General features: G+C 42.3%; 2 protein-coding genes across 2 annotated transcripts; one reads left to right on the top strand and one right to left on the bottom strand.

The window, feature by feature from the left end:
- Nucleotides 1-12,822: 12,822 nt before the first annotated feature.
- LOC139532050 (cadherin-12-like) lies at nt 12,823-200,176 on the top strand. The gene is made up of 12 exons (XM_071329161.1): nt 12,823-13,247; nt 85,151-85,578; nt 128,079-128,373; nt 130,909-131,028; nt 138,699-138,866; nt 147,101-147,288; nt 162,700-162,953; nt 168,748-168,884; nt 172,631-172,752; nt 179,087-179,204; nt 180,624-180,875; nt 198,866-200,176. The coding sequence occupies exons 2-12, from the start codon at nt 85,333-85,335 to the stop codon at nt 199,402-199,404; spliced, it is 2,439 nt and encodes an 812-aa protein (XP_071185262.1). The 5' UTR covers nt 12,823-13,247; nt 85,151-85,332; the 3' UTR covers nt 199,405-200,176.
- Nucleotides 200,177-253,730: 53,554 nt separating this feature from the next.
- Nucleotides 253,731-259,861, bottom strand: LOC139532052 (uncharacterized). Its single transcript, XM_071329162.1, has 5 exons — nt 259,622-259,861; nt 259,341-259,448; nt 258,964-259,242; nt 258,755-258,859; nt 253,731-258,641 (listed from the first exon to the last, which is right to left on the bottom strand). Exons 1-5 carry the CDS (start codon nt 259,635-259,637, stop codon nt 258,244-258,246), a joined length of 906 nt encoding a protein of 301 aa, XP_071185263.1. The 5' UTR covers nt 259,638-259,861; the 3' UTR covers nt 253,731-258,243.
- Nucleotides 259,862-288,358: the final 28,497 nt, after the last annotated feature.

Raw genomic sequence — 288,358 nt, forward strand, 5'->3', positions numbered from 1 at the left:
GTCAGAGTTGCACACAGTTAGAAACCTAATTTTCTCATATTGAGATGGTTTGGGATGAGTTGGACCGCAGAGTGAAGGGAAAGAAGCGAACAAGTGCTCAGGATATGTGGGAACTCCTTCAAGACTGTTGGAAAAGCATTTCTCATGAAGCTGGTTGAGAGAATGCCGAGAGTGTACAAAGCTGTCATCAAGTCCTGTAACGATCTTCTTCATCTGAGGAACAGGAAAGATCGGACCAAAACGCAGCGTGGTAAGTGTCCATGTTAATTTATTACAACTGAACACGAAAATACAAAATAACAAAGTGAATGTAAGAAACGAAAATTTTAACAGTCCTGGAAGGTGAAACAACACAAGACAGGAAACAACTACCCACAAACCACAGGTGGGAAAAGGCTACCTAAGTATGGTTCTCAATCAGAGACAACGATAGACAGCTGCCTCTGATTGGGAACCATACCAGGCCAAACACATAGAAATAGAAAACATAGAAAAAACACATAGAATGCCCACCCCAACTCACGCCCTGACCAAACCAAAATAGAGACATAAAAAAAGGAACTACGGTCAGGGCGTGACAAGTCCAAGGGTGGCTATTTTGGTTACTACATGATTCCACATGTGTCATTTCATAGTTTTGATATCTTCACTATTATTCTACAATGTAGAAAATAGTAAATGAGTAGGTGTGTCCAAACTTTTGACTGGTACTGTATGTGATCGGTAACCATATACAAACCTCATAAATTATAGATTGATGGTATTGTCTTTTCTCATTGCAAAGTATCCTGCAATCAAGACAATGATAATAATAGACATGCAGTGCCTTCGTAAAGTATTGACTTTTCCACATTTTGATACCTTGCAGCCTTATTCTAAAATGGATTAAATACTTTTTTTACTAAGCAATCTACACACAATACCCCATAATGACAAAGTGAAAACAGTTTTAATTTTTTTGTGCAAATGTATTAGAAATAAAAAACTGATACCTATATTTACATATTAGACTCAAAGTTGTTTCTACAGCTTGATTGGTGTCCACTTGTGGTAAATTCAATTGGTTGGACATGAGTTGGAAAGGCATACACCTGTCTATATAAGGTCCCACAGTTGACAATGCATGTCAGAGCAAAAACCAAAGCCATGAGGTCAAAGGAGTTGTCTGTAGTGCTCGAGACAGGATTGTGTCTAGGCACAGATCTGGGGAAGGGTACCAAAACATTTCTGCAGCACTGAAGTTGCCCAAGAACACAGTGGCCTCAATTAATCTTAAATGGAAGAAATTTGGAAACACCAAAACTCTTTCTAGAGCTGGCCGCCCAGGCCAAACTGAGCAATCGGGGAAAAGGGCCTTGGTCAAGGAGGTAACGAAGAACCCGATGGTCACTCTGACAGAGCTCTAGAGTTCTCTGCACCACTCCATCAATCAAGCCTTTATGGTAGAGTGGCCAGATGGAAGCCACTCCTCAGTAAAATGCACATGACAGACTGCTTTTAGTTTGCCAAAAGACACCTAAAGATTCTCAGACCACAAGAAAAAATATTATCTAGTCTTATGAAACCAAGATTGAACTCTTTGGCCTGAATGCCAAGTGTCACGTCTGGAGGAAGCCTGGCACCATCCAAACGGTGAAGCGTCCTTGAAAACTTGCTCAGGACCTCAGACTGGGGCGAAGGTTCATCTTCCAAAAGTACAACAACCCTAAGCACACAGCCAAGACAATGCAGGAGAGACTTCAGGACTAGTCTCTGATTGTGCTTGAGTTGCCCAGCCAGAGCCCGGACTTGAACCCGATCTAACATCTCTGGAGAGTCCTGAAAGTAGCTGTGCAGCAAAGCTCCCCATCCAACCTGACAGAGCTTGAGAGGAGTGATAGAAACTCTCCAAATACAGGTGTTTCAAGCTTGTAGCGTCATGCCCAGGAAGACTCGAGGCTGTAATCGCTGCCAAGGGTACTTCAACAAAGTAAAGGATCTGAATACTTATATGGGATATTGAAACATATGGGATATTTCATTATACATTTATTTTTTTAGATTTGCAAACATTTCTTAAAACCTGTTTTTCTTTGTCATTATGGGTTATTGTGTGTAGATTGATGAGGGAAACAAATATTTAATACATTTTAGAATAAGGTTGTAATGTAAAAAAATGTGGAAAAAGTCAAGGGGTTTGAATACTTTCCGAAATCACTGTACTATTGTTAGGAATAATTCCTGACCCTCCCAGCTGTCATTACCCCCTAAATCAGGAGAAGGGAACTATATTAGGCCACAGGATAATTTTTGTCGGCGCGGATGGTTGGGGGGCGGGAACATGATAAGAATAATTACTACACTGCAAATTGACCAAAACTAAGAACAAAAACAGATTGTATTAAAAAATAACAATCATTTCATATCTTGATTACGTTTTGTATTTGGTATTTTATTTGGATCCCCAATAGCTGTTGTGAAAGTCGCAGCTATTCTTCCAGGGGTTCACATGAAACATGGGATAATACAGAACAATAATAGACAAGAACAGCTCTGGGACAGAACTAAACACATTTAAAAGCGCCTACATATCAATACGTACACAGAAAATATCTTGGTCAAATAGGGGAGAGGTGTTGTGTCGTGAGGTGTTGCTTCATCTGGTTTTGAAACCAGGTTTGCCATTCATTTGAGTAACATGAGATGGAAGGGAGTTCCATGCAATAATGGCTCTATATGATACTATACATATATTTTTTTTGGGGGGGGGGGTGTTTGGTTTTTTGGTTAAAAAAAGACTGTTTAAGAACCAGCAATTCAGCATTTTAGTTTAGGAAAATCGATTTGCAAGTATAGCCACAAATAAAGAAAGAGACGTGATCATGTCTCAATGAAGGCAGCCCGCAATGCGGTTAGCCCTGTTGGCTGGGACTGCGGATTGTCCAGGGCTTGCGGCTGTCTAGAGCCCTACTGTTTGTTGCTGTTTCCATCTTCCCTGCAACCTGCCCTATCTGGAATTGCAGAGAGTAATAGCATAGCCTACCTTGCTACCATGACAAAGACCAAAGGCGGTGGGAGTACTGTTGAGTACAGTGGTGTCTCTCTATCACAGGGTACGGTACTTCTGAACAGAGTTCTACAAGCAGTTGTTATAACAAGAAAATAGCTTTAAGTGTTGTGTACAAATACTGGTGGATTCAACTAATAAAAGAATGGACGATCTGAACAGAGAGGTCCAGGACCTGAAGATCAGTTTGCAGTTCTCCCAAGGTCAGCTCGATGAGTTTAAACAGGAAAATGGCCAAATGACAACAATTTGTAAGTTATTAAGGGAGGACATTAGTTCTGTATGTGAATCCATGATAACAAGTGAGAAATCAGATTATCTCGAGGGACAATCAATGTGAAACAACATTGTTGTAAACGGAATTGCAGAATCTCCACATGAGACCTGGATGGAGTCTGAGGACTAAGTGAAGGAAATTATCTTGGAGAAACGTAAGATGGACCACAGAAACATTGTGTTGGAGTGCGCCCACAGGACTAGAAAACACACCACCGGCCCAGGTGACAGGCCCAGGCTGATAGTCGTCAAATTCCTGAGGTTCAAGGACAAGGTAGCGGTTCTGGAAAGAGCCAAGAATTTGAGGGGAACGTAGATCTTCCTCAACGAAGACTATCCTGAAGCTGTGCACCAGAAGAGAAAATAACATATCCTGGCCATGAAAACTGCCAGAGCATGTGGGGACATTGCATACGTACGATATGACAGGCTCATTGTCCACCCTCCCTCCCAAAAGACTGAAAGGGATGAGAGAGCCAAACCTATGTGCTCACAGCTTTAATCTCACAGCACACATACACACGTATACACAAACTGATTAATGAACTGCTAAATGTATGTTCATTTTTTCTTGCTTTGTTTGTTTTCTTCATTATTATGTCTATCTCTGAGAAGCTGGCTGAAATGGCTGAAAATAGCCCATATTCATTTGTAGCCTTAGATATAAGGTTTATGAAATCAATAATTGCTAACATCAGAGAACATTAATATATTAGCCATTTCTGAGACTGACTCAGCTAATTCCTTTGATGATATAGCAGTAGCAATACAAGGATATAACATTTATAAAAGAGACAGGAGTGCTTCTGGGGGAGGTGTTGCTATATACTGTATATTTATATTCATATCCATTTCTCAGTAATGCATAGAGAAGATCTCATGTGAAGTATTATTGAAGTACTGTGGCTGCAGGTTCTAAAGCCTATTATTTTGGGGTGTTGCTATAGGCCACCAAGTGCTAACAGTATCTAAATAATGTTTGTGAAATGCTTGATAGTGTATGTGATGTAAGCAAAGAGGTCTACTTTCTTAGGGACCTGAATATTGACTGGTTTTCATAAAGCTGTCCGCTTAAGAGGAGGTTCCACTGTAAGCAGTGCCTGTAATCTGGTTCAGGTTATTATTCAGCCTACCGGGGTATTTACAAACACAACAGGAACAAGATCACACATATTGGTCACAGTTTTACTAATGTTGTAAAAAAAACTATTTTTTCCTAAAAACTTGGGGGGGGGGGGCACCTTTTGCCGACCCCTGCCCTAAATGCAAACACAGCTATTCCCTTTGAGACCAATCAGCGTCAGTCACACAAGGTACTCCTCGCTCCACACCAGACCCTGGTCCTCATGTGTTGTGGTGGGGATATGTTGGCAGTGTCTGCCAAAGAGCAAAGACAGAGCAGACAGTGCAGCTGCCCTCCACTAGGCCTGAGCTCCCCCAGGACAGGCTGGCCTTGTGGTCTGGAGAAAGAAAGAAAGGCAGACGGGCCATTCGATTAGCGCACACACTAATGAGAACCACACCTGGGTCCTCATTGTCTGGCTGGGTCGCCTCCAACCCCCCAGCCACTCAGGGAAGACTAAAGAAATAAACAAAACTTGACTCGTTGCCACTGGAGGACAAAATGAAACAAGTTAAGTTTGAAGACAGCGAAGTCTATTTCTCTCCTTGATTGAGTCTCTGTCATACATTATGTTACATCTCAGTTTATTCAAAATCAAAATGAATCTCTCGTCTATGAAATAAATGATTGAGTACTCCTCTGCTGTTTAGCTGAAAAAAAAACTGGTAAAGTCTATGCACACATGACTGAGTCGCTTTGGATAAAAGAATCTGCTTAATGGCATGATATTATTAGCATAATTGTAATGAATACTCAGGGAGAAAAAGGTGTAGATTCACAGAGTGCAGCAGATGTTTATTAAGCCTAAGGCAGGAATCATGGTCACAGGCAGGCAATGGTCAAACACATGTAGACCGTCAAAAACAAACAATGCCTCACAACCATACAAACAGAAAGAACTGAACTAAATCGGGAGCTGATGAGACCAGGTGAGAAATGAACACAGGTGAAATCAATTAACAAAAATTCAAGGCAGGGCTACGTTCCAGAACACAAAGAAACAGGGCTAGGTTCAAGAACACAAAGAAAAAGCACACAAGGTTGACTCAGAAAAGAAAAGCAGAACCTTACAATAATAGCATTCTAATTATTATTAATTATCAGAAAACTATTATTATTATCATTCGAATATTATAGAACACTAAGATTTTTATTTTAAAATGGCAACATTGATTTAATCTCTTTAAAAATATATATTGAGTGTACCAACTAAACACATTTTTGCCAAACTCTGACTATGTGTCAGTGCTTTTACGTCAGTGCCTTGACAAATAAGGGCATTCATCAAAGGACATTTCAGCTTTGAAAACCATGGCTTTGAGTATAGCACAAAGGCTGTTTTCAAACTCAGTACTGGATACATGGATCCTACATACTGTGGTTATACAACTTTTAACTTTTTGTCCTACAGGAGTCAAGGCCCCTCTTTAACCAACTAGAGGCCTCACAGGTGTACAGTAGGGGAATGCCCTTGCCGTCTTCTGTGGGTATTGGTTGTGGGGGGTTGGGATGTGTGCCTTGTCCCAAATTGCAACCTATTCCCTATTTCGTGTGCTACGTTTGATAGGGCTCTGGTCAAAAGTAGTGCACTACATAGGGGTAAGGTTGCAATTTGGGATGCAGGGAGTGACTTTATTGGACCTGATTTGGAGCATCCGTTCCTCCTTTCTCTTGCTCAGTGAAGCATGTGCCAAGAGGATTAAAGATGACGTCCTCTAGGGGGGGCAACATGCCATCTGGACAGGGGTTGATCCGAGAGGGAGGGGTAGTGGAAGAGGGTGGGACGTCAGGGCTGCAGGCAGAGAGTTCAAAATGCTGCATAACTACAATTTGAACACCACGCCGGCTGACGCCTCCTGATTTGCGTCTGGACAAACAGATCAGGCCAGCAGCGCAAATGGCTGCCTATTGCCTTTATAGTGCACTACTTTTGACCAGGACACATAGGGCTATACAAATCAAATCAAAGTCTAATCAAGCTTTATATGTCACATGCGCCGAATACAACATGTGTAGACCTTACCGTGAAATTCTTACTAACAAGCCCTTAAGAAAATATTTACCAAATAAACGAAAGTAAAAAATTATAAAAAGTAACACAATAAAATAACAATAACGAGGCTATATACAGGGGGTACCGGTACCAAGTCAATGAGCGGGGTTACAGGTTAGTCAAGGTAATTTGTACACGTAAGTAGGGGTGAAGTGACTATGCATAGATAATAAATAGCGAATAGCAGCAGTTAAAAAAACAAGTGAAACCTTCCCCCCCTCCTATGTAAATAATCCGGTGGCCATTTGGTTGATTGTTCAGCAGTGTTATGGCTTGGGGAAGAATTTGTTAAGGAGCCTTTTGGACCTATATTCGACGCTCTGGTACCACTTGTCGTGCGGTAGCAGAGAAAACAGTCTAGGACTTGGGTGACTGGGGTCTTTGACATTTTTTGGGGGCTTTCCTCTGACATTGTATATAGGTCCTGGATGGCAGGAAGCTTGGCGCCAGTGATGTACTGGGCCAAACGCACTACCCTCTGTAGCGCCTTACGGTCAGATGCCGAGCAGTTTCCGTACCTGGCAGTTATACAACCGGTTAGGATGCTCTCGATAGTGCAGCTGTAGAACTTTTTGAGGATCAGGGGAACCCATGCCAAATATTTTCAGTCTCCTGGGGGGGGGGGGGGGGGGCGATGTGTTGTTGTGCCCTCTTCATGACTGTCTTGGTGTATTTGGACCATGATAGTTCATTGGTGATGTGGACACCAAGGAACACGAAACTCTCAACCTGCTCCACTACAGCCCAGTCAATTTTAATGGGGGCTTTTCGTAGTCTTTTCCCGTCGGCCACAATCAGCTCCTTTGTCTTGCTGACATTGAGGGAGAGGTTGTTGTCCTGGCACCACACCGCCAGGTCTCATTGTTGTCGGTGATCAAGCCTACCACTGGTGTGTCGTCAGCAAACGTAATGATGGTCTTGGAGTTGTAGCAGACGTGTGGTTGCCTACCCTTGCCACCTGGAGGCGGCTCATCCGGAAGTCCAGGATCCAGTTTTATTTATTTATTTAAAAAAATATATTTAACCTTTATTTAACCAGATAGGCTAGTTGAGAACAAGTTCTCATTTGCAACTGCAACCTGGCCAAGATAAAGCATAGCAATTCGACACATACAACAACACAGAGTTACACATGGAATAAACAAAACATATAGTCAATAATACAGTAGAAAAATAACTCTAAAGGAAGGTGGTTAGTCCCAGGGTCCTTAGCTTAGTGATGAGCTTTGAGAGCACTATGGTGTTGAACGCTGAACTGTAGTCAATGAACAGCATTCGCACATAGGTGTTCCTTTTGTCCAGGTGGGAAAAGGCAGTGTGGTGTGCGATTGAGATTGCGTCATCTGTTTGGGAGATGTGCGAATTGGACTGGGTCTAGGGTATCCGGGAGGATGCTGTTGATGTGAGCCATGACCAGCCTTTCAAAGCACTTCATGGCTACCGGGCGGAAATAATTTAGGTAGGTTACCTTCGCTTCCTTGATCACAGGGACAATGGTGGTCTGCTTGAAACATGTAGGTATTACAGAATCGGTCAGGGAGAGGTTGAAAATGTCAGTGAAGACGCTTGCAAGTTGATCTGCGCATGCTTTCAGTACACAATCTGGTAATCTGTCTGGCCCCACGGCTTTGTGAATGTTGACCTGTTTTAAGGTCTTGCTCACATTGGCTACCGAGAGCGTTATCACACAGTCGTCCAGAACAGCTGCCCCTTGAAAGTGGCAGCTCTAGTGTTTAGCTTGAAGCGGATGTTGACTGTAATCCATGGCTTCTGGTTGGGATATGTACATGGGGACGACGTCATCGATGCACTTGTTGATGAAGCCGATGACTGAGGTGGTATACTCCTCATTGCCATTTGATGAATCCCGGAACATATTCCAGTCTGTGCTAGCAAAATAGTCCTGTAGCATAGCATCCGCATCATCTGACCACTTCTGTATTGAGTGAGTCACTGGTACGTCCTGCTTTAGTTTTTGCTTGTAAGCAGGAATCAGGAGGATAGAATTATGGTAAGATTTTCCAAATGGAGGGCAGGGTAGAGTTTTGTATGCATCTCTGTGTGTGGAGTAAAGCTGGTCTAGAGTTTTTTTTCTCTCTGGTTGCACATGTGACATGCTGGTAGAAATGAGGCAAAACTGATTTAAGTTTTCCTGCATTAAAGTCCCTGGCCACTAGGAGCACTGCTTCTGGATGAGCATTTTCTTGTTTGCTTCTGGCCTTATACAGCTGATTGAGTGTGGTCTTAGTGCCAGCACTGGTTTGTGGTGGTAAATAAACGGCTACGAATAATATAGATGAGAACTCTCTTGCTAGATAGTCTGGTCTACAGCTTATCATAAGGTAAGCAATACCTCGAGACTTCTTTAATACACACGGGAAACGGTTGAGCGTGGAAAATCCAGCAGCATTGCAGTTCTTGTCACAAACCTGTGCAGCTGGCACCTACAACCATACCCCATTCAAAGGCACTTAAATATTTTCTCTTGCCCATTTACCCTCTGAATGGTGCACATACACAGTCCATGTCTCAATTGTCTCAAGGCTTAAAAATCAAGGCTTAAAATCAAGGTTTAAAAATCATTCTTTAACCTGTCTCCTCCCCTTCGTCTACACTATTTGAAGTGGATTTAACAAGTGACATCAAAAAGTGATCATAGCTTTCACCTGGATACAGCTGGTCAATCTATGTCATGGAAAAACAGGTGTTCTTAATGTATTTTTTATAAAACTGTTTGTTTGGATCCTGGATGCTGATTGGACTAGCTGCATTCCAAGCCGTGCTGCTAACAGTTCCATCTGAAAATTATCCTAAGAATATCATGTTTATGTTCTTGTATTTAGTTTAGTTTGGTACAGCAGGGGCTAATATAAGCCTCACTGTCTCCCTGTCCGACCTTGGAAACAATTTTTCACTTTTGAATTATGATCTCTGTAGTACCATACATAGAGTGAACAGTGCCCAAAAGTTTTCTGAGCCTATCGAAATCCCACATCCAGGTCATTATCATGGGCGTATCCAAGTAAATACCAATAAAAAAATATAAAATAATTGAAAATGCAGCAAGTGTACTGTCATTTTACTTTCAATGTTTGACTTGTCTTAGTTTGCTGCATTTGGCAGACTTCGGCGGCCTTTCTCAATAGCAAGGCCATGCTCACTGTGTCTGTGCATAGTCAAAGATGGTCAGCCACTGTTTAGGGCCAAATAGCATTCTAGTTTACTCTGTTTTTATGTAAATTCTTTCCAATGTGTCAAGCAATTATCTTTTTGTTTTCTCATGATTTGGTAGGGTTGAATTATGTTGCTGTCCTGGGGCTCTGTGTGGTCTGTTTGTGAAGAGAGCCCCAGGACCAGCTTGCTTAGGGATCTCTCTACCTATATATACAGCGGCTTGCGAAAGTGTTCACCCTCCAAAAGTCAATACTTTGTAGAGTAACCATTTGCAGCAAATACAGCTGCAAGTCTCTTGGGGTATGTCTCTACAAGCTTGGCACATCTAGCCACAGGGATTTTTGCCCATTCTTCAAGGCAAAATTGCTCCAGCTCCTTCAAGTTGGATGGGTCCGCTGGTGTACAGCAATCTTTAAGTCAAACCACTGATTTTCAATCAGATTGAGGTCTATAGTACTTTAACTACTAAGGTGCTGAGATAGTGTTTTCATCAATTAACCAGACTCATTTGTCAAGTCCACTGTTTTATATATATATTTTTTAAATATGTTATGTTTTTCTGTCTCACATTATACCTAATTTTGCCATTCTTTGGCTTCAGGCTGGTTTAGACTGGTTAAGAGGTTAAAGTAAGACTTAAGTTTGGAGTCATGGGAAAGGTTAATTAACACTTTACTACATTGTCCTAAATCAGGGATACACAGAGTGAATTTTGAGTTTGCATCCCAATATTACACTTTATATGCATCACAGAAGACCAAAATATAACAACACTGTTTGACATAGAAACACTGGATTTGTGTTGTAAAAAATGATTAAAATCTTTATTAAATATGAAATTTGTAAAACATATTCCACCCATGAGACCAGACAGGGTACTGCAGGAAAGGGCTGCTAAGGTTTACATTAATGTGGTGGAGGTGAAATACTGTATCTGGAAGTGGTTCTGTTCTGTATGGAAAAACATAATGACTACAGACCTGGCCACTTCAACGCTGGGATACTCATTTTAATTGGGAGACTTACGATGCACATTATAAAGACCACAACAAAATATGAACAATGTGATAAGACAGACAAAGAAAGGTTTTCTCGGTCCTATTCAAAGGTTATAGTTTATTATTTTCCACTCCTCGAGTCATTCCATCTCCAACAGGCCCATTTCCAAGATGACAATGTTTTGTGTTTTTTTATTATTTTCTATGGGAATGCTTTTTGTGTTATATAACCAAACCAGATTCAATGTTTTTAGTTACCACAATGAATCTTGCCAGGAAACACATTCAGCATAATGTGCCATTTAGTCTACAGTACAATATGACAATCCAAAGGCACAAATAACTGAATCAAAGGTGGAGCTTTCCATGAATTCCACAACACCAAAGATAAGAAGGAGATAAAGAAAGGTTTTGCCTGTCCTATTCGAAGATCATGGTTTGTTATTTTACTCTCCTCCAGTCCGTCCAAGATAATGTTCTGTGTTTTTTTTAGATTCTCTGTGAATGCTTTTTGTAGTTATATTAAGCAAAGCAGACACAATGTTTTTGATTACCAAAATGAATCTTACCTGGAAAAGCATACACCGCAATGTGTCATTATGCATTTAGTCTACAGTACCCTTACAGAAAAACCACATGATTTCACATGCATTTTCATATGTGAAATCTTGTGAAAACATTAGTATTTGTGACACTTCACATGTGATCATATGTTTTCACATAGGTAGTTTCATGTTATCACATGTTGCTTTACATGTTGTCAGATGTTATTACATTAACTTCACATAAGATCACGTGATCACATGAAAACGTGTTTTTTAGAACACAACATTTGTTCACTTCAAATTCATGTGTTTTTTCTGTAAGGGTACAAACGGTCACTTACTATTCAATCAAAAGTGGAGCTTTCCTTGAATTCCACAATGCCAAAGATGGGAGGTGCAGAAACAATTTTACAATCTCCAAATTCAGTTAGTCAGGCTGTTGAGTGGATGTTCTCAAGCAGTAAAATACTGCTCATCCTCAAGACAATCCTACTGTGATGTGGATTAGACATGCTAAATGCTAATGCCTCAGTAACCTTTTCCCAAGAGTGATGTATGTCATCTCTGTTTTTCTCATCACATTAAGATCTCATTTCAAAGGTTAAATCTCATGTTTCCTCTTCAATCTTCCAGAGGTGAAGGGGAGACAGTGTCTGATGTTCCGCATCATGGCCAAGTGGAGTGGAGAAGTCCTTGTCTGCATCCCAAACGGCACCCGATTCCGTATATAGTGCACTACTTTTAACCAGGGCCCATAAGGCTCTTTTCAAAAGTGCACTGTATAGGAAATAGAGTGCCATATTTGACACAACTGAGGAGTACTCCTCCTCCAAGTCGAGGAAAACTAGCAAGGCATTTAATCATGCAAGACATGGAAATATGAGGATGTAGGTCACACGTTAACGACAACCGACAGGCTTCAGAGGGACCAGGAAGTTTGTTTTGATTTTTAGATCAAGTCTTTGCTTTACTGCAGGGGTATAGGAAAGGTAAAGGGCTTGTTGTATTGTTTGTATTCAGTGTGAGGGATCATGAGGGCCTATTAGTGAAGCCAGCAGATGTCCCTGACTAATAAGAGTTAAGCCCTAATGGTAAACAAACCCCATCCCCTTCCTCACACATTATCGTCTTTGTTGCCAACACACACATGCATGCACGGGTGATCGTGCACACACACACACAAACACGCACATGCATTCAAACACACACAGGCAATACATACACTCACACACACAATTTTTCCCGTCCTCCCTCTCTCTCCTTCTCTCTCTTTTCTATCTTTCCTCTCTCTCCCTGCTCTGTCTCCTTTCTCACTACAGTACTCCCCAATTTCGGCAGCATTATCTGTGTACACATGAGCTTGGAAGAGACACCATCCCCAAGTGGCACTACTGTCTCTTTGATTAGAATATCCCCCAGTGAATACAGTACACATCACTGGCACTCTCTATGCAGAAGAGAGGGCTCTCCAGATCCCTATAATCTGCTTGATGAAGATCCCAGTGCTCCGGGGACCTAACAGGGGGCTGCCTCACACCAATCACGGCTGCCCCAGCTCCCAGCGTAAACGCAAGCCCTTCGCCACTGAGCCAGTCAGTGAGCCAGTCAGTGCTCACAAACCCTCGCTCATTCTCTCTCCCGCTCTCTCTCTCGCACACTCACACAAGCTTGCTCTCTTTCACACTGCTCTGGCACACTTTCTCTCTCCCCGCTCTCTCTCTTGCTCTCTCACTTGTCATTTTAAAACCATAGGGAGACTCCTACATTCTCTCTCCCTGTTTTGTACCTCTAGCGGCACGCACTCCGGCATCAACTCTGGCGTGGGCAATAGGCTTTGCACAGAAAAGGATAATGAAAGAAAGATACCAGAGATAGAGGTAGAGGTAAATGAGAAAAGAGGGAATCATAGAGAGGAGGCAAAAAGGAGAAGAGAGAAGAAGCGTATCTTGTATTCTACACAGGGAAAATAAGCGTGGAGGATAGTTTGACTGCTTGGATTAAGCTGGCTTTGAAACAGTGTGAATCAATCAAGGTATGTGTGCTGTTTACTTACCTCTTAGTTTGAGTGTTTATTTTTTATTTTTTATGTAGGCTAGGTTGATATTGGGTATATTCCCCCTCCAAGTCAATAATGAACTAACTGAGTTATAGTGCCAGAAACTCATGGTCATTTCTGTCACCCCGCTGCTGCAAATGGCTTTCAAAGCCTCCTTGATGCCAAAGATTTTTTGAAGCTATAAATGTTTGACTTGTTTTATTCCCCCTCCAGCCAAATCAATACATTATTAGATGTTATCACCACATGTTATTTGGATGTGCATATGGTGGATGCAGAACCAGCGGGTGTCCTTGAAACAGTTTTATCAGAAAGAGTTTGATGGAGACAGGAGGCTTGTGTTGTGCTCTGTTCTGTTCGGAGTGCAGGGTCAGTCATATTGAAGAATGTCTTTCAGGCATGTCTGTATGGTCTTTGGGTCAAGGCAAACCTATTGATTCATTCATAGATGACACAGGAGGTGTAAATGAATGCAGATTGGCAAAACATGCAACAAAACACCACTCACTGAGACTGTGTGATGCCCCCGTTTTATAAGTCACAGTGAGCCATTTCGGTTAATTTGCATTTAAAAGGTGATACTGCTTTTCAACTTGGTGTTGGAAAGTCTTCAAACATTGGTTATCAAACCATAGCCTGTCAAGTGGTTTGGGCAACTTCAAGGTGCTGATTTCAACACTGACTTGAGGGATACCAAAAAGCAGATGCCAATTTTGGGGGGATTGCATGTGGTTCAGCTTCACAATGCTGCTTAACACTCTTGTAATGAGAAGTAAACAACAAATTGCATCACTGTATTTTGTAAGATCATTTTTGTTAGAGATTCCCTTTACGGAAAATCTGAGTTCCAATAAGTTCCAATCACCTCGATAATACAAATAACTGTAATAATAACAGTAAACATAAAGGTGTGAGTTTTAATTTGCACTTTTCAATCAAAACACAACACAGTCTGCTTTGGAATGCTCACATCACAGGTATGACATGCTATAATGCATATTATAGCTCATGTTTACATATGTACATTTATTAATGTACTTAATGGATTAAAGTATTTATTGTGGTATCCATGGAGATTAGTACCAACAAACTGAGTGGATATGAAAAAGGAAACACACTAGGGTTGGGCTCAATTCGTATTGAAGAAAGTCAATTCAGGAAGCGATTTGAATTTAAAGTTCAGGAAGGGTCACATTTTTTAAATAAATACCTTCTACTTTTCAATTTATTGAGAAGTCATTTAAAATAAATGTCATTTTTTCGATTATTGAATTGGGATTTTAGTGTTGTTAAATTACTTATTTTAATTCGATTCGAGCCCTGCAACACACACTATCTGATATGCTGCATTTGGAATATGGGTTTACAGATGCACCCTGTCCCTGTTCATTCTACAGTAGCAGATGCTTACTCAGGTGAGCTGTAGAAGGTGAGATGAGGACAACATATTAAAGAGCTACACTGCTACACCACCCATACCCGTAGGGTTTACATGTGGGGAGATATAGTGCGTGCCTTCAGAAAGTATTCATACCCCTTAACTTATTCCACACTTTGTTCTGTTACAGCCTGAATAAAACTACTAATAATTTCTCAACAATATACACACAATACCCTTTAATGACAAAGTGAAAACATGTTTTTTTTTTTATGCTTTTATGAAATACAGAAATATCTAATTTATGTATGTATTCACACCCCTGAGTCAATATGTGTTAGAATCACCTTTGGCAGCCATTACAGCTGTGAGTCTTTCTGGGTAAGTCTCTAAGAGCTTTGCACACCTGGATTGTACAATATTTGCCCATTATTTTATTCTAAATTCTTCAAGCACTGTTAAATTGGTTGATGATCATTGCTAGACAACCGTTTTCAAGTCTTGACAAATATTTTCAATCAAATTTAAGTCAAAAGTGTAACTCAGCCACTCAGGAACATTCACTGTCTTTTTTGGTGAGCAACTCCAGTGTAGTTGGGCCTTGTTTTAAGTTATTGTCCTGCTGAAAGGGAAATTCATCTCCCAGTATCTGGTGGAAAGCAAACTGATCCAGGTTTTCCCAGTGCTTAGCTCCATTCCGTTTCTTTTTAACCTAAAAAACTCTCCAGTCCTTAACGATTACAAGCATACCCACGACATGATGCAGCCCACACTATGCTTGAAAATATGGAGAATGGTAGTACATAATGTGTTGAATTGGATTTGCCCCAAACATAACACATTGAATTCAGGACATTCAAAGTTAATTGCTTTGTCACATTTGTTGCAAACAGGATGCATGTTTTGGAAATGTTTTGTTCTTTACAGGCTTCCTTTTTTCACTCTGTCCCTTAGGTCAGTATTGTGGAGTGACTAAAATGTTGTTGATCCATCTTCAGTTTTCTCCTATTACAGTAACTGTTTTAATGTCACCATTGGTCTCACGGTGAAATCCCTGAACAGTTTCCTTCCTATCTGGCAACTGATAGGAAGGAAGTGTGAAGTGTTCCAAAAACACATCTTTCACATGTGAAATGTCACATGCAAAGCATTTTTTTAAATGTAACTTTTATTTAACTAGGCAAGTTAAATTCTTATTTACAATGACGGCCTACCCCGGCCAAACCCGGACGACGCTGGGCCAATTGTGCACCGCCCTATGGGACTCCCAATCACAGCTGGATGTCATACAGCCTGGAATCAAACTAGGGACTGTAGTGACATCTCTTGCACTGATATGCAGTGTCTTAGACCTCTGCGCCCCTCGGGAGCAATTCCAAGAACATGTTTCACATGTGAAATTTCAGATTAATGATCTCACTTAGCCCGTCTGGGAACGCCAATGAAAAAAAGCCAATGAAATTGCAGAGCGCCAAATTCAATCAACAGAAATCTCATAATTCAATTTTCTCAAACATACAAGTATTAGACACCATTTTAAAGATACAATTATTGTTAATCCAACCACAGTGTCCGATTTGAAAAAGGCTTGTCCGCGAAAGCAGAACATATCATTATGTTAGGTCAGCAACTAGTCACAGAAAGCATACAGCGATTTTCCAACCAAAGAGAGGAGTCACAAAAAGCAGACATAGAGATAAAATGTATCACTAACCTTTGATATTCTTCATCAGATGACACTGCCGGGACAACATGTTACACAATACATGTATGTTTTGTTCGATGAAGTTCATATTTATATCCAAAAACATCAGTTTACATTTGGCTTTGCCTCCAAAACATCCTGTGAATTTGCACAGAGCCACATCAAGTTACAGATATACTCATAATAAAGATTGATAAAAGATACAAGTGTTATTCACAGAATTAAAGATATATTTCTCTTGCAACCGCTGTGTCAGATTTCAAAAAAACTTTACGGAAAAAGCAAACCATGCAATAATCTGAGTACAGCGCTCAGACAACAAATCAAGCCAAACAGATATCCGCCATGTTGGAGTCAATAGAAGTTAAAAATAGCATTATAAATAATCACTTACCTGTTATGATCTTCATCAGAATGCACTCCCAGGAATCCCAGTTCCACAATAAATGTTTGATTTGTTCGATAAAGTTCATCTTTATGTCCAAATACCTCCTTTTGGTTAGCGTGTTTAGCCCAGTTTTCCAAATTCATGACGCGCGATCACTAGGAGCAGACGGAAAGTCAAAAAATGCCGTTACAGTCCGTAGAAACATGTCAAACGAAGTATAGAATCAATCTTTAGGATGTTTTTAACATAAATCTTCAATAATGTTCCAGCCGGAGAGTTCCATTGTCTTCAGAAATGCAATGGACTCAAGCTAACTCTCACGTGAACGTGCATGGTCAGCTCATGGCACTCTGGGAGAGACCTTACTCAATCCCCTCTCATTCGCCCCCACCTCATATTAGAAGCATCAAACAAGGTTCTAAAGACTGTTGACATCTACTGGAAGCCGTAGGAAGTGCAATATGACCCCATAGACACTGTGTATTTGATAGGCCAAGAGTTGAAAAACTCCAAACCTCAGATTTCCCATTTCCTGGTTGGATTTTTCTCAGGTTTTCGCATGCCATATGAGTTCTGTTATACTCACAGACATCATTCAAACCGTTTTAGAAACTTCAGAGTGTTTTCTATCCAAATCTACTAATAATATGCATATATTAGCAACTGGGACTGAGTAGCAGGCAGTTTTCTCTGGGCACATAGTTTTTCCCTATCCCAAACAGGTTTTAACTGACAGCTCTTTGAAACGCCTATGTCAAGAATCTTGGATGCAGTGTTGCAGTAAAATAATCTCAAGCTAATTTGTTGATATACAAAGCAACTCCAACAACATTGAAATTGCATCATTAGCTAGGTTTCCATTCAACTGGTAACAGATTTGAATGCAAATATTCTAAAATCTGCATAAATAAAAGATAAATATTTTCACAAAAGGTTTGTTGCCATCAAATTGACTTGTTGCAGAAAAACGTCTGTGCTTGATGAAATACACATAAAAATAACTTCCGCTGTAAAAAAAAAAGCGAGTTAAATGGGTGTCTTTTGCATTTTCATCTCAATGATTCTGTCACAAAAACAATGATGCGTTACAAAGATAATGTGCCCACTCTAGTATTAGCTTGTGTGATCTAGCCAACAGCTGGTAGATACAGTGCGGGTATAGCCTACATGATGAGATTATTATTATTATGGACAAAAGAGTAAGATCATTTTTATTTGTCAAACGACAGCCAAGCATCGATCATCATGTCAACAGAAAAATAAGACCCTCTATATTTATTGGAAAAGCATCAAGCTCATCAACTTGCACTTTCACCACCCTGTGAAGTTCATCATAATGTATTTAATCTGTAGCCTAATAAACTGTATGCTTTCCAGAGACGTAGTGGGAGGACCACACAACATGTCATTGCGTGACTTCAGGTTTACTTCAATATGATGGTTATCAATATGATGGTTATCATATCAATATTTGCTCATAAAAGTTTTCACACTGCCATTTCTCACATAATTAATTTTACAGACACAAAAATATCCCACCTTGTCTAGCGTATTTGGTTATGTCGACATTGAGAAAGATTACCGTCAAATTGATGTTTCTATCAGGCCTTTCGTGATTTTTTTATGACCCTTCCCACCCTTTTGTTCCATGCTGGCTGAAGACCTAGCTAGCCAGTAACTAGCGAACACCAGACACAGATGAAAGAGAAGAAATGTAAGTATATTTGCCATAGACGAATAGTGTAAACGTTTAAATATATGTGACACAATTCAGGAAACAAGGTATATGTTGCAAGTCACAGGAGAGCCGTTTGAACTTACAAAATATTTTTTCATCAAAATGCGTTTTTTGGCAGAATTGCCTTCTCGAACATGTGAACTTTCATGTGCCTTAATAAAACATGTTTATGCCATCTGTAAATACGAAAAGTTGATATTTAGTAAATATTTAAAGTTGTTAAATTAAGAGCCTAGTTGGTTTAGCCAAAGTCAGAAACCTTCCCGACAACCATGATTGGCTGAGATAATGAGTGGGCTGGACATGCCGAGAGATGAGTTTCATCTTGTGTCTATAAAATGAGCTGCTCATTATACATAGTTTTTTCTAAAGATATAACGTTAGCCATGGAGAACTGCAAATGTGTTGCTACTGTTTTCAATAACATTGCTGCCCTGAATTTATCAGGCGCTATCGACAAAGGTCAGTGGGAAAAAGTTGTGATGGACTACTTTCTGGAGGACGATCGTGCCATGCTTGACCTGCTCTGACTCTGAAAATGAATCAGACGACGAGGAAATCCCTGATTTAGGTAAAAACATTTTCATTGAAGAAAACTTTGTAGAGTCTTCTGATGACGGTGATGGGGAAGAAACAGAGATCAACAGTGTTGTTGTCACAGAAGAAATTTACAGAGTTTTGAAATCAATGGAACACAACTGGCCAAACAAGCTGTGCAAACTAAACGGAAACAACAAAGGACGTCTTATTTGATGAAAGGGGTTGCAGTCTGCCGTGAATCTTTCATTCATGTATTCGGGTAAGAATCTAGCTATAGTTTCAGATATTATATGTTTCTAATTTTGTCAAAGTTGTTGTTTTCATTGCAAGTTAAGTCTGGCTGTAAGTTAGCCAGCTGGAGTTCGATGGCTGGCTTGCTAGCTAACGTTAACGTTGAACTTAACTTATTTGGTTAACTGTAGCTATGACAAATCGGTTTGTATTGTGAGTAACGTTACTCTATGGATTGGGATTATAGTTATTTCTTTAGCTAGCTAATGTTAATGTGACACGTCTAAACAAAATACCCAAAGTTAAAGCTTGCTATTAGCTAACTAACATTAGCTGAGGTTAGATGGCTGGTTCGCTAGCTAACATTAATTTATGTGTATGAATTGTGTGTAACGTTAGTGATGTTTTCTCAGAATGCCATTTCGCATAGCTAGTTATAGCCTAATGTTAGCTAGCTAACATCGAACATATTTGGTTAACTCTAGGTAGCTATGACAATCGGTTAGTATTGCTAATTAAAGCTTGCTGTTAACTAGCCAGCTGATGTTAGATGGCTGCCTAGCTAGCTAACATTACGTGTGTAGTGATGTTATGTCAGAATGCCATTTCGCATCTATTGAATACTAATGCAAACATATTTGTATCTGGAATTTGTCTTTCAGCATCAGTAGAACACGCCTGACTCTCCTCCACCAGTCATACAAGGAGAATGGTCTAATGCCTCCTATCAAAAAGAGAGGTGGCCCAAGCAAACAAAGGCAGCAGCGCAGTCACAACTATATGCACCATTTCTTCACCAACTACGGAGGTGGGGAAACACATCTGGACCTTAATTGTGATAACTGCGGTGGCCAAAACAAGAAATTTTTTTGCTCTGGCCTCATCAAGCAGCGCTTCAGAAAGACCAGAGTGGACACTTTGTCTGAAATTGCTGGTGTTGTGAATGACAGCACTGTGACAGGGGTCAACATCCCACAGCTGGTTGGACTGGAGGATGGTACGGTGCTGGTGGAAAGCTATGGCTGGCAACAACACCTGACTACGTACTTCAGGCCGCTGCCACAAATCAAACAGTACCAGCACTTCAGGTGAAAATAATTTTCATTGCATTGCATGAGGTTATTTTTCTTATCTAAACTTGGGAGGTGAATTGATGTTGTGCAGGGTTGTAATGTCTTCAAAACATGTTTTTTTATTCCCTGTTTTACAGCTTTGATAGATGTTCATACATTTTCCTTGACACCCAAAAGTACCCGTTACATTTTGACAGGAAAATTGTCCAATTCGCATAGGAGAACATCCCTACTGCATCTGATCTGGCAGACTCACTAAACACAAATGCTTTGTTTGTCAATTATGTCAGAGTTTTTGAGTGTGCCCCTGGCTATCCGTCAATGATAAAAGAGAACAGAAATTGTGCCATCTTGTTTAATATGAGGAATTTGAAATGATTTATACTTTTACTCAAGAATGACAATTTAGTACTTTTTACACCACTAGATATGGCTGGAGGATGTAGCATTTCTTTCACATGACCCATCAATTTAGATAAGTATGTCTGGGTAAGCGTCATCTAATATTCATACATTTTTTTATCTAGACTATCTGTTTACATGGAATTGTTCCTTATTGTAGGCTACTACCACTTTTAGTCTTAATCTTCACTACACTGCTCACTGTTTAGCACATGACCTCATGTGATCCTTAAACAGATGAGTAGGGCTGGCTTAAGAGGGCTTGAACAATGCTGAATGGGTGTAGACAAAGGAGAGCTCTCTAGTAGGTACCAAAACATTCAAAGGCCCTTTTCAAAAAAGTGAGTTTACAAGTGTATCAACTTCCAAAACAGAATTACTTTTCCATTGTTCCTAAAAAATGCTTGTATGATATACCATTTTGTAGCTATTGAGTCTCTACTTTTATCCAATGTAAAAAAAAACATTTTCAAATTTTGCTACATAAGACCGAATCCAGGTGGTGAGTCACATATTTGCTGACACCCTACAGTCCAATTGTGTCACCAATCTATATAGCTATATAATCCACACCCCTCTACAAACACGCCTTCTCCGATGTTGGATACAATGTGGTAGTTATTTAAATTAGGTAAGAGGATATCCGGCAAAAAGTTCCCATTAAGTGGAATTTGCACAAAACCCTCTTTAAAGTGCAGCAGATTAGAAACACATAATGTTACAACCTTTACAGAACAAAGAGTGCCGCTACTCAGCACAATCTTGACATGCTTAAACTGCTACAACACGCCCACTGGCGGTTGATACAAATACATATATATTTGACCACGGCCCCAAACATGCTAATGCACCTCGCCAGTACATTGCCCCTACCTAAATCAAATCACATTTTATTGTTCACATACACATATTTAGCAGATGTTATTGCAGGTGTAGTGAAGTGCTTGTGTTCCCAGCTCCATCAGTGCAGTAGTATCTAACAATTCACAACAATACACAAAAATCCCAAAGTAAAAAAAATGAAATGAATAAATATACAGTATAAATATTAGATTGAGGAATGCCAGAGTGGAATAGAATACAGTATATACATATGAGATGAGAAAAGCAGTACGTAAACATTATTAAAGTGACTAGTGAGTCCAAGTCTATAGGGCAGCAGCTTCTAAGGTGTAGGGTAACATAACCGGGTGGAAGCCGGCTAGTGATGGCTATTTAACAGTCTGATGGCCTTGAGATAGAAGCTGTTTTTCAGTCTCTTAATCCCAGTTTTGATGCACCTGTACTGACCTCGCCTTCTGGATGATAGCGGGGTGAACAGGCCGTGGCTCGGGTGGTTGATGTCCTTGATGATCCTTTTGGCCTTCCTGTGAGATTTTTTGATATAAATATGCACATTATCGAACAAAACAAACATGTATTGTGTAACATGATGTCCTATAAGTGTCATCTGATGAAGATCATCAAAGGTTAGTGATTAATTGTATCTATATTTCTGCTTTTTGTCACTCCTATCGTTGGCTGAATAAATGGCTGTGTGTGTTTGTGACTTGGCTCTGACCTAACATAATCATATGTTGTGCTTTCGCTGTAAATACTTTTTGAAATCGGACACCATGGGTAGATTAACAAGACGTTTATCTTTCATTTGCTGTATTGGACTTGTTAATGTGTGAAAGTTACATATTTCAAAAAAATATTTTTTGAATTTCGCGCGCTGCCTTTTCAGCAGAATGTTGTCGGTGTTCCACTAGTGGAACCCCTGGGCTAGAAAGGTTAAAATCCTTGATGTCTCTCTGGAAGGAAATACTCACGTTGAGCTTGTCTACTTTATTATCCAGATACAAAGTAATATACTTTGGAAGTGCTGGATGGTGTGCATGTCTCTTGAGTCGGACCAGAAGTCCACTCCTAATACCTCTTCTCCGGTGACGGTGTTTTGGAGGATAATAAGTTATATTGCCCTGGGGGTACGAACAAAGAATCCAATTTGGGAAAGTTGTATTCCTGCACGTAATGCTGGTGAGTTACTGACTCTCTGATAATCAAAAGTTATTTCCGGCTTTATCTAATAACACAAAAACATTTCTGTGCCAATGATGTAAGAAATAACACAAAAAAAACAAAATAGTACAGTTGCTTAGGAGCTAGAAACAGAGCTGCCATATCTGTCGGCTCCATCTTACAAAGTGCAGTGATGATCATACCTTATATAAAGTACCACAGAATGTGTCATAATACACATAAAACCTTGTGGTCAAAAAGGGAAACGGTTCCAATCATTTTTCCACATTTAATTTTCCCATAGGGAAGGGCTGTGTTCCATGTGGTCTTACCCTGGCGTGAGTCTTTCTAGGACAAGGTGACTTTTAGCAATATATTCACCTGTATTTACTCCCCCCTAAAATAAATTCTAATTAGCTGCTAATGTGGCTATAATAAATAACTACAAGTGCCATGATGATCTGGATGAGACCGCCGAATCAAGGCAATTAACTATCTAATGTTAGCTTAATATAGTACTGAATAAATTAGCTACATTTCTTTAAATTGTGAATTCTATGAATTGTCTTGTGCAAATTTTTTATTGACACAATACCTGTTAGCAAAGGTGTCAGCTAGAGACGGGATCTCTAGTCTTGCATGCCTACTTTGTTGCACATTAGATTTTCGAATCTGAGAGTGAAGAGTGCCAAAAATATTGATTCAAGTCCCCTTTTCAGAGAGAGATTTACATGGTATCAAAACATCACGCCAGGGTAAGCCAACCCAAAACAGAGCCCTTATTTAAGTATTTCAAAAAATCCTTTATTGGAAAAATGAATGGTGAAAAAGCGATTGGAAGCATTTACCTGTATGAGCGCTAGGTTTTATGTGTATTATGACACCTCCACTGTGGGGCTCTATTCAAAATATTGGGTAGAACAATTTCCCATTATACCTACAAGGTACCAAACTCTACCATGTGAGTTCATATGTATACCTGTGAAGTGTACCTTGGACTTTTTTGTACCCAAGGGAACGTCACTGTACCCTAACCATATGCTTATTTTTTGTGAGTTTGTAAAAACATATTCCAAGCAGTAAGAATGGACCTGGTGGCACTGCAGAAACATCGATGCACTCAACCGAGAGGTTGCAAGTTAAAATCCCCAAAGCATTCATGCATACTCTGTCAAGTGTCCCTGAGCACTGCTAATTTTACATTGATGCTATGTTGGTGATGTTAATTGAACAATTTCCTTGATTCTGGGCAGTTTTAAGCTTTTAGCAAAGTGCAGAAATGTATTATTGCCAATAAGTCTGCAGCATTATATATTTTATGCAGCAGGACTTTTTAGGTTTATTTCACGAGATCAAGTTTCCATGTTGTCGCATGTCTAGTTTCAAATGATCTCACGGGATCTTCATGTGGTTTTTCCAAAAGGCTATTAGATTTGTTAACTGTTAAACTGTACATTAAAGCAAACTGCAACTGTACTGTAAACCGCATAGCTATCCAATTATCTTTGAATAATCCACAGCACTTATTGTTGTATGACAGGCATGCATCTCCCACAACAAGAGAGCAGCAGATACATGCAGCCGAGTTGTGACATCCCCTCTGAACCCTCCAATGCAGTTCTGATTGCCAAATGGCACCTTATTCTCTACATCAGGGCTGTCCAACCCTCTTCCTGGAGATCCACTGTCGTGTGGGTTTTCAGTCCAACCCTAATTTAACACACCCGATTCTACTAATTAGCTGCTCAACAAGACCTAAACTAGCCTAATCAGATACGCTAAATTAGGGTTGGACTGAAAACCTACAAGACAGTAGTTCTCCAGGAAGAGGGTTGGGCAGCCCTGCTCTATATAGTATAGTACTTTTGACCAGAGCCCAAAGGGAGTGCACTATTAAGGGAATAGGGTCCCATTTGGGACTCACGCAGTGTCAACAGCTCCTCATGGTTCTACCCGCTCTCGCTGTACTCCATGTCATTTTAATGGAAAGATTGAGTGGTTCTACAAAAAAAGCACGTCCGCAAAGCCCTCACTGTCGCCATATTAAATCATCAGCAGCACTGTTGGACTGGGGGAAAGAGAAGGGTCTGCATCACAAATGGCACCTTGTTCCCTTTATAGTGCAGTAATTTAGGACACTGGTCAAAAGTAGTGAACTCTATAGGGAATAGTGTGCTATTTGGGATACAGAGAGAAAAGGAGGGTGTTTATGGATGTGTGTCCTTTACCCATTAACATAAGCAGAGCAGAGACCATCAGTCACCTGGATATGCCACCTATCACCACATTCTGCTGAATGTGTCTGTCAAGAGCCTTGAGCTTAAATGGGATCAATACTTGAGATCATTTGGAGTCTCTAGACTCTCCTCCTTGGGCTCTTCAATCTTCGCCCTCATGCAATGGACTCATCTTGACATTGTACTGTGCTAAATTATGTGTGTGGGTTTGTGAATGATGAAGGGGGGAGTGTGTGTGTGTGTTCCCCTCACTGCCATTTGTTAAACTGTGGGCATTGTGGTGTCCTTTATACCTTGAACACTCTGTACTACAGTACTTCTTGGAGGGGGAGGACTATACCTGTGGTATGGTCATTTTTTAAATATGAACTCATCACTGATTGAAATATGTTGTTTGTATAAACCATTACAGCAAAAATACACTAACATTGTGACGAGAGCGTACTGTCATACCTTCGTCAACTTGGTTTTCAGGGTGCTGCACTGTGGATAAAAATAGGCTTTATTTCATAATGGGATGCTATCTGAAATTCCGGCCACACTTCATAATGGGAGGATGTTATTGCAACCTCAGAAACAAATTTGCATGTTTGTTGGAATTAAAATTATTTGAAGTAGTTGTATCAACAATTGTGTCAAAATGTTTTGCTTTTTTTTATACAAGCCTAAAATGAGGTACCAAACCTTTCATTGTGTCATAGGTGATTTTTGCAATTTTCTTACTTACTTTCAGGAATTTTGAGAATACTTACATTACATTTGATATAATGTGCTTATTTTCTTGGATCTACATCTCTACAATGATCTCGCTGTGAGGAAAATAGACTTGAAGCGTAAACTATGCTGCTCCAAGTGAGCCTCGCTTCGCAGAAATGTAGCTTTTGGTGCAGTATAGCATGTCTCAAAAATCACCCAAAAATCACCAGTGGCTCACGTTACAGAGACGTTACGGAGATGTGACAGCGTTTTTTTTGTGCTGCCATTATTAAGATGCTAATCAACAAAACCAGTTGATTCTGTCATAACAAATCTTTCTGCCTGTGTAGCTTCAGATTTGCTTCATTTATTTTGCTTAAGTGAGCATGTTTGTTTGTATTTATATTGTGTATGATGTTCTGCTTTTACAATGTCTAGCATTAAAAAGATACAGGCAAAGAGGCGATGTCTTGGCTATTCAGAGCTTGGCAGAGACCCTAGCCTCTGAGTTCCAAATGGCACCTTTTTCGAGACATAGTGCACTTCTTTTGACCAGAACCTGCAGACCTTTAAGACAAGGCTCAGACAATCAACTGCACGAGTCCTAAATATCTCAAATTAAGGTCCTGCCATGATGGATGACCCTCTGTCTCCAGGAGATATTGCACCCCGTTTCCCCCTGAATGATGGGCACTACTCCTCTGCTGCACTTTGCAATTATTTATATAGATTTGTCTCCATTACTTTGTCAGGTTTCTGGAGGTGGTACATCTTCTGCCGTGTGCTGGAACCTCTTTAGAGAGGAGGAAAGAAAAACCTCCCCTAATATTTTCCAAATCATTTTGGAAACCACTCTTAATTCACATGACATCGGTTTAGTTCAAAATTCAACTGTAACGTTACAGCTTTCTGATGCCCTGGGGGTTTAGTTACATAGTATGAAAGAAGAACAGACATAAAGTTGCCTGTGTGTCTGTCTGTTTACCATGTAAACTGTAGGTTGTAAGAGTGTGGTGCAGTGTGTTAGCTAGCTGGATGGCAAGCTAGCAGGCCCAGCAGATATGGCCAAGCCTAGTCCTCGAAGGACCCGGCTGGCTGGGAGATGTGCCGACTCTGCAGGACAGAGATTATTGTGTGGCCGTATCAGAGTACACCCACCACAGACGCCTCTCTCCCACACCGTCACCGCATGGTACTGGCACAGGGGACAGAGGCGAAGGGAGAAGAAAGGCTTTCCCTTTCAGACAGAATGTTATTGACATTGCACCCCTGTTCAAACTGATCTTTTATATTCTGTTCTATGGCATTGTATTCCATTTTATTATGTTCATTCTGTTCCATTCAAAACTGTTTCTGGGTGAAGTCTAGGCAGCAGTTTATAAGTATCAGCTACTGAATGTGTGCATTGAAATGTGGAGACAGTATCCGATCCACTGTCGTTCAGTCAAGTTCATATTGGTCTTCTTCAAACACTTTTGACTGGTGAATTATTTTTTGACTGGCAAATAATTGCATTCGCTAATAGCCTTCAAGTTCTGTTTTTGAATACCACAACAGTATGTCTTAAAAATAGCAGTCACAGCAGAGAAAACCCTAAGGTTTTTGTGCCTTTGAATAAATGTTTTTCCATGCCTGTGAGAAATTCACCACACGATTCAGTCGACAGGATTGACTGAGGTGGTTATGAATTCACTAGAGGCCATGCGTAAGCAAAGCCTTGATGGAGACTGCTGCATTACAGCAATGTGTTATAGTTATACTGCATTTCTGGTGTGTATTTGTTGTTATAGTCCACTTGCACAGGTAAATGGTTTGACTGGCAGGCATGCAGGTAGACAGACACATCAATAGCCAATACCTTCTTTGGTCTGGCATCATCTGGATGGGGCTTGGTTGTTGGGGGGGTAATAAAATGAAGAAAAATAAAACGATGTGATGATGTGTGGGTCTGGTTGGAGTCCATAATCTTAAACATAGCCTTCTTGGCCCCCTTTGGCAACACTGAAAATATTTTCTGTCACACAGGTGAATGACTATTAGCTTACTTACCCTAGAGGTAGAGGGAGATTGTAATGATTTCCAGAGAAGGAAGCTAGCTAGGGGCCCTTTCATTTTGAGAGGCTGAATTACTAGTGGCATATCTTTGCTGGAGGTTGGGCTGTAGATGTGAGACAAAAATAGATAGGAATACCGCATTCCTGGTGAATTCACAAATCTTTCAGGTGACTCGAAGACATTAGCATACCTTTTTAAAGATGATGGCTTTGAGTGTGAGTTCAATATCATTCATACAAATATGAATTATCTTCTGGTGTTTGGATGTAACTGTACACTTCAATCGGTATTGAAACACTTTGTCTGTGGGGAATCCTTGATTCATTCTGAGAGAGAATCATACATGGGCATCTGTAATTACTAAACTCTCTCTGTTATTCAATAGGCATCATTGTGAATTTACCGCCTTGGTTATGAACATCAAGAGAGAATCATCAAAACCTTTGAATACCCTCTGCAAAAAGGATGTTTTGAAAAATTTATTAGCTTTTATCATGGTTCTGCAGAGAGATTACGCAGTGAAAGGTGATAAATATAAAGGTGCCAAAAGGTATACACTATTACTTCCATCAAATAAATATGAATTAATCTTTGAACGTTTATGGGGGACAAAAAAAAACACTCATCCAAGAAGATAGGCTATCTAATGGATAAAACATTAGTGCTTTAGCACAATTTTGTGTCAGCCATATGTGAGAAGTCTCACAATATTTCTCTGTCTTGTCAGTTTTTATCCTATCCCGGGTTTTACTCCACCGCAATTTAAAAAAAAAATCTTAACGGATGTCACATATAATTTTGAGTTATATTCATCCATGTCAAAACTCATCTTCATTTCATTAGAGATAAATGTTTTCCCTTACATCAGCTTACCCCTGTTAATATTCAGGAAACTGATGCACGTGGGGGGGCGTGTTTTGATTTTTGCCCTAGCACTTTACAGCTGATTCAAAAAATGGACTAATAATCAAGCTTTGATTATTTGAATCAGCTGTGTAGTGGCTAGGGAAAAAACCAAAATGTGCACCCATTACGGTCCCCAGACCGAGTTTGGGAAACACTGCCATAAATGCTACACTACCACCTCCCAGTAATGCAGTGGACACCATATCCCTGTGGAATACCTAATGAAAAATTTATATTTCACATTTGGATTTCCAAGTGGAATTTTTCCCAATTTTTTTTTATATATATTTTTTGTAAAAAATATATACAAAAAAACAGTATTTTGGTAATTATTTTTTGAAACATTTTGTGTTTACTCCTCTCATATCAATAGAGAATTATAACATTTGTATAACCATTCACAACAGCTCACGGCCGCTTAAAGCTGTGGAGCAGAGACTTTGGATATAAATACTTTGTATTTCCGATTTGGCTAGCGTGCGACTTAGCATTTTTTTATTTGGGGTTGGATTCAGATCATCTATCCTTCCTGATTACCTCACTCCATTTCCCCCCCTGTCATGCTTATCATGACACTATGGAAATTACATCATACATTTAAAGTGGAAGATAGAGGCAGAAGCAGCTCTCATGAGCCAGCAAAATATAAACAGGGGCAGTTGTTTGATATCACAAGCCAGGAGATGTTCCGGAACTACATAAGCAGCTAAGAAGGAAATGTGAACACCGCTCATGTACATTTTATTTTACTTAACTAGGCAAATCAGTTAAAAACAAATTCTTATTTACAATGACGGTCTACTCTGGCCAAATCTGGACAACGCTGGGCCAATTGTGCGCCACCCTATGGGACTCCCAATCAAAGCCAGATGTTGAACAGCCTGGATTCGAACCAGGGACTATAGTGAGGCCTCTTGCACTGAGATGTAGTGCCTTAAACTGCTGCCCCACTCGGGAGCCCAAATGATTGTTGTAAATAAAAAGACTGCAACATTTTTATTGTAGACCAATGAGGGTGAAGTTCAATCGACCCAAAGCCATACTCTTTTTGTAGTTCTGGATTGTGCATCAGTTTCCTGAACCAGTGATATCCCAAAGCAAACAAAATATTTGTTCATAAATCACTCTCTTCCTCTGGGAATCTAAGATACATACCAACACTATCAGCACTATTCATTTTGTCTCCTGAAGTTTGGCTTAATCAATGTTCCACAAATCTGATGCTATGATTTCTCCACAGTTCATAACAATTCAATTATATACTTTCTGTTTATCCACCCTGAAATACTGAGATATATTTGAAAAGACACCAGTGCTGTAGTGCAATTTGTTTAGGTGAGGAGCTCCAAAATAAACTTAATGACCTAATAATTTCCTCACTCAAAGATTATGCTGACAGATGTAGCCAATTGAATAGCCTATCATTATAGAGCATGCATTAAATGCATACTCCATCTGTAACGTCTTCCAACACAGAGTTAGGCATAGGCTAACTAATTTCATAATAGACCTTCATCACTGTCAATCATGAATTGTTCTTCACGTTTTACTGGCGAATCGTCCAAACTGCATCTCCATGCCAATCATTTAGATTGATCTCAATCCATTTCATGGGAAAATGTATTTAGATCTTCTTGAACTACTATTACCTGAGTGAATTAGAGCAGATGGTGTTAACAAACTATTTGCCTTGTACAGTGGCTTGCGAAAGTATTCACCCCCCTTGGCATTTTTCCTATTTTGTTGCCTTAAAACCTAGAAATAACATGGATTTTGGGGGGGTTTGTATCATTTTATTTACACAACATGCCTGCAACTTTAAAGATATAAAATAATTTTTACTGTGAAACTGTAACGTTCTTCGTCGGGCGAAAGAGAGGAGGACCAAGATGCAGCGTGGTGAGTATTCATTTTAATAAGAATACTTAAACAACGAACAAAACAATAAACTGACAAACGAACGAAAACGTAACAGTCCCGTATAGTGAACACAAACACAGGAACAGGAACAATCACCCACAACCCACAAAGAAAAACAGGCTACCTAAATATGGCTCCCAATCAGATACAACGACTAACACCTGCCTCTGATTGAGAACCATATCAGGCCAAACACATAGAAACAGACAAACTAGACATACAACATAGAATGACCACTCATATCACACCCTGACCAAACAAAACATAGAAACATACAACGCAAACTATGGTCAGGGCGTGACAGAAACAAACAAGAAATTAGACAAAAAAAGAAAACTTGAGCATTCATCACTATTTACCCCCCCCCCCAAAGTCAATACTTTGTAGAGTCCCGTTTTGCAGCAATTACAGCTGCAAGTCTCTTGGGGTATGTCTCTATCAGCTTGACAATTCTAGCCACTGGCATTTTTGTCCAATCTTCAAAGCAAAACTGCTCCAGCTCCTTCAAGTTGGATGGGTTCTGCTGGTGTTCAGCAATCTTTAAGTCATACCACAGATTCTCAATTGGATTGAGGTCTGGGCTTTGACTAGGCCATTCCAAGACATTTAAATGTTTCCCCTTAAACCACTCGAATGTTGCTTTACATTATGCTTAGGGTCATTGTCCTGCTGGAAGGTGTACCACCGTCCCAGTCTCAAATCTCTGGAAGACTGAAACAGGTTTCCCTCAAGAATTTCCCTGTATTTAGCACCATCCATAATTCCTACAATTCTGACCAGTTTCCCAGTCCCTGCCGATGAAAAACATCCCCACAACATGATGCTGCCACCACCATGCTTCACTATGGGGATGGTGTCTCGGGTGATGAGAGGTGTTGGGTTTGCGCCAGAGATTTGCGCCAGAGGGTTTTCCTTTAAGGCCAAAAAGCTTTTACATTTTAGTCACATCTGACCAGAGTACCTTCTTGCATATGTTTGGGGAGTCTCCCACATGCCTTTTGCGAACATCAAACGTGTTTGCTTATTTTTTCCCTTCAGGGTTATCTTTGGTCTCTTTGTTGCCTCTCTGATTAATGCCCTCCTTGCCTGGTCTGTGAGTTTTGGTGGGCGGTCCTCTCTTGGCAGGTTTGTTGTGGTGCCATATTCTTTCCATTTTCTTAATAATGGATTTAATGGTGCATAATGGTGCATAGATTAAACATGCTATCAAAACAATTTACCAAGTAGTGAACATAACTCATTACTCTGCCAAGGCAGCAGCTACTCTTCCTGGGGTCCAGCAACATTTAGGCAGTTCATACAATTTTCACAACATAACTATGTATTCACAGATTTCACAACACACTGTGTGTCCTCAGGCCCCTACTCCACCACTATCACATATCTACAGCACAAAATCCATGTGTACGTGTGTCTGTAGTGCACATGTTATCGTGTCTGTGCATGTGTCTGTGCCTATGTTTGTGTTGCTTCACAATTCTTACTACATAGAATTGCCTGATTTATTTTTTAAAACAGTCATTAAATCAAGCTTTTGGTGTGTACTCCTGCATCTCAATAAACTATAACCTAAATGCATTATTACCTCCAACTCGGCCCAATTTACATCTCTAATTGCCCACTATGACATTTCAAGCTGGAATGGGCCCTGTGTCTCAACCAATAGTCAATGTAGGCTAAATATCCCAAGCAGGGCTGCAGCAAGAGGTGGAGCTTTACGAACATCAATGTCAGTCGTTCTGATTGGCCAAAGTGATCAAGCCTCTGACAGGCCTCCGCAGTGCACACACACAGCCTATAGTTCTTCATCATTCTTGCCACCTCCAGAGAGAAGACAGGGAAGAGACCCCCATTTACCAAACCTCTAAGCTGCTACACATATTTATTTGGTTTGTCATTCTATTGTTTTTCATGGTTGTAATTAAATATAATTTAGTTTAGTTTATGGAATAATGCTTAATTTATTCTGACAGTATCTTAATATACTGTTTGATTGTCAGCATTGAACGTCCCAGGAAATTGTTAGTTGGTCGTACACCGACCTCTGGAGAAATATATCAATATAAGGTGTCATCAAACCGTGTGTGTGTTGTATTGGAGATAGAGCAAAGCATTCCAGTTCCCTGTGGTTGAAATTGAGGCCACAAGAACAAGGGCATTGTTTCAGCAATATTGTGTCACTCGTATCTCTTCAAATGACACATAAAATGCCATTGAGAAGATAGGAGGGAATTGTCATCTGCTTCTTATTTGACTATTCAGAAGACCGCTGGTTTAATGTACAATTTCTCACAGTCCACCACTCCTGCCCCTAAATCATTGTGACTGGAAAGGACATTTTTTAGCTTACAGTGCTTTGACTAAACAGCTTTCCATTTCAAGTGGGGTTGGCCCTCGTGCTTTATATAAACCATGAACCCCGGGAGTGATAAAGCATTGCACTTCTTCCATTAAATGGAATAAGAAATCATCTTGACAGACCCTACTTCTTGGCGTGGGTGAGTCTTCTTGGGAGCAAGACTTCCTCAAGGTCGGCTTGGACATACTTTCCTCAACCAGCACAGGCTGCCCATGATGAATTTGGATGGAGCTGAGGGGAGACGGGTGTGTGTGTGTGTGTGTGTGCGTGTGTGTGTAGAGCGTGGGAGGTATCACAGGGGCAGATTCACGGGGGTTAATGCATTATGTTTAGTTATAAGTGGAGGCAGCAGAGTTGTGCATCTCAGCTGTGTGAAAGATTAAAGAAGCAGCCAGAGCAGAATACCTCTTAATTCTTTATCACACTCGGTTCGGAGAGAAATAAACCCTTGTAATCCCATGTAGGGAATCAAATAAGAAACACATTTTATGTTCTCGGAAGATTACCCATGTTGCTACGTGTTAAGGTATATGTATTTTGTTAATGTATGTATAGTAGGGTTAACGGTCTCTCTTCAATAAAGTCAGTCATGTACTCACATCAGTATCCCTGGTTTCTTATATCGTCATTGCTGCATGGACGTATCCTGCAGTAGTCAGACCGAAGTGGACATTGTGACTAGACCAGTCCCACATGTTGTTTCTTCTCTCTCTTTATCAGACCCGAACTTAAGGGTGGAGGCGACATAATTGACACTTCGCTACGCCTAATCCCCCTTGGTTACTGTTGCAACCTCGGACAACATTTTCCCAGGAAGCCCAATTCCCCTTACTACCCCTTGCTAATCAGGAAACTCTCAGGTATGTTGTGGTGGACTGTCACTACAATATGCTTCACAAGAACCTGGTAAAATTATGTTTGTAGTGTGGCTAGCCACTGAATGGCATTGAATTCACTGTCACAATGCAGTCAACACCACTCATTTTTGGAGTTAATTAGTGCCCTCAAATTGTTTACTGATGTTGACATCAGATGGGAGTTGTATAAAAAATGTTAAATAATTTTTTTATTTCAACTTTATTTAACCAGGTAGGCTAGTTGAGAACAAGTTCTCATTTACAACTGCAACCTGGCCAAGAATAAAGCAAAGCAGTTCGACACATACAACAACACAGAGTTACACATGGAATAAACAAACATTCAGTCAATAATACAGTGGAATAAAGTCTATATACAGTGTGTGAAAATGAGGTAAGATAAGGCAATAAATAGGCCATGATGGCGAATAAATTACAATATTCCAATTCAACACTGGAGTGATTGATGTGCAGAAGATGAATGTGCAAGTAGAGATACTGGGATGCAAAGGAGCAAGATAAATAAATAAATACAGTATGGGGATGAGGTAGTTGGACGGGCTATTTACAGATGGGCTATGTACAGGTGCAGTGATCTGTGAGCTGCTCTGACAGCTGGTGATTAAAGCTAGTGAGGGAAATATGAGTCTCCAGATTCAGTGATTTTTGCAGTTCGGTCCAGTCATTGGCAGCAGAGAACTGGAAGGAAAGGCGGCCAAAGGAGGAATTGGCTTTGGGGGTGACTAGTGAGATTTACCTGCTGGAGCGCAAGGCTATGGGTGGGTGCTGCTATGGTGACCAGTGAGCTGAGATAAGGCGGGGCTTTACCTAGCAGAGACTTGTAGATGACCTGGAGCCAGTGGATTTGGCGACGAGTATGAAGCAAGGGCCAGCCAACGAGAGCATATAGGTCACAATGGTGGGTAGTATATTGGGCTTTGGTGACAAAACAGATGGCACTGTGATAGACTGCATCCAATTTGTTGAGTAGGGTGTTGGAGGCTATTTTGTAAATGACATCGCTGAAGTCGAGGATTGGTAGGATGGTCAGTTTTACGAGGGTATGTTTGGCAGCATGAGTGAAGGATGCTTTGTTGCGAAATAGGAAGCCGATTGTAGATTTAATTTTGGATTGCAGATGCTTAATGTGAGTCTGGAAGGAGAGTTTACAGTCTAACCAGACACCTAGGTATGTGTAGTTGTCCACATATTCTAAGTCAGTAGTGATGCTAGTCGGGCGAGCAGGTGTGAGTAGTGATGCTAGTCGGGCGAGCAGGTGTGAGCAGCGATCGGTTGAAGAGCATGCATTTAGTTTTACTTGCATTTAAGAGCAGTTGGAGGCAACGGAAGGAGAGTTGTATGGCATTGAAGCTCATCTGGTTAACACAGTGTCCAAAGAAGGGCCAGAAGTATACAGAATGGTGACGTCTGCGTAGAGGTTGATCAGAGAATCACCAGCAGCAAGAGCAACATCATTGATGTCATTTTTCCAACAAGTCAGTTCATCCTAATTTCTGCCCTACTAGAGCTTCCCGGTCAACTGTAAGTGCTGTTATTGTCAAGTGGAAACATCTAAGGGTCAAAAATGTCTCAGCCGCGAAGTGGTAGGCCACACAAGCTCACAGAACGGGACTGCCGAGTGCTAAAGCGTGTAGAGCACAATAATAGTCTGTCATCGGTTGCAACACTCACTATCGAGTTCCAAACTGCCTCAGGAAGCAACGTCAGCACAATAACGATTTGTTGGGAGCTTTATGACCAAGCAGCCACACACAAGCCAAAGTTCACAATGCGCAATGACAAGAGTTGCTGGAGTGGTGTAAAGCTTGCCGCCATTGGACTCTGGAGCAGTGGAAACGCGTTCTCTGGAGTGATGAATCACGCTTCACCATCTGGCAGTCTGATGGACGAATCTGGGTTTGGCGGATGCCAGGAGAACGCTAACTGCCACAATGCATAGTGCCAACTGTTTAGTTCCACAAGATGTTGGAACATTGCTGCGGGGACTTGCTTCAATTCAGCCACAAGAGCATTAGTGAGGTTGGGCACTGATGTTGGGCAATTAGGCCTGGCTCGCAGTCAGCGTTCCAATTCATCCCAAAGGTGTCCAAAGGGGTTGAGGTCTGGGATCAGTGCAAGCCAGTCAAGTTCTTCCACACCGATCTCGACAAACCATTTCTGCATGGACCTCGCTTTGTGCACGGGGATATTTTCATGCTGAAACAGGAAAGGACCTTCCCCAAACTGTTGCCACAAATTTAGAAACACAGGAATAATGGTCTGGGGCTGTTTTTCATGGTTCGAGCTAGGCACCTTAGTTCCAGTGAAGTGAAATCTTAACTCTACAGCATAAAATGACATTCTAGACGATTCTGTGTTTCTAACTTTGTGGCAACAGAGTATCCTCTGCAGCAGAGGTAACTCTGGGTCTTCCATTCCTATGGCGGTCCTCATGAGAGCCAGTTTCATCATAGCACTTGATGGATTTTGCGACTGCACTTTCAAAGTTCTTGAAATGTTCTGTATTGACTGACCTTCATGTCTTAAAGTAAAGATGAACTGTTGTTTCTCTTTGCTTATTTGAGCTATACTTGCCATAATATGGACTTGTTCTTTTACCAAATCGGGTTACGGTGTCTTCTGTTTATCCCCCCCCACACACACACACACACTTTGTAACAACACAACTAACTGGCTCAAACGCATAAAGAATGAAATAAATTCCACAAATTACCTTTTAAGAAGGCACACCTGTTAATTGAAATGCATTCCAGGTGACTACCTCATGAAGCTGGTTGAGAGAATGACAAGAAGTGTGCAAACGGTGGCTATTTGAACAATCTCAAATCTCAAATATATTTTTATTTTTTTAACACCTTTTTGGTTACTACGTGATTCCATATGTGTTATTTCATAGTTTTGATGTCTTCACTATTTTTCTAAAATGTAGAAAATAGTAAAACTAAAGAAAAACTCTTGAATGAGTATGTGTCCTAAAACTTTTGACCGGTAGTGTAAGTATACAGACAGTTTACTAAGTACTTTGTTGAAGCACCTTTGGCAGCAATTAAAGACTTAACTCTTCTTGGTTATGACGCTGCAAGCTTGGCACAATTGTATTTTGGGAGTTCCTCCCATTCTTCGCTGCAGATCCTCAAGCTCTTTCAGGGTGGATGCACAGCTAATTGCAGGTCCCTCCAGAGATGTTCGTTTGTGTTCAAGTCCGGGCTCTGGCTGGGCCTCTCTAGGACATTCAGAGAATTGTCCCGAAGCCACGCCTGCTTTGTCTTGGCTGTGTGCTTAAGGTCGTTGTCCTGTAGGAAGGTGAACCTTCGCCCCAGTATGAAGTCCTGAGCACTCTGTAGCAGGTTTTCATCAAGGATCTCTCTGTGCTTTGCTAAGGTCATTTTTTCCTCGATCCTGGCGAGTCTCTCAGTCCCTGCGACTGAAAACCTCCCCACAGCATGATGCTGCCACCACCATAATTGGTGCCAGGTTTCCTCCAGATGTGACGTTGGCATTCAGGCCAAAGAGATCAATCTTGGTTTCATCAGACCAGCTAGTCTTGTTTCTTATGGTCTTTAGGTGCCTTTTAGCAAACTCCAAGTGGGCTGTCTTGTGCCTTTTACTGAGGAGTGGTTTCCGTGTGGCCACTCTACCATAAAGGCCTGATTGGTGGAGTGCTGCAGAGATGGTTGTCCTTCTAGAAGATTATTCCATCTCCGCAGAGGAACTCTGGAGCTTTGTCAGAGTGACCATCGGGTTCTTGGTCACCTCCCTGACAAAGGCCCTTCTCCCCCAATTGCTCAGTTTTGCGGCCAGCTCTATAAAGAGTCTTGATGGTTCCAAACCTCTTCAATTTAAGAAGGATGGAGGCCACGACTTGGTTTTCGCTCTGACATGCACTGTCAACCGTGGGACCTTATATAGACAGGTGTGTGCCTTTCCAAATCATGTCCAATCATTTGAATTTACCACTCCAATCAAGTTGTAGAAAGAGCTCAAGGGTGATCAATGGAAACAGGATGCACCTTAGCTCAATTTTGAGTCTCAGAGCAAAGGATCTGAATACTTATGTAAATAAGCTATCTGTTTTTAATACATTTGCAAATAATTCTTAACAACTTTGTTTGCTTTTTCATTATTGGGCAGTGTGTAGATTGATGAGGAAAACATTTAATTTAATCCATTTTAGATTAAGGCTGTAACCTAACAAAATGTGGAAAAAGGGAAGGGGTCTGAATACTTTCCAAATGGGAGCTTGTCTGAGTAGTGGTGGAGAGTAGACTCCAAAACAATCGATTCCTCAGCTCCTTGCCCATTGAATCCTGGAGTCGACTCTCCTTTCTGAGTGTCAAGCTTGGATTCTATTAGGAATCGACTCCTCAACTCCGAAGTCAGAACCGTGCATTGGAAATCAAAAGCAGTATCTCACAATGCTCTAGCTCAGAATTTCTTGGCTTGCTATTTCTCGCAAGTTCAATAAAGTAGGGGCTATCCATCGCCCAAGTACTTTCAACATTTAGATAATTAAGCATTTGACCTTTCCATTGTGTTAATGGAGGATTGGTTGATGTCGAGTTTTTAAGCATAGATTTCAAGATGATTGACGAGAAAAATATCATCCAACCTATCAGGTATCTTACTGCACCCTCATATACCATGTTTTGAAGTATGCAGCCAGACGGATTAAAAGTACATTTACATTGTAATATTTTGACAGACAACTTTCTAACTCTGCCCATAACTTTTGGACTTCATAGCCTTCCCAGAAGGCATGGATTATTGAGTCATTGTTCGTTTTACACTTAAGACGTGACTCTGCCGTTGTGCTGTAGAATTTGTGAATTTTGTCACTTGTATAATAAACTCTGTGCATTCGTTTATACTGGATTAATCAATTTTTTTAGTTAAGTGTAATTTCATTAGTTATGTTCCAACATTCCTTCCATCTTGTGCCATTTCCATGCAATACATTTGATTTTGTTGGTCTTTACTTGTATAAAATCAAAGTTTACCATGTTTGTTCTGTCTATCACTGAATAATCAGATAACAAATTTTAGCAGACATGCCATATGAGGGCAGTGGGCTATTAGAACCAGGGATTGTAGTGATGATGCCTCTTGCACTGAGATGCAGTGCCTTAGACCACTGCGCCACTTGGGAGCCATGACCAATATCACCAATATATATTGTCCTGCTAACAGCCCATCCTAGAAATGTTGTTTGCAGAATTCACAGCCTCCAAAATGCCTCCAGCTGACCATCACTACTGTATATAAAAACACATAATATCTAAGGGGCTTTCATATAATTATAAAGCAGGGTTAATAATAAGATTAATACAAAAATTATTAAAATATTTTAATCAACTAGTATATTTGAGTTTAACTACAATATGTGTTGTATTATTTGTTCTGTCTTTTCTGGTGGATTAAACTGAAATGGCAACCAACGTTCTATGGCTTGTTAAAAAAATTACGATATTTTGGAGATGATTTCGTTTTCAAATAACCGAAAGTGATCGATTGGGTAGCACTGTAGAAATAAGCTGGCTTGATGAAAACAATGTCCATTTCGTAATTTTTTTAGATAAACAGTTCATTTTTGAACGGTAACTTTGTTACGGGTGGAGTTTGGAGCGGGGTGAGGAGTGCTGGAAAGGTGGGACTTTCTCGCTTACAATAGGCCATATGTACTCAGCAGATTGCCGAGTGTCCTCACTTTGATTATGCTGTAACAACGTACTGTAGCACAATGACCAGGATCTCTAGGGCTTTCAGGAGGAACGGAAAATCTACTGGAGACATTACAAAAATACTAGTAGACTTGAGGATTTTGGTCATGGACAGTGCTATTCGCAAACACTGACATCAGACATCAGATGCCTGTGTTATGCTGAACGCGAAAGCCCGAGAAAATGAACAGGTACAGTAGGCTACAATACTGTAAAGTAGGCCAAATAGTGCTAAAATTAAAGCTTAAATAAATCGACTGCTTTTCTTTACTGTATGCTGCACATTTTTATATTGTATTCCATTTCCAGCAAGACTATTCAAGCGATCGACTCACTAATGGATGAAGACGATGAGCGCTCGGCAAAGGCCATCTGTAATCTGCAGGAATCACGGCACAACATCTACATCGCTCTAATCACAGTCAGAAGACAGTTGAAGAAACTTGCTGGATTTATGGAAAGGCTCTGTAAGACATTTTATATAAATGTGTATACAGTTGTAGTCGGAAGTTTACGTACACTTAGGTTGGATTCATTAAAACTAGTTTTTCAACCAATCCACCAATTTCTTGTAAACAAACTATAGTTTTGGCAAGTTGGTTAGGACGTCTACTTTGTGCATGACACAAGTAATTTTTCCAACAATTGTTTACAGACAGATTATTTCACTTATAATACATTGTATCACAATTCCAGTGGGTCAGAAGAGTACATACAATAAGTTGACTGTGCCTTTAAAATTGGAAAATTCCAGAAAATGACGTCATGGCTTTAGAAGCTTCTGATAGGCTAATTGACATCATTTGAGTCAATTGGAGGTGTACCTGTGGATGTATTTCATGGCCTAGCTTCAAACGCAGTGCCTCTTTGCTTGACATCATGGGAAAATCAAAAGAAATCAGCCAAGTCTGGTTCATCCTTGGGAGCAATTTCAAAATGCCTCAAGTTACCACGTTCATCTATACAAACAATAGCACGCAAGTATAAACACCATGGGAACACGCAGCCGTCATACCACTCAGGAAGGAGATGCGTTCAGTCTCCTAGAGATGAACATACTTTGGTGCGAAAAGTACAAATCATTCCCAGCACAACAGCAAAGGACCTTGTGAAGGTGCTGGAGGAAACAGGTACAAAAGTATCTATATCCATATTAAAACGAGTCCTATATCGACATAACCTGAAAGGTTGCTCTGCAACGAAGAAGCCACTGCTCCAAAAAGCTCCATAAAAAAGCCAGACTACGGTTTGCAACTGCACATGGGGACAAAGATCATACTTTTTGGAGAAATGTCCTCTGGTCTGATGAAACAAAAATACAACTTTTTGGCCATAATGACCATCATTATGTTTGGAGGAAAAAGGGGGAGGCTTGCAAGCCGAAGAACAACATCCCAACCGTGAAGCACGGGGGTGTTACATCCGTCGTTCGAATGAGACCAAGGTGCAGCGTGGTAGGCGTACATTTTCTTTCATTTTAAATGTTCCACCAAAAACAACTCAATGAATGTAAAGCTAGGAGTGCAACACATGCAACACACAAAGACAAGATCCCACAACAGAAGGTGGGAAAAAGGGCTGCCTAAGTATGATCCCCAATCAGAGACAACGATAGACAGCTAGCTGCCTCTGATTGGGAACCATACTCGGCCAACAAAGAAATATAAACATAGATTTCCCACCCTAGTCACACCCTGATCTGCAAAATAGAGAATATAAACGATCTCCAAGGTCAGGGCGTGACAGTACCACCCCCCAAGGTGCGGACTCCCAGCCGCAAACCTGAACCTATAGGGGAGGGTCCGGGTGGGCATCTACCCTCGGTGGCGGCGCCGGTTCAGGACGTAGCCCCTGCTCCCTACGCTGATCCCTCCGCTTCTGTGGAACCGGACCGTGGATCGTCGCCGGAGACTCCGGACCGTGAATCGTTGCCGGAGGAACCGGACCGTGGATCATCGCTGGAGGCTCTGAACTGGGAACCACCGCTGGAGGCTCTGGACTGCAGCTCGTCGCTGAAGACTCTGGACTGCGGACCGTCGCTGGAGGCTCTGGACTGCGGACCTTTGCTGGAGGCTCTGGACTGCGGACCGTCGCTGGAGACTCTGGACTGCGGACCGTCGCTGGAGGATCCGGATTGCGGACCGTCGCTGGAGACTCCGGCCCACAGACTGCGTACCGTCGCTGGAGGCTCCGGACTGGGGACCGTCGCTGGAGGCTCTGGACTGCGGACCTTTGCTGGAGGATCCGGATTGCGGACCGTCGCTGGAGACTCCGGCCCACAGACTGCGTACCGTCGCTGGAGGCTCCGGACTGGGGACCGTCGCTGCAGGCTCCTTGCCATGGATCGTCACTACAGGCTCCGGGCCATGGATCATCACTGGAGGCTTCGTGCCGTGGATCATCAGTGGAGGCTCTGGGCCATGGATCATCACTGGAGGCTCCGTGCCATGGATTATCACTAGAGGCTCCGGGCCATGGATTATCACTGGAGGCTTCGTGCCATGGATCATCACTGGAGGCTTCGTGCCATGGATCATCACTGGAGGCTTCGTACGTGGAGCCGGAACGGGTCTCACCGGACTGAGGAGACGTACTGGAAGCCTGGTGCGGGGAGCTGCCACAACACGTCCTGGCGTCCACTTTAGCTCGGTGAGTGTGGAGAGTTGGCACGGGACGCACTGGGCTATGAAGGCGCACTGGAGGCATAGTGCGTAGAGCCGGCGCAGGATATGCTGGTTGGATAATGCGTCCTGGCTGAATCCCCCCTGTAGCACGGCAAGTGCGGGGAGCTTGCACAGAGCGCACCGGGCTGTGGATGCGCACTGAAGACATGGTGCGCAGAACCGGATAACACGGTGCTTGACCGGTCACTCGCTCCCCATGGTAAGCACGGGGAGTTGGCTCAGACTGACTCCGCCAATCTCCCCGTGTACCCCCCCCATTTTAATTACTTAAAAATCATACAATGTGATTTTCTAGATTTTTGTTTTAGATTCCGTCTCTCACAGTTGAAGTGTACCTATGATAAAAATTACAGACCTCTACATGCTTTGTAAGTAGGAAAACTGCAAAATTGGCAGTGTATCAACTACTTGTTCTCCCCACTGTATATATATATATATATATATATATATATATATATATATTTGTGTGTTCTCTTGTTTTGTACTGTTCTGTAGCTTCGACCCAATGATTTGTCCGACAAACAAAGAACTTTGCGTCCTGCTGGCTCAGGCATGGATCAAAGCTGGCGAGACATTCAATGACGCCATCTTCACAGACGAATCAACGTTGACCTTTGATCAATTTGCTCAAAGTTGCTACAGGAAAAAAAGGAAGAAGATCAAGCAAGCTAAGTCCCAAGCATCCCCTCAAACTCTATGTGTGGGGGGCAAAATCTTGTCCAGGGACAAGGGCCACATTACATTTTTGATAGTAAGTTTAGCTGTTTACAAAAGCAAAAGGTACATCAAATATTGTAGCCTACACCCCACAGACTGCTATGTGTTCCACAATAATTGACTGCTGCCCCCTTTTAACGGTATCATGGCTCAAGATTTCTTTTAGGAAGAAATCATCAAGAGATAAGCTGGACACTATGTCAGAGAGGTGTTTCTAGGACCACCTCGTTTATTTCAAGGTAGGATTATAGCAGTATTTTGTTATGTTTAGGCCTATTTACATGTATATTTCTGGTATTGTACCAAATGTTGGCTGTTAGGCAAAATGTTTCTTCTCCAAATGCAGACAATGACCCAAAATACACTGCCGCCTGGATTTGCATTGCAATTGAGGGCATAAACTGGTTCAAGACGCCAGCAGAGTAAATATACCTTTATGTAGTAAAATACATCTAAATAAGTAAAAGACCTACAACACCTACGGTAGGCCTACAGTATATCTAAAAATATTGTTTTTATCTCTACATGTATAGGTTTCCTGATTTAAACCCGATCAAACTTGTTTGGCATCAACTGAAATCATACATCCGTAACTCCGACAAGCCTACAAACAAAATTGAACTGGTGAAGGCCATCAAGACGTTTTGGCTGGGGAAAATGACGATACAACAATGTAACAAATACATTGATCATCTTAGCAAGGTTTTACCCATGGTCTTGCAGCTGGGGGGAAGTGCAAATAAAATGTAGTTCAAATAAACATCTGCATTTTGAATTACCTTTTACTCATTAGTTTATGAATGAAATCATAAAGATGTTGATGAAGAACTGTTAGGGCCAAATTTGGGGATTTTCACACCTACAGCAGCTGGGCTGTGTCAATTCATAAACCATGTGCCATGGAAACTCTTCCCAACTATTTTGCAATCTATATTTTGTGGTTGCATGAGGTCTTAAGTTAGAAATGTAACACTTTAGAGTGCTTAAGCATAAAATACATTGCAAATTAGGGGATTTTCACACCTACAGTAGCCGGGCTGTGAAGAGTCTATTGTCCTGCTAATATCAAACATTGTTTGCATGATGGGCTACACCTGCTAAAGTTTAGTTATTTTCAAAATTCCTCCGGTTGTCCATCACTACTGTAAATAAAACACAGCATCTTGTTTACATCTTGTTTACATTCTTTATTGTAACCACAATGTCACAAATCATTTGTATCTACCTTTCCAATTATTTTTAGAGTTTGGGATTTACAAATGTGTGCTGTGAGAATATCTAATAATAATAATAATAACTTTATAAATAAGGATGCATTATGAAAGGAAAATGACAGGCGCAAGAGACTGTGGTAATATTTTTATTTTTGGAGACTATAATACTGTACATGGCAGCCAGGTCCAGGTCATTTTCGTTTCTCTTAGATTAAAAACCTTAGTGTAACAACAGTTTTAGTAAGTCTTATGCTAAAGTCCAGTTACAGCTTGTTCTGATCAAGTATAAACAAAAAAATAAGTGTATTTTTTGGGGGTGTGCATGCAGGACAGAGGAATAGCAATTCTTACACTATCGTTCAGGCGGAACGGAAAATTGCGTGTCAATTCATAAACCATGTGCCATCGAAATGTCTTCCCAACTATTTTGCAATCTATACGGCTGTCCACCTTGGGATCCAAAAGCATAATCAGTGCTCTAACTCCCCCTTGCGGTGGTCTGGAGCAATGAAGCAGTGATGCAGGGTACCGTACTAAACAAACAAATTACCTCTAAATCCCGCAACATAATCTCAAAACTTTTGGTTGAGCAACCACAGTAGTTCCACAGTTTGAAGAGTACCATGCATGGGTATTTAGGATTCTTCTGTTTCACGCCGATTCTATGCCATTCTTTCAGATCTTGTGGTGATATATCCACGTCAAGTTCCATTGATATCAGTTTGGACACTTACTGTAGCTGGAAAGGGCCCCTTCCTCGTCATCCGGTAATGTCAAAATTCTCATGATGTTTTGTCTCATTCTGTTTTCATGCTGGTCCAATTAATCTTCTAAAGTTTGCAACTTTGTTTCCAAAAGGCTCATTTTGTTATCTTGTTCGTTCATATGCATGTCTTTACTTTCTATTTGAGCGAATCTACTTCTGTAATAACAGATTGTAGCAGTTTGTTTGGTGTGCATTGAGAGCATTTTAGCTATGTTTTCCTGCATAGCATTTTACTGTTCATTACTCTTGTTTGCGTCTCTGAGTTCCTCCTTGTCTTTTCCTCTGGGGTAAGACATGGGCTTGTTGGATTTATGTTGCCGCACCACTTTACAAACTGATTGGTTCGCTGTTGTACATAACTGATCGCTCACACTCTCCCAGTTGCTTGGGGATATGTTGATTTATCGATTTTCGAGGCTTGATTTATACTTTTTTTGTCTGGTTTCTACATATAACCACAGTTTGTTCACTCCTCATGCACCTTTAGGTATGTGCATGCGGTTTCTACTGTAATTTCCAAATACTTATGAAGTTAGTGGTGCCTATAATTTAATCTTGCACAATTATGCAGAGGGCCAACACATACTATTTTCAGCTTAGTTTTTCTGATGTGTTTTGAGAAAATAAATGCTCTTTTAGGCGTTATGATTTTGCTGTAGTTGGTGTTCATGGTGCCCTGCTGATAATTACTGTCAATAATAGAAAGAGAAATGCAAAACAGAGAATGTCTTTTTCCAGTTAGGCATGGCTGATTTGTAAAGAGTTAATGCTGATCAAAATGTATATATTATCTGCTAACATTAATAACACTTGTGAGAATGTTTTGCATGGGTATCACAGGGGGACGCTTAAAGTACTGGAAAGAGAATGATAATGGAGTGAGAATACACAAGAATGTCACAAACAGCAGAAGAACATTTTAAGTTTTTCACCCTCTGAGAAAATACATGGATGCATGAAATACATCATTAATAATTGCACTGGGGAAATCATGGTTGAGCCTAGAAGCTGGAGGGTTGAAGGGAGGGAAGTGACAAGTTTCTTAGCTAGTATCTTCAGATTAGTGAAGCAGTCTCTCTCCGACACTTCTCATCTCCTCGGAATCTTTAGATTAATTTCATTACATGGTATAGTAGTAGCTACTAACCTAATGAGTAAGTCAAGCATGTCACTGTTTTATTTGATTGATTATGTCTCACTGTCTGTGTTTTCCCTTTTTTATGTATTCCTTTTTTCCTATTCAGTATCTTATTGATAAATTTCACAATGAAATAATGGGATTTTCAAGGTGGACTATTTATCACAGTAGTTTGCTCATATTCAATAAGAGTTTAGTTTTTTTAACCATTCCATTAAAGAGTTATGAGGTCAATAACCTGCCTTATATTGTGTATAATTACCCAGGAATAGTTGCCAATTTATATGAAATTTTACTTTTTAACAGTTCACCCCGACCTGCACCTGTGAAAATACCTTTGAACGGCTCCTATAAATAATTTCCAAGATGAGTCAGTCAGAGCTAAACTTGGAACTGAATAATGTAATACAAAAATCTGCAGTAGAAGAAAAACATTGTAAATAAAGTTGTTCATAAGCCTTTTATAGCTATTGTCATCATTAGACTCTGCTTTTAAATATTTCAATAGAGCTTGTGAAGAGTGAAGTTCAGAGGGAAAGGAGAAAAAATGTAAAATGTTCCTCTCTTAGGGCTTTAAGGCCAATATACTGTAGGTGCCAGACAAGCCACAAAACAGCCGTTCCCATTTGTGTGCTCCATACAACCCAGAATATAGTATGTGAATAACACTGTATGTTATCCTTTCCATTACATTTACAATAATTTGATCAGTAAAACACACATCATCATTGTAACCGTGATTCCAGACTGAGACACAGGTTGCGTCCCAAATGGCACTCTACACAGTAAAGTCGCAAGAGTTCATTCAACTCCTATGGAGTCAAATGTAACACTATGTTGGGGTTTATATGGCCACACCCCCATTTTGTGTTAAAATTAATCTGATCATGGTATTGATATTTTTGGAGTTAAAATTACTACAGCTAGTTACAGCTAGCTAGCACTGCAGTGCATACAATTTGGTGAATAGCTGACTCAAAGAGGGAGAAAGACAATAGTTGAACAGTTTTGAACAAATTAATTTCTTCCATAATGAAGGAGAAGCAAGAGAGAGATATAAAGAGAGAAATTAAGTATTTTATTTTACTTTCACTTACTTAGCTAGCAAATGCAGCTAGCTAGTTTAGCCTATTCAAACACACTATCCAACACAACACTGGAACTCTTCCAAGTCAAGGCAAGCCGGTGTGAGTGCTAAACTGCTTACTGACTGTACACTACAATGTCACTGCATGATTGTAGCGGGTTTACTAACACATTAGTTCTATTAGCTATGTTGACTATGACATTACTTTAGTTATGGTGACAATGATGTAGGCTGTGTGTAGCGGTTATGATATGGTTCGGCTTGGAAAGGTTTTTTTCGCCTGCTAACATACAGCTGATGTGTTGTTCATTGAAGTCCGTAAGCGAAGGGAAAAGATGAGGAGTGTGCATAGATGCAGGAGGGAATACAACGTGGCTGCTATGATAATGAACTGTGTTTACGCCTGATCAGGGGTCTATTCATTCTGCCGATTCTGTTGAAAAACGTTTCTTAAACGGAAGCAAACTGAACGAAACAAGGATAAATAATACCTGAATTTGTCGAATAGAAACTCTTGTTTGCAACTGTTGGACTAATGGTTACACCTTAGAAAGTGGTGACCCGTCATTCATGGCAGTCATTTTTGGCTTGTTTTGCATGTTATTTTAGCATTAATATGTGTCACATATCAGTTTGCAAACAATGTAATAAATACAAATAATTTTGTTAACAAAGTCGCATACAAATATGGTCTCTTATTTGTTTTCTTGAGTAAGGCAGCTACAAAATGTAGGTGTTTCAGCCTAGCTCAGATAAAAAATAATACGGAGCTCAGGGGTTGGTAATGTTCTTTAGTTGCTCAGTGTTCTGTTACTCTTGGGGATAATACATCCCCTTATAATCTATGGGGAGAGCTCGAAAATACAAGCCCTTTGTGTGGTGCCATAGAGTTACATTATAAGTGCCCATCCAAGAAGGTTCAAGGTCATTGGCCACAGATAAAATGATGTCAAATCACATTATATGTACCATAGCTTTTGCTTTGATTGGACTGATCATGTCGACATAATACTTTCAAAATCTTAGCTAGCAAGATAGCAGTGATTATCATGAATCAAGTTGACAATGTACTTGCAAATCCGTTTCAATCCTTGTCATATGAAGAGAAATTGTGAAGAGAAATTATAGATAAAACATTGGTGCTCATCGGCCATTGGACATAAACATTACATAAGAAGTTTGAAATCCCAAATTCCGTGGCGAACTGCAAGCATTGCAAAACAATCACTAGCCGGCTATTCAGTGGAGTGGGTGTGTGGTCCCACTCTGGGTTTAAGTGTCTCTTTTCCAAGCTTAAAAGGATAAACATTCAACATTGGCCATGCTGTCAATCCAGCAAGACTTTTTCCACGTTCATAACAACTGGAAACTCAGAAATGGGAAATCTCAGACTTCAGTGAGTTCAAGACAACTGGGAACTCTGAGAAAAACAACCTCCTACTGGGAAAATACGTTTTGAATGGTCATCCAACTCGGGAATTCCAAGTCGGGAACTCGGACATCTTTCTAGAGCTCCGACCTGAAGATCACTGACGTTATGATTCAACCTTATTTTTTTCAGAGTCCACAGTTGTCTTGAAAGCACCATGAATCCAGAGAATGCCAGACTTTGATGACAAAGTTTGGATGACAAAATCTGCAACAAAGGATTGCCAAAAATGTATTGTATGCAGCTGCATAAATTATGTAATATGCCAGTGAGATATGTATACTGTAGCTAAAAAAGTAATATGAAGTGTATGTTGTGTAGTAAGCTGTTAGTAACCCATGTGCCTCACCCTATATTTACTCCCTTCTCCCACTCATAACTTAGCCTACTGTTCTGACTTGGTGGTACACATTTAGCCTATAGCCTGTTTTAGAGAAATGTCATCATCGACTATTGTAAGAGCTTTTATTGTCTGCTTATGTGCCTCCTTTATTTATCCCAGTGTTCTGACTTAGTGTACAAGGAGAATACTGTAAGAACGGCCCATGTTCTGAATTCTGTCGCTGTACATTTCAATGAATGTCTTCATTGAAATTACCGATTGCCTCATCTGCTCGTCGTCCCGTTATGCCATAGTTTGTACAGTACATCTCAATTGTCAGTAGAAACCACATTTGTTTAAGCAAGCCAGCCATATCAGCTATGTTTTTTTTAAAAGCCAGTAAATGAGGCTGAATGAACTGTTTCGCTGCTAGGCTGCGCTGGATCCGCTCATAGCCAGGTCTAGCAGTGGTGAGGTGTTGGGAATGCTGTTGGGATAGCTTTATGTAGGCACCATTTTTCACTGTTATAGCGCAAGTAATGTATTGTTTAGTGTTGTGTAGTAGCTTTGCTAGCATGTCTCAAAAATGTTTTAGGAGGGAGTTTGCCCCACCAAGATTTGCACGATAAAATCACCACTGACCCTAGATCAACTAGATGCAGGCAAGAGTGTGCAAGGCAGTATTGAATGTGTCACTGTCTGTCGCCGAAAAATGGTACCTCAACCTGTGTGCACCTACGTGGCAAACTTTAATTCATAGGGAACATTTGAATATCATGTAGTAGCCTAAACCTATCGCTGTTACATTGAACTGGGTGAATGGAATATGAATGACAGTCATCCAATATGCTGTGATAGAAAGAAGGCCATGCTCATGAAAAAAATAAAAGTGTCCTCCCTCATCTCAATTGGCACCGACCGCCACTGACGAAGCATGTGACAATATTTTGTGTTGATTAGATTGATTTGATTTAATTTGAGGGTAGTGATGTGTAGTTCGAGAATGATAAGTTATGTTTTAACAAATCTTTTTACTGACTCGAGGGTCATGATTTGTTTTTCTGAGTTACTCGTTCATTTTAGTATTTCGTTTGACCTGCTAGTGCTGGCCACAAATGAGTCTTACAGCAGGATTAATACACACTCCTCCAGCTCAGCGGCTCCAGATACGTGCTCTGACCACCAACTGTCTGTCATATGCGTGCAGAAAAATAAATCATGAGCATTGAGAAGAATGTTTAGAACTGATAATTGATCGCATGGTAAAATGATTTATTTATTGTTATGAATCACACAGCTTTGTAGAACCAAAATATACACAGCCTCTGCTCAACAAACTCAAACTCAATAACACATAATTTGGGGGGCTGCAGTTTGCGAATGACTGTGCTTATCACTCTCATGGCAGTCAAGCAATGCATTCCTCCAAGAGTCATTCACAATCTAGTCAGGTAGCTGCCACTGCTAGACCTTATTACAAATGTATCAATAAATAATCGTATTTATATGCCTTGCAATCAACAAATGTACATTGTTAAAAGCACAATTTGACAAGTTTCAGTCATAAATGGTGAACGACATGTGAGTAGAATCATGACTCTTTCGAGTTTTAGTTCGTCAGTAAGGGATCCTGCATGCTCTGGACATTACTGACTCAAATGAACGAAATGAGTCGAAAGATTTGTTCTTTTGACGAAAGGAGTCAGTAAAAAGTCGGTAAATAGAGCCGAACTTCCTATCACTATTTGAGCGAAGAAAATACAGTACAGGAAGATTACCTAAACCATGTAAACTGGAACAACTATCTCACTAAGGGTTGCTATAAATTCAACCACAAACAGATTGGATGAATTTAGAAAAATGTATGTTGTATCTTTGTGTAACATAAGATTTTTTTTAAACTAATTCGGAAAGTATTCAGACACTCCACATTTTGTTACGTTATGCAGCCTTATTATAAAATGTATTACATTTTTTACAAATCCTCATCAATCTACACACAATACCCCATAATGACAAAGCAAAAACAGGTATTTTGAATTTTTTGCAAATGTATTAAAAATGAAAAATAGATACCTTATTTACATAAGTATTCAGAACCTTTGCCATGAGACTTGAAATTGAGCTCAAGTGCGTCCTGTTGTCATTGATCATCCGTGAGATTGTCACATCTGCTCCTGCCACGCCCTCTAGTGCTCATCCGGTGTCTCCGTGACCTGCCACCACTCCCCCAGTGCTCTCTCCCTCTCTCTGTGTGTGTGTGATTGTGTGGGCGGAGACAGGTGTGCTGGAGTCAGAGCAGGTCCCCACCAGCTGCAACCTGTTCCATAATCAAGACCTCTACAAATACTCAGTCCTGCCACTTCCACACTGCCAGATCATAATCTCTGCCCAGTCAGTCCATGTTTCTGGCCGTTTGTTCCTGTTGTGCCTGTTTTCCCTTGCCTGACGCTGTTCTCCTGTCCGCAACAGTTCTGCCAGCCCTCTCTGGTCCCTGTCTCCAGTCCGACTTCTCGTCAGTCCTGTTACTCTGTCCTGGATTCTCCACTCTACGCTCCCTAGGATTACCCTCTGAACCTGCTTATCATGTCCTCACACCACTCGCTCCAGCCTCAGCCTCCAGACCTGGTTTCCAACTACCCGCCCAAGCTTCCCCTGGCCTGCACTCAATCTTCCCTCGTGCTTCAATAAATACCCTGGTTATCTCATCCCAGTCTCCTCGTCTGAGTCTGCTCTTGAGTTCACCTGTTCCGCTCCATGTGACAGAGATTTTTCTACAACTCGGTTGGAGTCCACCTGTGGTAAATTCAATTGATTGGACATTATTTGGAAAGGCACACACCTGTCTCTGTAAGGTCCCACAGTTGACAGTACATGTCATAGCAAAACCAAGCCATGATGTCGAAGGAATTGTCCGTAGAGCTCCGAGACAGGATTTTATCGAGGCACAGATCTGGTGAATGGAACCAAAAAATGACTGCAGCATTGAAGGTCCCCAAAAACACAGTGGCCTCCATCATTCTTAAATGGAAGAAGTTTGGAACCACCAAGACTTTTCCTAGAGCTGGCCACCTGGCCAAACTGAGCAATCGGAGAGCTGCAGAGTTCCTCTGTGGAGATGGGAGAATCTTCCAGAAAGACAAACATCTCTGCAGCACACCACCAATCAGACCTTTATGGTATAGTGACCAGAAGGAAGCCACTCATTGAAAGGCACATGACAGCCCACTTTGAGTTTGCCAAAAGGCACCTAATGGACTCTCAACAACATTCTCTGGTCTGATGAAACCGAGACTGAACTTTGGCCTGAACTTTGAGCGTCAAGTCTGAAGGAAACCTGGCACCATCCAAACGTTGAAGCATGGTGGTGGCAGCATCATGCTGTGGGGATGTTTTCAGTGGCAGGGACAGGGAGACAAGTTAGGATCGAGGAAAAGATGAATGGAGCAAAGTACAGAGAGATCCTTAATGAAAACCTGCTCCAGAGGACCTCAGACTGGGGCAAATGTTCGCCTTCCAACAGGACAACAACCCTAAGCACACAGCCAAGACAACGCAGAATTGGCTTCGGGACAAGTCTCTGAATGTCCTTGAGTGGCCCAGCCAGAGCCTGGACTTGAACCCAATCAAACATCTCTGGAGAGACTTGAAAATAGCTGTGCAGCAACTCTCCCCATCCAACCTGACAGAGCTTGAGAGGATCTGCAGAGAAGAATAGAGAAACTCCCCAACTATAGGTGTGCCAAGCTTCTAGTATCGTATCCAAGATTACTTTAAGCTGTACTCGCTTCCAGAGGTACTTCAACAAAGTACTGAGTAAGTGGTTTGAAAACATATGTAAATGTCATATTTCACAATTCTTTTGTATATTAATTTGCACACATTTGTAAAAACCTGTTTTTGCCTCGTCATTATGGGGTATTGTGTGTAGATTGATGAGGGGAAAAATTTAACGTAACAATATGTGGAAAAACTCAAGGGCTCTGAATACTTTTTCAAAATTTGTTGACTTACAACCTGGAATTAAAATAGATTTTTTGGGGTGTTTGTTTCATTTGATTTAAACAACATGCCCACCACTTTGAAGATGCAAAATATTTTGTATTGTGAAACAAACAAGAAATAAGACAAAACACGGAAACTTGAGCGTGCATAACTATTCACACCCCCAAAGTCAATACTTTGTGGAGATACATTTTGCAGGAATCACAGCTACAAGTCTCTTGGGGTATGTCTCTATAAGCTTGGCACATCTAGCCACTGGGATTTTGCCCATTCTTCAAGGCAAAACTGCTCCAGCTCCTTCAAGTTGGATGGGTTCTGCTGGTGTATACTAATCTTTAAGTCATACCACAGATTCTCAATTGGATTGAGGTCTGGGCTTTGACTAGGCCATTCCAATACATGTAAATGTTTCCACTTAAACCATTTGAGTGTTGCTTTAGCAGTATGCTTAGGGTCATTGTCCTGCTGGAACGTGAACCTCCTTCCTTGTCTCAAATCTCTGGAAGACTGGAACAGGTTTCCCTCAAGAATGTCCCTGTATTTAGTGCCATCCATCATTCCTTAAATTCTGACCAGTTTCGCAGTCCATGCCAATGAAAAACATCTCCACAGCATGATACTGCCACCACCATGCTTCACTGTGGGGACGCTGTTCTCTGGGTAATGAGAAGTGTTGGGTTTGGGCCAGACATAGCGTTTTCCTTGATGGCCAAAAAGCTCAATTTTAGTCTCATCTGACCATAGTACTTTCTTCCATATGTTTGTTGAGTCTCCCACATGCCTTTTGGCGAACACCAAACGTGTTTGTTAATTTCTTTCTGTAAGCAATGGCTTTTTTCTGGCCACTCTTCCGTAAAGCCCAGCTCTGTGGAGTGTCCGGCTTAAAGTGGTCCTATGGATAGATACGCCAATCTCCACTGTGGAGCTTTGCAGGTCCTTCAGGGTTATCTTTGGTGCCTCTCTGATTAATTCCCCCCGTGCCTGGTCCATACGTTTTGGTGGGTGGCCCTCTTTTGGCAGGTTTGTCATGGTGCCATATTTCTTCCATTTTTTAATAATGGATTTGATGATGCTCCGTGGGATGTTTTAAAGTTTCAGATATTTTTTTATAACCCAACCCTGATCTGTACTTCTCCACAACTTTGTCCCTGACCTGTTTGGAGAGCTCCTTGGTCTTCATGGTGCCGCTTGCTTCGTGGTATTGCAGACTATGGGGCCTTTCAGAACAGTTCTATATATACTGAGATAATGTGACACTTAGATTGCACACAGGTGTACTTTATTTAACAAATTATGTGACTTCTGAAGGTAATTGGTTGCACAAGATCGTATTTAGGTGCTTCATATTAAAGGGGGTGAATGCATATGCACTTTTTTTCCCGAGCGTAGTTTGACAGTGATGGATTGTGAATTGTGTCAATTCTCTCTATGTGAGACGATGAGTTCCTACTTCTAGTTCTTAGCTTGTCAATACCAATGAAGGGAAGCAGGATGAGGTGTTAGGCACACATCAACTTCATTAACGATGACACCTGGGAAGAGCAATTTACATACAATTGATCACCTATTAAACAGTAAGCTGTGCTGAACTAACTGATTGACTCAGTGTGTCAACACCATCACGGCGGAGACTGACTGACTGTTGATTGTTCATCCAGGCTATTGCACTTGTATTACTCAGCCTCCCTGTGCCCTCCCGACTGGCGCAGCAGTCTAAGGCACTGCATCTCAGTGCTAGAGGCATCACCACAGATCCTGGTTCGATTCCAGGCTGTATCACAACCGCCTGTGAAGTGAGAGTCTCATAGGGTGGCGCACAATTGGACCAGCGTCGTCCGGTTTAGGTTTAGGGTAGGCCATCATTGTAAATACGATTTGTTCCTTAATTAACTTGCCTAGTTACATCAAGGTTAAATATCTATATATAAAAATAAAAAAATTAAATAACTGTTTGATTAAGGCAGTTATGACACTTGAGTGCCTGAAATAGGCCACCTTTAATACCTAGCTGAGAATTTAAGGCTACCACACTAGAGGGGCTAATATGAAAAATGAAGGGCTGTGCTTGATTACTATGCTAAGAGGCCTTCAGTGAGTGGCAAAGTGAACTTGAATTTTCCAAAAAGTGATTTATTCAATGAACACCGGTCAATGAATGAACTGAAACAGCTTAAAATAATTCTAATACCCAAACTTCCTCTAACCTCTCTAGGATAGGGGGCGGTATTTTCACGTCCAGATGAAAAGTTGGCCCAAAGTAAACTCCCTGCTACTCAGTCCCAGAAGCTAGGATATGCATATTATTTGTAGATTTGGATTGAAAACACTCTGAAGTTTCTAAAACTGTTTGATGATGATGATGTCTGTGAGTATAACAGAACTTCTTTGGCAGGCGAAACCCAGAGGACAAACCATCCAGGATTTTTTTGTTGTTGAGGTCACTCTCTTTTCAATGGGTTTCTTTGTGGATCTAGATTTCTAAGGCACTTGCTTGCAGTTCCTATCGCTTCCACTGGATGTCAACAGTCTTTAGAAATTGGTTGATGTTTTTCCTTTGAGAAAAGAAGAAGTAGGGCTGTTCAGAACGAGGGTCGAGTCTAGTGTACTGTTGTGGTTGGGGCGCGCGTCCTGAAAGCTCGCTCCACTTTGTTTTTATCTGCTATTGAACGCAGTTTATCCCGTCTTAAATTTTATCGATTATTTATTTTAAAAAAGACCTAAAGTTGTATTAGGAAAGTTGTTTGAAATGTTTGGACAAAGATTACCGGTAACTTATTAGATATTTTGTAGTCATGTTGCGCGAGTTGGAACCGGTGTTTTTCTGGATCAAACCCGCCAAATAAATTGATATTTTGGAGATATAACGACGGAATTAATCGAACAAAAGGACCATTTGTGATGTTTAAGGGACATATTGGAGTGCCAACAGAAGAAGCTCTTCAAAGGTAAGGCATGAATTATATCGTTATTTCAGAGTTTTTTTTCGCACCTGGCGGGATGAAATATGATTGTCTTTGTTTGTTTGATGGGGTGCTGTCCTCAGATAATCGCGTGGTTTGCTTTGGATTAACAAGAAGTTAAGCTTTATTTTGACATATTGCATGTGTATTTTCAAGAATGTTAAATATTTACAATTCTGTAGTTTGAATTTGGCGCCCTGCACTTTCACTGGATGTTGGTCAGGTGGGACGGTAGCGTCCCATCTAGCCTAGAGAGGCTAAATATTGGTCCCCGGGCTGACTTTTTATAATGTATGTTTGTTGAATGCTAATAAACTTTGTTGACAGCAGCACTACATCATACATTACCACACGAGCATCGTGGCAGCTGCCTATTAGCGATTTAGCATTCACCTTGTGCTATTAATCTAACCTTACAGTAATAATATCTGTATTGACTCTCAGTAAAGCCAGCCTCCTTATTGTGAACATAAGTGTCACTGTCAAGAGGAGGATTCTTACCCTTTCAAGTCAAGACTACTTTCATTAAATGCTCTGAAAGTACTGCCTGTGTCACTCCAGTTAAGTGTTCAGAGCACACATATTTATGTTGCTCTACAAATACGGTAGTGGGCCCAGACCACTCCAGTGTAAGGGTGAGGCCTAGTGGAGTGTTCGTTACATTATCTTGTGACTTGAGACTGAGGCCGCGGCATAGTAAAAATGGAAAGACAGCTATAGGATACATCCCCATATACCCTATGTAGTGCACTATTTTTGACCCGTAGTGCACTTCATATGGAATAGGGTGCTATTTTGGATGCAAAAATGGTATGGAGTGTTAGCGCCAGGAACCAGTTAGCCTCTCTAAGGAGATTGGTTATCAGAGAAATAAATAAAAAAGCCAGGGCCCTAATGGAATCCTCAATTTCAGCAGAACATCAAGGTTTTCTAGAGAGCCAGTCGATCTGATTGGAAGACTTTGATGCAGGGGAATATAAAGACGGACTTCCTGTTTAATTGAAAACAAATCACCTTCTGCATCCCTAATGCTCCCTGTCACCTCTGTGTGCCAGGGATTGTTTTCAGTATTTAGGGCCAGATGACAACAACACAGCAGCACCTCCACATTCACCACCACCGCATCGTACTGAAGCTCTCAAGATTTCCCATATATTTTCATATAGTTTCTCACCCCCTTTTTAACAGCTTCCTGCGTTTGGAGGTCAATAAGGATGCTGTTTGTTTACATGTTGTTGTCAATTGTAGACCAATGAATACAAAAAGCATTTTAACATTCAGCAAGGTACATTTTAACATAGGCTCCTACATTGTTCATTGAGCAGAGTATGTTCAGATTTCATGCTGTTTGAACACGTACTGTATATATGGTCAGAAAGCTGCCATAAGGCAGAAATTCCAAACACATTCTAATCCGCTTGCATTCCTTTCATCTGCTTTCATTTAATTCAATTAGATAATTATTGTAATAATTTACAATGTGTATGATGTTTTTTTTATGCCCCAAGATGATGAGATTAGTTCAAGATGATGATGAGATTGGGCCACTGAATCCATCCCTAACTTTGAGTCTGAGGAGAGTCAATGAACTGTTAAAGGCTATGAGGAAGTGTTGACTCCCTCTCCTTCCTTCAACATCCTGTGATGTTAGAACCATGGTCCCCCTCTGAATGAACATGACTCATGACGGTACGCACACACACACACACACATTGTTATTTGTTAAACAAGTCCACACACACACAGTCAAATTGTAATTCGTTAAACAAGTCCACCCACACACACACACACACACACACACACACACACACACACACACACACACACACACACACACACACACACACACACACGCTGGATACTATTAGCATAAGTGATCATACTGTATAGCGGTGGGCTTGGCCTCTTCATTTGTTTTTCACTTAGTCAATCATCTCAAAATTAAGCCCCGTGTGACTAATAATCCATAATGTGTTGGAAACATATTATTTATTCATATTGAATTGCAGTTGAGTAGAAAATGAATGGGTGAAAAAAGAGAAAAGTGTATGTGTGGGTGGGTGGGAAAGAGAAAGGAGTTGAAGTGAGCTAGAGGGGCTAGCAGTAACAGCAAACCATCTCTTAGTTGTCTCTGTTTGGTCACCTGTGCAATAATAACCAGATAATACGTGCTGATTCAGCATTCACCCCTTCCTAGCCGCCCACTGAGACCAAGGTCAAATGCATCATTGTAGGTTCACTGAGTTGGCAAAATCTACTGTTTAATGGAATTAGGTGCAGATGTGCTACCTCTGGTGAATCACAGTTCTATACAAAGAGAAATCCCCTTCCACAGATAGCATTGTACCATATACAAAAAATAACATATTAAAATAGTTTGAAAATAAAACAATTATTTGGCATAGCTGAAATATCTTAGTTTGTTACCTCTAATCATTTTAATGGCATCACTATCACAAAAGAGAGTGCATTTACATTAGTCAGCAAACAGGTCAATAAATATATAATTGCCTAAAATACCTGTGTCTACTTGATTAAGGATAACATTCCAAACAGATGAATGAGGTAAACAAGGTAGAATTCAGTACTTAAGAAGATCCTTTGGTCTCATTATAATTGTAGATAGGATGTTTAATAATTGGACAAGATAAAGTGCAGTGCAAAAGAAAAACAAACCAATTAACATGTATCTTCCTCCTGTTTTACTCAGTTAGCACAGACTTTTTCCACACACAAAACAACCTGCACTGAAATTACAATGTGTCCAACCAACCACTCTTCCACAGGTGTTCTACATCATGCAGGTATAATTGTAAGGTAAAATAATTATTGTTATCACAGTTCCTTAGTTTGGTGTATACAAAATGTTATACTTGCATTTCTTACCAATGATACAATTGAGAGTCAAAACACAGTGTCTGAATAGAGTTTACATGGTATGCAAGTTACCATGGTAATTTACAGAAAGAAATAATGCAATTGAATTGGTCAAATAAATACTGGAATACAACATGTAAAACACCCTTTCCTACCTTTACAACTTCTATAGCTACCGCAACTCAACATGCCAATATAAGACTTGAGAGTCATTTGTTTAACTACCGTGTTCTCTCAAGACATAATCTAAAATCGATGTAAATATTCAATAAGCATTAACAAAATGTAGGTCGCAAACAACCAACAAACATTAACATCACCTCTTCTGTCATCTGGACTAGGGACACATGTACTGGGTGTGATAACGAACGTAAATGATTTTCAATTACAAATCAATCATATGATTTGTTATACAGCTAATCCTCTACTATTCCCTCATCTTGTTAGTTCAGCTTTGGCCACAAATCACAAGTGGCATGCAATGGTGAACAGGCAAATGATAGTTCAAGAGTGTATCCTTATCATATAGTAACATAGCATGCCCGCTTGCTGTGCTACTCTGTCAATGTTCATCTTTGGACACCATGAGGTCAAAAACAGGGACGTCTTGACTGTTCGCACATTCAACACAGTACCGTGTGTACGGATGAAGGATTTCATGTTCATTTGTTGTCATTATGCATGTATCTACGTGTATGTTAAAAACGCTTCAGCAATTGTTCACTAAACCATAGAGTCCTTGTGAGGTAGAGATACACTTCTCAACAAAACACAGTTTCTCCACGTTTGACTGAATTAACCTAACACGTCGTTGTTCTATTTTGCTTACGCTGCATTTTCGTTTTTTTCTTTGCAATCACAAAACTCATTACACTGTGTAAATACTGGAATGCAATGCATGCTCACCCTTTTTTTACATGTGTTATCCACAGTGCTAGGTGTAGTTGCTCACATTGAATCCTGGCCCCCTTTAAGTATGTGTGTGTGTAGGAACGTTCGTATACAAGAGAGCAATCATACATAAGAGTAAAAATGGTAATGGAAGAAGTGCTGGGCATTCCATATACTGTATAATTGATTATGGATCTGAACGTGATTTATAATTGAATTTGAAATTAGAATAGATTTCACATCGATATGTGAGCTGGGTGACTCACAAAAGGTATTTGAATGGATACCTATGGATAATTATGTTCTCTATTCACCTCAATATTTTATGCAATATTTTATGGACTCAGACATGTTCTATTGTTCTGTTAAGACAGAAGGTAGAATTCTTTTTGCAGTGGATTATTCACCTTCTCACCCTCTTATAGGCTTTAGTCCATAATGTATTTGAAGTAGAACGGTGAATCCATTTGTGGCTTTAAATAATTAAGAAGACCTTTTCTCAAAGTGAAAATCCCTTTATTATTTATTCAGAATGCTTATTGGACCATATCAGAAATGCTCCCCCCCTATAATTACTACTAGATTTGATTAAAATGTTTATGTTAGTGACATTTTTCCTAGAAAAGTAAACATTTACAGCACACTACTGCAAAACAAAATAAACATCTCAGCAATGTATGGATGAATGCAACCTACCATCCACACATTGTGAACATAGCATTGTCATCTCACAATGCACCCATACTGGATGTCAGTTACTAACATGCTGCTCCAAGAGCAAGAGTCTCACAGAGTGTCGCATGACCCTGAATGTCATAAAGTCAATGACATTCCAACACAACCTCTCCATGACCACCTGTCCACAGGCCAGCTTGTGTGTCTCATTAACTGCACCAGAGTAAAGTGTGAATGAGACAGACTGACAATGCCTATATCCTCTACAGTAGTGCACTACTTTTGACCAGGGCCCATAGGACTCTGGTCAAAAGTAGTACACTAAGTATGGAATGGGGTGCCATTTGGGTGGAACCAAACTCTGAGTGCAGTGTTTGGGCTTGCCTTGTGATATTTTCAGTGAATTTGATAATACAGACATTCATGTTGTTATTCCATAGTACTGAATGCAAGGTGTTGTTCACTACCAGTTTACCTGTACTTGTAAAATTGTGTTCTAATGTGGTTTATGCAAGTTTGTTCATACTCACAGGTGCATCTGATGTTTTCTTGTTCATTAAAGAGTAGCAACTGAAGCAATGCATTCTGGGACCAATGGTTCATTGGCTAGTCACAGCATCTGATCTAGAGCACGACACTCTTATGGCTATCTAGAACCTAAAAGGATTCTTCGGCTGTCCCCAGGGGAAACCTTTGAATAACCCTTTTGAGTTCCATGTAAAACTCTTTCCACAGAGTGTTCTACATGGAACACAAAAAGGTTCTCCTATGGGGACAGCCAAAGAAACCTTTTGGAACCCTTTTTTTCTACGAGTGTAGAGCCCAAACCACAACCTTGATATAATATGGCTTTCAATTGTATATATTAGCTGAATCAAAGAAGAGACTATATACAGTTTGTACCCCCCAAATTACATGTGGTTATGATGATTGAAATTATATATAATACTAGACACCGACATGCATATATTACTATTGAAAATCAGAGGTGTGCTCTACAGTAATGTTTGAATGACAATTAACTCAACAAGAGACTACAAAATTAAGAATTATCTGAAAAATCGTTACTACTCTAGAGCTAATGATGATACTTAATTTGTCAAATTGTCCAATCTATAATCCTCTGGTTGAAAAAAGCCAACTAAAATAATGTTCTTATTTTCATTTAACAAGTCATCCCTCACCTTAAGATGTATGATCTTAATTAGAGCCAGTTTGCTAAAGCAGGAAAATAATCCTGTAGCAACAGGAAATGTGAATTATTCTGTGGATTATAATACATTTTTTAGGGGTCGATACATTTTTCATAAGGGAAAATCAAGTCTCAAATTTAAAAGTGGAAATTACAAACTTCAGAAGCCTTTTTAATCCTCAAATACTGTAAAAGTTCTCATTTGACAGGGTGATCAAATACAAATTCTACATCTGTTTGTGTCAGGCAGACAGACAGGGGGGACGTAATCAGCAGAGCAGATGATGCATGATTTAATTACTTGATCAGGGTAAGCAATGGAGCAAGTAGCGTTTTTACATTCAGTTGCTACTTATCAAAAGTGCAATTAGGCTACGGTCCCCAGAAAACAAGATAGATAAGACCCAGTGGCAGTGTAGATACCACAAACCTCAGAGCACCTCATTTTAATTGCCCCTTTCTCTCTACATTTTTCTCTGACTCAGGGGGAAAAAAAGAACAGAACAATTGAATTAGTGATGTGGATGCAGGTATTTTGCAGCCCTCCGGGTCTCAAATGAATCGGAGGTGACAGGGCGACCATAATGAGTGCCCCTGGTTTTATGAACATGTAATAATTCACTGCTCCGATACAGACTGAAATAGAGTGGCAGAGCTGAAGCGACAACGTGCAGGGGGGAGATTATTGGTATCAGACCACCAGCACGTGTTAAAGCTTCACCTAATGGACAGGCAGGTTCAACTGGTGCATTATGGATGCATTTACGGAGGAACAGGAAGGGGAGATAGGGGAGAGCAACTCAGCTCTGTGTCACTCAGGACTCCACCTATGCAAGGCAAGATTGATGGCGGGAGCAGAAGGGAAGGCAGGAAAGATTAAGCATTTCACTGCCTCCAAACCATATCAGTGCATCCAGGTAGGCTGGAGCCAAACAGTGGTTTTTCTACTCCGCAGAGCAAAGCTAAGCGAACTGACATCTCAAAGAGGAAAGGAAATGAAAGGGAAGGGCTAAAGACTATTTTTTATGTATGTCCAGGTGGCAACTACCGTATATCCACAACAGCTTACTTACACAAACGTTATATCACAACAAAAATAGATCTTGGCTGGATTTCGATAAGGCTACTTTTTTTTGCTAACCATAATGTCCTAGCACCACCCAAAGCACAGTGTTATGCCAGCCATGAATCCTCAATTGATTTTCTCTGGCATTAGTTGTAACTGCTTTTAGTTTCCTCTATGTAATATTAAAACACCATCCAACACAACCCCACCACCGACCAGTACCCCAGTGGATCATATACAGTAATTGATACTCTGCCTTAAAAACACCAAGCGTTTTTGAAACTGGGTCCATTTAGCTCAATTACTCCAGCCTAATTGTTTCTAAGACTAGGGGACCTGCAGGGTGGTGCATGGGACCTGACTAGAAACCCTGGCATTTCTGAGCATCATCTTACTTCATGTTAGCCAACTCAGTCGGCCTTATCGTTCTCATTTATTTAATTCTTCAAGAAACACATAGAGAATGGGGAGGGAGGAAAGCACATCTCAATTCTAGTGCAGCATATCCTGTGCCATAGCGTCATCCTGGTGGAAAAAAGGAGAGTTTTGCATTTGCATTTAGATTACTGTGGTAATAGAACACAGTGGCAATGCATCTCGTGGTGAAGAAGAATCTAATGTGCTTGTATTCCGAATAAAAATTTACAACTTAAACACTCAAGGAAAATTGGTATGAATTGCTGTGAAAACTGAATCATCATAATCAATCTATTAAACTCAGTTGATAACACATGCAGTTTATGAGAAACCTGGCATTATAGTAAATAATTCAACAAACAAAACACATTAATTAGAGTTTGTGATAATGGATTTGTGGTATTGTACAGATAGCGATGGAGGACAATTATGTCAACATGAGAGGAAAGGTACATGTGTATTACATATACAGTGCATTCGGAAAGAATGCCCCTTGACTTTTTCCACATTGTGTTACGTTACAGCCTTTTTCGAAAATTTATTAAATAAGAACAATTCCCCAACAATCTACACATAATACCCCATGACGACAAAATGAAAATAGGCTTATAGACATTTTTGCAAATAAAAACATAGATCTTATTAACTTAAGTAGTCATACCCTTTGCTATGAGACTCGAAATTGAGCTCAGTTGCATCCTGTTCCCATTGATCATCCTTGAGATGTTTCTACAACTTGGAGTACACCAGTGGTATATTCAATCGATAGGACATGATTTGGAAAATCACACACCTGTCTATATAAGGTCCCACATTGACAGTGAATGTCAGAGCAAAAATCAAGCCATGAGATCGAAGGAATTGTCCGTAGGGCTCCGAGACGAGATTGTGTCGAGGCACAGATCTGGGGAAGGGTACCAACATTTTTCTGCAGCGTTGAAGGGCTCCAAGAACACAGTGGCCTCCATCATTCTTAGAAGGAAGTTTGGAACTACCAAGACTCTTCCTAGAACTGGCTGCCTGGCCAAATAGAGCAATTGGTGGAGAAGGGCCTTGAAAAGGGAGGTGACCAAGAACCCAATGGTCACTCTGACAGAGCTCCAGAGTTCCTCTGTGGAGATGGGAGAACCTTCCAGAAGAACATCCATCTCTGCAGTACTCCACCAATTAGGCCTTTATTGTGGAGTAGCCAGACAGACTGAAGCCACTCCTCAGTAAAAGGCACATGACAGCCCGTTTGGAGTTTGCCAAAAGGCACCTAAAGACTCTCAGACCATTAGAAACAAGATTCTCTGGTCTGATGAAACCAAGATTGAACTCTTTGGCCTGAATCTCACGCGTCACGTATGGAGGAAACCTGGCACCATCCCTACGGTGAAGCATGGTGGTGGCATCATCATGCTGTGGGAGAGAGACTAGTCAGGATCGAGGGAAAGATGAACAGAGAAAAGTACAAAAAGATCCTTGAAGAAAACCTGCTCAGGACCTCAGACTGGGGCGAAGGTTCACCTTCCAATAGGACAACGACCCTAAGCACACAGCCAAGACAACGCAGGATTGGCTTCGGGACAAGTCTCTGAATGTCCTTGAGCGGCCTAGCCAGAGCCCAGACTTGAACCCGATCGAACATCTCTGGAGAGACCTGAAAATAGCTGTGCAACAACACTCCCCATTCAACCTGACAGTGCTTAAGAGAAGAATGTGAGAAACTCCCCAAAGACATGTGTGCCAAGTGTGTATCACACTACCCAAGAAGGCTCAATGCTGTAATCACTGCCAAAGGTGCTTCAACAAATATATATAACTTTTTTTAATTTAAACTTTATTTAACTAGGCAAGTCAGTTAACAAGACATTTGTGGAGTGGTTGAAAAACCATTTTGCTTTGTCATTATGGGGTATTGTGGGTAAATTGATGAGGGGAAAAAAGCAATCTAATAAATGTTTGAATAAGGCTGTAACGTAACAAAACTTTGGAATAGTCAAGGGGTCTGAATACTTTCCTAAGGCACTGTATGTGATGAATCAAGCCAACATTAACCTATGGCCTATGGTGTATGGCCAATACAATACCGCAAAGTACAATACAATACAGTGCAGTCATTGTACCTACATGTATTCACTCGGAGGAGAAAACCTACCTCAAGCCTAAGTAACGATTTTCATATTATTTTTCAATATTCCTGTGAATCCCGAGATGGTCTAATTTCTTCCCAGCCTTCCCTCTTCTCTAATCAGGGATAGTTAGTTCCTCAGCATGTGAGTTACTTTATTAACAACTGCACCATCCTCTACAAATACACACAATTTAAAAGAAAACAAATACATTTGGGATCTATCTACCCCTTTCAGTGTTACATTTTTTTCATGCAGATAACAAACGAAAGGCACAATGATGGGCATAAAGAATTGGGGAGGAGAGCACCTTTCAGTGTTGACCTTTTTTCATGCTGTAAATCAAGTCAGAATAGACTCCCTGCCTGCTAGCATGGCCTTGAGTAACCACTAGGTACTAAGCGATTGAGTGAAAACTCTGTGTGTCCCAAATGGCACCTTATTCATTTTATAAATAGGGTGCCATAGGGCTCTTGTCAAAAGTAGAGCGCGATATAGAGCATAGGGTGTAATTTGGGATGTAGCCTCCATCTGTGTATGGGGGGTGAGGTAGTGAATCTGGGCGATGGCGAATAATTTCTCAGCAGGAAGTCGAGGCTGACCTGTTGCGTAACAGAAAGTCTGTAAATGGCAATCAATTAACTGTCAGATGCCATCAGCATTCAGTCAACTGTAGAGATGACGACGTTGCCCCTACTTAAGCTTCAGAGGATAACAACACCGAGACGACCAAGACGTTAGCTCACTATTCATATTTTAGAATCTCTAAACTGCTAAGAAATTAAGGTCTGGGTGACTATTCACCGGGAGTCATGTTAGGTAGAATGCAATCTACTTCATATACTGTACATAGACAGACTGAGGCATCGTTGTGGGGAGACATTTTATTTATCTGATTACGGCATTAAACAAGTGCAACAGAGCAGTTTCTGTTGAATGATTTGAGGTTGCGATTGTGACAACACTTCAAACTCATAAAGTTCATGCTAACAATGGAAGAAAATAGGTCTACATATTTAAATATTTATCATTAGACCCGTGTGAGTGCTTTCTACCCATTTAGCTGGTGAATAAGTAGAAAGGTAGTGGACCCTTGCTTATGTACATAGGAATACTTTTTTTCTTCATCCTGGTTCTACCTTTGTTTATTTGAATAGAGAAACACCAAAAGCAATCATAGCAGGGGTCCTTTGTGGCCACCATAATGACAGGAATTGTGTATGGACCAGTGACTCCGTTCCTATTGTTGTCTCTTTCTCTTTCCCTCTCTGTTATATAATTAATTGCCATCTGCTACAGCGGGGTGTAAATCTGAACACAGACTGAATTGCTCACCCAAGCTTTATATGTTAACATTTGGCAATGTCTAATTAAGTGAAAAACCGGGATGTATTGGCTGGAAAATGGTTGCCGCCTGACAATGACAGTCATAATAGTTTGGGATTTGTCTGTCACACAATGCAAATTATCTTATTAGATCAGGGTAATTAGTGCAAGACAACAGCTGTAATGGACAGAGCTGCTCAGGCATGATTGAAGAGGGCCCATCTGATCTCAAGGCAATATATATTTAGGTAAATATGTAAGCTTGTTAAGAATTGGGAAAGCAGTCTTACTGTAGACTATGTAACTAAAACAACATCAAGCATCAACAGGAAGATACTAATTGAAAAGCATTTGAACTTCTTCATCAATATGTATGAGAAGTATCCAGCCTACTTACCTGTCCTGTTCGGAAATAGCTCTAGCAATGGACTTATTATTTCCATACTAGATGAATCACAACATTATAGTTAATTATCACGACTCAATTTAAGAACCAGATGCAGACACAGAAGGCGGATAGTACGAGTCTCAGAGTATATTATAGTACAAGGAGCAGGCAAAAGGTAAGTCAAGGCAGGCAAAGAGTCATAATCCAAATCAGAGTCAGACAGGTACAGGACGGCAGGTAGGATCAGGGTCAGGCAGAAAGGTCAGAACTGGGAAGACTAAGAAAAACAAAAACTAGAGAAAAGGAAACACGGGAGCATGCTGGGAGGACTTGATGGGACAAGACAAACAGGTGGTGCTGGCATCCCTCCTGGGCTCATACCGGGTTGACCGGGGTGCTAGCGGCGGAACTCAGCGATGACGGGTGGGTGCAGGATGTTCCTAGCGGTGACCCAGCACCTTTCCTCCGGGCCATAACCCTCCCAGTCAACCAGGTACTGGAATCCCCTGCCCTGAGGTTGAACACTCAGGAGGCGTCTGACCGTGTATGCCAGATCACCGCGGGGGAGAGGGGTAGGCCTGGAAACAGGGCAAAAAGGGCTGTGAGACAAGGGTTTAATTCTAGATACATGGATACCACAATACCATGGGTACATGAGGAGACTCCAGGAGCAGAAACGACATAGACTCACTGTAGTTGCCTGACACTCACAGGGTACAGGGTAGCATAGAGAAGTGAGAGATTGAAAACTCCCCGTCTTTTAATGGGCAGGCAATAATAAATGTCCCGTAGCTCCACAATACAGACAGCTCTTGGTGTTTAGTCTGCTTGAGCGCTCAGCAAGAGTAAATCTAGCCCTGCCCAGTTGCATGGGCTCTGGAGGAGATGAGTCGACAGCCCTCAGTGATTTCCAAGAGAACTCGCGTGACATTGGAAATGTAGATTTCCGGGATTCCTCGGAGGCGAGATGCAAATCGAGGACAACAGGGAACAAACTACCTCTCCCTCTTACCTTCCCGTAGTCGCCCATGAATCCGGATGGTCAAGGCTATGAGGGAGACGAGGTCCATGGGCAGCTTCCGGGCTTTAATCACCTCCGATAATCTGTGAAGGTTCCACTGTGTAGTCTGCCACACTACGGGAGTCTTGACGTAGTTGGAGCAGCCTCTCTCCCGGACAACCAAAAAATTTACTTACCTCCACCACAAACTCCTCCAGACTGAGGAAAACGGTGGGCTGTTGCTCTCACACCACTGTAGCCCAGGGGAGTGCCCTCCCGGACATCAGCATTATCAAATAAGCTATCTTCGAGCGGTCCGAGGGGAACGAAGGAGGCTGCAGCTCGAAGATGAGGGAGCACTGGGAGAGAAACTCCACGTCAGGTTCCAGAATCTCCAGTCTAGCGCTCCGGAGTTGGTAAGCGAAGTTCTCGGGACACCGGGGTAGGCTGGAAAGAAGCGCTGCTGGTGGCGGGGTTGCTGAGAGTCTGGAGGATTACTGTTGTGGCTTGCTGCCTAGTTTGGAACCTGCGGAATTGTTCCAGCAATATATTGAACACATAGTGATGCCGTTCAGCCAGGGTATGGAGTCTCTCCAAAAGGCATTGCAGTAACTTCTCGTGCCTTCCAATGGTGGCTCCTTGTAAGGCGACAGCATTGTAGAGCTGGGCCGAGTCTGCTGGGTCTGTCATGGCCAGTTCATACTATCACGGCTCAGGCTAAAACCAGGATGCAGACACAGGAGGCGGATTGCACAAGTCTCAGAGTTTATTATAGTTGAAGGGGCAGGCAAAATGTAAGTCGGGGCAGGCAAAAGGTAAGTCAAGGCAGGCAAAACGTCGTAATCCAAATCAGAGGCAGGCAGGCAGGCTAGGACGAGCAAAAACAAACACTAGCGCACAGGGAACACGCTGGTAGGACTTGACAAGACAAACTGGCAACAGACAAACAGAAAACGCAGGTATAAATACACAGGAGATAATGGGGACAAATGGGAGACACCTGGTGGGGGGTGGAGACAAGCACACAACAGGTGAAACAGATCAGGGTGTGACATGAATAAGATGCTTGTGTACTGTTATGAGCATGTGCCCTTCCTCTACAACAGGTTCAAGGTACCCTTTACAAATTATACTTACCTCCAATTAATACACCATAACAGCTTTGTGTAAAGCTCATTGAGAAAATAAATTAAATCTCCTTATTATTTCCTTACCTAAGATAAATATTCAAAATCATTCATTTTCATTCAGTGTTCATAACAACCTATGTGGAGAAGTGTAGTTTTATTAATAAATATGTTCTGAGTTATTAAGAAATATCAGTTGTGTTCTGGAGTGTGCCCTGAATTAACAAACCATTACAGTTAAAACAATTATCATTAACTATGTGGAAGTTCTTCTAGGAAAGCTGAGGCCTTTACACAGCTTAATTAAGCATTTTAAATCACAGGGAGCAAATGTTGTCATTGAACAGAATTAGATATGCCGCTGATGTATTAAAATGGTAGAGTTAATTTAATTCACATTGATAAACTGGTTCGATCAGGGACATTCACGTTAGGGTTTCCATCTGAATTCTCCCTGAAACACATTCATGCATGTAGCCTGAATTCCAAAACCTGTTTTGTGCAAACATTCCACTCCTTCTACTTGTCATTGCCATGACAAGGAGTGGCAAGGAGTGGAATGATAGCACAAACAGACTAGATTTCTCAAGGCTAGCATGCATGCACACATATAAACCGACTGTTGTATGTGTCATATTAATATGAGTTGTAGTAACAGTGTGGAAGAACTTGACTGACGCGAAAAAGTAAGTACATCCAGTGGAAGGTGGTCTTTTTTGTACATATTTGGAAAAATTGATACTTCAGGTAACTTCAAACCACATTCATTGATAAAAGTAACCAAATTTAACTAATCAAAAACAAAAATGCACTTTCCTCATTCTGAAAAAGTTAGTACACACCTACATTTACATAAAATGGCTAAAATTAGAATCAGGTGCACCAAAACAGGTGCAAATTATTTGAAAATCATTAGTGAGTAACTTGGGAGGGTCCAGCCTTCCATAAACATAAAAAACTTGGTTTGGTCTTAACCATATGGGTATGTGGTAACACACCATGCCAAGATCAAAAGACCAATCCAAGGCACTCATAAGAAAGATTATTGATGCACATGAGTCTGGGAGGGGTTACAAATCCATTTCCAAGCAATCACAGTACATCATTCCACTGTCCGAAGGATTCTCTACAGTGGCTTGCGAAGGTATTCACCCCCCTTGGCATTTGTTCCTATTTTGTTGTCTTACAACCTGAAAATAAAATAGATGTTTGGGGGGTTTGTATCATTTGATTTAAACAACAATACTACCACTTTGAAGATGCAAAAGTAATTTTTATTGTGAAACAAACAAGAAATAAGACAAAAAAACAGAACTTGAGCGTCCATAACTATTTACACCCCCCAAAGTCAATACTTTGTAGAGCCACCTTTTGCAGCAATTACAGCTGCAAGTCTCTTGGGGTATGTCTCTATAAGCTTGGCACATCTAGCCACTGGGATTTTTGCCCATTCTCAAAGGCAAAACTGCTCCAGCTCCTTCAAGTTGAATGCGTTCCGCTGGTGTACAGCAATCTTTAAGTCATACCACAGATTCTCAATTGGATTGAGGTCTGGGCTTTGACTAGGCCATTCCAAGACATTTTAAATGTTTCCCCTTACATCACTCGAGTGTTGCTTTAGTAGTATGCTTATGGTCATTGTCCTGCTGGAAGGAACCGCCTTCCCAGTCTCAAATCTCTGGAAGACTGAAACAGGTTTCCCTCAAGAATGTGCCTGTATTTAGCGCCAACCATCATTCCTTCAATTCTGACCAGTTTCCCAGTCCCTGCCGATGAAAAACATCCCCACAGCATGATGCTGCCAACACCGTGCTTCACTGTGGATGGTGTTCTTGGGGTGATGAGAGTGTTGGGTTTGCACCAGACATAGCATTTTCCTTGATGGCCAAAAAGCTAAACTCCATATGTTTGGGGAGTCTCTCACTTGCCTTTTGGCGAACACCAAACGTGTTTGCTTATTTTTTTCTTTAAGCAATTGTTTTTTTCTTTTCATCCAAACATGAAAATGCTGCCCCCTAGCCCAAACAGGTTAAAGAAATTAAAGGCAATGCTACCAAATACTAATTCAGTGTATGTAAATTTCTGACCCACTGGGAATGTGATGAAAGAAATGAAAACTAAAATAAATAATTCTCTCAGGGAATTTTTACTAGGATTAAATGTCAGGAATTGTGAAAAACAGAGTTTAAATGTATTTGGCTAAGGTGTATGTAAACCTCCGACTTCAACTGTATACTGAGATTATGTGACAGATCATGTGACACTTAGATTGCACACAGGTGGACTTTATTTAACTAATTATGTAATTGGTTGCACAAGATCTTATTTAGGGGCTTCATAGCAAAGAGGGTGAATGTATCTGCACGCAGCACTTTTCCGTTTGAATTTTTTTTAAACAAGTTATTTTTTTAATTTCACATACTATTTTGTGTATGCCCATTACATGAAATCCAAATAAATTACAGGTTGTATTGAAACAAAATAGGAAAAACGCTAAAGGGGGTGAATACTTTTGCAAGTCACTGTACAAATGAAGAAAATTCAAGACCGCTGGCAATCTACTTAGGACAGGTCATCCCACCAAATTCAGCCCAAGAGCTGACCGATAGATGCTCATAGAAGTCTCTAAGTACCCCAGGTTGACATCAAGAGATCTACAGGGCAATCTTGCCACAATCTTTGTCGAAGTGCATGCATGAGTCAGCTGTCAGAAAGAGACTTCACAAAGTTGGCCTACATGGGAGATCAGGAAGGAAGAAGCCTCTGCTCTCAAAAAAGAATATCAAGACATGACTGACGTTTGCCAGACAACACCTGGGTAATGACTAAAACTATTGGAACAATGTGTTCTGGACAGATGAGTCAAAGTTGGAATAATTTGGCTGCAATGCCAGACGTTGGCGTAAACGAAACACTGCCTTTGAGCAGGAGAACCTCATACCAAAGGTAGAGCATGGAGGCTGCTTTGCTGCCTCAGGGTCTGGCCAACATGCCATCATTGAGTCAACATGAATTCCACGTAGTACCAGAGATTTCTTTAGTTGATTGTGAGGCCATCTGTCAAAAACTTGAAGCTGAACCAAACATGGATCTTGCAACAGGACAATTATCCAAAACACAAAATCAAAGTTACAACAAAATAGCTCAAAAAGAAGAAATAGAGGGTTGTGGAATGGCAGAGTCAAAACCCAGATCTCAATCCTGTCGAAATGCTCAATCCAGTCGATGTAAGAGACTAATAGGCAGTTACAAGAAACGGCTACATTAAGTTATTTCAGCCAAAGGGGCTAAAACCAGCTATTGAAGCTAGGGGTGTACTTATTTTTTTCTTCACTATGGAATTGCATTTCCGTAGATAATTTGAGTGTCATTTGTTAAATTAGGTTACCTTTATCTGTCCAAATATGTAAAAAAAGAAAGAAAAAAAGACAACTTTCCAGGAGGTGTACCTGCTTTTTCACATGACTGTATACCTCTTTGCAGCTTGCACTATTTCAAAGATTTGAAAATATGCTCACAAAGGAGAAAATGCAATGTTCACAACAGGGTGTTTGAATTGAGTTGGCAAGAAATCAGGGAACTGATTCAGGCGATGCAACACTCTTTCATGTTATGAACGTTTTTTTGATTATCCCTGGTTTTTCGGCACGGCATTTTATTATTCTCTTGTTCCGTCCAGCACAGGTGCATAAATATCTAGTCTCAACGGTAGCTGTCTTATTACAACACAGTTCTTCTACCTTATCTCCCTCTACTCTCTGTGCATCCCCAACAGCTCAATTTAATGATGCATAACATCATATACCTCAACAAAAAACCAGAGACAACGAAAATTCAAGGGTGTAACCTTATAACTCCCCCTTTGTTAGCTAACTCAAAAAGCACTGAAACTAAGCAAGGAATTGTCTGTCAGTGCCTCTAGTGTGATAACTCAAACTATAAAGAGGTGGATAGTCATGTTTCTTTTCCTGTCAATCTGTCCGGTGCTTCACAGTAACTCATGTTCTGACAGCTTTCTCCATCCAGGGCCTTTTGTGTCCTGATAGATCTAGTTTGTGAGTTTGGAGTATCTAACAGCGGCTCTGACCCAAACATGGACCACATGTCACTTTTGAAGGATACAGGAAGCCCCATGATGTGATCAAGTACACTGCTTCATTTTCTATACACCGTATGTCATGGTAGCTTTTGACATCAGAGAGGCTGGGAGAAGATAAATAATTCAGAACCTGTGAGCGTTTTGGTCTGTCATATTATTTTTATCGTAGAGGAGCTTTCATTTGGAGCTACAGTATATCTGTTGCATCATAGAAAGACCTCACAAAGGGGAACCATGACTCAGTGTGTTGCTTCTTTTCGCCTCCGGCCATTGCTGTCTATACAGTAAAGCTTTCCATATTGTCAGGGGGAAGAGTTCAGTTTCTCACAGAGAGGCAACCTTCGTTCAGTAGGACATGCATCTCATTAACTGTTGCTGATAATAATATTTTACGTCATATGCTAGCACTGGGAGTTGGCATACTCAAATCCATGAGGGGTGAATTTGCATTAAAGCCTGAGCTAATTCTACAAATGTAACCACGTTTTTTTCCTGTAGTGTTTGAGGGGCTGAAAAACACATCACTTGTCAATTGATCGGGATAGAGTCCACAGGAAAGCACAGCGATTTAGCAGGCCCAAGCAATAACTGACATGATTGGTATTTAATCCGGTAAAACCCCACATCCCTAGCAGCTTAAGACCCATCCATAGACTCAAGCCCAAGCCTCCAGCATGCATTTCACCCTCTTCTCCCTACCCTCTCTTTCCCCCTTTCCAAAGGTCTGGGAGTTCTTCAGCTCTGAACGCTTTCAGTCGTGGACTGTTACTCTTTCACCCAGAAAAGTGGCCACCAGTGGAGTGTTTCAGGCAGCGTTACCATATGCACGGGGGTTGGGGTGAAAATACAGTCGCAGCTCCATGTGGTCCTGCATCTGCCTGTCTGCTACCTAGGACACCAATTGCATGCTCAGTTTCTCACTAACTGATGGCTTTCAGCTGCCTGAAGGGGCTTCAAGCTGAGTTATAGAAATATATCTGTTTCTATCTGTCTGCTGTTGGTTTCTGACTGAAACACAATGACATCACCCGTGTCTAACGCGCTCACAGATTAATATCTGCATCTGTCACTAGATAGATATCAGAATAAAAGGTAGGTGAACAAGCTAACATGGCAGAAAACGTAAACCTCAGGTCAAGGCTATTCTGTGTTTCTCCATGTCTTCTGATAGCTGTTTTGTTACCCAGAATCAACACAACAGTTTGATAACTATTTTCTCTGGTAGCGTACTGTGTGAATCAATACCCAACAGACTCAGAAGAGGCATTTTTTTCCATTTGCATCCCCGTACTGTAGACGGTGCATTTCTCTGAACATCAAAGAGCAATTATTACTTCAATAGCAATTCGAATAACTGGCCTCATGCACTATTAACAGCTTGCCTTTTAAACTAGCGTCTCTCACTCTCTCACTGACTCTAAGTGCTTATTTAACAAACTCTATGGTATTTTGAACTGCTTTTGTGAAAGAATTACGGAAAAGGCTTTGATTTATCTTAATCAAATTAGAGGTACTGTAGAGCAACACACTGTCTTTGAACATCCACTCTTAGGGAGTGAATGTGCCTCAAAAATGCCAAAGCGCAACAAATAACTCACTCAGCCTTCCTTATCTACCGGACCCCTGCAATGTGCAGACATGAGAGTCTGTAAAGAGTTGTTTTGTATTCATGAAGAGAAAGTTACCATGGGGTGGTACCCTACCGTGATAGTCAAGCTGCTGCAGTGGGTGCTGCCCAGCTCTGGCTGTTTTGAGCTCCACTAAGTGTGTATCTGTGATGGGGGCTATGTTACAAATAGTACACTTTTCCCTATATAGTGCACTATTTTGGACCAGAACCCTTTGAATTATGGTCAAAAACAGTGCACTATATAGGGAATAGGGAACCATTTCGAGGTTTACCCTGCTGGGACCCTGCCTTGCTACAGTCGATATCAGCAACTTTAGAGTCACCATCACTTATTCATAAGCTTTACTCCCTGATTATTTATTTAGCCTGGCACAGCGTTTGTCAGTCCCTTTATAACCTGTCTTTGACTACCTTTCCTTTACAGTCTTCTTTCCCTTTCCTCCGACACTGTTCTCCTCCTCCTCCTACTCTAGTCCCTTAGACTCCCAGGCATATTAAGGCCTGCTTTGGTCTGGCCGACGTAAACACGACTGCAAGTTTGGAGTTTACTATGAATCATCTCTGTGACTGCACTGGCTGCACGCTCTACTGATGTTAAAGGTGTTTTCTCCTTCTGTGGGTCGTCTCTCTCAGTGCCTGTACATACATATTCAGTACGGATCGTGCCAGCCAGCCAGAGTTTCACTCCAGTTCTTTTCCCTATGCCTTGAGCATTATGCTAAGTTTGCCGAACCCTGAAACATCTGTTGTCATTACCAGATGAGTTTTCAGTGCAAACAAAGCCCCTAAATCAGCTGTAAAGCGGCATTGTGTTTCTTCAACAAGATGATTATGTGGCGCTGACATGAACAAGCTCAGACTGACACAAAATCTGTATAAACTTTCATACAGAGAGAGAGGGGAGAGAGAGAGGAAGAGACTCAAGTAAGTGAACAGTAGAAGTCTAAGTATTGTTGTCCATTATTTTACTCTAATTAGGGGAGGGATGGTATGATTAGGGTAAAATAAAATAAAAAATAAAAAATATATATAGATATTGGAAATGATGCAGACAATTACATCGATAGAACCCACAATATATCTGCAATATGAAAGCTGAGCCCCTCCCAAAAAAGAAAAAAAAGGTTAACATGATATGATGGCTTATTAATTCTTCAGCTAGCCAAACATGCAGATGTTTCAATCAAAGCATCAATAAAATAATTTACTTTGGATTGACAACTGTTGGATTTTTTAATGTTGGTTTATCTTTCTCTACCCAATTATATTTCTTCTGGGATTTATCCTGAGAGAACAACTTAATTAATATTCTTAATTACATAGCACAGACTAATCCACTGCCACATTTGTTATACAAATATGACAGTGTGGATTGAGCTATGGTAGGTAGACCACCATATGGTGAGTCTAGACTCCGCAAAGCCTTTGACACCTGTCCCCGCCAAACTTTGTAATATAAATTTTGTGAAATATCAAGAAATCTGAATCATATATATATATTTTTTACTGTTGAATCTGGTCCAGATTTGTTCTTAACCTTATTAAAACAACTTTGACTTATCTGCACCTCAGGACGACACTCCTGTCACCCAGCAACACACGTGGTGGTGACACAATTAAAATATCACCCTTCACATACAGTGCATTCGGAAAGTATTCAGAACCGTTGACCTTTTCTACATTTTGTTGCATTTCAGCCTTATTCTAAAATTGATTAAATATATTTTTCCTCATCAATCTACACTGACAAAGCAGAAACAGGTTTTTAGAAAATGTTGCAAATGTATAAAAAAACAAAACAGAAATGCCCTATTTACATACAGTAAGTGTTCAGACCCTTTGCTATGAGCCTCGAAATTGAGCTCAGGTGCATCCTGTTTCCATTGATCATCCTTGAGATGTTTCTACAATTTGATTGGAGTCCACCTGTGTTAAATTCAATTGATTGGACATGATTTGGAAAGACACACAACTGTCTATATAAGGTCCTACAGTTGACAGCGCATATCAGAAAAAAAACCAAGCCATGAGGTCGAAGGAATTGTCCGTAGAGCTCAGAGACAGGATTGTGTCAAGGCACAGATCTGGGGAAGGGTACCAAAACATTTCTGCAGCATTGAATACAGTGGCCTCCATCATTTTTAAATTAAATAAGTTTGGAACCATCAAGATTCTTCCTAAAGCTGGCCCGCCCGGTCAAACTGAGCAATCGGAAGAGAAAGGCCTTGGTCAGGGAGGTGACGAAGAACCCAATGGTCACTCTGATAGAGCTCCAGAGGTCCTCTGTGGAGAAGGGATATCCTTCCAGAAGGACAACTATCTCTGTAGCACTCCACCCATCAGGCCTTTATGGTAGAGTGGCAAGACGGAAGCCACTCCTCAGTAAAAGGCACATGACAGCCCGCTTGGAGTTTTCCAAAAGGCACCTAAAGGCTGAGAAACAAGATTATCTGGTCTGATGAAACCAAGATTGAACCCTTTGGCCTGAATATCTAGCGTCACGTCTGGAGGAAACCTGGCATCAGACCTACGGTGAAGCATGTTGTTGGTAGCATCATGGTGTGGGGAAGTTTTCCAGAGGCATGGACTGGGAGACTAGTCAGGATCAAGGGAAAGATGAACTGAGTAAAGTACAGAGAGATCCTTGATGAAAACATCCTCCAGAGCTCTCAGGACCTCCGACTGGGGGCGAAGGTTCACCTTCCAACATGGGCAATGACGCTAAGCACACAGCCAAGACAACGCAGGAGTGGCTTCGGGACATGTCCTTGAGTGGCCCAGCCAGAGCCTAGACTTGAACCCGATCTAACATCTCTGGAGAGACCTGAAAATAGCTGTGCAGTGACGCTCCCCATCCAACCTGACAGAGCTTGAGAGGATCTGCAGAGAAAAATGGAAGAATCTCCCCAAATGCATGTGTGCCAAGTTTGTAGCATCATACCCAAGAAGACTTGAGTCTGTAATCACTGCCAAATTTGCTTTAACAAGGTACTGAGTAAAGGTTGTAAATACTTATGTAAATGTTATATTTTTAATAACTGTGCAAAACATTCTAAAAACCTGTTTTTGCTTTGTTAATATGGGGTATTATGTGTATATTGAGGAAGATATGTTTTAAATCCATTTTAGTGGTCTGAATACTTTCCGAATGAACTGGATCGATCATAAAAAGAAAATATATGCTGTTTATCTGATTGCTATGTTCACGACGGCCTTCACAACTAATAACTTTCCGAGGGAGTCTCTTACGGTTCCTAATCTGCGCCGGCAACTCGGTGAGCCATATGTTCCTTGATTATGGGAGGCGATGTGTAAGAATGCTGTCAGCCGGCTGCGTGGTGTTATCTGAGGCAGACACAGTAGGTCAAGGCTCAGCACAGAGTCCCGACACATGGTAATGAACTTATCTTATTAAATATGCATCAAATCAAATACCTTCCAGGAACTAACAGTGGAGCATAGACACGCTTTCAGGAATTATGGGAACAGTCATTTCCTATTAGGTCTTCGTGAAATGAGGAATGACCTGTCTGATCAACGGACTGACCTCATGTCGAGATAGTTCCTCCTGATTCTGCAAGGGGAACTTTGCAGATTACTTTAGTGACAGTATCAAACTTAAATGAATCTGTGTGTATGGGGGTGTAACCTTGGTAGAATATCCTCCCTCTGACACCAGTGTTCCAAATCTATTAAATTAATCAAAGACAATGGTGTCAATGAGGGCTGTGGTGATGAAATTAGAGCCTCGGTGCCTACGTTATTATGTCACCCATAACTACATTAGGAAGGGACAAAACAGTGAGTGTGTGCCAGGTGTTGAATCATCCTAAACTAAGTTGTCGCCACTGTTGATGGACAATTCGTAGTATATTTTCTAGAGTTTTTACTCCTCTTACTTCTGGCGTATTATTTCTTAAAGAACATTTTTATTCAAATGGTTTTAAACAGGGAATCCCATTTAGACCAAGGCCTCTCAAGCAAGCCCTGCACACAATCGTATAAATTCCTAATATTTACAATTCCAACTCAATATTTATGATTTCAACTCAATAAAACAAACAATATTTACAAGCAATTTAAGAAAAGTACAAAACACAATCCTGAAAATCAAACACATTCCTCAGTAAAAAAGTAATCAACCAGTCTGAACTGCTCTATCCGTACCAAACCCTCCAACCTCCAACCATTCCACAAGTAAGGTGCAAAAAACCGAAATGCAGATTTACCTAAATCAGTGGAGACCGAAGGGATCTCCAGAGTTAACCATCCCTGTGATCGGGTCTGGTGACTCATATGACTGTAATTTAATTAACAATGAAGTAAGGTAATGGTGGAAGTTTGCACAAGAGGGCTTTATAAACAAAAAGAGAGCGGTGCATTTAACTACAAGCTTTAAGAGAGGGCCATCCTACGGTCTGATACAGAATGCAGTGATGTGTACTGAACCTATCACCCGTAATAATGCAGTGTGCTATGATAAACTGTGTCCAATGACTTCAATACAGTGGCGGCTGCATTAATACAGATGATAACACCATAGTCTAAAGCCGAACGAATGTCAACTGAATGATATGTTTTCTGCTAGTTAATAAAGGCATGCCATATTCCTATAAAGGACGTCCATTTTGATTCTCAACTTCTTAACTACCATCTCACTAGGCTTTTTGAAAAATTGCTTTTCGCCAAACCAGATACCCAGATATGTATAAGTGGGGACACGATCAATGTGGGCACCATCCAATGTACATATGCATAAATCATCAGATACATTTGAAGCTTTTTGGAAAATAACATTGACTTTTTTTTACCTGCATTAAGTACCAATTTCAGTTCAACAAAATAGCCAGATTGTAGTTCTGAAAGAGCCTTCACAACAGTATCGTCCGCATACAAGTGGAGGTTACAAATTCTTACAGACAAACTAATATTGTTTACAAAGATATAAAAAAGTACAGGGCCCAAATCGACCCTTGTGGGACACCTTTAGTAATATGAATGAAACCTTAACACCATCAGAAGATAGACATTGTAACCTGTCTGTCAGGTAGTTTTCAAACCAAAAGCAGGCTGCCAGACCCAGGCCAATTTCAGACAGTCTATGAATTAATAATGAGTGGTCAACAGTGTTGAAAGCCTTCGACAGGTCTATAAAAAGGGCAGTACATTGCTGCCTTCTGTCCATGCAATTTACAATGTAATTCAACACAAAAGAAGCAGCAGAGAAAATGCTGTGACCTGACCTGAAAACATAAGCTAGAAAATATCTAAGCTGAGTGTTTATTAACAATGTAAAACATTTCGCTGGGTAACACAGTTTAGAGATCGGGCAATAATTATTTATGTCCAAGGGGTCACCACCTTTGGAGAGGGAGCACATAGGCAATTCAAGGAAATAAATTATATAAATGATTGCTCAATTTATGATTGGCATTGTTCACTGTAAATGTGTTAATATATTGCCAAAGAAGCCTAAAAGGACAATAGTATTTTACTGGGTTTTGTTGAATCCAATACTTTAATTGCTTAACTGGATCAATGATTGGGCCTAATTAGCCCAAATGGTCTTCTATTATTAACTGCCTAAGGCATTCAGGTGCTGTTGGAGTGGACTCATGTGGATAATGTAGAGCACTTATGCTGAAGTGTGTCAAGTTCAACGGAAATGTACTGTTTGTCTGTGAAGGGTTCTGAGCTAATACAGGAATATCTACACTACTATAGATTTTGACTTTTGCAGTTGAGAGTGGTTGAAGTGGTGTCATTGATACATTCTATCTGAATTCAGAAGAAAACATGGGTTGACTATTCAAGGTTATTTCAATACACTATTGTACATTGTACAAAAATGTCAAGATAAAACAATGAAATTATACTATGCTCCTACTAGCCCATGAATGGATCAACACTGTAAAGCATCTCTTAGCGTGGATGATATAAAAGCAGGGTTAGACTGTATTTCATGCATTAGTTGATGTGAATACCGGACTGGGATAATTGGAGAAATGGGAGACAAACTGAAAAAAAATAACACATATGCCACGGTTTACTAAGCTGTAGGATATGCGTAACTGGCTGCAGGGAAGTCAGGCGCAGGAGAGCAGAATTGGGTAGCAAACGGAGCCCTTTATTACGGTGAACAGACACACGGCACTAAGAACAATAAACAAAATACGGGTTGACATAACCCGGCGCAAACCAGTCTGACGTGCACATACACGTAACAACAAACAATTCCACACACAGACATGGGGGGAACAGAGGGTTAAATACACGTCAAATAATGAGGGAATGTAAACCAGGTGTGCGGGAAAACAAGACAAAACAAATGGAAAATGAAAAGTGGATCGGCGATGGCTAGAAGACCGGTGACGTCGACCGCCGAACACTGCCCGAACAAGGAGAGGAACCGACTTCGGCGGAAGTCGTGAATGTAGCCCCCCTTGGCGTGCGTCTCCAGCAGCGTGCCGACACCGGCCTCGGGGACGACCCGGAGGGCGAGGTGCAGGGCGATCCGGATGGAGACGGTGGAACTCCCGCAGCATTGAACGGTCCAACACGTCCTCCACCGGAACCCAGCATCTCTCCTCCGGACCGTACCCCTCCCACTCCACGAGGTACTGAAGGCCCCTCGCCCGACGCCCCGAATCCAGTATGGAGCGAACGGTGTACGCCGGGGCCCCTCGATGTCCAGAGGGAGCGGAGGAACCTCCCGCACCTCAGTATCCTGGAGCGGATCAGCCACCACCGGCCTGAGGAGAGAAACATGGAATGAGGGGTTAATACGGTAATCGGGCGGAGCTGTAACCTGTGACACACCTCGTTCAGTCTCCTCAGGACTTTCAGCGGACCCAGCTTCCGGCAGGGCAGGCGGAGGGGCAGGTTTCGGGTCGAGAATCCAGACCCGGTCCCCCGGTGCGAACACCGGGTCCTCACTGCGGTGACGGTCTGCTCTGGCTTTCTGGCGCAGCACGGCGCACTGAAGGTGAACATGGGTGGCGTCCCATGTCTCCTCCGCGTGCCGGAACCAGTCGTCCACCGCAGGAGCCTCGGTCTGACTCTGATGCCAAGGAGCCAGAACCGGCTAATACCCCAGTATGCACTGGAAGGGGGAGAGGTTAGTGGAGAAGTGGCGAAGCGAGTTCTGGGCCATCTCTGCCCAGGGCACGAACACCGCCCACTCCCCCGGCCGGTCCTGGCAATACGACCGCAGAAACCTACCCACATCCTGGTTAACTCTCTCCATTTGCCCGTTACTCTCGGGGTGAAAACCTGAGGTAAGGCTGATCTAGACCTCCAGACGCTCCATGAACGCTCTCCAGACTCTCGACGTGAACTGGGGACTCCGGTCAGACACTATATCCTCAGGCACCCCGTAGAAGACGAAGACGTGAGTGAACAAGGCCCTCCGCAGTCTGTAGGGCCGTAGGGAGACCGGGCAGACGGCAAGACTTGGAGAAACGGTCCACAACTACCAGGATCGTGGTGTTACCCTGTGAGGGGTGAGATCTGTGAGAAAATCTATCGACAGGTGAGACCATGGCCGTTGTGGAACGGGTAAGGGGTGTAACTTACCTCACGTCCTTAGCCAAGGTGGGCCACCAGTACTTCCCACTCAAACAGCGCACTGTCCGACCGATACCTGGATGACCAGAGGAGGGTGACGTATGAGCCTAATAGATCAGCAGGTCACGGACAGCAGACGGAACGTACAGATGCCCAGCAGGACACTGGAGGGGAGCATGCTCTGCACCTAACGCCTGCTCAATGTCCGCGTCCAGCTCCCACACTTCCAGCACCACCAGGCAGCAAGTATGGGGGTGGGATCCATGGGCCGCTCCTTTATGTCATACAGCCGGGACAGTGCGTCTGCCTTCACGTTCTGGGAACCTGGTCTGTAAGAAAGGGTGAAAACAAAACGGGTGAAAAACATGGCCCACCTTGCCTGGCGAGGGTTCAGTCTCCTCGCTGCGCGGATGTACTAAAGATTGCGGTGGTCAGTCCAAATGAAAAAAGGGTGTGTAGCCCCCTCAAGCCAATGTCTCCACGCCTTCAAAGCCTTGATGACAGCCAACAGCTCCCGGTCCCCCACGTCATAGTTTCGCTCTGCCGGGCTGAGCTTCCTCGAGAAGAAGGCACGGTGGTGGAGCTTCGGTGGCGTACCCGGGCACTGAGAGAGCACGGCTCCTATCTCAGCCTCGTACGCGTCCACCTCCACTATGAACGCCAAAGAGGGATCCGGATGAGCCAGCATGGGAGTCGAAGTAAACAGAGCCCTTAGGTGACCAAAAGCCCTGTCCATCTCAGCCGACCACTGCAAGCGTACCGGGCCCCCCTTCAGCAGTGAGCTAATGGGAGCCGCTACCTGACCAAAACCCCGATAAACCTCCGGTAGTAATTGGCAAACCCTAGAAACCGCTGCACCTCCTTTACCGTGGTGTGAGTCGACCAATTACGCACGGCTGAAATGCGGTCACTCTCCATCTCCACCCTTGAGGTGGAAATGCGGTACCCTAGGAAGGAGACGGACTGCTGGAAGAACAGGCATTTCTCAGCCTTGACATACAGGTCATGCTCCAACAGTCGACCAAGCACGCTGTGTACCAGGGACACATGCTCGGCGCGTGCAGCGTCATCAATATACATATGTCATCAATATACACCACTCCACCCTACCCATGCAGGTCCCTGAAAATCTTGTCTACAAAGGCTTGGAAGACTGGTGGAGCATTCATCATGACGAGGTACCGACTTTAGCGGATGTCGTGACATAAGCCCGCATTCAATTGTACAAATCCTGTTAAGATCACAGAACAGCAAATAGCTCATATGACGGCCCTGTTTGGGACTAAGAGAGCATTTTCGCTCCTAACCCTTTCCCTAACCTTAACCTAATTCTCCTAACCTGCTATGTTAATTATCCTAACCTGCTGCGTAAAAGTCTAGCTGTATAGAAGTTGCGTTTTTATACAGAATCTCATTTTGTTTGGTGTTTTTTAGGAAGAAGGTTACAACTGCACCCTATTTCCAAGATAGTGCCCACAGGGCGCTGGTCAAAAGTACTGCACTATGTAGGGAATAGGGTGTCATTTGGATGCACAATACACGATTGTATTCCATTGTGTGATTGGAATGATTGGGAATGCAGTGGGACAGGTAATGGCATCTATTCATCAAGCTGTTTTCATGTGGCACTCTGCTAAACCAAAAAGAGACCTCCTCAACTAAATTGTGATCTCCCTTTTATAAAAAAAGAGGTGAAATCTACTTCTCGTTTTATAAATGATGTCACAATCTTTATTCCTTATGGTTGGTCTCAATTAAAGTTTAGCGCTTTGATGGATGAATTATGCTCTCACACATGAAGGTCTAAGATAAAAAAGGCATAGTTTCTCTATTCCATCAGAGGTACTAGCCACCTGCTACACAGCCTAGAGTGTAGTGCGTGCAAACCAGAAAACATGATAAAGTTGTACCTTGACATGTTTCCTTTAACAGGCAATTATCAAGAGCTTTTGAGACTATATCAGGAGGCAACATGTACACAGTGATGCTTGCTGAAAAGCAAACTCCTGCTAGGCACTTTGTTATATAAAAAAATATAAAATAAAATAGTAAAATAGAGACACATTCAGGCATGCAAGATCAAATTGAATCTCCTACAACCAGATAAGCCCTTCACCACACTTGGAATTCTAAACCATCACCAATAGCTCAAACGACATTTAAATGAAAATACACTGGAAACAGTAAAATACAGACATACAGTATCTAGATAATATCATATCAGGACAAACTAAATATTAAATATTCAACTGCACAGGAGCTGGATTATTTGTTCTTAATCTCCGGAGGTTTTCATTCTAAGGGGTGAAAGCTGTCAAATTACAGTCTGTAGCAAGGGGAACAATCTTCTGTGGCAGCTGGTTGTCAAAGCTGAAGAGAACTCTGTTCTCTGGAGATATACAGTAGCTGTGTGTCTGCGTTCCAAAAGGCACCCTGTTCCCTAAATTATTCACTACTTTTCATCAGACCCCTATGGGCCCTGGTCAAAAGTAGTGGACTATATATGCAGCATGAGAGTGGGTGAAGAGAAGAAAGAGATCTGTGCTTGAAGGGATCGTTTGGGACCATAGTGTTTTGTATGGGCAGTCCAGACACTGATTTGATAACTATCTCTATCCGTCTCTATCCATCATGCATGTCATTGGAGATGCAATACAAGGTTGCCTCTGTAGATGAGTTGTTTTGATGTATTCTGGGGAATATGAATGTGAATTGTTATGGCATGATTATAAGATCATCCATAGTCATTTATTTCCATACTCTGTGATACTCAAGGTGACATTTTGACGGTGCCAAAAATACAGACATTACCATTTCAAAATGAGTTTCTCTTTTATACTCAAGCATTGTTTTCTGTGTTTTGTGTAAATGGGATCCAGTACCATTATCCAACAGGTGACTCATTGAAATATAGGATACAGAAAGGATGTTAAAACGTTTCTTTCTGATTTCTCTCTTCCAGGTGATGAGCTCCATTAATCGTTGAGCGTGACAGGCAAACTAACCAGGCCAGAGGCTCCTCATCTTGGCTGCATCCAGTCCACTCTCCCCTACACGGATTCAACTCTCTGGTTCTTACAGTTGTTGATCTGGCTTTCCGTCTGTGGGACTTTACCTTGGAGACCTCAACCTCACAGACCGCCAATGCTTACAAGGAACTGCCTGCTGCTGTTCCTTTGGTTTGTCTTCGACAAAGGTTCCCTGTCTTTAGTGCGCCCGCCAGGTCCACCACTGAGCAGGAGCAGACTGGGAAAGGAGAATCCAAGGAGCCTGGCGGGCTCGATGAGGAATGGGGCATCTGGGTTTCAGAGAGTCAAGAGGGGATGGGTGTGGAACCAGTTCTTTGTGCTGGAGGAGTACATGGGGTCAGATCCACAGTATGTGGGCAAGGTAAGGATGTTATACATTGTGTTTTTTATATCATGCAAGTGTTTCGATAAATCATGTAGCTAGCAGCTCGGGAGGAATTGAACCAGTGTTAAATGGAGGGAGAAGTAGAAATAGGATGAGAGGGAGGAAGAAGAGAAAGCAAAGAGAGGGAGGACTGGGAAACTGGTCAGAATTGAAGGAATGAAGGAATGATGGATGGCGCTAAATACAGGGAAATTCTTGACATAAACCTTACAGTCTTCCAGACATTTGAGACTGGGATGGAGGTTCACCTTCCAGCAGGACAATGACCATAAGCATATTGCTAAAGCAACACGCGATTGGTTTAAGGGGAAACATTTAAATGTCTTGGAATGGCCTAGTCAAAGCCCAGACCTCAATCCAATTGAGAATCTGTGGTATGAATAGGAGACCAAACAAGCAGCAAACAAAGAAGAAAGGCTTTTGAAAAAGTAACAATTTTTCATAAAATTATACCGTTTTCTTAGCTAGCTAAGTTGTTTACCTGTTGCTAGGCAGTTGCTAGGGACATTCCTGAAAGAAGCTAGCTAGCTAACAAGGAGTGTCTAGTTGGCAGAAGAGAAGAAGGGACAAAGAAGGGACAAAGTGGGACAAAATAAGGACAGAAGAAAAGGGAAAGGGGACATTAAGGTGAAGCAGTCCTCTAAAGACACAAAAGACAATAATACAAGAAACAACACTTCTATTGCCTCTCCCTCTACGATACGCACTTCCGGTTTGGTTTGGAGCGAGTAGTTGCATTCCGCTTTGCTCCACAGGTAGTATTACAGGTAGTATTACATTTCATTTCATTACAGTACAACAGTTTGATTTGTTTGATCTTAGCTGGCTACATAGCCGTCTTTGTATCCAAGATAATTGTGTAGTCTAGAGTAATTGTCGAGGTTACCTAGCCAGTTAGAGGTTACCTAGCCAGCTACACTTTCAAACAAAGTCAACAACGCAGCCACTGCTAGCTAGCCTATTTCACCAGCCAGCAGTACTATATCATTTTAGTCAATAAGATTTTTTGCAACGTACGCTTAACTTTCTGAACATTCGAGACGTGTAGTCCACTTGTCATTCCAATCTCCTTTGCATTAGCGTAGCCTCTTCTGTAGCCTGTCAACTATGTGTCTGTCTATCCCTGTTCTCTCCTCTCTGCACAGACCATACAAACGCTTCACACCGCGTGGCCGCTGCTACTCTAACCTGGTGGTCCCAGCGCGCACGACCCACGTGGAGTTCCAGGTCTCAGGCAGCCTCTGGAACTGCCGATCTGCGGCCAACAAGGCAGAGTTCATCTCAGCCTATGCTTCCCTCCAGTCCCTCGACTTCTTGGCACTGACGGAAACATGGATTACCACTGATAACACTGCTACTCCTACTGCTCTCTCCTCGTCTGCCCACGTGTTCTCGCACACCCCGAGAGCTTCTGGTCAGCGGGGTGGTGGCACTGGGATCCTCATCTCTCCCAAGTGGACATTCTCTCTTTCTCCCCTGACCCATCTGTCTATCGCCTCCTTTGAATTCCATGCTGTCACAGTTACCAGCCCTTTCAAGCTTAACATCCTTATCATTTATCGCCCTCCAGGTTCCCTTGGAGAGTTCATCAATGAGCTTGACGCCCTGATAAGTTCCTTTCCTGAGGATGGCTCACCTCTCACAGTTCTGGGTGACTTTAACCTCCCCACGTCTACCTTTGACTCATTCCTCTCTGCCTCCTTCTTTCCACTCCTCTCCTCTTTTGACCTCACCCTCTCACCTTCCCCCCCTACTCACAAGGCAGGCAATACGCTTGACCTCATCTTTACTAGATGCTGTTCTTCCACTAATCTCATTGCAACTCCCCTCCAAATCTCCGACCACTACCTTGTATCCTTTTCCCTCTCGCTCTCATCCAACACTTCCCACACTGCCCCTACTCGGATGGTATCGCGCCGTCCCAACCTTCGCTCTCTCTCCCCCGCTACTCTCTCCTCTTCCATCCTATCATCTCTTCCCTCTGCTCAAACCTTCTCCAACCTATCTCCTGATTCTGCCTCCTCAACCCTCCTCTCCTCCCTTTCTGCATCCTTTGACTCTCTATGTCCCCTATCCTCCAGGCCGGCTCGGTCCTCCCCTCCTGCTCCGTGGCTCGACGACTCATTGCGAGCTCACAGAACAGGGCTCCGGGCAGCCGAGCGGAAATGGAGGAAAACTCGCCTCCCTGCGGACCTGGCATCCTTTCACTCCCTCCTCTCTACATTCTCCTCTTCTGTCTCTGCTGCTAAAGCCAATTTCTACCACTCTAAATTCCAAGCATCTGCCTCTAACCCTAGGAAGCTCTTTGCCACCTTCTCCTCCCTCCTGAATCCTCCTCCCCCTCCTCCCCCCTCCTCCCTCTCTGCTGATGACTTCGTCAACCATTTTGAAAAGAAGGTCGACGACATCCGATCCTCGTTTGCTAAGTCAAACGACACTGCTGGTTCTGCTCACACTGCCCTACCCTGTGCTTTGACCTCTTTCTCCCCTCTCTCTCCAGATGAAATCTCGCGTCTTGTGACGGCCGGCCGCCCAACAACCTGCCCGCTTGACCCTATCCCCTCCTCTCTTCTCCAGACCATTTCCGGAGACCTTCTCCCTTACCTCACCTCGCTCATCAACTCATCCTTGACCGCTGGCTACGTCCCTTCCGTCTTCAAGAGAGCGAGAGTTGCACCCCTTCTGAAAAAACCTACACTCGATCCCTCCGATGTCAACAACTACAGACCAGTATCCCTTCTTTCTTTTCTCTCCAAAACTCTTGAACGTGCCGTCCTTGGCCAGCTCTCCTGCTATCTCTCTCAGAATGACCTTCTTGATCCAAATCAGTCAGGTTTCAAGACTAGTCATTCAACTGAGACTGCTCTTCTCTGTGTCACGGAGGCGCTCCGCACTGCTAAAGCTAACTCTCTCTCCTCTGCTCTCATCCTTCTAGACCTATCGGCTGCCTTTGATACTGTGAACCATCAGATCCTCCTCTCCACCCTCTCCGAGCTGGGCATCTCCGGCGCGGCCCACGCTTGGATTGCGTCCTACCTGACAGGTCGCTCCTACCAGGTGGCGTGGCGAGAATCTGTCTCCGCACCACGTGCTCTCACCACTGGTGTCCCCCAGGGCTCTGTTCTAGGCCCTCTCCTATTCTCGCTATACACCAAGTCACTTGGCTCTGTCATATCCTCACATGGTCTCTCCTATCATTGCTATGCAGACGACACACAATTAATCTTCTCCTTTCCCCCCTCTGATAACCAGGTGGTGAATCGCATCTCTGCATGTCTGGCAGACATATCAGTGTGGATGACGGATCACCACCTCAAGCTGAACCTCGGCAAGACGGAGCTGCTCTTCCTCCCGGGGAAGGACTGCCCGTTCCATGATCTCGCCATCACGGTTGACAACTCCATTGTGTCCTCCTCCCAGAGTGCTAAGAACCTTGGCGTGATCCTGGACAACACCCTGTCGTTCTCAACTAACATCAAGGCGGTGACCCGTTCCTGTAGGTTCATGCTCTACAACATTCGCAGAGTACGACCCTGCCTCACGCAGGAAGTGGCGCAGGTCCTAATCCAGGCACTTGTCATCTCCCGTCTGGATTACTGCAACTCGCTGTTGGCTGGGCTCCCTGCCTGTGCCATTAAACCCCTACAACTCATCCAGAACGCCGCAGCCCGTCTGGTGTTCAACTTTCCCAAGTTCTCTCACGTCACCCCGCTCCTCCGCTCTCTCCACTGGCTTCCAGTTGAAGCTCGCATCCGCTACAAGACCATGGTGCTTGCCTACGGAGCTGTGAGGGGAACGGCACCTCCGTACCTTCAGGCTCTGATCAGGCCCTACACCCAAACAAGGGCACTGCGTTCATCCACCTCTGGCCTGCTCGCCTCCCTACCTCTGAGGAAGTACAGTTCCCGCTCAGCCCAGTCAAAACTGTTCGCTGCTCTGGCACCCCAATGGTGGAACAAACTCCCTCACGACGCCAGGTCAGCGGAGTCAATCACCACCTTCCGGAGACACCTGAAACCCCACCTCTTTAAGGAATACCTAGGATAGGATAAAGTAATCCTTCTAACCCCCCCCCCCTAAAAGAGTTAGATGCACTATTGTAAAGTGGTTGTTCCACTGGATATCATAAGGTGAATGCACCAATTTGTAAGTCGCTCTGGATAAGAGCGTCTGCTAAATGACTTAAATGTAATGTAAATGTATGACTTAAAGATTGCTGTACACCAGCGGAACCCATCCAACTTGAAGGAGCTGGAGCAGTTTTGCCTTTGAGAATGGGCAAAAATCCCAGTGGCTAGATGTGCCTAGTTCATAGAGACTTAACCCAAGAGACTTGTAGCTGTAATTGCTGCAAAAGGTGGCTCAACAAAGTATTGACTTTGGGGGGTGAATAGTTATGCACGCTCAAGTGTACTGTTTATTTTCTTGTTTGTTCCACAATAAAACATATTTTGCATCTTCTAAGTGGTAGACATGTTGTTAAAATCAAATGACATAAACCCCCCCAAAATCTATTTTAATTCCAGGTTGTTAGGCAACAAAAAGGAAACATGCCAAAGGGGGTGAATACCTTCTCAAGCCACTGTATAGACAAAGAGATCCAATACCGAATCGATGTGCAGGAGTATGAGGTAATTGAGGTAGATACAGTGCCTTTGGAAATTATTCAGACCCCTTGACATGTTCCACATTTTGTTAGGTTACAGCTGGGCCACTCAAGGACATTCAGAAACTTGTCCCGAAGCCACTACTGCGTTGTCTTGGCTTTGTGCTTAGGTTCATTGTCCTGTTGGAAGGTGAACCTCCGCACCAGTCTGACGTCCTGAGTGCACTAGAGCAGGTTTTCATCAAGGATCTCTCTGTACTGTGTTCCGTTCATCTTTCCCTCGATCCTGACTAGTGTCCCAGTTCCTGCAGCTGAAAAACATCCCCTTAGCATGATGCTGCCACCACCATGCTTAACCATAGGGATGGTGCCAGGTTTCCTCCAGACGTGACGCTAGATATTCAGGCCATAGAGTTCAATATTGGTTTTATCAGACCAGAGAATCTATTTCACATGGTCTGAGAGTCTTTAGGTGCATTTTTGGCTAAATCCAAGCGGGCTGTCATGTACCTTTTAATGAAGAGTGGCTTCTGTCTGGCCACTCTACCATAAAGGCCTGATCGGTGGAGTGCTGCAGAGATGCTTGTCCTTCTGGAAGGTTCTCCCATCTCCACAGAGGAACTCTAGAGCTCTGTCAGACTGACCAGTGGGTTCTTTGTCACCTCCTTGAGGACCCATCTCCCCCGATTGCTCAGTTTGGCCGGGCAGCCAGCTCAAGGAAGAGTCTTGTTGGTTCCAAAACTTCTTCCATTTAAGAATGATGGAGGCCACTGTGTTCTTGAGGACTTTCAATGCTGCAGACATATTTTGGTACCCTTCCCCAAATCTATGCCTCAACACAATCCTGCCTCGGAGCTCTAAGTACATTTCTTTTGACCTCATGGCTTAGTTTTTGCTCTGACAGATGTATATAGATAGGTTTTTGCCTTTCCAAGTCATGTCCAATCAATTGAATTTACAACAGGTAGTCTCAAATGAAGTTGTAGAATGGAAACAGGAAGGACCTGTGCTCAATTTTGAGTCTCATACCAAAGGGTCTGAAAACTTATGAATAGAAGTATTCAGTATATATATATTTTTTATACATACATTTTCAGAAAATTCTAAAAACCTGTGTTTGCTTGGTAATTATGGGGTATTGTGTGTAGATTGCTGAGGATTTTTATTTATGTAATCCCTTTTAGAATAAGGCTCTAACGTAACAAAATGTGGAAAAAGTCAAGGCGTCTGAATACTTTCCAAAGGCAATGTATGTACTGTTGTGACGTGACTTGCATTAATGTGATGACTGTTATTTATCTTATCAACTAACTATGTTTAATTGTCACCCAATTATATTAATCATGTAACAAATAACTCATTAGGAATTTGGGCACCACGGGAAAAGTTGTTTAATGAGTTACCATCTCCCAAATTAAACTCTAAAGATATATAGATTTATCTGACATCAATAACAGTCACTTATTAATCATTACCTCAATCAGTCTCATTCTGAATGTTGCAGACCTCTTGAATCAACAAATATTAACACAATACACATACACACTTACATGAGATAAAAGTTCCTAGTGGACTGACACGATAATGACGGCTTGTTACACAATGGAAAGGGAGTGGGGAAAGATAAAGAGAGGGAGAAACAAAGATAGAGAACACTTGGATACATTTCGAAACTATGCTCACAGAAATCATAATAATTAGCACCCTAACCATCGGCCATTCAGACAAGAAATGCAATGTATAAAAACTCAGCAAAAAAAGAAACATCAATTTTTCAGGACCCTGTCTTTCAAAGATAATTCATAAAAATCTAAATAACTTCACAGATGTTCATTGTAAAGGGTTTAAACTCTGTTTCCCATGCTTGTTCAATGAACCATAAACAATTAATGAACACGCACCTGTGGAACGGTTGTTAAGACACTAACAGCTTACAGACGGTAGGCAATAAAGGTCACAGTTATGAAGACTTAGGACACTAAAGAGGCCTTTCTACTGCCTCTGAAAAACACAAAAAGAAAGATGCCCAGGGTCCCTGTTCATCTGTGTGAACGTGCCTTAGGCATGCTGCAAGGAGGCATGAGAACTGCAGATGTGGCCAGGGCAATACATTGCAATGCCCGTACTGTGAGACGCCTAAGACAGCGCTACAGGGAGACAGGACGGAGAGCTGATCGTCCTTGCAGTGGCAGACCATGTGTAACAACACCTGCACAGGACCGGTACATCCGAACATCACACCTGTGGGACAGGTACAGAATGGCAACAACAACTGCCCGAGTTATAGGGGGGGGGTCTAGCTATCTGTCAGCTATTTGCCAAGCTGATCCAAAGCCTTAGATCCTCAGCAAAGAGAGAGTCATGATAGTGCATATAGGCAGGGATAAAGTGACTAGGCAATAGGATAGATAATAAACAGTAGCAGTGGCACATGAGGGGTAGAAGCTGTTCAGGGTCCTGTTGGTTTCAGACTTGGTTCATCGGTACCTCTTGCCGTGCAGTAGCAGAGAGAATAGTCTATGACTTGGGTGGCTGGAGTCTTTGACAATTTTTAGGTCCTTCCTTTGACACCACCTGGTATAGAGGTGCTAGGTGGCAGGGAGCTCTGCCTCATCGATGCACTGAGCCGTACGCACTACCTTCTGTAGCGCCTTGAGGTCACATGTCAAGCAACTGCCATACAAAGCTGTGATAAAGCCAGCCAAGATGCTCTCAATGATGCACCTGTAGAACTTTGAGGATCTGAGGGCCCATGACAAATCTTTTCAGCCTCTTGAGGGGGAAAAGGAGTTGTCGTGCCTTCTTCACGACTGTGTGGACCATGTTAATTCCTTAGTGATGTGGACACTGAGGAATTTCAAGCTCTTTACCTGCTCCACTCCAGCCCCGTTGATGTGAATGGGGGCGTGCTCGGCCCTCCATTTCCTCTAGTCCATGATCAGCTCCTTTGTCTTGTTGAGGGAGAGGTTGTTGACCTGGCACCACACTGCAAGATCACTGACCTCCTCCCTATAGGCTCTCATCATCATCAAGGCCAACCACCATTGTATCGTCAGCAAACTTAATGGTCATGTTGGAGTCGTGCTTGGCCATGCAGTCATGGGTGAAAAGGGAGTACAGGAGGGAAATGTTGGTGTCATTGAAAATGTTGGTGTCACTTAGAAATGTTCTTGTTTTTGAAAGAAAAGTACATTTTTTGTCCATTAAAATAACATCAAATAGATCAGAAATACAGTGTATACATTGTTAATGTACATGTCCTCTTGCTCAGTTGTGCACCAGGGCCTCCCACTCCTCTTTCTATTCTGATTGGTGCCAGTTTGCGCTGTTCTGTGAAGGGAGTAGTACACAGCGTTGTACGAGATCTTCAGTTTCTTGGCAATTTCTCACATGGAATAGCCTTCATTTCTCAGAACAAGAATAGACTGACAAGTTTCTTTCTAGACATTTTGAGCCTGTAATCGAACCCACAAATGCTGATGCTCCAGATACTCAACTAGTCTAAAGATGGCCAGTTTTATTGCTTCTTTAATCAGAACAACTGTTTTCAGCTGTGCAAACATAATTGCAAAAGGGTTTCTAATGATCAATTAGCCTTTTAAAATTATAAACTTGGATTAGCCAACACAACGTGCCATTGGAACATAGGAATGATGGTTGCTCATAATGGGCCTCTGTACGCCTATGTAGATATTCCATAAAATATCTGCCGTTTCCTGCTACAATTGTCATTTACAACATTAACAATGTCTACACTGTATTTCTGATTTAATGTTATTTTAATGGACTAAAAATTAGTTTTTCTTTCGAAAATAAGGACATTTCTAAGTGACCTCAAACTTTTGAACGGTAGTGTAAGTGTTGAGGGTCAGCGTGGTGGATGTGTTGTTGCCTACACTCACCACCTGTGGGCGGCCCGAAAAATGTATGTGTTGAAAATCCCAATTTGTTTGCATAGTCAACTTACACACAGCTCTGACACACACACTTACCCCACCAGACTTTTCTCAGTCCCCAAATCCAGAACAAATTCAAGAAAGCGTGCAGTATTATATAGAGCAATTATTGCATGGAACTCCGTTCTATCTCATATTGCTCAAGTGAACAGCAAACCTGGTTTCAAAAAACAGATAAAGCAACACCTTACGGCACAACGCCTCTCCCTTATTTGACCAAGAAGTTTGTGTGTATGTATTGATAGTAGGCTATGTGTGCCTGTTGTAATAAAAAAATATATGTATGTCCTTGAGCTGTTGTCTATTAATGTTCTTTATTATGTCATGTTTAGTGTGGACCCCAGGATGAGTAGCTGCTGCTTTTGCAACAGCTAATGGGGATCCTAAAAAAATACCAAATACCAAAATACCGTCAGCATGTACAGGAGCCAGTTGCGTTGGGAGGGAGGTGTTCAGTCCCAGGGTCTTGAGCTATTGATGAGCTTCGAGGGCACTATGGTGTTGAACGCTGAGCTATAGTCAACGAAGAACATTCTCACATGAGTGTTCCTCTCGTCTAGGAGGGAAAGGGAAGTGTGGAGATCAAAAGAGATTAGGTCATCTGTAGATCTGTTGGAACAGTGTGTGATTTGGAGTGGTCCAGGGTGGCTGGGATGATGGTGTTGATGTGAGCCATGATTAGCCTTTCAAAGGACTTCATGGCTACGAATGATAGTCATTTAGACAGGTTACCTTGGCGTTCTTGGGCACAGGGACTATGGTGGTTTGCTCAAAACATGTACTGTAGGTATTATAAACTGCAGCAAGGAGAGGTGAAAATAACAGTGAAGACAACTGCTAGCTGGTCAGCACATGCTCTGAGTATGCGTCCTGGTAGTCTGGCTGTCCCTGTTAAACTGTTTTTACTCACATCGGCTACGGGTGGCCAGATCACACAGTCACCCGAAACAGCTGGCGCTCTCATGCATGGTTCAATGTCGCTTGCCTCGAAGCGAGCATAGAAGGAATTTAGCTTGTCTGGTAGGCTCGTGTTTCTGGGAAGCTCGCGGCTGTGTTTAATGTTGTGTAGCATCCCCTTAAATTGGACCACTTCCATATTGAGAGCGTCATTGGTACTTCAAGTTTGAGTTTTTGCTTGTAAGCAGGAATCAGGAGGATAGATTTATGGTCAGATTTGCCAAATGGAGGGCGAGGGAGAGCTTTATATGTGTTTATGTGTGTTGAGTAAAGGTGATCTAGAGCTATTTGCCACCATTTGCACAGGTGACATGCTGGTAAAAGTGAGGTAGGACAGATTTCAGTTTCCCTGCATTAAAATCACTGGCTACCAGGAGCACCGCCTCTGGATGTGCATTTTATTGTTTGCTTATGGCCCTATACAGCTCGTTGAGTGTGGTCTTAGTGCCAGCATCGGTTTGTGGTGTTACATAGACAGCTACAAAAAATATAGATTAAAACTCTCTTGGTCTGCTGTTTATCATGAGGTTTTTCAACTCAGGCGAGCAAAACTTTGAGACTACCTTAAAACTTCTTATGGGCAGGTGGGGCGGTAGCGTCCCACCTGGCCAACATCCAGTGAAATTGCAGAGCGCCAAATTCAAAATACAGAAATATTCATAAAAATACAAGTTTTATACATCGGTTTAAAGATTAACTTCCTGTTAATCCAGCCGCTCTGTCAGATTTCAAAAAGGCTTTACAGCGAAAACATACCATGCGATTATCTGAGGACAGCGCCCGCTTACAAAAGCGAACAAACATTTTACAGCCAGGTAAAGGAATTACACAAGTCAGAAATAGCGATAAAATTAATCACTTACCTTTGATGATCTTCATATGGTTGCAATCTCAAGAGTCCCTGTTACACAATAACTGTTTGTTTTGTTCGATAAAAAGTCCCTCTTTATGTCCCAAAAACTCTGTTTTGTTGGCGCGTTTTGTTCAGTAATCCACTGCCTCAAAGGTGGTCCTGACATGCAGACGAATACATCCTAATAGTACCGGTAAAGTTCGTCGAAACATGTCAAATGATGTTTATAATTAATCCTCAGGTTGTCTATTGTATAAATAATCGATAATATTTCACCCGGACAATAGTGTCTTCAATAGAAAGGAAAAACAATGAACGGTGCGCAATCGGTCACACGCGCAAACTAGCTCCTGTTCAATCTAGAGTCCACTGAAAGAATGGTCTCATTCTTCCTCATTTTTCAGAATACAAGCCTGAAACAATGTCTAAAGACTGTTGACATCTAGTGGAAGCCATAGGAACTGCAATCTGGGTCATAACCATTTAGATACTGTATAGGCATTCTATAGAAAAGTACCCTTATCAAAAATATCCCACTTCCTGGATGGATTTTCCTCAGGTTTTTGCCTGCCATATCAGTTATTTTATACTCACAGACATTATTTTAACAGTTTAGGAAACTTTAGAGTGTTTTCTATCCAATACTACCATGCATATGCATATCCTAGCTTCTGAGCCTGAGTAACAGGCAGTTTACATTCGGCACCTTATTCATCCTAAATTCAAAATACTGCCCCCAACCCAAGAGAGGTTAACATTAGAGATTGTGCACCAGCATGATGGTTTTGTTTTGTGTACTATTTGAAGAACTATTGGATATAAAAGCGATGTCAACTTACCATCATTACGCCCAGGAATACGTCTTTCCTGAAGCGGATTCTTTGTTCGGACATGCGATCTTATCCCAGAGGCTGACCCAAAACAACGCGGTCGCCGCAGGAGAGGCAGACAGAGAGGCCTACTAGTCAGACTCAGAAGGCCAGCACACCATCCACTGCTTCCTAGCATATTACTCGCCAATGTCCAATCTCTAGACAACAACGTGGACAAAATTAGAGCACAAGTTGCCTTCCAGAGAGACATCAGAGATTGCAACATTTTCTGTTTCACGGAAACATGGCTCACTCGGGATACCTTGTCAGAGTCGGTACAGTAAAATAAGAATTTGTTCTTAACTGTCTTGCCTAGCTAAATAAAGGTAAACATTTTTTATATAATTTGCTCCCAGCCTATAGACAGAAACTAAAAGAGGAAACGCCCGTGCTCAGGTCAATACAACGCTGGTCTGACCAATCGGATTCCACGCTTCAAGATTGCTTCGATCACATGGACTGGGATATGTTCCCGGATAGCCTCAGACAACAACATTGATGTGTACACTGACTCGGTGAGCGAGTTTAGTAGCAAGTGCATTGGAGATGTCGTACCCGCTGTGACTATTAAAACCTTCCTTAACCAGAAACCGTGGATTAATGGCAGCAGTTGCGCAAAACTGAAAGCGCGAACCACCGCTTTTAATCACGGCAAGGCGACCAGAAATCGACCGAATACAAACAGTGCAGCTATTCCCTCCGTAAGGCAATCAAACAAGCAAAGTGTCGGTATAGAGAAAGTAGAGTTGCAATTCAACGGCTCAAACACGATACGTATGTGGCAGGATCTGCAGTCAATCACAGATTAAAAAATAAAAACCAGCCCCGTCGCTGACATCGACGTCTTACTCCCAGACAAATTAAACAACTTCTTTGCTCGCTTTGAGGACAATACAGTGCCACTGACACGGCCCGCTACCAAAGCCAGTGGGCTTTCCTTCTCCGTGGCCAATGTGAGTAAAACATTTAAATGTGTTAACCCTCGCAAGGCTGCCGGCCCAGATGTCATCCCTAGCAGCATCCTCAGAGCTTGCACAGACCAGCTGGCTGGTGTGTTTAAGGACATATTCAACAAATCCCTATCCCAGTCTGTTGTCCCCACATGCTTCAAGAAGGCCACAACTGTTCCGTGTTTCCAAGAAAGCTAAGGTAACTGAACTAAATGACTATCGCCCCATTGCACTCACTTCTGTCATCATGAAGTGCTTTGAGAGACTAGTCAAGGATCATATCACTTCCACCCTACCTGATAACCTAAACCCACCCCAATTTGCTTACCGCCCCAACCCCAATAGGTCCACTGACGATGCAATCGCCATCACGCTGCACACTGCTCTGTCCCACCTGGACAAGAGGAATACCTATGTAAGAATGTGGTTCATTGACTACAGCTCAGCATTTAACACCATAGTACCCTCCAAACTCGTCATTAAGCTCAAGACCCTGGGTCTCAACCCCGCCCTGTGTAACTGGGTCCTGGACTTTCTGACGGTCCGTCCCCAGGTGGTGAAGGTAGGAAACAACATCTCCACCTCGCTGATCCTCAACACTGGGGCCCCACAAGGGTGTGTTCTCAGCCCTCTCCTGTACTCCCTGTTCACCCATGACTGCGTGGCCATGCACGCTTCCAACTCAATCATCAAGTTTGCAGATGACACTGCAGTGGTAGGCCTAATAACCAACAACAACGAGACGGACTACAGGGAGGAGGTGAGGGCCCTCGGAGTGCGGTGTCAGGAAAATAACGTCTCACTCAATGTCAACAAAACAAAGGAGATGATTGTGGACTACAGGAAACAGCAGAGGAAGCTCCCCCCATCAACATCGACAATTGCACCGCCCTCAACCGCAAGGATATCCAGAGGGTAATGTGGTCTGCACAACGCATCACCGAGGGCAAACTACCTGCTCTCCAAAACACCTACAGCACTCGATGTCACAGGAAGGCCAAAAAGATCATCAAGGACAACAACCACCCGAGCCCCTGCCTGTTCATCCCGCTATCATCCAGAAGGCGAGGTCAGTACAGGTGCATCAAAGCTGGGACCGAGAGACTGAAAAACAGCTTCTATCTCAAGACCATTAGACCGATAAACAGCCATCACTAACATAGAGAGGCTGCTGCCAACATACAGACTCAAATCTCTGGTCACTTAAATAAATTGACTTAATAAAGGTATCAGTAGTCACTTTAAATAACGCCACTTTAAAAATGTCTACATATCTTACATTACTCATCTCATATGTATATACTGTATTCTATACCATCTACTGCATCTTGCCTATGCCATTGCTCATCCATATATTTATATGTACATATTCTATTGATCCCTTTACATTTATGTGTATTTGTGTGTATAAGGTAGTTGTTGTGAATTTGTTAGATTGCTTGTTATACAGTATATTACTTCATAGTCGGAACTAGAAGCACAAGCATTTCACTACACTCGCATTAACATCTGCTAACCATGTGTATGTGACCAATACATTTGAATTGATTTGACCAGCTGTTGTTAACAAAGACACACACACACACCTCCCCCTTAACCCAAAGCTGCCATTTCAGTCTTGACATTGCATAGAAAAAAACTGCTAGATTTATATTATCCAGGTCCTTGTTCAGTCACAACTCCGAGAAACATAGGATATTACAGTTCTTCAGGTCCCGTTGATAGGATAGTCTCGAACGGAGCTCATCCCGTTTGTTCTCCACTGATTGTACGTTCGTTAATAGAACTGAGTGTAGAGGCGATTTATTTACTTGTCAATGTAGTCTCATCAGGGAGTCCTCTCTTGTGCCGTCTCTTCCTCCTTCGAGTCCCGGGGATTAGGGCATGGTCTGGGATGAGCAGTAGTGTTCTGATGTCTAAGTTCTCCATCCCTTGAAATCAGCCTGCTATTGCCAATTGACACTCTTTTAGTTAGCTTCACTCGTACGGACTATGTCTCACCATTTTAATATCATAATGGGTTGTGTTTGTGAAACATATCTATTCATGAGTGTCTTAGGATATGTCAGATGTACATTTCCATAGCAGCCACAAGCAGCATTCGTGTGGTGAGTAGATCAATGCCCCAGCAGGAATTAATTTAAATGGTGGCATTTCTAAAGCTGTCAGAACATCATTGTTACGAGGGGGAGGGATCATGCTTACAGCAATAAAAGACAGAGGACATGCACCTTATAATACTGAATTGAAATAAGTCTGAACTGCACTGCAAGCCACTAACACATCACCTCACCACCACTTTTCGCATCACAGCCACCAGGCTGTCTTTTCCCCTAACACAATATGTTTTTTATCCTTGCTTTGGGTTAAGACATCCTTAACTAAACGCAGAGAGATTCTACGGCTGAAGTTGTAATTTGGCACCCCTAAGCTTAGGCAGGATAATAGTTATACTAGCTTATCTGCCCAGGTGCCACTTCAATCAGCCCTGGTGTGCAGCATTCTTTGTGGAAGTCTCCCAGACTAAAGCATCCAGGGTGCTGTCTGTCTGCTGCACTCCTAAGTCACTTAATCCCAGGCCGCTGCACAGCTTCAAAAATAATTGACTGATTATCTGCCATATGAAAGGCATTTGGAGATCAAGTCCCTGGACTTCGCTTAAGACAATCTTAAAGAGAGAAAAGCTGTTGCGACCAAAATACAGTGTCACAGGATGAGACCTAATGGATCATTGGCTACCTGGACAATGGACACTGGATGGGCTGGGTGTCAGACAGCATTTAATGCAGGGATTTAGATCACGCACAGTCTTGGTATATACATATTGTAGCCGTATGGTTTTATTGTTTTACAGTTTTATTTTCAATGCAGTAATTGACTAGAGTGGGCTGTAATGTTGTGTGGAATGAATGTCTATAATACATCAAGACGAATTGCAGCAATACATTCACACCAGAATGCAAACACACTTTACTTACTATGCATTACATAAAGTACAGTACATATAGTTTACCAACAACCAACATGATATAGCTAACATCTTATGTCTGTTTGTTATTGTTTGTACGAATGCAGAGGCCATACATATGGGGCACATTTTCAGTGATAGGCCTAGATCAGGGATGAGCTACTGGCGGCCCTCCTTTTGAAGGTCCTCAGATCAACGTACTGTTGCGAGTTTGAATAGTACATTGCACAAGGTGCAATTTTGACATTTGGTTGTGCATAAGCCATTAGCCCATGTAAGCAAAAAAACATTTTTTGTCTAGTGGCCAGTTTTCTAAACGGACCCCCATTGATTTTGTTAGTCAGTCTCACTCAGATATCATATTAAAAAACTGCTAACTTTTCTCTCCACCTTATGGCAAAATGTGTAAAATTGCAGGAAATTAGCTTTAAAACTGCAACATTTTCCCTATGCCCCATGACAAAATGTGTAGAATTGCAGGAAATGGACATGGGTACGCAGACTCGCGAGCAACTGTGGCCCCTCATGATGAGTTGTGGCCCCACCCTTATCAAAGTTGTCCATCCCTGGCCTAGATGATTTCCAGGCCATAGAGACCATGGCATCTACAGAAAACATACACTATTATTAGGCTGGGAATCATAAGGGCTATCATTAGATGTTCCTCATTAGTAGAAGAGATTAAAGTAGCAGAGTTATTAGACAGTGAATAATTCAGTAGAGTGAGATCTGTTGACCAGGTCTGCATCCCAAACGGCACCCTATTTCTTATATAGTGTGCTACTTTTGACCAGGGCCCACAGGGCTTTGGTCAAATGTAGTGCACTAAATATGGAACAGAGTGCCATTTGGGACACAGCCCAGGTCTCCTGTCTGCTTCTCACCCCCGTGTCTGTTAGTACAAGTAGCTGGACAAAGGGCATAAACAAGCTGTAAAGAAAAAAGCAGATCCTTGGGCAATGATTAGGAGTTTGTTGTGCTAAATCTCTTTAAAAAGGGACTTGTGGTTAGTCCCCTGCTGAGATAGAGATGATTGCATTTTGTGAGCATGCTCCATGGGTTAGGTTGAGGAAGGACTCTTGTACAAGTTCACTCCAAATTAAGTATGATGAATAGGTTTTGTGTTATCTTGCTCTGCTGAGAATCTCATATGACTTCAAACCGTTTTTGTCATGAATTCACAACTTGGGGATTCCGAGCTGCAGTGATTCATTACAAAGATCAAAATAAATTCACAGAAAGGGTTCTGCTTTCAAACTTACACTAGACGTTAATATTTAGTGGGAAGATTCTGCGTGTAAACAGAGCATCTGTCAGAGCTGTAATATAATGACTGGGGTTTTGTCACTGATTATTTGGACGAATCAGGATTTGGCGAAGGTGGTGCTTAAATTTAAAAACTGTGTGCTGCAGTAATTAGTTAGTGGAAGGAGGCAGGGAAGATGGAGAAAGAAGGTTAGCAATTTTCATCATGAATCTTGTTCTGGAGGCAGCTCTCCAGAGTGGTCGCTAGCTGGCACAGCCATAAAGTCATCAAATCTGATTTGAAACCTAACCCTAAACTTAACCCTACAGCTAGCTGTAATGCCTAATGCTAACCCTATATTAAGACCAAATAGCTAATTTAAGTGTTCATGAATTTTTACAATATAGCCAATTTTGACATTGCAGCTGGTCTAAGGGGAAATTGCTCAGTTCTGCCACAGAACAAGACTCATGACAATAAACGTCAACCTGCATGGAGTTAAGGGAATTCTGAAAATATTTTCAAGACTTCTTCAAGAACTGCCTAATCGTCTATTTTGCATCAATGAATGCAAACAAAGCAATGTTTGTTTTCTTCTGTGACACACAAGAGGAGGAAAAAGTTACTTTTGCATTTTGACTTGTCCGTGTGTCAAAGGAATGAACACAATACAAGAACAATGACTTGCATAAATTCAACTTCATAAAAAAAGTGAAAAAGCAATGAGTCTGATGCAACAGATCAGAAAGTTTAGCTCCAAATGTTGATACGCTACTATTTCTTCACATTATAAACTCAACAATGTGGACAAGGCCATAGGTTATGCGCAAATGTTTGTTTCACAATACAATTAGCGTGAAACACTGTAATCGAAGTGACAGAGATGGAAATATACTGTATTTTCAAAATTTTGAAAGTCTAAAGATGCAACATCTATGGGTTGCTAATATGACTAGGATTGTGCCTTTGGCAACCGGACATTGAAATAAAATGTAAAACCAATCGAACATGATAGAAATAGGCTACTGGTTTCAATGAAATATGGAAGTCTATATAAAATAATTGCCTCCACGGATATGGTCGGACTTTGCCTAGGCTTCTTTGAAGCAAGGTTAAACATGCCTCATAATAGGAGGTAAAACGTTCAGGTTTCAAACAATGAATATATGTTTTAAAAATACATACCGCCTCGAGCTCATTGAAAAGTGGTGTGTGATGCGCTGATGAAGCCTACCTTCCTGCCTATGCATATGAATAGCGAATGGGAAGTGCTCTTCAATTTGGCTACCATGAGAAATAGGCCTAAAAATAGTATATCTTTTTAATCGTGGACATTAAAACTATTTTTAACAGACAATTGTATTTAGACTTGTTGCACAATGATTGGGTTTATAAAAGCGCTGTCTGACAGATTTTCCGCTCAAAGGCCCTATAGCTGTATGCTGTGTTCTTGTGATCAATAAGATACATAACGAATATATGCATGCCAATTTAATTCCACTCAATTCTGCAAATTAACCCATCGACTGATAAGCTTGACCTGTCAAATGTATTTCCATTGACTGTTATTTTCATCAATGAATAGGCTACAAATAATTATTTAGCAATTTTTATTCACCAGGACAATTGGCTGGTGACAATATTATTTATTTTTGCCAAAAGCCGGCTATTAGGCTACCGGCTAACATAAACCCTGTGCCAGACAGATAACCGGGAGGATTTCAATTAATTGGATATTTGAGAAATGTACCTTATCCATTGAGTGCAAAACCTGTGTTCCTGGGTAGCTCAGTTGGTAGAGCATGTCACCTGTAACACCAGGGTTGTGGGTTTGATTCCCCTTTGTGGAACAGTACAAATGAATATGAAAATGTATGCACTTGCTACTCTAAGTTGTGAGTGCAACTGTAGGAGTCAGTTGGAGTGCCAGTGTGTGCTGCCTTCGTATAATAGGCTAATAGCCACACCACAGTTAACCTTCACAAAGGTTAAAAGGTTTCTAAACTTCATGTAGATAAAATCTAAAGTAAGTCAAGCCATTGTTTCTAGGGAAAATACTCGCAGGATATTGTATCACGGCAAACACAACATCACAGTTGGAACTTCATTTGGCCAAAGAAAATTACTGGAAAATAATGCAACAAAACACTTGTGAACTGGTTTAAACCTTCACAAAATTTTTGAACAGGCTATATTGCAGCAATTACCATGAAACCACTAATGCCTACAGTACCCAAATATGCTAATGGTATTGATTTTACAACAGGCCTACTTAAAACCTACAGTATCTTAAAGTAAATACGGAACACACATTTCAAAAGACAGATCTAGCTTAATTTAACAGAATTAAACAAAACATGTTTTGTGTAGGATATTTAAATAACTGGTTTAGATTAATAAATAGGTTTAAAATAATAACACTTAAATACAATAATAATAATAATGATAAAATAAATCATTATTATAAAAAATAAAATAAAAAATGGATCCTACCTGAATAGCGAGTTGCACTGTAGCCTGCATTTTGTGTGGTATAAAAAAATATTCTGCTAATGTCTTCTATAATTTAATTGATGTATGAAATCTGTTTATATAAGGCCCATTACTTTCCACACCCAGCAAAATGTTTTCGCCATTTGTGGAAATCCTTAAACACGTCTGCTCAACTGTAGGCTATGCAAAAACCAATTTATAGGTGCATGCAATGCGTTACCAACTTAAAGCATATTCCATCGGCTACACAGCAATGTTCCTTTTTATAACACGGAAATAAAAGCCCAGAAAGCCTTTGGGGATAATGAAGGCAAGACTCGTCCGCTCAACACTTAGATAATGTCCTACAATCCCAATGCTGAGCAATTGCTATCTGCAAGAAAAACTTCTACCAGTTGATGAGCCATAAATCAAGAACCGCTCCTTCCTCTCAATCACTAATAAACCCTCCTCGCTGAGCTCAGCAGCAGCATCCTCTCTCTCATCATGGCAGACCTCACTTTAAACGCTATGAATGACTAACACAAAAGGTGTGGTTTTGGAGAGTTTCTGTGATGAACATAAAAAGTGTGTCACAGTATTTCCTTGACGACAGTTGACTGGGAAGTGTAAACTACAGCTTGACCTTGGGAGAAGTACATAAATAACAACTGAAAACACTACAGCATGCTACTTTCCCAGCTCTTCATAAGTGGGCGAACCAAAGCAGATATACAGTGTATTTGGGTTATGATGTTGAGCAATTTATGCGATTTTCAATATTTGAAAAAGGCAGCAATGTTCCTGTAACATCATTATGGAATATAGGATATAATTTGTGTATGTGTCTGATGTGTGTGTTGCCACTTCTGTCACAGGAAATCACACACAGCCTTTGTTCAAGATCACATCCACCCCCTATACACCCAACCCACTTTGATATGGGTTTCATTGGACCCACATAAAGCTGGAATGGTTTATGGGCTTATGATGTATTTACAAAGGCTGTGGCTCAGTGGGTCACCACTGTGTTGGTTGTCCTGAAAGAACCACACTGCAGACCCATGTCCTTTTCATAGGACTGTCACGAGAGGGGGCCAGTTGCTAAGGCTTTCTAAAGAACCATACACTGCCGTATACTAAACTAAATCATTAAAAGCTCCCCATGGCAAGGTAAGGTTTAGAAATTACCTCATTGGGGAGACCGAGGATGGTTGAAACACTGTTCACCTTTTTGTCAGTTTCTCAGAGATTGTTTATGGTAGTGTATTCAAAACTTGATACAAACGACCTACATCTGTCCTTTACAAATTGGTGTTTTTATTATATATGTAAATCAAACTGCAAATGCATGGTGTCGTCTTAAATACAAGGAGTGAAGTGTTACAATTTACCCCATGGTCTGGGTTAGTTGTAACAATGCTTGGGGTGAATTGTAACAGAAGTGGAAAAAAAATGCATAATTATTGAATGCCTTCATTGAGATCATGAGAGCAACATTGCCATGTTTAACATTTTGTTTGGCAGAAATAACAAATAATAAAATGTTTATTGTTTTACCCCCCACTAAATTATATTTCTCAACCAAACAACAACTAGGCTAAACGAAACACCTACATTTTTGTGTTGTGTGTGTGTGTCTGTGTGAGTGTGCATGCGTGTGTCTGAATGTTGGACATGTTCAATTAATCAAAGTCACAGTTGTGACAGTATGGCTGTCCTGTGGTGCAGGCTTGTGGACCCACAATTTGCATTCCCAGCACCACCCAGACCTTCTTGGACTTGGAATTGTTAAGTGCTCTATACACACAATGCAGAAGTGTTCCTCGTTGGAGGAATCTGAATCGTCTTGTTCAATGTGCTTTGTTTTGTCTTTTTTCTTAGGCAGGACACTTTTTTTGTTGTTGTTTAGTGTGGTTTGTCTTGACTTGCTTCTTTCCAGCAGTTTAAGGCAGGGCCATTTTTATTTTTGCCTTCTGAGTGCTTGACTTTTTATGCTCTTCTTCCAATGCCTGCTTGTTGGGTGTATCCGTCAAAATCGCAGTCTTTCTCCTCTTCCTACTCCTTGTTGTAATTTCTTGGGCCCTGCTTTTAGGAAGGGGCGTGCATCAACTGGGTTGAAATCTGAAGAGTAATCAGGTGTTTCCATGTGGGGAGGTGCCCTGTGAAGTGGCTGGAGAGGTGGCTTGGAAGGTAGATGGAATTGGCCTGGAAGGCAGTCGGAGAGGCGGCCTGGGAGGCAGTCGGAGAGGCGGCCTGGGAGGAAGTCGGAGAGGCGGCCTGGGAGGAAGTCGGAGAGGCGGCCTGGGAGGAAGTCGGAGAGGCGGCCTGGGAGGCAGTCGGAGAGGCGACCTGGGAGGCAGATGGAATTGACCTGGAAGGCAGTCGGAAAGGCGACCTGGGAGGAAGTCGGAGAGGCGGCCTGGGAGGCAGTCGGAGAGGCGACCTGGGAGGCAGTCGGAGAGGCGACCTGGGAGGCAGCCGGAGAGGCGACCTGGGAGGCAGCCGGAGAGGCGACCTGGGAGGCAGCCGGAGAGGAGACCTGGGAGGCAGCCGGAGAGGCGACCTGGGAGGCAGCTGGAGAGGTGGGCTGGATAGCAGTGGGCACAGTGGTCATAAATCAGCTGCCCTCAAGAGATATTCTTACAACTTTTGCTCCTGCTCATACATGAAGACCCTGATTCCACTACGGTAGCCTACAGCTCTCTTGACCCCTTCTTCAGTAGCTTCTTTATTGCTTTGCAGAATCTGGACAGCGTCACATAACATATGCCATGCAACTTTGCAACCGATCTGATTGACTTCCCCTGCTCTGCTACATCATTTGACGCTAATTTCAAAGTGTGCAGAGGTACTCACCTGTCTGTCTTTCTTTTCCATAATCTTTTCCATGATCTATTCATGCTGAAAGTAAAAGAAAACATGTACCAAAAACATTCAGCTTTACTCTGGGTGAGTTGTAACATTTTCTCACAGGTTGTTACAACTAACCCTTACCCTTGCAGCCATTAGCTAGCTTCTATTTTAGCTACTGTAAATGTTAAATCAAATATCAAATATCTCTACACAGACTGGTTATAAACCTGATATAAGTTTGGTGAATGGAACTACACATCAGTTGATGCCATCACAAAAACAAATTTACGACTTGCTTTTTCACACGACGGTTCAGGACTAAACTGAGCTTGTACACAGTGAATCACCTGATTCTACCTCGCTCCTGATTGGAGTAATTGCAAGTGTTACAACCATACCCGTGTTACAACCATCCCCGCTCTCCCCTACTTTTAAAGTGGCCACAATGTACAGTATAGAGAATTGATTACAGTGGAATATCACCTCTAATCTGAGGACAAACATTGTACGAATATGCAATAAAATCGTAGAAATAGGGTCAATACTTACATGACAGTGTAACCCACATTTAATTCTTTACCACTTATATTGTAAAGGTCTCTCATTTCAATATGAGTCAATAAAATAGTTTTGGGGAAAGGGCAGTTGTTTTCACTTTTCCCTGACCAGTTCCTTCTAACTTTTGGCCATTTCAATAAGAACCTATCGTTAGGTCGTAAAAATATTTCCAATAACTCTTATCTGTTGATTGATCACCGCATCCCCCAACAACAAAAGTGAGATTTTCAATGCCGGACTGTTTGAGATTTAGGCACTTCATTATGATCCCACTGTGTTAGGCATAGCAAACAATGATAATAGTTAGCATGGGAGTCACCTACTTTGCATAAGTGTGTAAAGACATCGCATGGGTGAACAGCCTATCTCCCTCACCACTATTATGGTGGCCACTATAGTAAAATAGCTCAATTGGATCAGTTAATGGTTGACAGCCAATGTTTAATTAACTACTAATCTAGAACCACAGACTCCATAGCTTGCATGTCCTGCACCATGCAGTATCATAGAGAAATATGTTCCGTGACCTACAAAATAATCAAGGTTGCCATGCATAGAGACACAGCAAAGTAGTTGACAATTATCATGTTGATCTAACCATGAAGCATGCCTAAAGCACAAACTTGATGTCTGGCATAATACAGACACAAAACTTTGGCTGTTCACTCTGCATGTCAGATTGTGGATAGTGTGTGTGTGTGTGTGTGTGTGTGTGTGTGTGTGTGTGTGTGTGTGCGCACGCGCACGCGCGAACACGCCTGCATTCGTGCATGCTTGTGTGCCTGTATGTAGCAATTAGAGAACTAAATTTCATGACTTGTGATGTATTCTGAATAATGGAAACATATTTGAAAGCAGGGTTGAAGTGTCACAATGAATGTGGATTAGACTCCTAACTGTAATGATGTCCTCATAAACAAACCCAAAAAAACTTCTCATTCCAGTGTTTGGCTCAAAACTCAATGCCAACAAAATTCATGGATGTAGACGTGAAATAATTTGAACAGATTACGGTACCTAGAATTACGCATCAGGTCTGCCAGTAATTCCACTGCTCATTGCAATGTGTTAAGGAGCTGATGGCATTTACAATTGTAATGTATGTTGATGATGAATATAGCAAGGCTCGGTGAAGGGAGAGGAGCTAAAATGAAAGATAATGATGTCATTCATCTAGCCCTGCCAATATAATACCTTTTCATATATTTTTGTCCACTTTAATAATGGGATTTCTGCTTGAATCGGCTTTGGAACATATTTCTAAATGGTTAGTGTTACGATCAGTATCACTTACCGGGCCTGCTCAACATATTGTACTGGTACCTGAACTAAGATTAATAATATCACAATGACTGTGTAGTGGGCTAACATTTATCATATGTAATATACATTCATCACATGCGACCCATAGTAAGACTATGCAATTAATATGAACAAAGCCTATTAAACTGAATATCTGACTCCATAAAGATGATGTTGCAATATGCAAGAAAGGTCTGAGAATAGAATTCTAAAGGCAAATATATTGAATTACAATGTAAAATGAACACACTATACAAGGCATACATTTAAATTACAATGGATTAACAAGCATTAACTACGGTTAATTTACAATACAAAGGATTAACTTTCAGATCAACTCAGGCCATAGGTCTGGGTAGTATACAATACATGTTTTATATAACCCATGGGCAGAATACATGAGCAGAGGCAGAACTAAGGCTTTTCATTCCATTCATAACATGTGAAGGTGTGACTCTTTCAAACCTAAACTAACCACCATTGACTAAGAAAACAATACCAAGTTACAGTAAGCTGATCACTCAGGCCCAATCTCCACAGTATGACACAGCATCTAAAGGCGTATGTGGTGATGACCAGTGAAGATAAGGCAGAATGCCTAAAGAAAGAAAAAAATCCCTTTGCAAAGACTGGTTTAGAGTTCTTCCTGTACAGATACAAGTTACCACAGATATCATAAAGATAGATAGCATCACTGAAACACATTTCAATAGTCAGTCCTCTGGATACACCGAGACAGAGAGACTGAGACAGATCCCCTGATAGCTCTCTTGACAATCCCCACATCCACCGAGGACACACAAAAGCCAGAGATTCTGCTCCTCATTGACTTGAACAGCAAATACATTCAAGAGGATAAACTTCTTCCCAAACACAAAGTGGCTAAGCTCTGGTGCCAAAACACTAGACATGCCCTGGAGCAGTTGTCAGAGGACAGACTAGGGTTCCCCAGCCACATCATAATTCACATGGGCACAAATTACCTGAGGACCCAGCAGGAAAGGGTGGCCACAGCACTCAAGGGAGTGATTGAAAAAGCTTCTTCCACTTTCCCCAACACACAAGTAGTTATCTCCACCCTGCTGCCACACAAATACTTTCACCCTGCCACCATACAGCGGGTGAATGCAAGCATTTCGCGAGACTGTGCATCAAAACCTAATGTCTACCTGGCCCACCCCTCCACCCTGGACGACCAGGTCCACCTCTACAAAGCAGCAATCCCAACATTTACTCGGACCCTGAAGGACATCACCCTCAACCGTTGCCCCAGCACCTCACACAGGATGCAACAGAACATCGGACACCCCGCCCAGACCAGTGAGACATCCTCCTAGATCTGCAAGACCCCCTTCCTGAAGGAAATGCACAGAGAGAACTCACGCCAAGAGGACCAACACCCAGACCACAGCCACACCCCAACCAAACCCTGGCCACACTATATACAACTCCTCATATCAGACCAATGCCCCTTCTGCCCACCCCATGCGGCAAGGACCTCAACATGACAGCAGGACAAATGCCCAGGCCGTTAGCAGAGCAACAGGCCCAACCCCCACATTTACACCCACCCAAGCCCCATCCTGTGACCCAAGAGGTATGTATCAGATGCTCAACATGCTCTGCTCACACTTACTGTGATGGTCCGGGCCTAAACCGCACAAAAATAATACTAGACATTATGGAACACAAACGAAAATACAAGGTCTGAGGTCATCTACTTTTGGCCTAAAGAGCAGGAACCCAGACTTCAAATAAAATGGAAATACAGACATTGTCATCCTACAAGAAACATGGTATAAAGTAGACGGACCCACTGGTTGCCTTCTAAGTTATAGAGAGCTGGTAGTCCCATCCACCAAACTACCAGGTGTGAAACAGGGAAGATACTCAGGTGGTAGGCTAATTTGGTATAGAGCAGACCTAACCCACTAATAAATTTGTCAAAACAGGAACATTTTACAACTGGCTAGAAATGAATGAGGAAATGATCTTAAACTTAAGGCTAGGGGGCACTATTTTCACATCCGGATGAAATGTGTGCCCAAAGTAAACTCCCTGCTACTCAGGACCAGAAGCTACTCAGAACCAGATGGGTTTCTTTGTGGATCTAGATTTCTAAGGCGCTTGCTTGCAGTTCCTATTACTTCCACTAGATGTCAACCGTCTTTAGAAATTGGTTGATGTTTTTCCTTTGAGAAATGAAGAAGTAGGGCTGTTCAGAACGAGGGTCGAGTCTAATGTACTGTTGTGGTTGGAGCGCATTACCTGAAAGCTCGCTCCACTTTGTTTTCTTCCGGTATTGAACACAGTTTATCCCGTCTTCAATTTTATTGATTATTTACGTTTAAAAATACCTAAAGTTGGATTAGGAAAGTTGTTTGAAATGTTTGGATCAAGTTTACAGGTAACTATATTAGATACTTTGTAGTCATGTTGCGCTAGTTGGAACCGGTGTTTTTCTGGATCAAACACGCCAAATAAATGGACATTTTGGAGATATAACGACACAATTAATCGAACAAAAGGACCATTTGTGATGTTTAATGGACATATTGGAGTGCCAACAGAAGAAGATCTTCAAAGATAAGGCATGAATTATATCGTTATTTCTGACTTTTGTGTCGCGCCTGGCGGGTTGAAATGTGATTTTCATGTGTTTGATGGGGTGCTGTCCTCAGATAATAGCATGGTTTGCTTTCGCCGTAAAGCCTTTTTGAAATCTGACACTGGCTGGATTAACAAGGAGTTAATCTTTAAACCGATGTACTGTATAACACTTGTATGATTCATGAATTATTATTAAGAAGTTTTAAGAGAAAAATATTTTTACGATGACAGCTTCTCCATCCTAGAGGGGGGAGATCAACAATTTCCAGGCCCAGGGACATGTACTAGTCTGTGGCGACCTAAATGCCAGAACTGGACACAAACCTGAAACCCTCAGCACACAGGGGGACAAACACCTATCTGGAGGTGGCAGCATGCCCTCCCCCATATGCCCCCCTAGACAACTACAACATAACCAACAGAAATCCAATAAAATCACAGCAGATGTTATTCCGAGTGTCGTGAAATGCGGGTCACAACTCCTACAGCTCTGTCGGACGCTGGGTATGTACATAGGCTTTGAGGGACTCCATTGGTAGCTACACCTATAGCTCATCTCTTGAGTCTCTATGAGCGTTCACAGTCAGTCAACTGACATCCCTATCAGATCACAGCAAATTTACACTCTACATGAACAGAGCTTTGCTCAATCATTAGGCATTTCAAGCCAAAGGAACTGAATAATATTAAGAAAAGCTATAGATGGAAAGTAGTGTGGAAATCCACCAAAAAAAAACAATTAGGCAACAACAAATTCAATCCCTTCTAGACAATTCACTGGACAAAATCTTTCACTGTATTAGTGAAGGTGTAAACTTGGCAGTAGAAAACCAAAATAGTATATTTTACCTCTCAGCTTCCCTATTCAAATCAAAAAATTGCAAGCAGACATCCGAAGAAAGTTAACAATGAAAAATGGTTTGATGAAGAATGCAAAAACCTAAGACATTGAGTAACCTATCCAACCAAAAACATAGAGACCCAGAAAACCTGAGACTACGCCTTCACTATGGTGAATCACTAAAACAATACAAAAAAACACTATGGAAAAAGACAGAACAGCACATCAGAAATCAGCTCAATGTAATTAAAGAATCCATAGAATCTAACCAATTTTGGAAAACTCTAAACAAGAAACAGAGTTACCTATCCAAAAAGGAGATGGATAAACCACCTCTCCAATCATTTTGGCTCTATAATAAAAAACAAATAGCAAAAACATATACATGATCAAATACAAATCTAAGAATCAACTATTAGACCACCAGGAATCACTGGATTATCCAATTACATTGAATGAACTACAGGACAAAAAATAAAGCCTCCAACACAAAAAGGCCTGTTGGCTTGACGTTATCAGAAACGATTGTGCGGAGTGTCGGGAAGCAAGTTCAAGGAGTGATTGTTTTAATAAATAAAAGAAACAATGAACATGAAACACAAACGCACCGACATGAAAACAGAGTCAATAACACCTGAGGCAAAAACAAACGGGAGTGACAGATATAGGGAAGATAATCAAGGAGGTGATGGAGTCCAGGTGAGTGTCATGAGGTGCAGGTGCGTGAGACGATGGTGACAGGTGTGCGGGATAATCAGCAGCCTGATGACACAGAGGCAGGAGAGAGAATACGTGATAGTATCCTAACTGAAATTTTTAAATATACAGACCACAAATTCCATTTAGCTATATTTAACATCATCCTCAGCTCCGGCATCTTCCCCAATATTTGGAACCAAGGACTGATCACCCCAATCCACAAAAGTGGAGACAAATTTGACCCCAATAACTACTGGGGGATATGCGTCAACAGCAACCTTGGGAAAATCCTCTGCATTATCATTAACATTAGACTTGTACATTTCCTCAGTGAAAACAATGTACTGAGCAACTGTCAAATTGGCTTTAAACCAAATTACTGTACGACAGACCACATTCACCCTGCAATTAATTGACAAACAAACAAATTAAAACAAAGGAAAAGTATTCTCATGCTTTGTTGATTTCAAAAAAGCTTTAGACTCAATTTGGCATGAGGGCCTGCTATACAAATTTATGGAAAGTGGTGTTGGGGGAAAAATATGCAACATTATAAAATCCATGTATACAAACAACAAGAGTGTGGTTAAAATTGGCAAAAAACACACATTTCTTTCCACAGTGCTGGGGAGTGAGACAGGGATGCAGCTTAAACCCCACCCTCTTCAACGTATATATCAAAGAATTGGCGAGGGCATTGGAAGGGTCTGCAGCACCCGGCCTCACCCTACTAGAATCTGAAGTCAAATGTCTACTGTTTTCTGATGTTCTGGTGCTTCTCTCCCCAACCAAGGAGGGCCTACAGCAGCACCTAAATCTACTGCACAGCTTCAAAACAAGTCCAGTTGCCAGGACCACAAATACAAATTCCACCTAGACATCATTGCCATAGAGCACACAAAAAACTATACGTACCTCGGCCTAAACATCAGCGCCACAGGTAACTTCCACAAAGCTGTGAACGATCTGAGAGACAAGGCAAGAAGGGCCTTCTATACCATTGAAAGAATACCAATTATGATCTGGCTAAAAATACTTGAATCAGTTAAAGAACCCATTGTCCTTTAAGGTTGTGAGGTCTGGGGTCCGCAAAGAATTCACAAAATGGGACAAACACCAAATTGAGACTCCACATGCAGAATTCTGCAAAAATATACAACGTAAAACATCAAATAATGCATGCAGAGCAGAATTAGGCCGACACCCACTAATTATCAAAATCCAGAATAGAGCCGTTAAATTCTACAACCACCTAAAACCTAAACCTTCCATAACAAAGCCATAACCTACAGAGAAATTAACCTGGAGAAGAGCCCCCTAAGCAAGCTGGTCCTGCAGCTCTGTTCACAAACAGACCCCACAGAGCCCCAGGACAGCAACACAATTGGACCCAACCAAATCATGAGAAAACAAGAAGATAATTATAAAGAATATACAAAAGAACTAAGCCAACTAGAATGCTATTTGGCCTTAAACAGACAGTACACAGTGGCAGAATACCTGACCACTGTGTCTGACCCAAAATTAAGGAAATCTTTGACTATGTACAGACTCAGTGAGCATAGCCTTGCTATTAAGAATGTACGCCGAAAGCAGACCTGGCTCTCAAGAGAAGACGGGCTATGTGCACACTGCCCACAAAAGGAGGTGGAAACTAAGCTGCACTTCGTAATCTCCTGCCAAATGTATGACCTTAACAGAGACACATACTTACCTCAGATTACACAGACCCACAAAGACTTCGAAAACAAATCCAATTTTGATAAACTCCCATATCTATTGGGTGAAATACCACAGTGTACAATCACAGAAGTAAGATTTGTGACCTGTTGCCAAAAGAAAAGCGCAGCCAGTGGAGAATAATCACCATTGAAAATACAACTTATGTTTATTTATTTAACTATTTCCACGTTATTACAACAATGTATATATACAGAATATGACATTTGAAATGTCTTTATTCTTTTGAAATATTTACAATTGTAATGTTTACTGTACTATTTTTATTGTTCATTCCACTTTTGTTTATTATCTCTTTTACTTGAATTGGCAATGTAAACAATTTTCCCCCATGCCAACAATGCCCCTTAAATTTAAATTGAATTTGAGAGTGAGAGAGATAGAGACATTTTGGCTCCTCAAAGGGGGAAAGGGCATACTGGCTGCTGTCATTCGTGTTTTGTTGGACCATTTGCCATGCTGCCAGAGGTGACAGAGAGCAAAAATTAGGGCAGAGCCTACATCTACGTCCTAAATTGTCATGTCTTAGCCATTGGCTTCCTACACCAGTAATATAGTGGCTTGCGAAAGTATTCACCCCCCTTGGCATGTTTCCTATTTTGTTGCCTTACAACCTGGAATTAAAATAGATTTTTGGGGGTTTGTATCATTTGATTTACACAACATGCCTACCACTTTGAAGACGCAAAATATTTTTTATTGTGAAACAAACAAGAAATAAGAAGAAAAAAAATAACTTGAGCGTGCATAACTATTCACCCCGCCCCCCCAAAGTTTATACTTTGTAGAGCCACCTTTTGCAGCAATTACAGCTGCAAGTCTTTTGGGGTATGTCTCTAAGCTTGGCACATCTAGCCGCTGAGATTTTACCCATTCTTCAAGGCAAAACTGCTCCAGCTCCTTCAAGTTGGATGGGTTCCGCTGGTGTATAGCAATCTTTAAGTCGTACCACAGATTCTAAATTGGATTGAGGTCTGGGCTTTGACTAGGCCAGTCCTTCTCAAATAGTGGGGCGCGCCCCCCTTGGGGGGCTCGGAGCGATGCCAGGGAGGGCACGTGTGACCCTGGGGAACATGCTTTTTTTGCTGCAGGGAGTAGGTTTTTTTTGCACCGAACAAGAGCACACAGCACAGAGCAGGAGATATGAAGTGCAGATAACAAACCCTTAAGAGACACCATGGAAAAATATTTAACAGGGATGAAAAGAAAGGCGGAGAGAGACGGAGATAATGAGACAAACGTAAGTCTCCCGAAAGCTAAGACGAGGAAATATGACGACGCGTCTGTAGCGCTTGGCTTCACTGTGACTACGGTGGGAGACGAGGAAAGAACGGTATGTTTACTGTGTCTAAAAATGTTGGCAGCGGACAGCATGAAGCCAAATAAATTAAGGCGTCACTTAAAGACATTACAATATTGCCAACAATCGTCCCGCTTTGTGAATGCCACTTCAGTAAACCAGCGAGCACTGTTAGCATCATATCAGGTGGCGTACCTGCAAAAAAAAACACTCCATAGCAGAGGAGCTGATACTACTGATGACGCAAGTGCTGCAAAAATAAAAACTATGACTTCCTCATTTTGATTTTAAAAAATCAGCACAAATTGTTTTATTGATTTTTGTTTTATAGGTCAAAGTGTTTCATATATTGTGCTCTTGAGTTAATGTTGCTGATCAATTTGAATGTATTATTATTTATTGATTATATTTAATTAAATTTTTCAGTATCAAATGGTAAAAAAATGTTTACAGTTTAAATAAGGCTAGAATTTTTATTTTATTTTTTCAGGCAAATCGATGCACTTTAAGTCTTTTCTGTTACAGACTAAAAACAATGTAAATAAAGTTATTCTTTGTTGTAAGTTGATCTATAATTCTTTCTTTTTTGTTTTTTTGTTTTCTTTAATGTTAATAAGGATACAATGTTATGCAGAGGTGTACTTATAACAATTTTATAGACAAATGATACTATTTACAGTCGCGGCGGAGAGTTGGGGGGCGCGAAATGTTTACTTCTTCCTAGGGGGGACGTAACAGAAAATAATTGAGAAGCACTGGACTAGGCCATCCCAAGACATTTAAATGTTTCCCCTTAAACAACACGAGTGTTGCTTTTGCAGTATGCCTAGGGCCATTGTCCTGCTGGAAGGTGAACATCCGTCCCAGTCTCAAATCTCTGGAAGACTGAAACAGGTTTCTCTCAAGAATTTCCCTGTATTTAGCGCCATCCATCATTCCTTAATTTTTGACCAATTTCCCAGTCCCTGCCAATGAAAAACATCACTGTGGAGATGGTGTTCTTGGGGTGATGAGAGATGTTGGATTTACGCCTGTCACGTTCTGACCATAGTTCTTGTGTGTTTTACTTGTTTTAGTGTTTGGTCAGGACGTGAACTGGGTGGGCATTCTATGTTGTGTGTCTAGTTTGTCTGTTTCTATGTTTGGCCTAATATGGTTCTCAATCAGAGGCAGGTGTTTTGTGTTGTCTCTGATTGGGAATCATATTTAGGTGGCTTGTTTTGTGTTGGGGTTTGTGGGTGGTTGTTTCCTGTCTTTGTGTTCGTTTCACCAGAGAGGACTGTTTCGGTTTGCCACGTTTGTTATTTTTGTATTGTGTAAGTGTTCACGTTTATCGTCTTTATTAAATATGTTGAGCACAAACTACGCTGCGTCTTGGTCCGATCCCTGCTACACCTCCTCTTCAGACGAAGAGGAGGAAGGCTGCCGTTACAACGCCAGACATAGCGTTTTCCTTGATGGCCAAAAAGCTATACTTCTGAAGGTAATTGGCTGCACCAGATCTTATTTCGGGGCTTTATAGCAAAGGGGATGATTACATTTGCACACACCACTTCCATTTTTAGAATTTTCTGGAAAATGTTCTTTTTTTCATTTCACTTCACCAATTTGGACTATTTTGTGTATGTTCATTACATGAAATCCAAATAAAAATATATTTAAATTGCAGGATGTAATGCAACAAAATAGGAAAAATGCCAAGGGGGATGAATACTTTTGCAAGGCACTCTACATGAATTGAACTATCATTTTAATGTGGTGAAACTATTCATCTGATAATCTAATCATAGTGCAAAAGCAGGTGAGCTAGTTGTACTCTTTTTGGCCATTTCTGGTATTTTGTGGTGGAAAACTGAGGGGTTCGAGTATAACACGTAAAACCTGTGAAATGCAGCATCATATGATGCAAAATGAATCATACAGGGATGATTTCTGTATTTTGAAAGTTATAAATCATGAAAGCCCTAAAATGTTTTGCTTGTCACCAATTAAGTTATGTCAACTATGGACTAATGAAACAAATACCAAAACATATATTTTGGGTGGACTTTTCCTTTTAAATGAAGTGGTCAACCCTGTTATGGTCAACCCTGTTACTTTATTTGGCACTTACTATATTATTATTTTTTTGCGGGGGGGGGGGGGGTGTTTTTAAAGAAGTTCAACATGTGCTTTTTATGACAGAATGTTAATATTATGTGAAATCAGACAACGTTACACTTCTCAAAAGGCACCGAATTGGTATAGCGACCCAGCTACTCTGAGTCTTACAGTGTACTAGCTTGCTACCTTATGAGCTCCTCTATTGCAGTATTTAAGCCTTGTTCATATTGCTCTCTGCTGAAGCCATGTCACATGAGATGTTGCCTCCGTATTATCCCGGTTTCGGCAATCCAATTATTGCGTTTTCTACAGAGGTTGGTTAAATTTACCACTTTAATCACTGGAATCAATCAATATGCGGCTCTACTGCATGACCAATAAATGAGGGAGCAGAGCAGCAGCCTCTGTTGAAAATCCTGCAGGAGAGACCCAGGCAGGCTACTCACAACCATGAACAGAACAAGCCCCACAGCAGAGTTGAATATCTGCTTCCCAAATGGCACCTTACTCCCTAGTGTACTACTTTCGAAAGTGGTCTATAGGGTGCCATTTATGATTAACTGTAGTATTACAGCATCGTCAGTAAAACAATATGCATGTACTGTAACACACTATTCACACAGGGCATTATTAAAATGGCCCTTCAGAATCTCTTAACTGTATAAGCCAGCCCCACATGGTAATACTTTATTTTCATGCCTAAAACAGACTAGAAGGGTCAATTATATGTTTACTGTGCATTTTGTCATGTTATACTGCTGGCATATTCGAATACATACTTCTACTTTGCACTCAGTGACTCCACTTGTCCATGGTGAGCAATCAAACATTATCATAATAACAAGATAAAATTGTGTTTTTCTCTTAAAAGAAACATTTGACGATATGATTATAATTATTATTCTGACTACATGTTTGTTATTATAGCTGCATGGTGTCAACAAGAGCGGAGCATCTCGCTAATTGTACCTATTGTGAGGAAGAAAGTGTGTAGCATCAAGGGGCTAATATCTGTTTGATACCCTGCAATGCACCAACTCAACATGGATTATCTCTGATCAAATTAAAAAACAGTATTATTCTCGTAGCTAGTCATGTTGTATATTCCAAACATGTATCTAGAATATGTTTATGTATGGCATTAAATCTTGGCATAGTTCCATAGGCTGCCTACCAAATGGCACTCTATTGCCTATATAGTGCACTACTTTGGACCAAGGCCTCTAGTCAAAGTTGTGCACTATATAGGGAATATGGTGCCATTTGGGACGTAGCCTCACTGTCTGTCTAAACTACCCCTCAGCAAACCATAAAACCCCTTCAGATAGGGCTGCTTCATCGCTCATGTATATTATCGCCTCTCTGTGAATGTTTTAATTTTGTTAACCCGATTTCTGTTTGCCTTTTTGGGAGGAAGGCACAGTGATGCCGAAACGTTAGTAAATACCCATTAAATTGCTGGGAGTTTATATATGGAGTGTGCGACTTTCTTTATTTTAATAGTTTATTGCCTTTTTGGGATTTACAAAATGATAACATTGTGTAAATCACAAAAAGGCAAACAGAAGTGTACGAATGGGATTTACTAATGTGATAATTTGAACGCAGCGTGCATAGGTCTGCATTTTATTGATTAGTGTGTTAAAACTTGGGGGAAAATGCACTGCGGCAGAACCGGTAGAGCATTGGTGTCAAACTCATTTTTCCCCAGCGCCCGCATTCACTCTTCCACAAGGTCCGGAGGGCTGCACAGATTTGTAAAAATATTTATTCATTGTCAAAATTAGCAATACAGTGCATTCAGATTCACAAGATGGCGCCGACAGAGATGGCAGCTCCGCTTCTAGTCCTTTGGAAACTTGGCAGTATTTTATTTTTATTTTTATTATTTCTTACGTTTTTAGCCCAGAAAATCTTAAGTGTTATTACATACAGCCAGGAAGAACTATTGGATATCAGAGCGACGTAAACATACCAGCACTACGAATAGGAATACGACTTTCCCAAAGCGGGTCCTTTGTCTGAACCACTCAGGGCATTTGAACTGATTCCAGACGCTGACCCAAAACACCACCAGAGAATAGGTAGAGAGAGCGGTCTTCTGGTCAGACTTCAGAGGCATGCACACCACCCACCGCTTAAGAGTATATTTCACACTAATGTCCAGTCTCTAGATAACAAGGTAGACAAAATGAGGGCAAGGGTTGCTTTCCAGAGAAACATCAGGGATTGTAACACTCTGTTTCACGGAAACATGGCTCTCTCGGGATATGCTGTCGAAGTTGGTACAGCCACCTGGATTCTTTGTGCGTCGCACCTACACGAATAAACATCTCTCCTGGAAGAAGAAAGGCAGGGGTGTATGTTTCATGATTAACGACTCATGGTGTAATTGTAACAACATACAGGAACTCAAGTCCTTTTGATCAACTGACCTAGAATTCCTCACAATCAAATGCCAACCGTATTATGCCCCAAGGGAATTCTCCTCGGTTATTGTCACAGCCGTGTATATCCCCCCTCAAGCCGATACCTCGACAACCTTCAAGGAACTTCACTGGACTTTATGCAAACTGGAAATCATATATCCTAAGGCTGCATTTATTGTCTCTGGGGATTTTAACAAAGCAAATTTGAGGACAAGGCTACCTAAATTCGATCAGCATATTGACTGTAGCACTCGCACTGGTAAAACACTGGATCACTGCTACTCTAACTTCCGCGATGCATACAAGGCCCTCCTTTTGGCAAATCTGACCATGACTCCACTTTGCTCCTCCCTATAGGCAGAAACTAAAGCAGGATGTACTCTTGCTAAGGACTATTCAACACTGGTCTGACCAATCGAAATCCACGCTTCAAGATTGTTTTGATCACGCGGACTGGGATATGTTCCAGGTAGCCTCAGAGAATAATATTGACGTATACACTGATTCGGTGAGTGAGTTTATAAGGAAGTGTATACCAGATGTTGTACCTACTGTGACTTTTAAAACCTACCCTAACCAGAAACCGTGGATCGATGGCAGCATTCGCGCAAAACTGAAAGCGAGAACCACTGCAATCAAACAAGCGAAATGTCAGTTTAGAGACAATGTGGAGTCGTAATTCAATGACTCAGACACGAGACGTATGTTGCAGGGTTTACAGACACACGGACTACAAAAGGAAAAACTGCCACGTCACAGACACCGATGTCTTGCTTCCAGACAAACTAAACACCTTCTTTGCCCGCTTTGAGGATAATACAGTGCCACCGACTCGGCCCGCTACAAAGGCCTGTGGGCTCTCCTTCTCTGTGGCCGATATGAGTAAGACATTTCAACGTGTTAACGTTCAAAAGGCTGCCGGCCTAGACGGCTTCTGCGGCCGTGTCCTCAGAGCATGTGCAGACCAGCTGGCTGGTGTGTTTACGGACATTTTCAATCTATCCCTATCCCAGTCTGCTGTCTCCACGTGCTTCAAGGTGGCCACCATTGTTCCTGCACCCAAGAAGGCAAAGGTAACTGAACTAAATGACTATCGCCCCATAGCACTCACTTCTGTCATCATGAAGTGCTTTGAGAGGCTAGTCAAGGATCATATCACCTCCACCTTACCTGTCACCCTAGACCAGGGGAGGGCCTCTCCAGTCCTCGAGGTCCTGATTGGTGTCACAGTTTTTCTCCATCCCTAGCAAACACAGCTGATGAATCAAATGTCATTCTAAACTGAAGATCATGATTAGGTGATTATTGGAGTCAGGTGTGTTAGCTGGGGTTGGGGCAAAACTGTGACACCAATCAGGCCCTCGAAGACTGGAAATGCCCACCCCTGCCCTAGACCCACTTCAATTTGCTTACCGCCCCATGACGATGCAATCAACATCACAATGCACAATGTCCTATCCCATCTGGACAAAGGAGGAATACCTATGTAAGAATGCTGTTCATTGACTATAGCTTAGCATTCAACACCAAAGTACACTCCAAGCTCATCATTAAGCTTGAGGCCCTGGGTCTCAACCCCGCCCTGTTCAATTTGGTCATGGACTTCCTGATGGCCGCCCTCAGGTGGTGAAGGTAGGACACAACATCTCCCCTACGCTGACCCTCAACACTTGGTTGCCACAAAGGTGCGTGCTCAGCCCCCTTCTGTACTCACTGTTCACCCATGACTGCGTGGCCATGCACGCCTCCAACATAATAATCAAGTTTGCAGACGTCACAACAGTAGTGGGCTTGATTACCAAAAACGACGAGGCAGGAAAACAACCTCTCACTCAACATCAACAAAACAAAGGAGATGATCGTGGACTTCGGGAAACAGCAGAGGGAGTTCCCCCTTATCCACATCGACAAGACATCAGTGGAGACGGTGGAAAGTTTTATGTTCATCGGCGCACACAACACGGACGAACTGAAATGGTCCACGCACTCAGACAGTGTGGTGAAGAAGGTGCAACAGCGCCTCTTTAACCCCAGGAGGCTGAAGAAATTTGGCTTGTCACCTAAAACCCTCACACACTTTTACAGATGCACATTTGAGAGCATCCTGTCGTGCTGTATCACCGGCTGGTACGACAAATGCACCGCACACAGCCGCAAGACTCTCCAGAGGGTGGGTGTGGTCTGCACAACGCATCACCGGGGGCAAGCTACTTGCCCTCCAGGACACCTACACCACCCGATATCACAGAAAGGCCAAAAAGATAATCAAGGACAACAACCACCCGAGCCACTGCCTGCTCACCCCACTACCATCCAGAAGGCGAGGTCAGTACAAGCGCATCAAAGCAGGGACCAAGAGACCGAAAAACAGCTTCAATCTTAAGGCCATCTGACTGTTAAATAGCCATCACTAACACAGAAAGGATGTTGCCTACATGCAGACTTGAAATTATTGGCCACTTTAATTTCTCTAGGATAGGGGGCAGCATTTTCACTTTTGGATAAATAGCGTGCCCAATTTCAACTTCCTTCTACTCATTCCCAGAATATAAGATATGCATATTATTAGTCGATTTGGATAGGAAACACTCTGAAGTTTCTAAAACTGTTTGAATCATGTCTTAGAGTATAACAGAACTTATGTAGCAGGCAAAACCCCGATGACTAACCATTCAGATGTTTTTTTTTGAGGTCACTATCTGTTCAATGAGATTTCACTGGGATACTAGATTTCTAAGGGACTTGTTTGCAGTTCCTACCGCTTCCACTGGATGTCACCAGTCTTTGGAAATTGGTTGAGGTTATTCCTTTGTGCAAAGAAGAAGTACGGCCATCTTGGATCAGTGTAACGTTATGTGTACTGTTTGAGAGTTGCACAACACTAGAAAAGTAGCGTTAGTTTGTTGTCCTCCTGTATTGAAAACAGATAGACCCGTCTTCAATTTCATCGATTATTAACGTTTAAAAATACCTAAAGTTGTATTACAAAAGTAGTTTGAAATGTTTTGGCAAAGTTTACACGTAACTTTTGAGATATTTTGTAGTAACTTTGCGCAAATTGGAAGCTGTTTTTTCTGGATCAAACGCGCCAAATAAATGTATATTTGGATATATATGGACGGAATTAATTGAACAAAAGGACCATTTGTGATGTTTATGGGACATATTGGAGTGCCAATAAAAGAAGCTTGTCAAAGGTAAGGCATGATTTATATTTTATTTCTGCGTTTTGTGTTGCGCCTGCAGGGTTGAAATATGCTACACTCTCTTTGTTTACTGTTGTGCTATCATCAGATAACAGTATCTTATGCTTTCGCCGAAAAGCCTTTTTGAAATCTGACATGTTGGCTGGATTCATAACGAGTGTAGCTTTAATTTGGTATCTTACATGTGTGATTTAATGAAAGTTAGATTTTTATATCATTTTATTTGAATTTGGCGCTCTGCATTTTCCCTGGCTTTTGGCCACATATCCCAGAGAGGTTTTAATAAATGGATCACTAGTCACTTTAATAATGCCAATCTAACATTGTTTACATATCTTGCATAACTCATCTCATATGTATATACTGTATTTTACACCATCTATTGCATCTTGCCCATGCCGCTCTGTCCACCTTTGGAGTCAACCTTTGGTAAATTCAATTGATTGGACATGACTTGGAAACGCATACTCCTGTCTATATAGGTTCCACAGTTGACAGTGCATGTCAGAGCAAAAACAGTGAGGTCGAACGAATTGTCCGTAGAGCTACAAGACATGATTGTGTCGAGGCACAGATCTGGAGAAGGTTACCAAAAAATGTCTGCAGCATTGAAGTTCCCCAAGAACACAGTGGCCTCCATCGTTCTTAAATTGAAGTAGTTTGGAACCAACAAAACTTTTCCTAGAGCTAGTCGCCCGGCCAAACTAAGAAATCGAGGCAGAAGGGCCTTGGTCTGAAAGAGCTACACAGTTCCTCTGTGGATATGGGAGAACCTTCCAGAAGGACAACTATCTCTGCAGCACTCCACCAATCAGGCCTTTATGGTAGACTGGCCAGATGGAAGCCACTCCTCAGTAAAAAGCACATAACAGCCCACTTGGAGTTTGCCAAAAGGCACCTAAAGAAACAAGATTCTCTGGTCTCTGTTGAAACCAAGATTGAACTCTTTGGCCTGAATGCCAAGCATCACATTTGAAGGAAACCTAGTACCATCACTACGGTAAAGCATGGTGGTGGTGGCAGCATCATGCTGTTGGGAGGTTTTTTAGTGGCAGGGACTGGGACACTAGTCAGGATTGAGGAAGATGAATGGAGCAAAGTACATAGAGAACCTTGATGAAAACCTGCTTCAGAGCGCTCAGGACCTCAGACTGGGGCGAAGGTTCACCTTCCAACAGGACAACAACCCTAATTAGACAGCCAAGACAATTCAGTAGTGGCTTCCGGACGAGTCTTTGAATGTCCTTGAGTAGCCCAGCCATAGCCCGGCCTTACTTGAACCCGATCGGAAATCTCTGGAGAGACCTGACAATAGCTGTGATGTCACACTCCCCATCCAACCTGACAGAGTTTGAGAGGATCTGTAGAGAAGAATGGGAGAAACTCCCCAAATGAAGGTGTGCCAAGCTTGTAGCGTCATATCCAAGAAGACTGAAGGCTGTAATCACTGCCAAAGGTGCTTCAACAAAGTATTAAGTACACAGTCTGAATACTTAAATAAATGTATTCAGTTTATTTTTATTTTTATACGTTTGCACAATTACTTTAAAAAAAATCCATTCTAGAATAAGGCTGTAACGTAACAAAATGTGGGAAAGTCAAGGGGTCTGATTACTTTCCAAATGCACTATATATAAGTATAATAATATAATATATATAATAGTATATAATGCACTATATATAAGGGTGGCATGTAGCCTAGTGGTTAGAGCGTTGGGCCAGTAACCAAAAGGTTGCTAGATTGAATCCCGAGCTGACAAGGTACAAAATCTGTATTTCTGCCCCTGAACAAGGCAGATAACCCACTGTCCCTAGGCAGTCATTTTTAAATAAGAATTTGTTCTTAACTGACTTGCCTAGTTACATAACGGTAAAATAAATATAGGAATTTCTAATGCTCCCTGATCGTCTGGCTTTAATTTAGGTGATTATTAGCAAGATGGACACAGTTTCGATTTGGTTTCAAACCTTTTAAAGTGTATTGAGCTTGTTTTTGTTTGTTTTTTACTCAAACGACCCACGTGCCAGGTGGTATGGGTTGGATAGTTCTTCCTTACAAAATACATTTCACTTATTTTCTAACTGTACTATACAACAAATCAACAAAAACGATCTTTCTGCAGTGCTTAAAAGCTTTTATCCTCTAGTCTGTTGGGCTCTGTGGAGTATGTGGCATGTTAAATAAGTGTACTTGCCTGCCTCCTCATTGACTGTCTTTGTGTAATTGATTAGCATTGTTTGCCTAATGGAATTTTTTATTTGTATCATTTAACATTTGGCTTCTAATTAATGTGGGGAATGGGCCTATTTTTTTGGGGGGGGGTTGTATTTATTTTTCAACTTGAATTGTGCAGTTATGAATCAATTTGCAGGGTCTGAAAAAAGACTGTCACTCCTGGGGTTTCTGTATTGGATGAGCTGGAATGTGCATTAAATAAACTATAATATGCTATACTTACTTATTCTAAATGAATCACAATCCAGTCAGTCTCCACTTTGGTACATCAATTGATTTACTTATGGGCATAGCATTAAAAACTTCACTGTACAGCAGACTAGGACAAAAACAGATACAATGAGAGGGATGGGCAGGTAGAAGGCTTACGTAGTTTGTGTAGAACATATTTAGCCATTGAAGGGCACAAGTCTTAGATTATGTGAGGAACAGATATGTGTATTGGGGAACACGCAAGCCTCTGCTTGCATGGAGTTGGACTCAATGTGAGTACCTGTGTGGTAAAAACAAATCACTCTTGTGGGACTTATTGTTGGCTCCTGAGAACTACAGTACATCTTGCTTGGGAAAAATGTGGTCCATGTTGGGTCACATTGGCCATCATTTCTGTGTTAACATTGTTGGTTTGATGTCCTGTACAGGGAAAAAACACTTCCATGCCAACAGGTGTACCGCATGTGGCCAAAGAAAAGCCTTCTGATATGGTGCTACTCTGTGTCCCAAATGGAACCATATTCCCTTCATGTAGGGAATAGGGTGCCATTTGGGATGGAACCATAGCAATTATACAAAGAGAAGCTGCACTGTGAAGTGGAGAAAGAACTGTGTCAAGCAAGTTCATATGCCCCCAGGCTGACCTGTCATACTAAATCAGATTTTGCAGATATGGATATATTTTTTTTTTACTTAAAGGGATACTTCAGTTTTTTGTTGTTGCAATGAGGTCCTTTATCTACTTCCCCAGGGTCAGATATGCCTCTGTGTCCAGTATGAACAAAGTTAGAGGTATTGTATGATAATGATAATGTAACCGATGTGACATGGCTGGCTAGTTAGCGGTGGTGCGCTCTAATAGCGTTTCAATTGGTGACGTCACTCGCTCTGAGACCTTGAAGTAGTTGTTCCCCTTGCTCTGCAAGGGCCGTGGCTTTTGCGGCTCGATGGGTAACGATGCTTCAAGGGTGGCTGTTGTCGATGTGTGCAGAGGGTCCCTGGTTCGAGCCCAGGTAGGGGCAAGGAGAGGGACGTGAAGCTATACTGTTACACTAACTAGCATTAGCGCAATGACTGGAAGTCTATGAGTATCTGCCAGCAAGCTATCCCTTAAAGGAAAACATGCACATGCTAAAGCAGAGCATTGAGAGCATTATTACACTTATACTGTGAGCATACAACCATCTTAGAGCAGACACATTTAGAAGAAAAGGTGCTGGATGTACCTAATGTTGGGAGTGCAGTCATGTAGATCATATGCACATCCCAAATCCCTAGAGCTGGGGCAAAAAATATGCTGCTTTGTATATACTGTTTGTGGTTTTAGCAGCACATATCCTACTATGTAGGGTTTTTTCATTGTATTCTGTAGGTGCAGTCAGTCCCATAGACTCGCTTCATGAACTGCCTTTTACTTGAAACTGTTCTCCCCCAGTGGCCTCATTGAATCATTAGCAGTATCATTGTTTGGACTGAACCTGTCCTTTTCCTCTTGTCTTGCAGCTGCACACTGATCTGGATACGGGCGAGAGCGAGGTGAAGTACACTCTCATGGGAGAAGGGGCCGGCTCCATTTTCACCATTGACGCAACGACCGGGGACATCCATGCCTTAAGAAGCCTTGACAGGGAGGTGAAGCCTTATTACACCCTCCGCGCACAGGCTGTCGATATCGACACCAACAGGCCCCTGGAGCCCGAATCAGAGTTTGTAATCAAGGTCCAGGACATCAACGACAATGAGCCAAAGTTTCTAGAAGGGCCATACACAGCCAGTGTCCCTGAGATGTCACCTGTAGGTAAGAAGAAATATCACCAAAGACTTTGTTGGTCCCATGCTTCTACATCTGCATTGCTTGCTGTTTGGGGTTTTAGGCTGGGTTTCTGTATAGCACTTTCTGACACTGGCTGATGTAAAAAAGGACTTTATAAATACATTTGATTGATTGATAGTGCTCTACTTTTCTCTGGTCAAAAGTAGTGCACTATGTAAGGAATAGGGTGCAATTTGGAATGTGGTCATAATATCACAAAATGCTTCAATTACCTGCAAACTTGACATAACAAAATAGATGCATTTCTCAGAATTTAAAAACGATCACATAGAGTTTTAGATCGAGACAGAGTACAACAATATATTATAAGAAAGGGAGTGTTATAGCCACAGGTAGAACAAGAGGGAGGAAAACAGATCCAGAGATTTTGACTTTTCAGCAAGCGAGCCAGTTATGCCCAAAGTGCATGAGTACATTGCGGATCGAGGCTTGTCTTTATGCTCTCTACCTCAGGGAATGGAGATCAAGGTAATTCACTCAGATTGGCTCCTCTTCTTCTGAATAGCAATGGAGCCCTGGTGAAGAGAACAGCATATTAGATCTCTCCAAACGCTGAATGGAGCAAGGTACAGTCAATGTACACTCCACACACAAACTGTGTGTGGAGTGTACACTGTGTGGAGTGTACCTTTTTAAATCACCATCTAAAACATGGCCCAGTCTTCTACTCCATGCAGGTAAACAGAGCTGGAAGGCAGTCTCTGTGTGTGTGTGTGTGTTTGTTTGTGTGTCCGTGCGTGTGTGGGCCTGCGGGTGGATGGGTGGATGTGTGTTCCGAATCAGGGGCAGGAATGTAGGACCTGCCGGCGAAAAGACTGTTTCCTTTAAATGAGGAATTGAGCAGGAGGGCTGTATGCTTTGGGAATGATGATTATTTTCAGATTATTCTGCAGTGTGTTGTGTGTGTGTGATAAATGTTTCAATACGGCATTGATGGAGTCTGTACCTGAGAAAAATATGAATCACTTCTAATTACACTAATAAAATGTATGGAACTGATAACCCTTCCTTGGGCAAATGGGTGTGGATTCAAAAGACCAATTTTGATGAGTACTGTGTTTTTTTTTCTCAAAGAACTTCAAGGAACTAGAATGAGCCAAGTTAAAAGTGGTGTTATAAGGCCACAAGGTGAGACCCAAATGCAGACACAGGAGGCAGATGGTTGAGCTCCGATATTTATTATGACAAAAGGGGTAGGCAAAAGGCAGGTTGGGTACAGGTGAGAGTTCATAAACCAGGTCAGAGTCCAAACAGTATCAGGCGATAGGCAGGCTTGTGGTCAGGACAGGCAGGGGTTCAGACAGGTGGGCTCAGAGTCAGGACAGGCAAGGGTCAAAACCAGGAGGGCGAGAAAATAAAGACTGGGAAAGCAGGAGCTGAAAAACAAAAACGCTGGTTGACTTGACAAACTGGCACAGAGAGACAGGAAACACAGAGATAAATACTCAGGGGAAAATAAGCGACACCTGGAGGGGGTGGAGACAAGCACAAGGACAGGTGAAACAGATCAGGACGTGACAGGTGTATAGTTTGTTTAGCTATTATTAGCCCATTTTAAACAAAGAACTTTTATTTAAAAGCTTTGTGGAACTGGAGCTGTTTATAAAAGGATTGTATCACTAAAAAGCACAAGCAAAAGCATTAATACAGTACGTGCTGATAAACCAGTACAAAGTAACTTCCTATAGTAGTTAAAGTGTAAATGACCAGCATCTCAGCTGCATTATACCCGGATGCGTGGTGCAGGGCTTTGTTAGGAAGGATTAACACTCTAATCTCTCTCACCTAATGTTTTCATACAATTGTTATCATCTGCTCACAGCGCACATCCTGTTTAATGAAGCCTTGCTAAAACCAACTAAGAGATTAACATGTGTCAATGGCCATTTGTGGATGTAGCTTCCCTTGGATGTCCACCTAGCATACTGTACAGTACCAGCCTGTACATATGGACTAAGAAAGACATATCTCATTTAGCCACAGTAGTGATTTCATTGAGCTTGTAGATAGAATCATTTCCAATTGGATTGAATTGTAGATATACATGCTTCTGTAGAGTCAGTAGATTAATGCAATGCTGTTTTAGATTCAAGCTACAGCTATTAACTCTGTTCCTGGTACTGCAGGAAGTTTGGATGGCTGCCATCTTGTTTCCTATTCCTGCTGTGGATGGCTCTTTGCTTCCTGCTTGCAATGTCAAATGAATGAGTATCTTTTGGCTAAACATCCACTTGCATAGTTCTGCAAATGTATATAATTCAACGTTCCAATATTGCACAATTATCTTCTATCATATCCTCTTCACACTTTAGTCTCTGTGTCTCTGTCTCTCTATTCCCTACATAGGGCATTACTTTTGACCTGAGGCCTGGTCAAAATTAGTGCACTTTTTAGGGAATAGAATGCCATTTGTGATGCATTCATGGTAGCTCAAGCCGCTAAACTGTACGAAAAAATGACTCCATCTGAATGATGCAAATGTACGCGTTTGTTTCACAGGGACTTATGTGATGCAGGTGACAGCCACAGATGCAGATGACCCTACCTATGGAAACAGTGCCAGAGTGGTCTACAGCATCCTCCATGGCCAGCCATACTTCTCTGTGGATCCCAAGACTGGTAAATAAGATGGGCAACATCAGTCAAAAATGTATCTTATTTGGTACTTTTTGTCAATGTTGAATGCTGTTATGTTTATAGATCGTTTGAAATAACAAAAAGGCGGGATACCTGTCTGTCTAAACAATGTCAATAGCTTACTTGTGTCATGACGTGGCCCTTTCTGGGTGTAGATCGTGGCTTCCCTCTCTCTCTCCTACACCCAGGTTCTGTTTTTTCAGGCTGTAAATTCCTGGCGGAGACTCTCTCCCCCTGGCAATGCAGAAAGAGAGAATACAGAGAGAGAACAAGGGATTTCACTTGGCCGAACTCCTAAATCCCCAAAATGGGAGAATTAAACTATATGTCCACTTGTGAGAATGTGGGAAGGGTCCGTGGATACTTAAGGTACGGGTATGATGAGTGGGTTTCATTTGGTGACCTCATGGAGGACAGGAAACACGTATAACTATATCTCTGAATGTGTACACTTCTCAATTGTGGGGTTTGCATCTAATTATTCTATACAATTAATGAGTAAAGATGAAACTATTTGTGAAATGATGTATTGTGACGTTAAACTTCAGAATGAGACGATTGTATTCCCTGTAAAGTTTAACTAAGTCATTGGCCACTGTGAGTACAGACATGATCAGGCGTCATGGAACCTCCTTTTTCTAGTGTTACGAATAAAACACCCTCCTGAAGAAATCCTCTTCAGACTAAGCAAACCCCCAGCGTGAGCTGTGGTTGCAATGGTTGAGTACCAAGACTAGAAAACCATACCACGTGGCGCATTGGCTACACGGGTGGAAATGGTTAAATTCTGAGACTATCGATCCCTACAGAATAAGAGCAAATCTTAGATACTAATTACTAGTCTGCAGCTAGAAATTATGTAAACCTGGGATGCGAATACCGACAACCGCCGAAACATCTACTCTAAGAACATTGGACGCCTGACGTATCCATTACAACAGACACTATCAGGAGCCGCCGATAGAGCTACCACCATGAGTAACCAAAGACTCTCTGATGAACTGACTCTCCAGCAGACGGACCGACGATTCCAAGAGAGAAGACAACAACGACATTTGGGCATAAATATATTGATTGCAATTATTCCCGAATGAGCGAGCGTTCATGTGCAAAGGATTAGCATTTCAATTAATATAACTTTCCACTGTGTGTAGTGATCCATTTGGTCTTTCCCGCTCCTTTATCGGTCCACCCCCACCTTTTCTTTGTATACCAAGCCGTCATATCAGTTCAGCCCACTAAGAGATGTTCCCTATCATTGTTAGTAACCAATATCTACTGTTTGTTTGTTATTCATTTCTGTGATCACTTAGTTAGTTAGTAAATAAATGATTAAGCCAATTGGTGTATGGATGATTCATAGTTTAGGCTGGGTTCGTGCAAATAACCAACAATTTACGACGTTTGGAATGAGACTGATGTAAGGTAAAGAATAATTAATTAATAGAAGACTAATTGATCAGATATTAAAATATCTGAGGAGTTGTATTCTGAAAATGTTTACTTTGTAATCTGTAGATTTTCCGTGGTGCCCCGACTTCCTAGTTAATTACAGTTACATGATTAGTTTAATCACGTAATAATAATTAGAGAATTTATTAGATAACAGGCTTCACCTTTAATGATACTAAAGACACAAAACTTGTTAAAAGAAGAATGCCAAGTTCTAGCTGTGAAAGTGTAATAGGCGGGCAGATATTCAAACTTTTTAACATTAGATTGGACAAGATGTTGTCTTCAACTTAATTTCACATTATCGATCCAAATAAACAAATGAGCAAAATATCTTGATTTGATTAGAGAGCAATGGATTAGAAACAGTGACACGTTATAACTTCCATTTCTTTACTGTGGACTAATACATTTCTCTATCATTGCTATACTTTTTTGCTAAAGCCGGAAAAACAATCAATAATAGCACCTACAAATTACATTTCACATACCTCAATACTAGGAAATTGGGTTTAGGCCTGTTTGTGTATGGCAGCAGTTAAATTCTGTGGCTAGTATAGTCATGTAATTAAATGTGTGCAGTGCTCACAGCTTTGTCCTCTGTAACAATGTACATTTAAACTAGAAAAGGGCATTTCCTGAAGAAAATCTGTGTGCTTGCTTGTCTTGAAGGAATTATGGCGTGAAATAGTAGTGGTAGTTACTGCAAACATAATGATAGTGGGTATGGATCTATGCCTGTGTCAAGAGATCAGCACCTCATTGACCCTGCCCATCATGCGTGTCCAGGGGCCAACTGGGGCCAGCGAGCATCAGTCTTATAATAGACAGCTAACTGTCAAGAACCCTACAACACTCCAACCCATATGTATTTGCTGTAGTTCTTAGGTGCCTCCTAAGAAGAGGTAGGTGCAGGAGTCAGGAGCAGGAGAGCAAGGAATTTCCAGTGCCACAGTCGTTTATTATAAAGTCCCAACCCAACAACAACAGGTGGGGAAACACACCCCAACGAAGTCGCCACAATTAGGGAAAATCAGGAAACACATGGAGGAGAAACCTCTACTCCTAATACAGTACCAACGGTACAACGATGGTGAGGGAAAAAAAACTGTGGCGCAATCACACACCCCTAACAGAGCTAACACAGCAAATAATCCCGCACAAAGACTAGCAGGCAGCGGAGGTAAATAAACCCACCGAAATTAACTAATCAGACACAGGTGATAACAAAAACAGACAGACACAAACGAAAAGGAAAATGGATCGGTGGTAGCTAGTAGGCCGGCGACGACGACCGCCGAGCACGGCCCGAACAGGGAGAGGAGCGACCTTCGGTGGAAGTCGTGACAGTAGTCTACTGTTCGATACAGTATCTACTTCTATTAATGTGTCCAAAAGTCAAATTGTCTGTGTTGTAATTTAGATTTCTATTATGTATTTTAATCTGAAAGCAATTGAAAGAAAATGTATGTATGTCCCTGGAGAAAAGCAGTATCCTCAAGAGTCTTGGTTGAACTATCTGTTATTGTCCAAAAAGTTTTTGAATCTCCCGCTTTTAATAACGCTCCTTCTCCAAAATAGCAGATTTTTTTGTTGGTAAAGGAATCAGAAAGGATTGCCCCGTGGGAGGCAGACACTTCAGCACACTGATGTGGTCCAAATTCATATTGGTTTCATAAACTGAAACGACCGGGTGCCGGGTCAAGTCTTTTAAAGAATTGCACTTGTGCTTCTTCCAATACTTCGCTCTGGAGTGCTCTCTTTCTCAAAAGTTCTCTCTTTGTTGTTTCAGAAGAACTTGTTTACTGTTCAACATCCGATAAGCAGGTGGTGGGGTGGGGTGGGGTGGGGGGTGTTCGAGATGTTTTTATCCCACTCCTGGTGGAACAAGGAACTACTGTATGTAATAAAATACTTTGAAAAATAGCTGCATCCCAGTCAGCGTTTTGGTGAGGGGCATTAAAAACAGTGAGAGTTTCATGGCAGCAAGGTTTGGAGTGATGCAATGCAGCCGGGTTCATAATTATTATTTTTTTTTTTGTGTGAAAATGTTTACTTTACTATAGCAGTCAAAGGTTAAACACAGCTTGGCTGCAGCTGTTTTCTGTCCACCCTCCTCCGTCCTTTCGATTCCTCTCGGCCCTCAGTCGGAACAGGATGGAAACCGATTATTATTAGTCATTGTTTGTCTCTTCTGAGTGAACATAGACATATTTCTGCTCTCGGTTTCACATGGCCATATTCTTATCTCCTGATATTGGAAATCCTTAGGGCCTGCAGCGATACTCAATCAGATAAGTGGTTATGTGGTGTGAAAGTCTGTTTTTGTGTGTGTCTTTCGCCGTGGTTGCCGAGGAAGTTAGCTGGAGTGTGAAGAGAGACAGTGTCCCTGCAATCCCATGAGCCACTTCAGAATGTTAATGCAGGCATTATGGTGTGGAACTGGCGGGCTGAAGGGTTCATGGTTTACTACCAGCTCTCTCAAACTCCTGATCAACATTAAATACTGACACACTCCTTATTTATCCTCATATGCCACTTGGCTTTTTATATCTGAGTTCTGAGCAAATGATGCAATGGGTTATAAAAAAATTTTCCAGGTCAAACTGTTGGCCCTGTTAGATTGAAGGAGATCCTTTGTATGACACCCATGTCATGAAGACTGCTCTTCCCTCCAGAGTCCATTGCTCCAAAGGACGTCTCATTGGCCTTCTTCCCATGATGCATTTGGCTGAGCCAGAGCGGTAGACCCTTAAACGCTTTCAGCAAGCACATCTAATAATAACAAGTATGTTGGATTTCAGTAGTTGTTGCTTTCAGCAAGCACACCTAAAAATCATTCCCGTAACTGTATTCTGCACGTGGAACGAAACAGATACTATACCATGGTTAAAATGCAATAGATGGTATTTTTACACTGATACAACATAGAGCAGATTATCTTTTAATGCTCAAACAGAGATTACCATGGAAAAAGTTAGAACCTTCAGCACAATGTCCACAATGATAACACAGTTCAAAATGGGCAAAAGAAAGAAGAGGGGGGAAAGAAAAGGAAATGGATCACGTTAACCATTTCCAATGTGATATCACAGGGAGAAAGGGAATAAGGAGAATCTATCATGCCTTTCCACCCTGGAGAGTATACAGAACACACACTGCGACTGTATTTCCAACCTGATGGCGAAAAAAACTGTTAAAACAAATGTTTGCCATGCTGAGCCTGCCTCTACAGCCAAGCATACACCAATGCAGCCGAACAAACAAGAAGGAGAGAGGGAAAAGAAGAGGGGAAAGGAATCACATGCCGAAATCACCATACACTTCACAGCATCCTCCCTCCCTGCTAGAGCGTGAATCCCCTAAACATGATAAGATTGTCAAAAAACATCATCCTTTGATTGTTGCACACGCAGAACACAGGATTTTAGGATTAAATGTGACATCTGTCCTTTTCATGTGACTGATGGGGGAATACAAGAAAAGTAAACGTACATCTTGCCCCCTTTACATATCTTCTATCACGCTGACATCTTCCAACCTGACCTGGCCATTACTCTTCTGTATATTTGCTCTGATCTCAAGGTCCCTCAAAGCCTCACTAAGTTCAGTATTGAATGTCAAGTGCCTCCACTAAATATCTCATCAGAGTGCGAATTACACCATGACATTTAGGGGGGGGGTTCTATTGAGTGCATGAACTTACGCCATTTAAAAGATAAAATGAATTACCTTTTAATGTGTCATGAACACGACCAGTCATATATTTTAATCTGATAGCCAAACAAATCACTTCACAAAGTAGGCTACCTGTGCATGTTCGTCCTCTCCAAAATTATTCCATCAACTAAACTGCATGTACACTCGCTCTATTTGATGAATGGAAATAGACATCTGTTTACAAAACACCAGAAAGTGTGCATAATGACATTCAGCGATTGCCATTGATTAGGCCTACATTTGTGATTGCGTCTGGTTGACGAATTGACCTTTTTTGTAGACTGAAAAGTCGGGACACCTGAAATGGGTCTGAATCTGTCCTAGAAAAAACAGGATGGTCACCCTAACACACATGGTGAACTTACTAGACCAGGCTACAATGTGTATTACCATGAACTTCAAATAGGCCTACCGATAGCCAGTGATGTAGTGGTAAAAAAATAGGTGGGTAAACTCTGATTGCAGGTTAAAGTGAAAAAAAGATACTCCCTATACTTTTAATGCATTTTTCTAAAAAAGGTTGGTTAACAGCATTTACTTGCATTTACCCTCCACTAGGCCTACACCACTGCCGGTAGCCTACCCTCTCAACCGAGACAATTTTTCCCACATGAACACACGCAGAACAGGTAGCCTACATTCAATATAATACAGTACATCAGTTGAATCAAAACATGTTTCACACCCTAGTTCATGAGTTGTCAATATTCACAAGTTAATGCATGGAGTCTAAACAGATCATGTGACATAAAACACTACCTTTCTTTCCTTACATTAATGACATTTATGACAGTGTTATTTGTAATTAATAAGCATTTAACTATTTCATTTGAATATTTAACTTAAACCCGGTATGAACCATGGGTCTTTGAGATCTTGGAAAATGCACTAAGTGTAACTATGCCTATGTAAAACATTTCACTGTGAAAACAGTTCTCATGGGCACACAAATCCAAAATAATGTAGGCCTATGCCATTGCGAAAATATATGCTTCTAACCGAAAGTTAACCTCTTTTAACAGAAAGAGTCACCTTATAGTCAGTCTATCACAGTGCCATCCGTTTTGTCACCAAAGCCCCAAAGCCAACACCTGCTTTGGCCGCCTTTCCTTCCAGTTCTCTGCTGCCAATGACTGGAACGAATTGCAAAAATCACGGAAGTTGGAGACTTATATCTCCCTCAATAACTTTAAACATCAGCTATCCGAGCAGCTAACCGAGCCCATCTCTAAACAGCCCATCCAATCTATCTACCTCATCCCCATATTGTTTTATTTACTTTTTTTGCTCCTTTGCACACCAGTATATCTACTTGCACATCATCATTTGCACATCTATCACTCCAGTGTTAATTTGCTCAATTTGCTCACAGTAGGCCATAATTACTTCGCCACTATGGCCTACTGATTGCCTTACCTCCTCACGCCATTTGCACACACTGTATATAGACTTTTTTTCTATTGTGTTATTGACTGTACGTTTGATTAGTCCATGTGTAACTGTGTTGTTGTTTGTGTTGCACTGCCTTGCTTTATATTGGCCAGGTCGCAGTTGTAAATGAGAACTTGTTCTCAACTGGCCTACCTGGTTAAATAAAGGTGAAATATATACATTTTTAAAATACTGCTATTAACGTATAGCCTACTTGTTGGATGGATTGGATGCGCATTGGTGTCTAGCTGTAGGTTAGTTGTCTAGTGGTATCCAGGAAAGAAAACAAATATTGATAGAAAATAATAAAGCAGATTAAACTACTTCTGGCCACGAATGGCATGGAGAACACCTGAAAAACAAAGCAATTAGCGCTCTAAACAGCTGACTGACAAAAGCAAACAATAATTAATCAACGGATAAATCGAATGCATTGGAATAAAGGCATAAGCAATTTTTATCAAGGATGCATGGCAAACAAATTACGGAAATTAGGAAGTTACGAAGAAAAATCTATGCATAAAGGAGCTCAGCTGAGGCCGAAATTCAGCACTTCTGTGTGGATAGCGCCGCCACATAGAAATAAATAGTTGAACCATGACAGAGAGGTGGGGGTGTTTGTTTTATTTTAATATTTACCACTGTAAAACATATTTACCACTATATTTTAAGAAAACAGAAAATGGTTAAAATAGCAATATTTAGAATCACCCCCTCTCCCCCAAAGTTTGACTTTTGGTGCATTCAAGGGAGCTGAGCACCCCCTGGCTCCCCTTTAATGCACACCTTGACTTCAGGTACATTAATGCACCTCTGACTGTACGCTCTTTCTAAGGGGGGTGCTAATACCCAGGTTATTTGTACATTTGAACCCTCTAGCAGAAAAAGGGGGCATCGAGCAGCAGCGCCTTAACACTCACCTTGTCCCATCTCTATTATCATGTCTCCACCTATCCCCTATTTGGACTGCACAGCTCATGTGACATAAAAGTAAAATTCCTAGATATCAGCCGTTTTGACATGTTCTAATGATACCATGTTGTCGCTAGGTATAATAAGGACGGCCTTGCCGAACATGGACCGCGAGGTGAAGGAGCAGTACCAGGTGCTTATCCAGGCCAAGGATATGGGAGGTCAGCTGGGAGGTCTGGCTGGGACCACCACCATCAACATCACCCTCAGCGACGTCAACGACAACCCACCAAGGTTCTCCAAAAGTAAGAGAGAGAGAGAGAGAGAGAGAGAGAGAGGAAGAGATTCAAATAGGGGCCTGTTTGCACACACCACTCGAGGGAGGGAGGGAGCTCTTTGTTATTCTGTTGGTGCTGTTGTGTGTATGAAGTTTGCTTAACATTTTTACATTTCGGTTTCATATTCATAATATCGGTTTTAATATTGCCGTTTCATATCATGATTGAATAATTGATTATAATGCTGATGCCCAAAGGACATATGCCTATGTTCTTTATATTTCTTCACTATATATACTTTATTTTATAGCTTAGTACCTTGCCACATCCAATTAAACACATTAATTAGTTCTTCATTATTTTAAGAGAATTTCTCTGTTTACAGTTGCTGTGTTGTTTAACTGTCACGTTCGTTGGACTGAGTGGACCAAGGCGCAGCGTTTAATAGTATTTAATAGTGAAACTTACAACAAAAACAACAAAGAATATAACAAACGTGCAGTATTGCAGTGCTCAAGGCAACTATACAAAAACAAGATCCCACAAACAACAGGTGGGAAAAGGCTGCCTAAATATGATCCCCAATCAGTGACAACGATAGACGGCTACCTCTTTGCGAACCATACCAGGCCAACATAGAAAAAAAAAACTAGAATGCCCACCCTAATCACACCCTGACCTAACCAAATAGAGAAAGAAAAGGATCTCTACGGTCAGGGCGTGACATTAACTCAAGACAGAGTCAGCAATCTTAAAGTATATACTTTAAGATTCCAAACAAATCATTTAAAATAAATAGTTAATCAGTGCACAAGTAAGAAACTGGAGGCAGGCCAAACATGCAGATTGTGTTATTGTGTAAGATTTTCTATTTTTATTAATTTATTGATCTATGAAAATCTGAAGTCAACATGTTTGAACAACATGGATCAATTCAACAAATTTAAAAATGCATATTTATGAATACAGCTTATAAACATACAGTTGAAGTCAGAAGTTTACATAGACCTTAGCCAAATACATTTAAACTCAGTTTTTCACAATTCCTGACATTTAATCCTAGTAACAATTCCCTGTTGTAGATCAGTTAGGATCACCACTTTATTTTAATGTGAAATGTCAGAATAATAATGCAGAGAATGATCCACGATAGGTGGATTAACAACAAGCTAAGCTGTGTTTTGGTATATTGCACTTGTGATTTCATGAGAAAAAATTAAAATTGTTTTTTTTTTAAATTTGGCGCTCTGCAATTCAGCGGTTGTTTACGAAAATGATCCCGTTAAAGGGATGCGCAAAGAGATTAATAAGAGAGGCGACAAAGAGATCAAAGATAACCCTGAAGGAGCTACAAAGCTCCACAGCAGAGACTGGAGTATCTGTCCATAGGACCTATTTATTAAGCCATACACTCCACAGAGCTGGGCTTTACGGAAGAGTGGCCAGAAAAATAAGCAAACATGTTTGGTGTTTGCCAAAAGGCATGTGGGAGACTCCCCAAACATATGGAAGAAGGTACTCAGGTCAGATGAGACTAAAATCTAGCTTTTTGGCCATCAAGGAAAACGCTATGTCTGGGGCAAACCCGACACCTCTCATCACCCCGAGAATAGCATCCCCACAGTGAAGCATGGTGGTGGCAGCATCATGCTGTGGGGATGTTTTTCATCGACAGGGACTGGGAAACTTGTCAGAATTGAAGGAATGATGGATGGCACTAAATACAGGGAAATTCTTGAGGGAAACCTGTTTCAGTCTTCAAGAGATTTAACACTGGGACGGAGGTTCACCTTCCAACAGGACAATGACCCTAAGCATACTGCTGAAGGAACACCTCTCTTGCGCAGGCGTGCTGCTAGCGACCCACCTGGACAACATCCGGTGAAATTGCAGAGCGCCAAATTCAAAATACAGAAATAGTCATATAAACATTCATAAAAATACAAGTATTATACATCGACTTAAAGATAAACTTCTTGTTAATCCATCCGCTTTGTCAGGTTTCAAGAAGGCTTTACGGCGAAAGCATACCATGCGATTATCTGAGGACAGCGCTCGCTTACAAAAGCATACAAACATTTTCCAACCAAGTAGAGGAGTCACGAAAGTCATAAATAGCGATAAAATGAATCACTTACCTTTGAAGATCTTCATCTGGTTGCAGTCACAAGAGTCCCAGCTACACAATAAAGGTTTGTTTTGTTCGAAAAAGTCCCTCTTATATCCCAAAAACGGTTTTGTTGGCGCGTTTTGTTCAGTAATCCACTGGCTCAAAGGTGGTCAAAACATGCAGACGAAAACATACTAATAGTACCGATAAAGTTTGTCGAACATGTCAAACGATGTTTATAATTAATCCTCAGGTTGTCAATTGTCTAAATAATTGATAATATTTCAACCGCACAATACGTATTCAATAGAAAGGAAAATAATGAAGGGTGCTGTAACGGCTTTCCTCCTGGAAAGAAGGAGAGGACCAAAATGCAGCGCGGTTATTGTTCAACATGTTTAATCAGACGATAAACAGTGAACATTAACAAACAACAAAATAACAAACGTGAAAGCCGAGAGAGTCCTATCTGGTGCAGAACACAAACATAGAGACAGGAAACAATCACCCACAAAATCCCAACACCAAACAAGCCTCCTATATATGATTCTCAATCAGGGACAACGATTACCAGCTGCCTCTGATTGAGAACCATATTAGGCTGGACACAAACAGACAAACTAGACACAAAACATAGAATTCCCACCCAGCTCACGTCCTGACCAACACTAAACAAGCAAAACACATAATAACTCTGGTCAGGACGTTACAGTACCCCCCTCCTGAGGTGCGGACTCCGAACGCACCCCTACAACTCAAGAGGAGGGTCTGGGTGGGCATCTGTCCGCGGTGGCGGCTCCGGCGCAGGACGAGGACACCACTCCACCACTGTCTTTGTCCCCCTCCTTAGCGTCCTTTGAGTGGCGACCCTCGCCCACGACCTTGGACTAAGAATCCTCCCCAAGGCCCCCACATGATTTAGGAGGTAGCTCAGGACAGAGAGGTAGCTCAGGACAGAGAGGTAGCTCAGGACAGAGAGGTAGCTCAGGACAGAGAGGTAGCTCAGGACAGAGGGGCAGCTCCGGACTAATGGCAGCTCCGGACTGAGTGGCAGCTCCGGACTGAGTGGCAGCTCCGGACTGAGTGGCAGCTCCGGACTGAGTGGCAGCTCATGACTGGAGGGCAGCTCATGACTGGAGGGCAGCTCATGACTGGAGGGCAGCTCATGACTGGAGGGCAGCTCATGACTGGAGGGCAGCTCATGACTGGAGGGCAGCTCATGACTGGAGGGCAGCTCATGACTGGAGGGCAGCTCATGACTGGAGGGCAGCTCATGACTGGAGGGCAGCTCCTGACTGGCTGGCGGCTCTGGCGGCTCCTGACTGGCTGGCGGCTCTGGCGGCTCCTGACTGGCTGGCGGCTCTGGCGGCTCCTGACTGGCTGGCGGCTCTGGAGGCTCCTGACTGGCTGGCGGCTCTGGCGGCTCCTGACTGGCTGGCGGCTCTGGCGGCTCCTGACTGGCTGGCGGCTCTGGCGGCTCCTGACTGGCTGGCGGCTCTGGCGGCTCCTGACTGGCTGGCGGCTCTGGCGGCTCCTGACTGGCTGGCGGCTCTGGCGGCTCCTGACTGGCTGGCGGCTCTGGCGGCTCCTGACTGGTTGGCGGCTCTGGCGGCTCCTGACTGGCTGGCGGCTCTGGCGGCTCCTGACTGGCTGGCGGCTCTGGCGGCTCCTGACTGACGGACGGCTCTAGCGGCTCCTGACTGACGGACGGCTCTAATGGCTCGGGACAGACGGGCGGCTCTGAAGGCTCGTGGCAGACGGATGGCTCAGATGGCGCTGGGCAGACGGATGGCTCAGATGGCGCTGGGCAGACGGATGGCTCAGATGGCGCTGGGCAGACGGATGGCTCAGATGGCGCTGGGCAGACGGATGGCTCAGATGGCGCTGGGCAGACGGATGGCTCAGACGGCGCTGGGCAGACGGATGGCTCAGACGGCGCTGGGCAGACGGATGGCTCAGATGGCGCTGGGCAGACGGATGGCTCAGACGGCGCTGGGCAGACGAGCAGTGCAGGCGGCGTTAGGCAAGCAGGCAGTACAGACTGTGCTGGGCAGACGAGCAGTGCAGGCGGCGTTGGGCAAACGGCCGACTCTGACCTGCTGAGGCGCACAGTAGGCCTGGTGAGTGGTGCCGGAACTGGTGGTACTGGACTGGAAACACGCACCTTAAGGCTAGTGCGGGGAGCAGGAACAGGGCACACTGGTTTCTCAAAGCGCACTATAGGCCTGGTGCGTGGTGCCGGAACTGGTGGTACCGGACTGAGGGCACGCACCTCCGGGCGAGTGCGGGGAGAAGGAACAGTGCGTACAGGGCTCTGGAGACGCACAGGAGGCTTGATGCGTGGTGCCGGAACTGGAGGCACTGGGCTGGAGACACGCACCACAGGGAGAGCGCGTGGAGGAGGAACAGGGCTCTGGAGACGCACTGGAAGCCTGGTGCGTGGTGTCGGCACTGATGGTACTGGGCTGGGGCCACGCACCATAAGGCGAGTGCGGGGTGCTGGAACTGGAGGTACTGGGCTGGGGCGGGAAGGTGGCGCCGGATATACCGTACCGTGCAGGCGTACTGGCTCCCTTGAGCACTGAGCCTGCCCAACCTTACCTGGTTGCATGCTCCCCGTAGCCCGACCAATGCGGGGAGGTGGAATAACCCGCACTGGGCTGTGTAGGCGAACCGGGGACACCATGCGTAAGGCTGGTACACCGGCCCGAGGAGACGTACTGGAGGCCAGATATGTTGAGCCGGCTTCATGGCACTTGGCTCAATGCTCATTCTAGCCCGCCCAGTGCGGGGAGGTGGAATAACCCGCACCGGGCTATGCACACGTACAGGAGACACCGTGCGCTCTTCCGCATAACACAGTGTCTGCCCGTACTCCCGCTCTCCACGGTAAGCATGGTTTCCAGCCACTCTGCCTTGCAAGCGCCTCATAATGCCGCCTCTCCGCTTTTGATGCCTCCAGCTCCGCTTTGGGGCGGTGACACTCCTCTGGCTCTGCCCAGGGTTCTTCTCCATCTAGAATCTCCTCCCATGTCCATTCCTCCTTGTACCACTGCTGCTGTTGCTGCTGCCCGTTGCCACGCTGCTTGGTCCGGGTTTGGTGGGTGATTCTGTAACGGCTTTCCTCCTGGAAAGAAGGAGAGGACCAAAATGCAGCGCGGTTATTGTTCAACATGTTTAATCAGACGATAAACAGTGAACATTAACAAACAACAAAATAACAAACGTGAAAGCCGAGACAGTCCTATCTGGTGCAGAACACAAACACAGAGACAGGAAACAATCACCCACAAAATCCCAACACCAAACAAGCCTCCTATATATGATTCTCAATCAGGGAAAACGATTACCAGCTGCCTCTGATTGAGAACCATATTAGGGTGGACACAGAAACAGACAAACTAGACACACAACATAGAATTCCCACCCAGCTCACGTCCTGACCAACACTAAACAAGCAAAACACATAATAACTCTGGTCAGGACGTTACAGGTGCACAAACAGTCACGGGTGCAAACCAGCACTGCATGCTTCCCTAGTCCCCTCACAGAAAGGTCTCATTCTTCCTCATTTTTCAGAAAACAAGCCTGAAACAATGTCTAAAGACTGTTGACATCTAGTGGAAGCCATAGGAACTGCAATCAAAAGAATCACACTTCCTGGATGGATTTTTGCCTGCCAAATCAGTTCTGTTATACTCACATACATTATTTTAACAGTTTTGGAAACTTTAGAATGTTTTCTATCCAAATCTACCAATTATATGCATATCCTAGCTTCGGAGGCAGAGTAACAAGCAGTTTACTTTGGGCAAGTCATTCACCCGAATTTCCGAATACTGCCCCGTAACTAAAAAGTTTGAATGGGAAACATTGAAATGTCTTGGAATGTCCTAGTCAAAGCCCAGACCTCAATCCAATTGAGAATCTGTGGTATGACTTAAAGTTTGCCGTACACCAGCGGAACCCATCCAACTTGAAGGAGCTGGAGCAGTTTGGCCTTGAATAATGGGCAAAATTCCCAGTGGCTAGATGTGCCAAGCTTATAGAAACATACCCCAAGAGACTTGCAGCTGTAATTGCTGCAAAAGGTGGCTCTGCAGAGTATTGAGTTTGGGGGGTGAATAGTTATGCTGTCACGCCCTGACCGTAGAGAGCTTTTTATTTCTCTATTTTGGTTTGGTCAGGGTGTGATATGGGTGGGCATTCTATGTTCCTTTTTCTATGTTTTGTATTTCTTTGTTTTGGCCGGGTATGGTTCTCAATCAGGGACAGCTGTCTATCGTTGACTCTGATTGGGAACCATACTTGGGTAGCTTTTTCCCACCTATGCTTTGTGGGTAGTTGTTTTCACACAAATATTTTTTGGGGGGGGGTACACGGGGAGAATGGTGGAGTCAGGCGATAGACCTGAGCCAACTCCCCGTGCTTACCGGAAGCAGCGTGGTACTGGTCAGGCAACGTGTTATGCGGTAAAGCGCACGGTGTCTCCAGTGCGCGCTCATAGTCCGGAGCGCTATATGCCAGCCCCCCGCAAGTGCCATGCGAGAGTGGGCATCCAGCCATGGGGGATTGTGGAAGCTCAGTGCGATTGGTCTCCGGTGCGCCGTTTCGGCCCAGGGTATCCTGCGCCGGCCCTGCGTACTGTGTCTCCGGGGCGCTGGGACTGCTCAGTTCATCCTATGCCTGCGCTCCACCCGTGCCGGGCTAAAGTGGGCATTCAGCCTGGAGGAGTGGTGCCAAGGCTGCGCACCAGAGCTCCAGTGCTCTCCCACAGCCCTGTTCATCCGGTGCCTCCTCTACGCACCAGGCCTCCTGTAGGTCTCCCCAGTCCGGGGCCTGCTACGAGGGTCCCCAGTCCGGGGTCGGCACCAGAGCCGCCACCGCGGAGAAATGCCCACCCAGACCCTCCCCTATAGGTTCAGGTTTTGCGGTCGGAGTCCGCACCTTTGAGTGGGGTACTGTCACGCCCTGACCGTAGAGAGCTTTTTATGTCTCTATTTTGGTTTGTTCAGGGTGTGATTTGGGTGGGCATTATATGTTCATTTTTCTATGTTTTGTATTTCTTTGTTTTGGCCGGGTATGGTTCTCAATCAGGGACAGCTGTCTATCGTTGTCTCTGATTGGGAACCATACTTGGGTAGCTTTTTCCCACCTATGCTTTGTGGGTAGTTGTTTTCTGTATGGTTTTAGTTACCTTACAGAACTGTTCGTTTCTCGCTTTGTTATTTTTGTTCCAGTGTTCAGATTTAAATAAATATCATGAACATGTACCACGCTGCGCTTTGGTTCACTCCTTCTTCATCAGACGAGCGTTACATATGCACGCTCAAGTTTTCTGTTTTTCTTGTCTTATTTGTTTCACAAGAAAACATATTTTGCATCTTCAAAGTGGTAGGCATGTTGTGTAAATCAAATGATACAACCCCCCCAAAAATCTATTTTAATTCCAGGTTGTAAGGCAACAAAATATGAAAAATGCCAAGGGGGTGAATACTTTCGCAATCCACTGTATATTTTTATAAGGCTGAAACATAACAAAATGTGGAAAAAGTCAAGGGATCTGAATATTTTCCGAATGCACTATATCTACCTCTTTCACTCCAGTATCCCTGCACATTGTGAATATGGACCTTACCCTGTATATAGCTTCTTACTTTCTCGTGTTCTTATTTCTACTTGTGTGTTTTGATATTTATTACTGCTGCTGTCTCAGTCTGTCTACTCTCTCTTTCTCTCTCTCTCTCCTTCTCTCTTTCTCTCTCTCTCTCTCTCCTTATCTTTCTCTCTCTCTCTCTCCTTCTCTCTCTCTCTACAGTACGTCTCTCTCTCTATCTACGTTACCTCTCTCTTTCTAAATTTCTCTTAATCTTTCTCTCTATCGTTCTCTCTCTCTCTTTCTCTCACTCTCTATCTACGTTACCTCTCTTTTCTAAATTTCTCTTAATCTTTCTCTCTCCCTTTCTCTCACTCTCTCTCTCTCTCTCTTGCTGCATTGCACAAATAATGACAATGCCAATTAGCATATGCAGTTGCCCTGTTGCTCACTTCCAAACCATTTCGGGACACACTGAAAAAAAGCCCAATACAATGCCAGAAGTTGAAAATGAACTAGTCTAGCTTAATCTATCTATTTGTTTTTGTCTGTAAGGTTTCTTTCACCTGAGAGTCCCTGAGTCCTCTGCGGTGGGTTTTGCTGTGGGAAGGATCAAAGCTCATGACTTGGACATCGGGAAGAACGCAGAAGTAGAGTACAACGTCGTACCGGGGGACGGAGACAACATGTTTGACATCATCACCAGTGAACACAATCAGGAAGGAATCATCATTCTCAAAAGGGTAAGCGTCTTCATCAGTCACGTGGTATCTGGATGCACTTTAAATTGGAGTACGGGCTCATACAGTAGTAATGGCTGGAACGGAATGATTGGAACAATGTCACACACACAATTGTCCATATTGATACCGTTCCATTCATTCCATTCCTGCTATTATTACGAGCTGTCCTCCCCTCACCAGCCTACACTGCTTCAGTTGCATAAGCTTTTTAGTATCAGTCCTCTAGGGCAGGGGTCTCCAACCCTGTTCGTGGAGAGCTACCATCCTGTAGGTTTTCGCTCCAACCCCAGTTGTAACTAACCTGGTTAAGCGTATCAATCTGCTAATTATTAGAATCAGATGTGCTAGATAAGGGTTGGAGTGAAAATCTACAGGACGATAGCTCTCCAGGAGGAGGGTTGGAGAGCCCTGCTCTAGGGGATTGGCTATACAGTCTACCCACATAATGCTTTTATTAGGACATTGTTAAGGAAAATATAATGGATTAAGGATCTCATGTGTTTTCATGAGTTCAGCAATACTGCTGACTAGTCATTTCAAGCTTTGTAGAAATGGTAGAAGGTGTTTGGCTAAGAAGTTCATATAGTACTATTATTGTTAAGTTGTTGCTGGGAATTAAATCTAAAACGTAGATTAGTCCCATTAGTCTGTATTGGTAAATGGAACCTATATGACTAGCTTGTTTTTTTAATTTTTTTACAGGCATATGTGTAGCCTGTTCTGTCTGAAATGGCACCATAATCCTTATATAGTACACACATTTTAACCAGAGCCCTATGGGCCCTGATTAAAAATAGTGTATTCTATAGGGGATATGGTGCCGTTTGGGAAACAGACTCACAGATTCATGTTTATAGTATTTGCTGGTAGTTTATTGCTTTGGTGTTGTCCATTACTGTAAGGACAGTTGCTCTGAGATGAAATCTTAAGTGCCACATCTATAAATATTCCCAACCTGCCATGGAAAGATTCATTTAAAATGACATATGGTCACTTTGCAAAATGGATAAATATGCTCGATGCATGTTGACCTGCCAGAATAGGCAAATACCTTTTGGATACTGAACCTGATTTTACTTTTGTACACATTGACTAGGCTTATATTAGCCCCCGTCAAAACAAACAAGAACTTGCCTAGAGCCATCAATTTCTGCACATGTTCCCACTTCCCACTCACACTGACTCACATGCATTCCCTACGCACAGTACTCTTGAGTTCCCCTCAGGCAAGTTTTAGGTGGTGGTGTTTGAGGCAGTTAAAAACCCCAGTAGTGATTTTAAATGCTATATGTTGGCAGCACGGTGAGAAGTATAACGCGGGAAACAGAATAAAACTGCCAGAGAAAACATAACTTTGCATAATTACAACGCCGACATGTTCGAGGATATCTTCAAAATGCAAAGGAGGAAAAGATGAATGTCAGAAGTAGACATTGGCCTGAGTTCCAAATGGCACTCTATTCCGTACACGTCTCACTACTTTTGAGCAGAGCCCTATGGGGAATAGGGTGTCACATAGGGATGAATCCATTACTTTTCAAGATAGTCTCGGCTGTTGGATATTAATGGCTCAGATAGATTATTTAGGTTTTTTCCTGGAAAAACGGTTTCCCTCCCTTGATTAAAAAAGATGTATGATGCATGAACGAGCAAAAGAGAGAATAATTACATAAATCTTCTACCTTTGTGTCAGAGTTAAATATAACAAGATTTGTCAACGCCACCCAACCAGGTGCTTTCAAGAACTAAAATGTGCAGTTGCTCCGTTTTCAGGCAAAGCTCTTATGTGAGCACTGTGCATATTCACAGAAGCTCTCTTGTTGTAGTATTTCAGAGGCATTTCCCTTGTAGCACAATAGTGGTTGTTTATGTATACATTTGAAAATGCACCTTTTGAGGCTAATAGTTTGAAGGACAATATATCCAAAAAGTTGTGTTCAAAACGTATTAGTGTGGAAAATACAGATTTTTGAATCAAGTTCAAAAGCATAAAAGTAGCTAAACCGGTGCAGACATGACAAAATGGTATCATTAATTGGTTCTTCTGTTCTGTTTCTGTGCCTTTTCAGGGGATGTATGAAAAAGTGACTGAATATGATACTTTGGGGAATCACACATTCTTCAATTGTTTCTCTAGTAGAAAAAAAAAATGTCCATCCTCCCACATAAACAAATGTACGTGTACTCCTTTTATCCTTAGAACTATGCAGGAACATTTGGCTGAAGAGAATACATATTTGGATTCTGTGCCATGTGCTTGACTGCGCGTATGTTTGTGTGCTTGTATGTATGTACGTTTGTGTGTGTTTATACATATGATCTGCTTACGAGTGGATCATAGCTATAGATCATAAAATCTGACCTTCTCCAGTTGTGAACAATGGATTAGAAAAGAAGACAGGCCCAGATTATGATGTAAATGAGGACATGTATTTGTTTACATTGTAAATACTGCAGATGGATGGGCCAGGGATGCCTTTCAATCCTTTCGCTCCTTTATTGTTTTTTACCTCCTGTGTTTGATATGTCGCCATCACAACAATGGAACAGTGTGATGTATTCCCCTCGCTGGGAGGTGACTGCACAAAGCCTTTGTCCATGGGGAAGATCTTTGAGCCACTCACATTGGATCCCCCCACGGTGTAGTTTTCTAAACAACATGTTCTTCGACCCATGTCTAGTACGCAGTGGGGTATGAGTAGATGGGTGTGAAAAGGGAAAAGGTAGGAGGTTGGAGATGGAGTCATTATGAGTTCTTGACCATGTTCTCAGAATGCTGAGCCGCCTACAGACAGTCTTAGAATGGATCGCTGCCCGTCTCTAGAGTGGTGTGTGCAAACAGGCCCCAATTTGAATTTCTTCCTCTCTCTCCCTCTCTTTCTTGCTCTCTCTCTGTCTTTCTCTCTATCTACTCCCTCTCTCTTTCTCTCTCTATCCCTCTCTCTTTCCTCTCTCCTCGCCCCTGCGTTGAGCATCAGTGGTGAGCGGGGGAGAGGGCAGGGGGAAGCAGCAGCAGCTCTGCACACAGTTTGGCAGACCCCTACTCAGGTTTGTTGAATGATAAGAGGATCAGGCATGGTAATGGCTTCAGGGGATAATCATCTGGTGCCTAGTCTGCCCATACAGAAACATGCAGAGCGAGGCTTGGAGGGATGGGGACGTACACATTTGGGGTTAGTCATCCCCTTTGCAGAAGAAAAGATTACCAGAGACAATAGACAGAGGTCACTGTAGAGGAAACCTAAGTCCTACCAAGGGAGGCATGCACACGCACATGCTGAGAGACACACACACTTGCCTGAATATGCATGAGCACAATCACACACACATGCAGTGACACGCGCACACACACACATACAAACAAAGTTACACCCAAACTGAGAATGAACAACAGAGGGAGATAACTAATTGCCCATACAATAGATCCTGGGCTTGTGCTTGTAAGAGGCTTTTAGTCAGAATAAATGTGTTTGTGGTGCATTTGTCTGTTTGTGTGTATATTCGCTTCCTCTAGTCTTCCTTTAAAAAATGACTGGGCTGCTGATATGTACTAAGCCTAAAGTAATGATATTGTTTAGTGGCAAAATGTTTGGCATAACCCTTGTTGGCTCCTGTCCAGGGGATCCATTTAAATACTGTATAGGATTCATTTTGTCTCTCATTTAGAAAGACTCTTTATCCTGCGTGCCAACCAGAAGTACAGCATGATGAGATGAATACCAAGCTAGTAAAGCTCAACAGTATTCACCACCTTGGCATTTTTCCTATTTTGTTGACTTACAACCTGGAATTAAAATAGATTTTTTGGGGGTTTGTATCATTTGATTTACACAACATACCTACTACTTTGAAGATTCAAAATATGTTTTATTGTGAAACAAACAAGAAATAAGACAGAAAACTGAACTTGAGTGTGCATAACTATTCACCCCCCCAAAGTCAATACTTTGTAGAGCCACCGTTTGCATGAATAACAGCTGCAAGTCTCTTGGGGTATGTCACTATAAGCTTGGCACATCAAGCTACTGGGATTTTTTCCCATTCTTCAAGGCAAAACATCTCCAGCTTCTTCAATTTGGATGGGTTCCGCTGTTGTACAACAATCTTTAAGTCATATCACATATTCTCAATTGGATTGAGGTCTGGGCTTTGACGAGGCCATTCCAAGACATTTAAATGTTTCCCCTTAAACCACTTGAGTGTTGCTTTAACAGTATGCTTAGGGTCATTGTCCTGCTGGAACGTGAACCTCCGTCCCAGTCTCAAATCTCAGGAAGACTGAAACAGGTTTCCCTCAAGAATTTCCCTGTATTTAGTGCCATCCATCGTTCCTTCAATTCTGACCAATTTCCCAGTCCCTGCTGATGAAAAACATCCCCACAGCATAATGCTGCCACCACCATGCTTCACTGTGAGAATGCTGTTCTCGGGGTAATGAGAGGTGTTGGGTTTGCGCCAGACATAGCGGTTTCCTTGTTGGCCAAAAAGCAACATTTTAGTCTCATCTGACCAGAGTAACTTCTTCCATATGTTTGGGGAGGCTGCCACATACCTTTTGGCGAACACCAAACGTGTTTACTAATTTTTTCTTTAAGCAATGGCTTTTTTTCTGGCCACTATTCCGTAAAGCCCAGCTCTGGGGAGTGTACAGCTTAAAGTGGTCTTTTGGACAGAGCTTTGCAGCTCCTTCAGAGACCAAAGAGATGTTTGTTCTCCTTGATGCCTCGCTGATTAATGCCCTTCTTGCCTGGTCTGTGAGTTGTGGTGGGCGGCCCTCTCTTGGCAGGCTTGTTGTTATGCCATTTTCTTTCCATTTTGTAATAATCATGGATTTAATCATGCTCTTTTGGATGTTCAAAGTTTCTGATATTTTTTTATAACCCAACCCTGATCTGTACTTCTCCACAACTTTGTCAATGACCTGTTTGGAGAGCTGCTTGGTTGTCATGGTGCCGCTTGCTTGGTGGTGCCCCTTGCTTAGTGTTGTTGCAGACTCTGGGGCCTTTCAAAACAGGTGTATATATACTGTGATCATGTGACATATCATGTGAGACTTAGATTGAACACAGGTGGACTTTATTTAACTAATTTATGTAACTTCTGAAGGTAGTTGGTTGCACCAGATCTTATTTCGGGGCTTGATATCAAAGGGGGTGTAGTGAATACATATAGACGCACCACTTTCACGTTTTTTTAAAAATATTTAATTATTTTAATTTCACTTCACCAATTTGGACTATTTTGTGTATGTCCATTACGTGAAATCCAAATAAAATTCCATTTAAATTACAGGTTGTAATGCAGTAAAATAGGAAAAACGCCAATGGGGATGAATACTTTTGCAAGGCACTGTATGTGATTTATATTCGGAGCAGATAAATTCGGTACAGTGTCCATGGTCACAAAAAATGTGAGGTGCTAGTTTATCTCCTTTAATATTATCAGACATTCAAAATGTACAATATAACAATAGCATTACAGCACCAAAGAGAGATGCATTTAGCTACAATGCAATAAAAAAAGGAACAAAATGCAAAATGAACAGTCAAACAGCAGTATTGAAGGACAAACTGAAATTATTCCTCCCCAACTTTCCTCTCTAACAATTTTACTTTTCAAAGTCAGAACCATTGTCAGTATTCAGCTAGTCTAGTGGACCTTTTCATCCCGGTCTGTAGTCATCAATGTAACACTTAATTTTGCCGAAGCCAGACACTGTCAGCAGTCTCATTTCTCTATCACAAATGCCATTAGTGGGCTGTGTGAACATTAAATCATCGGAGAGCCTCTAAACCATTACCGCTTCTTTGGTCCTGATGAGTTATTACTGGGCTCTGAAAAAGGTAATGGTCAGATGATGTTTGAGGAGAGCTAAGTGCAAAGACAGCTGCAATGTCTTCAGTGGAGGAGTGAAAAGTTTGAGGCTGGATTTCTGCTTGTCAAACAAAAGCTGAAGTAAGTGGAAGTATTAGATATAAGTGGACACAGTGCCACCCATTGGGCACTTAGGAATCAATGGATTCCAGTGAGCGTTTCAATATTTATTCAATGAAGATTAAAGTCCTTTGAAAGTACAAAACGAACTAAACCCCAAAGTTATGAAAATCTAATTTACATTTATTCTGTTCATTTGAATGCAGTCTTCCTGTCTGGATACAGTGCAACACTATTAGATAGAGCACATGCCGTGCTGAAACGGAGAGAACAGTCTTACAACAAACGGCTGTGGTTTGAGCTGGATATTATACTAGGAGGTTAGTGGAGTTATTTTGGGCCCTGGTGTGCAAGGCACCCATGGAGGAAGAGGAGGAGGAAGGCAAAGAAGATGCCACAGATCAGCAGGATTAACAGGTGGCCCAACGCAGACAAACACCTTCATCACGCTTTGAAAGTGTGTATGTATGTGTGTGTGTGTGTGTGTGTGTACACGTGTGTGTTTATGGTGTTTTAGTTTTTTGTATCAAAGAGAGGGAAAAGAAAGTCAAATAGAGAGAGAGGGGTATATAGAAATAATTCTATGACAAAAGAGAGAGGAAGCGAAAGAGATTGAAAAAGGTAAATAAAGAGGACTAAGAGCCACTCAGGATGGAGTTGTGGTTTGTCTCTAGTGGCCTGGAGGCATGTGGATGTGGGGGTGTAATAGATTAGAGCTGTGTGCCAGGGTTCATCTCGGGGCTAAACCCTGTCCTATTAGAGTGCCAGGTATGTAGTGTGAGGAGTCACTCCACTACTATAGGCTCAGCTCGCTGCAGTGTGGACAGCTAGGCAGAACTTCTTTTAGGCTACTAGCTGGCTTGCAGGTCTCTCAGACCAGCACCACAAGTCTGCGTCCCAAACGGCACACTGTTCCTGATACAACACACTACTTTTGACCAGAGCCCTATGGGTCGTGGTCAATAGTAGTGTACTATAAAGGGAGTCAGTCTCAGACCGACACTAAATCACTGTGAGAGAGCGGTGTGGGGGGCAGAGCAGTGAGAGAGCCAAGGACACTGAACAGTGTGACTGACGGAGGACAATAAAGTGAGCATCCTCTTCTCTATCTCCGCAGTGAGGCCACCAAAGTCACTGCGGCACTCTCCCGGGACGTAGATGATGCTGATGGTCCCCTCATTGTGTTCCATGCTCAATTGACCGGTGATGTCATGGGGGGGGTGGAGGCCTAATGCTAGTTGGACATCCCCATGATGGGTAGAACTTTGTCGAGCTGTCAGTCAATCAATGGCTGAGATGACCCTGTGAAAATCAGCCCCATACTGTGGCTCCAAACAGAGCTATTGGACCGGCCCTCAACCACTGAGCTATTTACTATACACAATGGCTTCACTGATCTGCAGTCAGAAAATACCCTACTTCTTTTGCCTTCCTCTGTTGTTGTTTATGAAAATCACTACAATGCATGTGAGTGGAATCAAAAAATGTTTTGTGATGTGTTGACTGCCCTGCTTGGCTTTGACTTGCTCTCATCGGGATGACGTCATGTGAAGAAGACAAGGGAAGTTAATGATTCATGAGTGACAATGTACAAAAATAATACTAAATGGGATTTATGACTCAGCCTCTAATGAAATATTTATCAGGAAGGATTGATCTATTTCAAACCTGCTTTCATCTTCCGGCTTGTTTTGTTGTTTGTTTGTCTGGTTGTTATACTTGCATTTAGCTAGCATAAACAGGTGTGTTGATATTGAGCTGTGTTGTGATAAAGTGTCATAATGCAACAATTATTCTGTGAAAAAACGGGTTTATACTCTATTTACCTCAATGTGTTAGCATACTGTAAGATGGTTAGAGGGGTAGGGGGGGGGAGAAGGGAGGGAGGGAGGCAGGGAAGGATGAAAATGGAGGGAGGAAGAAAGGAAGACAGAGGGAAAAAACGGGGGTTGTTGAAAGATCAGTTATTTTAATATTGAACTCAAAACAAACAAATGGAGAACCTATTAAAAATGTATCATCCTGCTTCTGCTTCCAAAATAAAGCACCAGGGAGTAGCTAGGCTGAGTAGCTAGACTCCATAAAACACATTCACGCGCTCAGGGAGGTAGATCAGAATGAGAAGCCCAAAAGCAGCCCCGAAGTCAAAGCCATATAGATTAAAAAAGTGCATTTGACAGTTTACAATATGCTGTATGTACTGGTGTTTTTTTTAAGTGCTGGTATAACAAATGTTGTCACTTGTACTGTGTTATAAATTCACATTTTTATCATAGACTAAAAACATATTTTCAAAGCTTGTTTACCTAAATGATTACGACAACGGTACCTTGATTAATTCAAAATTAACAAAGTCCCCTTGGATCATTAATAGTGTTCAATAGAAAAACCTTGGGTTTCCTTCATTCAGGATCACCGCCAGTGCAACGAAGGTGCACATTTACATATCAAAGGGCTAGGCCAGCGCGTCTAGAATTCAAAGCGGGCTCTGTTGTGATGTTGAAGAGCAGTAACACTGACATGAGAGGAAGTCTGCCTGTCTGTCTGTCCTCTTTACACATTCCCCTGTTGAGAAGAGAAATCGTTCTCTGTGATTGTGTCTCAAATGGCACCCTCCTATACAAGGGTCCATGGAGCTCTGGTCCAAACAGAGTATGCACCATATAGGGAATAGTGTGCCATTTGGGATGCAGCCTAGAATACCGTACAATAACTTGCATATCAATTCCTATCATAATGAAACACTTCAGGAATGTGGAAAGCTCAAAATGGACCATGGACATGGATACATGAGGCATGTTCTAGAGAGGGAGGTGAGAGCAGTGTGTGAATTATGGGGGAGACCCCCCCCCCATTTCCCCAAAATGAGATATGAGCTTCCTTAAATGCAGGAGCTCTAGTTTAACCAATTTTGATGAAATACATTGTTGTAGTGATACAGCGTTAAATATGAAAATAAAAGATTATTCCAAAGAAACGAACTCCCCCAACTCTCTGTCATGGATTAAACCAGTGACAGTTGGTTCAGGTTATTTTAATCACATTGTATTAATTTCTCCACTCCGACTGTCTCCCTCTCTCTGTCTTTCTTTAGCTTTTGCTAGCAAACTTGCTGTATCGACTGGGTTCAGCCTGCTAGTAAAATTGCAACATTGTTTTAACTGGGTCCCCACAGTTTCCTGCGCCGATCAGCTCAGGACAGACACAGCTGTATTTGCGTCCAGTATTTCAGCCCCTTTTCAGGTGTACCAACTTTTAACATTACAAAAAAGATACATTTGTAAGCAATATGCATTATTGCAGGCTACAGTGTAGGCCTAATGACAATCGCCAAACGTCATTACACGTTTTGGTGTTTTGTAACAGATGTCGCTTTTTAAATTATATGAACAAAAATATTCAATTTTATTTGGAATGGCAAGCCAGACAAAATTAAAAGGCCCTATTTATATAATGAATATGAATTCATAGTGCAGAAATTATTAAATATTAAAGCATTAGACTTCTCACGAAAGGCATCAGTCATACAAAAGTTATACTTAAATCCAAAATGGTTCTCTAGTAAATTAGTAAGAATGTCTCTCCCCATGTTGAAGAATGGTCTTTTTCCCTTTATTCAGATTACAACTGCTCACTTTCGGTTATTTGAAAATGAAATAATCTCAAAAATATTGTTACTTTTTAAACAAGCCATATAAAGTTGGTTACAATTTCAGGTTAATCCACCTGAAAAGACAGAACTCATAATACAACAAATATTATGGTAAAACTCATATATACTAATTGATAAAAAATTACTTATTTTTCGATATTTTTTTTTTTAAAGGTCAAATTCTTTGTAAAATATATCATAAATAGGACTGGTGGAGTTATGTCACACATAGGGAAATGTACTCTACCCAAAATTACAACCAACTAATTGCAGCATAACTACAAAAATGGAAGAGGCAAGTGGAAAGGGGAAAAAGTAAGGAACTTGTCTGTCGGCAAGAAAATTGTGATAAATAAAAATATATACCAGTTTCATTTAAGGACCAAAAAAATGACAGCTGTGCCACATAAATTGCAAAATAGTTGTTAAGAGATTTTCGATGTACCGATTCCATGGCACATTTGTTTATTAATTGACATTAATTATTTATTAAAACTTCACATTTTGTAATATAAATAATTATACAAAATTCTTTCAACCAATAGAATGTTATATATATATTGGGGATACAATCTTCCCAGGAGGCAGAGTCATTAGATCATTTATTTTGGAACGGTCCATATGTATATAAAGTTGAAGTCAGAAGTGTACATACACCTTAGCCAAATACATTTAAACTCAGTTTTTCACAATTCCTGACATTTAATCCAGAAATTCCCTGTTTTAGGTCAGTTAGGATCACCACTTTATTTTAAGAATGTGAAATGTCAGAATAATAGTAGAGAGAATGATTTATTTCAACTTTCTTTTCTTTCATCACATTCCCAAGTGGGTCAGAAGTTTACATACACTCAATTAGTATATGGTAGCATTGCCTTTAAATTGTTTAACATGGGTCAAACGTTTCAGGTAGCTTTCCACAAGCTTCCCACAATAAGTTGGGTGAATTTTGGCCCATTCCTCCTGACAGAGCTGGTGTAACTGCGTCAGGTTTGTAGGCCTCCTTGCTCACACAGGCTTTATCAGTTCTGCCCACAAATGTTCTATAGGATGAGGTCAGGGCTTTGTGACGGCTACTCCAATACCTTGACTTTGTTGTCCTTAAGCCATTTTGCCACAACTTTGGAAGTATGCTTGGGGTCATTGTCCATTTGGAAGACCCATTTGCTACCAAGCTTGTACTTCCTGACTGATTGATCTTGAGATGTTGCTTCAATATATCCACTTAATTTTCCTTCCTCCGTTCCTTCCTCTGGAGATCATCTGTTCACCTACTCCGCCTACTCCTAAAATTTTGACTCATCTGACCAAAGGACAGATTTCCACCGGTCTAATGTCCATTGCTCGTATTTCTAAGCCCAAGCAAGTCTCTTATTCTTATTGGTGTCCTGTAGTAGTCCCATAGGGCGATGCACAATTAGTCCAGCATCGTCTAGGTTAGGGGAGGGTTTGACCGAGGTAGGCAGTCATTGTAAAATAAGAATTTGTTTTTAACTGACTTGCCTAGTTAAATAAAGATTTAAAAAATATATATTAAATAGTGGTGTCTTTGCAGCAATTCGACCATAAAGGCCTGCTTCACACAGTCTCCTCTGAACAGTTGAATTTGAGATGTGTCTGTTACTTGAAATATGTGAAGCGTTTATTTGGGCTACAATATGAGGTGCAGTTAACTCTAACGAACTTATCCTCTGCAGCAGAGGTAACTCTTGGTTTTCCTTTCCTGTGGCAGTCCTCATGAGAGCCAGTTTCATCATGGTGCTTGATGTTTTTTTCGATTTCACTTGACTGACCTTCATGTCTTAAAGTAATGATGGACCGTTGTTTCTCTTTGCTTATTTTAGCTGTTCTTGACATAATATGACCTGGGTATTTTTACCAAATATGGCTGTCTTCTGTATAGCACCCCTACCTTGTCACAACACAACTGATTTGTTCAAGCGTATTTAAGAAAGAAAGAAATTCCACAAATTAACTTTTAACTAGGCACACTTTTAACAAGGCACAGGTGACTAACTCATGAAGCTGGTTGAGAAAATGCCAAGAGTGTGCAAAGCTGTCATCAAGGCTAGGTGTGGCTACTTTGAATAATCTCAAATTTAACATATTTTAATTTGTTCAACACTTTTTTGGTTACTACATTATTCCATATTGGGTTATTTTATAGTTTATGTCTTCACAATTTTTCAACAGTGTAGAAAATAGTAAAAATAAATAAAAACCCTTGAATGAGTAGGTGTGTCCAAACTTTTGCCTGGTACTGTATATACTGTATATATATTTTTTTATGATTAAAAATCAAATAGCAAAATGTTGCTTGGTATGACCTTCTTAAAACAATTCCATATACCAGTAGAAAACTGTGGCTGGCCGAGAGTGCGTTTACCTCCTCTAACCGCATTCTCATTTTGACTCTACTGTTACAATATCTTAATTTAATTCACTGCTTGGCACACTATACTTTACAACGACGTCTACAAGCCAAAAGCTCCTGACCTTGAAAAATAACACTGTGGACAGGACTTGATAAAAATTTTACAGGACAAATGAAAAGTTCAAGCAATAAAACACTTTTACAGGCTTGGGGATAGCTAACGTAATTCAATTTTAGCAAGAGTCGATCATGTTCTCTATCTAAAGATTTGGAAAGATTTGAGTATAACTCCAGAACCCAATTTACCTTAAATTTGTGTGCGCACGTACATTCGTGCATGCGTATAAGGGTACATGCATGCGTGTGTGTGTCCGTGCATGCTCGCGTTCATTGGTGTTTGTGTATTTGTACTGCGTATGTGGAGATGGAGCGCCATATCGCTCCAGGTCTCCAGTGAGAGTGTGTCTAATGAGGCCTACTGTAGAGCTTCTGCTGCCCACCTCTCCTCTCAACCTCCCTCCACCTGTGCCTGTATTTCAGCTGAGCTATGCATTGCAGTGTAGTGCAGGCAGTGTAGTGTAGTGTAGTGTGTGTCTGAGCTATAAGGTAAGGGAACAGCATTTCTTTGAATGCAATTGATGCCCAACCTGAAGAACATAAAAAATACCTATGCGTGATGAAAGAATGTAAATAGACATATACTGTACTTTCTTTCCTAAGGTGACCTTTTAAAAGCTAGCAACTCATTTACCTTAACATATTTACAATGATCAAGCGTCTGATTGTGAGGCAATTTGAATGTATTACGTGCTATTCCATTTTACAAGTGTTGTGTAAACTGTAGCTATAGGCACCATGCTCCTCTGTATTTCTTTATTGCTGAGAGTGATCGCAAGTAATAGAGTGCATTTCCTGTCGAGAGAGAGATGCTATTGCTGAGCTGAGCCCAGTCAGTTGCATCTGGCTCACTGTAATCAAACCAGTCACTGTGGATGATGGTCAATGATTGCTCTCAAATTGGCTCCCGTTCACACATACAGCAGCATTTTTTTTTTTATCAGACACCTGTAATAGTTCTGAGGCTACTGTAGGCTACCATGGAGATAGTGGATGTTTTCCAAATGGCTCCCTATTCCCTATGTAGTGCACTACTTTTGACCAGAGCCCTATGGACACTGTAGGAAAAAGGGTACCATTTGGAACGAAACCGTGGCGAGGCAGTTATAGTACCATGAAGAAGGATGGTAGTCATTTACCGGGGTCGTGTCTTTGCATTATCTTGCTACATTCACCGTGTTTGATTGCTCATAGAAAATCTATCATGTTAAATTCACAGCTTCGTCCCCTCGCTTGCGGCCTCTTCAAACACACACATTTTCTCTCAGCTATTACCAGATGCTTTTACTTGTTGGCACAATAAGGGGATTTTGTTGCCAGTGTTGGTGCAATAGTGACTGTGTGTTATTAATTTTGAAGTACACAGAAACAAATGTCTCGCATGTGACACAAGACTAGTGTAGTCTGACCACCAGGCTCTGTCTGAGTGAGTGCTGTTGTGGTAACACATGAGTGGATGGTGTGTGTGTGTGTGTATGTGTGTGGGTGGGTGTGTGCATGCTTGCATGTGTGTGTATATATCTGTGTGTTTGTGTGTGCTGGTACGTATCTCTGTGTACTTATATGTATGTGTGTGTTTGTGTAAATACGTACGTGAGTGACTGGCCGTCACACGTGAGATTCCAGGAGATAGGTAGTGGTGCGTACATGGTTGTCACCGCTAGTGGATGTTTACATCGCAGCTGCAGACACAGCGTGGTTACTGATGGTTACGGATGCAACCCTGAGCTCTAGCTAATTAACCCAATCAGAGATGTCACAGATATAGGAGGGAGAACACTTTAAATCAACAACTTTAACCTGTTAACCGACAGTTTCAGAGAGCTTTCATGCAGCAGCGAATGCTCTTGAACCATGTAGAAGGGTCTATTCTACAGCAGCTCGACTTTATTGCATGGAGTGAAATCCATTGAGGATGTGGAAAACATTGAGTGGGTGTAACTAAACACGCGTTACTGCAATTTCACCTTTGGTAGCCCTTTCTACTCACAGCCTTTGTCATTACATATACGGGCTGGAAATGTCAGATTCGGTCATTGATAATCGCCTAAATTGGAACGCAGTAGCTGTACAGTAACATGCTATACATACATGAAGTCAAAGCTCAGGTTCTCCACTTCACAGCGCTCTATTGGTTTTGACTGACAGCCGTTATAAACTTGAGCACCTCATGCGACAAGCAGATGCGCCCATCCCTCATGCAAATTGGGCTACTTTTGCACATTTGTTGTTGTCCGAGTGAGGGAAATGCTGTAAAATGAGAGCAGTCAATGTGTTCTGAAAGATGAGATGTAGAGGATTATAATAAACACCACTTTGATGTTATACAAGCAAACCACACACCCATGAGTACAAATGTGAATTTAACATTTCCATATTTGAAAAGTCATGTCATATACAGTATCAACATTTATGATCGCTATATTTGATCCACTGTTACAAGGATGACATGCATTATACCCTGGGTTGTCCTGAACAGAATGAGCCTATGTTTGTCGTATTGTGAAGAAAGTTAGCTGGGGAACGCGCTCTTGAATGCACTCATGACTCCATTCTATGCACAGCAAAATGTATCTGAAGTGCCGTTTGAAAGCCTAACACTGTAATATCATACTTTGTAACATAGCTAGCCATGTTGGCAGTAGAATAAACTTTCAAATGATGCCCACCTGACCAAGATTGCGATTTATAACGGGATGTTTTTGGATTTCGTAAACAAAAACAGTAATTGTGTGATGGTGGGGATGCAGGGCTGTGTTCCAAACAAAAACTACTAAAGTGTGCTTGCTTCAGTTCCTCAATGGTAAAGCTAGGAGAGCTCAAAAAAAGCACCTTATAGTTGAAGGCTGATTCCTTGAGTCATAAAAGTGCATTGAAATGACTTAGGAACTGTGCACAGTTCGGAGAGGTGTGTGGCCACTTGGAGACACCAGTTAGGACCTCTCACTCAAACCCTTGTAATAATTTTTTTCTTGTCTTGCACCTACTCCAACATTTCTATTAATATTATTATTATGTTACAGAATGTATCCGGAGTATATTCTTTTTTTGTTATTCACAAATGCCGTGAATAGTAGGTCTACAGCAAATGTAAAATGCACATAAATTAATCCGTGCGATGTTTGGATTAAGTCTTGTGTCAGGTGAAATGTTGTGTCCTCACCTTTGGTCTGATCATTACCCCATGATCTCCAAAGTTTTCTCTTTGAATTGCTACAATGGTCATGCATATGCTTTGTATAGTTATTATGTTAGAAACATCTACACATGGCCCTATCCATGAGTGTAAGGTGTTGAAGTCAACACACCTAATCATTTATTTCCTTTCTATCAGCCGCTGGACTACGAAACGAAGAAGGCCTACACCTTCAAGGTAGATGCATCCAACGCCCACCTGGACCCACGGTTCCACAGCTTAGGGGCCTTTAAAGACACGGCCACAGTGAAGATTAACGTCCTGGATGTAGATGAGCCTCCAGTGTTCACTAAGCCCTCCTATGAGATGGATGTATACGAGGACTCACCTGTAGGTGACATCATCGGAGCAGTCACCGCCCAGGATCTGGATGCTAGCAACAGCCCTGTCAGGTAAAGTACAAACTTTTATTATGGTTTAGGGAATAGCTTTAGGGAGGAGCTAGAAGACCTTGGGATCTTTGTAAGATCTTTGATCCAGGTCTACACTAACCTGATTCAACAACAATAAAGCCCAAACTCTCTTTATCTCTAGCAGTCTACCTCTAACTAGCAGCAGTCCTGTCAAGTAAAGTTACAACTTTCATTATGGTTTAAGAAATACCTTGGGTAGTGCTGTAACACTCTGTTCATTACTCCTCAGCCTGGGGGACACCCATTTTGCAACTTACAGACTTTTGTTCGAGCTGAACAATACTAACCTGATTTAACTACTCAACTAACAATAAAGCCCAAACAGGGCTGGGTAGGTTACTTTCTAATTGCAATCTGTTACAGTTACTAGTGGCCTATCAATAACGTAACTTTTGGATTACCAAAACTCAGTCATGTAATATGATTACTTTCAGTTACTTTTAGATTACTTTCTCCTTAAGAGCCATTAGAAGAACACAAAAAATTTATATTACCAGTTGATCAACATCTTTTGCAGGATAAATCACTGTTAGAAGTTAACATAGCTGGCAATAAATGGAGGTTGAACTTTACTTCATGGGTTGGTTATGTAGGCTTTTTCTAACCCATTGCTTTCTACTACAGATAATACAATTAGGCTACGTTTTTGATGGTGACACTTTGATATCTCAATAATTTGCAGCTGTTCAAGTCTATAAAAAGTGTGTGAGTTTGAGCATGTGTTTGTTAGGCTTATGTTTGTTTTTTTCAGCTGCACTCGTGGTCTTCTTGAAATAAACACATTTTTTACAGTATGGAGCATAATACCACAGAAGAGTTTAGACGGGAGGAACTCCATAGCTGCGATCCACACTATGCAGCTGTTGCAAGAGCGCATTTTATACTGGCTGTCCACTGGTCACAAAAACAATGATTGATAGGTATCTTAAACTTCTTCAATTCAACCATTGTTTGGGTTAAAATACATATATACACCACCATTCAAAAGTTTGGGGTCACGTAGAAATGTCCTTGTTTTTTAAAGAAAAGCACATTTTTTGTCCATTTAAAATAATATCAAATTGATCAGAAATACAGTGTAGACATTGGTAATGTTGTAAATGACTATTGTAGCTGGAAACGGCTGATTTTTGATGGAATATCTGCATAGGCGTACAGAGGCCTATTATCAGAGGCCAACCATCACTCCTGTGTTCCAATGGCACGTTGAAGAGGCGACTCCGGGATGCTGGCCTTCTTGGCAGAGTTTCTCTGTCCTGTGTCTGTTCTTTTGCCCATCTTAATCTTTTCTTTTTATTGGCCAGTCTGAGATATGGCTTTTTCTTTGCAACTCTGTCTAGAAGGCCAGCATCCCGGAGTCGCCTCTCTCAACTGTTGACGTTGAGACTAGTGTTTTGTGTGTACTATTTAATGAAGCTGCCAGTTGAGGACTTGTAATGGCGTCTGTTTCTCAAACTAGACACTCTAATGTACTTGCCGTCTTGCTCAGCTGTGCACCGGGGCCTCCCCCTCCTCTTTCTATTCTGGTTAGAGCCAGTTTACGCTGTTCTGTGAAGGGAGTAGTACACAGCATTGTACGAGATCTTCAGTTTCTTTGCAATTTCTCGCATGGAATAGCCTTCAATTCTCAGAACAAGAATAGATTGACAAGTTTCAGAGAAATTGCTTTGTTTATAGCCATTTTGAGCCTGTAATCGAACCCACAAATGCTGATGCTCCAGATACTCAACTAGTCTAAAGAAGGCCAGTTTTATTGCTTCTTTAATCAGAACAACAGTTTTCAGCTGTGCTAACATAATTGCAAAAGGGTTTTCTAATGATCAATTAGCCTTTTGAAATTATAAACTTGGATTAGCTAACACAACATGCCATTGGAACACAGGAGTGATGGTTGCTGATGATGGCCTCTGTACGCCTGTGTAGATATTCCATTAAAAAGCAGCCGTTTCCAGCTACAATACTCATTTACAACATTAACAATGTCTACACGGTATTTCTGATCAATTTGATGTTATTTTAATGGACAAAAAATTGGCTTTTCTTAAAAAACAAAAGACATTTCGAAGTGACCCCAAACTTTTGAACAGTAGTGTACATTTGTGAACAGCCATCCACAACAATCACAATCCGTAAGACGCAAAAAGCTAAATGAGAGAGCAGCAGTGTGATTCAATGAGCTATGTAAATATTAATAGTTAGTGATATCCGTATCGCCCGTATAGGCTACACCACTGCTATCGCCCTAACCTCGAAGTGTTTATTGAAATTGGATCATCTTTGGATGTCATCAGCAGTCACACCATTGAAAGACATGGCTTGGACTGTAGCTTACAAAAGCCTATTCCTGATCTTTTCCTGTGATCCATCAAATGCATTTGGTGTGTCTCTGACTTGTGGTCATATTCCTTCAGGCGGAGAACAGAACTTGTGCCTTTTTTCAATGCTGCTTTGAATTTCATTGAAAGGGATTAGGATTACAGTAACTTTTAAAAATCATTTTTTTTTATCAGATACATATAACAGGATACATGTAATGTGATACTCCCCAACCCTGAGCCCAAAGACTCTCTAGCTCTCTCTCTATCTCGCTCTGTTTTTTGCAAATAGCATTTCAAATAAGAGTACAGTAGAAGACAATTGAGTGTCTCGTGCACAGATGGAAACAGAGTGCATTGTTAAAAAATGTATGAGGGGTATTTTGCTTTGGAGTCTATTATTTCTGTTCAGACAGATTGCTTTTAGTTCTACAATGATGATTTTCAAGGATGTACTATTCAGTGGTTGCACAAGACACAAATGGCAAAAAATAGCCTGTATAGCCAAGAAAGTATTTGTCTTAATATGAATATTTAATCTCGTAAAATACAATAGAATGGGCGAGGTAGACATTTGTAGAACAAAAAGCCTTTGCTCTCAGTTGTTTGATTTTTCACTTTGTCTTGAGTGTGTTTAATTATTCAGAAACTCCAAAGTTGACATTGTTCATTTTCATGCAGTCAGAAAATAACTCAAACAATAGTACCAATGACTTTTCATGCATAGCGAATCACACTTTTAGAGTTTTGCCTCCACAAACTCCCGCTATTCAATGGTGCATCACCAAGTTATCTTTAACTGAAGGGAAGCGCAAGCATGAAAACTGCATTTTACAATTACTCCAACCATCAACTGAAAGTTCAGATGACTCTGAGGGATTTGTGCAACCTTTTCTGACATGACCAGAGATCACGGACATCTGAAAGTATTGTGAAAGGAAGTGATGCAGCACCCAGTGCCCCCACCTTGGCTGTAAACTCTCAGCCTCCTCCATCATACTCTATCACAAGAAAGACCTTCATGGCTTTCTCAATAGTGGCTTGATAGAGGCGAACATTAGTTTGTGCTGTGGAGTAGAGCATAAGTGTGTGCCATTCACAACACAAATACTTTACTGTACTGTCCACATTATATTAGATTGTTGTGTTTAGTTTATGTGCCAGCTTCTGCACAGCCTATTCATATTTATGAGAAATGTTGAAAGGAAACATGTTCCATTGCCATGATTGGCAAATGTGAGTTCTCTTTTGAGTTCTCTTTCTGAGAAGTCTGAGAAAAGAGAGCCAGAAAATACATTGTATTACATTGCATTTGAAGGAGTAGAAGAGTAGGTGTGGTGAATCTTTGTCCTTCAAACTGCTCTAGTTTGAGGCTCAGGACGTACATCAATGCCAATGGGTTGAACAGAGAAAGTTTTGCAGTTCACAGTGAACACTGCATAGATGTGCTGAATTCAGTGCTATATCACTCACCAGTGTGATGCTGAACTATAAAATGTGCTATCCATGGTCCTGAACAGTGTCTAGAGCTGTCTAAGGTGCTCAATAGTGAGTTGAGCTGTCCAGGTGCTGAAAAGTAGACTGACACACTGGAGTCTATCAGTGGCTTTTCATTGCAGTGAAATCCTCAGCTTTGCTTATTTTTGTTCACTCAGTCGTTCCATTGACTGACTACAAACTTATGTTAGATACTCACAATTAAGTATTTATGAAAGCTGTTGGCATGTTTTTTATTGATAAGGTTTTCTTTATTAAAATGGGACTAGAGGATAATGGCTCCCGAGTGGCGCAGCGGTCTACGGCTCTCAATCTCAGTGCTAGAGGTGTCACTACAGATCCTGGTTTGATCCCGGGCTGTATCACAACCGGCGGTGATCGGGAGTCGCATAAGGTGGCGCACAATTGGCCCAGTGTCGTATGTGTTAGGAGAGGGTTTGGCCGAGGTAGGCTGTCATTGTAAAATAAGATTTTGTTCTTAACTGACTTGCCTAGTTCAAATCAAATCAAACTTTATTCGTCACATGTGCCAAATACAACACGTGCAGACCCTACCGTGAAAAGCTTACTTACAAGCCCTTAACCAACAGTGCAGTTCAAGAAGAGTTAAGAAAATATTTACCAAATAAACTAAAGTTAAAAACGAATAAAAAATCATAATAAATAGTTAAATAAAGGTTAAATAAAAAATAAAAATAATAGATTATTAGCATTTTTCCATAGCATATTTTTCTTGTAAAATGCAATATTAAATTCATATCAAATTCAATACTGGTGGTATCTTTTGGAAACATGATATATATTCCTTTTGAAGTCATGCCATATTTGCACACTAACAATTACAAAGAATATCTCAAAAGTACCATTTCAAAAGGGAGATTGTTTTAAAAAGTTAGACAGGTTGAGATTCAACTAGAAAAATATGGTCATGCCCTAAGGATACATTTACAAGCATTCTTCCCTTTGAACCAGTGATCAGAGTTCTAGTGTAATATTCATCAAAGAAAGTAGGCCTAACACTGAGTGGTTCTGGCTAGATCAGGTCTACTTCAAGGCCTTCAACTAAACAGGGTTAAAGAGAGGGCTAGGATAATTGGATGTTTGACTATAAAACATGAAACATGTTATCTGGTTAGAACTGGTTCCACACGTATCAGACATGATATCATGAAAAAGCTTTTACAAGCTGTTGGAGAGCTGTGCTACCAATATATAACATTACTAACCACAGTATAGCGCCATACAAAGAGTACCAAGTTTACAGAAATAATATTAGAGAAAGACATTGTTTAGGCCCAAGTCGACCACGTTGCAATAACCGGAAGACAAACCATTGGCTGAACATATCAATTTTGCCATGCAGCTACATCAATAACAAATACCTCTTTAGGAATGAACAAATGCCTCTTCAATAACTAACAAAAAAGCCTCTTTAGTAATCAACAAATGCCTCTTTGGTTTGAAAACGATACGTTGATCAGCTTGCATCTTTGTGGTAACGTTGTGTAGCCTACATCTTGATGATGATGCTGCTTTCCAGTGGTCCTTAACCCTTATTGAAAGTACATGTCTAGAGCAATGTTTCTTTAAAAGACTCTGCATGTTGTTGACTCCATTTGTGTCACTCTAAAAAAATATTTAGTCAGCATAACCAAGACACATGCGCCACCGTTACTCAATTGTGATGTATGCTGCTTACCACAGCCCATTCTGTGGAAATGCCCTCAGTGTATGAGTAATAAATATTACCTCACTGCGTCTCAAATGGAACCCTATTCCTTATATAGTGCATTACATTTGACCAGGGCCCATAGGGATTCATAGGGAATATGGTGCAGTTTGGGATGCAACCCCTGGCTGAATATATTATACCTAACTCTATACATTTATCCATGGGGGAAATCAATTCCTTGCTACCCTCTTGTGTGGGAAATTGCCTAATTTACCAAATGTTTTATTAGGTATTCCATCGACTGGAAGAGTGACCTGGACAGCTACTTTGACATTGATCCAGTGGAGGGAACGATTTCCACAAACGAACTACTGGACAGGGAACATATCGCCCAGCACAATATCACCATTGTGGCCACCAAACTTAGTAAGTATGTGACAACAGATAGATCACGATTCATGCAGGTATCACTGTCGCCTTTGTCTTTTGAAATCTGTGTGACAGATTTAAGGTGGTTTTAATCAAGTCAATAGTCAATCTCATTTTGTTTGAGTCGTTTATTGGCAACCGTAAAGCATGAATACTCCCCCGGAGCTTATTTTATCAGGACATTGTTTCCTCTGGCCGTACCCACCTTAACTGTCTCTGAAACTCTCTCTCTGTCCGTCTCTTCATTCTTTACCCTCTCTACCTTTTCATGCTCTACCTTAAAATATTTTTTAACTGCCTTCCATTTCAAGGTTTCTTTTTTATTATATTTTAAATAGATTCTCTGGTACTTTTGTATATTTCTTAGCCAGTAGATGTGAAAGTAGAGCTCACGAGCCAAAAATGGTCACCACCAAATTGCGTACTATGTCACATACTGTATGTGCAGATATGTGCACATATGTATGCATCTTGCTAGATGTCACTCAAATAGCGAGGGGCTGAAGATCATTGGCTAGAACTCAAATTGCTTGGGTAATTGCTAGGGGGCTGGCCCACGTGGGGGGAAATGGAGGGAAAATGGTGCCGTAAAGCTTCCCGAAAACATGCTCTTTTAAACTAGGGATGTCGTGGCTTATTGAGGTAAAACATTCATTCTTCTAATAGATTTGGCATAAATGAACTACACATTGACACATCCATCCCAAAGCGGGAGGTTAAAAAAAAAGACTTACTAATCGGCAAAGTTCCAGAGCATGTCTTTAAGATCAAAATGTTCTTGCTTGAATGATCTTATGTTGACAATGATGAAGAAAGTCTATGTTTTCAGTCACGTCACAAAAAAAGAGGTATATATATTAATGATGGAGAGCCCTGCAGTGTTGATTTAAGAGTTAATTTACACTCACTGTGAATTTAAGACCTGCCATCAGACTAATTATATATTTTTATGAAGAAAAGTGGAGCAAATTTCCAGATAAATAAGCAAATCCATCGTCATCAAGTCATCAAATCTGCTAAGAGCCATCAAAGTCATTATCTGGTAGGCAGGCTGGTGCTCAATCAAAATTACCCACGCTGTATATTCATTAGAACGGACTGTGAAATAAGGGCCATTAAAGTTGAGCTGCTTTTATCGCCTTAAAAACTGGCATGAAATTCGAATTTATGTTTCTGGAGTCATTGGGGTAATGGAGGGACGGAGGGATGGAGTGGTGGTGGGGGGGGGGGGGGGGGGTGGAGTGATGGAGAGGTGGAGGGATGGATGGACTGATATGGGTGGGGGGATGTGGGGGTGATGGGGGCTCAGCCATCATACTCAACATGTGAATCAGCGATTGGGGCTCATTGGATCACCTTTTTGCACACATACCTCTCACATTCCTCCATCCTTCTTTCCCCGTTCACCTGTCAGACTCAAAATACACCAACATACCTGGTGTAGTCGGCATGTTGCTTTCAGTCTTCCCATGCTTCACGTGCCGAACAAGCCATGGAAGATGCATCAACTTTTGTGAACAAGTATTTGGGTCGGACCCCAGCGTCTCCACAATCTCCCTCCATGAATTGGCATGCTGGTCTTTATATAATGCATGGCTAGAATTGTAGAGGTGCAGGTACTTCTGTACCTCCTCGTCAATCAATGCTTGAAGTTGTCGTTCATAATCTTAAATGCAAACTGAGTTTCAGGTCTGCCCGAACAAAGTCCAAAACGAACAAAAGCATCACTTTTCCGAACTGTTTCAGCTGGGAAGATTCAGGCGCCTTTATTCCCCTCACTAACACACCTACATCCACCTAGCTTTCCCCTCTGAGGGCCTAAATTCCTAGAGAGGCCGTTTACTTGTGAGCGGAATACACTTGTGTCCAGTGTTTATAGGAAACGTAACAGTGTTGGATGCTATAGAATGCCTGGACACTTGGCGTCCAATATAGATAAACCTGGGCTCTCTCTGGGACTACAGTTTTGTATCTCCAAACTTTTGACTTTAGATCAGTTGTGAGACCTTAGAGCCTGACAGAGCATTTTACAGTGGCTCCTGTAATGGCCGGTATGGGCCCTGTGTGATTCTTCTTAGATGTGTGTCTGTCTGTGTGCTATGTTTTGTTATGTTCCCACTATGTGGAGTAAAATCGGATTGGAGGCCAAACATGCATAAGGGGCTCACAGTGATAACAAATTATTACAGTACCAGTCAAAAGTTTAGACACACCTACTCATTCAAGGGTTTTTCTTTATTTTACTATTTTCTACATTGTAGAATAATAGTGAAAACATAAAAACTATGAATTAACACATATGGAATCATGTAGTAACCAAAACAAATTTGTGTTAAACAAATCCTAATATATTTTAAATTTGAGATCCTTCAAAGTAGTTACACTTTGCCTTGATGACAGCTTTGCACGCTCTTGGCACCCCAGGACACCGATCCCGTAGAGGTTAAAGGAAAATATTTGTATATATTTTCCATGTTTTATGTTTATCTGACATAATATAATAGAATGTGCTAAAAACTAATGTATACATAAATAACTGCATTTCTATAGCTTCCACAATATTTTTTACACTGGTGGGGGAGAACCAAGATGGAGGCGCAGTGGCTTCAACACAGTGCCCCCTACACACCATCTAGTGTATATAAATTATTGGATAGGTTGAGGTTTGCCTTGCAGTTTCATGAATGATAGAAATACCATTTAGTGACCTCTATTTGATTATAAACACAGTCTATAATACAATAGGTCTACAAGTATTGCTTCCTGAAAGGATACAATGCACCTTTCATAGAAAATAGTTGCTCATTGTTCTGCGTCAGAGGGCCAAGAGAAAACCAGAGGACCTTCAGATAAAATATCACAGGGAGGGAGAGGTAGAGAGATAGAGACAGATGCGCAATGTCCAACATTTCTGCCAGAGGAGTATCAGCGTTAGTGGTGGCGATCAGTGCGGAAAGCAGCAAATCCCGTACTCAGTGTCATTTTTTTTTCTGTGAGGAAGATTGCTTTTTCCATCAAGGTCGCACACAGGTCTCTGGCTGAGCCCTAGCTGCATCTTCAATTCCCCTGTGGAGGGGAGGAGGGCCATCCACCACTCCCTTCCCTATAAGCCTGCACTGCAAAGCATAGCCTATCCCCCCCCCCCACTTCAAATCCATAAAGTTTACCTTCACTTCTGCCTCTGAATACAAAGAAGACATTTCCCCCTTGTGCCATAGCTGTATAGAAATATTGTTTCAAAAGCAGAGATTCCGGTAACTGCTCCTCTAGGGAGCTTTGACAATGTCATTAATATGTGACTTGCATTTCAACAGCAGTTTAAGCTGGAGCCCATAGCAGAAGTCTGAGGGAGAATGGTTTGCACAATCTGTACACAACTAATGGGCAGAACCAAGTATAGCTATAATCGATCAATCATACTGTGTTTATTGTTCATGGAATATAGTCTTCTGTTTTTAAAATACTTAAAGAACATATTTATTTTAAGGTATTGACTTTGTATTTATTCTCCAATACATGGACACTTTTGAGGAATACATCAGGCATCTGAGAATCCTAAGACTGCAGTGCATTAGACAACCACATGATGTCAGGGTTGTATAATCAATAGGGAATTGTATAATCTAACACTCTGTTTTCCCTCTTCTTACACTAACTAACCCATAGGCAAGCACAATGAAACGCATTAACTAGAAGCATTTGTAATTGTTATGCTCATTGTTGTTTGTGATTTTACTCCTCAGATAGCCCAGTGCTGACCAGTAGAGTGGCTGTCACCATTCATGTACTGGATGTCAATGAATTTGCCCCTGAACTAGCCATCCCTTACGAGAGCTTTGTGTGTGAAAATGCCAAAGTAGGCCAGGTAAGTGAGTGTGTGTGTGTGTATATGAGTCCCAAAGGCTATGTCCAAAATGTCACCATATTTCCTATGTACTGCACTACCTTCGACCAGGGCCTATAGTGGTTACAAAGAACCATTAAAAATGAATATTCCGCTGTGTGCAATATGCTTTAAAATGTGTATTTAAAACTAAATAAATCATATAAAACAAAAGCTCATTTCCATGCATATCACTTGTATCATTGTATCATAGTTTTGCATAATGCTAAAACCATCTGCTTTATTTCAGCTAATCGAGGGGTTGGGAGTGCTTTGTTCATCAGCAAGCAAGTGTACATTCAGATGATTTATTTGGATGCAGGGGAGTCTCTGCATGTGCACATTGTAAACCACCCGTGCCTACAAATTAGCATATTAGCAAACATCTACATGCAGTTAGTGTGCCGACAGAGCTCCTTTGGGGATTTACCAAATAGCTAGAAAGACTTTTCCGTCACACACTAAAGATGCATTATCCTTACTTCCCACCGGGTACAAACTGGTTGAATCAATGTTGTTTCAAAGTCATTTGTCAACAAATTGTGATGTGGAATCTACTTAGATATTACATATGGATTTAAAAAAAGACAACCTGAACTGTGTTTTGAGGGTAACATTTCAACCACAGTATCATGTCAACATGGTAACTACATTTCAATATAGAAACACCTTGTCATTTGTACCTTTAGAACAACATCAGATCTTTAACATTATATCCACTATTAGAAAAATAACAATAGGCTGGGCAGCACCTTCTACTGGAGAATTGATATATCTACAGTTACCCTTTGGTCTCCCATCCAGGGATTTAACCAAGCCCGGCTTAGCTAGGATATCACTGACTATTACCAATGTGCTATAGTGAGAAGGATTGTTGAGAGATCACTTCAAAACTAAATAGATTCACTATTGCTATTGAAGTCATTCCAAAAGGTAGGTTTAACAGAGCAAATTCCATGTGACCATACTTAATCACTCATGTATAATCAATGATATTGGTCTAAATACTAAAGCATTAACAATGTCATCAACAGCTATTACTTCAATTCAACCTGAACCTAAAAATAGATAATACAAGAGGCCTAGGGTTTCAAGCTCTGGTTGATTTCAAATGTAATGATATTTAGTGATATTGAATTGTGTTTATTGGTAAAATACAAAAAAGTAACCAAGCAGTATAGTTCTGGACAACAACCCAATAAAGAGATTATTGAATTGTGTATAACTTATATTTTTGGTTGAGATGGAGACATGAATAAACAATATCAATTATTAATTTGTAGACAAACTGGAAATAAAGCAGGCTATCAACACAGAAGACACATTTCCTTCAAATGTTGATATTTTGCTGCATTGACAACCAAACACAATTATATATCATTTTTGAATTACACTAAATAGCCTATTAACTTGTCGACAAGTTAACAAATTATATGTTGGATTCATGTCTCCAACTCAACCAAAAATACAAGTTTACAGAACGGGATTAAGCCAGTGGCTCAGCTGGTACTATCCAAGCAGTAGATACATCTCCTTTAAAAACTTCTCACGAGTCACCAACCCTGATCCGGTAGCACCCCCCACCCCCCCCCCCCCCCCCCACTGAGTAGCATAGCTAGCATAGCGTCACAAGTAACTTGTAGCATCTAAATATCATTAAATCACAAGTCCAAGACACCAGATGAAAGATACAGGTCTTGTGAATAAAGCCACCGTTTCAGATTTTTTTAATGTTTTACAGGGAAGACACAATATGTAAATCTATTAGCTAACCACGTTAGCAAAGGACACGATTTTTTTACTCCCAACAGCTTTTTCCTGCGTCAGTAGCTATCACTAATTCGACTAAATAAAAATATATATAGCCACTAACCAAGAAACAACTTCATAAGATGACAGTCTGATAACATATTTATGGTATAGCATAGTTTTTTTTTGGAAAAATGTGCATTTTTCAGGTATAAATCACAGTTCTACATTGCAGCTGCAATCTGAAATAGTGCTGACCCAGCCAGAACAATTACAGAAACCAACGTCTTATAACGAATTACTCATCTTAAAACATTTCAGAAAAATACACAGCGTACAGATATTGAAAGCCCAACATCTGGTGAATCCAAACAATATTTCAGATTTATTAAATGTTTTATAACGAAAACAAAATGTAGCGCTAAATTAGCATAGCTATACCAGGCAGATTCGGCTAGGCGCCCACGGCCAGTTCACATGCACAACAGATATGATATAACATCGTAAATTGGGTCTTACTATGGCTGATCTTTCATCAGAATGTTGATCAAAGTGTCCTTTGTCAAGATGAGTCGTTGGTTCCGTTCAGAATTGTTCCTTTCCCACTCCATTTAGCACAGGTACTGGTCGAGTGGCACGGATCTCTCAAACGTAAATAAAATCAGACAACGGAACACCACAAAACTCCCGAAAAAATTCAAATAATCTGATTAAACTATATTGAAAAAACATACATTACGATGATCTGGTCACATGTATCAAACAAACTTCGAGACGGAGATAGTTTTCATCCATAATGGCCGCACAACAGAAGACAATCGCAGCTACAAGTCGCACGATTTAGACAACCGGAAGTTGTCGGTCACGCCAAAGAATTAGCTCTCATTTCACGTCAGTCCCAGATAAACAAGATATTTTTCCTCTGACGTCCTCTTGACACCCAGAGGAAGGCCAATGAGGTGTGTTTCGGGTCATAGGGGGCACGACCATATATAGGCAGAGCGTTGAAGCTGGCATACACATCTTGCTTTTTTCTTCTTGGTCATGGAAAGTGCTGTCAAATGACTTCTGTATCACTCAGAGACAAAATTGAAACGGTTTTAGAAACTAGAGATTGTTTTCTTTCCAATGGTATTATTTATATGCATATAGTAAGAGCAATAATTGAATAAGAGGCAGTTTAATCTGTAGAGCAAATTATGCTAATGGGAAAATAGCACCCCCTGTATTCTCAAGAAGTTAAATGTTTCTACTTCGTTGAGTTGTTAACCAAACACAATTCAATAATATAGCTGCAAGCAGCATTGCCGGGGTTCAAGCTGTGGACCCACTTTGACACCATCAGGACAAATGAGAAACATTGCCCTAGGATAAGCTACTTACGCATTCCTTACCATGATTACCAATTAGCAGAACTCAAAATCATACAGATCATGCAATACTCATTTATTGTATTTTGGAAAACATGTCATGATGTTGGCTACTTTAAAACAGAACCACTGGACAGATCGTCACCAAATGTAGTATATAGCATCTATAGATGCACATTTTAAAACACAATATGACAACTATGAGCCAAATAAGCTTGCATTAATGTGTTTTCCTGTCAAGCAGTGCCATGTGACCATACTTTACAGGTTAGCTAAACACATATCCCTGAGCATATGTGCCAAATTTCATTATTCTGAGTCTAACAGATCAGGAGATATAAACATGGCTTGTTATAGCACCGCAGTATGGTCAATCTGAATGTGCATAGATATGTTGAGTCTTGTTTGGTACATGTTTATCAAGTTTTGTTACAATACAAATATCTGTGTCAGAGTTATATGTATTTATGACCACGCCCACATCAATGTTTATTGGTCAGTAGCGGCCATGTTTCTTGAGATGCTATCCTGGAATCCCTAAAAAGCAATGTTAACAAGTACAATCGGGTTTCACGCAGCTTCGCTGCTTGAACCCCTAATTGCTATTGTAACACAGTAAACAGCTTAAAGTTAAGGCTATTTTACAAACTAATGTAACATTCAACCTTAAAATTAGTAACACATCCATGGCCACATTTTGAGGTTACTGTAATTATACATTTCGTCATATGTAGCTAATCATATAAAGTGTGCATATTTGAGATAGCATGCATAGGTCGTCGCAGGTCTGTGTAGATCTTCACATTTGCGGTAATAATCTGTGCAGAATCTCAAACTGCATTGAACACTTGCACCACGTACTTTCAATGTTTTCTGAACTGCAATGAAGGTAATTTGGTTCCACTATTAGATGAAGCACAGTGATAACATACAGTATCTGAAATTGTATTCCCATTTGAACTTTGCTGTGCTTTTAAATGTTTGAAAGACCAGCGATATACATTTGGGTGACAACTAAACCAGAAATCTGACATTTTTAATTGGATTTTGGTTGTGCTTTTAGATGGCTGAAAGCATTGTGATTACACATTGGAAATTAAACAAACTTTTTGAGTGGGTGATAATTAGGTTATAATTTCATTGATCAACGTCTCAACCAAATATTACCCAATTATCCACATTTAAATTATGTGGTGTGCAGAGTGGGTTATGCCTTGCTCAATTAACCTTTATTTTAATGATATATTAGTTACACATTTTTCAGAGCTGGTGATTACCTCTTTTTGTCACCACTTCTAATCTTGACCTCAACCCTATAACATTAGATCTAACTATTTTCAGGAACTCTAGTATTAACCATCGCCAAGATGTACACTTAACTTTACGTAGCCTTTCTTCTCCCTCAGAGAATAATATATGTTCCACTCCATGCTTTCCATACTAGTACTTTTAACAGCAAGATTTAACAGCGGTTACTCACAGCTGGTTGGTGATAAAGAATTGCAGGTCTTCTTTTGTAAGAGACATCATACCCTTTGATGATTAGCCCCCCTCAAATTGCCTGCCAAAGAACAGACAAAGCACTTACAGTACAGTACAGGTATTCTGAAGCAAATCACACTGTGCAGCAGCAATGTATGTAGTTCTGTCTTTGAGCTGTTCTTGTCTATCGATGTTCTGTATTATGTCATTCTGTATTATGTTTCATGTTTTTTGTGGACCCCAGGAAGAGTAGCTGCTGCTTTTATAACAGCTAATGGGGATCCTAATAAAATACCAAATACCAAAATATCAACCTCCCCTGAACAGTAAACCAGGGATGTATTCAGGTGAGAAAAACAAGATATACATATTTCCATTTGAAAGCAGCAAGGAAGGCTACGCAGAAGGCATACAGTATGACTTCTTTAAACAGAGACGTTTGCCTTAGGACATACGACAATGTCAGGTGTAGGCAATGCAGGATAAAGGTTCTGTTCCTTCACAGCTAATGGACTGTGACAAACACACTGTTTGTGTATTCTCAGTGAAATGGATTAAAAAGAGAAAATAAGAAATCTATCAAAAACACAATTACATGTACTTGAATGCATTCGAAAATTAAGAGGGTCGAGTTTAGTGAAGCAAGGGGCTATCATCCCAAACTGAAGCCACACAGAGGAGAGCAGAGTAGATTAGGGAAGAGGAGTGTTTCGAGGCGAGGCGAAGCGAGGATGAGAGGCGAGGCTAAACAACCTCCCATTGAGATCATAGCCCTGTGCATTGATAGACTGTGACAGGAATCCATTACCCCCTGTTGCCCTTAGACAAGTAAAACACAACATCATTAGAATATGTGCATCTAGAAACAATGTTTAATTAATTTTCTCTTACGGATATGTCCCTGTTCAGGTCACACGTATGTATAGATCGCTTTGTGTCCAGGTTTTGGCCATTACAGAGTGATAATAAAACAAGGCTTTATTGTTGCAAAGATTTAGATAAATAAAAACAGAATTCTTAATTTGATTTCAATTGTTTCTGTTGATTGGGGCATAGTGAGTCTATGATTCATTGTGTGTTCATGGGAGTGGTCAGGGGAATACAGTATGTTCACTTTGAGAAAAGGCTGCAAGGGGCAGATTTTTAATATTGTTGCCAGTCAAAGAAATATGTAGAAAAAAACTCCTTAATGTAACTTTATGAGTCACAGAACTTAAAGGATAACCTAATGTCCCAACAGTGTGAGTGTATTGTGTATAAACAATGCTAAAATAACTAGAAAAATATAAAACTACCTCTGTATATTAAAATTCTAAATGCATTTTTTTTACAACAGCCGGGAACAAATCATTACTATTTCTCCCTCAGGAACATTTAAGGTCAATTAAAACCTGTTTCTTATACACAGAAACTAGGACAATCGCTAACAGATTATTTGATGTGTTGGTAACTATTTACCTAAATATTTGTCGGAATGTTTCAATGAATCATCATCATCATTAGTAAAAAATATTCATAAGTATATTCTTAAAGCGCACCTGTGAGTCAACCTTTAATTAGCGGCTTTGTTTTCAGTCATATTTGGCCTAGCCAACCAGGAATAAAATACTCACATTATCCACATGTAGATTGTAACTGAGTGAGAAAAAAAAAGGGGGGGGGGGGGGGGGGGTGGGCAGTGTGCCAGTTTAATGTAAAAAATGTTTCTCTCTCAGGTAATTCAAACCTTCAGTGCAAAGGACCAGGATCTGCCTCAAAATGGTCATAAGTTCTCCTTCAAACCGTCAGAGAAGGACATCAACAACAAGAACTTCACTATCCGCGACTTTGGAAGTGAGTTATCTTGACCAGGTTTCTGACACTATGCCAGGGAGGAAGAAAAAGTAGTCCTGATAATGAAGAAGTATGATGACAGCATCTAACATATCTCTAGGTGATACAGTGCATCCAACATAACACCTGCAAGGTCACAGGCTTTAACCTTTAGACTTGTGTTGTTGTGAGTACCTTGTGTTTTTGTGAGCACCTGATATACAGTGTTATCTTACATATCCAAGCAAAATAATATATATTTCTAGACATTTTGTGCAGGAACCATGGCCATTACCATCATTGGGAGTCAACTGTGTAATATAGTTGATTTGTGATTATTATAAATGTAGAAAAATGTTTACTGTTGTGTTAATTCTATAGAATTGATGTTGTCATATAGTATATTCTCAGAAAGGTAATGTGTCTCTTTCCAATGGGGATATTGTGAAACACAGCCTTGGAAGACTAACATGCAAAGGAGGGTAAAGACGAGTGTGACCTATTGCAGTATGAAGCTGTGGAAACGCATGCATTTCTCAACCTTGAAGAGAGACCTGGCTAGAATCTCTGATCCAGTTTTACTTTTTGGACACAGCGTCTCACAGCTTTTTGCCCTGCCATCACATTGCCAAGAGACACAATCTCCAGATTCAGGGGTGAGATCTGATATGCAGGGACAAGGCATTCAAATCACCACTGGCGAAGTCTAGCAAAGCAGGAGAAAAGAGAAAAAATACAGATGGCATTCCAAATGGCACCCTTTTCCCTTTATAGTGCACTACTTTTGACCAGAGCCAATAGTCTGTGCATAAAATTGAAAGTATTTTTTGACACCTTGAACCCCTGTCAGGAGAAAGTCCCATGCTTTGTCAACGAACAAACCAATCCTGACAGGGGTCAGACAGTCTAGACACAGTGGACAGGTCTGGGGCTGGTCCAAGCTGACACATCGCCTCGTTCCTGAGAAACACTGTCCAGGTCTATTCCTCTGACCAACTTCACACCTGCTGCAGCACCAGCCCCAACACCACCTTACTTTCTGAGTACATGCTTCCCTTACTCTTCTTTGCAGGCAATGTTAGCTGAATGAACAAAACCAAACAGTTTCCCAGAGCACTCAGTTGTAGGGGGTAAGGCTGCCATGTTGTCCCGTAGGCAGTTTAAATGTTTTCTGAGGCAACATGCTGGCTGATGTCAGGTCAGGTCAGCCTTGTTAATGACACGGGGCAGTAAAACAACCAACTTACATCATTTCTGATGTAATTTCCAACAGGCACACATGCACAAGAAAACACAGATTCATTGTCTCATTGTATAGGTTAGTGTATCCCAAATAAGACTATTAACAATGGCTGTTTCTTTGTACCATATCCTTAATAAGACTATATTACTATTCATCCATAGTTAAACAATGGGGTGTTTTGTTTATTTCTGTCCCAGATAACACAGCCGGGATAGTGACTCTGCAGAGCGGTTTTCGACGGCGTTCCCAGAAGATCTACTTCCTGCCCGTTGTAATCCAGGACAACGGCTACCCCGTCCAAAGCAGCACAGGCATCCTGACCATCCGTGTGTGTGGCTGCGAGTCAGACGGATCACTCCTCACCTGCAGCGCAGAGGCCATCTTCCTCCCGGTGGGGCTGAGTACAGGGGCTCTGATAGCCATCCTCCTGTGCATTATCATTCTACTAGGTGAGTCATTTATGCCTCATTCACTCCTCCTAGTCAGAATTGACTGTCTTATGCTGTTTATCCTTGTAAGGCCCACCCAGAGCATGAACCAACGTTCACAAAAATACTAACATACCCACAAAGCAGTGTCGTAACCACTAGACTAACCACCACAATAGTCAGTGTATTGTCATTCTACTGGGTGAGTATTGAGTAATTTACTCTTGTGGTAGGGTCTACTAAATTATGACTGTGTAATTTCTCCTGGTGGAGCATAGTACAGGGGCTCTGATAGCCCTTTTTCTGTGCATCGTTATCCCTAAAACAAAAAAACACATGCTTTAACATGAAATTTCACATGTGAAATCATATGTTTTTGGAGCACTTCAAATTTGCTAACATGTCACGTGTAGTTTCATGTTATTACATGTTGTCATGTTATCACATTAAGTTCACACGTGAAATTCATGTGTTTTGCCATAAGGAATTCTACTAGATGAGTCATTTACAGTAATGACTGTGTAACAGAACGGTGAATGTCCCTGTACATACAACCCAGGAGAGAAACCCACATTAACATCACTAATGAAGGCTAGCCCTAACCCTAGCTGTAATGCAACCCTTACCCCTACAAGCTGACGAATCATAACCGCTTGCCTTACTAAAACTATAGTATTGGCTGGCTTGGCCGGTGGCAAAAATAATTTAGCTTTCAGGGAAACTGATGCCACTGCCCGGTAGATTAGCTCACACTGGCTATTTAGTTCACAGATGTTCACAGACAGATATGACAGCTCAACTTCTAGCTCCTAATCAACTTTGCAGTATTTTTTTTTTCTGTGTTATTTCTTACATGATTAGCCTAGATTTTCTTTTGTGTTAATACATACAGCCGGAATTTTTGGGGGGATATCAGAACAACGGTAACTCACCAGCATTACGACCAGGAATACGAATTGGAATCTTTGTTCGCACCCCCCAGGGCAATTTAATTAATCCAGTGGCTACTCCAAAGCACTGCCAGCGGAGAAGAGGAATTCAGAGTAGACGTTTTGTCAGGAGGCGTGCACACCATCCATCACTTCCAAGTATATTACTCGCTAACGTTCAGTCTCTGGATAATAAAGTAGACAAGCTCAGGGCAAGGATCTCCTTCCAGAGAGACATCAACGATTGTAACATACACTGTTTTACAGAAACATGGCTCTCTCGGGATATACTGTCCTCATCCATACAGCCAGCTGGGTTCTTAGTATTTTGCACAGATAGGAATAAAGAACTCTCAGAGAAGAAGAAAGACGGGGGTGTATGTTTCATGATTACCTATTCATGGTGTGACTGTGATAACATGCAGAAACTCAAGTTCTTTTGTTCACCCGACCTAAAATACCTCACAATCAAATGCCTCCTAAGAGAATTCTTATAGTCACAGCCGGTTATTTTCCCCCTCAAGCCAAAACCACAACGGCCCTCAAAGAACTACACAATAACTAAATCTGATAATGGGGCCGGAAGAAATGGAAGCAGTTTTACGGGCGCCCAACCAATTGTGCTATTATGTGTTTTTTTTGCGTTATTTGTAACTTATTTTGTACATAATGTTTCTGCAACCGTATCTTACGGCAGAAAAGAGCTTCTGGATATCAGGACAGCGATCACTCACCTCGGAACAAGCAAGACTCACAACAAGCAAGACTCACATGATATTCTCCAAACACCCGGCAGGGCCGACATCCCAGTTATTCGCAAGAGGAAGCGACGCAGGTACAGAGGACGAACAGAAGGATGCCTCGTCAGGACCCGCAGAAGGCGAGTAGGAGAGCTGCCGTTACCGTCAACATTACTCGCCAACGTGCAATTATTGGACAATAAATTAGACGAGGTACGATCACAAATATCCTACCAACCTGACATCAAAAACTTCACGGAATCGTGGCTGAATGACGACATGGATATTCAGCTAGCGGGATATACGCTGCACCGGCAGGATAGAACAGCACACTCCGGTAAGACGAGGGTGGGCAGTCTGTGCATATTTGTAAACAACAGCTGGTGCACGAAATCTAAGGAAGCCTCTAGATTTTGCTCACCTGAAGTAGAGTATATTGTGATAAATTGCAGGCCACCCTACTTGCCTAGAGAGTTCTCAGCTATACTTTTCGTGGCTGTTTATTTACCACCACAAACAGATGCTGGCACTAAGACCTGTATAAGGATATAAGCAAACAGGAAACCACTCACCCAGAGGCGGCGCTCCTAGTGGCCGGAGACTTTAATGCAGGGAAACTAAAATCAGTTCTACCAAATCTCTATCAACATGTTAAATGTGCAACCAGAGGGAAAAACATTCTAGATCACCTGTACTCCACACACAGAGACGCGTACAAAGCTCTCCCTCGCCCTAGATTTGGTAAATCCGAACACAACTCTATCCTCCTGATTCCTGCTTACAAGCAAAAATGAAAGCAGGAAGCACCAGTGACTCGGTCTATAAAAAAGTTGTCAGATGAAGCAGATGCTAAACTACAGGACTGTTTTACTATCACAGACTGGAACATTATCTGGGATTCTTCCGATGACATTGAGGAATACACCACATCAGTCACTGGCTTTATCAATAAGTGCATCAAGGACGTCGTCCCAACAGTGACTGTACGTACATACCCTAACCAGAAACGATGGATTACAGGCAACAATTGCACTGAGCTAAAGGGTAGAGCTGCAGCTTTTAAGGTGCGGGACTATAACCCGGAAGCTTACAAGAAATCCCGCAATGCCCTACTACGACCCATCAAACAGGCAAAGTGTCAATACAGGGCTTAGATTGAATCATGCTACACCGGCTCTGACGCTCGTCGGATGTAGCAGGGCAAACTATTACAGACTACAAAGGGAAGCACAGCCGCGAGCTGACCTGTGACACCAGCCTACCAGACGAGCTAAATCACTTCGATGCTCGCTTCGAGGCAAGCAACACTGTGGCATGCATGAGAGCATCAGCTGTTCCAGGCGACTGTGTAATCCCGCTCTCCGTAGCCAACGTGAGTAAGACCTTTAAACAGGTCAACATACACACGGCTGCGGGGCCAGACAGATTACCAGGACGTGTGCTCCGGGCATGTGCTGACCAACTGGCAGGTGTCTTCACTGACATTTTCAACAAGTCCCTAAATGAGTCTTTAATACCAACATGTTTCAAGCAGACCACCATAGTCCCTGTGGCCAAGAACACAAAGTCAACCTGCCTACATGACTACAGACCCGTAGCACTCAGGTCTGTAGCCATGAAGTGCCTTGAAAGGCTGGTAATGGCTCACATCAACACCATTATCCCAGAAACCCTAGACCCACTCCAATTTATATACCGCCCAAACAGATCCACAGATGATGCAATCTCTATCGCACTCCACACTGCCCTTTCCACCTGGACAAAAGGAACACCTATGTGAGAATGCTATTCATTGACTACAGCTCAGCGTTCAACACCATAGTACCCTCAAAGCTCATCACTAAGCTAAGGAACCTGGGACTAAACATCTCCCTCTGCAACTGGATCCTGGACTTCCTGACGGGCCGCCCTCAGGTGGTGAGGGTAGGTAGCAATACATCTGCCACGCTGATCCTCAACACTGGAGCTCCCCAGTGGTGCGTGCTCAGTACCCTCCTGTACTCCCTGTTCATCCACGACTGCATGGCCAGGCACAACTCCAACACCATGATTAAGTTTGCAGACGACACAACAGTGGTAGGCCTGATCACCTACAACGACGAGACAGCCTATAGGGAGGAAGGCAGAGACCTGGCCAGGTGGTGCCAGAATAACAACCTATCCCTCAACGTAACCAAAACTAAGGAGATGATTGTGGACTACAGGAAAAGGAGCACAGAGCACACCCCCATTCTCATCGACGGGGCTGTAGAGGAACAAGTTGAGAGCTTCAAGTTCCTTGGTGTCCACATCAACAACAAACTAGAATGGTCCAAAGCACACCAAGACAGTCGTGAAGAGGGCACGGCAAATCCTATTCCCCCTCAGGAAACTAAAAAGATTTAGCAGGGGTCCTGAGATCCTCAAAAGGTTCTACAGCTGCAACATCGAGAGCATCCTGACCGGTTGCATCACTGCCTGGTACGTCAATCGCTCGGCCTTCGACCACAGGGCACTTCAGAGGGTAGTGCTTACAGCCCAGTACATCACTGGGGCAAAGCTGCCTGCCATCCAGGACCTCTAATCCAGGCGGTGTCAGAGGAAGGCCCTAAAAATTGTCAATGACCCCAGACACCCCAGTCATAGACTACTACCGCATGGCAAGCGGTACCGGAGTGCCAAGTCTAGAACAAAAAGGCTTCTCAACAGTTTTACCCCCAAGCCATAAGACTTCCTATGGTAACACAGGGGCCCCACAAGGGTGCATGCTCAGCCCCCTCTTTTATTCCCTGTTCACCTATGACTGGGTGGTCAAGCACGCCTCCAACTCAATCATCACGTTTGCAGACGACACAACAGTGACGAGACAGCCTACAGCGAGGATGTGAGGGCTCTGGGAGAGTGGTGTCAGGAAAATAACTTCTCACTCAATGTCAACAAAACAAAGGAGCTGATCGTGGACTTCAGGAAACAGCAGAGGGAGCACACCCCCATCCACATCGATGGGACAGCATTGGAGAAGGTGGAAAGCTTAAAGTTCCTCGGCATACACATCACTGACGATCTGAAATGGTCCACAACAACAGCGCCTCTTCAACAGTGGCTCTTCAACCTCAGGAGGCTGAATACATTTGGATTATCCCCTTAAACCAACACACACTTTTACAGATGCACAATTGAGAGCATCCTGTTGGGCTGTATCACCGCCTGGTATGACAACTGCCCTCACCCGCAGGGCTCTCCAGAGGGGGGTGTGGTCTGCCCAACACATCACCGGGGGCAATCTACCTGCCTTCCAGGACATCTACAGCACCCAATGTCACAGGAAGGCCAAAAAGATCATAATGGACATCACCACCCAAACCACGGCCTGTTCACCCCACTATCATCCAGAAGGCATGGCAGACTCGACAGCCTTGGTTTCTCAAATGATTGCCTCGCCTGGTTTACCAACTACTTCTCTGATAGAGTTCAGTATGTCAAATCGGAGGGCCTGTTGTCTGGACCTCTGGCAGTCTCTATGGGGGTGCCACAGGGTTCAATCGTCGGGCCGACTCTCTTCTCTGTATACATCAATGATGTTGCTCTTGCTGCTGGTGATTCTCTGATACACCTCTACGCAGACAACACCATTCTGTATACTTCTGGCCTCTCTTTGAACACTGTGTTAACTAACCTCCCGACGAGCTTCAATGCCAACTCTCCTTCCGTGGCCTCCAACTGCTCTTAAACGCAAGTAAAACTAAATGCATGCTATTCAACCGATCACTGTGCCCACCTGCTCGCCCGTCCAGCATCACTACTCTGGACAGCTCTGACTTGTGGACAACTACAAATACCTAGGTGTCTGGTTAGACTGTAAACTCTCCTTCCAAACTCAGATTAAACTTCTCCAAACCAAAATTAAATCTAGAATTGGCTTTTTATATTGCAACAAAGCATCCTTCACTCATGCTGCCAAACACATACCCTCGTAAAACTGACCATTCTACCGATCCTCGACTTCGGTGATGTCATCTATAAAATAACCTCCAACACTCTACTCAACAAACTGGATGCAGTCTATCACAGTGCCATCCGTTTTGTCCCTAAAGCCCCATACACTACCCACCATTGCGACCTGTACGCTCTCGTTGGTTGGCCCTCGCTTAATACTCGTCGCCCACTGGCTACAGGTTATCTACAAGTCTCTGCTAGGTAAAGCTCCGCCTTATCTCAGCTCACTGGTCACCATAGCAGCACCCACTCGTACCACGCGCTCCAGCAGGTATATCTCACTGGTCACCCCCAAAGCCAATTCCTCCTTTGGTCGTCTTTCCTTCCAGTTCTCTGCTGCCAATGACTGGAACGAACTGCAAACATCTCTGAAGCTGGAAACACTTATTTCCCTCACTAGCTTTGAGCAGCTCACAGATTACTGCACCTGCACATAGCCCATCTATAATTTAGCCCAAACAACTACCTGTTCCCCTACTGTATTTATTTATTTTGCTCCTTTGCACCCCATTATTTCTATTTCTACTTTGCACATTCTTCCACTGCAAATCTACCATTCCAGTGTTTTACTTGGTATATTGTATTTACTTCGCCACCATGGCCTTTTTTTGCCTTTACCTCCCTTATCTCACCTCAGTTGCTCATATTGTATATAGACTTATTTTCTACTGTATTATTGACTGTATGTTTTGTTTATTCCATGTGTAACTCTGTGTTGTTGTATGTGTCGAATTGCTATGCTTTATCTTGGCCAGGTCACAGTTGCAAATGAGAACTTGTTCTCAACTAGCATACCTGGTTAAATAAAGGTGAAATTAAAAATAAATTAAAAAAAGGCGAGGTTAGTACAGGTGCATCAAAGCTGGAACCGAAAGACTGAAAAACAGCTTCTATCTCAAGGCCATCAGACTGTCAAATAGCCTTCACTAGACGGCTTCCACCCGGTTACACAACATTGCACCTTAGAGGCTGCTGCCCTATATACATAGACTTGGACACTGGCCACTTTAATACTGGAACACTAGTACCTTTAATAATATTTAAATCATGTTTACATAATGCTTTACTCATCTCATATGTATATACTATACTGTATTCTAATCTACTGCATTTTAGTCAATGCCACTCCGACATTGCTCAATCTAATATTTATATATTTCTTAATTCCATTCTTTTACTTTTAGATGTATGTGTATAGTTGTGAATTGTTAGCACTGTTGGAGCTAGGAAAACAAGCATTTTGCTACACCCGCAATAACATCTGCTAAATATGTGTACAGTAAGTGACCAAACAATTCGATTTGATCTGCTCTCCAAACCATTGTGATCCATTTAACAATGTATTGTGAGAATATCCTCACAGACCTCACAGACTTGTCGACGTGACAATTGGGAGCAGAATGAAGTGTCACTTCCTGTGTCTTATTCACGGGGCTAGGATTTAATTACAGAGTAAATATTAATGGAGTGCTGAGATATGAGCCTTGATGGATAGGAATGAGGGAGGTGAGCCTGAGCCCCCCCTCCCCCCCCCCCCCCCGGATTGGATCGACCTCGTAAAACATCACCCAATCCCTTTGTCTCATTACTCCTTGGACACGGACTGATTTAAGCTTTAACTTAACCCTAAAGGTCAGGGCTGTAAAACTTGTCTTTAGAGTATTGTCTTAAACTCATCCCACTTAAAGAGAAGCTCATCTGCATTCATAGCAGCTTGTTTCCAGGGTGTGTGTGTCATGAACGGCTGTAAAAATGTGTCATTATTTTGCAGTGCCCGTGACCAATACAGAGTGGTCAAAATGTTTTAAAATTACACTCACCGCCTCCATCACTGATGATTGTGGCTGAGGAGTTGTTCATCAGCGGAATGCGAAGAGTCATGAGCCACTCATGTATGCCATTAGGCAGTTCATTCAAGCGGGTGGTCAGTGAAAAGAAGCCTGCACATGCATAGTGTAGTGTATGAGAGCATTGCCCACACATACTTGACGACTGGGATTCCTAATCCAGTGCAACCTTCATCTGCCTTTCCAGCTGTTTGGGTGATGGCACTCCTGTATCCGCTTGGTCAGCCAAATCAAATCAAATGTTATTTGTCACATACACATGGTTAGCAGATGTTAATGCGAGTGTAGCGAAATGCTTGTGCTTCTAGTTCCGACCATGCAGTAATATCTAACAAGTGATCTAACCTACCAATTTCAGAACAACTACCTTGTACACACAAGTGTAAAGGAATGAATAAGAATATGTACATAAAAATATATAAATGAGTGTTGGCCGAACAGCATAGGCAAGATAGAGTAGATGGTGTAGAGTACAGTATATACATATGAGATGAGTAATGTAGGGTATGTAAACATTAGATAAAGTGGCATTGTTTAATGTGGCTAGTGATACATGTATTACATCAAGATGCAGTAGATGGTATAGAGTACAGTATATACATATGAGATGAGTAACGTAGGGTATGTAAACATTATATAAAGTGGCTGGTGACACATTTATTATATCAATTTTTCCATTACTAAAGTGGCTAGAGTTGAGTCAGTATGTTGGCAGCAGCCACTCAACGCTAGTGGCTGTTTAACAGTCTAATGGTCTTGAGATAGAAGCTGTTTTTCAGTCTCTCGGTCCTAGCTTTGATGCACCTGTACTGACCTCGCCTTCTGGATGATAGCGGGGTGAACAGGCAGTGGCTCGGGTGGTTGTTGTCCTTGATGATCTTTTTGGCCTTCATGTGACATCGGGTGGTGTAGGTGTCCTGGAGGGCAGGTAGTTTGCCCCCGGTGATACGTTGTGCAGACCTCACTACCCTCTGGAGAGATTTACGGTTGTGGGTGGAGCAGTTGCCGAACCAGGCAGTGATACAGCCCGACAGGATGCTCTCGGTTGTGAATCTGCAAAAGTTTGAGTGTTTTTGGTGACAAGCCGAATGTCTTCAGCCTCCTGAGGTTGAAGAGGCGCTGCTGCGCCTTCATTACCACGCTGTCTGTGTGGGTGGACCATTTCAGTTTGCCCGTGATGTGTACGTGCCGAGGAACTTAACTTTCCACCCTCTCCACTACTGTCCCGTCAATGTGGATAGGGGGCTGCTCCCTCTGCTGTTTCCTGAAGTCCACGATCATCTCCTTTGTTTTGTTGACATTGAGTGTGAGGTTATTTTCCTGACACCACACTCCGAAGGCCCTCACCTCCTCCCTGTAGGCCGTCTCGTCGTTGTTGGTAATCAAGCCTACCACTAGTGTCATCCGCAAACTTGATGATTGAGTATGAGACGTGCATGGCCACGCAGTCGTGGGTGAACAGGGAGTACAGGAGGGCTGAGAACGCACCCTTGTGGGGCCCCAGTGTTGAGGATCAGCGGGGTGGAGATGTTGTTACCTACCCTCACCACCTGTGGGCGGCCCGTCAGGAAGTCCAGGACCCAGTTGCACAGGGTGGGGTTGAGACCCAGACCCACCCGTCTTGAGGGTCAGCGTGCACCCTCAGGGGTGCATGCTTAGTCCTCTCCTGTACTTCCTGTTCACCTACGACTGCGTGGCCACGCACGACTGCAATGCCATCATCAAGTTTGCTGATGACACGACAGGGGGTAGGCCTGATCACCAACGATGGTGAGACAGACTATAGGAAGGAGGTCAAAGACCTGGCAGTGTGAAACTGCAGGGCACCAAAACAAGAAAAATCCCATAATTAAAATTCCTCTAACATATAAGTATTTTACACCATTTTAAAGAAAAAATGTGCGTTAATCCAACCACAGTGTCCGATTTCAAAATCTCTTTTCGGCAAAAGCAGAACATATCATTATATTAGGTCAGGAACTAGTCACAGAAAGCATTCGGCCATTTTTCAACCAAAGAGAGGAGTCACAAAAAGCAGAAATATAGATAAAAATGAATCACTAACCTTTGATGATCTTCATCAGATGACACTCATAGGACAACATTTTACACAATACATGTATGTTTTATTCGGTAAAGTTCATTTTATATCCAAAAATCTGAGTTTACATTGACGAGTTACGTTCAGTAGTTCCAAAACATCCAGTGATTTTGCAGAGAGCCACAGCAATTTACAGAAATGCTCATAATAAATGTTGATGAAAATACAAGTATTATGTCAAAAGATGTATAGAATCAATCTTTAGGATGTTTATCATAAATCTTCAATAATATTCCAACCGGACAATTCCTTTGTCTTTAGAAATTAAAGGGAACGGAGCTCGCGCTCATGGCCGCGCACTACTTAACTAAAGGCTTTCAATCAGACCACTGGTTCAAACAGCTCGTATTTGCTCCCCCTTCACAGTAGAAGCCTGAAACAACGTTCTAAATACTGTTGACATCTAGTGGAAGCCTTAGGAAGTGGAATCTGACCCCATAGACACAGTATATTGCATAGGCAATCACTTGAAAAACTACAAACTTCAGATTTCCCACTTCCTGGATGGATTTTCCTCAGGTTTTTGCCTGCCATATCAGTTTTGGAAACTTCAGCGTGTTTTCTATCCAAATATACTAATCTGCATATCCTAGCTTCTGGGCCTTAGTAGCAGGCAGTTTAATTTGGGCACGCTTTTCATCCAAAATTCCGAATGGTGCCCCCTACCCTAGTCAAGTACCACAAAATGTTCAGATCAGCGCAAAAAACAGCAGATTTGTTCAGGAGCCCGTAAAACGGCAGATATCCATTCCAGTGCCATTCTTTCTAGTATACTTAATCTGCTTAACCCATAGCCTACAATTTCTGCGATCCAGCGGAAATCTAATTAACATAATAAAAAAAATCCCATCAAAATCCATCAGTTTAAACTAGAGATCTATTTTTTGCATGGGCTCAATCCACCGCATCTGACGATATTGCCCTTCCGTATCTGCGGTGAAAGGTTGCAGAGCTAGAGTGATGTTTGCCAGACCATGAGACATCCCGAATATCGGTCTTCTCACAGTAACGTCTGTAGCCTCCGAATGGTTTGGCCTACAAACTATGACCACAAACTAAGATGCAACTCTCACGAACAGGTTGCTGTTCCCCATTTTGCTCTAGGACGCCCACAAGCCCCACAAGACTCGTCTGAAGGTCTGCAGTACAAGTTTATAAAAATGAATGGAAGTATACATGGAAATAGTTTAGTGCCTAAAATAACGGGATAAATACAGTAAAAATAAAAATAAATGTTTCCTGATCTTTCTTATAACTCTCAGATATAGGACAGACACTTCAGAACAAACTACCTTTAGATTTTTTGGGGGCACTATCTGTTGTTCCAGGTAATAATATGTTATTCAACACTGTCACGTTCTGACCTTAGTTCTTTTGTTATGTCTTTGTTTTAGTATGGTCAAGGCGTGAGTTGGGTGGGTAGTCTATGTTCCTTTTTCTATGTTATTCTGCTTCTATGTGTTTGGCCTAATATGGTTCTCATTCAGAGGCAGGTGTCAGTCGTTGTCTCTGATTGGGAGCCATATTTAGGTAGCCTGTTTGTTGTTGTGGGTGATTTGTTCCTGTGTCTGTGTTTTCACCATACGGGACTGTTTCGTTTTCGTTCGTTCACTTTGTTGTTTTTGTTAAGTGTTCTATTTTTTTTATTAAAATATGGACACTTTCCATGCTGCGCATTGGTCCTCCGATCCTTCCTACTATTCCTCCTCAGAAGAGGAGGAAGACGAGCGTTACAGAATCACCCACCAAAACCGGACCAAGCAGCGTGGTACCCAGGAGCAGCGGGTTCAGGACTCCTGGACTTGGGAGGAGATCTTAGATGGCAAGGGACCCTGGGTACAGCCGGGAGAATATCGCCGTCCCAAGGCAGAGCTGGAGGCAGCGAAAGCCGAGAGGCGGTGGTATGAGGAGGCAGCACGAAAGTGCGGCTGGAAGCCCGAGAGGCAGCCCCAAAAATGTATTGGGGTGGGTGCATACGGGGAGTGTGGCTAAGTCAGGTAGGAGACCTGAGCCAACTCCCCGTGCTTACCGTGGAGAGAGGTGGACAGGGCAGGCACCGTGTTATGCTGTGAGGCGCACGGTGTCCCCGGTACGCAGGCATAGCCCGGTGCGGTACATAGCAGCGCCTCGTATCGGCCGGGCTAGAGTGGACATCGAGCCAGGTGCCATGAAGCCGGCTCTGCGCATCTGTTCTCCAGTGCGTCTCCTTGGGCTGGGGTACATGGCACCAGCCCTACGCATGGTGTCCCCGGTTCGCCAGCACAGCCCAGTGCGGGCTATTCCACCTCGCCGCACTGGCCTGGCTAAGGGGAGCATTCAGCCAGGTAGGGTTGGGCAGGCTCGGTGCTCGAGACCTCCAGTGAGCCTCCACGGTCCGGTCTATCCGGTGCCTCCTCCACGTACCAGACCTCCGGTGGCAGCCCCACGCACCAGGCTGTCTCTCTGTTTCCTTCCTCCAGGTGCTCCCGTCTGTCCAGCGCTGTCAGAGTCTCCCTCCTGTTCAGCGCCGCTTGATCCGCCCTCCTGTCCAGCGCCGCCTGAGCCGCCCTCCTGTCCAGTGCCGCCTGAGCCGCCCTCCTGTCCTGAGCCGCCTGAGCCGCCCGTCTCTCTTGAGCCGCCTGAGCCGCCCGTCTGTCCTGTGCTGCCCGTCTGTCCTGAGCCGCCTGAGCCGCCCGTCTGTCCTGAGCCGCCTGAGCCGCCCGTCTGTCCTGAGCCGCCTGAGCCGCCCGTCTGTCCTGAGCTGCCCCTCAGTCCGGAGCTGCCCCTCAGTCCAGACGCGCCCCTCAGTCCAGTGGTGCCCTTTATTAGGGTCCCCAGTCCAAGGTCGGCGGTGAGGGTCGCCGCTCCAAAGACGCCACTGAAGCGGACTAAGACTATGGTGGAGTGGGGTCCACGTCCCGCGCCAGAGCCGCCACCGCGGACAGATGCCCACCCAGACCCTCCCCTATAGGTTCAGGTTTTGCGGCCGGAGTCCGCACCTTTGGGGGGGGGGGGGTACTGTCACGTTCTGACCTTAGTTATTTTGTTATGTCTTTGTTTTAGTATGGTCAGGGCATGAGTTGGGTGGGTAGTCTATGTTCCTTTTTCTATGTTATTCTGTTTCTATGTGTTTGGCCTAATATGGTTCTCAATCAGAGGCAGGTGTCAGTCGTTGTCTCTGATTGGGAGCCATATTTAGGTAGCCTGTTTGTTATTGTGGGTTGTGGGTAATTGTTCCTGTGTTTTCACCATACGGGACTGTTTCGTTTTCGTTCGTTCAGTGTTCGATTTTCTTTATTAAAATATGGACACTGACCACGCTGCGCATTGGTCCTCCGATCCTTCCTACTATTCCTCCTCAGAAGAGGAGGAAGACGAGCGTTACAAACAGGATTATATTGGCTAATAGCAGTAATGGCAAATTCGATGTTTCATCCAATCATAATTTTTTGACACCTTAGAGGTCTTAAAATACTAAATCAAATAGCGAAATAATCCTTGGTATGACCATCTTAAAACGATTCCATATGTTAGCTTATAAATATGCAAACAAACCTTGAACTGGCTCAAACTGCTAAACATCACTCTCTGTACCAGACAACATGACAAAATATTAGATGTCTCACTGTTCTTACTGTTCAACTGAAAGTTTATCTATCAGTTTCATATCAACCACTATTTGTTATGATGCATGCATACGTAATTAAAAATGTCTATATTATCTTGCGATTCAGAAAACATAATTTGCAATTAACTGCTATTGCTACTAGCCACATCAGTTAGTACTATGTCCTTGCATCCAAGATGTTACTTGCTCTCACATATTGCATATGGAATGTGAATGCATGTACACAGGAGGATTATGTATTAAAACCTCTTACAGATCATACCCTTTTTTTACATTTTCGCCTAAAATGACATACCCAAATCGAACTGCCTGTAGCTCAGGACCTGAAGCAAGGATATGCATGTTCTTGATAACATTTGAAAGGAAACACTTTGAAGTTCATGAAAATGTGAAATTAATGTAGGAGAATATAACACATTAGATCTGGTAAAAGATAATACAAACAAAAAAACATGTGTTTTGATTATTTATTTTTTATCATATTTGAAATAAAAGAGAAAGGCCATAATATAATATTGCAGTTTAGACACAATTTAGATTTTGACCACTAGATGGGAGCGGTGTATGTGCAAAGTTTCAGACTGATCCAGTGAAGCGTTGCAATACTGCACACAGTAGTCTGCCCAAATGTGCCGAATTGGTCAATAGATACATTTTCAAGTACAGAGAACATACATTTTTTATTACCATATAATTTTGTAAGTTTACACACTACCAGGAAGGTCATACATGATGGAAAATTTGCTTCCCGACAGCAAATACATTAACCTTTTCACATCTAGATGGCCGGGAGGGATGGGTGTGGGGCCAGAAACAGCAGGGGTTCAAACTTTAAAACCCAGTTCCTTCATTTGAATATATCAAACAAAACTATGCTACATTTTTATCTCTGGGACCCTCAGGATGACAAATCAGAGCAATATTACTGAATGTAAGTAGATTATTTACCTTCAGAGGTGAATGTATCAAACCAAGTGCTGTGATAAAAGTTTTTTGCTGTTGTGCACTCTCCTTAAACATTAGCATGACATTTTTTCACTGTAACAGCTACTGTTAATTGGCCAGTGCTGTTAGATTAACCTCTAATTCCTCCCAAACCCGGATGCGGGAGCACCCCCCACAGTAAAAAAGCTGACTAGCATAGCCTAGCATAGCGTCACAAGTAAATACTAGCATCTAAATATCATTAAATCACAAGTCCAAGACACCAGATGAAAGATACACATCTTGTGAATCCAGCCATCATTTCTGATTTTTAAAATGTTTTACAGGGAAGACACAATATGTAAATCTATTAGCTAACCACGTTAGCAAAAGACACCACTTTTTTTACTCCACCAGTTTTTTACTCCATCAGTAGCCATCACTAATTCGACCAAATAAAGATATATATAGCCACTAACCAAGAAACAACTTCATAAGATGACAGTCTGATAACATATTTATTGTATAGCATATGTTTTTTTAGAAAAATGTGCATATTTCAGGTATAAATCACAGTTCTACATTGCAGCTGCAATCTGAAATAGTGCCGAAGCTGCCAGAATAATTACAGAGACCAACGTCAAATACCTAATTACTCATCTTAAAACATTCTGAAAAATACACAGCGTACAGCAAATGAAAGCCCAACATCTTGTGAATCCAGCCAATATGTCAGATTTTTTAAGTGTTTTACAGCAAAAACACAATATAGCATTATATTAGCTTAGCACAATAGCCAGAAACACAAGAAATTTGCCAGCAGCACAGGTTAGCGATCGTAACAATACAGCAAAAGATATATAATTTTTGACTAACCTTGATATACTTCGTCAGATGACAGTCCTGTAACATCATATTACACAATGCATATAGGTTTTGTTCGAAAATGTGCATATTTAGCAGCACAAATCGTGGTTATACAATGTGATCAGTGGCAACAGGTCATGCATTCTGGCCAGCGCCATCTTGGAAAGGCACCTAATCTAATCAATAAATAATCGTAAACTTGACTAAAAAATACAGGTTGGACAGCAAATGAAAGATGCATTAGTTATTAATGCAACCGCTGAGTTAGATTTTTTAAATTAACGTTACTAGACATACAGTGTGCGTTACAGCCAGACTAGTGCCGCAATAATGGCAGACAAATGCGTTTACATTTTTCCACATAAATACGGAATAACATCATAAATAGCTCTTACTTTTGGACGAGCTTCCATCAGAATCTTGGGCAAGTGGTCCTTTGTCCAAAATAATCGTTGCTTGGTTGTAAAACGTCGTCTTCAACTTCGGAAATAGCAGCTAACAATAGCTATGTGGCCACAACATGCCCAAATCCTCAAAACGCAATACTAAGGAAATTCCGAAAATAGCAATATACTCGCATAAACTGATATAACTCGGTTTAAAATAACTTCGTTATGATGTTTCTAACACCTATATCGAATTAAATTACAGACGGATATAGCTAAGGCCAATAACTGAGCGTTTCAAAATGCCATCCTGAGATCTTGCTTTGCGCAATGACGAACGACGAAAAGAGAGCTCCCCTCGTTCCTTGGCCTTTTTTAAGCTCTGAGAACTACGTAGAGACTCCATTCCACTTCTCATTGGTTACTGACATCCAGGGGAAGGCGGGTGCATGTCGACCCATAGGATACATACAGAGCTTTAAACTGATCTGAGAACAGAGCCTCGTTTTCAGACCTTCGCAGTTCCTGTCATGGATTTCGCTGCAGAAAGAGTTCTGGTTCACCCACAGACATAATTCAAACGGTTTTAGAAACTAGAGATTGTTTTCTATCCAATAGTAATAATATGCATATTGTACGAGCAAGAATTGAGTACGAGGCAGTTTAATTTGGGAACGATAAATGTCCAAGTTGAAACAGCACCCCCTGTAGTGTCAAGTTAACAAGAATGTAAGCTTTCTACATATAAGACATGTCTATGAAAGTTGGATGTTACTTACAACTTCATTCTATTCACATTAGCACCAACTGTCACGGTATAGGGATGCCGATCCCGTAGAGGATAAATGTGTTACTTGGACCACACCATGGCCTAAAGTCTCCTTTTTCTCCTGCCAAGTCAATTTATCGTAAATTACGGGTCTACAAAGATAAAATTAGTTGAGCAAACTGCGAGGAGATATTTTTCATGTTGAATGAGTCTTTGCTAGTAAGAAGAAGGCCCTCTTCACCCACTGTCCTCTCTGTGAAGGAAGAGTTAGTGTTGAAAGGGTTGACCACATGGTGAGAACTGTTATCAGAGCTCAGAGTCAACAAGCCCTTAGGTTCTGGCTGGCACAACTGTTATTCCAACAAGTCATGCTCTCTCTGAGAAAATGTGTGTAACACAACTTAAAGAAAAAAAAAATTTGAGGGGAGAGACAGTTATTTTCTATGGTGGATTTGTCAAGCTAACCCAGGTGTTCCTTCCTGTGTGGAAATAATGAGAAAATCAAACTGTCTGTTGAACTGGCCGTATGAGCCCTGCCTCGCATCAGCACAGCTCCCCATCACAAATAGATCACACACAGCTACGACCCTAGAAAGATATGTCAAAATAATAATGACAGTGCTTGAAATACAGACCTTGACCACAGGGGGATGCTGACGCACTGTTTGAGTTATATTAAAGTAGGAGAAGGACAGTCTATTCCAGTACCCATGCTTTTTATTTTAATTTTTCCCTTATCTTTTCTTCATTTCAATTGAATATGTTATATATGTGTGTGTTGAACCATGTATTGCTTTCCCCTGTGAATACTCCAATTGAAGACCCATATGGGAAATGTTTATTGTGAATTACCACAGTGAGGAGGAACAAATTTTGGAATAATATTTTGTTCCCCTTGCTTTAAAAAATGTGTGTGAGAGATGTAAATTCGATATGGGCAGCTACAGGCAGAGATTCCATTGGGTTTGACGATTAAAAGGGTATCTGTAAGGTAAGGGAAATGACTTGCCAGTTGCCACTGTGGACGTACTATCTTATGAATACCCATACACCCCCCTGGAAATATCAGTGTATTTTGCTTGACTATGATATATTGTCAGTAGGCTATGTAATGTTTGTTGTCAGGTCAGTACTCAGTACATAACATACAGTATGTTGCTAAGGAACAACATGTGTGGGAGATTTGGTCACTTCATCATTGGCAAGTCAATTGATTGCTGTGCCAGGAAACAATACCATGACCTGTCTCATAACATGCATGCCAGGGAAATGTATCATCTCAAGCCATCAACAAAAACATAAATCAAATTGAATTAGACCTTAGAGACCTTAGAGTGAAATGCTTATTTACAAGCCAACAATGCTTTAAAACAGATAACAAAAAAATAGAAAATAGAAAATAAAAGTAACAAATAATTAAACAGCAGCAGTAAAATAACAAGCGAGGCTATATACAGGGGGCACCGGTACAGAGTCAATGTGCGGTGGCACCGGTTAGTTGAGGTAACTGAGGTAATATGTACATGTAGGTAGAGTTAAAGTGACTATGCATAGAATATAAACAGAGAGTAGCAGCAGCGTAAAAGAGGGGTCTGGGTAGCCATTTGATTAGCTGTTCAGGAGTCTTATGGCTTGGGGGACCTCAACATGGCGCTCCGGTACCGCTGCCGTGCGGTAATTGATCAAATGCATTCTATTACATTTCCCCATGCAAGTAGCACTGTATATTATATCTTAGCCTATTTTTCACAAACTATGCTGTATTAGCAATATTATAACCAACACCATATATGCTACCAATACCATTCCGATTGATTCATAGTTTTCATAAACCACTGTTTTAATCTCTCTTTGATCTCTCTCCAGTGATTGTGGTCCTCTACGTGGGTCTGAGACGACAGAAGAAGAAGGAGACCCTGATGACGTCCAAGGAGGACATCCGTGACAATGTGATCCACTACGACGACGAGGGTGGGGGCGAAGAGGACACCCACGCTTTCGACATGGGAACCCTCTGCAACCCCAAAGTCATCAAAGAGAAACTCCTGAAAGAGAACCGGGACCTTTTCCGACGTGACGTCAAACCCGAGACAAAAACCGGCAAAAACCAACCGCCAGTTTCCCAAGACAGTGCAGATATCTGCAACTTCATCAATCAGCGACTGAAAGAAAATGATGTGGACAACTCAGCCCCACCCTATGACTCTTTAGCTACCTACGCCTATGAAGGGGAGGGCTCTGTAGCTGAGTCGCTCAGCTCCATCGAGTCTCTGGTTGTAGATACCAATGAGGACTATGATTACCTCAACGAATGGGGTCCTCGATTTAAGACTCTGGCAGGATTATTTGGAGAGCAGTCGGACACTCAGTCAGACACAACGACAACAACAGAAAACAGACTTTGATTATGTTATTCATAGAATCCAAAAGTGGACATAAAATGCCATTATTTTAGTTTTTTTCCTTTATTTAAGGGTTTTCTATTTTAGCAAATGAATTTGTTTGTCAATTTTTTTCTTTTGGATTTTTCCTATCCTCAATCACAAAGATGTATAAAAGGAGGATAGATAGCTAGATGAAAAAGACAGCCTTTCAACTACTTTTATAGTGAATGTTGTTTTATGTCTTATTTATTTTACTTTGTTTTCTCACTGCTAGGGGGAAGAAAGACAGAAACACAGAAAATGCAAGCATTTTCTTCTTTGATATCCTTATAAGTGCCTCAATAATTGTTTTCTTATTTTTTTATTCTCTCTCTCTCTATCTCTCTCAATCTGGTCACGCAAGCATAGGCTGACTGGCAGACAGAGGCATGTGGGTTTGAGACTACTCTCAGTTGGACAAGTTATGGGACAATTATGTGGCCCAAGTTTGGCCAAAGATATTTTGAATGTTATTTATCATTATTTATTTATTGTGATGGAGTTTTTTTGGGGGGTTCCTTCGTTAACGTATTTATCTATTTATCTCTTAGTCATACACATATTTTTTGGGGGGGAAGACACTTGAGGATTTTGTAATTATTCCATGGCCCAAACGAAAATGAAAGTTTCAGTTAGGTGGGTCAGGTGTATTGACTTGTACTTGTAAAAATGTATTTAGGGCTAACCAAGATCATGCAGTTCAGTCAATGTAATAAACACTGTTTTCTTAAATAAACACCACTGATAAAAACAATGATTCATTGATTTATGTTTTGTTCTGGTTTTGGGAAAGAACATTCTCAAACTGGCTTGGCGTTGTGTGGAAATGTAATATTATTCGTATCCAGAAACAGAATACCAGGTTTGATTCAATAAGGTCCCTATAGCCTCAGTCTACTGTAATACTGTCCGGGGCCTGCGAGCTGATCTATTGTCTAGGCATTTTGGTGACAATATTGACAATGGGGAGCATTCCATTGATAATGGAACGGAAATGGGAACAGACAGCATTATAAGCTTGGAGCCTTCCATATTAATAACAGGCTGATGCCCAGAGGCCAGAGCATGGAGTAGTAACTGTGGGTGTTTGTTTAATGAAACACAGTCACCCCCGCTCTGTATCAATTTTGAATAGTTGGCATCTGCCATTATGAATGTATTGTTTGATCTCGGTGGCTGTTGTAATGGACCAGTATACCCCGGTGCTCTAGTGTGGCCTTTCTGAAAATCACAACACTGCCATTTCAGCAATGAGTCACCCTGTTACTGACATTGACCAGATGCAGACAGACCAAATACAGACAGCAGTAGTGGCGGCTCACCAACCTGCATAAACATGAGAGAGAGAGCTAGCTAGCTCTAACAGATACTGAATTGATAAAGAGAAAACAAAGCAAATACTGGTGATGGGAGGATACACAAGATATACAAAAGTATGTGGGCACCCAATTCAAATTGATGGATTTGGCTATTTCAGCTACACCCGTTGCTGACAGGTGTATAAAATCGAGCACACAGCCATGCAGTCTCCATAGACAAACATTGCCAGTAGAATGGCCTTACTGAAGAGCTCAGTGACTTTCAACGTGGCACCGTCATAGGATGCCACCTTTCCAACAAGTCATTGTCAAATTTCTGCTCTGCTAGAGCTGCCCCGGTCAACTGTAAGTGCTGTTACTGTGAAGTGGAAACGTATAGGAGCAACAACGGCTCAGCCGAGAAATGGTAGGCTACACAAGCTCACAGAACGAGACCGCCGAGTGCTGAAGCGTGTAAAAATCATCTGTCCTCAGTTACAGCACTCACTACCGAGTTCCAAGAAGTGTTTGTCGAGAGCTTCATGAAATTGGTTTCAATTCCAGAGCAGCCTAAGATCATCATGCGCAATGCCAAGCGTCGGCTGGAGTGGTGTAAAGCTTGCTGCCATTGGACTCTGGAGCAGTAGAAATGCATTCTCTGGAGTGATTAATCATGCTTCCCCATCTGGCAGTGGTAATACCCTCCTACCAGTTGTAAGACAGCAAAAAAACTAGCATTCCTGTTCAGTGCATAATTAATGACGGTTATACATTTTTGGTCAAGGATTTTCTCAATTTTGGAGTCATACAATAAGAGAGACCAGTAGTGATGTGTTGTCACTGTGTATCAAACCTCCAAATGTTTAAAACACAATACACATTTGCATATAGGACAATAACGTGGGCAAAGACTACTCACTCGTAACCGTCTACCATTTTCTAGAATCTATGCATTACTTTCCTCTTATGAGTCATACTGTATACCCATTCACACTGCTGTTCAGAGCTATTTACCAATATCAAACAGGTGTTTTTAATCAACTCGGGTTATTTTACAGTAGTTTATACCTCATCTAGGGGCATGATTCAAGAGTTTTTCTGAATATGGAAATGAAGCTGTCACAGCTACTGTTCCTAAGTGCTCTCTTGAACGACGCTTCTATCTTTAGTAATCTGCAGATCTCAGTGTGGAAGAGAAATAAATTAACACATTGAAACTATTGGGCTTGGTTAATATACAGTGAGGAGCACCGTGGGAACCTGTGCAAGGAGGAAAACACGTTGCTAGCTATCACACAGATCAAATCAAATGATATTTGTCACATGCGCCGAAAACAGTGAAATGCTTACTAACAAGCCCTTAACCAACAACGCACTTTAAAGAAAAATACCCCCCAAAAAAAGAAATAAAATGAACAAAATAATTAAAGAGCAGCAGTAAAATAACAATTGTGAAGCTCACCAGTACAGAGTGAGTCAATGTCCGGGGGCACCGGTTAGTCGAGGTAACTGTGGTAATATGTACATGTAGGTAGAGTTATTAAAGTGACTATGCATAGATAATAAACGGAGAGCAGCAGCAGTGTAAAGGAGGGGTTGGGGGGGGGGGGGGCAATGCAAATAGTCTGGGTAGTCATTTGATTAGGTGTTCAGGAGTCTTATGGCTTGGAGGTAGAAGCTGTTTAGAAGCTTCTTGAACCTAGACTTGGCGCTCCTGTACCGCTTTCCGTGTGGTAGCAGAGAGAACAGTCTATGACTAGGGTGGCTGGAGTCTTTGACCATTTTTAGGGCCTTCCTCTGACACCGCCTGGTATAGAGGTCCTCGATGGCAGGAATCTTGGCCCCAGTGATGTACTGGGCCGTTCGCACTATACTTTGTAGTGCCTTGCGTTCGGAGGCTGAGCTGTTGCCATACCAGGCAGTGATGCAACCAGTCAGGATGGTTTCGATGGTGCAGCTGTAGAACTTTTTGAGGATCTGAGGACCCATGCCAAATCTTTTCAGTCTCCTGAGGGGGAATAGTTTTTGTCGTTCCCTCTTCAACACAGTCTTGGTGTGCTTTGACTATGTTACTTTGTTGGTGATGTGGACACCAAGGAACTTGAAGCGCTCAACCTGCTCCACTACAGCCCCGTCGATGAGAATGGGGGTGTGCTCCGTCCTCCTTTTCCTGTAGTCCACAATCATCTCCTTTGTCTTGATCACATTGAGACATAGGTTGTTGTCCTGGCACATGGCCAAGTCTCTGACTTCCTCCCTATAGGCTGTCTCGTCAACTCACACTTTACGTGTTTACCAAAAATTTGGCAACAATAAAGGGCATTGAAAAGTTAATTACATTTCACAATGAAGGACAATGTTGCTTAGGTATAATCGGTATATACTTGTAGCGGTTTCCTTATTGCACAGTGGGTAATTGCTTTCGTAGAACGGATGTCCTGCATATCCCAGGTGGGAACAGATGGGATCAAACAGGAGGGAGTTTATTGTACACATAATTTCATGTTATGATCAAAATGATTCCTCATCACTGGTTTCTGCATGAGACATATGGGGATTGTAATAAGTCTAGTTCCTATATTGGTCGTTCATCCTATCTACTCCCACATCATCCACAGAGCTAGTGGTCCCTCAATGTGGTCCCTCAGCAGAGCTAATGACAAGACCAGGATCAAACGCCCACAGACATTAGTTGGATCGGAGGACCTCCCCAACCCAACAACTTTAATGATGGCAGTCTCCGACTAAAGTATGTAGTTAACGACAGAGAAGCGAAATAATTGCCCTACATCTTGAATAAAAACACAATCATTACCGTAGTACTATGTTGTTGGATGACCTTCTGAAATCCTCTCATAACTGTGAAATGCTACTATAATGAAATAAACAATGATGTTTAAATTATTCTGTATTCCTTTACACTCGTACCCGTATACGGGTTGAAAATGTATTAATCTACATTATTGTGTTGTGAACTTAAATCAGTACTTTTTATCAACTTAAAATGTAGGGTTACTGTCATAACCCCAGTTCTCTGATAATATGTGTAAGATGTAACCCTCATCTTGGAAGCCCCGCAGTCGCATTGTCTGTCCTGACCAGGGTGTGACAATTCCGAAGGAAGAGCAGAAAGTGCCTCAGTGAGAGTGAGAGAAACACTGTCAGCAGTTTGAGAGGGTTTAAATGAGCGAAGTGGAGTTGTTGGGACCACACTCTATTTACTGCTCTTCCCTCATAGACTGCGCTCCACCTTTTGAGTGATGCCTCTGTCATCACCAGCTTACACGTTGACAATGCCCCTAAGGGAGTGCCAGAAGTGAAGATTGAGGAGCTCTTCCAGTGACGGAGCCAATCAACATTCTGAGGTTATACCATAATCTTTTGATTGAGGTGACGTCATGTACACAGACATTGGGCAGATAGCCAACACTGGAAGTCTCTCATTCTCAGTAGTCCAAGTGGTACTACTGAGATGGTGGACGTCATCAGCTCCAGCACTCGGATACACGTGCTGAGCATGACCGAGCAACCCCTGTGAAACAGGGAGACCCTCTAGGAAGGTGCCTAGGAGCCTTACTCTGGGCGCATACCGAACAGGAGGAGACATAAACCCTAACGTCCTTTGGCAAGGTAGGCCACCAATACCTCCCCCGAAGGCTCCCCACTGTCCTCGTTTTTACATTACATTTACATTTAAGTCATTTAGCAGACGCTCTTATCCAGAGCGACTTACAAATTGGTGCATTCACCTTATGATATCCAGTGGAACAACCACTTTACAATAGTGCATCTAACTCTTTTAAGGGGGGGGGGGGGTTAGAAGGATTACTTTATCCTATCCTAGGTATTCCTTAAAGAGGTGGGGTTTCAGGTGTCTCCGGAAGGTGGTGATTGACTCCGCTGACCTGGCGTCGTGAGGGAGTTTGTTCCACCATTGGGGTGCCAGAGCAGCGAACAGTTTTGACTGGGCTGAGCGGGAACTGTACTTCCTCAGAGGTAGGGAGGCGAGCAGGCCAGAGGTGGATGAACGCAGTGCCCTTGTTTGGGTGTAGGGCCTGATCAGAGCCTGAAGGTACGGAGGTGCCGTTCCCCTCACAGCTCCGTAGGCAAGCACCATGGTCTTGTATCTCGTCACCCCAGGGTGACCCGAGGAGGGTAGGACGTGAGCCCACCGAATCAATTTGTCCCGAACACCAAGCGGCACGTACTTCCGCCCCGCCGGACACTGAGGAGGAGCGGGTTCCGCCCGTAACGCCCGCTCGATGTCCGAGTCCACCTCCCACACCACTGGTGCTATCAGCCTCGAGGCGGGAAGGATGGGAGTAGGTTCGGTGGACCGATCGTCCGTGTTGTAAAAACGGGACAGTGCATCCGCCTTTACGTTCTGGGAGTCCGGTCTATACGATAACGTAAACCGGAATCGGGTGAAGAACATGGCCCACCATGCCTGACGTGGGTTCAGTCTCCTAGCTGCCCGAATATACTCCAGATTCTGGTGGTCGGTCCAGATGAGAAAGGGGTGCTTAGCCCCCTCAAGCCAGTGTCTCCACACCTTCAGAGCACTGACCACCGCTAACAACTCCCGGTCCCCCACATCATAGTTACGCTCCGCTGGGCTGAGCTTCCTCGAGAAGAAAGCGCAGGGGTGGAGTTTTGGTGGCGTACCCGAGCGCTGTGATAGCACGGCACCTACCCCAGCCTCGGACGCGTCCACCTCCACTATGAATGCTAGAGAGGGGTCCGGATGCGCCAACACGGGCGCATCCGTGAACAGCGCCTTCAACCTGTTGAAAGCTCCGTCCGCTTTTGCTGACCACTGCAACCGCACCGGACCAGTGAGGTAATGGGAGCTGCTACCTGGCCAAAACCCCGGATAAACCTCCGGTAGTAGTTGGCAAAACCCAAAAACCGCTGCACCTCTTTTACCGTGGTCGGAGTCGGCCAATTACGCACAGCCTTAATGCGGTCACCCTCCAACACCACCCCCGAGGTGGAAATGCGATAACCCAGAAAGGAGACGGCTCGTTTGGAGAACACACACTTCTCAGGCTTGACATATAGGTCATGCTCCAGCAGTCTACCAAGCACCTTGCGTACCAGAGACACATGCGCGGCGTGAGTGGCTGAGTAGATCAGAATGTCATCGATAAAAAACAACCACTCCCTGCCCGTGCAGGTCCCTGAGAATGTCGTCTACAAAGGATTGGAAAACGGGCTGGAGCATTCTTTAACCCATACGGCATGACGCAGTACTCATAATGGCCCGATGTGGTACTAAATGCGGTTTTCCACTCGTCTCCCTTCCGAATACGCACCAGACTATACGCGCTCCTGAGATCCAGTTTTGTGAAGAACTGCGCTCCGTGAAATGATTCCACTGCCGTAGCAATGAGAAGTAGTGGGTAACTAAACCCCACTGTGATGGCATTTAGACCTCTATAATCAATACACGGACGCAAACCTCCCTCCTTTTTCTTCACAAAAAAGAAACTCGAGGAGACGGGTGAGATGGAGGACCGAATGTACCCCTGTCCCAGAGACTCAGTGAGATATGTCTCCATAGCCAACGTCTCCTCTTGGGACAATGGGTACACGTGACTCTTGGGAAGCGCAGCGTTTACCTTGAGATCTATCGCACAATCCGTTCCCGGTCGATGAGGTGGTAATTTAGTCGCTTTCTTTTTACTGAAAGCGATTGCCAAATCGGCATACTCGGGGGGAATGCACACCGTGGGACCCTGGTCTGGACTTTCCACCGACGTGGCACCGATGGAAACTCCCAAACACCTTCCAGAACACTCCTCTGACCACCCCTGGAGAACCCCCTGTCTCCACTAAATTTTTGGATTGTGCCGGGCCAGCCAGGGAATCCCTAGCACCACTGGAAACGCAGGCGAATCAATAATATAAAGACTGATAAGCTCCTTATGATTCCCCTGCGTCACCATGTCCAGGGGAACCGTGGTCTCCCTGACCACCCCTGACCCTAATGGCCGGCTATCTAGGGAGTGCACGGGGAAGGGAGAATCTATCGGCACAAGCGGAACACCTAACTTAAGAGCGAGTCCGCGATCCATAAAGTTCCCAGCTGCGCCTGAATCGACTAGCGCCCTATGCTGGGAAGAGGGAAAACATTTAAGAAAAAAAATTAAGACAAACATGTGACCAACAGGGGGTTCTGGGTGAGTTTGGTGCGGACTCACCTGGGGTGATCGAGAAGCGTTCCGCCTGCCATCTCGACTCCCAGCCTCCTCCTCGGAATGGGAGCGGAGGTGCTGGGTGGTGGAACGCACAGGACCCTCTCCGAACACCCGCAGGCAGCCAGCAGATTGTCCAGTCGGATGGACATGTCAATCAGCTCATCCAGGGAAAGAGCGGTGTCCCGACACGCTAGCTCCCTGCGGACGTCCTCCCGGAGACTACACCGGTAGTGGTCAATAAGGGCCCTGTCGTTCCACCCAGATCCTGCTGCCAGGGTCCGGAACTCCAGCGCGTAATCCTGGGCGCTCCTCTTCTCCTGCCTGAGATGGAATAGTCGTTCTCCCGCCACTCGGCCTCTGGAGGGTGGTCAAACACGGCACAAAAACGGGGGGTAAACTCTGGGTAGTGCTCCTTCGCTGAGTCTGGGCCATTCCAGACTGCGTTCGCCCACTCCAGAGCACGACCCGTGAGGCAGGAGATGAGGACACTCACCCTCTCCGCTCCCGAGGGAGTGGGTCTTACGGTGGCCAGGTACAGTGCCTGTTGGAGTAAGAACCCCTGGCACCCCGCCGCCGCTCCATCATAGTCCCTCGGGAGTGTAAGACGGAGAGCGCTGGAGCCGGGGGATGGAGAGTCCTGAGCTGGGGGAGCCGAAGGTGGAGAGAGGAGACCACTCCTCTCCCATCGGTCCATTCTCTCCATCATTGAATCCATAGCCGGTCCGACACGGTGGAGAACAGTGGTATGGTGGAGCACCGTTCCTCCATCGATGGGAGAGGGTTGGCCGCTGCTCCTGCTGCCTCCATTTTGTTGGTGTCAGGCGCAGGAAAAACAGAGGATTCAATAACAATGTTCCTTTAATGAAACACGGAGAACTTCGGCCACCCCACTATACACCTACGTAAACTGCCCCAGACACGGGGAATGAAAACAGTCCAGTAACAAACTCGAACATACACAAACACGTATAGTCCGAACAAACACCAAGCTTACAAACTAACAATCCCGCACAAAGAAACGGGGCGGGCCGGCTGACTGATAAAGCCCAACTAATTAAGAATAAACACAAAACAGGTGTAACCAATAAACACATAAGGAGGGGGAGAAAAGGATCAGTGGCAGCTAATAGGCCGGTGACGACGACCGCCGAGCGCCACCCAAACGGGAAGGAGAGCCTGCCTCGGTCGGAGTCGTGACAATCTGGCTTTAATTACATTTTTTATATGGCTGAGAACAAAAAACGATTGACCGTCAATTTTGTTGGGATATAATGTTAGCTAGATAGCTAAAAACTTGTGTAGCTAGCTACTGTTGGTAGGAGAGGAGAGAGTGGCTAGGTTTCAGTTTCACAGCTCGGTACATAAAACATATAGATTTCCAATGATTGCATTCTGCGTTTCTCACTTTAATTTAGATTGTATGATTTGTCATCCTAATCCAAATTTTCTGTTTCTCCTTCAACAAAAATTGTATGTTAGCCCCCATGTAATTTTGTTAATTTAGTTAGCTTACCTTCAGCTTTTGCTGTAAAAGATAGTGAAAATATGTGACCCAATTCAGGAAACTAGGCATATGTCGTAAGTCAGGACTTCACAGGAGAGCCATTTGAAAGTAAAACATATTTTTTTATCAAAATGCGTTTTTTTGGCAGAAATGCCTTATGGAACATGTGAACTTTCATGTGCCTTAATAACGAACGTTTATGCCATCTGTAAATATGAATAAAGTTGTTAAATTAAGAGCCTATTTGGTTTAGCCAAAGAAAAGTCAGAAACCTTGCCGCTAGCCATGTTTGGCTGAGATAATGAGTGGGCTGGACATGCCGAGAGATGAGTTTCAGATTGTTCTGCGGTGTAGCATCTTGTGTCTATAAAATGAGCTGCTCATTATGCATAGATAATCCTTTCTACTTAAATTTTTTCAAAAGATATAACATTAGCCATGGATTACTGCAAATATGCTGCTGCTGCTTTCAATAACATTGCTGCCCTGAATTTATCAGGCGCAATCGACAAAGGTCAGTGGGTAAAAGTTGTGATGGACTACTTTCTGGAGGACGATCGTGCCATGCTGACTCTGATTCAGACTATGAGGAAATCCCTGATCTAGGTAAAAACATTAACATTGAAGAAGACATTGTAGAGTCTTTTGATGACGGTGATGGGGAAGAAACGGAAATCAACAGTCTTGTTGTCAGTGGAACACAATGGGCAAACAAGCTGTTGGAACTAAATGGAAACGACACAGGGCGTCTTATTTAATGAAAGGGCTTGCAGTCTGTCATGAAGCTTTCATCCATGTATACAGGTAAGAATCTAGCTACAGTTACAGATATTATATGTTTCAAATGTTGTCAAAAAGTTGTTTTCATTGCAAGTTAAGGCTTGCTGTTATCTAGCCAGCTGGAGTTCGATGGCTGGCTTGCTAGATAATGTTAACATTGAGCCTAACTTATTTGGTTAATTAGCTACAGTGGCTTGCAAAAGTATTCACCCCCCTTGGCATTTTTCCTATTTTCTTGCCTTACAACCTGGAATTAAAATTGATTTTGGGGGGTTTGTATCATTTGATTTACACAACATGCCTACCACTTTGAAGATGCAAAATATGTTTTATTGTGAAACAAACAAGAAATAAGACAAAAAAACTGAAATGTTGAGCGTGCAGAACTATTCACCCACCCAAAGTCAATACTTTGTAGAGCCACCTTTTACAGCAATTACAGCTGTCAGTCTCTTAGTGTATGTCTCTGTAAGCTTGGCAAATCTAGCCACTGGGAATTTTGCCCATTCTTCAAGGCAAAACTGCTCCAGCTCCTTCAAGTGTGATGGGTTCTGCTGGTGTAAGTCATACCACAGATTCTCAATTGGATTGAGGTCTGGCCTTAAATGTTTCCCCTTAACTTCTTATGGCTGCAGGGGCAGTATCTAGTAGCTTGGATGAAAGGTGCCCAGCGGTGGCCAGAGTAAACGGCCTGCTCCTCAGTCCCAGTTGCAAAAATATGCATATTATTAGTATTGGATAGAAAACACTCTGAAGTTTCTAAAACTGTTTGAATGATGTCTGTGAGTATAACAGAACTCATATGGCAGGCAAAAACCTGAGAAGAAATCCAAACAGGATTTGGGAAATCTGAGGTTGGTCGATTTTCAACCCAGCCCCTATTGAATACACCGTGGGATATTGGTTATATTGCACTTCCTACAGCTTCCACTAGATGTCAGCCGTCTTTAGAAACTTGTTTGAGGCTTCTACTGTGATGTGGGGCCGGATGAGAGCTCTTTGAGTCAGTGGTCTGGCAGAGAGCCAGGTCCTGGTCATGCGCATTTCACATGATAGCGACCTGCGTTCCATGGCTTTTCTACAGACAATGGAAATCTCCGGTTGGAACGTTATTGAAGATTTATGATGAAAACATCCTAAAGATTGATTCTATACTTAGTTTGAAATGTTTCTACGACCTGTAATATAACTTTTTGATCTTTTCGTCCGACGTTCGGCTGGACCTGCACGAGCGTTTGGATTTATGTACTAAACGCCCTAACAAAAGTAGCTACTTGTACATAACTAATGTACATTATCGAACAAATCAAACATTTATTGTGGAACTAGGATTCCTGGAAGTGCATTCTGATGAAGATCATCAAAGGTAAGGGAATATATATTTATAATGTTATTTCTGATTTCTGTTGACTCCAACATGGCGGATAATTATTATTATTATTTTTTCTGAGAGCCGTTCAGATTATTGCATGGTTTGCTTTTTCTTTAAAGTTTTTTTGAAATCTGACACAGCTGTTGCATTAAGGAGAGGTATATCTATAATTCCATGTGTAACACGGATGACGGATGATGAGTATTTCTGTAAAATTGATGTGGCTATGCAAAATCACTGGATGTTTTTGGAACTAGTGAACGTAACGCGCCAATGTAAACTCAGATTTTTGTATATAAATATGAACTTTATCACACAAAACATGCATGTAGTGTGTAACATGAAGTCCTATGAGTGTCATCTGATGAAAATAATCGAAGGTTAGTGATTAATTTTATCTCTATTCTGGTTTTTGTGAAAGCTATCTTTAGCTGGAAAAAATGGCTGTGGTTATTGTGGTTTTGTGGTGACCTAACATAATCGTTTGTAGTGCTTTCACTTGTGATTGCATGACTATAAATATTTTTTGTAATATTTTGCGCCCTACAATTCAGCGGTTGTTTAGGAAAATGATCCCGCTAAAGGGATCCGTAGCACAGAGAAGTTAACCACACTACTAAACTGAACCTTAAATGCACATTTTTGCTTTGATGAATTTTACAATATAGTGGAAATTTAGTGGAAACCGCTCAGTTCTGCCTCCAGGGCAAGACTCAAGACAAATGTCAACCTGCTACCTAAATGTCTACATGTAAATTCAACCACATATCATTTAGTAACACTAATAGCTACAGTAGTTAATAGTTCATAGCTAAACTGTTAAGATCTCAACCAAGCTTTCCTCAGATGTTGAGTGATTGAACTGAAACCTTTACCATATGCATAGACCATCCCCTGATTCAATCTTCAAATATAATATTAATTTGACCATGTCATTATCGGACATAATATTTTGTGATTAGTTGGCTACCTTTCACTCATTAAAATGTTGGGTCATAGATTAAGTCAAAGGTTGCATCTCAAATGGCACTGTATGCCCAATATAGTGCACTAAATAGAGAATATAGTTGCGATTTCGAACACACTCATAGGTGGAAAGAGATGAGGTCAGGTGGGGTGATTTGTGCACATACATACTGTACCTTGCTAGAAGAGTTGTAGATATTCCAGCACAATGGCACAGTCTCAACTCGTATGACTAAACACAAAACATACAGAGCCTTTGGAATTCAGACCCCTTCACTTTTTACTCATTTTGTTAAATTACAGCCTTATTCGAAAATGTATTAAATATTTTTTTCTCGGAATTGAGCTCAGGTGCATCCTGTTCCCATTAATCATCCTTGATATGTTCCTACAACGTGATTGGAGTCCATCTGTGGTAAATTCAATTGATTGGACATGATTTGGAAAGGAACACAACAGTCTATATAAAAGGTCCCACAGTTGACAGTGCATGTCAGAGCAAATTCCAAGCCATGAGGTCGAAGGAATTGTCTGTAGAGCTCCGAGACGGGATTGTGTCGAGGCACAGATCTGGGGAAGGGTCCCCAAGAACACAGTAGCCTCCATCATTCTTAAACGGAAGAAGTTTGGAATGAGCAAGACTCTTTCTAGAGCTGGCCGCCCAGCCAAACTGAGCAATTGGGGGAGAAGGGCCTTGGTCAGAGAGGTGACCAAGAACCCGATGGTCACTGACAGAGTTCTTCAGTGGAGATGGGATAACCTTCCAGAAGGACAACCATCTCTGCAGCACTCCACCAATCAGGCCTTTATGATATAGTGGGCAAACGGAAGCCAATCCTCTGTAAACATCACATGACTGCATGCTTGGAGTTTGCCAAGAGGCACTTAAAGACTCTCAGACCATAAGAAACAAGATTCTCTGGTCTGATGAAACCAAGATTGAACTCTTTGGTCTAAATGCCAAGCATCACGTCTGGAGGAAAACTGGCACCATCCCTACGGTGAACCATGGCTGTGGCTGCATCATGCTGCAGGGATGTTTTTCAGCGGCAGGGACTGGGGGACTAGTCAGGATAGAGTTAAAGATGAATAGAGCAAAGAACAGAGAGATCCTTGATCAAAACCTGCTCCAGAGCGCTCGGGACCTCAGATTGGGGTGAAGGTTTACCTTTCAACAGGACAACGACCCTAAGCACACAGCCAAGACAAAGCAGGAGTGGCTTCGGGACACAGAATGTCCTTGAGTGGCTCAGCCAGAGCCCGGACTTGAACCTGATCAAACAGTTCTGGAGATACCCAGAAATAGCTGTGCAGCGACACTCCCCATCCAACCTGACAGAACTTGAGAGGATCTGCAGAGAATTCGAGGCCGTAATCGCTTTCGAAGGTGCTTCAACAAAGTACTGAGTAAAAGGGTCTGAATACTTGTTTAAATGTGGTATTTCAGTTTTTTTTAATTGCAAACATTTATAGAAACCTTTTTTAGTTTTGCCATTATGGGTTATTGTGTGTATATCGATGAGGGAAAGAAACAATTTAATACATTTTAGAATAAGGCTGAAATGTAAAACAATTTGGTCTGAATACTTTCTGAATGCACTGTACATACCGCTGAAATCGAAACTCGCCAACTCAGGTGGCATTCAGAACAATTCCCATACCGCTTTTTTTCACTGATGAAAAGCTGCTCCTCACAACTCTCTCTGTACAGTCACCAGTCAGGAAAAGGAGAGGAGACTTGTATTCAAAAATTGGACCAGATATTGAATTGTGTGTGTATTTGTGTGTGTGCATGTGTGTAAAGAGATTAAGCCAGTAAAATCAGAGCTTCAAGAGGTAGTCTGTAGTCAATCTGAGAGAGCATGCCCTTAAATCGAATTCATATAGATTTCTTTTCACTTTCAAGGGCAACATAACTTCTTGCTATGAGTAATGCAAAAGATTCTGAAGGAAAAAGCGTACAAGGCAATGCGTAAGAAGTGAGGGAGGAACTTGAATGGGGGGGAATTAAAAATATAGATTTTTGTCCATGCACACCACTGGTGGGTTTGGCATTGAAAGAAGATGTAAAGAACCCCGTACCTACTGTAAAATGTGGTGATGGATCTTATTTTGGGTCCACTGGTCCTACCGTCCTTCCCTTAAAACACATGTTTTCATGTGATCACATGTGAAGTAAATGTGATAACTTGACAATCTATAAAGCAACATGTGAAAACATGTTTTCACATGTGAAGCTGTCCAAAAACACTTCACATGAAATTTTCCACTTGAAATCATGTGGTTTTTCTTTAACGGTTGAGCTAACGTAGGCTAATGCAATTAGCATGAGGTTGTAAAAAACAAGAACATTTCCCAGGACATAGACATATCTGATATTGGCAATCTAACTGCACTGTCCAATATACCATGCTATTGTTTGAGGAGAGTGCACAATTTTGAACATGAAAAGTTATTAATGAAGAGATTTGGCACATTTGGGCAGTCTTGACACAGAAATGCGATTGTTCATTGGATCAGTCTAAAACTTTGCACACACTGATGACTAGTGGCCAAAATCTAAATTGCACCTGGGCTGGATTAATACATTATGGCCTTTCTCTTGCATTTCAAAGATGATGGTACAAAAAATATAAATACAAAAGAACGGTTGGTTTTTTCCTTGTATTATCTTTTACCAGATCTATTTTGTTATATTCTACTACATTCCTTTCACATTTCCATAAACTTCAAAGTGTTTCCTTTCAAATGGTACCAAGAATATACATATCCTTGCTTCACGGCCTGAGCTACAGGCAGTTATACCCAGATCTGTCATTTTAGGCCTTAAAAAAGGGACTAATCCTTTTAATCACGCCATGCCTTCACATGGTTTGTAATAGGTAAAGACACATATTCATATATGAAGACAATGTTCCCTCCTTTCCTCTTCACTTTCTGATATTCTGCATAGAAACAGGGGCATGGGAGAAGACAGGCTTGTCTATCACGTCTCTTTCCCCAGGTGACTGAGGCCTAAATGAAGGAGGAAGTGCAACTGCCAACACCAGAGTCGAAGGGATACATTCTAATAACAAGAGTTCAACAGTTCAATCATATAAGCATATTATGCAGATAAGACATCTTAATGATCTATGTTACCAAGTTATTTCTGATGCTTCCAATACACCTCCTGGCTGTGTAAGGGCTATTTGACCGAGAAGGAGCGTTATGGAGTGCTGCATCAGATGACCTGGCCATGTCACTGACACATCGTGAAACAGTGTTGTTTGATGGTCATTGTCTGTATAGTTTTTTTGGCCTTTTCTCCCAGCATTGTCCCAGCCATATCATTATGTCATTTTAGGCGAAACATTTAAAAAAAGGGGCTAATCCTTAAGAGGCTAAGGGTTTTTAACCCACGAGAGTCAAATGCATTTGTATGGGCTGTGTCTCAATGCACTGCAATCACTTGTAGGCCTTCCACATCTGCGGTGGAAGGTGGCAGAATTACAGCGTAGTTTGTCAGACCAAGTGACATCCTGAAAATCATTCTTCTCACAAGAATGGCTGTAGCGTGTGATAGAAAAATGGCATATTACCTGATTTGTTTGATATTAATAGTTAATGATTATATACTAAACAAATAGAAGGACATTTCTGTTTAATTCTGGGTTTCTGTAAAGAGGTGGAAATGGGTTTTGCTAGAGATAGCTTGAGCTGACAATGACTTTGTTATAAAAACCTAAAGCTGGCATTCCATAGACAAGATGTGGTGTGTGTGACTTGAGATAGAGATAGCCTAGAAGAGTTTTGAACAATGCCTCTGTCTCATCTTCCTGGCATCTGGGAAACTAAGCCGGGTTGGGGGTAAAACAACATCCCGTGCAGATAACCAGGAGTTGGACCAAGGTGGCTTATGGGAGGAGTGGAACCAGGCTGACTAAGCATTTTTTAGGTCCTATATAAGATCAGTTTTTTTCATTATCATTTAGGCTACTCGGCCCAACAGTCAAGACTGTCAAGACTGTTGGGCTGACTATTTTCATTTCATTATTGCAATTATTAATCGATAATGAATAAAGATGTTTGTTTTAAGAAATTACAGTCTCTCTCACTTGATTAGAATATTCCACCACAAGCGTACCGATGATTTGCCAACGACATCATGAACTTTATCCAGTACTAGGACATTTAGTCAAATACCTGGTTGCCTCTCAACTGAATCTTTTAGCAAGACAATAATCCCAAGCATACATCAAAATCTCAGTCTCCGGTGTTAAACCCCATTGAAAACTTGTGGTTTGAATTGAAGAGGGCAGTCCATAAGCGCAGACGAAGGATATCAAGGATCTGGAAAGATTTTGTATGGAGGGATGGTCTGCAATCCCTTCCAATGTGTTCTCCAATCTCATATTTTTGGGGGTTGAAAAGGCTCAGTGTTGTCTCCACCCCCCTTCAGGTGTCGCCCATCTTCCCTATTATCCCCTGTGTATTTATACCTGTGTTCTGTCTGTTTGTTGCCTGTTCATCTTGTTCGTTCAAGCTAACCAGCGTTTTTCCTGTCAGCGCCTATCGGTTCCCAGCCTCTATTCTCATCCTCCTGGTTTTTGACATTTGCCTGTCCTGACCCTGTACCCGCCCGCCTCACCTCTCTGCCTGACCCTGAGCCTGCCTGCCATCCTGTACCTTTGCCATACCCTGGATTTTCAACCCCTGCCTGCTTTGACCTGTCTTTGTCTGCCCCTGTAGCCACAATAAACATTGTTACTTTGACAATCTGCATCTGGGTCTTACCTTGATTCCTCATAGTTATCCTTGCAAGGGGAGGGTGCTGCAGTATGGAAAACAAGGGTGCCAGTAATTTGACCCCTACCTTTTTGAGAAACAAAATTGTAACTTGTTAAACAAAATTGTATTTGTATAAAATATAATGTTGTATACAATATACAGCAGCCCAGTATTTATTTTATACAGCATTTTTTGCACATCTTCATCAAAGGTGCCAATAATTGGTCATAACTGTGTATGGTGTTTTTCAGGAGTGAAATGTACAAATCTGAGAAGCAATCGGACAACAGTGTAAAGACAATAATAGTATATTGGAAATACTAACTAACTACAACTATGTAACTGATTCAGAGGGGTGGGTTAAATGCAGATGACATTTCAGTTGAATTGTCAAAGACCCCAGCCACCCCAGTCATAGACTGTTCTCTCTACTACCGCATGGCAAGCGGTACCGGAGGACCAAGTCTAGGACAAAAAGGCTTCTCAACAGTTTATACTCCCAAGCCATAAGACTCCTGAACAGGTAATCAAATGGCCAACTGGACTATTCACATAGTGTAAAAAGAGGGGTAGGGGGGACCACAGCTGCTACTCTCTGTTTATCATATATACATAGTCACTTTAACTATACATGCATGTACATACTACCTCAATTGGGCCGACCAACCAGTGCTCCCTCACATTGGCTATCTGCATTGTGTCCCGCCACCCGCCAACCCCTTTTTACGCTACTGCTACTCTCTGTTCATCATATATGCATAGTCACTTTAACCATATCTACATGTACATACTACCTCAATCATCCTGACTAACCAGTGTCTGTATGTAGCCTCGCTACTTTTATAGCCTCGCTACTGTATATAGCCTGTCTTTTTACTGTTGTTTTATTTCTTTACCTACCTATTGTTCACCTAATACCTTTTTTGCACTATTGGTTAAAGCCTGTAAGTAAGCATTTCAGTGTAAGGTCTACTACACCTGTTGTATTCAGCGCACGTGACAAATAAACTTTGATTTGATTTGAATGCATTCAGTTGTACAGCTGATTAGGTATCCCCCTTTCCCTAACTCAGCCTTGCAAACTAGATGCCCAGATGTTATATGTTGCTGGAGTATTTAATGGTTTGTCATGTCCAGTCTTGGTGTGTTTGAATAAGATTACCAAATGAGAATTTGAGGTGCAAAGAAAGGTCAAAAATCATTTGGTAAAGGTTATGGTAATGTTCTTTTTTTCCTCTCTGTCTTGCTTTTGGAGTTTTGCCGTTTTTTTGCAAATGTATAAAAAAAATCCTGAAATAACCATTTAAATAAGTATTCAGACCCTTTACTCAGTACTTTGCTGAAGCACCTTTGACAGCGATTACAGCCTTAAGAATTCTTGGGTATGACACTAGAAGCTTGGTATTTGGGGAGTTTCTCCCATTTTTCTCTGCAGATCCTCTCATGCGCTGTCAGGTTGGATGGGGAGTGTAGCGGTACAGCTATTTTCAGGTCTCTCCAGAGATGTTCGATCGGGTTCAAGTCCAGGCTCTGGCTGGACCACTCAAGGATATTCAGTGACTTGTCCCGAAGCCATTCCTGCATTGTCTTTGGAAGGTGAACCTTAGGCCCAATCCAAGTTCCTGAGCGCTCTGTTTCCTCCAGACGTGATGCTTGGCATTCAGGCCAAGTTCAATCTTGGTTTCATCAGACCAGACAATCTTGTTTCTCATGGGGTGAGAGTCTTTAGGTGCCTTTTGGCAAAGTCCAAGCTGGCTGTCATGTTCCTTTTACTGAGGAGTGGCTTCCATCTGGCCACTATAACATAAAGGCCTGATTGGTGGATGCTGCAGGGATGGTTGTCCTTCTTGAAGGTTCTCCAATCTCCACAGTTGAACTCAGCAGCTCTGTCAGAATGACCTTTGGGTTCTTGGTCACCTCCCTGACCAAGGCCCTTCTTCCCAGATTGCTCAGTTACGCCGGGCGGCCAGCTCTGGGAAGAGTCTTTGTGGTTCCAAACTTCTTCCATTTAAGAATGATGGAGGCGACTGTGTTCGAGGACCTTCAATGCTTCATAAATGTTTTGGCACCCTTCCCAAGATCTGTGACTCGATACAATCCCGTCTCGGCGCTCTACAGACAATTCCTTCGACCTCATGGCTTGGTCTTTGCTCTGACATGCACTGTCAACTGTGGGACCTTATATAGACAGGTGTGTGACATTCCAAATCATATCCAATCAATTTAATTCACCACAGGTGGACTCCAATCAAGTTGTAGAAACATCTCAAGGATGATCAATGGAAACAGGATGCTCCTGAGCTTAATTTAGAGTCTCATAGTAAACGTGTCTGAATTCTTATGTAAATAAGGTTTTTCCGTTTTTTATTTGTAATTAATTTGCAAAACTTCTAAAAACCTGTTTTGATTCTGTCATTATGGGGTATTGTGTGTAGATTGAGGATTTTTTATTTATTTAATTCATTTTAGAGTAAGAATGTAACGTAACCAAATGTGGAAATAGTCGAGGGGTCTGAATATTTCCTGATTGCACTGTCTATCATAGGTTTTTTTCATTTTATGGGGGGACAGAGATGGAAAGAGATGTAGAATAGCTGTGGGTGGTGCATAAGTGCTGCAGGCAGCGTTACCCAATAGGCACAATTGACTGCTACTCTCACAGAACATTTTTATGCTTCCTCTGTAATGCACTGTCGCCGCCTGAAGAAAGTCATGTGAAGCTCACTTATCCTGTGGGAAGTCTGTTTCAGTGGGAGGAGGTATGAGACAGCGAAGAGACTGCCACAGCCTTATTTTTTTCAAAATGGTTTTCACCTTTTATGTACCCACTTCAGTATCTCTTATTTCTCATGGACATTCCACCATCGTGCCTCTTCAATCCTTTTTTCAGAATCGGTTGAGATATCTTGTTTTGGCCTATGATCTCCTTTAAGTTAGTGCTGCACTTTTGGAGTCTTTTTATAGAGTAGAGCAGCTTTCAACCAGCCCCGAAGGCTTTGCCACTAGTGAGTCATTTAACAAGGATGCATACTATTTATTTATTTGCACCAAAGAAAACAAGTGATAGACATCAAATCAGATAAAAAACAAATAAAAAAAAATGTAAACTGTGCAGGTGTGGTTGGTAGCCCAACGGCTTACATGAAAACCACAGCACAAAAAAGACAATATATAAAAAAAATGTTAACACAGATAAAAACCTACTAATTATAAATGTATAAATTGATTGATCAGTAATATAAAAAAAATATATAATGTGTGTGTTCATGTGAGTTTGTAAGAGTTAGGCTATATGGAGGAGATTACTGAGTAGTTTGGTTCATTAGGCTGACCCCCAGACTCTTTAAATTATTGAGGGATAATGATATTTTGTCAATGTGAAAATAAGGATTCCAGAGTATGGTACCTCTATATCTGATAGAGAATTGACTATGTGAGGTGCGGCAGTGGGGAGGGTGAACGTTATCGCAGCGTCTTGTGTTAGATTTCAGAAAGAATCTGTTGAAGGGTTTAGGTAAACTGTCCAGGAGGTATGAGTATTTTTAGTTGAAAGAGCATAATTGGCATACATTAATGTTGTAAATAGATAATTTATTGAGATTCTTAAACAATGGTGCAGATGGAGCCAGGTATTATGAGGAGGTGGCTAGTCTTACCAAATGTATTTTATATGATAAGTGAGTTGTGTACAGTACCAGTCAAAAGTTTGGACACAACTACATTTTCAAGGGTTTTATTTATTATTTCTTTTCTACATTCTAGATAATAGTGAAGACCGCAAAACTATGAAATGACACAATGGAATGATGCAGTAACCAAAAAAGTGTTAAACAAATCTAAATATATTTTAGATTCTTCAAAGTAGTCACCTTTTGCCTTGATGACAGCTTTGCACACTCTTAGAAGTCTCTCAACCAGCTTCACCTGGAATGCTTTTCCAACAGTATTGAAGGAGTTCCAACATATGCTGAGCACTTGTTGGCTGAGGTCTGGTGATTGTGGAGGCCAGGTCATCTGATGCAGCACTCCATCACTCTCCTTCTTGGTCAAATAGCCCTAACGTCATTGTCCTGTTGAAAAACAAATGATAGTCCCACAAATCGCAAACTAGATGGGATGGTGTATCGCTGCAGAATGCTTTGGAAGCCATGCTAGTTGTGTGCCTTGAATTCTAAATAAATCACAGACAGTGTCACCAGCAAAGCACCCCCACACCATCACACTTCCTCCATGGTCCATGGATATCATCCGTTCACCTACTCTACATCTCACAAAGATACGGTGGTTGGAACCGAAAATCATCAATTGGACTCATCAGACCAAAAGGACAGATTTCCACCGGTCTAGTGCCCATTGCTTGTGTGTCTTGGCCCAAGCAAGTCTCTTCTTCTTATTGGTGTCCTTTAGTAGTGGTTTCTTTGTAGCAATTCGACCATGAAGGCCTGATTCACAGTCTCCACTGAACAGTTGATGTTGAGCTGTGTCTGTTACTTGAACTCTATGAAGCATTTATTTGGGCTGCAATTTCTGAGGCTGGTAACGCTAATTAATGTATCCTCTGCAGCAGAGGTAAGTCTGGGTCTTCACATTCCTGTGGCGGTTCTCATGAGAGCCAGTTTCATCATAGCGCTTGATGGGTTTTGCGACTGCACTTGAAGAAATGTTCAAAGTTCTTGACATTTTCCGTATTGACTGACCTTCATGTCTTAAAGTTATGATGGACTGTTGTTTCTCTTTGCTTTTTTAATCTGTCCTTGCCGTAATATGGACTTGGTCTTTTACCAAATAGAGCTATCTTCTGTCTATCCCCCTAACTTGTCACAATACAACTGATTGAATCAAACACATTAAGAAGGAAAGAAATTCACAAATTAACGTTTAACAAGGTGCACCTGTTAATTGAAATGCATTCCAGGTGAATACCTCATGAAGCTGGTTGAGAGAATGCCAAGAGTGTGCAAAGCTGTCATCAAGGCAAAGGTTGGCAACTTTGAAGAATCTCAAACATAAATCAAAATATATTTTGTTTCACACTTTTTTTGTTACTACACAATTCCATATGTGTTATTTCATAGTTTTGATGTCTTCACTATTGTTATATAACGTATAAAATAGTAAAAATAAAGAAAAACCCTGGAATAAGCAGGAGTGTCCAAACTTTTGACTGGTACTGTAGGTAGGACGGATGCAGCTGGAAAGTATTCAGATCCCTTGATTTTTTTCGAATTGATTGCCCCCATCTATCTTCTGAGCTCGTGCTACTAGGTGACCTAAACTGGGACATGCTTAACACCCCGGCCATCCTACAATCCAAGCTTGATGCCCTCAATCTCACACAAATTATCAATGAACCTACCAGCTACAACTCCAAATCTGTAAACACGGGCACCCTCATAGATGTCATCCTAACTAACTCGTCCTCCAAATACACCTCTGCTGTTTTCAGCGATCACTGCCTCATTGCCTGCATCCGTAATGGGTCTGAGACCAAACGACCACCCCTCATCACTGTCAAACGCTCCCTAAAACACTTCTGCGAGCTGGCCTTTCTAATCGACCTGGCCGGGATATCCTGGAATGACATTGACCTCATCCCGTCAGTAGATGATGTCTGGTTATTCTTTAAAAGTGCATTCCTCACCATCTTAAATAAGCATGCCCCATTCAAAAAATGTAGAACTAGGAATAGATTTAGTCCTTGGTTCACTCCAGACCTGTCTGCCCTTGACCAGCACAAAAACATCCTGTGGCATTCTGCATTAGCATCGAATAGCCCCCGTGATATGCAACTTTTCAGGGAAGTTAGGAACAAATATACACAGGCAGTTAGGAAAGCTAAGGCTAGCTTTTTCAAACAGAAATTTGCATCCTGTAGTACTAACTCGAAAAAGTTCTGGGACACTGTAAAGTCCATGGTGAATAAAAGCACCTCCTCCCAGCTGCCCACTGCTCTGAGGCTAGGAAACACTGTCACCACCGATAAATCCACTATAATTGAGAATTTAAATAAGCATTTCTCTACGGCTGGCCATGCTTTCCACCTGACTACCCCTACCCCGGTCAACTGCCCGGCACCCTCCACAGCAACCCGCCAAAGCCCCCACCATTTCTCCTTCACCTAAATACAGACAGCTGATGTTCTGAAAGTTCTGCAAAATCTGGAACCCTACAAATCAGCCGGGCCAGACAATCTGGACCCTCTCTTTCTAAAATCATCTGCCGAAATTGTTGCAACCCCTATTACTAGCCTGTTCAACCTCTCTTTCGTATCGTCTGAGATTCCCAAATATTGGAAAGCTGCCGCGGTCATCCCTCTCTTCAAAGGGGGTGACACTCAAGACCCAAACTGCTACAGACCTATATTTATCCTACCCGATCCTCGACTTCGGCGATGTCATCTACAAAATAGCTTCCAATACTCTACTCAGCAAACTAGATGAAGTTTATCATAGTGCCATCCGTTTTGTTACTAAAACACCTTATACCACCTACCACTGCGACCTGTATGCTCTAGTCGGCTGGCCCTCGCTACATATTCGTCGCCAGACCCACTGGCTCCAGGTCATCTATAAGTCCATGCTAGGTAAAGCGCCGCCTTATCTCAGTTCACTGGTCACGATAACAACACCCACCCGTAGCACGCGCTCCAGAAGGTATATCTCACTGATCATCCCAAAAGCCAACACCTCATTTGGCCGCCTTTCCTTCCAGTTCTCTGCTGCTTGTGACTGTAACGAATTGCAAAAATCGCTGAAGTTGGAGACATTTATTTCCCTCACTAACTTTAAACATCTGCTATCTGATCAGCTAACCGATCGCTGCAGCTGTACATAGTCCATCTGTAAACAGCCCACCCAATTTACCTACCTCATCCCCTTACTGTTTTTATTTATTTACTTTTCTGCTCTTTTGCACACCAGTATCTCTACTTGCACATGATCAACTGATGATTTATCACTCCAGTGTTAATCTGCTAAATTGTAATTATTCGCTCCTATGGCCTATTTATTGCCTACCTCATCATGCCTTTTGCACACAATGTATATAGACTCATTTTTTTCCCTACTGTGTTATTGACTTGTTTATTGTTTACTCCATGTGTAACTCTGTGTTGTTGTCTGCTCACACTGCTATGCTTTATCTTGGCCAGGTCGCAGTTGTAAATGAGAACTTGTTCTCAACTAGCCTACCTGGTTAAATAAAGGTGAAATAAAAAAATACAAAAATAAAAATAAGGTCTTCGAAAGGCAAGTTAACAAACAGATTAGCGACCATTTCTAATCCCACCGTACCTTCTCTGCTATGCATTCTGGTTTCAGACCTGGTCATGGGTGCACCTCAGCCACGCTCAAGGTCCTAAACGACATCATAACCGCAATCGATAAGAGACATTACTGTGCTGCCGTATTCATCGACCTGGCAAAGGCTTTCGACTCTGTCAATCACCACATTCTTATTGGCAGACTCGACAGCCTTGGTTTCTCAAATGATTGCCTCGCCTTGTTTACCAACTACTTCTCTGATAGAGTTCAGTGTGTCAAATCGGAGGGCCTGTTGTCCGGACCTCTGGCAGTCTCTATGGGGGTGCCACAGGGTTCCATCCTCGGGCCGACTCTCTTCTCTGTATACATCAATGATGTTGCTCTTGCTGCTGGTGATTATCTGATACCTCTACGCAGACGACACCATTCTGTATACTTCTGGCCCCTCTTTGGACACTGTTAACTTCTACCGAGTCAGAAACCCGGATCCGGGAGCACCCCCCACCCCCCACCAGTAAAAAAGCTGAATAGCATAGCTAGCATAGCGTCACAAGTAAATAGTAGCATCTAAATATCATTCAATCACAAGTCCAAGATACCAGATGAAAGATCCACTTCTTGTGAATCCAGCAATCATTTCTGATTTTTAAAATGTTTTACAGGGAAGACACAATATGTAAATCTATTAGCTAACCACGTTAGCAAAAGACACCATTTTTCTTTGTCCATCATTTTTTCTCTCCACCAGTAGCTATCACCAATTCGGCCAAATAAAGATATTGATAGCCCCTAACCAAGAAAAAACCTCATCAGATGACAGTCTGATAACATATTTATTGTATAGGATAGTTTTTGTTAGAAAAATGTGCATATTTCAGGTAGAAATCATAGTTTACAATTGCACCCACCATCACAACTCGACTAGAATAAATACAGAGAGCAACGTGTATTACCAATTTACTCATCATAAAACATTTCATAAAAATAGACAAAGCATAGCAATGGAAAGACACAGATGTTGTGAATTCAGACAATATTTCAGATTTTCTAAGCGTTTTACAGCGAAAACACAATAAATCGTTATATTAGCATACCACATGTGCAAACGTTACCCCAGCATGAATTCATGGCAACGGGAGCGATAACGTTATGATCACCAAAATATATTAATTTTTTCACTAACCTTCTCAGAATTCTTCCGATGATACTCCTGTAACATCATATTACAACATACATATAGAGTTTGTTCGAAAATGTGCATATTTAGCCACAAAAAAACGTGGTTATACAATGAGAATAGTAGCAAAACTGGCCTGAAAATGTCGGGCGCTATCTTTGAGAGTGATCTAGTCTAATCGATAGCTAATCATAAACTTGACAAAAAAATACAGGGTTGACAGGAATCGAAAGACAAATTAGTTCTTAATGCAATCGCTGACTTACATTTCTAAAATTATCCTTACTGTGCAATACCGGGTCCGCCAAGCGAAGCTACACATAACAAAATGGCGATATATGCGTTTAAAATTTTTCAACAGAACAGCGATTTATCATCATAAATAGTTCTTACTGTGAGCTGTTCTTCCATCAGTATCTTGGGCAATGTATCCTTTCTCCGGTCTAATCGTCTTTTGGTCGAAAGATGTCCTCTTGTCCCGTCGAAATGGCCAATAACGTTCGGTATGTACGGGAAACGTGCCCAGCTCATGGAAGAGGGTCACAAATAAATGCCTCAAAATCGCACTAAACGGATATAAATTGCTATAAAACGGTTTAAATTAACTACCTTATGATGTTTTTAACACCTATAACAAGTAAAAACATGACCGGCGATATATTACTGGCTAAACCAAGGCTTGGAAAGGGGTCGGTCCGACGCCCTTCATGCGTCCAGCGCAGGATCCAAAAGAAAGCTGCTTCCGGTCTTTTCTGTTTTATACGGGCCCTGATTGCGCAATCGACTCCATTCAAATTGTCACCACTTACTGACATCTAGAGGAAGGTGTAGGCAGTGTTTGTATCCTCATAGCATTCACAGGGACATTAAAACTGACCTGGGACCAGAGGCCAAGATTTCTGAAATCTCACTCCCTGTCAGGGAAAGTGCTGTAGATAGAGTTCTGTTCCACTCAGAGACATAATTCCAACGGTTATAGAAACTAGAGAGTGTTTTCTATCCAATAATAACAATAATATGCATATTGTACGAGCAAGAATTGACTACTAGGCAGTTTAATTTGGCAATGTCAAAAAAAATAAAGTGCTAACAGCACCCCCTATTGACAAAAGGTTAACTAACCTCCAGACGAGCTTCAATGCCATACAACTCTCCTTCCGTGGCCTCCAACTGCTCTTAAACGCAAGTAAAACAAAATGCATGCTATTCAACCGATCACTCCCCGCACCTGCATCACTACTCTGGACGGCTCTGACTTAGAATACGTGGACAACTACAAATACCTAGGTGTCTGGTTAGACTGTAAACTCTCCTTTCAGACTCATATTAAGCATCTCCAATCCAAAATTAAATCTAGAATCGGCTTCCTATATCGCAACAAAGCATCCTTCACTCATGCTGTCAAACATACCCTCGTAAAACTGACCATTCTACCGATCCTCGACTTCGGTGATGTCATCTATAAAATAGCCTCCAACACTCTACTCAACAAACTGGATGCAGTCTATCACAGTGCCATCGGTTTTGTCACCAAAGCCCCATACACTACCCACCTTTGCGACCTGTACGCTCTCGTTGGTCAGCCCTCGCTTCATACTCGTCGCCAAACCCACTGGCTACAGGTTATCTACAAGTCTCTGCTAGGTAAAGCCCCGCCTTATCTCAGCTCACTGGTCAACATAGGAGCACCCACTCGTAGCACGCGCTCCAGCAGGTATATCTCACTGGTCACCCCCAAAGCCAATTCCTCCTTTGGTCGTCTTTCCTTCCAGTTCTCTGCTGCCAATGACTGGAACAAACTGCAAAAATCTCTGAAGCTGGAGACTGATATCTCCCTCACTATCTTTAAGCACCAGCTGTCAGAGCAGCTCACAGATCACTGCACCTGTACATAGCCCATCTGTAAACAACCCATCTATCTACCTACCTCATCCCCATACTGTATTTCTTTATCTTGCTCCTTTGCACCGCAGTATCTCTACTTGCACATTAATCTTCTGCACATCTACCATTCTAGTGTTTATTTGCTATATTGTAATTACTTCGCCACCATTGCCTATTTATTGCCTTAACTCCCTTATCTTACCTCATTTGCACTCACTGTATATAGACTTTTTGTTTTCTTTATTGCATGTGTAACTCTGTGTTGTTATGTGTCGAATTGCTATGCTTTGTCTTAGCCAGGTCGCAGTTGCAAATGAGAACTTGTTCTCAACTAGCCTACCTGGTTAAATAAAGGTGAAATAAAATAAAAAATCTGGGACCTGTTGGATCATAGGCTGAGGGCTAGGGCCAATCCCCCCCAGAAATGTCTGGGAACTTGCAGGTGCCTTGGTGGAAGAGTGGGGTAACGTCTCACAGCAAGAACTGGCAAATCTGGTGCAGTACTTAATGCAGCTGGTGGAAACACCAGATACTGACTGTTACTGTTGATTTTGCCTTTGTTCAGGGACACATTATTCAATTTCTGTTAGTCACATGTCTGTGGAACTTGTTCAGTTGATGTCTCAGTTGCTGAATCTTTCAAGCAAATACTACTTCTACGTTCAAGCAAATACTGTGATTAAAGTATATGTGGATATGGTGTGTACGGTTATAATAGCCTACGTATTGCTTAATTAGCCTTTCATGGAATATTTGCGAACAAGTTAGGCCTAGTTGTACTAAAGGTGTACATTTTAGTTAAGTTATTCAAAAGCAACTGAATTCGCTTGTGTGAGGGAATATATACAGTATATTTTGTTAACATATATATATATTGTTTGTGAACATTAGCATTTTTCCTATTTTGTTGCCTTACAACATGGAATTACCATGGATTTTTGGGTGGTTTGTATCATTTGATTTACACAACATGCCTACCACTTTGAAGATGAAAAATATGTTTTATTGTCAAACAAACAAGGCATAAGACAAAAAAACTGAACTTGAGCATGCATAACTATTCACCCCCCCAAAGTCAATACTTTGTAGAGCCACCTTTTGCAGCAATTACAGCTGCAAGTCTTTGGGGGTATGTCTCTATAAGCTTGACACATCTAGCCACTGGGATTTTTGCCCATTCTTCAAAGCAAAACTGCACCAACCCCTTCAAGTTGGATGGGTTCCACTGGTGTACCGCAATCTTTAAGTCATACCACAGATTCTCAATTGGATTGAGTTATGGGCTTTGACTAGGCCATTCCAAGACATTTAAATGTTTCCCTTTAAACCACACGAGTGTTGCTTTAGCAGTATGCTTAGGGTCATTTTCCTGCAGGAAGGTGAACCTCTGTCCCAGTCTCAAATCTCTAAAAGACTGAAACAGGTTTCCATCAAGAATTGTCCTTTATTTAGCGCCATCCATCCTTCAATTCTGACCAGTTTCCCAGTCCTTGCCGATGGAAAAAACATCCCCACAGCATGATGTTGCCACCACCATGCTCCACTGTGGGGATGGTGTTCTCGGGGGATGAGAGGTGTTGGGTTTGTGCCATACGTAGCTTTTTCCTTGATGGCCAGAAGGTAACATTTTTGTCTCGTCTGACCAGAGTACCTTCCCCCATATGTTTGGATAGTCTCCCACATGCCCTCTGGTGAACACCAAACGTGTTTGCTTATTTTTTTTGTTTAAGCAATGGCTTTTTTTCTGGCCACTCTTCAGTAAAGCCCAGCTCTGTGGAGTGCACGGCTTAAAGTGGTCCTACGGCAAGATACTCCCATCTCCGCTGTTGAGTTTGCAGCTCCTTCAGAGTTATCTTTGGTCTCTTTGTTGCCTCTCTGATTAATGTCCTCCATGCCTGGTCTGTGAGTTTTGGTGGGCAGCGCTGTCTTGGCAGGTTTGTTGTGCTGCCATATTCTTTCAATTTTTTTATCATGGATATAAATGGTGCTCCGTGGGATGTTCAAAGTTTGATATTTTTTTATAACCCATCCCTAATCTGTACTTCTCCACAAATGTGTTCCTGACCTGTTTGGAGAGCTCCTTGGTCTTCAAGGTTTCACTTGCTTAGTGGTGCTCCTTGCTTAGTGGTGTTGCAGACTCTGGGGCCTTTCAGAACAGGTGTATATACACTGAGATCATGTGACAGATCATGTGATACTTAGATTGCACACAGGTGGACTTTATTTAACTAAATATGTCACTTCTGAAGGTAATTGGTTGCACCAGATCTTAGTTAGGGGCTTCCTAGCAAAGGGGGTGAAAACGTTTGCGCGCACCATTTTTCCATTTACATTTTTTTATTTATTTTTAACATGTATTTTTTTTTTATTTCACTTCACCAATTTGAACTATTCTGTGTATGTCCATTACATGAAATCAAAATTAAAATCAATTTAAATTACAGGTTGTAATGCAACAAAATAGGAAAAACGCCAAGGGGGATGAATACTTTTGCAAGGCACTGTATATATATTTTGAACAGATCAGCTCATCCGAAACACCCTAACACAGGCGGGAGGCAAACAAATTAACAGACTAGAGGCAATGGTTGTGATTCCTTTTCTTGTGAATGTTTACGAAACAGGTTTTCTTTCGCCCTACAAAATAACTCCAGTACAGGGTAACGTCTAACGCTGAAACACCAGTGTAACAAAACAAATAAACATAAACTAATACTTTGACCAAAATCCCGTGGCCAAAAAGGGAAAGTAAAACAACAAAAATGCTACTCCTGTCTTTAGACCCACCTCCGGGTCTTGATGGGATAGCGTGTCTGCATTGTCATGTGCTCTCACTGATTGGTGAACCACCTGGAAAATAAAGGGTTGGAGCGACAGGAACCATCTTGTTATTCAGCTGTTCATGTCTCGCTTACCCTCCATCCACTGGAGGGGTGCATGATCTATGACCAGCCAGAGTCACCTCCCGAGGAGATGGTCCTGGAATACCTGCGGTACTCACTTAATTGCCATTGCCTCCCTCTCTATCGTTGCATACTTCCGATCCCCGTTGGATCAGATGTCCATACCATCCTCACCAAGTTCCTCTTCTTTGTCATGTTGGTCAGTGGCATAGCTTGGATGAACCACCTGTAGTGACCTGTTAGGCCCAGTAACGAGCGGACCTATTCTTGTCCCTGGGCCGCAACCATTCCCAGATGGCCGGGTCTTCTCCAACTGTGGTTTGATCAGACTGCTGCCGATGGTGTAGCCGAGGTATTCAGCTTCGTTCAGTCCCAGGTGGCACTTCTTTGGGTTCGGCTGCCTCCAGACTGGCCAGCACAGAGCGCAGCTGGTGGAGGTGGTCCTCCCAGTCCTCACTGTGCATTACCACGTCATCAATATAGGCGGCGAAGGCCTGGTGAGGACGTAACAGTGTAACAGTGTCCATAAGCCTCTGGAAGGTGGCAGGCCGCTCCGAACAAGCCGAAGGGGAGGTAAACATATTCAAAGGCAGGTTTGTGGCGGTCTTCGGTGGCCAGAAGCACCTGCTAGTACCCTTTTGTGAGGTTGAGGGTCAATATAATCGCAGGCTTTCCCAAGCCGCTCGATCAGCCCATCGACCCACAGCATGGGGTAGGCGTCGAACCTAGAGATGGCGTTGAGGGCTCTGAAATCATTGCAGAAGCGAATAGACGCATCATGTTGTTTCGGCACTAGCACGATATGGCTGGACCATTCACTGGTGGACGGCTCGATGAACCCCATTTTCAACATCTCCCTCCCCTCTCTCCATACCATCTCCCAGCCTGCCTCTGGTACCCTGTATGGTCGGAGATGGACTTTCTTCACTGGCTCAGTGGCTATGCAATGGCAGAGCAAGGAGGTCTTCCCCGGAAGGGAGAAGACCCTTTGGTTCTGGTGGACAGCCATTTGCGAGGTATTGCGTCTGCTGGGCTGTAAGAGTGGTGCCAAAAGGTACCTTTTCCGGTGGACGTTCCTCTCCGTCTGCCTTAAGTTCCATCAGCTCCTGTGCCTCTCGGTCCACATATGCTTTCAACAGGTTGATGTGGTATATCTGCTGAGGGCGCCGTCGTCCGGGCTGACTCACCCTGTAGTTGACCGGGAAGACGAGATATGGGCCCTGCCACTGAGCCATGAGCCTGTGTTCCGGCGTGGGGATGAGGAGTACCTTCTTCAGGGCGGAACTGTCGCGGCTTGGCCGTTCTATTGTACACTCAGGCTTGGGTTTCCTGCGTTTTGGCCATGTGTTCCCTCACCACAGGCCATATCGCTGCCATTCGGTCCTTCATGAATGTGGCGTGTTCGATGAGGGAATGGTACTGACAGGGTTGGTTCTCCCAGGCCTCCTTGGCCAAGTCAAGGATGCCGCGACAGGGCCGCCCATAGAATAGCTCCAAAGGCGAGAAGCCAGTGGATGCCTGGGGCACACCCCAGAGCGTGAACATGTGGGGAAACAACATATCACAAATCTTCCCATCCCACCACCCGGCGAAGCATGCTCTTGATTATTTTATTCAGCCATTCACAAAGCCCGTCAATCTGGGGGTGGTACACACTAGTCCTTATTTGTTCGACGCGGTATAATTGACACAGGTCCTTCATCAGTCTGGACATGAAAAGCGTGCCCTGGTAAGTCAGAATGGTGGCCGGGAGGCCCACTTGGGAGAACATGAGATACAGTTCCTTTGCCATGGCTTTGGTTGCCATCAACCTCAGGGAAATAATAGCCTCTGGGAACTTTGTTGCATAATCCACCACCACCAAGATGTACTCATGTCCGCATGCCAAATATGGAAGGGGTCCCACCAGGTGAATGGCTATGCGCTCAAACAGGGTCTCTATAATTGGGAGAGGGATAAGAGGGTTAGGGTATGATTGCTTGGGAGCAGTGCGTTGTTAGGTGTCACAAGACTTGCAATACTTAGCGGCATCTTGGGTAATCCTCGGCCAATAGAAACGCACCGGCAACCGTTTGCTGGTCTTCTCTCGGGCGAGGTGGCCCCTTAGTATATGTGTATGGGTCATGTGTAACACCACATCTCTGTATGAACAGGAACTATTAGCAGTTCCTGTTCTACCCCTTTACGTTTGGACACCCAGTACAAGAGACGCCGCTTGATGGCGTAATAAGGAGTGGTTAACTCACCTTCCGAGCCGATACACCTCCCATCTATCCTCTTCACCTTCCTCCCGCCGGTCACTGAACTTTCACAATATATATTTTAATTACAACTGCTCTTGCCAGTATCACTCGGAAATATGAAATATGAATGTGATCCTGACACATGAGGAGAACTGCTGTGAAAAAATGCTCCTGAAATTGAAGTGCTTAGTTCACAGTAGTAGCATCACTTTCTCCATCTAGTGTGACTAGGTACATTTTTCCTACCATTTACAGAATGTTCTATTGACACTCTTTGATGAAAGAATTTTGTCATTTTGAGGGTAGCTTAAAAGCAGCATTTTAGCAACTGACTCATCAAATACTGTGTGTGTTTGAAGGTCTTATCTCCCATGCATTAAAATGAGACATTGTTCCTCAAGTCCTGACCTAATTCCCTCCTCTTTCCTTCCTCTCTTTTGTGAGATATGGCAGGCCAACATTTGCAGTGACAGAGCCAAGAGTGTGCGTGAGAATGTGCATTAGTATGCATCTTCACTGAAGGAAAAAACGGTTTGATTTTATTGGAACTGACAGAGTTGATTTGCGGCTCTGACAGTATGACATTGTGGATAGGATCCGTGCTGAAATGCTATCAAATGAGTCACTGTTCGTAAACCTGAAGAAGAAAAACTTGAGAGAGAAACTCAGGCTTCGTCCTAAATGGCACCCTATTTCCTATACAGTGCAGCACTTTTGACCAGAGCCCTGCTCAAAAGTAGTGCACTTTATAGCAAATTGGGTGACATTTGGGATGCAAAAAGTGTGCCACAATCTTTTGATTATGAGCAAGACGCTTTTCTTTTGAAACATGCAGTTAATCTAACTTAAATGTTGTCACAGCTTTGTCAACACTTTCGTTAATATCTTTCCCCCACCATTTTCCCACCTGGCTTATATGATGGGAAATGTGGAAAAAAAACTAAAGGCTGCATTTAAGAACATCTGTAAGAAAGGTAATGTATAGGTTTGGTGACACAAATGTTATTATGATGCTGTCATTGTTTAATGAAACATGCTAATCTATCCAAGGTAAAACATCAAACTCAAAATATAGTACTGCAAGTTGGTGGATGGCTGAACAAGAGAGGATCATTTAGTTAAAGTACAAACTGTTTGCCTCACCTTACTCAGAGCACATTACTGTGGTTAAAAACCACAACTTTCTGGTTAAGTTATTTAAGTGATAATGCAATAGCACTATTACAATGTGACTATGGTTTACCAACATGATCCCTACATACCTTTGTTGTGTCTGGTGGGATTAGTTGATGCTACTGCCAACGCACGTAGTTTCAGCTATGATACAAGGAATCATAATTGTAAACCGCCAAATTGTAATTCATGCAAACATATGGATTTATTATGGCCCCTCTGTGTAACACCACTTCACTGTAAGACTGAGTGGACGCCCCCCTTTGTTTGTTAGCATTTGTAATATATTCTGGACTGCCACATGAGAATTCCAGGTGGGCATAAGCATAAAAACACAAGGTTTAACAAACTTAACTGGAGCATTGTGTCTTCGTTCGGCTTGTGCTTTTCCGCCATCGGAATAAATAGGGGATTATGCACGGAGACCCTTACAGCTTCACTGAGTGGGAAAAGGTGACCTTGGAGACCGAGTCTGGGTTGTGAAGATATGGAGATCAGAGCACTCAGCCAAGACCAACAGCCCTCACTATACCTCTACCCCACCACTGTACCGACAACCCATCCACATCCCTATCCCCATCCCTATCCTAAAACTAAAACGACACTCTCCTCTCCAACACCTGGTGTCGCATAGTTGATTTACACCATCTCTCACAATTCCACTGTCCCTGCAGGGGCATTACCAATGCTAAATGCCATTATTTAAGTGCAAGAAATATACCCTACTGACCATTTTGAGATTGGATCCACAGAGGATAGACATGTTTCACCCACTAAAAATATAAACTGTGTTTTATATTGTGGTGAAATTATAATTAAAAGCATCACTTAGTAAAAACAGTAAAGTATTCAGAATGTAATTACCAAGCCCACAGATTTTTGTTGCTAAATAACATACTAAAATCCACATGTTAAGTATGAAGGTAATGTATCTATATATTTTGTACCTTTATTTAACTAGGCCAGTTAGTTAAGAACAAAATCTTATTTAGAATGACAGCCTACCAGGGAAGAGTGGGTTAATTGCCTTGTTCAGGGGCAGAATTACATATTTTTACCATGTCAGCTTAGGGATTTGATCCAGCAATCTTTAAGTTACTGACCCAACACTCTAACCACTAGGCTACACTGCCACTTTGCCACTGGCCAAAAACTTCTATTAAGTGCGCCAACTAACCCAGAAGTCAAAGCATTCAGCAGCATTTGAGTAAGATTGTCAACCCCAGGCAGAGGAGATAGCAGGGTTCTTATCCATGGCAAAGCTATAACCCTCAGGTGAAGAACATAGACAGTGGGAATTGAGAACCCTCATGACCAAGACTACCCCTAAAGCTGCTGCATTACTGAATAGATTGTGTTGATGATCACAAAGACCACAGGTGTAAATTCACTATACACTACCTGTCACGCCCTGGCCATAGAGAGGCTTTTCTTCTCTATTTTGGTTAGGCCAGGGTGTGACTAGGGTGGCATTCTAGTTTCTTGATTTCTATGATTTCTATTTCTTTGTGTTTGGCCAGGTGTGGTTCTCAATCAGAGGCAGCTTTCTATTGTTGTCTCTGATTGAGAACCATACTTAGGCTGCTCTTTTTCCCACCTGTGTTTGTGGGAAGTTGACTTTTGTTTAGGGCACATAGCGTTTAGCTTCACGGATTGTTTTTGTAGTGTTTGTTGTTTTGTTCGTTGTCTTTTTTCCAAATAAAGAGAAAATGTATGCTCACCACACTGCACCTTGGTCCTCTTCTGTTAACGGCCGTGACACTACCGGTCAAAAGTTTAAGAATACCTACTCAAAGGTTTTATTTTATTTGTACTATTTTATACATTGCAGAATAATAGTGAAGACAAACTATGAAATAACACATATGGAATCATGTAGTAACCAAAAAAGTATATATTTTATATTTGAGATTCTTCAAATAGCCACCCTTTGCCTTGACAGCTTTTCATTAGCTCTTAGCATTCTCTCAACCAGCTTCATCTGGAATGCTTTTCCAACAGTCTTGGAGTTCCCACATATGCTGAGCACTTGTTGGCTGCTTTTCCTTCACTCTGCGGTCCGACTCATCCAAAACCATCTCAATTTGGTTGAAGTTGGGGGATTGTGGAAGCCAGGTCATCTGATGCAGCACTCCATCACTCTCCTTCTTGGTCAAATAGCCCTTACACAGCCTGGAGGTGTGTTGGGTCATTGTCCTGTTGAAAAATAAATGATAGTCCCACGAAGCCAAAACCAGATTGGATGGCGTATTGGTGCAGAATGTAGAATCCCAGACAGTGTCACCAAAGCATCCCACTCCATAACACCTCCTCCTCATGCATTACAGTGGGAAATAGACATGCAGAGATCATCCACATTGCGTCTCACAAAAACAAGGTGGTTGGAACCAAAAATGTCCAATTTCCACCGGTCTAATGTCCATTGCTCGTGTTTCTTTGCCCAAGCAAGTCTCTTCTTATTGGTGTCCTTTAGGAGTTGTTCCTTTGCAGCAATTTGACTATGAAGGCCAGATTCACACAGTCTCCTCTGAACAGTTGATGTTGAGATGTCTCTATTACTTGAACTCTGTGAAGAATTTATTTGGGCAGCAATTTCTGAGGCTGGTAACTCTAATGAACTTATCCTCTGCAGAAGAGGTAACTCTGGGTCTTCCATTCTTGTGGCGGTCCTCATGAGAGCCAGTTCCATCACAGCGCTTGATGGTTTTTGCGACTGCACTTGAAGAAACTTTCAAAGTTCCTGACATTTTTCGGATTGACTGACCTTCATGTCTTAAAGTAATGATGGACTGTCATTTATCTTTGCTTATTTGAGCTGTTCTTGCCATAATATGGACTTGGTCTTTTACCAAATAGGGCTGTGTTCTGTATACCCCCCTACCTTATCACAACACAACTGATTGGCTCAGACACATTAATAAGAAGGACAGATATTCCACGAATTAACTTTTAAGAAGGCACACCTGTTTAATTGAAATGTATTCCAGGTGACTACCTCATGAAACTGGTTGAGGCAATGCCAAGAGTGTGCAAAGCTGTCATCAAGGCAAAGGGTGGCTAAATGAAGGTTCTCATATATTAAATATATTTTGATTTGTTATTTGTTGATTTAGTCTATGTCGAAAGTATACCTGAACTAGCAACATACAGAATTCAGAAAGAAAGAAACAATATTTTGGGGCAGGAGACAGACAAGGGAGCTCTCTCTTTGCCAGATCATTGTTTCGGAGAAGAAAAAAGAGAGGTACTCCCTTGCCCGTCCTGTCACTGAAATAGGCCAGCGTTAGCCTGAGCTCTTTTGAACAGTCTGACACGGTTTCAGGAAGGAGTATTGTGGGAGCAGAAATGTAAGATATGATCTCTCAAAGGTGTCTGAACAAAGACAAAAAAGTTGAGTGCTGTTTAAAGTTTATTTCTTTATGGAGACATGTACGGCATATGTATTTTCAGCTAGTGTGTAGTATGTCACTGGTTGTGAGAAGTAGCTTCAGAGACACGTAGACACAGGCTTATGACAGTATCAAACAACAAACTGAGATGTCAACCATTTAGAAGTAAACTGGATCAAATCTCTGTTATGACCGTAAGGAGACACTGCAACATGACACATAATACTGTTTCTGAACTTTTGGTTCTGCAACAACTACTCAGAAAACACAACAACCATCTTTCGCTGGATTAAATGTATCTAAATCTCCCGAATAAATACCATACACAACATAAATACTGTGCATAAATTATAATATCCTAAAGTAATGGAAATATTAGATATGCACAACCGGTCCCAAAAATTTGACACCGAATTATTCAAGGGTTTTTCTTGATTTTTTATTTATTTTCTACATTGTAAACTCAGCAAAAAAATAAACGTCCCTTTTTCAGGACCCTGTCTTTCAAAGATAATTCGTAAAAATCCAAATAACCTCACCTCATCGTCATTGTAAAGGGTTTTAACACTGTTTCCCATGCTTGTTTAATGAACCATAAACAATTAATGAACATGCACCTGTGGAACGGTCTTTAAGACGCTTACAGACGGTAGGCAATTAAGGTCACAGTTATGAAAACTTAGGACACTAAAGATGTCTTTCTAATGACTCTGAAAAACACCAAAAGAAAGATGCTCAGGGTCCCTGCTCATCTGCATGAACGTGTCTTAGGCGTGCTGCAAGGAGGCATGACAACTGCAGATGTGGCTAGGGCAATAAATTGCAATGTCCGTACTGTGATACTCCTAAGGCAGCGCTACAGGGAGACAAGACGGACAGCTGATTGTCCTCGCAGTGGCAGACCACGTGTAACAACACCTGCACAGGATCGGTACATTCGAACATCACACCTGCGGGACAGGTACAGCCCTGTCTGGTCCAGCGATGGTGGGTTTGTGCCCATAGACGACGTTGTTGCCGGTGATGTCAGGTGAGGACCTGCCTTACAACGGGCCTACAAGCCCTCAGTCCAGCCTCTCTCAGGCTACTGCGGACAGTCTAAGCACTGATGGAGGGATTGTGCATTCCTGGTACAACTCAGGCAACAACAACCAAAAAAGTGATAATCGGTGACCCTTTACCGGGACGGTTGTTGCTAACGTGTGCTAATGTGACTAGAATGATGTAAGTAGTGTCCAACTTTCCAGGACATTGACAGAAAGCAAAAATTCCTGTTAATTTAACTGCACTGGCAAATTTACAGTAGTTATTAAAGTGAAAAAAAGACTATGCTATTGTTTGAGGAGAGTGCACAACAAACAACTTTCATCACGTCACTTGGTTTGATACATTCATCTCTGAAGGTAAATAATGTACTTGCATTCACTAATCTTGCTCTGATTTGTCATCCCGAGGGTCCCAGAGTTGAAATGTAGCATAGTTTTGTTTGACAAAATAAATGTTTATATTCAAATGTAGGAACTGGGTTCTAAAGCTTGAACCCCAGCTATTTTTAATGACGGCCTACCCCGGCCAAACCAGTTGTGCACTGCCCTATGGTACTCCCAATCACGGCCGGATGTGATACAGTCTGGATCCAACCAAGTTAGTGGCCCAATCTTTAACTAAAGGAGCAGCCTGCTGAAATTACTTTTCTACCCTCAAACTAAACTGCAGAAATCTTCTTCCCCCAATGCAAGTATCTTTTTGTATTCCAAACACATATCTGATTGGTCTGGTTCTCTTGTTGTGCTGAAGACACCACAATGTTTGTGTATGTAGGTGCAGCCCTTCCATTGCATGGCAGTGCTACCCCTGACTTTAACAAAACATGTGTGTTTTTTGTAGTTGTAGCCAATTCAAAAGTTGTGTAGCAAAACAAAGTTCTGTATTCCTGACGGAATTAGTAAAAACAAGAGACATTTGAAGAATGTTGTACATACTACATAGGGTGTAATTTGGGACCCAAGTAACATCAGACTCTAGCCAAACAGTCTGCTACACAGAGGACCCCATTGTGTGTAGGCCAAAGACAAAAAAATCTCTAAATTTAATCAATTTTGAAATCAGGCTGGAACACAACAATAATTATGAGGAAAAGACAAGGGGTGGTTTACTTTCTGAAGGCACTGTATTACAATACCTGTGAGACAACACGCTCCATTACCACACTAATTAGCTACATCATGACATGCATGTTAGCTTTAACAATACAATAACATTATATTAGCTTGCTGAGTATATTCGCATTATTTACTCTTTACGAGTACAAGCTCTCATGTGAAGAGTAGGCTCCTGAACGGGTTGCTTCTTCCCTGGTTGTAAAGGAACATGTTATAGGGGTAATATCTGGTGTCCATTGTGGAGCTTATTGTGTAAATGCATTGATATATTGTTAACCTGTGAGGTCTCATACATACATATAATCCATGAGAATCAATGGGTTTCCCACATAGCAAAACACATGTATAAATAGTACCTTGTAAACAGAAATTAGCAAGTGATAAACCCATGGGTTCAAATACATTTGCTTATGTTTGTGAGTTCTGTAAAGTTAATATACCACATATGTACCACCCGCAGTTACTACTGGTATACCATGGTTACATGTTCTGTCAAAGTTCTATTTTCAGAAAAATTGGTTGTGAGTTCAAATCCCAAGTGAGGATGAGTCCCAAATAATCCAGCGGACCATGACCTGAAGATGTTCTTGGGGACCTCCCTGGAACAAACCGGGAACTAGACAAAACCTGCAGGGGACCAAGGCTGTTTCAATTGAATTAAGGTCAAATATGCATTTTAAAGAAAAATATTCTCAATAACAATTTTTTTTCTTTTTTACATGTGCTCTAATGTTGTCACCTGTACTTTCATTTTATCACATTTTGAAATTCTTTGCATCCCCATGTTGTCACATTTATTTCATGAGATCAAGTGATTATGTAACAGTATAACTTTAGTACGTCCCCTCGCCCCGACCCGGGCGCGAACCAGGGACCCTCTGCACACATCAACAACTGACACCCACGAAGCGTCGTTACCCATCGCTCCACAAAAGCCGCAGCCCTTGCAGAGCAAGGGGCAACACTACTTCTAGGTTTCAGAGCAAGTGACGTAACTGATTATAACACTATTAACGCGTACCCGCTAACTAGCTAGCCATTTCACATCCGTTACACTCACCCCCCTTTCAACCTCCTCCTTTTCCGCAGCAGCCAGTGATCCGGGTCAACAGCATCAATGTAACAGTATAACTTTAAACCGTCCCCTCGCCCCGACCCGGGCGCGAACCAGGGACCCTCTGCACACATCAACAACTGACACCCACGAAGCGTCGTTACCCATCGCTCCACAAAAGCCGCGGCCCTTGCAGAGCAAGGGGCAACACTACTTCTAGGTTTCAGAGCAAGTGATGTAACTGATTGAAACGTTATTAGCGCGTACCCGCTAACTAGCTAGCCATTTCACATCTGTTACAATTACATGTGAAAATAATGTGTTTTTCTATAAGGGCTATTCATGAGTCCTTTCCTTTTATCATTGTGGTAATGTTTTATCAATGTTTATCAAAATGGTAGTGCCAATCCTTGGCATGTACTGAATAGAGCTGCAAAATAAACCTTTTTCTGGAGTTATTTATTTATTTAATTACAATCCCTGCAGCACCAAAATGTGGAGAGGGAAAAATGCATGCTATTTTTTTCTTATTAACATTGTTGGCTTCTCACCTGAGGAGATCAAACAATAGATAATTCTATCATGACAACACCAGCAATCACAACCCCAAAATTCTGCTGCTTACCCTATTTAGGTAATAGGTTCTGTCATTGTGACGGAACACTTCATAAATTACCCACAGATGGGTGTCAATTTACGACGACATGCCAACATTTTATTCTAGGCAATCTGGTCATAATGGTTGTGGGTTGTGTTTCAATTCCCTTATTCCTACAGGGCTCTGGTCAAAAATAGTGCACTATTGTCACGATCGTCGTAATAACATTCAGACCAAAGCGCAGCGTGAAATCGGCACAAGTCACACCCCGACCTAACCAAAATATAGAATAAAAAGGCTCTATATGGTCAGGGCGTGACAACTATGTAGGGAATAGAGTGCCATTTGTGATGCACAATAATAATGATGTAATTATCTGCTGATGGACACTGAGTGAGACACATCTAACATCTCTAAAATCCACATTGAGATGATTGACTTGCCAGGAAAAATAGACAACATTGACATTTGATGATGCTTCGAATCCAGTGGATTCATGACGGTTTAAACATGTTGCAAAGGCTTGTTTAATTTTGTGACAAGATAATTTAATTTGTTTAAAATCTGTTTTCGCATATGTAAGGTCAGCTCAAGATATAAAATCATGGATTTATGGACCGAAATGCAACAAGTTTTGAACAGTACGTAGACCTAAATCCATCACCAAAAGTATTCTGCATATAATGGTTTGGCGGAATGGAAGTCAAGCCAAGAGAGGATGACACTTATAATACTGTACATGTTCATATTTAGTTGTACAATACATCAAATCGTCCATACCATCCAAACCATCCTTAGCAGTCTAGTTTTTCATGTTATACTGCTTTATGTTTAATAATGACTGGAAAAAGCTAGTCCGGGGAATATTCTCAAATTTCTTATACATTCACAGACTGCCAGCGAAGAAATTATTGCCTAATACAAGATGTAGAGTTAGCTGAGTATGTGGGTGCATCCCAAAAGATAGCTGAGGAACAATCAACTCCATTCTCTGAGTGTTGATAATTGGTCGCACGATTTGCTAGCAACAACTTTGAGTAACTAAATCAAATCAAATAAAAAAATATATATATATTTTTTTAATCCCCTTTTCTCCCCAATTTTCGTGGTATCCAATCGCTAGTAATTACTATCTTGTCTCATCGCTACAACTCCCGTACGGGCTCGGGAGAGACGAAGGTCGAAAGCCATGCGTCCTCCGAAGCACAACCCAACCAAGCCGCACTGCTTCTTAACACAGCGCGCCTCCAACCCGGAAGCCAGCCACACCAATGTGTCGGAGGAAACACCGTGCACCCGCCCCCCTCGGTTAGCGCGCACTGCGCCCGGCCCGCCACAGGAGTCACTGGAGCGCGATGAGACAAGGATATCCCTACCGGCCAAACCCTCCCTAACCCGGACGACGCTATGCCGATTGTGCGTCGCCCCACGGACCTCCCGGGTCGCGGCCGGCTGCGACAGAGCCTGGGCGCAAACCCAGAGACTCTGGTGGCGCAGCTAGCACTGCGCCACCAGAGAACGTAAGCGACAACTGTCCCGGTTTAGGGACAAACATCCAGTAGAGGTTAAACATATTTTTTCATCGTCTACACACAATACCCCTTGATGACAATGCAAAAATAGGTTTTTAGAATTCTAGCAAATGTATAAAAGAAAATTATGAAATTTCACATTTACATAAGTATTCAGACCCTTTACTCAGTACTTTGTTGAAGAACCTGTATTTGTGGAGTCTCTCTCATTCTTCACTGCAGATCCTCTCAAACTATGTAAGATTGGATGGGGAACGTCGCTGCAGCTATTTTCAGGTCTCTCCCGAGATGTTCGATCGGGTTCAAGTCCAGTTCTCTGGCTGGGCCACAGAAGGACAACCAAAGCCACCCAAAGCCACTTCTGCATTGTCTTGGCTGTGTGTTTAGGGTCGCTGTCCTGTTGGAAGGTGAACCGTCACCCCCGTCTGAGTTCCTGAGCGCTCTGGAGCAGGTTTTCATCAAGGATATTTTTGTACATTGCTCCGTTCATCTTTCCATCGATCCTTAGTCTTCCAGTCCCTGCCGCTGAGAAACATCCCTACAGCATGATGCTGCCATCACCATGCTTTATCTTAGGGATGGTGCCAGGTTTCTTCCAGATGTGACGCTTGGCATTCAGGCCAAAGAGTTCAATCTGGGTTTCATCAGACCAGAGAATCTTGTTTCTCATGGTCTGAGAGTTTTAGGTGCATTTTGGCAAATTCCAAGCGGGCTGTCATGTGCCTTTTACTGAAGAGTGGCTTCCGTCTGGCCACTACCATAAAGGCCTGATTGGTGGAGTGCTGCAGAGATGGTTGTCCTTCTGGAAGGTTCTCCCATCTCCACAGAGGATCTTGAGAGCTCTGTCAGTGATCATTGTGTTTTTGCTCATTTTTGGCCAGGCAGCCAGCTCTAGGAAGAGAATTGTTGATTCTAAACGTCTTCCATTCAAGAATGATGTTGGCCGCTATGTTCTTGGGGACCTTCAATGCTGCAAACATTTCTGTTATCCTTCCCCAGATCTGTGTCTCGACAAAATCCTGTCTCGTGGGCTCTACAGCCAATTCCCTCGAGATAATGGCTTTGTTTTTGCACTGACATGCACTGTCAACTGTGGGGCCTTATATACTGTACTACTATAACTTCTTATGGCTGCAATCCCGGTAACGGGATGATATGACAACAGCCAGTGAAAGTGCAGGGCGCCAAATTCAAAACAACAGAAATCTCATAATTAAAATTCCTCAGACATACATATGTTTTATACCATTTTAAAGGTAATCTTGTTGTTATTTCCACCAAAGTGTCCGATTTCAAATATGCTTTTCAGCGAAAGCACCACAAACGATTATGTTAGGTCACCACCAAGCCACAGAATAAGCACAGTCATTTTCCCAGCCAAAGATAGGAGTCACAAAAAGCACAAATAGAGATAAAATTAAACAGTAACCTTTGATGATTTTCATCAGATGACACTCATAGGACTTCATGTTACACAAAACATGTATGTTTTGTTTGATAAAGTTCATATTTATATAAACAAATCTGAGTTTACATTGGCGTGTTACGTTCACTAGTTCCAAAAACATCCAGTGATAGTGCATAGCCACATCTATTCTATTCAACAGAAATAATCATCATAAATGTAGATGATAATACAAGTTATACACATGTAATTACAGATATACCTCTCCTTAATGCAACCGCTGTGTCAGATTTCAAAAAACTTTACGGAAAAGCAAAACATGCAATAATCTGAGACAACACTTAGAACTATAGTCAAATTAGCCGCCATGTTGGAGTCAACAGAAACCAGAAATGACATGATAAATATTCCCTTACCTTTGATGATATTCATCAGAATGCACTCCCAGGAATTCCAGGTCCACAATAAATGCTTGATTTGTTCGATAATGTCCGTTATTTATGTCCAATTAGCTACTTTGGTTAGCGCGTTTGGTAAACAATTCCAAAGTCACAAAGCGCGTTCACTAAAACGTGACGAAATGTCCAAAAGTTCCGTAACAGTCGGTAGAAACATGTCAAACGATGTACTGAATCAATCTTTAGAATGCTGTTAACATACATCTTGAAAAACGTTCCAACCGGAGAATTACGTTGAGCGATGGAACGGAGCTGCCTCTCAAATGAACGCGCGTGTTCAATGCGTGTTCACCTCATGGCAGTGGTGAATCATTCCTGTCTCCTTCGGCCCCCCTTCACATTAGAGTCATCAGACAAAGTTCTATTGACTGTTGACATCTAGTGGAATAAAAAAACTCATCCATATCTCGCTGTAATTTCAATGGGAGCTTGGTTGAAAATCTACCAGCCTCAGAATAAATACAAACAAGAAGTGGAACTTCTCAGGTTTTTGCCTGCCATATGAGTTCTGCTATCCTCACAGACATAATTCAAACAGTTTTTGAAACTTCAGAGTGTTTTCTATCCAATACCAATAATAATATGCATATATTAGCAACTATGACTGAGGAGCAGGCCGTTTACTCTGGGCACCTCTGTGCATCTTTCATCCAAGCTACACAATACTGCCCCTGCAGCCATAAGAAGTTAACCTCTCTTGGGTACGTGAGACGTTAACCTTTCACGAGCCTCTACCCCGGGTCCGGGATCACCCCCCACCCCCCCCACACACTGATTAGCATAGCTAGCATAGCTTCACAAGTAGATAGTAGCATCTAAATATCATTAAATCACAAGTCCAAGACACCAGATGAAAGATACAGATCTTGTGAATAAAGCCACCATTTCAGATTTTTAAAATGTTTTACAGGGACACAATATGTAAATCTATTAGCTAAACACGTTAGCAAAATACACAATTTCTTTGTCCACCATTTTTTCTCTCCACCAGTAGCTATCACCAATTCGGCTAAACTAAGATATTGATAGCCAATAACCAATAAAAAACCTCATCAGATGACAGTCTGATAACATATTTATGGTATAGGATAGGTTTTGTTAGAAAAAAGTGCATATTTCAGGTAGAAATCACAGTTTACAATTGCACCGACCATCACAACTCGACTAGAATTACTATAGAGAGCAACGTGTATGACCAATTTACTCATCATAAAACATTTCATAAAAATAGACAAAGCATAGCAATGGAAAGACCCAGATCTTGTGATTTCAGACAATATTTCAGATTTTCTAAGCGTTTTACAGCGAAAACACAATAAATCGATAAGTTAGCATACCACATGTGCAAACGTTACCAGAGCATCGATTCAAGCCAAAGAGAGCTATAACGTAATCATCGCCAAAATATATTAATTTTTTCACTAACCTTCTCAGAATTCTTCCGATGACACTCCTGTAACATCATTTTACAACATACATATAGAGTTTGTTCGAAAATGTGCATATTTAGCCATACAAAACCGTGGTTATACAATGAAAATACTAGCAAATCAAGCCTCAAAATGTCGGACGTCATCTTTCAGAGTGATCTAGTTTAATCGAAAGCTAATCATATACTTGACTAAAAAATACAGGGTTGACAGGAATCGAAAGACAAATTAGTTCTTAATGCAACCGCTGATTTACATTTCTAAAATTATCCTTACTGTGCAATACAGGGTTCGCCAAGTGAAGCGATAACAAACAAAATGGCGGATTATGCGTTTAAAATATTTCGACAGAACAACGATTTATCATATTAAATATTAGAGAAATTAAAGTAGATGTGACGTGTCAAAATTTTGATTGATGACCCTATGTGAACTCTATGTGAACTCTATGTGAACCCTATGTAGTGATGACGTGTGCATGTCTTCTGGTCAGGCAAGCCTGGTTAGGTGGGGGCTATGGGGTGAGTAAGGGTCCATTTGACAGGCCGTTAATGATTGATGACCCAAGCCTGATTTATGACCCTATGTAATGATTTATGACCCTATGTCATGTAGAAGGGTGCATGCCCAGGGGGGTTGGTGGGGTTGAGTAAGTGACCATGTGTCAGGTCAACCTGTTACTGTTTCTCACGGTTTGGGTTGGTTAATGCCCCTTATAAAGCCGCTGAACAATTCCTGTTTAAGAGTGCACAAGATCTTAAGAATAACCATGGAATTTGGGATCGGTACCAAAGAAGTGATGACGGTAACAACTGAAGCAGGCCCTCGGGTTGCCCATAGAGCAAGGGCAAAGTATCAACCAGCAATATATGATGCGCCAAAAAAACGTTTTTTAAATGTGTATAGAACCCAAATACCGCCAGCAAATGCTCTGACAGATCAAGTGTTGATGTCTAATGGCCAGCAGTGGCGGTATCGGTTTGATTACCTGGCCTGTAGAGTGACCCTCTATACGGGAGATGAAGGAGAAGAATATACAGAACAGACTGTAGGCTTGGAATATGGTGTTGAAGACTGGTCGGTTTTTCGCAAGGTTGTGTGTCCTGAACTGAGCCTTATCACCAAGGGGTATACTGTGTTCACGGGCCACGAGACCCGTTGGGAAGGTACCCCAGACTCCTCAGGACAAATATTTCACAGGGTGAAAATACAAAGACAGAATGGCAGCGTGGAGTTCTATATCGGCACCGAGGCAATCCGAAACCACAACCTTAGGGGTGGTGGCCTGACTGGGGATACCCGACTGCGTCTGCTTATTCCTTTTAAGAGTTGGGATGTACTGGAATTGAAAATGTTGCAGCCTTTGGATGCTCTCTTTGTACAGAGCCAACAGCGGCAGAGCCTTGTTCATTTAAAGAAGTGCATAATATATACGAATCGTAAAGATTACGATGCAAAAGAGCCTCAAGAAGATACAGCGTCAGAAGAAAACTAAGTAAGCGGATGCTTTAACCCCGCCCCCCCCAGATACCCAATGGCCTTGTTCTACAATAAAAAGAAAAAAGCAGCCAGTTCTTCATTTCAGCATACACCATGGATCTCCAGACCATCTACGAGGAAGCCACTACGTCATGGGGGCCCGACACTAAAGACTCTATGCCACGAAGCCCTACACTCTACGCACCCCTGGCAAGACCCGTGACACCCCCGACATTTACCCAGCCTGAGGATGTGTTTGATGGGGTGGCCAGTACTATTTTTGTGGATACAATCAAGGCCTCTGTAGCTACACTTTTAAACGTGGTGATTGGCGAATATATACGAGAAAAATGCATCGGCTGTGAGATCAATCATCCCAGCCAGCGTCGTCATCCTTGCCTCTACGACCCTCCTAGATACTACTTTTTCAATCATTTTGAGGAGCTGGTGAAAAGACTGTGGTCCTGCCGTTTTATACCAGCGCTGGTCATCGCCCTGGAGTCTATGGGTCTTGTGCCGTCTATCCCTAGAGTTTACGGGGTAACCGAAGCCTTCCTACATGAACTGAAGGAGGCCATCTTCATCCATGAGAAACTCAAAGAAATCCGACACACCCTGGTGGACGACAACAAATACAGGGAAGCTGTGGTGGCTGATGTGATGCTTTTCTGGCTCAATAAATCCCAAGAGACCGAGTGACATTTTGTTTATTTAGAGCTATGGGTAACTATGTGTCTACGATGTTTGAGCGAATAAATACCTTTTTTCTTTTGAGAGACCTTACAAATGTTATGCATCAGATTATTGAAAATAAAGTGAACAATGTAAAGTTCTACACGACCCACAATACAGGGGTTATTGTAGAGCGTGTGTTAAAAATGGAGCAAATCATGAAACATGTCCGACATACGGGCGAGAGTTTACAATGGTCACATAGGGTATCAAGGCTTGTTGAGGATTCTGAAGAACTAGAAATAACTTTGGCTAAGATTTTACATTATTTGTTTGAACCACCCTTTAATGTGAATGTGTATCATATTTGTTGTTTATATACTTATATATCAGACGTGTGTGTTTTAAAAATTCAGCGAAACAAACCTGTAAATCTAAACAATATATACAGGGTGTTGCATGCTGTGATTGTTGAGAAAACGGGGACTTGTATCTTGCAACAAATCCTGAATTGTCTGTATACGTAATAATTGTTGCATTCTTAAAATAAAAATTCACAAACTGAAATGTTGTCGTTATATGAAAGTGGCTCATTACAGTTATTGTACCTCAGAGAGGCAAGAAGGATGGCTGAGCAGCTGTTGAAAAACATATATTATAATCCCGCTAACCCCGGGTCTTATGGGGGTAAAGAGCGTTTACAGAGAGCTATAGTCGAAGAAACTGGTAGTCTGTTAAGCGATGCTAAAGTGAATGAATGGTTATCAGAGCAAGATGCCTACACTCTACATAAACCTGTAAGAAAACAATTTCCAAGAAATAGAGTTTTTTCTACGCATCCATTATCCCAATTTCAGGCGGATCTATGCGACATGCAGTCCCTTGCCGATAAAAATGATGGAAATCGCTACATGCTAACGGTTATAGATATTTTCTCTAAATTAGCCTATGTAAGGGTGTTAAAAAATAAGAGCGGGGCAGAGGTGACCAGGGCCTTTGAATCGATCTTGAAGGCAGGAGGCGCACCCAAGAAAGTGCAGACGGATGGCGGAAAATAATTTTTTAATAAAACATTTCAGAAGCTAATGAATAAGTATAATATAGTACATTTTGCTACAGGCTCTGATTTGAAAGCTTCGGTTGTGGAACGCTTTAATAGGACTTTGAAAGAGCGGATGTGGCGATATTTTACAGCTCACAACACCAACAGATATACAGACATAGTTCAGGATTTAGTAAACGGGTACAACCAAAGCTACCATAAGACTATACGTATGAAGCCCTCTGAGGTCTCTTCGGAAAACTCTTTTCAAGTCTTTAAAAATATGTATGGTTTGTTCCCACTTCGCCGTAAGAAAAAAATGACTTTTAAATTCCTAGTGGGTGACTTGGTGCGTATATCAAAGTTGAGGGGTGTTTTCGACAAAAAATACGAACAAGGCTTTAGCTCGGAGTTGTTTACCGTTACCGAATGTCTGCCACGCATTCCGCCGGTCTACAAATTAAAAGATTATGACGGGGATCTTATAGAGGGATCTTTTTATGAGAAGGAATTACAGAAGGTCCAGTTGGGTAAAGACAAAGTCTTTCACGTGGAGGAGATTCTAGATCAGAAGAGAGAAAAGGGTAAAGAATGGTTGCTGGTCCGCTGGAAAAACTGGCCTCAAAAGTTCAACAGTTGGGTATTGGAGCAGGATGTGGTGGAGGCAACGGGGATTAATTTAAACCCCTAGTCATGATAACTAGCGCATCATTCGCGTGTACACAGTTGGGCATCATGGAACACAGCGGCTTCTACCTGACTCTCCCCAGTAATGCGTCGGCACAGATATATCGTAATAATCAGAGTTCGAAGTATACAACCAATTTTCCAAAGCCTATAGAGTTATCAGAGGCTTGGGAAGTAGGTCTCAGCGAGATTACATACCCCCATAGTTGGTATAATATCAAAGCTAAGGACCGTGATTTTTATTGCAAAAGGTTATCGGAACCTGCGAAACTTATTAAGCTTAAAAAAGGTTTCTATAGAACTGTCGACAGGATCGTCTCAGAGTTGAATGAACACCTAACCCTGAACAAGATGGAAATATTCCTATTCTACAATCCAATCCATAAAAGGATACAAATCTCAGGGCCTGCTAACGGAGGTATAAAGACCAGCGGTAATTTATCCTACATGTTGGGGATGGGTCCCAATAAATGGACGTATGTGAACGATAAATTATTCCCATTCCCTGCGGATATACATGCAGGCTTTTACAACATATTTGTCTATACCGACATCATAACCTATCAAAGGGTCGGAGACAGCTGTGTGCCCCTCCTGCGAACAGTTCATATAGACGGCAAGGATGGGGACATCGTCACTGTCAATTATGACAAGCCGCACTACGTACATGTCAGCAAGAACTATATTGAAAACATTCTGGTTGAGCTTAAAACGGATCAGAACGAAAACATTGAATTTACTTATGGTAAAACGATTGTAAAACTCCACTTTAGACCCACCAAAACCTCTCTACATATATAATTGCTGTATTATATTTATAAACATAATACAAATAAAAGAGTTATGGAGCACCATCAGCTCGACCCTAACCGTTATGTTTCATACTATGTGGATCAAGTGGGTAATGGACTACCAGGATATCATGGAGCGCCGACAATGTATGGTTCGGGGATAGGCGGTATATTCCGTAACCTCTTCAGGATGGTTTTACCGTTTATGAAGAGAGGCTTCAGCATAGCCAAACCACATTTAAAATCAGCGGCTAAAAATATAGTAAGTGAGGTTGTAGCCAATGCTATGACCCGAAGGGCGTCACCAGAGGTGGAGCATCAAGAAGGCTCGGGGCTTATGATATTGTCTCGAAGGCCAAAAAAGAGACCCCCGGGTTTAAGGCGTAGGCCGGCACCTAAAAAGCGGCGGTTAACTGTTAAAAGAACCTCAGTAAGTCAAAGACGGGGTAAAGTGAGGAGGTCTGTACCAAAACAGGCTAAAAGAATACTAGGAAGTATTTTCTAAAAGAATAAGTGACATGGCTCTTTTACATCGAATGTCCTCTGAAGCTATAAAGACAGAACTCGATCTTTTCACGGCACCGTTAACGCAGCATTCAATAGATAGATCCAGTTATGTGGAGATAGCCCCTCTCTCTGCTATTACCGATAACGGGCCTATCGAATTTTTCATACCAGGCCATGGTGACAACTATCTGGACCTCAACAACACCTTGGTGCATTTACGTCTAAAAGTGACCAAAAGAGATGGGTCTAATATTGCAGGCGATGCCAAAGTGAGTCTCATTAATTACCCCTTGGCCACCATTTTCTCCCAAGTTGATGTGACTTTGGGTGAACGCCTAATCAGTCAAAGCAGCGCTACATACCCTTATAGAGCCATCATGGAGTGTTTACTAAACTACTCCGAAGACACTCTCAAAACCCAATTTAGCGCCGGGCTGTTTAGCAAGGATACTGCAGGAGCCTCTATGGAATCGACAGACCCTTCCACCGGTGCAAACAAAGGACTAGCGGCACGAGCTCGCTACTGCGCCGAATCTCGAGAGTTTCATTTGCTAGGCCCTATACACTCTGACATTTTCTTTCAAGAACGGTTACTCTTAAATTCGGTTGATTTAAGATTAAAATTAACCAGGGCCAAGGATGATTTTTGCCTGATGTCTCCCCAAGACAGGGATTTTAGTTTGAAAGTGTTGGGGGCAACCCTTTTTATTAAAAAAGTATCTGTATCTCCGGCCGTGCGCCTGGGTCACTCACATGCTTTGATGAAAGGAAATGCCCTTTACCCTCTCCAAAGAATTACCATGAAAACCTTTAGCATACCGGTGGGCAGTAGAATCTGCAGTCAAGAAAACCTATTTCTAGGCCCTTTACCTAGATATGTGGTTATAGGTCTGGTTGATCACGCCTCTAATACGGGCAGTTTAGATAAAAAACCCTTTAATTTTCAGCACTTCAATGCAGAGTATGTAGCGCTCTGTCAGGACGGACGTCAGGTTCCGGCGAAGGCTTTCCAACCACAATTTAATAACAACATATCTGTGCGAGAATTTTACAATCTATTCCTGGCTACAGGGCGACATCTAAAAGATCTCTCTTTACCTATTGACAGAAATGATTTTGCAGAGGGTTACACGTTGTATGCTTTCAATTTATCCCCTGATGATGACACCTCAGGAAATCTGTCTGTGGTGTCCCAAGGGAACCTCAGGCTGGAAATGCGTTTCCGTACACCTTTAGCCTGTACAGTTAGCATGATTGTTTACGCATGCTCTGATTCAATCTTGGAAGTGAATGCCCGAAGACAGGTCTTAGTGGATTATTATTAAGGACCTTTGAACAAAGACATGAATACCCAAGAGTTGGACGGGCTCATGAGCCGCTTGATTGGAAAACAATTTTGTGGAGTGTTGGCTTGTGATGAATTACCTATTGAGATATGGCCTGAGAGGCCTGCAATGTTTATTGTCAATACCCATCCTAAACACATGCCGGGTGAACATTGGCTAGCTATGACATTAGAACAGGAAGGTGGAAGAAAAATCTCAACTTTTTTTGATTCCTATGGCTTTCCCCCCGGTTTTTCCCATTTCCCTAAATCTATTAAAGATTTTTTGACCCTAAACGGTTCAAAGATCTACTACAACATCAAACAAGTGCAAGATAACCTTTCCACTACATGCGGTCACCACTGTGTATTTTACCTGTGCCAAAGAGCCCGGGGAGTTTCTTTTGAAGATGTAATGTCTCTTTATAAGGATGATTTAAGAAGTAATGATAACCTTGTAGCTTGTTTTGTTAGAAAATATCAAAAGTGTTCAAATGTGTGTCCTTTAAGAACGCGTAATCAAGGCGTATGCTCACGTCATATGTTTCAAGAATGTCACAAATGTTAAAATGCTTATTTTTTCAAATATTTTTTTTTATTGAATTTAATCATAGTCATTCAAAAGTCATTTTCAAAAGGCTAACCACCCCGAGAGATCGGGATTAGGAAAAGGTCCTGAGACGTTCAGGGGAGTAAATGAGTTATCATCATCGTTTTCATAGGGTGGAGGTGTTGTTGGGTCATCTTTAGGGGTGCTGTATCTCGTTGAAGGCTTTTGTTTTAAAGCTTGAATCTGTTGACGAAGCTTATGGTTGGGTACACCCGAGAGGGGAATGTTGAGGATTGCCAGGGCCTTAAGAAACTGACGCCATCCTGGAGGCCTTCGGTCCTCAGCAACCTTGTGGGCAGCCGTGGTACTTTTAAGCAAGTCCAGCATATGTGACCCCCTGACCACAGAGCCCTGAAGGATAAACTCTCCAGAGTCGTTCCAAGCAGCTATCCCCTTGGAGTCTTTTATCTTGTTCATAATGTATTTAACATTCTTCCTGTTACGTAAAGGCACATGTGTCAGTAGGTCATGCATAACTTTATCTTCAAATGGCATTTGAGCTTCACCCGACATATTATCTCCACTAGGTAAGATCGCCGGTACAGGCCTTACAGGGGCATGGCTATCGTTAGGTTCGACATCTGTTAAAGGGTCCGGTAGGGAAAGGGTTAAATGGCTAGTCTCTCTCTCCCCTTGTTTTACCCGAGTCAAATACCTTTGCATTAGGTTTGTGTATTTTTGAATCTTATCATAGGGGTTCAATCCTTTTCGGTTCAAGACATCCTTCATGGCCGTATCCAAATCATTTTCAGCTGTTTGTCTGATATTTTCAGGACCCTGCATTTGTTTTTTAAGTCTATCCAACTCTTGTTGAGGCACCAAGTACATTTTAGTGGCCATCACACCGCGTGTTCAACCCCCACGTCTGGCCGCAATAAGGCTGGTGATGAAGGGCACGGCTATACTTAGTAAAGGCAGAAGAAAACCCCCAGACTGTTGTATACTATGTCTTTTCTTTTGAAGACTGGCCCTTTTATTGGCAAAGAGTTTGATCGCGGTCTTTTGTCTCTTTAATTTTTTCAATTGGTTCAGGGTGAGTGGAATGCGTCCTTTGAGAAGATTCAAAGCAATCTCACATAGGGCTAATATGAGATCTGAAGAACAGCGACCCAAGATGGCCTTCCGTTCTTTAGCTGTAGACCCAACTAGCCTTCTCAAGAGGGGGAGGTTTCTTTTTAAACGCAGAGACATAGCGTTTACTTTTTAGGAAGGTATGCAGCAGGCCTCTCCCCCGGAAACAGCCCTGTACGTAGCCTAAGGTGTTCTGGAGTATTTGCTTTTAAATCCACGATTAAATAAGAAAATGGCTCTTTGGTAGCGTCCTCATAGCTCTCCATAAAGTATGATTTCCGTCCAGGGTACATCTGCTGAGCTAGAGTGCTAATTTGCAGTTTGTCTCTAGGATTTTTAAACAATACCATGTAGTTGGCATTCAAGCTAATGGTCCGACTATTTTTACCTTGGTGAAACACATTCTGGACCAAGTAAAGCACGGACAGGTTTCTATGATGAGTATATTGGGTAAAAGCTCGTGCAATTTCGGGGTGTTCGCTACCAGCAAATAGCATATCGTCCAAAACCAGCAGATTATTTACATGTGGGGGGAGAAGTTCATCATCAGACAGAGAATCGGGTATTCCTTCAACAAACTTGATTTTTATTGTCTTCAATAATTCATCATACAGAGGTTGGTAACATGAATAACACCATACAATATTGTCAGGCTTTTGAGATAACACATGTTCAGAATTCTCTAAAATACTTTTTACAAAAAAAGTTTTACCACTGTTTGAAGGGCCTGCAATTAATGCTGAAAAAGGCAATTGTAGACGGGGGTCAAAACCCTCGACAGCAGTCATAATATCTTAAGCTTTAAGACACACTGGGGCTTGTAGCATAAGTCAGTAGCCAAAGGGCAATGTGGTACCGTCAGGCAATAGCTGTCTCTTGTCATAGACTACCCTGAATCTTTTAGTGAGTGGTGCGTTTCTTAGATGGAACCCCTTTTTATCCCTCACTATTTTGTTGTAGGAGCTCAAAATCTCCAAGTCACTATTCTTGTCCTTTACGAACCCCTCGACCAAGCGCGTGATTGATTCCAAGTTTACACGCGGGGCATTTTCATAGTTTTGAGTCACGCCTTTGGCTTTCAACACCACGTGATTGGCTTTAGTCCTAAAAGCATAGCTTTTTGGACCACATGAGGACCATTCTGTAATATGGTCACCCTCTTCGAGTTCACTCGTTAAACCCCCAAGATAGTTGCTAAGTGGGGGGTTCCAATCCCCCGGTTTGCTTACATAGACCACAGAGTCTGTGTCGTGGTAAAGAACCCGCCTCTGAAGCTGTTCCATGAGGGTGTACAGTTCAAGTCGGCCATAGGCTGTGGTAAATGCTGCAAGAAACACATTTACATTACCCGGGGGTAGAACCCACTTTTGGTGGCGCCTCCATTGCACCAAGGCAATGTCTTGACTCAAGAAGGAAAAATGTGAAATTTCGTATTGGTCCGAAAAAACAAATTCCAAAAATTCTTCGGGGTCTTTAATGATCGAAGTTGTTAGCATATTGCATCTCTGCGCTAATTTCCCCGAAAGGGAGTTCAAGTACAATTTCGACACATTTCTTTTGGTTTTGTTGACCACTATTCTGTCAGGGTCAAGAAGTATGCCTTCTCTGTCATGGTAGTCTTGAATGTACTGATCTTTACTTTCTTGATCTGTGACCGATGCAGGATAGCCTGAAGCCATCTGCTTGCATCTCAAGAAGGTTTTGATGTACTCTTTAAAAAGTGTGTCTGATTTCCTGGAAAAGTTCCACACTTCAAAGATTTTGGCCACACGATACCCCTTCTCTAAAGCCTTAGAGAATTCTACAGTGACCCATACACCTGTCAGGGCTCTTTGTTGATCTGAGTGATCACAGGGGTTTTCCTGGTTGTTGTTTTCACAACATGTGCGACAAAGGGGAAAGAAAAGTTTTCCTTTAGGACCCTTGTAAGGCAACACAGGTATAAACAGCCCCCTAGGAGGGTAGACAGTCGCTTTGATTAAACCAAAATAATTTTGGGGTTCGTCAAAGTCGCTGTGAATAATTTCAGGATGCCCTATAGGATAGAATGAGGAACTCATTACATGAGGATATAGGGATGTAAAATCTACATAGCCTATTGTCTCGTCGGGTTGAGCTACATAACGCAATGTCAAAGCATTGGTCCGGCCTCCAAACAAGGCCTGTCGCGGTTCCAGGGGCTCTGGAGGGTCATAATGGGTAAGGAAGGCCTTAACACTAGGATCCGCCTTTTTGAGGGCTGTCCATTCGTGCTCCCACAAAACCACAACTTTTAACCCGTAAGTAGCCTTTAAAGAATTCAGTTTGTCTTGAAACTCTTGATACATTTCCCCAAAAGTCTTTTGGGTTAGGACACACAAGGCCTGGGGGACAAAGCATAATTTACAACCGTGGAAGAAACAACCGTTGTACTCATACACTGTCTCAACCCCGTCAATCTGTGTGTATCCATCTACATGGTAAGGCCCAAAAGCCTTCTCCCCCCGATTCAAAGCATGTTGGATAAAAATATCTTTATCCTGGGCCAAGTACTCCAACCATTGAATGGAACCACTAGAGTAGGCCTTGAATTGGCGTCGGTAGTTGTCTGGCGATGGGATAGCTATAGATTCAGGAGTTAGATAGTGTGTACGATAGGTTTTCATGCACGCGGATGCAATAGTTGTACAGCTCCAGGGGTCAATGCCCGCATCTTTGATTACCTCTTCTCTGAATCTGAGGCATCCTTCACGAAGTATAACAACGTCATTGTCACAGTATGATTCCATCTCTTTATGGAAATCAAAAGTGCCATGTCTTACGGTCTCGTACCATGTCAAGAATCTCTCCCGCTCTTTGGGAGACATTTGATCACACCCGTACATTTCGGGGGCTGGATAAGATCCTATATAATGTAGATTCTCCTCAGATGTGAAGAAATGAGGGAAATAGCCTTTGACAGAGTTTTCAAAACCCAAGGCCTCTGGCATTTGAGCCAATCTCATGGGTAAGAAGCTTAAGCTGTCAATGTATCTCTGTTTGAAGGCGGGGTCAACAAAACATAATATTTTACTCCCTTGAGCTATGACACTGGGGGCCACGCCTTGCTGTATCAAAGGGTTCAGAAGCAGATAGGCGTCATAGGCCCTAGCATTGTGAGCTATAAACGTGAAGTTTCTGTACTGGGCTTTTCTAAAATGTTTTAGAAAGAGCCGGGCACAATTGGGTCCCTCGGCCGACCATTTTTCACCCTTGAAAGTCATGGTTGACACAAAAATAGGCAAATGAACCCCTGATTGCTGATTTGTCTCAAAATCATAAAACACATATTTCTCTGTATGTTCATCTTCAGCCAAGGGCTGAATGTAACACTCATGTGTTACTTCTTGAACCGCTTCCGCGTCTCTGCTTTTCAAAGGACCTTTACAGATTGGGCAGTGTATAATTCCACAAACATGAGGTTTAGGGCTATCTATTTTAAGGTTGTAATTGCAATGACATTTTGGACATTTCTTGTTAATGTCACAACTGCTTACAGATTTACATGCCTTGGGATGCCATGTTTCAGTTTTGTGTTTTTCGTAACAGTAGGCCGAACGACATGTGCGGTGACAATCCGCACAGGGGGTCAAGTTTAGCGGCTGCATAGGGCAATGTTTATCCAGACATACTGAACAGTTGTAACGGCACGAGTGCCCCCCCATGCGTGTGTAGCCGGTATGACAGGCTTGACAGACATATGGGGCGCCTAAAAAGGCTGTGATGTTAGTTACGGCATAGTAATGCTCATTTTGCACATAAAAATACATAGTCTTAGGATGTGGTTCGGGTATATTTTGGAACTTGAGGAGAGCGTCATTAGCCCTACTGTGGTACAAAACCACAATCTTGATGTTCAGAAAGTTTTCAAATTTGACTATGTCTGAGAAAGCCACAGCATCCTGTATACCGAGACCCACAGCAGTTTGTAGCTCTCGAGCTTTTTGTAACGCGGCTAGATCTGTACATCCTGGGCTGAGTAAGTGGGCCAGACCTAGGGCAAAGCATAGCTTATTACCAGGATTGGGAACGATTATGAGGTAGGCCCTTTTATTGCTTATGATTTCGGACTGCATTAAACTCTCGAGCTTTCGTCTCTGACCCCCGCCCCCTTGTGGTTGACGTACTAATTGTACTACAAGTTCGAGGGTCCTATCTGCTAGCACGTTTAAATTTGACTGAACAAGGCGTTCTAGCAGTTTAACAAATTGTTCAAGATCTGCTTCACCATTCTGTAAAATAAGCGATACACGGCTCTGCAGACTGTCTCCACAAATTTCCAACTGTAAGAGATCCCTAGGTTCGCTATAATCTCTAACCCTATCTAACAGTTCATTCAAAGTGTCCATAAGCATTACGTAAAACACAGCATATTCCCGAATCTGACCCCCCCATGCGAAATTGAAAAACTGTCGAACCTCAATATTGTGGAATTTATTTCGGCGCAAAACATGTACACTTCGATCAAGACCTCCCCCCTCCAGATTTGCTAGGCAATTGTCCAACTGTTCAAAAACATCGTATTGGGTTTCAGACTCTTCGGACATTGGTGTTAAAGGCTGATTTATAGGTGTCTGGGGTGCCGAATTAAACCTTGGGTTCTCGTTCTGTACACTGAGCTCAAGACCGCCCCCCTCCAGATTTGCTAGACATTTGTCCAACTGTTCAAAAACATCATATTGACTTTCAGACTCTTCGGACAATGTTGTTAAAGGCTGTCTTAGAGGTGTATGTGGGGCCGAATTAAACCTAGGGCTCGCGTTAAGCTGGGTAATTAGAGATATGATGGTTTCGGGAATCTGTGATAACATGTTTTCCTCGGAAGGCCCTGACTCATTCATACGTGTAATAATGTCTATGAGTTCGGAGGGAATCTGTGATAATAGATTTTCATCTATTGTCATTATGTCAATTACCCCCGAATCATTCATATGGTTCACTATATCTTGGAGCTCTGTAGGGATCATGGCTAAGAGGGTTTCAATTGTCTCACTTAGGTCTATAGGGGGCGCCATTTGTCTAATTAAGGATGTGTGTGTGTGTGTTTACATGTGTGTTTTTTAACGGCGGTATTTGCTTGTTTTAGCCCTAATGTTTTTTAACATACGGGGTAGCTCGCTACGCCAGAATGACACATCCTGATTGTATTGATGCTCGAGTAGAATACACATGCGCCTCTGGAGTAGAGCCTTTCGTGATTTTAAACCCAGGGTAAACGCTTTGAAAAAACGGTCTTGTTCTATTTCAGAATCTGCTGTTGCCCCCACAGAATTGGCCGATTCAAGAAGGTTGGCAGCTTCACAGAACATCAAATCGTCTACCTCAGAAATGTCATTTAAATCTTTGAAATCATCAGGTTTCGCTGTTTTCTTGACTGGTGTCTTTGGAGCCTCCTCGGGGATGCTTGTCTGGGCATCCTCCGATGTTTGTGTGTTGTCTTTATAAGCCGGTGAGGAGTCTGAAATAAAAAATAATACATACAAAAATAGGTTATTAACCCTAAAATATGTTAAAAATGCCAAATACATTTCAGATATAAGCCTATATATTAACAATACATTAATTAAATACCTCGGCTTTTTTGACGAGGGCTGTTCTGAAGAAGTTCTGAAACCAGGGGCTGATGTCTTTGTTCAGCCAGTATTACAGCATCTGCAGGTTCGGTAGATGTTGAGCCTGAAAAAAAAAAAAAACAATATAAGGCCTGGTTTTAACATATTTCGGCATAAAAAAAAATAATAAAATAACGCTATAAGTAATAATATATAATTGATTCATACCTTGTCCTTGGAACGAGGTCTCGTGAATATCGGCCAAGTAGAATTGTTCGGGTGAAGCGGAACTGTGGATCTGAGCACTAATTATCCTTTGGTGTTTAGAAATATGGGGGACAACGTTGTCCTGTCCCAGGGGAGTTGACCTGCCGTTTAAATCCTGTGTTCGTGGCTTGTGTGTAAAAACATCCGGTTCATAGGGGATAATTGTCTCGTAGTCATATGCTTGGCAGAAACCGTTCAGGCTCCATAGGGCCTCGTTTAACCTTCTAGGCTTTAGGTCCTCTGTAAACATATAAAATAACTTTTAATATAAGATGCCCACACTTTTTGTTTTTAAGGTATAAACATTTTTATGTATGGAATTCTTGGAGCTTACTTACGTTTACAATTCAGGGTAGGCGTTTGTTTGTCTGCACTTTGTTCCGGAGCCCCATTGGATGGTTCGAGCTCAGTTATACCTCGGAGTATCTGCGTGAATGCTTCAGAATCTATAAAACATTCGACAATATTAAAGCTATAATCACTTTAGCTAATATTGCCTTGTTATACGGTAAGCATACTGGTCCTAATGCTTGTTTAATATTTCTATAACATACCCCGCTTTTCAAACAATTCCCCACAACAACCAAATCTAATATAAAGATTTATTTCAAGAACTCACCTTGCGATAGATCCATTAGACTGTTTTCCCCGATTATCTTTTTAACGCTTCAGTCCGATAACGATTCTTGGAGTTTCTGGAGGTGCTGTTTGCATCGGAACTAAAACGCTGCTAACATTGCCCCTGGTTTCTAGCGCTTTTGTACCCTACGACCTAGAGAAAAACCCCTGAATGATTTTTACATAGCATTTGGGGTTTGTCGTTTTTTCGGGCTATACCCCCGCCCATGGTATATTTGACACATTTCAAACACATGGTATTGGGGGTGTCTAAACATTAGGATCCTTTTGGATCTTCTAAAATCTCCGGGGTGCTAGCACCTAGATGCAGGGGTGGGGTGGTCTCGACATCGCTGGGATGAATGACTTTTTAGCCCACCTAAAAAATAGTTTTATGAAAGGCCTTTAAGATTAGGAGTCGTAAGACACAATATTATTGTTGGGGGGTAGGCATCTGTTTTGCAGGCTAGTGTAAACCTTGGTTTCAAACGACCCCCCTGGCATAGAGCGAGAGAGAGAGAGAGAGAGAGCCTTGAGCGCAGATGCAAGGGTATTTTTTTAACACACACACCCCAGCCCCCACTTTTTCTGTTTTTGAAACACACACAGCCACTAAAGAAAACTCCCTCACGCACATACGCGCGCACATGGCTTTTTCCGCAAGTTTTTTCTCAGGGACAGACTGCGCTAAGAGTGAACAAACGCGAGAGTTCATAACGTGGTGAGATTCTGATTTTAAAACCATTTATTTCATTCAAAATATTTAGTACATACATTTTATATCCTTACATTCTTAAGGTCTTTTACGATGCCTTTCTTACAGATCCAGGGGGCTTATGCAACCACCCGCCATTGTCCGTGTCGAGTTCGCCCTCAAAAGGCAAGGCTCTCTTGCTAGGTACATCAACACTTGGTAAGTTTTCACTCCAGGGGTAGATCCTCCGTCGGGCCTTTTGGTCTTGACTCTGTCTCAAGGAAAGCCTCGCCCAGCGCTTTAACTGTTCCCCATTTTGGAAGAGAATGTCCAGCTTATTCATAAGGGTTATGAAAATCGGATAATCCAACCATTTAAAACTAAACACAGGCATAAAAAAGTTGACATCTTTGCAGGCTCTGGAAGCTACAGGAGAATTGACAGACTTTGTAGCATTAGCACCATCATAAAATTCACAGGCTAAAATTGTCACTTTGTTATTAGGGGCATAGTCCATTGAAGCGATTCTTAGAGCTTTCAGATCACAGCGTCCGCAGACCTGTTCTTCCAACGCATAGCCCGGCAGCTGTGTACCACTCAGAGCCTGTTCAATTTTACAGAGAGCCAGCCTGATCTTTAGCCATTCTCTCATCCCCAGAGCAGGAGAAAAAATCCCAGGTTTTGCCTGATAAATGGGTTTGGATCCACTGTCTGTGAATATCTTTACCGTAGAATCCTCAGGGTGGAATATGTAAGACATAGGGCCCTCACTCGTACCCAAAAATCCTTTAAAACATTCTGGAGCTTCACACAGAACTTCTTCAAGGCTTTGGTCACTGGGTTCATGACAAGCCGAGCATAACATCCCTAAAATTGGCATAGGTGTCATTTTTGTTTAATATTCAGGGGGTTATCTTGTGCACTCTTAAACAGGAATTGTTCAGCGGCTTTATAAGGGGGCATTAACCAACCCAAACCGTGAGAAACAGTAACAGGTTGACCTGACACATGGTCACTTACTCAACCCCACCAACCCCCCTGGGCATGCACCCTTCTACATGACATAGGGTCATAAATCATTACCTAGGGTCATAAATCAGGCTTGGGTCATCAATCATTAACGGCCTGTCAAATGGACCCTTACTCACCCCATAGCCCCCACCTAACCAGGCTTGCCTGACCAGAAGACATGCACACGTCATCACTACATAGGGTTCACATAGAGTTCACATAGAGTTCACATAGGGTCATCAATCAAAATTTTGACACGTCACATCTACTTTAATCTCTCTAATATTTCTTACTATGAGGTGATTTTCCATCAGATTCTTGGGCAATGTATCCTTTCTTGGGTCTAATCTTCTTTTGGTCGATAGATGTCCTCTATCCTTCGAAATGTCCACTAACATCGACCGAGACCCCGAAACGTGACCAAAGCTTCAAAGTGCACGACAAAGAAATTCCTCAAAATCGCACTAAACGGATATAAATTGCTATAAAACGGTTCAAATTAACTACATTATGATGTTTTTAACAACTATAACGACTAAAAACATGACCGGAGAAATATCACTGGCTAAACAACCATTTGGAAGGAGGCAAGTCCGATGTCCATCTTGCGTAAGACGCGCGAAGGGAAAGGACGGTACTTCCACGTTTTGTTGTTTTATAGTGGCTCTGATTATGCAATCGACTCCATTCAAAGCGTGATGACGTACTGACACCCAGAGGAAGACGTAGGCAGTGTCGGTTTCTCCATAGCATTTACAGGCACCTTAAAACCGACCCCAGATCAGGGGTCAAAATTTCTGAAATCTGACTCCCTGTCAGGAAAAGTGCTGTAGAAGTAGTTCTGTACCACTCAGAGACAAAATTCCAACGGCTATAGAAACTAGAAAGTGTTTTCTATCCAATAATAACAATAATATGCATATTGTACGATCAAGAATTGAGCACGAGGCAGTTTAATTTGGAGACCAAAAAATGCTAATGCGGAACAGCACCCCCTATAGTTGCAAGAAGTTAACGTCCCACCTCTTCAACAGCCAGTGAAACTGCTGGGCGCCAAATTCAAATACGGAAAACAAAACATATGTTACATAGGTCTAAAGATTAACTTCTTGTGAATCCAACCACGAGTCAGATTTAAAAAATGCTTTACGGCGAAAGCATACCTTACGATTATTTGAGAACATAGCACAGCAGACAAATCATTACAAACAGTAACCAGCCAAGTAGAAGAGTTACACAATTTAGAAAGAGATAAAATTAATCCCTTACCTATGATGATCTTCATATGGTTGCACTCAGCAGACATTAATTTACTCAATAAATGTTCCTTTTGTTCGATAAAGTCTCTTTATATCCAAAAACCTTCGTTTTCTTCACATGCTTTCTTCAGTGATCCCAAGGCTCAAACGCAGTCATAACAAGCAGACAAAAAATCCAAATTGCATATGTAAAGTTCATAGAAACATGTCAAACGATGTTTATATTCAATCCTCAGGTTGTTTTTAGCCTAAATAATCTATAATATTTCAATCGGACAATAACGTCGTCAATATTCGTTCCGGAGTTCCAAATTAAGCAGCAGCAGCTGAAAAGATGAGCTCCTACAAATATTGAAATTTAAATGTTTTTTTTTTTTAGAGTAAAGTACATCGAAAAAATCAAAAGAAAACTGCAAACTGAATAGGAGACCAAACAAGCAGCAAACAAAGAAGAAAGGCTTTGGAAAAAGTAACAATTTTTCATAAAATTATACCGTTTTCTTAGCTAGCTAAGTTGTTTACCTGTTGCTAGGCAGTTGCTAGGGACATTCCTGAAAGAAGCTAGCTAGCTAACAAGGAGTGTCTAGTTGGCAGAAGAGAAGAAGGGACAAAGGGACAAAGTGGGACAAAATAAGGACAGAAGAAAAGGGAAAGGGGACATTAAGGTGAAGCAGTCCTCTAAAGACACAAAAGACAATAATACAAGAAACAACACTTCTATTGCCTCTCCCTCTACGATACGCACTTCCGGTTTGGTTTGGAGCGAGTAGTTGCATTCCGCTTTGCTCCACAGGTAGTATTACAGGTAGTATTACATTTCATTTCATTACAGTACAACAGTTTGATTTGTTTGATCTTAGCTGGCTACATAGCCGTCTTTGTATCCAAGATAATTGTGTAGTCTAGAGTAATTGTCGAGGTTACCTAGCCAGTTAGAGGTTACCTAGCCAGCTACACTTTCAAACAAAGTCAACAACGCAGCCACTGCTAGCTAGCCTATTTCACCAGCCAGCAGTACTATATCATTTTAGTCAATAAGATTTTTTGCAACGTAAGCTTAACTTTCTGAACATTCGAGACGTGTAGTCCACTTGTCATTCCAATCTCCTTTGCATTAGCGTAGCCTCTTCTGTAGCCTGTCAACTATGTGTCTGTCTATCCCTGTTCTCTCCTCTCTGCACAGACCATACAAACGCTTCACACCGCGTGGCCGCTGCTACTCTAACCTGGTGGTCCCAGCGCGCACGACCCACGTGGAGTTCCAGGTCTCAGGCAGCCTCTGGAACTGCCGATCTGCGGCCAACAAGGCAGAGTTCATCTCAGCCTATGCTTCCCTCCAGTCCCTCGACTTCTTGGCACTGACGGAAACATGGATTATCACTGATAACACTGCTACTCCTACTGCTCTCTCCTCGTCTGCCCACGTGTTCTCGCACACCCCGAGAGCTTCTGGTCAGCGGGGTGGTGGCACTGGGATCCTCATCTCTCCCAAGTGGACATTCTCTCTTTCTCCCCTGACCCATCTGTCTATCGCCTCCTTTGAATTCCATGCTGTCACAGTTACCAGCCCTTTCAAGCTTAACATCCTTATCATTTATCGCCCTCCAGGTTCCCTTGGAGAGTTCATCAATGAGCTTGACGCCCTGATAAGTTCCTTTCCTGAGGATTGCTCACCTCTCACAGTTCTGGGTGACTTTAACCTCCCCACGTCTACCTTTGACTCATTCCTCTCTGCCTCCTTCTTTCCACTCCTCTCCTCTTTTGACCTCACCCTCTCACCTTCCCCCCCTACTCACAAGGCAGGCAATACGCTTGACCTCATCTTTACTAGATGCTGTTCTTCCACTAATCTCATTGCAACTCCCCTCCAAGTCTCCGACCACTACCTTGTATCCTTTTCCCTCTCGCTCTCATCCAACACTTCCCACACTGCCCCTACTCGGATGGTATCGCGCCGTCCCAACCTTCGCTCTCTCTCCCCCGCTACTCTCTCCTCTTCCATCCTATCATCTCTTCCCTCTGCTCAAACCTTCTCCAACCTATCTCCTGATTCTGCCTCCTCAACCCTCCTCTCCTCCCTTTCTGCATCCTTTGACTCTCTATGTCCCCTATCCTCCAGGCCGGCTCGGTCCTCCCCTCCTGCTCCGTGGCTCGACGACTCATTGCGAGCTCACAGAACAGGGCTCCGGGCAGCCGAGCGGAAATGGAGGAAAACTCGCCTCCCTGCGGACCTGGCATCCTTTCACTCCCTCCTCTCTACATTCTCCTCTTCTGTCTCTGCTGCTAAAGCCAATTTCTACCACTCTAAATTCCAAGCATCTGCCTCTAACCCTAGGAAGCTCTCTGCCACCTTCTCCTCCCTCCTGAATCCTCCTCCCCCTCCTCCCCCCTCCTCCCTCTCTGCTGATGACTTCGTCAACCATTTTGAAAAGAAGGTCGACGACATCCGATCCTCGTTTGCTAAGTCAAACGACACCGCTGGTTCTGCTCACACTGCCCTACCCTGTGCTTTGTCCTCTTTCTCCCCTCTCTCTCCAGATGAAATCTCGCGTCTTGTGACGGCTGGCCGCCCAACAACCTGCCCGCTTGACCCTATCCCCTCCTCTCTTCTCCAGACCATTTCCGGAGACCTTCTCCCTTACCTCACCTCGCTCATCAACTCATCCTTGACCGCTGGCTACGTCCCTTCCGTCTTCAAGAGAGCGAGAGTTGCACCCCTTCTGAAAAAACCTACACTCGATCCCTCCGATGTCAACAACTACAGACCAGTATCCCTTCTTACTTTTCTCTCCAAAACTCTTGAACGTGCCGTCCTTGGCCAGCTCTCCTGCTATCTCTCTCAGAATGACCTTCTTGATCCAAATCAGTCAGGTTTCAAGACTAGTCATTCAACTGAGACTGCTCTTCTCTGTGTCACGGAGGCGCTCCGCACTGCTAAAGCTAACTCTCTCTCCTCTGCTCTCATCCTTCTAGACCTATCGACTGCCTTTGATACTGTGAACCATCAGATCCTCCTCTCCACCCTCTCCGAGCTGGGCATCTCCGGCGCGGCCCACGCTTGGATTGCGTCCTACCTGACAGGTCGCTCCTACCAGGTGGCGTGGCGAGAATCTGTCTCCGCACCACGTGCTCTCACCACTGGTGTCCCCCCCAGGGCTCTGTTCTAGGCCCTCTCCTATTCTCGCTATACACCAAGTCACTTGGCTCTGTCATATCCTCACATGGTCTCTCCTATCATTGCTATGCAGACGACACACAATTAATCTTCTCCTTTCCCCCCTCTGATAACCAGGTGGTGAATCGCATCTCTGCATGTCTGGCAGACATATCAGTGTGGATGACGGATCACCACCTCAAGCTGAACCTCGGCAAGACGGAGCTGCTCTTCCTCCCGGGGAAGGACTGCCCGTTCCATGATCTCGCCATCACGGTTGACAACTCCATTGTGTCCTCCTCCCAGAGTGCTAAGAACCTTGGCGTGATCCTGGACAACACCCTGTCGTTCTCAACTAACATCAAGGCGGTGACCCGTTCCTGTAGGTTCATGCTCTACAACATTCGCAGAGTACAACCCTGCCTCACGCAGGAAGCGGCGCAGGTCCTAATCCAGGCACTTGTCATCTCCCGTCTGGATTACTGCAACTCGCTGTTGGCTGGGCTCCCTGCCTGTGCCATTAAACCCCTACAACTCATCCAGAACGCCGCAGCCCGTCTGGTGTTCAACTTTCCCAAGTTCTCTCACGTCACCCCGCTCCTCCGCTCTCTCCACTGGCTTCCAGTTGAAGCTCGCATCCGCTACAAGACCATGGTGCTTGCCTACGGAGCTGTGAGGGGAACGGCACCTCCGTACCTTCAGGCTCTGATCAGGCCCTACACCCAAACAAGGGCACTGCGTTCATCCACCTCTGGCCTGCTCGCCTCCCTACCTCTGAGGAAGTACAGTTCCCGCTCAGCCCAGTCAAAACTGTTCGCTGCTCTGGCACCCCAATGGTGGAACAAACTCCCTCACGACGCCAGGTCAGCGGAGTCAATCACCACCTTCCGGAGACACCTGAAACCCCACCTCTTTAAGGAATACCTAGGATAGGATAAAGTAATCCTTCTAACCCCCCCCCCCCCTTAAAAGAGTTAGATGCACTATTGTAAAGTGGTTGTTCCACTGGATATCATAAGGTGAATGCACCAATTTGTAAGTCGCTCTGGATAAGAGCGTCTGCTAAATGACTTAAATGTAAATGTAATATAAAAGGTAAACAAGAAAGGCACTCTCTCTGTCTCGCGCATGAAAAAGCTCCGTGACACTTTAGGGTCCACTCATTCAGACTGCTCTTACTTCCAAATTTTTCAGAATACAAGCCTGAAACAATTTCTAAAGACTGTTGACATCTAGTGGAAGGCAAAGGAACTGCAATTTGAGTCTTAAGTCAATGGATACTGTAATGGCATCGAATAGAAAACTAGAAAAAAAAGAAAAAAAACTACTTCCCGAATGGACTTCTCAGGTTTTCGCCTGCCAAATCAGTTCTGTTTTACTCATAGACACTTTTTTAACAGTTTTGGAAACTTTAGAGTGTTTTCTATCCAAATCTACCAGTTATATGCATATCCTATCTTCTGGGCCCGAGAAGCAGGCAGTTTATTTTGGGCATGCTTTTCATCCAAAATTCCGAATGCTGCCCCCTACCCTAGAAGAAAAGTTAACTAACCTCCAGACGAGCTTCAACGCCATACAACTCTCCTTCCGTGGCCTCCAACTGCTTTTAAATGCAAGTAAAACTAAACGCATGCTCTTCAACTGATCGCTGCTCACACCTGCCCACCCCTCCAGCATCACTACTCTGGACGGTTCTGACTTAGAATATGTGGACGACTACAAATACCTAGGTGTCTGGTTAGACTAAACTCTCCTTCCAGACTCACATTAAGATTTTCCAATCCAAAATTAAATATAGAATTGGCTTCCTATTTCGCAAAAAAGCATCCTTCACTCATGCTGCCAAACATACCCTCGTAAATCTGACCATCAACTTCGGCGATGTCATTTACAAAATAGCCTCCAACACTCTACTCAACAAATTGGACGCAGTCTATCACAGTGCCATCCGTTTTGTCACCAAAGCCCTATATACTACCCACCACTTCGACCTGTACGCACTCATTGGCTGGCCCTCGCGTCATACTCACCGCCAAACCCACTGGCTAAACGTCATCTACAAGTCTCTGCTAGGTAAAGCCCCGCCTTCTTAGCTTACTGGTCACCATAGCAGCACCAACCCGTAGCACACGCTCCAGCAGGTATATCTCACTGGTCACCCCCAAAGGCAACACTTCCTTTGGCCGCCTTTCCTTCTAGTTCTCTGATGCCAATGACTGGAACGAACTGCACAAATCACTGAAGCTGGAGACTCATATCTCCCTCACTAGCTTTAAGCAACAGCTGTCAGAGCAGCTCACAGATCACTCCATCTGTAAATAGCCCATCCAAGTACCTCATACCATACCGTATTTATTTATTTATGTATCTTGCTCCTTTGCACCCCAGTATCTCTACTTGCACATTCAACTTCTGCACATCTACCATTCCAGTGTTTAATTGCTATATTGTAATTACTTCAACGATAGCCTGTTTATTGCCTTAACTCCCTTATCCTACATCCTTTGCACACACTGTATATACACCTTTTCTACTCTGTGTTTGTTTAGTCCATGTGTAACTCTGTGTTGTTGTATGTGTCGAACTGCTTTGCTTTATCTTCGCCAGGTCGCAGTTGTAATTGAGAACTTGTTCTCAACTAGCATACTTGGTTAAAGGTGAAATATATATATTTTTTATTCTCACATGGTATAGCCTTCATTTCTAAGAACAAGAATAGACTTTTGAGTTTCAGAAGAAAGTAATCGAACCCACAAATGCTCCAGATACTCAACTAGTTTAAGGCAAGTTTTATTACTTCTTTAATCAGCACAAATTTCAGCAGTGCTAACATAATTGCAAAAGGGTTTTCTAATGATCAATTAGCCTTTTAAAATTATAAACTTGGATTAGCTAACACAACATGCCATTGGAACACAGGAGTGATGGTTGCTAATAATGGGCCTCTGTACGCCTACACAGATATTCCATTTTGCAACAAGCCATTTCCAGCTACAATAGTCATTTACAACATTAACAATGTCTACACTGTATTTCTGATCAATTTGATGCTATTTTAATGGTAAAAATAAATGTGCTTTTCTTTCAAAAACAAGGACATTTCTAAGTGACGCCAAACTTTTGAGCGGTTGTGTAAGTTTTGCTCTCCATTTTCTGGATGATCAAGTTTTTAAAATCAGTGGAATTAGAGTATGATAGCTAAAGAGATGGAGAAAACACCGGTCTCCAGATTACATTTTCAAATTAAGGGCATCCGTAGTATGGCATTCCTGACAGGGAGATGTGTCCATCATGCATGATGATGTACACAGATAAAATAGTCTAGCGTTAGCTAGCTACAATTTTCAGATACTACACTGTCACGTTCCTGACCTTATTTCCTTTGTTTAGCCTTGTTTAGTTGGTCAGGACGTGAGCTGGGTGGGCATTCTATGTTATGTGTTTCTATGTTGGGTTCATTGTATTAGCCTGATATGGTTCTCAATCAGGGGCAGGTGTTTTACGTTTCCTCTGATTGAGAACCATATTAAGGTAGGCTGTTCTCACTGTTTGTTTGTGGGTGATTGTTGCTGTGTCTGTGTTTGTTTCATCACACGGTATCGTTTCGTTCGTTCGTTTGTGCCTACCTGTTTGTGCGTTCATGTTTTATGTTCTCAAGTTCAGGTCTGTTCACGTCGTTTTGTTATTTTGTCAGTGTTCTGTTTAGTTGGATAATTCATTAAAATTCAACATCATGAACATTCACCACGCTGCGCCTTGGTCCTCCTCTCTTCCACATAAAGACGAGCGTTACAGAATCACACACTAAAACCGGACCAAGCAGCGTGGTAACAGGCAGCGGCAGCAGGAGCAGCGCAAGGAGGAATGGACATGGGAGCAGAGTCTGGACTACACTACGTGGGAGGAGATCGACAGGTGGGCGATCGACCCAGGGAGAATGCCGGAGCCCGCCTGGGATTCTCTGGAGCAGTGTGAGGAGGGATACCGGTGAATGGAGGCAGCACGACGCATTGTCTTGGGGGGGGCTACAAGGGAGCGTGGCGAAGTCAGGTAGGAGACCTGCGCCAACTCCCCGAGCTTACCGTGGAGAGCGAAAGTACGGGCAGACACCATGTTATGCGGTAAAGCGCACAGTGTCTCCTGTACGTGTGCTTAGCCCGGTGCGGTACATTCCAGCTCCTCATATCGGCCGGGCTAGATTGAGCATTGAGCCAGGTGCCATGAAGCCGGCTCAACGCGTCTGGTCTCCAGTGCGTCTCCTCAGGCCGGCATACATGGCACCAGCCTTACGCATGGTGTCCCCGGTTCGCCAACACAGCCCAATGCGGGTTATTCCACCTCCCCACACTGGTCGGGCTACGGGGAGCATTCAACCAGGTAAGGTTGGGCAGGCTTGGTGTTCAAGGGAGCCAGTACGCCTGCACGGTCCGGTATATCCGGCGCCACCTCCCCAGCCCAGTACCACCAGTGCCAACACCACGCACCAGGCTTCCAGTGTGTCTCCAGAGCCCTGTTCCTCCTCCACGCACTCGCCCTGTGGTGCGTGTCTCCAGCCCGGTACCACCAGTTCCGGCACCACGCACCAAGCCTCCTGTGCGTCTCCAGAGCCCTGTGCGCCCTGTTGCTGCTCCCCACACTAGCCTTAAGGTGCGTGTCCTTAGCCCGGTACCACTAGTTCCGGCACCACGCACTAGGCCTACTGTGCGCCTCAGCCGGCCAGAGTCTGCCGTCTGCCCAGCGCCGTCTGAACTGCCCGTCTGCCAAGCGCCGTCTGAGCCGCCCGTCTGTCCTGAGCCTTCAAAGCCACCCGTCTGTCCTGAGCCGCTAGAGCCGTCCGTCTGTCCTGAGCCGCCAGAGCCGTCCGTCTGTCCTGAGCCGCCAGAGCCGTCCGTCTGTCCTGAGCCGCCAGAGCCGTCCGTCAGTCAGGAGCTGCCAGAGCCGTCCGTCAGTCAGGAGCCGCCAGAGCCATCCGTCAGTCAGGAGCCGCCAGAGCCGTCCGTCAGTCAGGAGCCGCCAGAGCCGTCCGTCAGTCAGGAGCCGCCAGAGCCGCCCGCCAGACAGGAGCCGCCAGAGCCGTCCGTCAGTCAGGAGCCGCCAGAGCCGTCCGTCAGTCAGGAGCCGCCAGAGCCGCCCGCCAGACAGGAGCCGCCAGCCAGACAGGAGCCGCCAGAGCTCCCCTCCAGACAGGAGCTGCCAGAGCCGCCAGCCAGCCATGACCTGCCAGAGCCGCCAGCCAGCCATGACCTGCCAGAGCCGCCAGTCAGCCATGAACTGCCAGAGCCGTCAGCCAGCCATGACCTGCCAGAGCCGTCACTCAGTCCGGTGCTGCCCCTCAGTCCGGAGCTGCCCCTCAGTCCGGAGCTGCCCCTCAGTCCGGTGCTGCCCCTCAGTCCGGTGCTGCCCCTCAGTCCGGTGCTGCCCCTCAGTCCGGTGGGGTTAATTTGGAGGGTCACCATTATGAGGAGGCCACGGAAGCGGGGATTAACTATGGTGGGGTGGGGGCCACGTCCAGAGCCAGAACCGCCACCGTGGACAGATGCCCACCCAGACCCTCCCCTATAGGTTCAGGTTTTGCGGCCGGAGTCCGCACCTTGGGGGGAGGGGCGGGGGGGGTATGTAGTGTCACGTTCCTGACCTTATTTCCTTTGTTTAGCCTTGTTTAGTTGGTCAGGACGTGAGCTGGGTGGGCATTCTATGTTATGTGTTTCTATGTTAGGTTCATTGTATTAGCCTGATATGGTTCTCAATCAGGGGCAGGTGTTTTACGTTTCCTCTGATTGAGAACCATATTAAGGTAGGCTGTTCTCACTTTGTTTGTGGGTGATTGTTGCTGTGTCTGTGTTTGTTTCACCACACGGTACTGTTTCGTTTCGTTCGTTCGTTTGTGCCTACCTGTTCGTGCGTTCATGTTTTATGCTCTCAAGTTCAGGTCTGTTCACGTCGTTTTGTTATTTTGTATTTTGTCAGTGTTCTGTTTAGTTGGATAATTCATTAAAATTCAACATCATGAACATTCACCACGCTGCGCCTTGGTCCTCTTCTCTTCCACATAAAGACGAGCGTTACATACACATTTCAAATTTTGACAGTAAGTGGTTTCATTTCCAGCTAGTGTACTATTAGCTTGCTAACGTTAGCTGGCTGGCTCCCTAGCTAACGTTAATATTTGTTTCCCAGAGCCTTTGCTTTTCTGGTTAGAGCCTAACGTTAGCTAGCTAACATTGAACATGGTTGTTTAGTTCCCAGCACTGTGGCATTGTTGTCACATTGTTCATTGTTTTTTAACTAGCTAATGTTAGCTGGTTGGCTCGTTAGCTAACGTGACGTGTGTGATCTTAAACGTTGTTTACCTAGCTAGCTTCTTTTTTACTTACCTACCTAGCTAGCGATGTATCTTATTAAGATAAAGCGTACTGTTAGCTAGCTAGCTGGCTGGCTCGTTAACTAACGTTACGTGACGTGTGTACAACACCCGTAGACTATGGCCAGTGTCAGGAAACATCTGCAAAAAAGTGTAATGAAATTGTGGCCAGCAGAGCTGGTTAGGCTGTTTTCATGTTATCCAGAGGTAAACAAATCCTCAGCCAGAGCGTCAAGTGTGCGCTCCGAGAGCGAAACAAGATGGCTGGAGCTAAAGCGTAAGAGGGGGTGAACAATGCTGAATGGTTGTAAACAAAGTTCTTCACTAGATACCAAAACATTCAAAGGCGAATTTCTCAAAAGTAAGTTTACAAGTTGATCAACTTTCAAAGTAGAATTACTTTCCCATTGTTCCTCAAATGCAGTGCATGATATACCATTTTGTAGCACTGAGTCTCTACTTTTATCCAATGTGAAAAACATAATTTCACATTTTGCTACATAAGACCGAATCCAGGTGGTGAGTAACAAATGTGGAAAAAGTCAAGGGGTCTGAATACTTTCTGAATGCACTGTAAATCTCATACAGACACATGAAATGTGAGAACCACTAAAAGTGACAGATGCCACAATAGTTTACTGATAGAGACTACAGAGAAAGGAGGGGCTGGTGTGTATCAGGAACTGGGTGCAGTTGGTTCTTAAAGCATGATTCTGTAATGTATCCTGTTGCTATGGCCATTCACCTATTTTATACAGAAGCCATTTTTTTCTTTTAAATTAACCTCAAAATCACGTATCAATAATATTTTTAGAAATGCAAGTGCATGCTATTCATCAAAAGCAGAAAGCAAATGAGTAAAATAATCGGAGGTATAGCATGAATACAACATGCAGCAGAGAGAGTGAGGAGAGATTGGTGTGAGTGAATCATTTGCATACTGGGCAACTAGCCATTTGAAAAGCAATCAATATTTGTCTCAAATGGCACCCAACATCTTTATGCATGAACTGGTGAGAAGGGCCCTTGCAATTTACTGAGGTAAAGCCTCAGCGTGTGTGCGTGCATGCGACTGAGTGAGAGAGTTAGTTCTGTCTCTTTGGGCAATATGCTTGTTTTGATCACTTATGTTGCAACAGACAGTGCAGTTGTTGAAATGAGATTATCTCTCAGACATAGTCACATTGAAAAACCTTTACTCCAGTAAGGTCTTCCTAGTCTCAATCAAAGTGGTCAATCTTTAATTATATTATTTACTTTGTGCTTCCACAATGCTGACAATAAAGTGCTTATTAATCAAGTGGTGCCTTTCACAGCACTCCTATGAAAAATATTACAGTCTTTTTGGAGATTGACGCAAAATGCATGAAATACTGCACAAACTATGGAAAAATAAAAAAATACACTTGCTACTTGTAGCATGTATAGTTATGGCCCAAAAGCAGGATGTATAGTTGTCTTCTGCAGCTCCAGCTGTACTCTCAGCAGCAAGGCATGTAGTTTCATAATGTGTAATTATTGAAACAGAGACATTATTATACAGTTTGTCGAAAGTTTACGTACACTTAGGTTGAAGTCATTAAAACTTATTTTTCAACCACTCCACAAATGTATTGTTAAAAACCTATAGTTTTGAAAAGTCGGTTAGGCCATCTACTTCATGCAGGACACAAGTAATTTTTCCAACAATTTTTTACAGACATATTATTTGTCACGATCGTCAAAGGGAGAGAGAGAGGACCAAGGCGCAGCGCGTGAAAAATACATCTTCTTTAATGAAGGAAAAAACAACCACATACAAAATGAACAAAACAAACGATCGTGAAGCTAAACTGAACTAAGTGCACACATGCAACATAGAACATACATAGACAACTACCCACAAAAGCCTACTGCCTATGGCTGCCTTAAATATGGCTCCCAATCAGAGACAATGAATGACAGCTGTCTCTGATTGAGAACCAATCCAGGCAGCCATAGACATAACTAGACAACTATACTCTACTCTACCCCATACACATACAACACCCCATAGACTAGACAAAACACACAAAAACAACCCACCCCAACTCACGCCCTGACCAACTAAATAAATAAAAGAAAAAGGAACAATAGGTCAGGAACGTGACATTATTTCACTGTATCACAATTCCAGTGGGTCAGAAGTTTACACACACAAAGTTGACTGTGGCTTTAAACAGCTTGGAAAATTCCAGAAAATGATTTCATGGCTTTAAAAGCTTCTGATAGGCTAATTTACATAATTTGAGTCAATTGGAGGTGTACCTGTGGATGTATTTCAAGGCCTACCTTCAAACTCAGTGCCTCTTTGCTTGACATCATCGGAAAATCAGAAGATCAGACAAGACCTCAGAAAAACAATTGTAGACCTCCACAAGTCTGGTTCATCCTTGGGAGCAATTTCCAAACTCCTGTAGGTATCATGTTCATCTGTACAAATAGTAGTACGGAAGTATAAACACCATGGGACCGCACAGCCGTCATACCGCTCAGGAAGGAGACGCGTTCTGTCTCCTAGAGATGAATGTACTGGTGTGAAAAGTGCAAATCAATCCTAAAACAACAGCAAAGGACCTTTTAAAGATGCGGGAGGAAATCACAGTAAAACGAGACCTATACCGAGACAACCTGAAAGGCTGCTCAGCAAGGAAGAAACCGCTGCTCCAAAATCGGCAAAAAAAAAAGCCAGCCCACGGTTTGCAACTGCACATGGGGACAAAGATAGTACTTTTTGGAGAAATGTCCGCTGGTCTGATGAAACAAAAATATAACTGTTTGGCCATAATGACCATTGTTGTCTTTGGAGGAAAAAGGGGGAGGCTTGCAAGCCGAAGAACACCATCCCAACCGTGAAGCACGGGGGTGGCAGCATCATGTTGTCGTCGTGCTTTGCTGCAGGAGGGACTGGTGCACTTCACAAAATAGATGGCTTCATGAGGAAAGAAAATGATGTGCATATATTGAAGCAACATCTCAAGACATCAGTCAGGAAGTAAAGCTTGGTCGCAAATGGGTCTTCCAAATGGACAATGACCCCAAGCATACTTACAAAATTGATTAAGGACAACAAAGTCAAGGTATTGGAGTGGCCATCACAAAGCCCTGACCTCAATCCTATAGAACATTTGTGGGCAGAACTGATAAAGCGTGTGCAAGCAAGGATGCCTACAAACCTGACTCAGTTGCACCAGCTCTGTCAGGAGGAATGGGCCAAAATTCACTCAATTTATTGTGGGAAGCTTGTGGAAGGCTACCTTCCAAGTAAAACAATTTAAAGGCAATGCTACTAAATACTATTTGAGTGTATGTAAAATTCTGACCCACTGGGATTGCGATGAAACTATTATTCTGACATTTCACAATCATAAAATAAAGTGGTGATCCTAACTGACATAAAACATGGCATTTTTACTAGGATTAAATGTCAGGAATTGTGAAAAACGGAGTTTAAATGCATTTGGTTAAGGTGTATGTAAACTTCCGACTTCAACTGTATATCTCATCTCCTGCTGAGTGTTAATGGCCAGGACTGAGCCTGGTGTGGGGCATCTGTGACTTTATCCATGTAATTATTCAAAAAGAGTACAGATACTTTCCTGATTGAATTGAGAAACAATATCTTACTTTGGAAGTTCTCAGAAACTCCTATTCGCATGTGAAATTGTTACTGTGCAGAAAACTGGGATCGGGATCATGCCTCTCAATTAGATTGACTAATTCTTGATTTCAAAGAGCAAACCCCTGAGATTTTGAATTATGGAGAGCTTCGCCACCATTTCAGAACACTCTTTCGCAACCAATTTTCTTGAGATGTGTCTGTCAGAGACTGCGATGTATGAAAATTACATTTTTCACGAACCTTCAATAACTTGATTGAATTATTCAGAGGTCCTCTTTGAAGAAAGCGTAATAATTTTCACTCTCAAATGGTTTCTCCAATTTTTTTTTATTTTTTTATTTTTTCTAAACAAAATCACCCGGGTGTATTATGTAACCAACCACTATTTGGAGATGGCGACATAAGGCTGGACTTTAATGCATTTACCTTTCATTCCTTGGTTTTATAATCTTTAATAATAATCTATGAATCTTTAATGTCATATGTACAAGGTGCTTTAAGATGCTGCATGAACATACCGTTAAGTACGTCAATTGTTACCATTCTTTTTTTTGAACATTTAATACAACAAACCTTATTATTAAAATAGTGGAACGTCAGTGCCATTATTTATTGGTTGCATCCCACAGTGGCTGCTAATACAGACAGCCCATTGTTATGCATAGTGGATAGTGAACTACCAGTTCTGTTCCCACTGCTATCATCCATGACAATACTCAGTCAAGTCAATACCTCTTACACCAGTGGTGCCTTGAGCTGTGCATTACTTATTCACATTTGCCTCATGTAATGAAAACATGTTTTCAAAGGCAAAACACAGGAGGCAACTTTCTGGGTGTGTGGCGCCATGTGCTTTTTCCAATGAGGAGGGATAAAAAAAAATATTCTACATCAATCAAAAATAAGTTGCAAATTTGCCTTTTTTGGGGAAATTACATGTCTACAAAGTAAAGCTAATCAGCAAAGCTAACAGCCTGAAAAATTATGAAAAAATACGTTTTGAGCATTCTGTTGATTCTAGTGATATATCCCAAAAACACCCATAAGGTACTGTATATACAGTGCATTCATAAAAAACATCCATTGCACATCATTTGAAATGTTCAGTGTAATCAACAAGATTTGTTGAAATGTTAATGTTCTTAATTACAGCTACCAGATTACCACATTACCTCGGGACAATGGGGTGATGAGAGTGGACATTTTTCTATGTTTGTTTTGACGTCTAATGCTGTGCTATCAAAGTGTTACGACTGCAATTCCCCATTCCCCTCAGATCAGCTGAGTATTATGAATACAGGGGATCAACATGAGAAAATATTCTTAAGCCTTTACAAACCAAAGTGATGTGATGAGCAGTATTTTATTCTATCACTACACCCATTGCTGCTGTAACGCATCTTTAATTACACGTTGATGAGCGCTGAGACCTGTTGTTTGTGTTAGACTAAGGTGCGTCCCAAATGGCACCTTATTCCCTATATAGTGCACTACTGTTGTGGTCAAAAGCAGTGCACATAATAGCCCACATAGGGTGCCATTTGTGACTCAGACTTAGAGCATGGTTCTAATGCGTCACACTATAATTAGTCGGTGCTTGACATTCTCTGATTGTGTCCCAAATGGCACCTTATTACCTATACTACACTGGTGACCTCAGGGATCTGGTCAAAAGTACAGCCTTATATAGGGAATATAGTGCGATTTGAGATTCACACCTTGTCTGCCATGCAGAAATAATGACTTGTTCTTAGGCCTTAGTTCTATTTCAACACTTGACCTTGACTTGGCATAAAATAACCCCCCTCTTAGTCTACAGCAGGAAATAACTGTCATGTTAAAAAGCTAGCAAGAGTGGGATGGACACCTTTTGTTCAGAGAATTGAAATATGGCACAGGAGATGAGTGTGGGGAGATGTGCGGGGACATGACTATTGAAATATAAAATATGACAATCAATCTTGTACACAATATTTAATTGGCTATATGTTTACATGAGGTGCACTTTCACATCTACAATCAACCATTGTTTGGTGTTTTTCCAGAGTTAAGTCGTTTGTTTGCTCCAGGAACAGATATTCAACTCATTGAGTTTGCCAATGACACAACAGTGGTAGGCCTGATAACCAACACGGCGAGACAGCCTATAGAGAGGTCAGAGAACTGACCGTGTGGTACAAGGACAACAACCTCTCCCACAATGTGATCAAGACAAAGGAGATGATTGTGGACTACAGAAAAAGGAGCACCGAGCATGCCCCAATTCTCATCGACGGGGTTGTAGTGGAGCAGGTTGAGAGCTTCAAGTTCCTTGGCGTCCACATCACTGTCATGCCCTGACCATAGAGAGCCCTCTGGGTTCTCTATGGTGTAATAGGTCAGGGCGTGACTAGGGTTTCTAGGTATTATATTTCTATGTTGGTGTGTGTGTATGTTTCCCAATTGGAGTCAGCTGATAATCGTTACCTCTAAATAGGGGATCATACTTAGTGTGACCTTTTTCCCAACTGCGATGGGGGATATTGTTTTGTATGAGTGCCTATGTGCGCTACGTATTTCACGATCGTTATATCTTTGTTGTTTTGGAAGTTTCACTATCATTCAAATGTGGAACTCTACTCATGCTGTCCCTTGGTCCAATTATTCATACGACGGTCGTGACAATCACCAACAAACTAACATGGTTCAGGGCACACAAAGACAGTTGTGAAGAAGGCACGACAAAACATTTTCCCCCTCAGGAGACTGAAAAGATTTGACATCGGTCCTCAGATCCTCAAAAGGTTCTACAGCTACATCTAGAGCATCCTGAAGGGTTGCATCAATGCCTGGTATGGCAACTGCTCGGCCTCCGACTGCAAGGCACTCCAGAGGGTAGTGTGTACAGCCCAGTACATCACCGGGGCCAAGCTTCCTGCCATTCAGGACCTCTAAACCAGGCGGTGTCAGAGGAAGAACCTAAAAGTCAAAGACTGTTCTCTCTGCTTTTTTTCTATTTTGTTGCCTTACAACCTGGAAATAAAATAGATTTTTGGGGGGTTTGTGTCATTTGATTTACACAACATACCTACCACTTTGAAGATGCAAAATATTTATAGTTGTGAAACAAACAAGACAAAAAACAGAACTTGAGCTTGCATAACTATTCACCCCAACCAAAGTCAATACTTTGTAGAGCCACCTTTTGCAGCAATTACAGCTGGAAGTCTCTTGGGATATGTCTCTATAAGCTTGGCACATCTAGCCACTGGGATTTTTGCCCATTCTTCTAGGCAAAACTGCTCCAGCTCCTTCAAGTTGGATGGGTTCCGCTGCTGTACAGCAATCTTTAAGTCATACCACAGATTCTCAAATGGATTGAGGTCTGGGCTTTGACTAGGCCATTCCAAGACATTTAAATGTTTCCCCTTAAACCACTCACGTGTTGCTTTAGCAGTATGCTTAAGGTCATTGTCCTGCTGGAAGGTGAACCTCAAATCTCTGGAAGACTAAAACAGGTTTCCCTTAGGAATTTCCCTGTATTTAGTCCCCTGCCGATTAAAAATATCCCCACAGCATGATGCTGCCACGGTAGTCTGCTGTAGTTATATTGTCTATTTAGCTGGTATTCTAAGACCCCTGCACATTTAAGTTGTTTGCGGTTCTTAATGAATATGTAAAAGAGGGATTGAGATAGAGAACACAATTTTAAATAATTTAGCGATCTGCTGAAAGAGGCTAAAACACTGCTCTTGTCATCAAACACTGCCTGATGCAGCAGCGCCTAGCACAGTTCTGTGGTTTACCGCAGTCACTCATCAATAGCCCCCATCGTAGGCCTGGTGTGCGTTCCAAATGGCACACTACTTCTAATATAGTGCAATATGTTTAACCAGAGCCCTATAGGACCTGGTCAAAAGTAGTGAAATGTGTTGCACTAAGTAGGGAATATGGTGTCATTTGGGATGTGCATAGCTGGGCACCACTGTCTTATATCTGCCCTGCTCCCAAAGCTGTCTGCCTGAAGAAGTGCTGCCTGCACAGTTCCAGGAAAGGCGCTGGGAAAAGGATTCCTATTTTAATAGATCCTTAACTCACAGCCCCATGCAGCCCCTGACAACACCAATCCCTGGTCACAATTTACTCTGTGAAGCTGCAAAGCCTCTGAACATCACAACTTGGGCAGCAGCAGAGTGAGTGACAGTATCAGTATCTGAATGTCAGTAAAAAATATCAAAACTTCCCATCACTAGGAGAGACCAAAATACAAAAACCCTACAAACCACTGGGGTTTCTACAGTCTAAAGCATGCTTACCATTGTGACTGCATCTGAACATTGTGTTTTAGTGTACCTGAAATATGGTTAAGGATTGGATTAGAAACAAATAAGATATTACAGTATTTGCCACACAACTCAAAGCAACCTTTGCTTTCTTTGGGCAGTTTGGCATCAAAGCAGACAGGCTTTTTCGTAATTAATTTCAATGGATGACCATCTAACCTCAGGTGAATGAGAGAGTGCAATGCTAGTTTTTCTATTGAGAGGGAATATTTGTAAGGTAAAAAAGGTAAGTATTTCATGTCAGGTACTGTTTGTTTAGAGAAATAACATTTTTATCATCTTTATTTTTAGATGATTAACCGACAAATCCTACCCTCTATATTAATGTTATCTGAAACCCCCTAAGCAGGAGCAATTTAGTCATAAGATAAATAGTTTATTCATTATCGAGCCTCAGTCATCACTCATTAATATTACATATAACGATAGGGAAAAGGGAAAGAAAGGAGTTATTATTGTGCCCCAAGGCTGAACTTTTCCCTCCGAGTGACATCATCTCTCTATCACCATAGCGCCTCACAATGTATTGTCAAGGTCCCAAATGGCACCCTATACACTACTTCAGGGCTCACCAACTAAATTCAGGCACAGGCACATTTTTCTTGACTGGATGGACGGGGGGCTGGAACATAATACAATTATTTGTAGAATGCAAATTGACCATAATCATTTCAAACCTTGCTTACATTTGTAAACAATCATGTGTGGGAATATTTTGTAACACATTTCCAAAATTAAAATAACTTGGAAGTGATTTCCTGATGTTTTCACAGTCTTATGTCCACCACTAAACCCCCCTCCCCCCCAAAAAACTGTGAGGGATCAGCGGGATCAAGCGGCCCGACTGCGCCCTCTCCTGGAGGTGGGCCACAGTACAGTCACTACTGATGAGCTCACCTGAGGCCAAATGACTGATTATTGTTTGTGCCATCTTAATTAAAACCCTTTCATGCGTGAGTTTCAAATATCTCTAACGGTCGCCCCAGCGTGAGTTTTTTTATGCAGGTGATGTTAGAACGTTCTCTCCATTCCAGAATGTGATTGTTACGCAACAGTACATTTAATCTTCTTTAGTCTCCAAGATGGCATAGCAGTCAGGCGTCCTTTGTCCTCGTCTTGTCGTGTCCCATATATATTTATATTTACACCTTTCTTCGCATATCTTTTATATATTTTCTTTTTCAAAAAACTCAACTTCAAAACACTTTCCTGCAACCCGCCTCACCAATAAAAAAAAAAATGTTTTATTTACCTCAAATCTGAAAATCCACATCCAGAAGCTACCCAGAAGCTAGCCAGTTTACTGGCTAACGTTAGTATTTCAGCTAACCACGGTTTGTGGTCTTCAGCTATTCCTTTAGCTCAAAAATCTATCGCCACTTTTGTACAACGCGACTCAGACCAGAACATACCGGACCTATTTTTCTCCATATCCCTGGATTTCAACCGCAAGCTCTGGACATTTACACCTGGATTTCGCAGCTAGCTAGCTGCTACCCGTGTGACTATTGGCTTACGTCGATCCCGGAGCAAACATCAATTATTCCGGAGCTAGCCAGCTGAAGAGTTCCATCAGCCACTCCTGGGCTACAATCACCTATCCGGACGCGTTTTACTGCCAATGCGGAGTCCCACCAGGCCTTCACAACTGGACTACCGACGTTATCTGCCCGAGGGAGTTATCCAACTGGCACCTCCGTCGCGACGTTACCTGAACGCCCATCGGTGGCCCGCTAATCGTTAGTTGTCTTATCGGCTGCTATCTGAATAAGTCTATCGGACAATTTTTCTTGGGTCACTATAACTATAACTGTTTTGCCAATTGGATTGATCCCCTCTACCACACGGAACCCCACTAATCTACCAACGGAAACGCACAAGTTGGCTAAAAACAGACCTCCATCCTATGCTAGCTTGCTACCGATGGCCCGGCAGGCTGTCTGAATCGCCGTGACCCCAACCAACCTCTACTCACTGGACCCTTATGATCACTCAACTAAGCATGCCTCTCCTTAATGTCAATATGCCTTGTCCATTGCTGTTCTGGATAGTGTTTATTGGCTTATTTCACTGTAGAGCCTCTAGCCCTTCTCATTATACCTTATCCAACCTTTCAGTTCCACCACCCACACATGCGATGACATCACCTGGTTTCACTGATGTTTCTAGAGACAATATCTCTCTCATCATCACTCAATACCTAGGTTTACCTCCACTGTATTCACATCCTACCATAACTTTGTCTGTACATTATTCCTTGAAGCTATTTTATCGCCCCCAGAAACTTCCTTTTACTCTCTGTTCTAGACATTCTAGACGACCAATTCTCATAGCTTTTAACCGTACCCTTATCCTACTCCTCCTCTGTTCCTCTGGTGATGTAGAGGTGAATCCAGGCCCTGCAGTGCCTAGCTCCACTCCTATTCCCCAGGCGCTCTCTTTTGATGACTTAAGTAACCGTAATAGCCTTGGTTTCATGCATGTTAACATTAGAAGCCTCCTCCCTAAGTTTGTTTTATTCACTGCTTTAGCACACTCTGCCAAAACGGATGTTCTAGCCGTGTCTGAATCCTGGCTTAGGAAGAAAAAAAAATGAAAATTCAAAAATTTTCATCCCTAACTACAACATTTTCAGACAAGATAGAACGGCCAAAGGGGGCAGTGTTGCAATTTACTGCAAAGATAGCCTGCAGAGTTCTGTCCTACTATCCAGGTCTGTACCCAAACAATTTGAACTTCTACTTTTAAAAATCCACCTCTCTAAAAACAAGTCTCTCACCGTTGCCGCCTGCTATAGACCACCCTCTGCCCACAGCTGTGCTCTGGTCACTATATGTGAACTGATTGCCCCCCATCTTTATTCAGAGCTCGTGCTGCTAGGCGACCTAAACTGGAACATGCCAGCCATCCTACAATCTAAGCTTGATGCCCTCAATCTCACACAAATTATCAATGAACCTACCAGGTACCACCCCAAAGCCGTAAACACGGGCACCCTCATAGATATCATCCTAACCAACTTGCCCTCTAAATACACCTCTGCTGTTTTCAAACAAGATCTCAGCGATCACTGCCTCCGTAATGGGTCAGCGGTCAAACGACCTCCACTCATCACTGTCAAATGCTCCCTGAAACACTTCAGCGAGTAGGCCTTTCTAATTGACCTGGCCGGGGTATCCTGGAAGGATATTGATCTCCTCCCGTCAGTAGAGGATGCCTGGTTATTTAAAAAAAATGCCATCCTCACCATCTCTAATAAGCATGCCCCATTCAAGAACTTTTGAACCAGGAACAGATATAGCCCTTGGTTCTCTCTAGACCTGACTGCCCTTAACCAACACAAAAACATCCTATGGCGTTCTGCATTAGCATCGAACAGCCCCCGTGATATGCAACTTTTCAGGGAAGCTAGAAACCAATATACACAGGCAGTTAGAAAAGCCAAGGCTAGCTTTTTCAAGCAGAAATTTGCGTCCTGCAACACAAACTCAAAAAAGTTCTGGGACACTGTAAAGTCCATGGAGAATAAGAACATCTCCTCCCAGCTGCCCACTGCACTGAAGATAGGAAACACTGTCACCACCGATAAATCCACTATAATTGAGAATTTCAACAAGCATTTTTCTACGGCTGGCCATGCTTTCCAACTGGCTACCCCTACCCCGGTCAACAGCACTGCACCCCCCACAGCTACTCGCCCAAGCCTTCCCATTTCTCCTTCTCCCAAATCCAGTCAGCTAATGTTCTGAAAGAGCTGCAAAATCTGGACCCCTACAAATCAGCCGGGCTAGATAATCTGGACCCTTTCTTTCTAAAATTATCTGCTGAAATTGTTGCCACCCCTATTACTAGCCTGTTCAACCTCTCTTTCGTGTCGTCTGAGATTCCCAAAGATTGGAAAGCAGCTGCGGTCATCCCCCTCTTCAAAGGGGGGGACACTCTTGACCAAAACTGCTACAGACCTATATCTATCCTACCCTGCCTTTCTAAGGTCTTCGAAAGCCAAGTCAACAAAAAGATTACCGACCATTTCGAATCCCACCATTCCTTTTCCGCTATGCAATCTGGTTTCAGAGCTGGTCATGGGTGCACCTCAGCCACGCTCAAGGTCCTAAACAATATCTTAACCGCCATCGATAAGAAACAATACTGTGCAGCCATATTCATTGACCTGGCCAAGGCTTTCGACTCTGTCAATCACCACATCCTCATCAGCAGACTCGACAGCCTTGGTTTCTCATATGATTGCCTCGCCTGATTCACCAACTACTTCTCTGATAGAGTTCAGTGTGTCAAATCGGAGGGTCTGTTGTCCGGGCCTCTGGCAGTCTCTATGGGGGTGCCACAGGGTTCAATTCTTGGACAGACTCTCTTCTCTGTATGCATCAATGATGTCGCTCTTGCTGCTGGTGAGTCTCTGATCCACCTCTACGCAGACGACACCATTCTGTATACTTCTGGCCCTTCTTTGGACACTGTGTTAACCCTCCAGGCGAGCTTCAATGCCATACAACTCTCCTTCTGTGGCCTCCAATTGCTCTTAAATACAAGTAAAACTAAATGCATGCTCTTCAACCGATCGCTGCCTGCACCTGCCCGCCTGTCCAACATCACTACTCTGGACGGCTCTGACTTAGAATATGTGGACAACTACAAATACCTAGGTGTCTGGTTAGACTGTAAACTCTCCTTCCAGACTCACATCAAACATCTCCAATCCAAAGTTAAATCTAGAATTGGAGGGTTATTCTGCAATAAAGCATCCTTCACTCATGCTGCCAAACATACCCTTGTAAAACTGACCAACCTACCAATCCTCAACTTCGGTGATGTCATTTACAAAATAGCCTCCAATACCCTACTCAATAAATTGGATGCAGTCTATCACAGTACCATCCGTTTTGTCACCAAAGCCCCATATACTACCCACCACTGCGACCTGTACGCTCTCGTTGGCTGGCCCTCGCTTCATACTCGTCGCCAAACCCACTGGCTCCAGGTCATCTACAAGACCCTGCTAGGTAAAGTCCCCCGTTATCTCAGCTCGCTGGTGACCATAGCAGCACCCACCTGTAGCACACGCTCCTGTAGCACGCGCTCCCACCCACCTGTAGCACGCGCTCCCAAAAATGGTCACCCCCAAAACCAATTCTTCCTTTGGCCGCCTCTCCTTCCAGTTCTCTGCTGCCAATGACTGGAATGAACTACAAAAATCCCTGAAACTGGAAACACTTCTCTCCCTCACTAGCTTTAAGCACCAGCTGTCAGAGCAGCTCACAGATTACTGCACCTGTACATAGCCCATCTATAATTTAGCCCAAACAACTACCTCTTTCCCTACTGTATTTATTTATTTATTTTGCTCCTTTGCACCCCATTATTTCTATCTCTACTTTGCACTTTCTTCCACCGCAAATCAACCATTCCAGTGTTTTACCTGCTATATTCTATGTTATAAGACTGTCATCTGATGAAGTTGTTCAAAGGTTAGTGATTCATTTTATCTCTATTTGTGGGTTTTGTGAAAGCTATGTTGGCGGTGAATAAATGGCGTTGTGTGTTTGGCAATTGTGGTGAGCTAATATAAATACATATTGTGTTTTCGCTGTAAAACATTTTAAAAATCGGAAATGATGGCTGGATTCACAAGATGTTTATCTTTCATTTGCTGTATTGGCCTTGTGATTTCATGAAATTATATTATATGATATCCCTGTGGCGCTAGGCTAGGCTATGCTAGTCAGCTTTTTTGATGAGGAGGATCCCGGATCCGGGAGGGTGACTCGTTAGAGGTTAACTCCAGTTAATTTATCTTCTGCAGCAGAGGTAACTCTGGGTCTTCTTTTCCTGTGGTGGTCCTCACGAGAGCCAGTTTCATCATAGCGCTTGATGGTTTTTGCGACTGCACTCTAAGTAACTCAAAGTTCTTGAAATTTTCCAGATTGACCTTCATGTCTTAAAGTTTTGATGGACAGTCATTTCTCTATGCTTATTTGAGCTGTACTTGCCATTATATGTTACTCACCACCTGGATTCGGTCTTATGTAGCAACATTTGAATTTCAGGTTTTTACATTGGATAAAAGTAGAGACTCAGAGCCACAAAATGGAATATCATACACTGCATTTGAGGAAACAATGGGAAAGTAACTATGCTTTTAAAGTTGATCAACTTGTAAACCCACTTTTAAGAAAACCGTCCTTCAATGTTTTGGTACTACTATTGGAGAGACCTTTTTTGTCTACACCCATTCAGCATTGTTCTTAGGGCTAGGGGTCCCGCTAGAGGGACAACATCCGGTGAAACTGGAGGGCGCGCAATTCAAAGAAATATTCATAAATATTATGGATTTTAAACATTTATGTACATACGTGTCTTATATCGGCTGAAAGCTTAAATTCTTGTTAATCTAACTGCACTGTTCGATTTACAGTAGCTATTACAGCAAAAACATGCCATGCAATTGTTTGAGGACGGCGCCCCAGATCAAAATATTTTTCCACCAGCACAGCACAGCACTTTTTGAAAATCTAACCCTGATTTGTCATCCAAACCTATAACATCTAGTGTTGTTTTGTTAGATAAGACCCTTCTTTATATCCCAAAACGTCCATTTAGTTGGCGCCATCGATTTGAGTAATCCACTCGTTCAACAGGCAGACAAAGGGATCTGAAAAAATAAATTTCTATTCACTCCTTAGATACCCTAAAATTGTAATCAAACTATAATATTTCTTACGCAAAGAAGTATGTTCAATAGGAAACCGATTTTAGCAGGAGCGTAATGTCTTCATGTGCGCGCAAACACGAATTTCCAAGACTGTGTCCTTCTGCTAAAATTGATATTTCTTATTTGTTTGAGTTTACAAGCCTTAAAACTTGAACATAGACTGCTGACACCCTGTGGAAGCCATAGGAATTACATCCAGGCAGCTAATTTTCAACATGACCTTTCTCTTGCCTTTCTAAGAGGATGGTCTTTCTCCCCAAATTGATTCTGGTAGTTTTTTCTTTAGATTCTCGCCTACATTATTTTAACATTTATACAAACTTCAAAGTGTTTTCTTTCCAATGGTACGAATTACATGCATATCCTGGCTCCAGGTTCTGAGCTACAGGCCGTTTACTTTGGGCACGTCATTCAGACAGGAAGTGGAGAAAAAAGGAGCCTAACCCTAAGTTAAACCTTAGCCACGCCCATCTCTTTAGGGGCTGATCTGTGCGTTCTGTACTAACTTGCCAGCTACTTCCAGACATCTAAGAGAGAGAGCTTACTGAACTTTACACACCCTAGCAGAGCTGGTTTGTCTGTTTAGTTATCCAAATCGTTGGTGACTGCAACTGTGCTGTCAGATTGTCCATTCGTAAATTCAGAGTGCTCTGACCTCACAATGACAGTCAAGCACCCAAGCTAACTGGCTAACATTGGCTAGCTACTTCCAGACACATAATTAGATAACACCCCACTCTGACCATTTTACTCCCCCTAGCAGAGCTGGTTAGGTAGTTGTCATGTTATCCAGAGTGTTGGTGACTAACTGTGCTGCTGGCAACAATTGAATAATTATTCAATTGTTGCCGACATTTACTGACACCGGACATATTCAACTGATTTTGAGCGTTAAAAAATGCATCCATTATTCTGCGCTCTGGCACACTAAGACAAGAGTCTTATGTTAAGAAATGTAGCTACATAGCTAACTACGTAAACAATGAATCCCAACGCATGATGTAATGTTAGTTAGCGAGCCAGCCAGCTAATGTTAGCTAGCTAACAGTACACTAACATGAAATGAAAATACTTTGTCAAAATTAGAATAGAGCCTTTTGTTAAGATATGTAGCTAGCTAAACAACGGACCATGATCAAAACTCATGATGTTACTACCCTGCATGAATCTGCAGGTAGCTAACCAACCAGGTTCTATGGCTATAACTAGTCAAGCAAATGTGTCTGAGATACGAAGAATAAGATCATACACATAACATTAGCTAGCGACCCAGCCAGCTAAAACTACACTTGAAATGAAACCCCTTTGTCAAAATTAGAAACGTGCAATATCTGAAAATGTAGCTAGCTAGACTATCTTACCAGTATACATCATGGTTGGACGTGTCTCCTGTCTGATGCCATGCATGGTTGCCCTTAGTTTGATGATGTAATCCAAACTAGTGTTTTCTCCATCTCCTTAGCTATCATAATCAAATTCCACTGATTTCAAAACTCGGTCCTCCAGAAAGTAGTGTTAGTTAGCTAACAGTATACTTTCACTTGACATTAGGTTTATGTAGTTTTAC

The sequence above is a fragment of the Salvelinus alpinus genome, chromosome 10 (assembly GCF_045679555.1).
Source record: "Salvelinus alpinus chromosome 10, SLU_Salpinus.1, whole genome shotgun sequence".
NCBI lineage: Eukaryota > Metazoa > Chordata > Actinopteri > Salmoniformes > Salmonidae > Salvelinus > Salvelinus alpinus.

Bases quoted from the DNA above. Each gene is read 5' to 3' on its own strand.
- LOC139532052 (XM_071329162.1), bottom strand. The intron at 259,243-259,340 runs GTAAGTAAGCTC...ATATGTTTACAG, and splicing joins GCCTACCCTGAATTGTAAAC to AGGACCTAAAGCCTAGAAGG. The intron at 258,642-258,754 runs GTATTTAATTAA...TTTTTATTTCAG, and splicing joins CCCTCGTCAAAAAAGCCGAG to ACTCCTCACCGGCTTATAAA.
- LOC139532050 (XM_071329161.1), top strand. From the start codon at position 85,333: ATGCTTACAAGGAACTGCCTGCTGCTGTTCCTTTGGTTTGTCTTCGAC. The intron at 162,954-168,747 runs GTAAAGTACAAA...ATGTTTTATTAG, and splicing joins GCTAGCAACAGCCCTGTCAG to GTATTCCATCGACTGGAAGA. The intron at 172,753-179,086 runs GTAAGTGAGTGT...TTTCTCTCTCAG, and splicing joins AAAATGCCAAAGTAGGCCAG to GTAATTCAAACCTTCAGTGC.